The 266,350-nt window shown below is 39.6% G+C and overlaps 1 protein-coding gene and 1 long non-coding RNA gene across 11 annotated transcripts; both read left to right on the plus strand.

Moving 5' to 3' along the window:
• The first annotated feature begins 372 nt into the window (after positions 1 to 372).
• ARHGAP42 (Rho GTPase activating protein 42) lies at positions 373 to 232,293 on the plus strand. Of its 10 annotated transcripts, none has more exons than XM_045577764.1 (26): positions 374 to 855; positions 897 to 1,085; positions 62,594 to 62,689; positions 70,887 to 70,937; positions 85,320 to 85,381; positions 136,716 to 136,787; positions 166,882 to 166,983; positions 172,640 to 172,750; positions 180,398 to 180,502; positions 182,901 to 183,030; positions 188,541 to 188,641; positions 191,933 to 192,042; positions 194,274 to 194,352; positions 195,300 to 195,339; positions 205,947 to 206,009; positions 206,982 to 207,056; positions 207,737 to 207,821; positions 208,670 to 208,728; positions 210,591 to 210,696; positions 215,644 to 215,803; positions 217,434 to 217,578; positions 218,852 to 219,232; positions 219,630 to 219,786; positions 221,734 to 221,796; positions 227,314 to 227,393; positions 230,847 to 232,293. In XM_045577764.1, the coding sequence occupies exons 2-26, from the start codon at positions 932 to 934 to the stop codon at positions 230,876 to 230,878; spliced, it is 2,619 nt and encodes an 872-aa protein (XP_045433720.1). In that variant the 5' UTR covers positions 374 to 855; positions 897 to 931; the 3' UTR covers positions 230,879 to 232,293. The 10 variants fall into 10 exon arrangements, with proteins under 10 accessions (XP_045433721.1, XP_045433723.1, XP_045433724.1 ...); XM_045577763.1 differs by lacking the exon at positions 230,847 to 232,293 and adding an exon at positions 227,716 to 230,316; XM_045577765.1 differs by lacking the exons at positions 221,734 to 221,796; positions 230,847 to 232,293 and adding an exon at positions 227,716 to 230,316 and having other exon boundaries at positions 373 to 855.
• LOC118713620 lies at positions 181,127 to 182,309 on the plus strand. The gene is made up of 2 exons (XR_004986332.1): positions 181,127 to 181,366; positions 181,429 to 182,309. It is a non-coding gene; the product is annotated as an uncharacterized LOC118713620 (long non-coding RNA).
• Positions 232,294 to 266,350: the final 34,057 nt, after the last annotated feature.

The following is a 266,350-nucleotide window of genomic DNA, read 5'->3' on the forward strand; positions in this document are numbered from 1 at the left end:
TACCCGTGGGGGTACGCGTACCACACTTTGGGAAACACTGAACCAATGCTTTCAAGTAGCATCTTCCAACTAGGCTTCCCCATGTTCTCTCCAACTTTGGGGACAGGGAATGCTGGTTTGTAACCCCGAGGAGGAGTCCAGGGAGAGGGTGGGGGGCGGGCCGAGGGGTAGAACAGAGCTACGCTGGGGGTTTGAGAACCTCCTGTGGAGTGCAGGGGACCCCGAAGAACTGTCACCACAGAGACTGCCAGGAGCCCAGCGGGGGTGTGGGGGGCAGGGTGACCGCCCAGGGCGCAGGCTGGGAGCGCAGTGCGGGCGGGGCGGGGCCGGGGCAGGAGGGTGAGCGGGAGGAGCAGGGGCGGGGTGGCGGGGTGGGAGCGCGGAAGCGGGGGAGGGTCCCGGAGCCCGGGTCCCATTCGCCGCGAGCGCTCCGAGCCTGCGTCCGCGGAGGCGGGGAGGGCTGGCCCGGCGGCACGGCCCGCAGCGGCGGCGGCGGCGCTCCGGGCTCTCAGCGCACACACACGCCCTCTGTCCCGGGAGCGGGGATCGGAGCTGCCGGAAGTGTGGTGCGGGCCGGAGGCAACTTTCCTGCTCCCGCCGCGGCCCGGAGCCTCCCGCCTCGCTGCAGCAGCGACCATGCGCCGCCAGGGCGACACCCTGAGCGGACCCGCGCCTCGGCCCACCCCCGGCGCCGCCCGCGCCCGCCTCGCCCCTGGTGCGCACTGAGTCTCCCCTCTGCCCCCCGCGATCGCGCGCCACGGGAGCCCGGCGCCCACGGCGGGGCGCGCGGGGCCCGCTTCCTCCGCGCAGTCCCCCCGCGTCCCGGCGCGGCCCCCGCCCGGCCCGCCGGCCCCGGTCCCCGCCCGCCCCCGCCCTGAGCGCCGGGGGACAGTCAGTCCGGTCCCCCGCGGCCGCGGGCAGCGCCGGGGCCATGGGGCTGCCCACCCTGGAGTTCAGCGACTCCTACTTGGACAGCCCGGACTTCAGGGAGCGCCTGCAGTGCCACGAGATCGAGCTGGAGCGGACCAACAAGTTCATCAAAGAGCTGATCAAGGACGGCTCCCTGCTCATCGGGGCGCTGCGGAGTGAGTGCGGCGGGCGGGGGAGGGCCGGGGGGTCCGGGCTGACCCCACGGGCGCGGGTCCGCGGAGCTGGGAAGGAGGAGACGGGGCTTCTTTTGTTTGAATGGGTTTGGGGACAAAAGCTGAAGAGCACCCCTGCTGGTGGCCGACAAAGTTTGTTCTGGGTGTTCTGGACTTCCCTCCAGGCCGCAGAGAAGGGACAGCTCTCACCTGGATAGACACTGGGATGGATCCGGAGTGGAGTTGTGCAAAAGCCAGCTTTTTGTATAACGGGCTGGGGGGAAAAAGTTGGGGACTGTTGGCCTTTTAAAAGAAAGAATTATTATTATTATTATTATTATTATTATTATTATTATTAATTTGAGCACTTTAACAATAATCCTCAAGGAAGGATTCAAGAGTTTGTTTTAAGGCTGAGCAGAGCCCATCTGTTTAGTGGTATTCAAAGAATAGGATTCATTCCCTATGTATATCAGTGGCTCTTCACCGGGCACCATCTTTTTGAGTTGGCTTTAAAAAAACACACACATGCATTTGTAGAGTTTGTGGCGATACTGGTGTGAACAGACCTACCGAGCTATTGGTCCTATAAAAGGGAGATGATGGAAGACCGCACGGGCCAGTGGATTTTATCTCAGGACAAGTTTTTACAAGCATCCCAGTGTGGGGTTTGCATTGTAAATCCGGTGATGGTGGAGTCCCTGAAGGCCAGTCAGAATCTCTGATCCTCCAAAGGAGTAAAGCATGCCCTCAGGGGCTTCTGCCACTTCCCATCCCACACCCAGGAACTGGATCTGCACTTTGAATTACTAGGACCTTAGGAAAAGAAACTCATAGTTACATCTTAATAGAAGCTTCTGAGAGCCTTAGCCAATGAGCAGAAGTACTGGTATCTCTGGCCTCTGATGGCTGGCGAAGTGTTTTCATCAAGTGGGGAGGCCTGTGGATGACCCAGCAATCCCTAAGGCAAATATAGGGGAAGCATCATTGTATAGGTCAAGTACAAGGTCAGTCACAACCTGGGGGAGGTGTATGTGTGTCAGAAAAAGGCAACACTAGTATCTGATCTGTATTGTGAAGCACGTGTTAATAATCCCAAGGATGGAGTTCAGCAAAATGTATTGAAATTAGCCCGCCTCGGGGTGGCTCAGTGGTTGAGCGTAGACCTATGAGCCATAGGGTCACAGCTCAATTCCGGGTCAGGGCACATGCCAGGGGTTGCAGGCGCCATCCCCAGTGGGGGGCATGCGGGAGGCAGCTGATCACTGACTCTCATTATTGATGTTTCTGTCTCTCCCTCTCTCTCTCTGAAATCAATAAGAATATATTTTCAAAATTTATTGAAACCACTGTGCTTCCAAATCCTTTTTTCCTTTCATCATCCCAAATGCTACCACATTTACTTATCACTTATGTTACTTAACCGGGTAAGAGAAATGTGTTTTATGCCCACATTCATTCAATTTCTGAAGCTGAGGCTACTGCTGGTAACAATATTTACTGATTTGTGAAAAACATAACTTATCTGCCTTCTTCCCATCCTGCGTATAGACAAATGCGAGCCCTCCCCCCCTTCCTTTGGGTTTGCGAATCCTGCTGGAGTTCTTGGGATTAGCCTCCTTGTCGCTTAACAGTGGTTTTCAACCTTTCCAATGCCGCTACCCTTTAATACAGTTCCTCATGTTGTGGTGACCCCCCAACCATAAAATTATTTTCGTTGCTACTTCATAGCTGTAATTTTGCTACTTTTAATGAATCATAAATATCTGTGTTTTCCGATGATCTTAGGTGACCTTGCCAGCGATTCATTAAATCTGTATTAAAGGGTCCTGGCATTAGGAAGGTTGAGAACCACGGCTCTTTAGAGGGCGTGATGCCTCTTCAAAACGTTTCCCCACCTCAGAGTGCTAAAAGCTGGGCCAACTCTCGCTGGAGGTGCGGAAGGATCTACAAATGACATTTCAGTTCACTGCTGGAGATCAGTGTGAGTGTTTCAAAAGTTGACAATCCTTACATTACTGTGGTTACTAGTTATTTTCCTAGTAACATTGTGTGCTTTATTATGATGTTTGAGTCCAGCCTTGCAGAAACCAGGTGATTTTCCGTTCTTCCAGATCCGTTCTTCCCATCTTAAGGGAAGAAATCTTGAGTGCAAGTTTCAAGAACGAGTAGACCCTGCCTTGTGACTTTGGCCTTACGCACTCAACTATTCAACCTGCTGTCTTTCTAGGATCCGTAGATTTGTGGTGGGAGTGCATTATAGTCACGTGCTGTACAGCAGCATTTCGGACAGCAGCAGTGGGGCCAGAGGTTATAAAGGAGCTGGAAAATTCCTATGGTTGGTGAAGTATAGTTGTAGCGTGGCGCATTCCTTGCGTGTCTGTGGGGATACTGGTGGGAACAAACCTACTGCGCTGCTGGTCCTATACAAGGATAGCACAAATAATTATGTGCAGGACATAGTACATGATAATAAATGACTGCATTACTAGTTTACGTATTTACTGCACAATAGCTTTTGTCCTATTTCAGACTGTACCCTTTGTACTTAAATGAAAATTTGCTGCAAAATAGAATGCCACGTAGCACCAGCTTCATGTAGCTCCTGTTCTTCGGAGTGCATATTGTCTCTTGTACTTGATTTAATCTCACGTGGCTTTATAAATTTAGTGCAGCTTAAGAGTACAGTGTTTGTAGTCTGTGGTGGTGTACAGTAATGTCCCCGGCTTCTCATTCACTTACCACTCACTGACCCACCCCAAGTGATTTTCAGTCCTGCAGGCTCCATTCATGGTAAGTGCCCTATACATATGTACCATATTTTATCTTTTTTAAAATCCTCACCCAAGGATATGTTTTTATTGATTTTAGAGAGAAAGGAAGGGAGAGAGAAAGAAACATTGATGCCCGAGAGAAATATCGGTGCCAGAGAGAAACATCCATTAGCTGCCTCTTGCACTTTCGGGATCGAACCCGAGGCCTGGGTATGTACCCTGATCAGGAATCAAACCCATGACCCTTTGGTTCATGGGCAATGCTCCAGCCAACTGAACCACACTGGCCAGGACCCCTATTTTATCTTTTATACCATATTTCTACTGTACTTTTCTATGGTTAGATAAACACATATAGTGTTCAAATTGCCCACAGCATTTAATATAGCAACATGCTATAGTGGTTTGTAGCCTAGAAGCAACTGGCTATATCATATAGCTTAGGTGTATTGTAGGCCATACAACCTAGGTTTGTGTGAGTACAGATGCTCACACAATCTATAATAATAAGAGCATAATATGCTAACTAGACCAGACGTCCTTCTGGATGACCTTCTGGGACGACCTTCCGGATGAAGCCGGGGCTGCTGGAAAGCCTGGGTTGGGTGCCTGCAGGAGGTGGGAGGGAAGCCTGGGTCCTGGGTGCTGGGGGAAGGAAGGCCTACTCCTGCACAAATTTCATGCATTGGGCCTCTAGTAATGAAATCAAAATCTAATGATGCATTTCTCAGAATATTTCTCTGTCGTTAAGCAAAGCATGGCTGCAATGTAACATTTGATTATTCCTTCTCTCGTTGTGGAAGAAAAGCATTTTATTCCCTGGTAATAGAATTCCCAGCCTCAGCTGCCACATAGGAAAGATTTGGAGCAGAGGAACCCTTGAAGTCACATGATGGCACTGGTTTTTCCCACCGAGCCACCTTCTGGCCCTTGGGGAGGATGCTCTGAGGCTGGGCTGCAGCTGCTGACTGCCTGCTGTCTGGAGTGGCCAAGTCAGTGCAGCCTGCTTAGAAGGGAGCCCTCCTTCCCCCCAGCCTGCCCACTCAGACTGTTTTCCCTTTCTGTCTCAGAAAGCCTTCACCTTCTCTATCCTGAAACCAAGCCTTTCCTTCTCTATACCTACTGATTCAGTAGTGTTTCCATGATCCTTTTCAGGTTTGGTTTTTTTCCTTTTTTTTTAAAAGTACTTTGCTGTTGTTTTCATTAACAATTAATGGTTTCTTACTATAACTTTCTTGTACAATCAGCACATTTCTAGGCATCTGCTATTATTTTCATCTTAGTTAATAACTTTTCTGGTGAGAATGTTGGCATGCACTTTTGATCAATTCATGCGTGACTGCTCCAGTAGGAGTTATATATACTCCTTGACCTCTGATTCATGATGTAAGGTGTCTTTGGTGGAGTATTTACAAGGATCCTTATAAGTTTAGACCTTAAGAAGATGCTTTCCATTTCAAATATATCTAAGATACTTGACATATTTTCGAGTGAGTGATTGCATTTCATATTCACATCTGGTCTTGGGGAAATGGATGACAGTTTATTCAGTGGATTGACATAGGCCTGAGTTTAAGTTTGGTGCTGTCCATTGCTGTGTGATAATTAGTAAGTAACTTATCTTCTCTGGGTCCTACCTTTTCTGTAAAATGAGGGAACATCTATAAAAATCTTACTGCTAAGATTATTTGTTCATTTTATTACAAGACACATGACCATTTGGTGAGTGATATGTGAGAACATTTGATACTGAGTGAACTGGGTTTTAGTTCATGCTGTATGACTCAAAATCTCCACCCTTTTCCAAATGTTATTCCACAAACTTTGTTCTTTATTAGGTACTAGTCTTTTTTGTTTGTTTGTTTTTTAATATATTTTTATTGATTTTAGAGAGGAAGGGAGAGGGAGAGAGAGGTACAAACATCCCATCAATAATGAGAGAGAATCATTGATCTGCTGCCTCCTGCATGCCCCACAATGGGGATTGAGCTTGCAACCTGGTCATATGCTCTAACTAGGAATTGAACTGTGACTGCCTGGCTCATAGGTCAGTGCTCAGCCACTGAGTCATGCCAGCTTGGCAACAGGTGCTAGTCTTAAAATTTGAGTTGTGAAATTATAGGCTAGTTTTCTTTATTTATTTTCTCTTTTCATGTTTCAAAGAAACATTTCAAAATGACTTTTTTATATATTTCCCCCTTTCTCTTTCTTTATACTTTTGAATTCAAAGAACCATAAGTCGAGCTTTGTTATTGCAAAAATAGACAGATACTCTCCCTCACACCCCCACACCCCCAAAAAAACAGAAACAAACAAACAAAACCAAAGAAGAGAGAGAGAAAGAGAGAGAGAGAGAGAGAGAGAGAGAGAGAAAGACAGAAATGGAATTTGATTCTTTGGAATTGAATTACATGGGTGGGGAGGATGTATCAACTAGAGAGAGAGAGAGAGAGAGAGAGAGAGAGAGAGAGAGAGAGAGAGAGAGAGAGAGAGAGAGAGAGAGAGAGAGAGAGAGAGAGAGAGAGAGAGAATATGACAGAAATAGAATTGGACTCTTTGGAATTGAATTGCATGGGTGGGGAGGATGTATCAACATTCTTTACTCCACCCTGTCCTACAGCATCTGGGCCATCTCTCCTTATCATTCTCCTTCCTCTAATTGCCTTAGGTGGAATCAGCCAGCCTTTTCCTCTGCCTTTAGGATACTGTTTCTCAAACTTGTACGTCTGTGCTGCTTTTAAAGGAAAAAAAAAAAAAGTTAATGGATTCTACAATAATATAGATTACATTTATTATGATCAATAAATATATACAATATGAAACTATAATTCTTATGCATATTCGTACAATCTTATTCAAAGCTAATGACTTTACAAATTAAATGTAAATAATACTGTGAAATCAATAAAAACCTTTTCAACTACATTTAATTAATCTCATGGATGACGTTTTGCTGAATCAAAATTTCGTGTCATATAAATACTGCCGATAATATCTTGTGTGTCGATGATTCACTTTCTCGCTGTTTTCACTGATTGAAACTGTGATTCTTTAAAATCTTCTTGCCCTAATAAGGATGACCTTCTCTCTATCACAAACTTTATTTATTTATTGGTCATATTGCCTCGGTTCTTAAAGCCTAGTTCCTGGTGCTAGTGATCCGTGACACAATAACACAGTCACCTAAGGTGAGTGGCAGAAGTCGGTTGCTTAGAAGTTATGTAGAATAAGCAGTTGACACACCAGTAAGAGGTAAGTAAGCACACAATTTCTTAAGGGTGTCTACCCTTAGTGTCCACAGACCTCCATTTAAAGCACTCTGCTATGTGCCCTTAAAACCTGGGGGTTAAATAGCTGTTTATAGTAAAAGAGGACCCTACATGGAAAGGCTACATTGAAATATCTTAGAAAGGGTGAGGTAGGTACCCCTGCCTTCCTTCTGCTGTGTTTCACAAACTCACCTTTAGCCAGGTATCACCTGTTTTTTTTTTGTTTTATTTTTTTCCACTCTAAGCACGTCTCTGTTTTGTGTGTATGTTTGAGGTCCTCTTTGCTACCAGTTTTTGGTGGTACAGTGAAGGGGTAAAATGAAGGTAAGAAAAAAGACAAGTTTAAGACATTTGACAGACATTTCTTTTTTAATATATTTTTATTGATTTCAGAGAGCAATCGAGAGGGAGGGTGAGATAGAAACGTCAGTGATGAGAAAGAATCACTGATTGCTTGCCTCCTGCACATCTCCTACTGGGATTGAGCCTGCAACCTGGGCATGTGCCCTTGACCGGAATCGAACTCAGGACTCTTCAGTCCACACGCTGACGCTCTATCCACTGTGCCAAACTGGGGAGGGCATGAAAAAATTTCTATAGTTATTGCGCTATTTACTTGGTCGTCCTTCAACTTTCAGTGAGAACTGCCATTGTTTTAGGCTAGTTTTGGTATTTAAATTTGCACCTCGGTGTTTGTTTTTCTTTAGCTTAAGTGGAACTCATGGATCATTGTTTACCCTGTAAGACCTATTGCAGCTTATTCCACCAGGGCCCTTTTGCTTGCTTAGTTGGCCAATCTACTCAAAGGTGTGAATGTGGAGTTGCTAAATCCATTCATTTGATTCTTACAGTCATGAGAATTTGAGTTCAGTGAGCAGAAGTTACTGTATTCTTCACATGAACTGCATTGAATTTTAGGAACTGCTGGATTAGGAGTGTGGTACTTTAAGGGCTCTGCTTCAGAGACATGGACAAGTTAAAGCAGTTATACTCGTCCTAACCTTTAAATTGGAGCCTTGGTGCTCATCAAAGTGGAGTTAAATGGAGCTGGCTGAGTACTTCCCTCTACCCCTCGTACTGATTCTCACCAAGAGCTTAGTAGGTGCCCTTTAAAAGTGTGTATCTTTATTTCCATTGATTTCCTTTTTCAGAAGGTAGTCATTGAGGGGCTGTCCTGTTGGATGGCCAGGGGAGGGGTTGCTGGGAGAACAGAAAATGTTTCTCGCTTTTAGTGGAGAAGAATGCCTCACCAAGAACCAACTTTTTCACCCCTCCTATGAGTTAAGATCAAGGTACTCTGAAAGTGCAAAAACCCAGGTAACTGCTAAACTTTTAAGTCAGTGAAAAGCTGCTTTAACAAATATCCTTTCAACTATTGACATTTCTTAGAATGAAATAACTCTGTTGTTGCATAAGTATTGCTCATGATTATATAAGAAAAATGATAATAAAGTTTATGTTCAGCGTTGTTTTGATGCCAAGTGCAATTTTATTCAAGAGGTCTGTGCATAGAGAGGAGCAACTCTTCTCTAGATTCATAAAGAGAGAGATTAGATTAACATTTTAAGGTATTAAACCACATTCAGTCAATACTATGCAACAAGAGATGTTTCCTGTGGACAGATGAGACGGGGTGAAGGAAAGGGGGTTATTTAGTCTTGAATCTCTTTCATGAATATTGTTTCTTGTCAGAGTTGATGGCTCACTGTTCTGGCCCCAGCCGTTCTGGAGGGCAATTTCTACTCATTTCAGCTTCCAGGCAGGTGCCAACCTCCCCAATTCCACTTGCCATCCACCAGTTTCAGCTTGCAGCTCTGCCCGCCTTCCATTTCCCTCCAACCGGCCGAACATCTGCCAGCATCTAATTTCCTGATAGTGTATCCTCAGTGGATCTGGCCTCATCAACCAAGGTCTCGCTACCTGCTTCTCACGGACTTTCATCCTGAAAATTAAAACCAGTTGCTGAGCATCTGGCTCTTAGGAGCATGGAATCTGTGCTTCATCTTTGCAGCTGCTATATTCCGACTTTAATGGCTGGGTTTTATATAAATGCAGCAACTTCCCTAACAACTGCCCTTAGAGCAAAGGAAAAGGAGCAGGATGCTTACGGGATAAGTCAGTGGCTATGTAGTTATTTTAAAGCTTTGCCTTTGACCAGGTGAATTTCAATGTCGGCCTGGATATTACTGACAATTTGGTTCCTTCTCTGTGGGATTGCCTCTATCTGGAATGCTTTGATTATTCGGAATACACCATTGGTCATATCTACAGTATTCTGATTTTATTAACAAGAATGCAGTTGTAATGCTGAAGAAAGTGTTATGGCAAAACACACATGTACAACACTTTGTGTAAGGAATGTGATTTGCTTTAGAATAAAGTGAATTGTGGAATAGTAAGATACTTTTGAGGGGCTAAAAATCTCCATATTTTCCAACCTTTTTCCTTTGTTGCAGAAGCATACAAGAAGAAAAAATAAGCCCTAATTTTTCTATGGGTTTGAATCTTTCATTTGAGAGTAATTTGTCTAATTGTAATTTTTACATGGTGGGGATAGGTAGGAGAAGACTAATAATGAACTCTTGGTAGATTATTTTATATTAATATAGATTTTTTTATTTTTTTGGCCATGCCTGCTCTTTTAAAAATTTTATTTTATTTTATTGTTGACAGGAATATAGATTTCCCCAATCTTTTCCTGCTTTCCCCCCCTCCTCCTAGCCACTGCCCCAACCCAGGCCTTCACCACACTATTGTCTGTGTCTGTTGGTTATGCATATACGTATGTGAGTTCTTTGGTTAATCTTTTCCTGTCTCTCTCCCATCCCCTCTGAGATATATCAGTCTATTTCATGCCTCCATGTCTCTGAACCTATATCAATTGTCAGTTTATAATATTCATTAGATTTCACTTACAGATGAGATCATGTGATATTTCTCTTTCTCTGACTGGCTTATTTCATTTAGCATAATACCCTCCAGGTCACTCCATGCTATTACAAAGGGTAAGATATCCTTTTTTACAGCTGTGTAATGTTCCAGGCTGTAAAATGTACTACAGCTTTTGATCCACTTGTCTCCTGATGGGCACTTGGGCTGTTTCCAGATCTTAGCTATTGTACATTGTGCTGCTGTCAACATAAGGGTCTATTTATTCTTTCTTATTGGGGTTTCTGTTTTCTTAGGATATATTCCTAGAAGTGGTATTGCTGGGTCAAGTGAGAGTTCCATTTAATTTTTTTTAAAATTTAAATTTTTATTTATTTATTTATTTATTTATTTATTTGTAAATTCCTTACTATTTTCCATAGTGGCTGCACCAATCTGCATTCCCACCAACAGATTTAACATTTTTGAATTCTGTGATACAAGTCTCATTCCTGATGGTATTTTAAAAGTGCCAAACCATGACTTTTTAAAATGTTGTTGGCTTATCTGATTAGGATGATTATTGGTGTGATGGAGAGGTATTTTGTGAGGGACAGAGACCATCCTGGCCTAGTTGTCAATGTCAGGTGAAATGAAGAAAAAACAAAAAACAACAACAAAAAAACCCCTGGGAAAATGCAGCATGTACATGACTTTGCCACATTACTAGCACTGTCCCAGACCTCGGTTTTACTCTGGGGGAAAACAATGGGTAGACACAAAATGACCCTTTTCATTTGGAAGTCAGACTCATTTCTCACTATGAGAATGAGTATGTCTATGATAGTTCCTCACACAATTCTAAAAAAGCAATACTGCTTGTGAGCTTACAGAAGACAAACCCAGTAGTATCCCCTTGTATGCAAACATATATTGGAACTGATCCAAATGAAAGACCCAGCTCCATTTCTCTCTTTGCTTCACCGGAAAGGTGATGATTTAATTCAGAGCGCGGGTATGTGCTCCTGTGTGGAGGGGAGTGATAAGCGGCTCACAGAAATGAACGCCCTGTATAGCGTGTTATCATTTCGCAAATGGAAGCTGTGTAAATTGATTTTTACTTTGCCATGGTGAGAATTTCCTCCTTTTCATTTATGTAATTTTCTTATTCCTTAAAATGTCTGAATGAAAGATTTGCGCCCCCCCAACCCCCCCCCCCCCCCCACACACACACACACCCTGAAGCTCAAATAAAAGGAATGGGAGTGCTGGTGGGAGAGATTAAGAAGCAGAAGCAAATTAAAATTGCTTGAGAAGACAATCTAAGTATTACCGTTTTGGAACTTCTACTAGACTTTGTGTGCCTTCTCTGAAAAAGTTATTACATGACACAGGAGAATCAAAGGCATAAGAGATTCACCTGCTGACTGTTTCAAAAGTTGGTGGAAAATGTGCAGGACAGTGAAAAATTGTCAACGTAAGAGACAATAGGGGTGACTTTTTAAAGGGCCCACTATTGGAGAAGGCCTGGGAAAGCTCTGTACTCAAGAAAAAATGATGTCAACGTGGGAGGCAATAGGCAGGGCCGTTAAAGGCTTGTACTGACCGCTTGTCTATCCCGGTTTTCCTTAAGTAACCGTTTCTAACACTGTTATTACTTCCTTTGGATCCCAGCTCCATCACTGTCCCTTTTTCCCAGGGTGTGATGCTCTTGAATTCCCCTCCATGGTCAGTTTTTTCCTCTGCCCTCTGAGATGGAGGTGGTGTGCAAGGATTCCTTCCCAGCCCCTTTCCTGTTTGCTTTCCTTGTGTGATAACATCTGCTCCCAGCTCCCAGCCCAGACCTCATTCTGCTGAGCCCTGGGTCTGCTTTTCACCTGTCTGCTGCCTATCTCCCCCTGGCAGGCTCAGGCACCGTGTGCCAGACTCCGTGCGTCAAAACCAAGTGCTTCCTCTCCTCCAGCTCGTTCTCTTTGTGTTCTCATTTGTTCAGCCATAGCCTCACCCTCCTGGTCATCTCAGAGAAGCATCTGAGTCCTTCCAACTCTTCCCATCTCTCCAGGTTTTGAGATTTTGTTCGTTCCTTTGATTTGAGAGAGAAGAGAGAGAGAGAGAGAGAGAGAGAGAGAGAGAGAGAGAGAGAGAGAGAGAGAGAGAGAGAGAGAGACAGGTCTATTTGTTGTTCTACTTATTTATGCACTCATTGGTTGATTCTTGTATGTACCCTGATGGGAGATTGAACCACAGCCTTGGCCAGGGGTGTCTACTCCAGTTTTAAATTGGAGTTTTTTCACTCCACCCAGATCCACATATTGTGTTAGTGCTACAATTCTGTATCATCTTACATTTGATTTTCTCTGCCTGCATAATACTCCTTCTCTGTGTGTGTGTGAATGAGAGAGAGAAATAACTTTTTCAAAGCTGAGAGAGATAGAGATAGAGATAGAGATAAAGAGAAAGAGAGAGAGAGAGAGAGAGAGAGAGAGAGAGAGAGAGAGAGAGAAATAATTTTTAAAAAATATATTTTATTTATTTTTTACAGAGAGGAAGGGAGAGAGAGAGCTAGAAACATTGATGAGAGAGAAACATCGATCAGCCACCTCCTTGACACCCCCCACAGGAGATGTGCTCGAAACCAAAGTACATGCCCTTGACCAGAATCGAACCCAGGGCCACTCAGTTCGCAGGCCGACACTCTATCCACTGAGCCAAACCGGTTCCGGCAGAAATAAATGATTTTTACTCCCTAACTTAGAACAACAGAAATGTCCTAGCATTCTCTCACAGTTTTGGAGGCCGGAAGTAAAAAATCAAGGTGTGGGCAGGGCCTTGCTCCCTCAGCAGGTGCCAAGGTAAGGTCTGTCCCTGCCTCCGCTAGCTTCTGCTGTCGCTGATAACTGATGTTCCTCCACATGTATCACTCCAATCTATGCCCCTGTAGTCATGCTGCATTCTCTTAGTGTGTCTCCGTTGATTTGATTTTACTTAGTCTTTGGATATAAGCTTCTAAAATGCCAAGGATATCTGGATTCCCATCGGTGCTGACCACACTGTGGATGCTCAGTAATTGCTAAACATGAATCAGTTTGCGTTTTTACTAAGAGGAGGAGGGTTTTAAATGTCTCTGGAGTGAATAAGCCAGGGAGTGGGGACTGTAAGTTTGCCCTTTAATTTTACTTCCTCCTGCCCAGCCAGTGTGGTTAAGCGGTTGAGTATCAACCTCTGAACCACGAAGTCACAGTTTGATTCCCAGTCAGGCACATGCCCAGGTTTTGGGCCAGTCAATGACTTTTCTCATCATTGATGCTTCCATCTCTCTCTCTCTCCCTTCCTCTCTGACATCAATGCAAATATACTTTTAAAAATAATATTGCATTCTCTAGGCTTCCTACGTCACTGCTCTGGCCTGGCTGTACTATTAGGACTGGCTTACTTGGGACAGCAGCGAGCACCAGGACTAGAATTTTGTACTAAGTAGTGGCATGGGTGCTAGTCGTTTGTCCTAGTAGACCAAGTTTTCATCAAAAAATGGAAATAGCATTTGCCCCATATTCCTTTTAGGGTTTTTGTGTGGACCAGTGGAAAAAATGCATAATGACATTTTTATAAAAACACACTATTTTGGTTTACTTTAGGCAGGATCATTGTAATCCTAATGATTTCAACTTTCTTCAAGACTTCACTTTATCAGGTTTTTTAAACAAATATTTTTAGCATTCTGTATAAACAAGATTATTGAAGTGGAAATGCTTTAATTGAATGGTAAAGCCTGGGCTTGTTTGTTCCCCAAATTAAATCAGTTTGGTAGGAAATGATTATAAAATGTGGCATGGTTTTGATTTAGCCTTTTTTTTTTATTAAACGAATGAATAATTATCTACTGTGATCTGGGAACCAAGAAAGTATTAGTTTAGGCTGGAATTTAAGAATTAGGAACAGGCAGAATAGGCTTGGAGACGTTATGGACATAGCTGCTGATGCTTTAGTTCTGCCTAAACGTTTATAGTCTTATTGGTCTATAAAAGTTATTAAAAATGATGGTTACAACTTGCACTTGTCAGAAGTGGGAAGTTTCACCAAATGTAACTGGCCAAACTGCAGGAGAGGTCTTTTTCTTCCACGTTGGCTTCTGCCGTGAAAGCAGACAGCGACTCAGAAAAAGCGCTGTCCCAGGTGTATCTTGGGCTGCACAGATGTTTAGTGAATGCAAATTATGTCTGAGGTGAGACCATCCCAGTGGTTATTAGCGAGAAAGGGAAATGATGACATTGAAAGGGCTGGAGGGACTGGGAGCAGGGGAATTTGGGGGGGGGGGGGAGAAAGAGAACATTTAATTAAGAATTGAAGACTCATTTGGCTCAGTGCAGAAACTGAATTGAGCCTGTTAGCGAGTTGATCCAGGAAAGGTGGTATTGTTACAGGATAATGGTGAGGATTGCCATGTCCTTTGCTAGTGGGAGGGGGGTTCTTGGGGTACCGCTGGGATTTCTGGAGGCTCCCATGGGAGGATGAGATGTGGTAGAAAGCTTTGTTTGTGTGGAATTACACCCTGAGCTGGGATTCAGCAGAGCTGGAAGCAAAGCCAGTGTCGAGTTTCTGTTCCGTGGCGGAGCTGGGTCCAGTCCAGCATCAAGCTAGTTCCACCCTATCAGTCCATCGGGTGTGGGGTCCACATGGCTGTGGGCCATGTGGGTGAGTACAGAGTTGAGAGCCCCACAAACCAGGAGTCAGGCACAGCAGTAAGAGAGGAAACGCCTTTGTTAAGGAGCTTGTATATCTCAGATTTTGTGGTCTTGCAGTGGCCACACCCATCCTGGCTGATGACCTGTTCTCAGGTGTGACTGACAGTTAAGTACCTTCCCTGTGTCACCCAGACTTTACTGGGCATGCCTATAATAGCCCACCTTCCCTTTGATCCTTTCCAGTTAATTAACAACTGGGTTACACACAACAATAGATATCATTGTGATTGGATTGGTTTCAGAATCACCAAGAGAGGACAAAACAGATTTTTATTAAAAAATATGTCCTGAGGCCTCTGTGAGCTTCAGGGGAGTTCTGCCCTGGGGCTAGGGGAACAGGGTACAGTGAACAGGAAGTCTGGTCTTTTGGGACAGCTTGGAAAGTGAGGCAAGGGCTGGGAAAGGCCAGGGTCAGGGGTTAAAGAAAGAAAACAGATCCTGGATAATCTTGAACAAGCAATACCCTATTTCCCCGAAAATAAGACAGTGTCTTATATTAATTTTTGCTCTCAAAGATGCACTAGGTCTTATTTTCAGGGGATGTCTTATTTTTCCATGGAGAAGAAGACGGTACACATTTATTGTTAAATGAAAATAAAGGAAATTTATTACCTGTATACGATACGGTAGTACGGTAGTTGTCAACACAAACCAGACAAACTGTGAATCCTACAGTATCAAGAATTTACTCATTTATTCAATGACAATCATGTCATCATCTTCTGGAACATCATCATAACAATCCAATTCCTGAATTTCCTGGTGAATTTCTTGTGACTCCATTGCTTTCAGAATCAGTGGACCAAATCTCTCATGTTTAGTAATAGCATTCTGAGACAGAGCCGGGGGAGGGCCCTTATTTTTGGGGGGATTCCTTATATTTCACTCAGAAGGAAACCTGAAGGTAGGTCTTATTTTCGGAGGATGTCTTATTTTTGGGGAAATACGGTAGTAGTGAGTGAATGAATGCTTCCAGGATTGTCAGGGTGCATGTCCTTTTCTTCCCATGATTGCCTTGGTTCCTCTGACTACTCTAATGAAATTGGAATCCTGTAGACATTCCTGGCTGGCTGACTGTGATGCTTGGCACATCCACTGAAGAAAGAGAGGGAGAGGAGGAAACAAGAATTCAGAACCCATCATGTCATTTGCAAGACACTCTTCTTTCTTTTAAGTCCTTAGTGTGTGAGTGTGTGTGTGTGTGTGAGTGTGTATGTGTGTGTGTGTATGTGTGTGTGTTTTGCACGTCTATCAGAATATATTTTAAACGAATCTCTACTTATTCAAATAATATGAACATTAAATCTGCCTAGAACCGTGGTCGGCAAACTGTGGCTCACGAGCCACACGCAGCTCTTTGACTACTTGAGGGTGACTCTTCCACAAAATATCACGGCCAGGGGGAGTCTATTTTGAAGAAGTGGTGTTAGAAGAAGTTTAAGTTTAAAAAATTTGCCTCTCAAAAGAAATTTCAATCGTTGTACTGTTGATATGTGGCTCTGTTGACTAATTTGCTGACCACTGGCCTAGAAGAAACAGGGGTTGCTTTTTAGCCAAGCTTAGCATTGTCACTCACACATGTGCAGTGCTAATAACGTTTAATCTTTAGTCATTGGAACATTTTAGGGTTACATAAGTTCCTTGAAGATTTAACATGAACAGCAATCAGCCTAATAGTAGCAAGAGTCTGGGCTTTACAATCAGAGCAATTCGTTTCAAGGCCAGTTCTGCCACTTACTCGCCACATGGCTATGAGCTAGTTAGTCACTTGGCTTTTGTGGGGTTTTCCTCCTCTGTAATGTGGGAGCGATACTCATTTCACGGGCATATTTGCAGGATTAAACAAGGTAACAAAGTATCTAGCACAATGTGGGGTACTTGGTAATAAATATTAATTTGAGACTAGAAAGAAAAATTAGATTGGAGTTAGAAACAACAATGACCGCTGGGTTTAATTAAAAAAAGAGTAAGAGGTGGCTTTCCCCAGCAGAATCTTTACCTCACCTGGGCAAATGCATGCTACGTAGAGATGCTGTAGACTAGGGGTGTCGAACTCAATCAGAGAAGGGGCCAAAATCTAAAATCCAGCCTAAATCGCGGGCCGAATGGTTTACTGAACAGTCATAAACTGTCATTGTGATGGAAACGCAGCGGAGTGCAGTGATGACAGCGTGGTGCGGGCCACATTGCAAGGCCTGGCAGGACAGATTTGGCCCGCGGGCCTTGTGTTTGACACATGTGCTGTAGACCATACAGGAATGCTTGGCATTATGAACGTGGCTGGTAGTGAAAGTAAGCCATCGCTTCTGTGGAATACTTTAGCTATCTTTTTAAGGATCTTTCCACATCTGAGATTTCACGGTTTTGTAAAAAACATGATGTTCATCATATTTTATTTAGATGATATGCCTATTTTGATATAGAAGACGATTATATAGGCATGAGTAAAGAAGGAATGCTAGGCCAGGTACAGGTCACCAGTGTGGAAAGCAAAACTGGAACACAAATATTGTAGGGTAAGAGACCTCACCTCCAGGGTGACCTTTCCTCCCCTCATCTATTGCTGGATCCTGTTGAGACCCCCTGACCTTTCATAGCGCTGGTCATGCAGTTTGGATCCTCCCCTAGCATATTGCTAGTCAGGTGATAGACCCTCCCTTGGAGGAGGAACACAGGAGCCAGAGAATAGTCTCCTATAGCTCTCAGACAATCCCTTGTATGACCACTCCCTTAAGCATTAAGCTTTCAGGACAACGAGGGTCTGGCCCTCATCAAATAATATTAAGAACAACGTCCCAGGCCTTTTGACCACACAGTCAGAGTTTTGGTCAAACTGGAGATGACATTTGCTGGGAGGCCTTGGCTGTGTTTCAGCTGCAGGCTTAGAGAGGCAGCAAGGCCCGGTGGAGCCATGCCATGGTGACATCAGGACCAGCTTGATAATCGATGACCCCCTGCCCTGGTACCGACCAATCAGTAGAGATCACAACCCTGAGGAGTCTTACCTGGAAAAGCTGATGAATATTGGATAGCAGTTCTCTCCAGAGACCTCAGATAAGAAGCCCTGAGGAAGGAGGACCCCGGGGATGCTCGCTCTGTCTGGAGCAGCCTGCACCTTTCCCACCTACCCTTTCCCCAGGCATGTTCTCTTCGCCTTTCTTGCTCCTGAGCTCCAAGGGCCCTTCTCTTGCCTCTGTAACTTGTTTCCTGTGTAAACACAGCCTTTTACAGCTCTCTTCCTCTATCTCTATGACTGTCTTAAATAAACTTTCCTTTGTATTTGAATCTTGGCTCTGAATTCTTCCTTAGCCAGAACTCAGGAACCAAGGTCTAACTTTCTGGTACCATTCATCCTTAAACGGTTTGCCCGTTTTTCTCCCTAGCAAGTTGGCTCTCTAGGAGTTGGCACCAGTTATGGGCTGGATACGTGAAACACTTTTCATACATGTCCATTAAATGACTGGACTTACAGGAAGTGTGTCAAACTAATATTTGGAGATGCAGAAGTCCACAGGTTGTCACTAGCCACTTAATGTTGGCACCAATTCTGAAACTTTGTATACAAAGACAAATATCTTAGTGAAAAAGTTGGTGGCATATTATATATATTTACCAGAATGAGATTAATTACAGCAGGCTTATTCAAAGAATTGATATCAGCATTAGAGAATGAGTTTTCTCTTCATCAGTGACAATAATATGTATTAATTCAAATTCAGGAGATATTGCCAAGAAAGTGAAACTGTGCTCATGATTTATGTTGTTTACTATTTGTTAAAAAGCATTGTATATGTTATTTTGAGGATATCAGTCCAGAATGCTAATTTTCATTGTATGGGAATGCCTTCCATTAAAATGCCATTTATTATGTTATTAAAACAGCATTATTGAGGTATAGTTCACTACCATAACATTAATCTTTTTTATAATTTGTAATTCAGTAATTTTTCATGTTTACAGGGCTGTGCATCAATCACCACCATCTAATTTTAATTTTAAAACATTTTTAAGCTTTATTGAGGTATGACTGACAAATAGAATTGACAGATATTTAAAGTGTACATCACCATGATTTGATATACAAATACATTGTGAAAGCATTCCTGCCAAATCCTTAATTAACACAGCCATCACCTCACATTTCATCTTTTCTTTTGGGTGTGAGAACATTTAAGTTCAAATTTTAGCAAATTTAAATAATATAAATTAATGTTATCAACTATAGTGACTATGTTTTATGTTAGATCCTCATACCTTATTCATCTTATAGCTGAAAGTTTGTACCTTTAGCAACCTTTCCCTATTTCTCCTACCTTCCACCCCTGGCACCTATCAATCTACTTCCTGTTTCTATGAGTTTGACCTATGAGTCTTTTTTTTTTTTTTTTTTTTTTTTTAAGATTTCTCATACAAGTAATTTCATCCAGTATTTGCCTTTCTCTGTTTCTCTGTCTGGTTTATTCCCTCATGGTCCATCTATGTTGTTACAAATGGCAGGATTTCCTTCTTTCTCATCACTGAATAAAGTTTTATACATACATGTGCATGCCACATCGTCTTCATCCATTTACCTGTTGATGGACACTTAGATTGTTTCCATATCTTGGCTATTGTAATTTTGCAATGGACATGGGAGTGCAGATCTCTTCAATATCCTGTTTTCGTTTCCTTTGGATATACCGTATATCCAGAAATGGGATTGTTGGATTACTTGGTAGTTCTATTTTTAAATTTTTGAATAAGTCTCCATTACTGTTTTCCATAATGGCCGAAGCAATTAATATTCCCAACAGCAGTGCACAAGGGTTTCCTTTTCTCCATATCTATGCCAATACTTGTTATCCCTTTTTTTTTTTTTATGATAGTCATTCTAACAGATGTTTGATTTCCATTTCTCTGATGATTAGTGATGTTGAGCATTTTTTGCTGCACCTGTTGGCCATTTGTGTGTTTTCTTGATAAAAATGTCTATTTGGATCCTCTGACCATTTTTAAAACTTATTATTCGGACTTTTTTTTCTTCCCTATTTCATTATGAGTTCTTTATGTATTTTGGAAATAATATCTAATTTTAGGCTAGTTTCATAGACCTAAAAATTAATCCCATACCCAATAGTAATTACTTCTCGTTCTTTCTCTTCTTTAGCCACTGGAAACTATTACTAATACACTTTGTTTCTATAGATCTGCTCTTCTGGACTTTCTGGATAAATGGAATTATACAATTTGTGGACTTTTGTAACTGACATCTTTCACTTAGCATATTTTCAAGGTTAATCTATACTTTAGCATATATTGGTATTTTATTTCTTTTTATTGTCAAATATTAAAGTATATGGATATGCCACCACATTTTATTATCCATTTATGATTTTATGGACATTTTGGTTATTTCCTTTGTTTTTGCGATTATGAATAATGCTATAACCATTCATGTATCTGGTTTTGTGTGGCCATATGCTTTCATTCTCTTGAGCATTTCCCTCAGAATGGAATTGCTAGGTCATATGGTAACTCTGTATTGGAACTCACCATTATAAACAAATTTAATAGGTTTATAAGCATGTATATTACATTTTTTAAATTATGGGAAGCATATGAGAGTTAAATGTAAATTTAAAGCAAAGTTTTAACTTCCCATAACAAATTCAGATATGGCCTTTGTATTTGCTGGGGAAAACAGAATCACCTGTTGGATATTTAAGGAGGAAACATTTCCATGTAATGTTAAAATTTCATAATGTGAATATAGGATAAAAGCAATTTTTACGTATATGTAAAGAGTGGCAAGATGAGTGGAGAGGAAAAAAACATGGCGTTAATGCAAGGAACAAAGTGCTATGAGCCAGGAGGATGTGAAGAAAAAGAAGGGAAGGTTTCCTGGTGTATGCATTCAGCACACTCATTTTGCTGTACGTCAGATACTGGTCCGGGCCTTGGAAATACAGAACAAACAGAGGCCCTGCTCTTCTGGATTCCTGTTCGCTGAGGGCACGCTGCTGATACTGCATGGTGTGTGTTACTGCTTGGCGGTAAGACTTGGTAGTTGCCATGCTCACCCTTTTATCTCCTGGGCAGCCTTTCTCTGTTTCCCAGAGTAACGTGTGCATACCTCCATGTTGGCAGTCAACACAGCTTAGGGGTCTCATGTGAGAATGCGAATGTCCATTTTTCATCCACTCAGCTCTATTCAGGAAATTGGGGATCACCTACTGCACTTGGGGCACTGTACTAGATGCTGAGTGTGTGTGTGGCTGAGTGGCCCAGTGAGTCACTCTCTTTAAGCTCTGGTTTTCTCATTTTCACAACGGGGATAATAATAATAATAATAATAATAATAATAATACTGACTATTTTTCATTAAGATTAAGTCTCTTGAGATATACCTAGCAGAGTGCCTGATATACCAGCAAATGGTCAATATTATAATCATACTATATCTTTTAACAACAACAAGAGCAACAGAAGTAACCTCAATATTAAAAATGCTCAAAATGGAAAACATTTTCTATGCCTTCCTATGATGACAAACCGTATTTTATTTTTCATTTACTCTTTCATGTCCACATGAACACATTTAAAATATTAAAAACAATAACACAGCCAAAACCGGTTTGGCTCAGTGGTAGAGCATCGGCCTGCGGACTGAAAGGTCCCAGGTTTGATTCCGGTCAAGGGCATGTACCTTGGTTGCGGGCACATCCCCAGTAGGGGGTGTGCAAGAGGCAGCTGGTTGATGTTTCTCTCTCATTGACGTTTCTAGCTCTCTATCCCTCTCTCCTCCTCTCTGTAAAAAAAAAAAATCAATAAAATATATTAAAAAAAAAACAAAAAAACAATAACACATACCATTTATATAGTATACATTTATACCTTTACGAGTACACCAAATATTTCCCTTTTGTTGGCACATTTTTCATTATTAGCATACTTAGAGTTAAAAGTTCTCAGGTTGAAGGTGATACTTATGGGTAAGTAATTTAAAGCAGCCTACATATGAAATGGAAGTGAAGCCAGCGAGGATTGCGTTTTGAGTGAAGAAACATCTGCAGTTTGCTACAGTCACCAAAAGGAAATTGGATCATGTGTCAGCTATGTGATTGAATAAGACTTTCATCTCTTAAAGAATTTTTTCTGCCTAAAATCCACATTCATCCATTATTTGAAATGAAGCTTGCACTGCATACATTATGACACGGAGTTTGGGGACCCTCAACATGCGCTGTTATTGGTGAACTTAACGGGAAATCAGAAATAATGATTTTTAAAGCTTCTTCAGGCTCACACATTTAGATTGCTTCATTTTCGCAACACGGACAGTTTAGTCAATTCTTTCATGATCTTTTCAGACTCTAAATTATTAGTTTTTAGGAATTATAAATCACTTCATCTTTTATATATTATGAACACTGTACTTTTTTTTTTTTTTTAATTACTTATTAAGCTAGTCAGAGAGAAGAGACTTAGCTTTAGGCTCTCAGTTTTCTTTATCTCTGCTGCTCCAGCCCCTCACATTATATGTACCCATGCCTTGCCCAACCATCTCAAGCTCAAAGGTTAACACGGGCCAAATAAACAAGGTTTAAGTTTATGTGGGCTACAAAAAAACCCAGAAGTTTCAGTTTTCATAGAAATAGGTTTATTTCCATAAAGACATGCTGAATACAAAGGGCTGAAATAAATGATTCATCATTAACAAAATAATAGAACATTTTAATAAAAATTACTATTTTTTCTTGAACGTTAACTTACCAGACACTGAATAACTGCACAAACTAATAAGCGTAACACCAATAAACCTATTTTTTGTTTTTGTTCTCTAAAAGTGAAATATTTCCTGTTGCTCACACCAAACAAGTCAGTATGAGACTAATGACGTGGCAATGGGCTGCTAAAATATTCTCTGCTAGTATTAGTGGAGAGAAATTGTTCACCTGCGTGTAAGGTGCATAAGGTAAATGAATGTAACACAGTTATAGTAATCAGTCATTAGCGAATGTTGTAGTTCATTATTAATATTATGTATAGCAGGCTGTTATAAAAATTGAGTTACAAATTTTTTTTTAAACATTTCTTATAACCGTTGTATTGGATGGGCTTCAAAAATATTCGTTGTGAGCCGCGAGTTTGACAAGCTTGCTGTACGCTATTGTTTGGGTCTCTTTTTTTGTCTAGTACTCTGCCATGAATGTATTTATTGCCATGCAGCTGTTGAATACATGACTGTGTTGTATTTGTGAAAATTTAGCACAGAGATATTCTAGAGCTTAGGACTCTAAGTGACTACTTGTCAAATCCAAAGGACACTGTGGTAATCAATTTACTGGACTCTGTGTATTTGATCCTGTTAACCACTCCTTGCTTCCTGAAGTTTCTTGTTCCTTGGCTTCTGTGGAGCTACATTCTCTTACCAATTTAATAAAATATATATTTTTTATTAAATTATTTTAAAATATATTTTTATTTGATTTTTTTACAGAGAGGAAGGGAGATAGATAGAGAGCTAGAAACGTCGATGAGAGAGAAACATTGACCAGCTGCCTCTTGCACACCCCCTACCGGGGATGTGCCTGCAACCAATGTACATGCCCTTGACCGGAATCGAACCCGGGACCTTTCAGTCGGCAGACCGAAGCTCTACCACTGAGCCAAACCGGCTTCGGCAATTTTTTTTTTTTTTTTTTTTTTTTTACAGAGAGGGAGGGACAGGGATAGAGAACTAGAAATATCAATGAGAGAGAAACATCGACCAGCTGCCTCCTGCACACTCCCCACTGGGGGTGTGCCCACAACCAAGGTACATGCCCTTGACGGGAATCAAACCTTGGACCCTTCAGTCCGCAGGCCAACACTCTATCTACTGAGCCAAACCGGTTAGGGCTCTTACCAATCTTTTTACCAACTTTCCCACATTTTCCTCACAGTCTTACAGAATTCCTTTACCTCTTCATTCCTCTTGAATGTAGGTGTTTGTGTTGTCCAGTGAGGACCTTTTCTCAACAGATATAAGCTGCTGCTGATATTTATCCACAACCCAAAGATTAGCATCTGTAAGATAATGGGGTTAGAAGAAGAGTAGGTAAGTGAGCTTTCAACACAGGGCAGTTGATTAACCAAAGGAAAAATAGAGCTGTTAACCTTTACCCAGGAATCAGAGAAATGCAAATGAATATAGAAGTAGGCTATCCAGTTTTTAACTATTAATTACCTAAAATATTTTTTTAAATGTCTTTTGCTAATTAGGGTCTACTAAGCCTCTTACTTTTACTATGCTGCTGATAGGATTGTAAATTAGTGATGTTTCAAAAACCTTAGAGGGTTTATTGGTACTGAACAGTGATCCCAATTATGGTCCTTTTTCTACACCAGGTAATACTGATTTCCTATCCAGCGTTCTGTGTCCTTTCATCCTTTCCATAAGAACCCGGAGTTTGTCCAGGAATAGAACCCTCCCCCAAATCAGGAGTAACTCCTGATTAGGTGAGTCACTGAAGGTAACCCATTTCCTTAAGCTGGTGACTCATTTCTAACCAAGGAGATATGAAGGATGTCAGCTGTGTTTCTCTCTATTTAAAAAAAAAAAATTATTTTATTGATTTTTCACAGAGAGGAAGAGAGAGGGATAAGTCAGAAACATCAATGAGAGAGAAACATCAATGAGAAACATCAATGGGGGGTCTGCCTCTTGCACACCCCCCACTGGGGATGTGCCCGCAACCAAGGTACATGCCCTTGCCTGGAATCGAACCCAGGACCTTTCAGTCCGCAGGCTGACACTCTATCCACTGAGTCAAACCGGTCCTGGCTGTTTCTCTCTATTTTTAATAACTAACAGCATCCCTGTGAATTTGTTGTGGTGCTGAATACAGTTTGTGAATTGTGGTCCCAACCTATATATAAATAATTAAAATTAAACTTAGAAAATAATAGAGATGACTTAACTAATTTAGTAAACTTTAACAGTAGTTACTTATCTAATCAATTAAATATAGCTCTTATGATATAAATCTGCGGGAAAGGCAAGGTACAGAATTGTGTACATGCTTTTGTCATTCTGTGAGGAAAAAATATGCTTGGGGAAAAACAGTGAAATCTACCAAAAAAAAAAAAAATGCTGTATGTAAATACACTAGGGTGGCACTCTTACTATTAATAAGATACCCCTCCCGTGCCGGCCTGGTTAGTCTTCACTCTTTGAGAACATTTCTTTCCAGACCATTAACAATTCTCTGTAAATAATTTGCTAGCTATTTCATTTATAATCTTCACATCCTTTATCTACTTTCCCTTGCCTTCTCTCTCTCTAATTTTGGTCTATTTAATTTGCTTTCTCTTCTTTTATCTAGCTCTCTTGAGCACTTTATCTCTTCAGTTTTTAGAAATAGCACATCAAAGCTGTCAAAATACACAAATTCAGGTCTGGGCTGTTTTGTTCGGTTGCAGTAAGCACACCATTTTCATGGACAAATTAATCATACCTGGTGTTCTGTTAAAATATAACACTTCAAAGGATGGATACCGAATCGAGTTTTATATTCACTTGTAATTAAACTTACAAATTGTTGTATGTGGTTTTTTCTGTGTGTGATATTTGAAATAATTTACTGCCATCTGAGGCAGCCATTCCCACCAACCCCTACTTCTAAAGTTGATGGGGTCCCTTATGTTTCTTCCACCACCAGCTGGAAAGGGAATTCTAAAATTCTGGTGTGAAAGGAATTTTGTTGAGCAGATGGGACAGCTTCTAACACCTGGAGATGGCTGTTGGGTCTGATGAAGGGTTAGTAAACATTAATAACAGTTCTCCTGGAAGCCAGATTTATGTTGAGAATAGATTTCTGTCAAGGGTTAAGACACAGAAACTTGTGGTGAGTTTGATTTCCTTTGTAATGTTTTATAAACTATCAGAAGCAAATCTAGCTCCTGTGAAAATTCCTCATAGGAAAATATGACCTTATCTTTTTGGTAACAGATACTGAAGCAGATGGGTCAGAGTTAAAAGGAGAAGGCTTGAGACTCAGAGATCATGAAATGGGAGTTCTACCGTCTAATAAGAGTCAGCATCAGCTAGACCTGTGGTCGGCAAACTGTGGCTCTTGAGCCACATGCGGCTCTTTGGCCCCTTGAGTATGGCTCTTCCACAAAATACCATGGCCAGGGCGAGTCTATTTTGAAGAAGTGGTGTTACAAAAATTTTAAGTTTTAAAAAATTGGCTCTCAAAAGAAATTTCAATTGTACTGTTGGTATTTGGCTCTGTTGACTAATATGTTTGCCGACCACTGAGCTAGGCCAACTTGGGAATTGATCCTGACTACGTGATTCAATATACAACCTTGGGCAACTCTTTAGATTTCTCTGAGGCATGTTTCTCTACTTTAAATTTAGGATAGCCATTTTCCCACATAGATTTATTATAATAATTAAATCCATTCATTTGTCAGATGATCATTAGTCACCTACTGTGGATCAAGCATTGTGCTAGGAACATAGTATTTTTAAGTAAAAGATTAAATAAAGTGCTAATTGGGCTTCTCTTTAATTTCTGCTCCAAATACTTGCAAATTTTAAATCATTTAGTTGAAAGGAATTTGGTATAAAACAAAGTATCAGGTACTTATTGGCTTCAGGGATTTCTATAGGAAGTCTGCAAAAGTGTGTTCCTTTGGATGTATTACTGTAAATGGTGTGTCTGCATTCATTGCCTTTCTGTGTCAAGCCTAAATTTGAGCAAATTATGTTCTATTCTGTTTGCTTTGATAATCTATGGTTTTGTGTTTTGAATGTGGTTTATATTTTATTGTTTTTATTATCCATCCTTTCTAACAAAATTATTATGCTACAATTTAAAGAAAAAGAAAGAATAATCTAAGTCAAGAATTTTACTGATGGGCTCTGACCAGGTATGGTTTTGTAATATGGTATCAGTATCCTGCACTTTCTGTTATTTAAATCATGAGTAACAATAGTGGGCAGAATGATGCAAAGGTTCTAGAAATCCTGTTTTTGTGGAAATAGGCACAATCTTTTTAGCAGAGTTTTTAAGTGATCTAGAGACTATGAAATGCATTGCTTAAAAAAGGTTAAGTTGTATTTACCTGTGAAACCAATTCTTTAAAGGTGCAGTGTGAATAGGATTTTGTTAACGGCACTTCATAGTCCTAATTCTGCTAAACATTATACAAACACTTCAACGGATGAACACTGAATCGAATTTTATATTCACTTGTAATTAAACTTACAAATTGTTGTATGTGATTTTTTGTGTGTGTGATATTTGAGATAATTTACTGCCATCTGAAGCAGCCATTCCCACGAACCCCTACTTCTAGAGTTGATGGGGTCCCTTATGTTTCTTCCTCCACCAGGTGGAAAGGGAATTCTAAAATTCTGTTGTGAAAGGAATTTTGTTGAGCAGATGGGACAGCTTCTAACACCTGGAGATGGCTGTTGGGCTTGATGAAGGGTTAGTAAACATCAGTCAGAGAAGAGAAGAGATACCTGGCTGGGCCTATCTGATTCCTTTTTCCTGGTCTGGTTGAACTGAAGCAGATGGACCTAAAGAATTCTTATTTAATGTTTACTTTGGATCCCAAACTCATTATATGCTTGTGCACTCTTGTTAACTCTTGTCTCCACTTGGAGGTTAGGAGAAACTAATTTCCTCTCTCTGTCTTTACTTGTGTAAGCCCAGGACAAGACTTAAAACATGGTGGAAGCAATAATCTGCCTTGGAGGGGACTTCCCAGTCCCACCATTTCATTTCCTGTTGTATTTAACTTGCTTCGTGGGGACATATTTCTCCCAAGATGGTAACGAGAAAGAATTAACCAGGGCAGTTTCTGATGGCTGTCCAGCATTTATTAGATAATTGCTTCATTTTCATGACTACTGGCCATGCTAAAATGCTTTCTTTCCTTTTTATTAAAACCAGAATTGAAAGGGCTAACGAAATGTCAACACAAAGAAAGCTAAATGTCAACAGGGTTTACCTAATATCTACCAGGAAAAATACCAGTTGTATAGCGGTATTACAAGAGTCAGGATGTAGTGAATCCTATTTTGGAAAAGCGTACAAACTAAACAGAACACAAATATGTGAAAAGGACTAACGTGGGTGGTTTTAGAAGGGTGAGAGGTCACTAGAGGAATTGCAGTTAGCGCATCTTGCAGGGTGATGTCCACTACTGGACTAGTTTCTTGGGGAGACAGACTAGCAGTACAGGACAGCATGGGTAAAAGTATTGAAGCAGAAATGAGTTATCCTGTGACAGGGCTGACACAGGATAACTATGTTGATTGCTTATAATTAACTGAAGCTGATAGCAAGTGAGAAGTGAGAAGAGACCTGGAAAATGGGTACCTCTGAAAGTAGTATGGGTATCTGAAAATTAGCCTAAACTGACAGTCCATTAGATACAAGCTGGGAAACTGTGCCTGCTCTGTATTTTGATTCACTGTGGTTCCTGTCTCTTGAATTGAGCTGGGTCCATGGGCAGTATGGAGTCATTGTGTGTTGAATAAGGGCCATGACCACCAGTGCAGCATAGAGCAATGTGTGCATTTTATTAAAATAAACTTTCTCTCTGTGTGCATTTTAGTTGAAGACTATTTGTAGTCTCTTGTAAGGGATGTTCTAAGCTCAGATAATTAAGACACCAGAATTTAATTATATATAAGTTAAAAGTGTTTGTGGATCCTGGGTCAATGGAGTTCTCTAGGCAATTAATGAAAATAATGAAGTACATAACTCAAGAAATACACCAATAGACGTTTTTCCATTTATTGAGTTTACTAATTGTTGACTTCTGAAGCATCGGGTTTTTCTCTTGACTTACTCACATGTCTATTATATGAAATAGAACTATATTTTTGTGGTTTCATATCCTTTGGGGTTAAAGCATGTTTTCATTAGGGGGGAAGATAATATTATTAGAAAGTGACCAGAGTTTCTTTATAAAAATGCACCAGCCCTAACTAGTATGGCTCAGTGGACAGAGCGTTGAAGAGTACCAGGTTTGATTCCGGTCAAAGGCATGTACCAAGGTTGTGGGCACATCCCCAATAGGGAATGTGCAGGAGGCAGCTGATTGATGTTTCTCTCTCATTAATGTTTCTAACTCTCTATCCCTTTCCCTTCCTCCTTTCCTCTTTGTAGAAAATCAATAAAATATATTTTAAAAAATGCACCAAAAAAATAGAAATCTAGCAAACAATTTCTTTTCTTTTCTTCCTTTCTTTCTTTCTTTCTTTCTTTCTTTCTTTCTTTCTTTCTTTCTTTCTTTTTTCTTTTTCTTTCTTTTTTTTTTTGGTAGAAGGAAGTTACTAAAATTTTTGGTTTTTTGGGGGGGGGTTAGATAAGTCTTGTGAGAAATTTCAGGAAGAATAAGAAAGCCCTCCCCCCGCCCTCCATATTTAACTTAACTGTTTCCGGGTTATTCTGACAGTGTATGTGTTTAGTTGTGTAAAAAGAAATACTAAATAATCAGAGAAAGACCGTGACATTGGTACAGAGCTCCTGAACTGAAGGAGGGCTAGAGAAGGAGGAAAATATCAGGATGAGGTCTCGAGGTATTTAATTCTATAGAATTAAGTATTCAGAGGGGATTTCAGCAGCTTAGACATCTGTTGAATACCAAATATCACTACATATTTATCATCTGAGGATGATTTTGGGTTATGTAGAGGACAAGTTCAAAAACAGAAACCATGAAGATGCAGACCTGGTTTTGTTTCATGCAGGAAGGGAAGGAAAACTCATTTGGATTTGATGTGGATTTAGCATGTACTGTTCACATGTGCTATTTTGGCACTCAAGGTCGTTCATACAGGGTATTACATATTAATGTCCCAATGGTTTTCAAACTGTGGGTTGTGATCCTAGAGGGTTCTTGGAATCAATTTAATGAGTTGAAATAGTATTAGGGAAAAAAATAGAATAAAAAAGATGACATAGTGAGTATATTAAGAGAAATACTATTTAATGAAACTTGTTTCTGTGCTATTAGTACACATGAATGAGTAGATAATGTTGGATTGCAAAATACAGTCCTTACTGTGAATCATGGTCAAGAATGTAAAAGAAATAATCAAAATGCCTTGACAAAAAATGAAAAATCTAAGAGGTGCCGAATTTCATGAGTTAAGTCATGTCTGTCTAGCTGGCATGTATGTGGTGAAGCCTAGATAAGTTTTCTTTGGGAAGGTGAGTGGGCAGACACCTTGGGGAAGAAGGGTAGTTCTCAGGTGTCACAGAGATGTTTGAGGTCATAGAGTTCTTGTCTTGTCCTTTATGGGTCCTGTCAGCTCTTCAAAGCAGATCCTGGTCAACTTGTCTGTATTTAGTTCTTGAAAGTGGTCAGAGCCACTGTGTCCAGCAATTGACAGTAAGGTCAAGAAAGAGAATTTACCTAGTTCTTGAAAGCAGATATTTTCTCTGCCGGCTCCTACACTCTTGAAGGAAATCATGTCTTTTTTATTTTGTTCTACTGAGAGTATTTCAGAAATTTGGAGGAGCATTGTTTGGTTGTTAGGAAAAGGAGAATGTAGCTTAAAGTGAGCAAGTTTGAAACAGAGAGCTAAAGGTCATCAGATAAGGTTTGCAGATGACAATTAATAAATTTCTCAGTTAGGGATATGCTTCTATAGGGTGGGCAAAAGTAGATTTACCGTTGTGAGTATACAAAGCAGAGTTCATTCCTGTATTATTCTTTATTAATTATCATTACTTATTTGTTTTACAACTATAAATCTATTTTTGCCCACACTGTATATTCAGTGCACATATTATCTAAAAAATGTAAACTAATATTGAATCCTACATTTGGTAAAGGATTATGTAAATTAGTTTTTTTGGAAAATAATGGCTCAATGTTTTATTTAATATAACATTTCAATGTGCCTTGAATTTAATTGACATTATGATACTTGATTAAACCTTTAAATAATTATGTAATGAACTAGAGGCCAGGTGCACGTAATTTGTGCATGAAGTGTGTGCCCCTCAGCCCAGCCTGTACCCTCTCCAATCTGGGACCCCTCAAGGAATATCCGACTATCCATTTAGGCCCTATCCTATTGGGATGGGGCCTAAAAGAGCAGTCGGACATCCCTCTCACAATCCAGGACTGTTGGCTCCCAACTCCGTGCCTGCCTGCCTTCCTGATTGCCCCTTACCACTTCTGCCTGCCAGCCTAATCACCCCCTAATCACTCCCCTGCCAGGCTGATTAATGCCTAACTGCCTTCCCCTGCAGGCCTGGTCACACCTAACTACCTTCCCCTGCAGCCCTCCCCAACTTCTCTCTCCTGCTGGCCTGGGTCCCCCTCAAACTGCCCTTCCCTCTGGCTTAGTTGCCCCCAACTTCCCTGGTCACCCCCAACTGCCTTCCCTGGTCATCCCCAACTGCCCCCTCTGCAGGCTTGATCACCCCCAACTGCCCTCCCTTGCAGGCCTGGTTCCTCCCAACTTCTCTCCCTGCTGGCAATCTTGTGTCCACATGAGGGCAGCCATTTTGTGTGTTGGAGTGATGATTAATTTGCATATTACTCTTTTATTAGACAGTATAGAGGCCTGGTGCATGGGTGGGGGCCAGTTGGTTTGCCCTGAAGGGTGTGCTGGATCAGGGTGGGGAGTCCCTTGGGGTGAGGGGCAGCCTGGGTGAAGGTCCTGTGGTGGTTTGCAGACCAAGTATGCCCGCCCTGTCCCCCCCTCGTGACCCAAGTGGAGGCCCTGGTATCTGGGATTTATTTATCTTCTATAACTGAAACTTTGTAGCCTTCAGCGAAGGCTAGGGCAGGCCAGGAACTTGGCTTCCTCCATCGCTGGGGAAACCCAAGCCTCCTGTTCCCTCAGTGGCCTCAGCCATTTTTGTTGGGATTCATTTATTTTCTATAATTGAAACTTTGTAGCCTTCAGCTGAGGCCTGTGCTGGCCAGGGTGTGCAGGAAGCTTGGCTTCCTCCATCACCAGGGAAACCCAAGCCTCCTGTTCACTCCAGCTCCATGGCCACAGCCTCCTTGATTGACTTAATTTGCATACTCACTCCTGATTGGCTGGTGGCCGTGGCTTGTGGTTGTAGTGGAGGTATGGTCAATTGCATATTATTCTTTTATTAGTTAGGATGGTGTTTGTGATGGAGAGAGATGGAAGTTCTGTTGCTTCACTACTAGTACACATTTTTTATTTTTGTGATTCTTTGAATAGTGATTCTTTAATAGATCGAGAGAACTATATGTATATCTTTCAAAGAAAACTGATATTACTGTAAAGGTATTGGTAAGACTCTTGGACTAATTGGAAAACTAAGAATAAGTACTTGGTGCTGGATAAACTTTAAAAATGTCATAACACAGCTGAATAAATTCAGATTTCTTGCTTCCCAAACTAGTTCTCTAGCCACCACTCAATATTGTCTTTATTTTTGCTGGAATACTGGCCATGTCGAAGACTGCCAGAAAACAATTGAATTTTCAATGTTCATGTTAGTCAGGTACAGATTTTATTGCCGACTAATGACTGCAGGATGTATCCACTTTGAGCTCAGTTGGAACTTTTGGCCATGATCATTATTTAACATCAGTCTCCCTGGCAACAAGTAGAAAATTATAAGCAAACAAACAGATGGGTTCAGAACTTAAGTGATCATCAGTCTTAGGAGTGAGCAGCTGGCTTTCTCTGGGAGGCGTAATATCATTTCCTTACCTTGTGTGTCTGTCTGCCTGCCCTCCTCAGCAGGCTGGAGGTCAGAACAGTGCTACAAATAGGGCCATTTGCCTCCAGGTTCCGGTATCTGCTAATGGGAGCCTCATCCATATCTCTACCTCCTTCTCTCCTTTCCTTCTCCTTTCTCCTCTTTTTATTCTCTGTGTGTATGTGGGTGTTTGAGCCATACCAGCCCTGCCTGTCATTCAGAGATTGCACATCCTAAGCCTTTTATTTTTCAAAGAAAAATGAAGCCATGTGTCAAATTCACAGAGACAGGTGCTTGAAAAGAGAGAGAAAGCAGAGAAAGCCCATCAGCAAAGCTATTTATTACATTATCCCAGGCACAACTCCAGGTTGTAGTTTCACCCACAGCCTTGCCTCTAAAGATGAATTTGGCTGGTGCAGTTCCTGCTGTTGGCTGAGTCATCATGCCCTACTTGGCCTGGCCTGTTAGTCAATGTTTATAGCCTTGGAACCATTGTTCCTTTGGAGCAAGATCACTATTCCTCATCTGTCTTTCTGTGGGGGAAGTGGTCTCTGTGCTTTGGTTGAAATGGGCTTTATGGCATGGTTTTCCTAAATTGGGAATCTGCTGGGGCTGGGAACCTACCCCCAGAGGTCACATCATGGTTGCTGTCCACATGGTAAGATGACCTGGTATATGTGAGACTGTGATATTCAAACAAATCACCTCTTCATTCAGTTCACCAGCTTTTTACTGAGTGCTCAGAAACCAGATGATCTGCAAAACTAAATGGATTATTTGGCTTAAGACTTAAAATGAATGGAGATTTAGGTTGGCCTCAAGGGATTCCATGTTTAAATTGTTTTTGTTAACAATTGTTAATAATGGTACAAAAATATTGAAGGATAAATCATGCAAATGATTCTTCTGGTGTTGGGAATTTAGTGATTTTTGTTTTTGCCTCTATTGTTCTCTAATTAGCCTCAATATCCTATATAACAGCCCTACCCAGTTTGGTTGTGGATAGAGTGTCAGCCTGCAGCCTGAAGGGTCCCAGTTTCAATTCCCACCAATGGCACATGCCCAGGTTGTGTGCTCGATCTCACGAGCACAGTGTGGGTGTTCAGGAGGCAGCTGATCAATGATTCTCTCTCATCTTGATGTTTCTATCTCTCTATTCCTCTACCTTCCTCTCTCAAATCAATAAAGAAATATATTTAAAAATAAATAAAAGGCTAATAGGCAAATCAACTGAACAGTTGAACGACTGGTTGCTATGATGTGCCCTGATCATCAGGGGGCAGACACTCAATGCAGCAACTGCTCCCTGGTGGACAGTGTGCTCCCACAGCTGGGCTCATGGCTGGCGAGCGTGCCAGCTGGAGCCTCTCCCACCTCTGCAGCAGCGCTAAGGATGTCCGGCCGCTGGCTTACTTCAATCGGACATCCTCCAAAGGCTGCAGACTGTGAGATGGACTCCCTCAAGTGCATGAATATCTTGCATGGGGCCTCTAGTTATATAATAATAGTAATAGTTTTTAATAACACAACTACCGTATTTTTCGGACCATAAGACGCACTTTTTTCCCCCCAGAAGTGGGGGGAAAAAGTCCCTGCGTCTTATGGTCCAAATATAGCCTACACATATACTCTAAAAAAAAGTTTTTTTACTTGCCCGGCTCTGTGTGGTCTCTGTGTGCTTTCCCGGTTCTAAAATGGTTCTAAATGCTGCTGTTTACTTTACAGGGTTGATTACATGTGTTTATGACTGTGATGTTGGGTTTTAATGCACATAAAATATTTTAGGACACTATTTGTTTCAGAATCTTTTTTCTTCATTTCCCTTCTCTAAAAACTGGTGCGTCTTATGGTCCGGGGCGTCTTATGGTCCGAAAAACACGGTACCTTTGTTCTCATGAGGAAAAAGCCCAAGATGAAAATTCAGATTTCATAAAAGTAAAAACATGCCTAGATTCTTAATCTTATAGAATTTTTAAAAAACAAACAAACAAACAAAACCAAAAAAAACTTTAAAATGAGAACTTTTTGTTTTAATTTTATTTAACTATATTGTTTGAGTTAACCTTGTTTATTTTTTAAAAGTTTATTTTATTTTATTATTTTATTTTTTTACAGAGAGGGAGAGTATAGAAAATTAAAAATATCTCAGAGAGAATCATCAATCAGCTGCCTCCTGCACCCTCTCTACTGGGGTTCTGCCCACAACCAAGATACATTCCCTTGACCAGAATCAAGACCACTTTCAGTCTGCAGGAGGGCTCCAGGATATGTGGGGCCCCTCTCACTCAGTCCCAATTAGCCAGATCCCAGCAGCAAGCTAACCTACTGGTCAGAGCATCTGTTCCCTGCTGGTCAGTGCATGTCGTAGCAACTGGTCAACTGGTCAACTCTTTGTCCCCTGGTGGTCAGTGCATGTCATAGCAAGTGAATAAGTGGCCTTAGCATATTATTAGCATATTATGCTTTGTGAACGGACGACCAGACACTTAGCATACTAGGATCTTATTATTATATATAGGACTAGAGACTTGGTACACAAAATTCCTGCACTGGGGAGGGGTGTCCCTCAGCCCAGCCTGCATTTTCTCCAATCTGGGACCCCTCAGGGGATGTCCGATTGCTGGTTTAGGCCTGATCCCTGTGGGTTAGGGAAGTTTTCTGCCATTATTTCTTGAAACATGTTCTCTCTTCCTTTCTCCCTTTTTGCCTCTTCTGGCACACCTGCTATCAAATATTGTTTTGTTTCATGTCCCACAGCTCCCTTAAGCTGTCCTCCTGTTTTTTAATTGTTTTTCCTTTTTGGTCTCTGATTATATGATTTTTTTTTTCAACCCTGTCTTCTAATTCACTGATTTGGTCTTCAGCCACCCCTAATCTGTTGCGTATTCCTTCCAATGTCTTCTTTATTTGTGTTATGTCATTCTTTATTTCCAACTGTTCTTTTTTTCATAGTTCTATATCTTTTTTTCATGCTTTTGAGCCTCTTTACCATCATTACTCTGAACTCTGTTTTAGATAAATTTCTTATCTCCATTTCATTTATCTCCTCTTCTACAGAATTTTCTTGTTCTTTCATTTGTGGGTTGTTTCTTTGTTTTCTCATTTTGGCTGCCTGTTTGGGTTTGTGACTGTGTATGAGGTAGATCTGCCATGTCTCTCAATCTCTAGTGTAGGACAATGTCAAATGCTGTTTTGACTAATTAAATCAGGCAAGAACTAAAAGCCTCCAGAGACCACCTCTGGCTGTAAACTGATAGGATTACTCTTGATCTGCCCTCAGGCCAATTATCCACTGTTATGGCAAGAGTTGTTTTTCAGACATGATGGGGTAATTGTTTTTGCTTGGAGGCTAATTTTATTCTCAGTCTCTTAAGGGGCAAGGCATTTTCCAATAGTGTGGGTCAGCTGTCTTCCCCCAGGCAATGTGTCCTGTATTGCAATTGTCTGTGTGAGAAAGATTACCCCTGCAGCATGAAGGGAATGGCTCAGCACAGGAAACTGGGGTGTCTGCCTTCTGAGCCCTCAATATTGGCTTCTGTTCACGCAGCTCCAGCCCACTCTGCTATTCCTCTGTCAGAGCACAAGTTGGGTGGCTCCACAGGGAATTTTATGCATTGGCCCTTTAAGAGGGTGCCTGAATTTCCTGCTGTCTCTCCCTGGCAGACAGCTACCCTGCTGCTTTTCACAGCCAGATATTATGTGGGTACTCTTCTCAGTTCTGGTGCTCTCTGCTGATGGGCCCAGCTTGGGGATTAGACCCTAGAGTTCTCAGTGGCAACACCCCACAGCTGAGACATCTTTCTGATATTTCAGCTGCTATCTGTGGGAGTCTGGTCAACCCTTTTGCACCTTCGTCCCTCCTACCAGTCTCTATGGGATCTCCAGTTTTGGTCCTCAGTTATCAGGGTTCTCTCCAGCTAGTCTTCCATTGATTATTCATTGTTTTTCTGTATTTTAATTGTATTTTTTGTTTGGACCAGGGAGCATGTCCATGCCAAAAAGTAGTACTTTTAAAAGCACTTCTGAAATGAGTTACTTGTATTCATCTGGTCTACAGCAGGCTCCACTGGATGTTTAGGATCTCTGTTCTCTATGCCTGGTGCCAGCATCATGAACCTCAGTGACACCATTTCACACTGTTAGGCAGCAAAGGTCTTGGGAAGTACGTTACTGGGGACACTTGCCCTAAGCTTCGGAGCCCAATCTAGTTCCTCCAGCCATTGCAGCCATTGCTTTCTTTCTTTCTTTCTTTCTTTCTTTCTTTCTTTCTTTCTTTCTTTCTTTCTTTCTTTCTTTCTTTCTTTCTTTCTTTCTTTCTTTCTTTCTTCTTCCCCCCCCTCTCTCTCTCTCCTTCCTTCCTTCCTTCCTTCCTTCCTTCCTTCCTTCCTTCCTTCCTTCCTTCCTTTCTTTCTTTTTTTTCTTTTTTGCTTGTTTGTTTGTTTGTTTAGAGATTGCTCTCTTGACTTGGGTTGACCTTCTCATACTGTAGAAAAAAGTGCAGAGTTTGCTTTTTATTGACTGGTAATCCACATTTTAGAGTAAATGCCAGGAGTTTTTTCAATTGGCATTTTATTGAGATTCACTTTTCCCCTTCCTCTCATTATACAACTAGTGCACAAAATCCATTTATGAGGAGAGTCCCTAGGCTTGGCTGGCAATCAGGGCTGATCGGGGCCTTCCAGCTGCTGGCCGGAGCCTTCCTTCATTCTGTGCTGTCCCCTGATGGTCAGCGCACATCATAATGAGTAATCGAACTTCCAGTCTCCCAGTCAAACTCCCATTGGGACACTTTGCATATTAGCCTTTTATATATACTAGATAGATAGATAGATAGATAGATAGATAGATAGATGATGGAGGTAGCTTTTATGTTATGAAAACTGTATAATCATTAATATTTGTTAAATTTTAAGATTCAGAGTTTATAAAGCCTACAAAGTCTCTGATTAGTAAGTTTGTCATCTAAATCTCAAGTCAGATTAATTTGACCTAATACACATGTTTATTAGTTTTCTGCTTGGGGAAGTTTTGCTGTGCTGTGGATTGCGTAGTTACATTTTCCATCTGGGCACCATGATCTCCTTCCTCAAGCACACAGCAGGAGAGTCATTGAAGCATGTCATTGGTTTGACATGCTCTCGACCAGGTTATCTTTCTGCTCTCTGATCAGCTTGGCAGCTGAGCTCTCTTTAAGAGAAAGTCAATTGTCTTACATTTGACCTCGGTGGTACGCATGGCAGTTAAACCTTATGTATCAAGGCTGTCTGGGTGGGGATGAGGGAAGAGCGCGCCTCTGACCGAGGATGGCCTCCTTCAGCTGGAATTTAATTATGGCTGGAAAGCCAGTGCTGCTTTCTTACAATGAGATTTTTAGTCGGAAACACTGAATATGAACATCAAAGCTTGAGTTCTCTTCTTGTCAGGGACTGTCAGAATGGCATATGTCTTTGATTAAGCCTCATGCAAATGATGTAGGCCATGTCAAATAAATTGGAAAGTTTGAATTGCATTTTTTCCTTGAAGTGGGCTGCTTAAATAATAGTTTGCTTTTATTCTTTCTCCTCTCTCTCTCTCTCTCTCTCTCTCTCTCTCTCTCTCTCTCTCATTTTCTGGTTTTGAAATAGCAGGCCTCAATACATTTGAAGATCTTAAAAAGGTGGAAATAATTTTTCTCTTTGTCTCCTCTCTTTATGTGTGTCTGTCTGCCTGCCTCTCCCCCATTTGCCTTATATACATACATGATCAAGGCAGCCTTTATTTTTTAAAACATATCAAATTCCACGAGTTATTCCCACTATTATACAAATACTAAAGGTCCAGTACATGGGATTTGTGCACTGGTGGAGGACATGGCCTGCAGGGATTGGCCCACTGTGGGAGCGTCGCTCATCCTGGTTGACTGAACGGCTGTGGACCCGCCTTCTGAGTGGCCGCTCCCTGTTCCAGAGCCGATGTATTTCTGAAAAAGGTTACCTTCTTCAGATACTGCACATAAACACACACAAGCAAATATCAGGACTCACTGGGAAAAATAAGGGTAAGGGCAGATAATTTAAAACCTCTGCAGTTTTAGAATATATATATTTAAAAAAAATCCAAACACCGGTTTTGATAAAAAGATCAGTAGGTGAAAATGCCATTCCTTTGTACCCAGCACCAGGAGATCCCGTGCAGCCTTAAACTCCAGGGCTCTGCGTCTCTCAGAAAAATCTCCATGGTGTTGACTTTTTAATTATTTTGTTTTTAATATAAATACTCAGGGCCTGCACGTGCAGCTATACCAAATAGCTTAAAGCTGTGGGAAGAGTAGTGGATGTTGAATCCATTAAGTCAGCATGGATTTTCAGCTCTTAAGACGTAAGACACGTTTGAGCTGTGAAAAGGCTTATCCGTGGTGGCTTCAGAATGTCAGCATGTTGGAGAAAAACATCGCACACGAACCACGGTGACTTTCATATCTACTAATGAGTGACTCAACTCACATTACCTACAGAGAGACAGTTTTGGAGAATAGACTGACGTTTTCAGTTTTCTAATTTTTGCAGGTTTCTTCTATGGATGCTATGAAACCAAAGATAGAAGCTTTTCATTGGACGCATTGAGTTCATGAGTAGAAAGACAAAGAGGGAGTCAGCTCCCATTGCTGAAAGAGACAGAATTGAAATGGGGAAGTGCACATTAAGGGCAGCATGAAAGACCTTTTTAAAGAAGCCAGCGGACCTGACGTTTTCCTCTTCTCCTCACTGTGAGGTGGAGGGTTAGACCTGCCAAACAATCTCCCACCTCCCATCTGATTTTCTCCTGTACATATTTTTTATGGTTCCTTTCATTTGTTGTGTTCAGAGTTTAATGCTAAGCTTGTGCCAGGTCAGAGGAATTTCTGCCCTTCCATTTCAGTTTCCCTTAGTGAGTGGAATCCCCCTGTCGGTGGCCTCTTTCTCAAGAGGGCTTGCTAATCTCTGGAAGAGGAAATGCCCAAAATGACTCTACTAGCCAGGTCACTGCCTGTCATTTTATCTTTTATTGCTTACTTGGGAAACGACCTGCATGAATTCCACTGGCTCAGGGTTTTAAGGGCCAGGAACTGGTAAAGGTCAGTGACAGGACAACATTTTACTTACACTATTTAAGTGTTGTTTGAAATACTGTTGAGGACGCTGTCTCTGTGTACCTAGGTAATATGGAAAGGCCATCCGCACAGAGCTCAGAAATCAGAAAAGTGAAGGAAAGCAGTAGGAAGGAGGGGTTAGCTTTCAGACCTGTGACTTGTCTTTCAGAAAAGCCAGGGCCCTACTGTTTCCCACTGGGAACCATGTAGAATGGGGCAGTGGAGAGGAGGTACTGCAGTCAACCCACAGATGCCTTTTTTAAAGCCAAGCCTTGGTGGGCTTGAGAAAGGAGTAGGGCTAGGGAGCTCTAACTATTTTGTGGACCTTTGTGAGCTTTTTTCGTTCTGGTACTTCTCCGTTTTCCATGTCGCCTCAGCTTTTCCTCCTGTGGATCCCTGCCGAGGGTCACTTGAGGATGACTCTGGAGAGAGGGAAGACTTGGTGGAAATCCCCCCGCACTGCCTTCCGGGTATAAACCTGGGTTGAGAAATCATGGGGTGCACAGAGAATGCCTGGCAGACAGGTCATGAAGTTGTTCCCATCTGTGACAAACTGGACTGGATTGTAGACAGCTTGCAGCCCTGCTGTATGTGTTTTTCTGAACACGTATTTTCTCAGTTGATTAACAAAGCAAAACAAAATAAAAAACCTACCCAGCCTGTGTGGCTCAGAGGTTGAATGTTAACCTATGAACCAGGAGGTAGCAGTTTGATTTCCAGTCAGGGCACATGCCTGGGTTGTGGGCTCGATCCCCAGTGAGGGTTATGCAGGAGACAGCCCATTAGTGATTCTCTCTCATCGATGTTTCTCTCTCTCTTCCTCTTCCATCCTCTCTGAAATCAATAAAAATATATTTAAAAAGCACACACACACCAACAAACTAGTAACAACTTTTGTAGGATTAGAATGATTCTAAACCAGTTAGGGCCAGTTCTCTAATTTTTTTTTTAATATATATTTTATTGATTTTTTATAGAGAGGAAGGGAGAGAGATAGAGAGCTAGAAACGTCAATGAGAGAGAATCATGGACCAGCTGCCTCTTGCACACCCCCTACTGGGGATGTGCCCGCAACCAATGTACATGCCCCTGACCGAAATCGAACCTGGGACCTTTCAGTTCACAGACCGCTGAGCCAAACCGGTTTTGGCCCAGTTCTTTAAATTTTGTCTGACTCTTGAGTTTAGTAACAATCATAGAGGCAAGGAGGAGGCAGCTCTCATTGGTAAATTTAAAGGAAGTATGTACTTTCGAATTTAAGAGACAGCTGTTTGCTAAGCCTAGACCTAGTTTGAGATCTTTTTGAAAAGTTTTTATAATTTTCTAAAATGCCAAAATTAAGACAAGGAAACACAAAATAAAAATAGCAGTGACTTTTCTCTTTTAAGTTGGATTATCTTAGAGTCCTCTTTTTTTTTTTAAAAAAAGGGGTAGCTTTTATTACTTGTATAATTTTAGATTCTTTAACTGGGTTATGTTTTGTCTCTGAATTTTAGCAAAGTAATTAAAAAAATGAGGAACTACTGACCTTTGATAACTAAAATGTTCTTGGATTTTATGTCAAATCCAGGATACTTAAACAACCTTGTTTGAACATGAAAAACTCTAGATTTGAAAGTTTGGAATCCTGAGAAATACATTTTTTTATGACTTAAAAATAACTTCAAATTGCATTTTTCCCCCTGAGAAGGATAAAATAGATACATTATGACTGTTTTCTTTCCTAATTGAGTTTCATTCGCGTGATAGACTTTAATAAAAATACTGTAACCTAACTCAATTTATTAAAGCTGTAAAGATTAAATATTTGGCACAACAAAGTATGCTATACAGATCTTTTAAACTATTTCTAGAGCTGTTAAAGTCTTCAAAGGTATAATTAATAAAGATTTAAAAAGTATATCTAGTGTATAGTCTGAGCGTGTATATGTTGGGTGCCCCTGCAACCCCCTCCCTTTATAAGCCCCTCTTCTCTTGTTCCATTTTGTAAACATGAGTTGCTATGGCTTATGCGCTGAAAATGCTGCCAGGAAGTAGGGTGAGCAAGATTTCTTTTCCCATGACCCTCACTCTAATGTTGTTACTTAGAAATGCCTTGATAACCACATTCATTCCTGACACACCCCACCCCCAACACACACACACAACTGCTCGTGCATTTGACCCGTAGTCCAGCTGCAGCCTTTGAAAGCACTGGTGGGAAGGCTTTTACCTAAAGCAGTGACTGTCTATGAAAAGATTTCGTGTGTGGTTTTTTTTTGTGTGTGTTTTTTTTTAAGGTTCAGTTACTTGGTGTCATCCTGAGAAAGCTAAAAGTTGATTTCTGTTGTGTTTTTCTTTTAATTTGGGACTAACTAAAGCTAGTATGTGTGTGTGTGTGTGTGTGTGTGTGTGTGTTTTCATTCTTTTTGTATGATTTTTGGAACTGTTACTCTGACAATGAAATCTAAAATTATAAAAAAATACTTTAGATTACCTTGTCCCATGATTTTATCTTGAATATTATTTATTATTTATATTTATTTATTTTTGTTCATTCTCACCAGAGGAAGATAATTATTTTCATACACACACACACACACACACACACACACGCACGCTAGTGGCCAGTCAGATGGTCAGACACTTAGCATATTAGCCCTTTATATATATATATATATATATATATATATATATATATATATATATATATATATATATTTTTTTTTAAGAGAGAGAGAGGAAGGAAAAGAGAGGAAGAGACACTGGTTGGTTGCCTTCTGCATGCTCTTGACTGGGAATCGAACCTGTGACCCTTTGGTGCATGGGTTGGTATTATAACCACTGAGAAACACTGGCCAGGGCTTGAATATGAAATTTTTAAAAGACCACGTTATGCTGGTCACCATCCATCCTCACCCCCTTCCATTTTTATATGGTGCACCTAATATTTTCCTTTGGGATAGAGTGGGAGAGAGTTATCTACAATACTTAATAAACACTGAGCTCTGAATTTCTTTAATTTCCCAACCAAGTCTGTGCAGTAAACAGTGGCATTCTTTTATCTAGAGAGAAAATTGAAACTGTGAGAAAGAGTTTAAGAAATTTGCTCAAGGTAACACAATGCGGTCATGGGACTAGGATTGAAGCCCATCTCCTCTTTGCTACTTAATGGTATTTCTGTTCAAGAGGTGAACATTATCCTGTAAGTTGGCTGGGGGGGGGGGGGGGGGGGGGTGAGGGAGAGGAAGAGAGAATGGTGGGTGGGGAGGAAAAGTGCCTAGGAGGCAGAGTTTTAGATGGATGGTTCCTGAAAGAGGAGGCCAGGGCCAGAAAGTGGAGATAAGGGGTAGGGTAGATACACTGCTCCTGGTAGCTGCCCAGTCTGCTTATTCCTGTGTTCCAGTGTCTCACTTTGCTGCCCAAGGGAAGATTCTGCCACTGCTATAGACTGACACAGGGCTGGGGAAGCTTTGGGGGAACCTTTACTTAACTGGAGTATTAAAAAATATATGTAGACCAACATAAATTGGTGGACAAAAATAGATCCAGAGACATAGAAGCATCAAACAGACCATCGAGCCAAAACTGGTTTGGCTCAGTGGATAGAGCGTAGGTCTGCGGACTGAAAGGTCCCAGGTTCGATTCCGGTCAGGGGCATGTACATTGGTTGTGGGCACATTCCCGGTAAGGGGTGTGCAGGAGGCAGATGTCTCTCTCTCGTAGATGTTTCTAGCTCCCTATCCCTCTCCCTTCCTCTCTGTGGAAAAATCAATAAAATATATTAAAACAAACAAACAAACAAACAAACCATCAAACTTCAGAGGGAAGACAGGATGAGCAAAAGGGGAAAGAGAGATCAACCATAGGACTTGTATGCCTGCATATAAGCATAACCAATGGACACAGACAGTAGGGGGGTGAGGGCCTTTGCTTTGGGGACAGGAGCAGGCTGGGAGAGGTCAATGGGGGGCGGGGGAGGGGGGCAGGGGAAAGGAGACATATGTAATACATCAATAAGGAATTAAAAAAAAGAAAGAAAGTAGAGTAAATGGGGTACTTGTCTTAAACTTCATTTCCACTGTCCAGAGGAGACAAAAGCTGACAGGGTTATGTATGAAGTATAATTATTTCTGGAGTAAGGACATGAGGCCTCCTTCTAATCCTGTGGGCTTGGGTTGAAAAGCAGAAAAAGCCACTGGCCAGGTAGCTCATTTAGAGTATCACCCTAATACATCAAGGTTTCAGTTTTGATCCCCACCCCATCAGGGCACATATAGGAGTCAACCAATGAATGCATAAATAAGTTGAACAAATTGATGTTTTTTCTCTCTTCCATCCTTAATGTAAAATCAACCAATCAATAAAAAAAACAAGTTAAAGAAATTAAAAAGCAGAAAGATTTGACTGGAAGGTTACTTTGCAGACTATATGATATGCTATGAGAGAAGTAAAGGAGAAACATTTTTCTTTTTTAAAATTAAAATTAAAAAAATTATAGTTTACATATAATATTATTTTATATTAGTCTTAGGTACACAGAATAGAGGTGAGACAATCATATACTTTACAAAGTGTCCCTCTTGGTACTTCCAGTTCCTAGATGGCACCCTACATAATTATCACAATATTATCCTATATAATAAAAAGCTAATATGAAAATTGTTTAGAACTACTTGTTATCACATGATAAAATGAGTATAAATAAAAGTTAAACTGGTTAATTTGGGTGACTTTAAAACATTTTTTTCCCTTCACTGAATTGGTAAGATTCCTGGAGCACTTCACCACATGCATAAATATATGTTTTCATTAATCATTGTCAGCAGGGGCAGTAGTAGATTATGGGGGAGCAGGAAAGAACTATTCCTCAGTTTGGAATTGAAATATTGAGCACTAACCTAGCAATCAGACATATTGAAGAGCTTTAGTGGGAAGGAAAGATTTAAATAAAAGATCTTCCATGTAACAAGTGCTAACTGTGATTTTAAAAAAGGTGCAGCCTTTGGAGCATGGCCTCAGTTCCTCTGAGGAAGGAGCCAGTATTTAAGTAGCTTTGAGTTGAGGCCGAGTTCATCTGTATGCCGATTTCTCAGCAGCTCTCTTCTCCTTGGCTGGGTTCTAATCCATACTTGTAGGCAATTAACTGTGAAAACTCTAGTCTTTGATTACTTGATTCAGGTTAGCTTCTTATTGCTTCACAGGAAAATGAGTACATGGGAAACACTGATTTATTTTCCGCTGTATAAAAAATGAGATTGTTTCTGTTGATGATCTTTTAGTTCCAGCATATTACTTCCCATACGTTCCCACAAAATTACCCCTGGAGGAGAGGAGAGGAGAGGAGACACATTGCATTCTAAACACCTATTCCTCTGTCCCCATAGGACTATTTATTGTAGAGCTCCATCCTGCCTATTGCAAGCCAACATTTCTTTTAAGTTATTTTAAAATGTATTCTATAATCTGGTATTCTATATAGTTTTTTAAAAAAATTATTTAATAGTAGTAATAAAACGTGGTTAGGCTATGATTCCACTGGACGATACACATATTGTATTTTAAGAAGGCCACTATTAGAGGGTCTTACTCTATGCTTTTAGTCTTATTTGTTTATGCGAACTAATAAAGGCCTTGTATGTACCAGGTCCAGATCTGATTGTTGAACAGTGATAAAAATAGGCAAAAAATTGTGTTTTCATAGAAATTATATTCTAATTGGCAGAAACAAAGTGAGTAATAGATGTCATAGGATCACATGGTTATGCATGCTACTGAGAAAGATGAATGAAGGATGTTATGTGTAAGAGAGAGAGAGAGAGAGAGAGAGAGAGAGAGAGAGAGAGAAAGGAGGGACAGGGACTGGAAAGGTCTGAGGGAGTGAGGCTATATTTATTTTTATTATTATTTTTTTATATATATATTTTATTGATTTTTTACAGAGAGGAAGGGAGAGAGATGGAGAACCAGAAATGTCAATGAGAGAGAAACATTGACCAGCCGCCTCCTGCACACCCCCCACCGGGGATGTGCCTGCAATGTACATGCCCTTGACCGGAATCGAACCCGGGACCTTTCAGTCTGCAGACCGACGCTCTACCACTGAGCCATACCGGTTTCGGCGAGGCTATATTTAGATAATTTAAGTACCAATTTCTTAACTTGAGGAAAAAGCATTTCATTTTGAGTGAATTCTCATTTATTTTAGTGTTTTTAACTAGTGGGTATATTATCAGTATTTTTTATTTATTTTTTTTTTTGCACTGCCTTTGAGTAATCTGGAGTTAATCTAAATTAGGAAGTTTGATAAATTGACAAATTCTCCTCATATCTAAATGATTGGGTTGAGAGAGAGTACTGTCTTCAATGTCTTGGATTCTGCAAAGTTCTTCACTTTTCTTTAGCAGTCAAGTTGTTTAACATTCCCAGTTCACGCCGGTTTCTCACTTTCTAAAGTGTCTAGGTGATAGGAAGTGGGATCTTTGTAGGCAGAGCCATATCAAATTGCATATTGAGTAAATGAACCTATGTGGGAGAGTTTTGGTAAAAGGAACTACTTCGTTAATATTTCAATAAACTCATTAATTTGTACTTACCTGTTTTAGAATTTGTCCCAGTTGCAACCGATACAGGGTTAAATTTTACCCTTGCTTAATCAAATTATTCTCCACAGGTAGTGCAAGTTTATAGCACAAAGCTTTCTTTGCAGATTAATAGTTAAGATATTTAGGGAGAAAATCTCTCAAGCATCTTAAGAACTAGCATTTTATGTAAGTGGTATGCTGATTACATATCAGCTTTATTACTCAATAAAGCTGAAAACACCCCAAGACTTTTATTTGGTCAAGGGCTGTGATTAAAGAAATGCATTATTTCATTAATCTAATACTTTAGATGTTAAATAATTCTGATATCCAATGTAACTTTTTGTAATGTTGCTGTTGTAGTGGTTATTAGTCACTCAATAGGCATGATTTCTAGGGATTCTCATAGGGAAGACGATACCCTTCGCTATTCTGACGTAACATAGGTTACTAAATTAATTAGCTGAAGATAGTACGTAGCCCCACACCTAGAACACGGGCCTAGCGCACAAACTATTCCATTTGTCATAAAGGTCACTGACCTTCAATCGGTGGCTGGCTCTTACACTGCACAACCTCAGGACTGACTATGACTCTTGGATTTTAGAGAATTTTCTAGATTTAAAAAGTTACCATCAAGGGAGCCTGTGGAGCAAACAATACACACAGTTTCATCTCGCAGCTGTACATCTCTTCTCATGAATCTTCGTCCTGAACATACAGAAGACCCCAGTACCTTATTCATTATGTGGGGAGCCCTTGTTCACATGCTGTCCAGGAACTCGCTGTCTGGGCATCCCTAGGGGACGCGGGTGGCTGACGTAAGCACACAGCTGCGGGAGCTCCCTGGGGCTCTTGTTCCACACGGAAGCCTCTGCCAGAAACCAGGCCAGGGCACTGGGTGGCCTGCAGGCTTCAGGCCATTTGGATGCCCAAGACTGAGAAGCTAAGCCAGGGAGAACTAATTTCTCATTTCACACTCTGAGGTCAAATATTTCCCAAACAGGCTGTTGAGGGGGTTAGGTTTCTGTGGCGTTCAAAGAGAGGAAAAGGCGATTGAGGATTGTGTGTCGTTGGTTTCATTCGGTTACTAGCTCCTTGAGATTAGTGATAATTCTTCCTTGACAATGTCAGATGTCCCAAAAGATGCCATTGTTCAGTATGAGTGAAGTATAAAATATGAAGTTTCATGGAGCCCAAGTTGTACAGTTATTTTTTTTTTATTGATTTTTTACAGAGAGGAAGGAAGAGGGATAGAGAGTTAGAAACATCGATGAGAGAGAACCATTGATCAGCTGCCTCCTGCACACTCCCTACTGGGGATGTGCCCGAAACCAAGGTACATGCCCTTGACCAGAATCAAACCCAGGACCCTTCAGTCCCCTCTGTCCACTGAGCCAAACCAGTTTCGGCTGTACAGTATTTTTATTTTGATATCTCTAAAATTGGGTTAGGGGGTCTTTCTTACCATTTAGCATTTTCGAATGTATGGACTATGGTAAATGAAAATTATAATTAAAAATGTATTAGTTGAGAAACTAATATTAATAGGCTTTGAAGTAAGCCGTAAATACCAAATAAGGAGAACTGAAAACCACATAAACTTTAAGTGTTTTAATTGAATGGTGACTTAATCACGGGCTGGCTACGTTCTGTCAAATAAAAGCCTTCATTGTGTGTGTCATTTATATAAAAAGTCCCGTGATTTGTAGCAATAAAATAATTAGAGACAACATGCTTTCCAGAGTGTGGGAAGCTTTCGAGCCAGACTTAGTTGCATGAGTTGACACAGTTGGATTTCCTCAGTTCTGGCTATTACATGAGAACCTTAGCCTTTCAGAATCCCAGCAGGCAGCTGCTGACCGTAGAGGTCCCTGAAGTATGTGCAATTGGCGCTCAAGCAGCATGGCGTTTATGCGAATGAATTTTCGTTTTTGGAATAGAGCATTGAGATTTATTTTTTGTTTTCTGAAGTCTATATTTAATTACCCCCAAATGAAAAATAACCCTTTAATCATATGATATGTATCTTCTTTAAAACTACTTAAGTATTTTTATAGTGACCATTCATGAAAATCTACACTGAGTGGCCAGATTATTATACTCTCTGAATGCATAATAATCTGGCCACTCAGTGTATGTCCTATATGATAAAAGGCTAATATGCAAATTGTTCCCTTGACCAGGAGTTCGACCAGCAGGAAGTCTGGCCAAGTGATAAAATGGTAAATAAGAAAAGGAAGATTATAAACGACCTGGTAAAAACAATTATTTACTACGGAGCTAAGCCCAGTGTGCTAGAATTCTAGATATAAGAGGGATATTTATTTAAAGTGGTATAGAAAGAAGGTTGATGTGACACGGAAGCTTAGGATTCCAGCCCTGGTTCTGTTGCTGGGATGAATCACTTAACCTTGGCTTCCTCGTCTGTAAAATGGAGATAATTACCTACTCAGGCCTGTTTCCCCTGTGGGGGTTCCAGTGAGGGTCAGGGGTATAAATTTGATTTGAAAAATCTCATCATCTGTATTTAAAGTGGTGAGATGGCCGCAGTGAGTCAATTTATTAAAAACAGACCACTTGGAATTAAAATTAGATAAAAAAGTAATAAAGTGTATCTCACTAAAAATCATCATCTCTATTGTGATAACTGAAAGATGGGGCGAGGGGTTGGCTCTGGAGACATATGAATGAAATCTACCACGTTAAAATGTGGTTTTCCTGAAATCTCAAAAATCGCTTCAGTGTTTCAAAATGGGATCGGACCAGCAGAAGAATGAACTCTGTCAACATGTAGGATAAGAAATTTATTGAAAACAACTTACAAAAAGCATTGTGCAAATGGAGAATAATGATCTTTGTGCCCCTGCTTCCCGGGCAGCCCAGGCTCGACCGTTTTACAGTGTCGTTCTCTTCTGTTTCTTTTCGGAAAAACGGGGCACGATGCCAGCATGCTTCTCGTGTCGTCCAAGACAGAGGCTGATGTATTCGCCTTTCAATTACTATTCATTATGAACTGTTTCCCGTCTTTAAGAGGATGTTAGTCATATGAAAAAAATCTTTGCAATAACCATCGTGGTCACGGATGGCCATGACGCTGCATGACACCGTACTTTTGTATTTGGCTAAAGAAAATGAGTGAAAACACAACAGTAAAAACCCAAGTATTATCATCACAACAAACACAGAAAAAGCTGTACTCGCATTTTAACTTGCCATTCTGTTTAAATCATGCTTAGAAAATTGTTGGAGGTTGCCGAAACCGGTTTGGCTCAGTGGATAGAGCATCGGCCTGTGGACTGAAGGGTCCCGGGTTCGATTCGGGTCAAGGGCATGTACCTTGGTTGCAGGCACATCCCCAGTGGGAGGTGGGCAAGAGGCAGCTTGATCGGTGATTCCCTCTCCCTTCCTCTCTGTAAAAAATCAATAAAATATATTTTAAGAAAAAGGAAGAACATTGTTGGAGGTTCATGTATGTTAGCTTGCTAAGCTTGTTTCTTTGGCTGGTTAAAGATTTCATTATAGGATCTCGGAATGTTTTAAGGAATGCTGGAATGCAGATATCTAGCCACGGAGATGATTCTTGAGAGTTTTCATATCTCAACTATGGTGACAATCTGAGTGTTGTAGCCCTTGAGTGTTGCATGTTGCTAAACAGCCCATGGGAAAATGCACTTAAGTAAATGGTAAACTGACCTTTTGGAATGGAGGCAATTGACTGTGATGATGTTTGTTGTCACTTGAGTGTTGGTGGGCAGGCACAGAGAGGGAAGCTTAATGCAGGCCTAGTAACTGAGAGCGAAGAATGTCGTGTCTTTTTAGTCCATGGTTTCCTCCTGAAAAATAATGGTAGTTACAAGGTGATGGTTTATCCAGCTCTCATTAGGTGCTGTGCTGGTTTCATGTGGTAATCACAATTGTAAGAAGTAGGCATGTTAATATTATCTTCAAGCCCTAACTGGTTTGGTTCAGTGGCTAGAGCGTTGACCTGCGGACTCAGGGATCCCAGGTTCGATTCCTGTCAAGGGCATGTACCTTGGTTGTGGGCACATGCCCAGTAGGGAGTGTGCAGGAGGCAGCTGATTGATGTTTCTTTCTCATTGATGTTTCCAACTCTCTGTCCCTCTCCCTTCCTCTTTGTAAAAAAAAAAAAAAAAATCAATAAAATATATTTAAAATTTATTATCTTCATTTTACAGATAGGTACATTGTAACTTAAAGAGCCCAAGTAACTTAACTTGTCCGCAGAGCAACATCATTATCTAACTAGTAGTCTCACACCAAAATCCTCACTCTTATATTTCAGGGGGAGCTCTTTGTATTAGAAAATGATGCAAAGAAATAAAAATCTTCACTTGCTCTCTTCTTTAATGATTGAAGTTTGGGGAATTAAAAACAAACAAACTGGTAACTAACTGCTGTCCCCTTCTGACTTAATTGGACCACCAGAATCATTTTTGGAGGAAGGTTTCTTCTAAAGCAACACGGGCTGAGATTTCCGGTCAGCACCTGAAATAGCTGGGCTGCTTCTGTCAGTTTCCACGTCTTTGCTTTTTGCCAAAGATCTTAAAGAAAAGCGCCATTCGATTTGATCTCATCTTTAGAGCTCATTGATTTGATTTGATGTCCAGACGGTTAGTTGTGCGTTGGCGGGCTCTGGCTTTCTTCTGCTCCTCATAGCATCTTTTATGGCTGGAGGCAAGTCTGCCTCTAATCACCTGGCTTCTTATCTCTAATTGCTCTTTGCCAGTCCTGGAAAGGCCTTAGTTTACCTTTCCTAAATACAGCCTGTAATTCCTGCATGCTGCTCTGTCAATGGACAGCGTCCTATGCTGGATGCAATAAAGACTGGAGAGGTTTTGTTGTCCTCGGTGGACTTTCATGTTCCATGAGTGTTATGGGACGTAAGTAGAAGTAAGTAAAATAACATAAAATATTGTAGGGTATGTCAGTAGACATTCAAAGAGGAGTTAAGTCATAGTACTGTAGTACTTCTCAAAATTTTCTATCAGCCGAGGGTAGAATAGACATGGCTTGGCTCAATCTAGTTGTCTTAATAGGGGGAACAAGATATAAGATAATTCATATAAATTCTGCTTTACCCACATATGTGCATTTAAAAAATGTAAAACAGTATACAACTACTAAGCCCCCCCCCCCCCCCCCCCCCCCTAGTTTTCTAATAAAAGTTGTGGCACCAGGAAGATCCACTAGCAGTACCCATGGATTTCTGAACCCCTGGCCACTGCTGTGCATGTTAAGGTGTGCCCGTATTCAGTATCTGAAAATCAGCACATGTCCTGGTGGTTTTTTTTTTGTTTGTTTTAGGGTGGATTTCAGGTCAGTTAATGTAGGGAGGCAGGGCTTAAAGGCTCCTTAAGAGGACGAAAGGCAGCTATCTGCATCATCTTCAGGTATAGCCAGCGGCTCTTGTAAGGTCTGATGCGTCTTCTCGGTGCTGCTGTGAGTACCGTACACGATATTTCTTTAATTGAAGACATGAAAAGGTCACAGCAGGGTCAAGGGCTGTGTCCAACATGAAGAGTTACTAAGTGGATGCTGAGAGAATTCAAGTTTAGCTTGATTTGTTTGGCTGGAATACTGAGGATGCAAAGAACAGTTTGAGAAAAAAGAGATGGCCCTAAGAACAGGGAAAAGACGATATGCTTACATTGCCTAGCAGGGATCAACTTAGTGTGGTACTTCTTAAAAAGGAAATTAAGCTAGTAAACTAGTCAAATTATGGTTTAACCGCAAATGTATTTGGTATATGATACCAAGAAGGGGCTGATGATGGAAAAAAGGAAGTTAGTTTTGAGAGTTGGCACTAGGCTGATATGAAAGATAAGGTAAATATCAAGTACTCTTCCAGAGTTGCCAGCTTGGGTAGACTTCAAGTAGTCCGGAGAGAAGTGGACTGGAAATGAGGTACAACACTAAAACACGTTCCATCACCAAATCCTGTCTCATAAAAGAATAATATGCAGCCGAAACTGGTTTGGCTCAGTGGTAGAGCATCAGTCTGCGGACTGAGAGGTCCCAGGTTCGGTTCCGGTCAAGGGCATGTACATTGGTTGCAGGCACATCCCCAGTAGGAGGTGTGCAGGAGGTGGCTGGTCGATGTTTCTCTCTCATTGACGTTTCTGGTTCTCTATCTCTCTCCTTTCCTCTCTGTAAAAAATCAATTAAAAAAAAAAAAGAATAATATGCAAATCGACCATCACTCCAACACACAAGATGGCTGCCCCCATGTGGTCAAAGATGGCTGCCCCTATGTTGACACAAAATGGCCACCAACAGATGGCCAGCAGGGGAAGGTAGTTGGGAGGGACCAGACCTTAAAGAGAGGGCAGTTAGGGGCGATCGAGCCTACAAGGGAGGGCAGTTAAGGGTGATCAGGCTGGCAGGGGAGCAGTTAGGCATCCATCAGGCTGACAGGAGAGTGATTAGGGGGTGATCAGGCTGGCAGGCAGAAGTGATTAGGGGCAAACAGGAAGGCAGGCAGGCAGGTGAGCTGTTGGGAGCCAGCAGTCCTGGATTGTGAGAGGGATCCCAGATTGGAGAGGGTGCTGGCTGGGTTGAGGGCTCACCCTCCCCCGTGCACGAATTTCGTGCACTGGGCCCCTAGTCTGTTATTGAGATTAAGCTGTGAATTCCTGGCAAACGGGGAAATGAGTGATTAGACTGGGAAGAGGTCCTGGGTGGGCAGGGAGACCACGAAGCCCACATCATGTGGCAGGCCATCTCTGTGTTGCCAGGAAGCTTAGGAAAACTTCAGTCCTCCTTTGCGTTGGGTAACACTATTCTCCAGTTAAATCAAAACAAGGCAAGGATGTATTTTAGGAAATTCCAGCATCCAAACTGAAAGGACCACTTAGGAGTTAACCCACATACAGATACCAATAGTACTATTTAAAAGAGAACAAATATTGAGGTACAGCAAGGTGGCTAAAGACAAACCTTTGGAAAAGAGTGTGAGGAAGAGAAATCTCAAGGGAGGCAGAGAAGGACTGAGGCCGGAAGAGAATCCTGAGAAACTGCATTCTGCTATTGTTTTCTCACTGTCCTCTCCCCCACCCCCCTTTCCCCCGCCCCCCCTTCCTCCCACTCCCTCCCCATCCCATCCCTCCTTCAAGTTGTTTCCCCAGGGTAGGAAGACTGGTAGTTTATTTCATGCTTTGAACTTTCTATTTTTATCTTGGATTGTAGCAATAGTGAAGTCTTTGTGGGTTTTTGTTTTTAATTTTCATGGAATTTGTAGCTTTAAAGAAACTGTGGATAGAATCTGGCCAAGTGTTGGTTCCTGTTTGTTGTTTTTAGGCCAGAATCTTCTGGAACTGCTTGCCAGACACATATCATTTATGGGGTTGCAGACGGTTTGGTTTTCAGGAGAAGCCAGCCCACTATTTTCACTGAAGCTCTCCTGAAGATGGTAACTTAATGCACAGATTAAATATGGTGTGCTCACCATCAAGATATTTCATATTCTGCATTTGTCATCATAACAAAGAGCGGTTTAGTAGTAGTGAACATTTGTTGAGAATCAGCATTTCAAGTTTCCCTTCCGTACCAGACACCGTGCGAAGCCAATTTCATGTAATATTCATGACAGTCTTGCAAGGGATTAGTATCTTCCTTTTGTACACGAGGAGCCTGGGATTCAGAGAAGCTAAGCGCTTGCTCTAGCAGTAAGTGGTGGTCCCTAGACTGATGTATCTGTCTGACTTCTGTGCACACTCAGTCCACGACCTGAAATAAAGATTGATTTCAAAGAGGGACTTCTTCTCAGATCCGAGCACATTCATCGCTGAGCACATTTATCACCAAACACAGATGCTTTGATTTATACTGCCTGCTGGAAGGGTGGATGTATCCACTGCAAAGCAGGACGCAGAGAGAAGACCCTGCATCCGTATCTGGTGTAGAACTTAATGAGGCCATGTAAGCGAGGCTAATTTGTTTCACCAACTTGACAGTGACAAAACAACCATGTCCTTCCACCCACAGTACAGCAAGTTCACTTAGTGGCTTAGAGTAGTCTGTGCCTTTTGTATTTCCAGGGGCAGGAAGAACAACATTGGAATCACTGGCCTCTGATGGTCTCCCTTGACCTCCTTTGGACATGGCTATTGCTCCATGGCAGCTTTTCTCATGGCCTTTAAGGAAAGAGAATTCCTGACTGTTTCATTCCTATAAGTCACTCGATTCACTTCACTTCAGCTCAACACAGATTTACTGAGTGATGATTAGTAACAAGCTTTGTCCTGAGCCTTCTTTTTAAAGACTCTTCTTTAATTGTTAATACTGGACAACAAAGATTTTGTAGCCATTTATGTAAAATAGAAGATAAAGTAGGCATTTAAAAACTTGGTTCAAGTCAGAGCTCTAGAAATGATTTTTATTGACAAGTAGTTCTCATTGTGTTTTTCTTAAACTTTGCCACATACATGATTCTTTCCATCTCACTTTTTTTCCATCTAGGAATCTGATATTAGTAGTTCCCTTAGAGAACTCTAAGAACATAACTAAAAAAACCACAACTTATTAGTAATCCCTTTATGTATTTTGCTGTGTGTAATATATATATTTGTATTAAGTTAATGCTTGCCATTGCACTCATGTGTGTTCCCAGTACCATAATCATTTCTGTAACTTATCTATAGTGAATCCTTACATTATGAAGGCCTTAGTAGTTGATGTACACTTTTCTCTTTCTCTCTGCTCTCTGCTCCTTCTGATCTCTTTCATGTGTTGAATGAACTCAGAATGAGTCTGTAAGCTTTGCTAGAAATATATGATAAGATATTTATTTATTTATTTATTTATTTATTTTAAATATATATTTTATTGATCTTGTACAGAGAGGAAGGGAGAGAGATAGAGAGTCAGAAACATCGATGAGAGAAAATCATCGATCAGCTGCCTCTTGCACACCCCCCACTGGGGATATGCCCGAAACCAAGGTACATGCCCTTGACTGGAATCGAACCTGGGACTCTTCAGTCCCCAAGCCGACGCTCTATCCATTGAGTCAAACCGGTCTCAGCTATGATAAGATATTTAATTCAAGGGTCTTGGAGTTTGCAAACTGGGAACACAGCTAGGCAAAATTCCAGGAATGTTCCAAAGAAGAAAGAAAAGTTACATGTTCTGATAGCTAAAAGTACCTTCTTGAGAATTATCATTTCTGCATTCTTAGCCCTAGATTGTCCAAGATGGTTATCAGTCAGATGTCAGGCAGTCAGGATGATGGGTATCAGGAGGTCTGATCACGTTCCAGTGATGTGGACATCAGATAGACGTACACGTGAGCCCTTCAGGGAATCACTGGAAGGTTACCTGGAAGCCAGATGTACGTATATCCAGGCATTCATGCTGGACTGGAAAGTTCAAAAAATTCAAGTTTCCAAGCCAGTTAGAACAAGAATGGAGTCTTTCCTCATGCTCTAACCTACATAATGTTAATGATTTTAGCAGTTTGGTTAAAATGACTCTTTTATATATTTGTCTTTTCTCTTTCCTCATATGTTTGCTTTCTATTAGGCACTAAGGACAGAGAGACATGAAGAATATATACTTACCTTCAGGAAGCGTAATACCTAGAACATTTTTCAGCTATTTTGTGGGGTTAGAAAGCATTTCCTTTGACTTTCAGCATGCTGTTTTGTAATTACCATTTAATATATGCTTGCCCTAGCTCATTGCATGCTAGCAAGCCCTCTCTAATAGTCCAAAAAATGGAGTCTTACTATCTTAGAATTTATACAGCAGGTAAAGGATAAGGTAGATGCTGTCCAAAGGCCCCACCTTCCTTGGTTTTAATGTCCCTTGGTTTTGGGGAATTAATATGGTATGCTTTAGGAAGCATAGAATTTGGGAAGCATCAGATCTCTCCAGGTTGGAGTAGTACAGGTCTTAGATTCTGGGCAAGGTAAGTTATTTAAGTTTTCAGAGCTTCATCCCGGATAGCGTTGTGTGAGAATTTAAGAAAATATTTAATAATTTTGAAATGGCAAAACATCTTACCAGCACTATTGCTATCATTGTAAATGTATATCAAAGCTACTTGTAAATAGTAAAACATCACTGTTGTTATTATTGTTTTGGAAAGTGGATAACCCATATATTACAAGAGGCTGAAAAAATTCACATTAGAGTCTTACCCAGAGTGTGATTGGGTAGAAGAAAAGGTGAAAGGCACTCGGAAGGATGGAGTATTTGCCCTCCTTTCAGAAATACATGGTTTCAACGATTGAGCTCCTGTTGTATATAAGATATGGTGTGTGGAATACTTGGCAGTATTCACAGAGGGTACAGTCTCCTTTAATACACTATTTTAAATAAGGTGGATAAATCATATTTATGGATAACTGGATGAAAGGTGAAATAGAAAAAGCACAGCAAGGGAGTCACAGCATATAGTGGGAAATATAAAGGAGATTAAGGAAGGCTTTTGGAGGAAATGGAGTCATGAGAGAGATGTTGAAAGAGAGCATGGAAGAAGAATATAACTCAAGAAGGTGGAATAACCATGTAAACAGAGGTACAAGAGACTGGACGGTTTGTTTGTGGTAATAACCATTAGCCCAGCCAGGTGTGAGTCTTGGTAGATGTGGTTGGATATGTTAGGTTATGCCTTTTTGAAGATACTGGACATTTTCTTAATGTGGCTTTGCCTAGTGCATTGTCACCTCTTTCAAGTCCCGTTTCCATTAATTTATTTGAGTAGCGTGGCCCCGTGCACTCAAGCAGATCGGATTGTGTCTTTATTTGCTGCCTCTGTGCAGTGTGATTCCTTGGGGATCCTGGAGCCAGGTTCCCCGGGTTGAAATTCCGGCTCTATTGTTTACTAGCTTGTGCAGCCTTGGTGAAGTTATTTAACCTCTGTGCCTCAGTTTCTTCATCTATAAAATGGGAGCGATGATATCTAATTTGTGTGGCTGTTGTGAATATTAATGGATTAATTTACATTAAGCGGGTGGAAAAGCATCAGGCACATATTACTATCTGTGGTGATGGTATTATTAACCTCTAGTGGTGATGTTATCAATTGATCTGTGATAAGATTTGCTTACATGGCTCTTGTCCCTACTGGTTCTGTCTTTTTGGAGGGAAGGTTATATCCTGTTTTTACTTTGAATTCCCTTTGCCTCGTACTGTCTGCTTTCTGCATGGAATGTGTGAAGGTGATAATTCTACATGAAGTCTCTGTGAGTCTTGCTTAACTCTAATCCCAGGGCAATTAGATTTCAAGAAGGACTGCTTATACCGGTGGACTGGCTGGTTGTTCTTGTTCTGACATAAATATAGCTCACTTCCATAGCTCACATTGTAAAAGTAACTCTATTAGCAATTCTGACATAACAGATAGACTCCAGCTCTTAAGTCTGTGAATAAAGGAGAGCTATTGTATAATTAAAATTTACTGCTTTGTATTTCTCTAATGAAATGAAGTTTTAGTATTTCATTAGCATCATATAAACATGTGTGCTACAGGTTAACCCTTTGATATAAAAACATTGCAGACCAAAGCCCAGTTTCATTTTTTCCAAGTTATAATATGAATACATATGAAGACATCTTTTTACATTGCAGATGAGGCAAATGCAAAGGATGTAGTGTGAGTGGTACTTGTAGCATCTTTACTATGTACAATCTTGGGCTCTAGTAAATGTTATTCCTTTACCTTCACCATAGAATGGGGCCATGGTGGTTCTGACTGGGATATTTCTTGTGTTTGTCCTCAATTTCTAATACCTGTGTAGAAATAGGAAGAGACATGTTTACTTAAACTAGATTTCTTGCTTTGATGACTTAGTCACTTGATCTTTTTTTTTTTTTTTTTTCATTTAAGATAAAATGTTGATTCTATCATTACACAATTTGATATTTTAATATTCAACAGCAAACTTTAAAAAACTTAATTTTTAAATTCAAGGTCTATATAATCACATGTGATTTGATTTTATTTAAATGGTTTTAGAACCAAAACATTGGTTTTATATATCTGATCCATGCTTAGAAACTTTAGATTTAGGAAGTAGTTGCTCCATGTGGTTTTTAAACCAATTAAAGGTGTTGGGTTTTCCAGGCCAGAATCGCACACAGTAGGAGCCACGATGAAAAGCATGAGCTGGATGCCTCATTTTGCAGCTTGGCCAATATTGCTGCCGGAAAATATTATAAGGTTCTTTATCTTGATAATGTTTTTGATCTCATCAAATTTGTTTTGCTTTAAAAAAAAAAAAAAAGAAAATGAGAAAAATTAAAGGTAAATCAAGAAAGAACATACTTTGAAGTTGAAAATAAATTGTATTTTGAATTTTCCTTTTATTTTTGGAATTATCATCTGAACTAGTTACAAACCATGTTTTCTTACATATCCTTTCTCATTATGCTTTTGAAAGGACTGTGAAGGGATCATTCATGCATTCTTGATTCCATCCAGGATTGAAATAGACACCCACCTCTTACATAGAAATATTGACTACTAATCAGATTGTCGCTGTTACAACATGACTGTAGTGCACCAAGATGGAATTAGAAACTGTTATCAATAGACTGTTTTCTTGATCACTTTCCCCTTGAAGCCATTTATCTAAGGTCTAATAGCTGCCATCTTTATTTCTGAAATTTTATCTTGCTTGCTTCCCCCCCCCCCCCTGAGGTGTTTGACATGGAAATAACCAAAATGTTTTAAATGCTTAACTGTGTGTAACTGTTCTAAATACTTCATCTATTTACTCATTTATTTACCTCTCATAATAACTTGAAGAGCCCTGGCCACTTTGGCTCAGTGGATAGAGTGTGTGTGAACTGAAGGGTCTCGGGTTCGATTCAGGTCAAGGGATGTTCCTTGGTGGCGGGCACAACCCCGGTAAGGGGTGTGCAGGAGGAAGTTGATGTTTATCTCTGATCAATGTTTCTGATTCTCTATCCCTCTCCCTTCCTCTCTATAAAAAAATCAATAAAATATATTAAAAAAAAATTTCTGTTCCCTGAACAGATGAGGACACCAAAGTACAGAGAGGTTATGACACTTGCCCACAGTCTTGCCACTGATTGGTAGAAGCAGGAAGCTAACCGGGGTAATCTGCCACTAGAGCTCTGACTCTCCATCCCTTGCCCATATTGACAAGGATCGCTCACAGTGTGGGCTGCTGCATTCTTGTTTGGGGACGGGAATTACTATGGTGGATTCTCGGATGTTTTGAGATCTCTGTGAAAGGACAAAGCAGCTTGCTTTTCTTAGTCAAGGAACAAGGCTTGGGAAGCAAAGAACAGTCTAGAAAGAAATGGGCAGTCATTGGGGTTTGTTAGTTAAGAGTTCCCTAGGACAAAGCTTAAAGGGGAACTCAGAGAGCCTGTCGGGGGAGGAGAGAGAAGAAGGACATCTGTTGCTGGGTTCCTAAGCATCCTGATCTACTCATGTAACTCCCTCCCCCTTCTCAAGTCTGCTGTGGAGGAATTCCATCTGTATTGTACATAGAAACATAAAGGGATGTTATGTAGAACTAGAGGCCTGATGCACAGAATTTGTGAAAGGGGCTCAGCCCTCGCAGCTCCAGCTTTGTCTGGAAGGTCATCTGGCTCTCTGGTCTAATTAGCATATTATGCTTTTATTTATAGATGCTTTTTCCAAGTCTTGGGAGAGTGCCCACATACAGCTTGGCTTACAGTTATCCTACAGGTCTGCTTGCTTTCTTTGTCTTCTCATAATACAGGTGTTATGACTTCTCTACCCTTAGCCAGAGGTGTACGCTGTCAGATAAATGCCTGTGTTTGCACAGTGCCCTTGTCTCTGGAAGGCCAGTTAGCATTTCCATTCTCATGGGCTGGATTTGAATGATCATAATGGAAGCCATTTGCTGAGTTGCCTCATGAGTACCAGGCACATCCTCATTTAGTCCTTATAACAACCCCCTGGGCTAAGTATTAGTTCCCTGTAGTATAGATAAGAAAAATGGGTCTCAGGAAGGATGACTGATGGTCCCAGGCTTCACAGCTAATTGGTGAAGTCTAGTTCTGATGAAGCCTTTGTTTTTCTCCTTGACTGATAATTCACTTAGGAGGCTCTCTCTTCATCGTTCATCCTGACAGTAGGAAGCAGAGCCATTCTTAGGTTGATAGACTTTTCTAATCTCTTACATTGAAAGTACCTCTCAAGTAGAATGTGAGCAGGTCCCAAAATTTGACCCTTTTGTGGAAAGAGGTGTTAACCTACAAGTAGCATCCTTTTTCCACAGCATGATTTAGTTCCTCAAACAAACAAGATTTAGAAAATAAAAACAAAAAACCCCCAGTCTCTTGTGTGTGTGATTATATTTGTTGTTGTTGTTTTATAAAAGCCCCTCTGAGACTCGAGGCCCCTGTCTTCAGAATTGTTCGTGGTGTGAGGGTGTTGGTGAGTTGTTGGATCACATTGGCACCGAAAGTGACCTTCCTATTTGGAGACCTATTCGTGTGTGAGTGCTGCTTACTTTGATAGGTCCTTAGGCTCGGAGTTTCATGAATGGTGATTACCATAGTAAGTCATGGGGCCATGTGTAGACATGGGGCCATAATTGTTCTCTTAAAGAAAAAAAAAAATCTGACACTTGTTGAAAGGGTAAGGAAGACTTTATTCAGAACTGTTGTTACAGATACCAAGTGTCACAGTAGGGGAGAGAGAACAGGTTCAACTCTTCAACTCGAGCAGGTGGGGGGGGGGGCGTGTTGTGGGTGGAAAATTACTAAGAGAAGGTATCAAGGACAGGAGGATTCTTGGTGAAGGCAGGCCAAGAACTTATTCATCAAAGGTGGGAGATGAGGAATTTGATCAGATATCAGCTATCCAGGCTGCAGGTTCTCTCTAAATTGACTTGGCAAGATTCTTGTTAAGACGGGGGCTAAGTAGGCCCAGCAAAGAAGGGGAGCCAAGATAGAGGCCTCGTCAAGAAGAGGGCTCAGCCAAAACCGGTTTGGCTCAGTGGATAGAGTGTCAGTCTGTGGACTGAAAGGTCCCAGGTTTGATTCCGGTCAAGGGCATGTTCATTGGTGGCGGGCACATTCCCCGTGGGGGGTATGCAGGAGGCAGCTGGTCCATGTTTCTCTCTCATTGATGTTTCTAGCTCTCTATCCCTCTCCCTTCCTCTCTGTAAAAATCAATAAAATATATATAAAAAAAAAAGTGGAAAAAGAAGAAGAAGCGGGCTCAGAGGAGCCTGTGACGATTGGGCAGAGAGAGAGTCTTTGTCAGGCCACAGAGATGAATTAAATATGAAGGTTCGGGTATTGGACTCGAACCATTCAATGACATTCTGATAAATGTCTTCTCTCAGTTGCAAACTTCAGGGACCTTTCAGGCTTCTGCGATGCTGCCCTGCCAGATTGATTTATTTTAAATTTTATTTAACGAACTTAAACAGTGCTTAAGTGCCAGGCTCTGTTCTAAACCTTTTGCAAATATTAGCTTAATCCTTAAAACAACTCTATGAGGTGGCTGAACCTTTGCCATTCACCTTTTACAGATGAGAGTTAGGTAACTTGTCCAAGGTCATGTCAGTGGTGGGACTTGGATTTCAACCCAGGCAGCCTGGCTCCAGAGGCTGCATTCCTATTCGGTCTGTTAGGCTGCATTCCGGGCTTTTCCTCTGAGGGATTTACTTCTCATTATTCCGGACTTTTCTTTATTCTCTTCAGGAATAAAGAGTAATTCTTCTTCTGGAGATGGCCACACTCTGGGCTCTGTTCAGCTTGACGTCAGATTGGAGAGTATGTATAGTTGGAGGTCTCCTGTAAATCACAAGGTTATTTGTAAACAACCTTTCGGATGACCTTTCACCTTAGAACACATGTGTCAAACACAAGGCCCGCCGGCCAAATCCGTCCCGCCAGGCCTTGCAATGTGGCCCGCACCGCGCTGTCATCACTGCACTCCGCTGCGTTTCCATCACAATGACAGTTTATGACTGTTCAGTAAACCATTCGGCCCGCGATTTAGGCTGGATTTTAGATTTTGGCCCCTTCTCTGGTTGAGTTCGACACCCCTACCTTAGAAGAAGATCAAAACCAGTAATTCATTGGTAAAAATATATTCCCTACCTGCTTCCCAGTCTGTGTAGAATAACATCAATGACCCTTTCGAATCCAAGGTCGGCTGCCCCCCTCCCCTTTTTTTTTCCCCCATCAGCAACCTCAGTAGCATTCTTTATTTTTTTAAATAAATGCTCCATTTATAGGGAATGGATGATAATTCTTTAATAAAGTCTTTGGGAAATTGGCCTCCAAATAATACATGACTGGCACCAAAACTTTCTTAAAGGGGCAGATCTCCTTTGAGCAGAGCAGATCCAGTTCCTAAAATATTTCTTTAGTGGTCTCTTTAAATTCTGCTTGCATTTGTCAAGCTGGTATTTTTAAAGGCTCTCGTTAATATAGTATTAACATCAAAGTTCTATGTGGAAAATAGTATTCCATGGTACCTTCAACTTATGACTTTTAAACTTTTAATTACAGATCTGTCTATGGCCGTACAGAAATTTTCCCAGTCACTGCAAGACTTCCAGTTTGAATGTATTGGTGATGCTGAAACAGATGATGAAATTAGTATTGGTGAGTACTACTGTTCTTCAATATCCTAAGTATTAATTATTCTGAGTTTTTGTTGACAGTATTATAGATGTCCCCCAGTTCTCTCCTCCCCGACACTGTGTCTCCCTCCTCCTAGCCCCTGCCCCACCCCAGGCTTTCACCACACTATTGTCTGTGTCCATTGGTTATGCATATATGTATATGAGTTCTTTGGTTAATCTCTTCCCTTATCTCCTCCCCTCAACTCCCTCTCCCGACTCCTTTTTATTTCCTAAATAATAATTTTAAAAGCCCTACTTACTGATTTATTGAAACCAAACAGATTCACACACCCAAATATTAAACTTGTAAGACATTCTGACTTTGATAAAGATAAAGGACAATTTTTGGGGACCCTTATCAGTTAGTATATGCCAGATATTCAAGGCCAATCTGAGTGTGGGAATCCTAATCAGGATGTTGAAGGCCAAGTTGCCATAGGCAGGTGCAAGGACTAGATACACTGAGCAAGCGTGCCCTTCTGTAACCCAAAACTGATGTCACATATTTGGCAAGAAGCCTGTTTTGCCTAAGTTCGTATGAAGTGTGTTACTGGCCAGCCAGTGGGAGGCTGCTGTTACGTGAGTCTGTTTTACTAGGAGGGCTGCTGTGTTAGCAGTCCTTGCTTTCTTCTGGACTGCTTTGTCCAATGGCTCCTTGGACTGCAATAAAGACTCTCTTCTACGCCTACGATGTCTTCTCCGTCTAATACCTTGTGTCCAAGGAGGTCCAGTTCCTGGCAGGGGAACTGAGGCCTAGCAGTTGGCTTGGTGGAGCAGGGTTCAAGGAGTGAGGATTCCAACAATTGGTGCAGCCTACAGGGTCAAGGAGAAACTTACTCCCCATCAGTATTAGACATTGTTTTAAAACTGAGCTCTGTGGTTTCTTCCATAAGGAAATTACTTAAGTCATTCTATGATTCAGCTCTGCCCTTTGAGACGATGTGGATAACAATGCTCGTCTCTGCCTCAAAGTCAGTCATTCATTCAAATGAATACATCTTGGGTGACTCTTATTAAATAGACAGGGTACTGGTTTAAAGATTTCTTTTTTAACTTAATACAGATTTCTCTTTTATTATGAGTATATAGAGGAAAGAATCAGTCATGATGTATTACACCAGTATTATTACAGGACACAGGACATTACTGAGGATCAGGTGACTTGAACCCTAATCCAACTTTGCCACAGTAAAGTAGCAATCTGATCCTGGGGAAAGCATGCCCCTTCCTGAGTCACATGGTTTCATTTCCCACAGAGTGAATAGGTTGGGTAATGTGATCTCTGAATTTTTTTCTGTATCGGAGTTTACTGTTTGGAGATCAGGTTCAAGTAGCCTTCTTTCTCCCACATTTTAACAATCCCTCCATGTCAGTGTGTAGACATGGGGTCCATTTGTAGGCTAGATTAGAGACATGGCCACATAGTCAGAAGACTGGCCATGTACATTTTAGAGAATAATACTAGGTGTACTCATCTTCCAGGTATAAAAATAGAATATTTCATGTACCTAGAACAGTGACTTACAAGTTTTTATGTGTGTATAAAACACAAGGAGATCTTATTAAACGCAGATTCTGATTCAAAAGGTCCCAGGTTGGGTTCAGGCTCTGCATTTCCATCAGACTTGAAAGGGAGGCGGACGCCGCTGGTGCATGGACACGTCGAGTAGCAGAGATTTATGATCCCTGACATGCCTTTCCACAGTCACAGTCCTCTCTTTCCTCTGCTGTTTCTTCTGTAGTTTTCCCGGTTACACGCATTTTAAAATGATATGTTTTTATTACGTTTTAAACCTAAGTAGCAAGTCCCAGCGTATAAGAACAGGGCAATGTCATGTCCACGAAAGAAAGGCTTTCCGGAGATCAGCTGATGGAATGTGATTCATTGTGTGACTTCAGCTGCTTACATTCAGGAGAGTTTCTTTTGGAGAAGTCACTGGGCAGAGTGCAGAGTCCACAGACAAGCCCTCTCTACACGTGTGGCTTGCATCATACATACATCGTCACGGTCACGCCGGCAGTCTTTCAGAGGAGCTGTGCCAGGCACTCACTTTCTTAGCTGAGTGTTAGTGACTCTGAAGGGGTGTGGAGGTGGCTGGGCCTTTGGTATCAGAGATGGCTTCTTCTGCTGTCAGATCTCTAAGGAGAGGTGGCTGAGCCATGCCTGCTCTTGGCTGAGGGATACTCAGGAGCCTCTAGGAAGAAGGGAGAGGATCGACAGGGAAAAGACATCAGTGATCATACACCACTGACATTTGGAGCAAGAGTTGCCATTTCTTGTGCCACTTCTTGACACTTGTCCTAAATATCTATCCCCCAATGCAGGTGTTGTAACATACACCTAACCAGAAAAAAAGCCTAAATTATATTACTAAAATATTAACATACTAGCATTATTATGTAGGAAAAAAAAGAAAGAATACCCCTATGCTCACATAACTACAATTATTTTGACTTAGAAATGACACCTATAAATTCCAAGAAGGCAGAGAGTTCAGATCTCTTTTATTTTTAAAGAAAGAACAAAAAAACATTTTAGATTTAGCTCCTGACCTAGGGCCTAACTCATAGTAGCCCCTCTGTTAAATTGTTTAATAAATGGCAATTTTTCTTATAAAACTTATTTTTTTTCACTTATGTATATGCTTTTTAATAGCAATATATATATATTGTATATATGTATATATATAAATTTGTTTTATTTATAAAGAGGATTATAGTAATTACTTCTAAGTTTTTGTAGATATGATTTTTAAAAAATATATTTTATTGATTTTTTACAGAGAGGAAGGGAGAGGGATAGAGAGCTAGAAACGTCGATGAGAGAGAAACATCGACCAGCTGCCTCTTGCACAACCCCTACCGGGGATGTGCCCGCAACCAATGTACAATACATGCCCTTGACCAGAATCGAACCTGGGACCTTTCAGTCTGCAGATCGACGCTTGTAGATATGATTTTTAATAATTTCGTTGCTTTAAAATATTCCACCAGATTCATATACTTGAATTTATGAAGTCTCTAGAGTACATTCATGCTGACTCTAGTTGATCTTTTACTGGTTATCAGCAGTATAGTAAACATTTCTCTTATTTTTCATGGTGCTTCTTAGTAAAAACACCATCTTGAAGGCACACTAGTGACTGCAGAGGCAGGTTTTTTGTCACTATGCCATATGACCTTCCTGGCAGATGCCAAGTGATTTCCTCAGGTTGTGGTGGATTTGATATCTCCACATTGGTCTGTCTCTTTCCACTTTGGCTAATGGATGTTGTTGTGGCTCTTGCTGATTAGCTTGAAGGGTGGGAATTGATCAATAAAGAAAGGCTTATGATATGCAACGAATATTAAATTTAATGCTAATGGTTAGAGGGCTTTGAGGAGTTCACCCAAGGTGAATACTATATCGGAGTAGGTGTGATATTGTTTGCTACTTTTATATCAGGAGACGTTTTTAGTTCCAATTGCAGAGAGTCTGACTTAAACACCAATGTTTTGTTAGGAAAACCAAACTTAGAATAAACATTATTTCTGAAACAAGGAATGTAAAAATGTAGATATGTTCCCATGTCTTCTCCATCTAACACTTTTTATCCTTTTACTGAGCCCCACGTGTAGTCGGAACAGTTAAGAAAAAAAGTAACTATGTACAGAATAAAAAAATAGTAGGCTTTCAGGAATCATCCCTAACAGGAGGCTTATGTACCAAGGACAGGCATTCAGGAATGCATCGCTGGGACTAATGGGGGCTGGCGTGGTTGGAGTGCAAGAACCGTCCCATCCTCACCCCCTTTGCCACGCTCAGTTCTACATGGGAAAGGACAGAGCGCCAGTTGTCTGTAACATAGTTTGTTGAAGTCCCGGTTTCAGCTTCTTTATTCCTCTGATTTAATAAAAGAGGAATGAAGTAGGGACAGCTGCGACTCTTAGCTTTTTGTAATAGCCACGGCCCTCCCCGCCAGAGTCTTGAGACTTAACCAAGGACGTGACCACTAAATGTGACTTACCAGAAATGCTCGTTTTTTTGTAAGTGAGCAGTATCTGTAGCAAAATATCTCATAAAATCAAGACGTTTGCAGACTTTCTGTAAGTTATGGTGGTGGGAATGGATGGGAGGGCATTGGAAGGTGAGGAAGATGTCTGCTTTCCATGTGCTTACAGTGGAATAGGGTGGGAAACAGGTTTTGAACAAAGTCAGGGAAAGAAGGTGCTGTTTCTATGTCAGGATCATTACCTAATTAGTGGAAGCTGTTCCAGGACATTTTTGTAGACTGGCAGGCCTGTGTCTGGCCTGGAAATTGCCCCCACTCTTCAGCTGCCCCTTCCTGCTCCCACCATTCTGGCCTGTGCTTGTTGGCTTTTCGGTTTGTTTGTTTTGGTATCAGTGAGACGGTGTTGGCATGGAAGGAAGCAAAATGGGAATTGTGGTCTGGGACGCAGTGGGGAATTCCTGTGGCTCAGAGAGCAGGTTAGTTGTTTCCAGGATTAAAGTCCCAAGCAGGGCAGCATCGCACACTCTCCTTTTAGCATCTTCCTTTCCATTCAAGAGCAGCCAGAGGTCATGCATCCTCCCTTTTCTAAGGATGAATGAGCTGCAGGTGAGCTTTTGATGGCGCCCTTTTATCTGCCCACCTCAGAGCTGGCCCGGTGGGAAGCAGCGTATCGAGTCCATCCAACTTCACTTCCCACGGCTGCTCTAACGGCCCACTTTCTGTACTGCTTTAGTGTTTTGAACTCAGTAAAGACACTTAGATCAGGAGTAAGTTAGGAGTTGAGCAGCTGGACACTTGGGGCTTGGAAATTTGTGGTGAAGGGGAGGGGAGGGATTATAAAGAAGTAAAGATTCAGTCCTCCTCAAATAATGATATGGATAGACTAGATACAAAATGTATCATAGTTTAACTATGGTTGCACAGTAATATGTATGTAAATGCTGAAAGACAGTACTAACTGCTTCAGTCTTGGAACATGTACGTCCATGAACATCAGTTGCCAAGGTGAGTCAGTGCCTCGCATGAAAACCTTACTTAGAAAGAAATAAAAGGCTATCTCCATACAAAATAAAATGCTGTTCCTTTGAAAACAGTCTACCCTGGTTCATTTAAACAAGTAGACGCTCAAAGATATTACTGTGAATCAGCATAGCAGGCAGGTTGTTTTGCTATGTTAACTAAGCACATGAGAGTATCCTATACAATAAATAGGTAGTGTGCAAATTGACCCTCACACCCTCACAAGATGGCTCTCTAATGACCAGGTTGGCAGGGGGGTTAGTGAGGGACTGCCAAACAACTGAACAAGCAGGCTGCATGGGGCAACTAGGCCAGCAGGGGAGTTAGTGAGGAATGGCCAAACAACTGAACAGCAGGCTGTGTGGGGCAACCAGGCTGGTGGGGGGGTAGGGGGAGCAGTTGGGGGTGACCAGGTCGGTGGGGGTTTGGGACAGTTGGGGGCCTTTAGGCTGGCAGGAGAGGCAGTGAGGGGTGACTAGGTCAGTGGGGAAGCAGTTAGGACCAACCAGGCCTCATGGGGGCTACCTGACCGGCAGTTGGGAGCTACCTGACCGACAGGGGGTGATCAGGCCAGCATGCAGAGGCAGTGAGGGGTGATCATGTCAGCATGGGAAGAGCAGTTGGGGGGCCAATAGGCCGGCAGTGGGGGGCAATTAGGCTGGCACACAGAGGGGGGCAGTTAGGGACAACCAGGCAGGCAGGTAAGTAAGCGATGAGGAGTCAACGATCCAGGATTGTGAGAGGGATATCCCAACTGCCAGTTTAGGCACATTCCCCCACGGGGTTCCGGATTGAAGTGGATACACGGGTTGGGTTGAGGGGACTCTGTCCCCCTTGTGCATGAATTTCCTGCACCGGGCCTCTGGTAGGATAATAAAAAGCTGTAAATCATAGTACTTCAGGATTTATGTCCACACCAAAGGTGAGCTATGCAAGTTACTGTATTTTGTTCCTGTATTTAGTGACTATAACTTGAAATCACTTTAAACCAAAGCCTTATTAAAAATGGGTACTAGTAAAAAATGTCTAGATTTTTAAAATATCAGATATTGTTAGTCAAGCTGAACTGGTACCCATAAAAATACTAGTATGAGTCATCAATAAGAGGCAAAGCTTGCTCATTCTATGTAATCTTGGAGACCAGTGGAAAGTCCAGCTGCAATTGTGTGTAAACACCCCATGTAGTAGCCTGTGTTAATTCTCATGCAAGTCTTGGACAACGTGAACCTTGCACTCAAGAGATTAAACATTTACCAAGAAGGAGAGTCTGTTTGCTAGTAAATATTTTAGGTGGGGACTTCATTCCTTCAGACACACCTAAACAGAACATTCCTGTGGGAGAGACACACAGCATACAACCCCTTGTCAACTAAGGTTATGGCTCCCAACGCTGAGTGGAGAAATAAGGCCATCAGTTAGGTAATTTAAATCAAAATATGTTTTGTAATAATTGTGCAGGTATTTCTGAAATAACGAATGTATTCCTATTCAGGTATTTGCTTTGTTTGAATACAAATATGCAGATATGGGAATACTGATGATTTGTACCTAAGAGTTCTTAGAGTGATGAGCATATTACACCCTAAAAAACACTTTTATGCCTTGGCCTGTGTTGCTGCTCTGTTATTAAAGTGTCTGCCACACTGGTCAAGGGCACATACTTGGGTGGTCACAGATTCCTAGTTAGGTGCATGTTGGAGGCAACCAGTTGATGCCTCTTTTTCTCTCTCTTTTTTTCTCTCTCTCTCCCTCCATCCTTCTCTTCCACTTTCCCAAAAATCAATGGAAAAAAATATCCTCCAGTGAGGAGACACACACACACACACACACACACACACACACACACACACACACGTAGAAAAAACCCCACCACTTTTATAGGGAAATCTATGTACAAATTGTATGTGTGCAGAGTGATGGAAAGTTGAACCCAGTCCAAGTTTTGAATCCTACTGCATTATCTGGAACGTGCCATACATTTTGGATTCTTTTCTGTTCCGTCTTTTGGAGATTATGTTGAAAGGTGACACTACAAGAGACAGATTTTAAATAGTTACATTTTAAGTCCCAGGGCCTTTGTTGTTTGTTTTTGAGCTAGTAGAGCTTTGCAAATATTTGTTGTTGATCACCTCTCTGAGGCTGGGTGTGCGTTAGTGTGATACAGTGGTAAAGGGACTTCACCCTGAGCCAGAAATCATCTAGCGATATTGACAGAAGCCTGGAGTGATCAGGGATGCTTGCTCAGAGGTTGTGAAGTGAAAGGCATTTTTTTAAGGGAAGAGTTGGAAAATTTTCCTTCATTTTCTATGTTAGAGAAATTACTGTGGGAAAATGCTAAATCTTATGCCACATAATTCCGTTCACTGTGAGGATGCATCTGTGAGGTACAACGGAAAGGTGTTTGTTTGATCCAGTTTTCCAAGTTATAAATTAGGAATATATTCTAGGACAGGAAGCATGGCAGTTTGCTTTGTGTGTTTTTAAAAGATTTATAGCATAAAAAACGCTTTTTGTTTCAGGTTAAAACAAAACAAAACTGCTATATTTATAAGCCCAGGAAATATACTTAAAAGATCATAAGTGAATTTAGCTAAAAGAGAGCCTATTGTATTCAATTTAAGCTAATAAAATGCAACTATCAGCTACTAAGCTATTAAATTATTAAAAAGCTTCTGTAAAGATTTTCTTCAAAATTTAGTTATGAGCTACACATTCTCACCCATCCTGATTACTACTCATCATTGTCTGACACTATTGTGATGCATTAGATTGGGACTGGCCATGGAGCTCTTCTTAGGCAATTTTTTGGGGGAAAGTTTGCAACCCAGAAACAATGACCATTACTAACCACGACTGAAGTCTTTAAAAAGAGACCTGTGATTTTTATTAAATTCTAGGGAACATATTACCTTCTCAGAGGCTGAATCAAAAGAAAATGCATCAGTTATTACAGATCCTCATTACAACCCACTTGCAGTTGTCGGTTATATAAATCAGGAAGTCCTCTCACAGTGGAACCTTCCCAAATGCCTAGGTTGTTTAGACAAATAACATTTTCTTCTGAACTCTGCAGAGGAAGCGTGTTTTATTTTTAACGACTCTCAGCTGGATAATTGAAATATTGTTTTCCATTTCTTTACCACCCTTCTTTTTGCACCCACACAGAAACCACCCGCAAGCCAGGACTGGAACAGCTGGGGAGGTTGTGTGCTTCAGGTGGAGCTCTTCTCTTAAAAAAAACAGGCCACTTACGAGGTGTTTTCATTATATTAGCTCTGTATTTTAAAGAAAATAACTTGATTTAATTTGAAGTCCACAGGCTCAGATTTTTTCATGTCCGGCTCTGAGAAAACAATATGAATTTTATGCCACTAGCCACATGTCTCAAAGGAAAAAACTGACTTAATTTCCTAACATGCAGTATTCCCCTGAAACCCATTTTTTATTTTTATTTTTGCGATTTGTTCTGGTGAACAAAAAATAGTTTGGTCTTTTCCATAGAGAACTCAGTCTCTTATCTCCTTCAGCAAATGCTATGCTCCCTGAGGTTAAAAAGTTTCTCTCCCATTTCTATTCCTGCATAATACTTCAGCGCTTTGCTTGTAGCAGAGGCTTAGTAAGTAGTTGTTGAATAAAAAAGGTCTCCCTGGAAAACCTAGGGAACCTTTATATAGAAATAAAGCACCTTAATGTACATAAAAATTCCAGGTAGACCAGGCCTACGTGTGTGAGTGGGAAGATGAGGAAAGGCCACTCTGAGGAAGAGGTTGTTTCAGTCGGTCATGGAGAAGTGGTCCGTGAAGAGGGAATAAGAACTTTCCAGACACAGGGAGAGATGAATGTAGGCTTTGAGGAGGAAAGGAGAAAGCCAAGGGGAAAATGGCATGTGTGAGCAGGTATACAGGACCTAATAGGCCAAGTTAGGGATGTACAATTTTAACCTAAAGGCAAGTAGAAGAAGACATTGCTGGGCATTCATCAGAGAAGTGACATTGTATTTGCATTTTAAAAAGGTTAATCTGATCTTCTGTGGAAGACTTAAGAATGCTGTTCCAGAGGAGCTTTCCTTAAAATGTTTCACTTGGCTATTTCTTTGTGTTTGTGCTTTGGGTAGTCTGACTTTATAATGTAACTTATGGATGCTTGTGTTGGTTTTAATGCACTTGCATTGAACAACAGAATCACAGTTGGAGTACATCTCTTTATTGATGTATGAATAGAATGGCCTTAGTAAAACTGAAATTTTGTGATTGGCTTGTAATGTCAAGCCTAAGCCATGACATATTCTTGACCCTTTTTGTCATAATTTTTGGCATAGTAACAGGAATGTGCCTTTATTGCCTATTGGTCAACATCAAACACCAAAAAGATGAAGTGGTGGCCTGTGTGGTGCCAGGTGAACTTTTGTCAGTAATGTCCTAGTTTGCTTAAAGGAATTTCTCCACACGTGTGGAAGATCATGTAAATTCAGCATCTGATTTGAAAATAGCTTTGGAAGCTGGTGTTAGGTCACAGTGGAAGTGTTTTTACCATTGGCCTGGAATTTATATCTTGCTATTTGGGAACTGTGTTTCTTATGGGCTAATTCTCATACTTTGTGTACAGGTGGGCATGAGGAGTGACTCAGGTTATTGTTTTTTGTTTGTTTTGTTTTGTTTCTTTTGAATTATTAGAAAGTACTACTTCTGGTTAGTATCTTAAGACACAGGTGAATCAATTTTCTAAAGTCACACCAGTAGGAGAAACCTGTTCGCCTGGCTCCTCGGTCCTGAACTTGGAGCTTACTTGTTCATTCATTCAATAAAGCTGTATCAAGTACCTGTGATTTGTCAGAAACCATTTTGGGTACTGACACATTCGTGTGCAGAACAGGGCGGGGGGAGAAGAGAGAGGAGGAATCCCCACCCTAATGGGTTTGCATTTGTTCAAGGAGTTAGATGATAAAATATTTTAAGTTTATTATATGCTAAGTTAGGTTGTGATAAATATTTATAGATAAACAAAAAGAAGGGACATTTAAAATTTTTTTTGAGTATTTCTTCCATATACATATGTCATTTTAAGATAGTGGTATTAGTACAAAGTGCTTATAATTAGAACATTGATTTATCCTTTATTCCCTGTATAATCAATCAAATTTACTTGACCATGTAAACATTGACCCTTTTTCTGTATAGAAACCATTTGATATAAAAGACATAAAAATGGCCAATACTTCTCAGGCCTGCTGGCTGTGACACCCCTAGATTTTTTTCCTGAAGTCTTTAAGATATTGAAGCATTTATCTGGTTCTGTATTTAACCACTGCTTCCCTCTGCTCCAGACCACTACACTTCTTCCTTTGCTTGGGCATAGTTAGCCTGATTATTCGCTTGAACATTCATTGTCTTGATTTGTGCAATATTAAAGAAAGCTAAAGTGTAATATCCTCTTAGCTGGAGCACAACGATTGAAACCCAGAGCGTAATTATAGAGAGCTTTGCCATGTAGTGTAAAGTTTTATGCGCATGCTCTCGGGAGACTCTCAAGGCTTTTGATTGGAGTTGCTCTTTAGGAGGTTTATTCTGGCATCAGTATGTGTGACGAATAACAGCGCTGAAATGTTTGCCAGTTCAGAGTGAGTTAGAAATTGCCTTCATCACCACATACTTTATGAAACAAGAGAGAACATTTTAAAATGTGAATGAAATAATAAAAATACAGTTTCACTTTTGACATAAAATGTTTGGACCAGAAAGGCAATAATAGTCCTGGAAACTGTGTCTGAAATAAGTGAGTTAGGATGCAGGACATGGATACCAGGGGTTAATGGAAAGCTTATTGGCCAAAGGCAAGGGCCAGCATATGAGCAATGAAGAGAGACTAAGGGATGAGAGGCCAAATATAGAGGGAGAAGGTGGGAGGAAGCAAGAGTTGAATAATAGGCCTAAAAAAAGAAAAAGAGGAGCTTGCCTTGGATAGTTATCTAGGAATATGTGCCTGCAAGAAAAAGGCTAATTCCAAGTAATTTCTCTGTTAAATATAAAATTCAGGATAGCTGTTGTGGGCTATGGAGAGAACTTCAGGGTTATTCTTGATTCTCCTTGATTCTTGAGACTCAGATAATATGTTATTTCCTCCATTACCACAAGGGTCGATTGTACTACTTCTGCCATTGAAAGCACACATGACTTTCAAGCAAGGTGGTAGAGATGATCCTTACAAACTTTATTAAAATACATACTGTTTTCTGCCTGGCCAGTGTGACTCAGCGGTTGAGCGTTGACCTATGAACCAGGAGGTCCTAGTGTGATTCCCTGTCAGGGCAGATGCCCAGGTTACAGGTTCAATCCCTAGTGGGGTTGGGGGGTGTGTTCAGGATGCAGCGGAGCAGTGGTTATCCCTCATCATTGATGTTTCTGTCTCTTCCTTCCTTGTCCTTTCTGAAATAAATACAAATATATTAAATATATATATATATATATATATATATATATATATATATACACACTGTTTTCTTTTTAAATGTAGTTTGAATTCTTATTTATACAAAGCATACATTCCTTCCTTTCCTCCTCCCAAACTGCCTACAATCAGAATCAAGTATGAGAATCTTAAAAATACGATTCCTAGGCCCCATCCTCAGACCTGAACTGAGGTGGGATCCATTGGGTTGAGACCTTAGTAGCCTGTAATTTCATGGATATTATTGGTGTCTGATGCAGCTTGTGAGAAACCACTACTCTAAACAATATACTTGTGGTTTATACCGAAGTAGACACATTGGGGAGGCCATTTATTGCCACGTTATTTTTTCACAGCCTGCAAAGAGGTTTTGGTTTATGTAGAACAAGTTGATATATACCCTGATTATGAGAGATGGTATTAATGGGCCAGTGAAGGTGCAGCACAAATCTGCCAGGGATGAAAAAAAAAAAAAAAAAAAAAACAATTGTTAAAATCACATACTAGTGTAAGGTGTGACTTAGTTCATGCTGGTATAGACTTTGGAGTCTCTAGAATTCTCTACCAATAATGAGTATCTTCTGAGTACAAAGAACTTTATGGGTAATTTAGAACATGCAAAAATGAGTAAAGTATTTTTGTATCCTTATTAGGCTTATAAAATACAAGGGAGTAACAAAGGAGCTTTATGATACAATCACTGTAATACTAAGGAGAATGTGATGAGTGCTGTAGCATAGTAAGACCAAAAATGCTATGAGAACACCAATGCTGGAGAAGGAACTTCCTGCTGGGATCAGAAGATGCTCTCACAGAAGGGGTTGGTTATTCATGCTGATTCCTAATGGTTATGAAGGAAGGATAACCCATTACTTGGTGTTAAGAGCCCATTTATCAGTATACATGTGGCCTGAGTACTTCAACAGAATTATGGGTTAAGATTTGAGACATGTGCCGAAACCGGTTTGGCTCAGTGGTAGAGAGTCGGCCTGCGGACTGAAAGGTCCCAGGTTGGATTCCGGTCAAGGGCATGTACCTGAGTTGCAGGCACATCTCCAGTAGGCGGTGTGCAAGAGGCAGCTGGTCGATGTTTCTCTCTCATTGATGTTTCTGTCTCTCTATAACTCTCCCTTCCTCTCTGTGAAAAATCAATAAAATATATTAAAAAAAAAAAAAGACTTGAGACATGTTAAGTTTCGAGATGCAGATAAAGCCCCTTGTAGAAATTCGAAGGAGGTGACTGTATTTGTTAAATTAAGAATAGTGAGTTGGGGAGGTAGGATTATGCCTGAAGTAGTGGGAAAGTGTTTTCATTTCAGGTGACTTTATTTGGGTTCAAAGAGTAGCTCTGCAAATCATTAGCTCTATGACCTCACGTCTTGTTTATTCTCTGTATTTCAGTTTCATTATTTAAAAAATAGGAGAATGGTGAGAGGAGATTTGGGTGTTTGACTTGTGACCCCCTTGTGGTGTATTGTGAAGATTAAGAAGCTGTGCACAGCGCTGCATGTATCAGTGAACCTCCTTTCCCCACCCATGTCTTCCTGCCCTTCCTTTATGGCAAATGAGTTCACTGGAATAAGACTGAGGGGAAGGACAAATAGCTTGTGAGAAGAGAAAAGTGATGATAGAAACTAAAGGGAGAGAAACAGAAAAATGTAGCTGAAGATGGGAGAGGGTGAGATTAGAAGCTTCACAGCACTTCGTTAGCTTTGAGAGGAAGAGGGCCCCTTTCCCGAGACAGGCAAGTTTGAAGAGGATGAACAGAGACAGTGTTGATCAGAGGGTCTTGAACTTTTCTCTGAGAAGCAGAAGGCTAGGCCATCTGGTATGAGGAGGGGAAGTGTGGGGCTGGGTTCTTGAGAAAGGAGAAAATTCTTTTTAGATAACCACTGTGGGAAATAAGATTAGGAGTAAACTAGAGTTGAATGAAAGGATTGCCAAAAAGCAAAAGCCAAGGGTTAGATAGCTTGAACTCTTGGTGTCCTTGTGGGTGTATGAAATTTCAGAGGAGAAGGTCATGGAGGTTAAGAGGTTGTGGAAAAGAGAAGCTGGAAATTGGACACGGAAGCGGATGTTGAAGTTTCAGGAGGGTGGTGGCAGGAGAATTGGGTGCAGAGGAGGAGCATGAAAGGGTGCTTTAGTCTTTGTGGAATGTGAAGGAGTGCTGGGAAGTCTATTCCTGATGGTAGTGAGAATGGGGTGGGGGGTGGGGTGATACTTGGTGTAAGTGGTTGTTTGTCAGCCACTTACAGATTATTTCCTTCAAGGCAGAATACTTGGCACCCGATTGCCATTGGAGCACAAACAGCTCTGTCACTGGTTGCCTTTAAAAATGATAAGCCTGTTCTTTCCTGTAATGTAGCAGGATAGTAGGCTGGCACTGCGTTCCTCCCCGCCCCACCCCCACAGTAATGGTTTGCTGGAAGAAATTAGACTTCTCTATAAAACAATCAAAGAATTATCTGCTTTTCTTTTCCTGCTTTTAAGATTCCTTCTTTTTTTAACTTTTTTCATTTTAATTATGATGTATGGGTACGGGCTCATTTTGTTTGGGACTCTCTGTGCTTCCAGGACTTGTACTTCCATTTCCTTCACCAGATTAGGGAAGTTTTCTCATTATTTTTTTCAAATAAGTTTTCAATTCCTTGCTTTCTCTTCTCATGGAACTTACATGATGCGAGTATTGGTACATTTTAAGTTGTCCCAGAGGATCCTTACACTATTCTCATTTTTAAATTCTTCTTTTCTTTTTGCTGTTCTGATTGGGTGTTTTTTTGCTTCTTTATATCCCAGATTGGTGTTTTGTTTCTCGGCTTCATCTATTCTACATTTGATTCCCTGTAAATTTTGTGTATCCATCATTTCTTACTGTTGTTTTTTTTTTGGTATGGTTTCCATATCCTTTTTTTATGCTACTGTAGATCTCTCTCCAAGTTAATCTCTCTTTCCCTAAGTTCATTGAGCATCCATATAACCATTGTTTAGAACTTTGTATCTAGTAGATTGCTTGTCTCTATTTTGTTTAGTTCTTTTCCTGGAGTTTTGTTCAGTTATTCCATTTGGGACATGTTTCTCTGTCTCCTCATTTTGGCAGCCTCCCTGTTTTTGTTTCTATGTATTAGGTAAACTGCTATGTCTTCTGGGCTTGTTGGCGTGTCATGGGAGGGATTTATCCCAAGGCCCATCAGTTGCAAGGACTAACTGTGATCACTGTGGAAAATGAGCTGTGGTGGGACCGAACCCATGGATCATAACTTCCTTCATTGGGGCTCCAGTGCTTCCTAGTCCACCCCTTGAACATTTTACCCATGGAGGTGGTAGGATGGTCCTTCAGCATTGTCTGAAACTATCTGCCAGATGCACTGGCTCTGGCACCTCCTGGGAGGTGCAGACCAAGGTCAGCTGTTGTCTGTGTTCTGCCTGGGGCCACCTATTATGAGCTACAAAGGATCTGCAGAAGGCTGCTACTTGTGCTATGGTTGGCAGTACTCGAGAGAGGTCAACCTATTAACCAAAGCAGGCTGCCATTTTTGCTGGCCTTAGGGCCACCTAGTGAGAGGTATGTGACACACTGGGACCAGATGCTGCTGGTTTGAGAGATTTTAGGAAAATGAGAAGTATGAGCCAAGACAGGCCATTATTATGGAAAAGCCACTAGATACAGCTTGGGTGAGGCTGCAAGTTGGATGTGGCAGAGTCTCAGGGAATCACCTGGTCTAGGTGAACAGTGTGTGAGACAGTTGATGGAGACTGAAATCTGGCACGGGCCTACTGGCTCTGTCAGATAGTATAGTTCCTCCCAGTATGTCCCTGGTGCCTTTCAAGCTGGTACTCCTGCTCTGGAGCTCAGAGGAAATGAGTCTGAGTACATACATGTGTGGGCCCTTTCAGAGGAATGCCTGGGACTCTAGCAGACTTCTGTCTCACTGGCTGCTTTTTACAGTCAGAAATTATGGCACTGGAATCCTTGATTAGGGAGGCTGGCTTAGGGATGGGACTCTCACTCCTTAAAGGAGACCTCAACAGCTGAGATATCCATCCCAATTTTTATCCACCACATATGTGGGTGGGACCAGCCCCTTCTATGTCCCTACCCCTCCTACCAGTCTACATGTGGCTTTTTCTTTATATCGTTAGTTGTAGGACTTCCATTCAGCTAGATTTCAGGTGGTTATGATGATGGTTGTTCTATAGTTTAGTTGTCATTTTGATGTAGTTGTAGGAGGATACAAGTACTGCATTTACATAAGCCATCATCTTGATTGGAAACAAAATAACTTGTAATTGCTAAAATAATACATAATATGCTCTTCCATTTTGGAACATCTCATTATTGTTGAAACCTAGTTCATCTGAATGCAAGGTAGTCCAACACATGGATGCATTGGTAGGCTACAGAAGAAGACTTTAAATGCAAGTAGTCAGGGTCTTGTCTTCAAGATTAATATATATTAATTTTTAAAATTTTATTTTTCAATTACTGTATGCATATGATATTTTGTATTTGTTTCAGGTGTACAGCATAGTGGTTAGACAGTTATACTAGGATTAATCTCTCTTTGATTTGTATTTGGTGATTTAAAAAAATCTAACCACCAGGAGGACATTGTGGAGAACGTAGTTTAGATGCCTCAAAGATAATTACATTTCTGTGTGTTTTTCTTACAATCCCAGATTCCATGTGGCTATGAAGTGTTGGAAAGATGACATCTCTTTCTACTAGAGTGGTATCACAGTGCTCTGCCAGCCTTAGACAGTGCCTTGTGACTTATTTTTTTGTGGGTTTAGGAAACAATTTAGTGGCTTTGCATCTAGGCATCTATGGAGCTTGAAGCCACAAATGGAGTGGAAAATCTTATTTGATGTTGCGGTTCTCAGAAAGTAATAAGTAGAGTTTGTGGTTGCAAATGATGGCAGTTTTGCAGACACAGTGGACTGACCATTAGTGCGGTTGTTGTTACCAGTGACACAATATCTGTTGAAAGTTTTGGTGTCAGTTTTTATGTTACTTAGTCTGTTTGTTTGTTTTCAGATACAGTATTTATTATTCTGGCATACCACAGGTTGATTGTGTTTCTTGCTTTATTTATGGGTTATAAACTGTTCCTGAACCAAAACTTTCCCTTGGATAGTTCAACCAATATGTAGTCAGTGTGCAACCTTTGATCTTTTAAATGCACAAAGAATTAAAATCCCAGGGCTGTTCCAGGCATGAGGTGCTGATGTGACACCTGCTAGATCATTGCTTATAGTGCAATGCTGATGTGACATTGCTTGTAGTGCAATACTGATGCCACTTGGCTATGGCTGTAGATTCTACTTTTATTTTTCTCCATATGGCTAGATCTAAAAGGATATGACAAATTCACTCTCTCTGGTTCTTATTTCAGTGTTGATGTTTTATTACAGGGGTGGACAAAGTAGGTTAAATTATCAGCCATCATTACCTAAAAGATAAATCATAAGTAAGGATATGAAATAATAGTAATAATAATAAGAAAACAGATACTACAAATAAATAACATAATAACTAATAAATAATCATCTAATAATAAACTCTGTTTGGTATACTCACAACTGTAAATCTAGTTTTGCCAACCTCCTATATATTGCCTTCTACTCTTCATGAAAAAATCAGTGCAGAGAGGATACTACAAAAGACCTCAGCAGAGCCTACATCTCACACCCAAATAGAAAATTGACCGTTGGGCCATCATCTGGGTTTATAAAATATGACTGCATTGGTTTAAACTGATTTTTATAAGTTTTCTACTGATATTTAACCAAGTCTAAGGCCTACTGCTAACCTAGTTCTCCCTATTTTTTTTTAGCATAGCTGAACGTCAAAAGTGATATTTGTTCACTCTAATAAAGTGACAACTTGGGTTGTTGACATAACATTCTATATTTATGAATTTGTGACTTCTACTTTGTTTGAGTATGTGTTTATGTTATTTGGATTTGAGGAAAGACTCTGGGAGAAATATTTAATACCTCATTGTCTGATTATGATATAAATGTTGGTTGTATGCAAGAGGGACATGCTTTCTCAATTCTTCTAGTTGCAGAATCTGTAAAGACCAAGATGATCAATTGTTGAAACAATTAATAGTATAATGGTTAGTAGTTAAGGTAGTGGAGTTATGTTAACAATGAACAGGGAGTTGTTTTTTTTTTTTTCCTCTCTCATGGCTACTCCCAGACCCTAAACAGGTTTTCCACATTCAAAAATAGTAGTGTGGCCCGGCCGGTGTGGCTCAGTGATTGAGTGTTGATCTATGAATCAGGAGGTCACAGTTCAATTCCGGAGCAGGGCACATACCTGGGTTGTGGGTGTGTTTGCAAGAGACAGGTGATCAATGATTCTCTCTCATTATTGATGTTTCTATTTCTCTCCCTCTCCCTTCCTCTCTGGGAAAAAAAAAAAAAAAATAGTATGATGAATTTAAGCCGGTTGAAAAGATTGTTAAGAAATAAGTATTTTATTTCTTTCTTTTTATGATCCTTTTTTTTTTTTTTTAAATTGTTGACACTGTTACAGATGTCCTCCACTTCCCCTCTCTTTGCCCACCTCACTCTGTTCCTCCCCTGGCCTTCCCCACACTGTTTTCTGTACCCATGGGCTATGCATGTGTAAGTTCTGGACTTTAGTAGTATAATATTGGTAAATAGGAAAGCCGTTATCATACTTCTCACGCTGTAAATATAATCTAACTCTTGGCTTTGTGAATATTTGTACTCTCAGGACCTGCCATAAATACACCTGAATAATTGATTCCTTTTTGTTCCGAAAGTGTTTTTCCAATATCACATTGTGGCGATAAAAAGGAAAGCCTATAGCAATATTCTTGACCTCAGTAATTTATTGGGAAGTTAACATTTATATGTGAAATTATATTTTGGTTGCTCTCCAGTAATCTCGTGGTCCAGATGGTCAGGAAGGGGAAAGATTATTACTGGTGAATGTAGCCAGGAAAGTTTTGTGCAGGTGGCAAGAATGTGGATAGCTAACATAATTTTCCATAGCTAACATAATATTCCTTTCAGAGTATTTTATGAAGACCAGAATAAGGGTTTTATGTTTCTCATAGAGCAAACAGGCTGTGGAAATATATTGTTAATTTCATGAATTCATGTAACGACCATCTATTGTAAGCCCATTGTGTTTTAAGTATTGTTTTGGGAATAGTGTTCTCATGAAATCAAGCTCCTGTAATGCCACCTATAATTGCAGGATCAGCTGTTAATATTTGAAGTTAGTGTGGACCTCCAAAATCAGACAATGAAATGGTTATTTATGTAAATATTAATGTTGATAAATAAAATATGGAGTATCACAAATAGTAGCTTATAAAAGAAAGTACTTGGGTATTAGGAATTTGCGTGTAATAAATGTTTTATGAATTTGCTTAAGTAAAGTTTTAGAAGAAATGCCCAAGCAGTCATGGCATCAGTAGCTGTTTGTATATGGCACCGTGATGGGTGCTGGGAGGGTCATTTTGTATGTATTTTCTGCCCAAGTTCTGGTGAGAATAGACTCCTGCCAGTTTTCATAGTCTTGAGGGCATTTGTGGGTCCCTGACACCAGAGATTCTAATATTGGCTTCTCATTATGTTAGAAGTTCCTGCTACTTGGAGGGTGGAGCAGGCAGGGAGGGGAATGCCTATTCTTCAGCCCTTAATCCTAAAACCCACATTGAATCATTTTATATCTGCTTCACCGCACTGTTAATTACTATTTTCTTTCTGTTACCCCGTGCTTAGTAAACTATTAATGCAGTACTTTAACATCATTATAAATGAAAAAGATTAGGAGGAAACATTAATATGGGTTTTAAAAGTTAGTAGGCCACTGTCACTAATTCATGAAATATTTACTGTTCCTTTTTTTTTTTAAGAACAAATGACAAACACGAGTATCTTCATTTAGACCCAGGAACATATACTTTCATGGAACTGAGACTTCAAATACACTTTTAATATTTAAAGAGAACAGTCTTTTTTTCCAAGTAATTTTCCTGAAAAAATAGAAAGAGGGAACAAAACTTGTTCATTTGGGGGACACACACAAAATTGCTGGAAGGAGACTAGTTTATGTTGTGAGGAAGCAGACTTGATTGCTTTTGCATGTCAACATTTTTCTCCTTCGACACTGCCATTATAATCGACTTCTAGGTACTGAGTCTATAAATCGTATTAATATTGGAAACAGACCAGAATCAAGTAAAGCAGAAGTATCAATTTTTTGACAAAGAAGTTCAACAGTGCAATGAGAACCCGAGCTTCCTTAGTTGTAATCAAAATCGGATTTAAGGCAACTCCACAGTTTACTCAGAGTAATGGTTACCTGAGGAAGCCTGTGGACTTTGGTCTCTCCACCACTTAATTCCCCATAAAGACCATTTTGAACTTTTAGTCATTTCTCCCATTTCTGTAAAGATCATAAGTATCTTGCTACTTCTTTATTTTTTTGGTATTGATGATTTTTTTTTTTCAGAGAGAGAGGGAGAGAGAGAGAGAGAGAGAGAGAGAGAGAGAGAGAGAGAGAGAGAGAGAGAGAGAGAGAGAGAGAGATTTGCTTTCTACTTATTTATGCATTCTTTGGTTGTCTTATATGTGATCTGCAGATCCTCTCTTGGCCTTTTGTGCAACTATTGTCCTGGACTATACAGCTGTGTTGTCTTGAGAATTCCATTTGCTTCTTTTCTGTATTGGATGTTGTATCTTTAGATTCTATAACCTTTTCTCTTGGCCCATGCTTTATTAGAGTATGTCATCCATAATCTAACAAAGCATTAATTATTGCCAATAAAGGAAGCATGTGCTGGTAAGGGTTTCTTTTCCTTAAGTAGTTTGTGAGGAACTGAGAGAAATGTGGGGTTAAAGTGTTTCTTTACTTTCAACTCTCTATCTGTATCTCCTCTTGTTTTCTCACATTCAAGTGTACCAGCTGCCTCCAGTTCCTGTAGCCCAAACCGACTTACCTCTTTGATTCTTTTCCCCTACGCATGCTAATGTTGTCTTCTCTCACCCAAAGTTTGGTTGAGATTTCTTTCAGACTCACCAAAAGAGATCTTCAGCAGCAGTAGATAGCTGCCAGAATGATGATGGAATGCTTTCTTTACCCATAGATGCCAATAGAACAAAAATAGAATTTGTTATTATGCCCTCGAGATAAAATCCATATATTTGAAAAATGTTTTCATTTTACTGTTTTCAAAACTGGGTTACATTGCTAGAGTTATTTTTGCAGAAATTAAAACTTTTTAAAAAGTAATCATTACTCTAAGGCCACTAATGTGTTTTAAAGAGTGATCTGATTCCCAGGTAATCCTTTGATTTCTATTTTGGTAACTGAATAAAACCTGCTGTGAAGTAATGGGTAGGGGCAGCATTTCAAACCAGCTTAGTTTACTGTAAACCTAGCATTTCTGAAAAGAAGAAGAAAAAAAAATCCTAGATTGGACTTTTAAAATTATTATTATTATTATTTTTAAATGTATTTGGGTGTTCCTACATTGGCTGAATATATGTTTATCAGAGTTATATTCTCTTTGTGGTATTGATCCCTTTAGTATTATGAAGTGGCCTGCCTATCTCTTGTTATGGCCTTCACTTTGAGGTTTCTTTCATCAGATATAAGTATTGCTATCCCAGATTTTTATTCATTTCCATTTGCCTAAAAATTATTTTCCCATCCCTTCACTTTTAATCTGTGTGAGTCCTTGTTCTGAGGTGGGTGTCTTGTAGACAGTATATATATATATGACACATTTTCTTATCGATTCAGCCATTTGATGTCTTTTGATTGGAGCATTTAGTCCATTTACATTTAAGGTTACATTTAAGGTTACCCTGCAGGCCTGGTCCCTGTGCCAACTGCCTTCCCCTGAAGGTCTGGTCACCTATAATTGCCCTCCCCTGCAGGCCTGGTTCCCCCCCCCACCCCCCAAGTGCCCTCCCTTGCAGGCCTGGTCCCTCTCAACTACCCTCTCCTGCTGGCCATCTTGTGGCAGCCATCTTGTGACCACACGGGGGCAACCATCTTGTGTGTTGGAGTGACAGTCAATTTGCATATTACTCTTTTATTAGATAGAATAAGGTATAAAAATTGATATGGATAAATTACTTCTCACAATTGCCATTTGGAACTATGCATTTTAAAAGAATAGGCTACTGTAAGTTCCTATTTATTTACTTTTGGTTTATTTTTTTAAAGTTTCTGAATACTTGTTTTTTCCCCCCAGTTTAGGGCACTATAGATCCTATAATTTTTTAAAGCAGTGCATGCAAACAGGTCACCTGAGGATTTTGATAAAGTGCAGATTCTGGGGTTGTGCCTGAGAGTCTGTATTTTTAATAAATTCCCAAATGCTGATGCTGGTGGTCATTTCACAACACTGACTAGCAAAGGTTTAAAATATTGTAGATATAGCCAAAATCAGTTTGGCTTAGCGGATAGAGAGTTGGCCTGTGGACTGGAAGGTCCCAGGTTCGATTCTGGTCAAGGGCATGTATCTTGGTTGCAGGCACATCCCCAGTAGAGTGTGTGCAAGAGGCAGCTGATCAATGATTCCCTCTCATCAATATTTCTAACTCTCTATCCCTCTCTCTTTCTCTCTGTGAAAAATCAATAACATATATTTTAAAAAATAAAATAAAATATTGTAGATATCGGAAAAATACAAAATTTGTTGAACTTCTAGAAAGATGCAATGGGAGCCCTTGTATTACTGGCTGCTACTAAGTCATCTAAATAGTACTGGATTTATTGCTTCTTATAGATTTAATATGCTTTTCATTATTTTTAATATTCTGTTTAGAGGTGATTCCAGGACTATATTTCTATTTATTAATGTGAGAGTTTTATATATTAAGTATATAAACTATATTCCCCTAGTGTCTTTAAAGAAAAAAAAATATTGTACTTGCTATGTGCTTAACTTTGATTTGTGGCATACAAACATCTTATCTATAGCTGCTATTCATTGAGATTCTATTGTATATACTGTGTAATCGTTATAAAACCATAAAACCATACAATAAATATAAATTTATAACTAGTTTCATTATAATGTTTGTTCCTGTACAGTTAGATATTAGCAATGAAAAGAGGTTAATACTTCTTTTTAAAATTTGTCTTCTCAATAGCTCAGTCGCTAAAAGAATTTGCAAGACTACTCATCACAGTAGAAGAAGAAAGGAGACGACTGGTAAGTCTGTTACTCATTTCTTAAGAATAATGCTTTGTTTGGATTTTTTTTAAAAAAAGAATAGATCTTTTTAATTAGGCTTAACCATAGCAGACCTTATAATATGATGTGTGTACTAAATGTTAAAGAAAAAAATTGTATGATGATCAAATGTTGCTAATAAGCTATTTCTACTTATTTCAACATATGTATATTATATGTATATTCTGTTTTCCAGTTAATTTTCCTAATAATTAAAAATATTTAGCCAACTGCCATTATGAAATCCATTCTAATTGAGAGGAATTTGTAGAAATAGTTTAGAACAGTCTCTATCTCTCTCCCTCTCCTTTTCTTTCCCTCTAAAAATCAATCAAATATATTTGGGGGGGGGGAAAGAAAGCAGAGAGGACAAGTATTACTAGTTATTAATGCTGAAGTTTCACTATTGACAGAGGAGAAGATTTTGAGAGAGGACAAGGAAGTTGTTATCAGGAGTAGGAGTTGAAACATACTAAACTTGGAAATGGAGCTGATCTAGATAATGAAGTTAAGATGTAGCTGAGTGGGAAGTCAGACCTCTGAGCTCAGAGATTTGGATGTTTTATGTGCAGGATCTTGAGACATCCAATATGATGACCAATATGATCACAGGATAAAAGACAAAGACTGAAGAGAAGAAATGCTGAGGAATGGGGTAGATTGTTTTAGAAGCCATGGAGATGGGGATTAGATCAACTCTGGTGCTTCAGAATTCATCATTGTTGCCTTCAGTCATTTTTCTCATGTTGGGGCAAGGAAGAAATTCTTTGTTAATGAGTGAAGTCATATTGTGGTTTTTCTTGCTTTTCCTGTTGTTTCAGAGAAGGTCTGAAATAAAGAATGCAAAATAATGAGGAAAAACTTCTACAGATAAAAGCCTAATTATATTTCCACAAAGAGTCTGTTAAAGTAATCAATAACACACAAATCTAAATACTAGAGTGATTAATCAACACTTTTAGTCACATGACGTTAGTACAACTGAAGGAATAGCTGGTAGAAGATCTTGTAGGATCTGTGTTTTAAAAATTAGTGATTCCTTTTAGAAGTAGGATATTCTAAGAATATATACTAATAAAGTGTAAAGGAGTTTTGTAATTCATTACAAAGCCTATGTTTTTCAGTGATAAACCATGACTTATATGATTGAATTTGACCAAAACCTAAGTATGTCAGAACAGTGACAAAGCAAAAATAAAAGCTCAAGAAGATGAAAGAAGACACTTAACAGTTTAAACAAATTCTCATGTCACCAATGAATTACCATAATTAGATAAATATGTCATCTGGGTGATCTAAAGAGGCTAATTGCCGAAAAAAGGAGACCAAAGAAAATATTGATCTTTTTAAAGAAATGGAATCTTTCATCTTTTTATTAACTTGAGTTTCTTAAAATAAAAAAAATCTGCTAAAGCCAACTAAAAATACGTAGTTGTTAAAATTGAATCAGATAAAGTAATAGGAAAATAATTTGTTTCAGTTACTAACATACCTAAGGAAGCATGAAGTCTTAGTTGAGTCTTTCTGGAAGAGGTCTCTGTTACCTCTTGCTATTTGTATTGAAATGCTGAATTTGACTTGATTGCTTCCTGGCCTTCGAACTTGACATTTTCTTTCCCTGAATTCCTGGAACCTTACTCTCTCCCCCTTCCTCCTTTCTCAGTAGTCTCCCTCTGGTTCACTGTTCTCCAATCGAAGGGGCTTTAGTTTCTCCTCATGTGTCCCTACAAGCTTCTTAAGGACTTAGACCTTTGTGTTTGTCCTGTCATCTCCTTGAACATCCTGATCATATCCTCCCATTGGCTTCATCTTATCATTCAGACTTTACCCCATAGATCACTTCTGGGGCCTGCGTTTTTCCATACAGCCTAAATTAGTTCCCTTTAGCCCTTATATATTGTGACAGAAATAACTGTTCGTGCAGCTTGCATTCTCCTGGGGAGAAATAGGCATTAAACAAATTATGTCTGATGGTGGTAAGTACTAAAATGAAAAAATAATGCAGCTGGTAGATGTTGCCATTTATTGAGATGAGGAAGGAGATGGGAAATAGTTAAAAGTTTGAATCTATTTAGATGCCTCCTGGGTATCTAAGTAACCTTCCCTAGAGAGCAGCTGATTATGAGTCCAGAGAGGTCGGGGGTAGCAGATGGGACTAGAGGTATAAATTTAGAAGTTGACAACATGTAGAGGGTATTTAAAGCTATGGGATGTATGAGATCACCCAATCTGTGAGTGTGCAGACAGAAGAGAAAATGTGGGAGAATTGAACCCTGAGGTGATTGAGTCCAGAGTTTGATCAGATGAGGTAAAATCAACAAAGGAGATTTAGATCAGTAGGAGAATCAGGAGAATGCTGTTGGACAACTTGCTTAATCCCATTTATTTATTCACTTTGCTACAATAGGGTTGTGGAAAGATACTAACTAGAAACTTACAGGATGTGGATTCATTGATTCTAGCTGTTCTTCAGGATAGAGGGTCCAAGTTATCTGACCCACTCTGTGCTACTCCTTTACCCCTGCCTGGAGGAGGCCTTTACTTTGTGGGTACTTTTAATCCCTAACTTTGACAAGTTGTGTGTGTGTGTGTGTGTGTGTGTGTGTGTGTGGGTGTGAGAGAGAGAGAGAGAGAGAGAGAGAGAGAGAGAGAGAGAAAGAGAGAGCGAGAGAGCGCACGTGCCCATAGTGAAATAGTTTTTTTAAAGATATATTTTTATCACCAATTGAGGAAGCCTCAACTTCAGAATATTTTAGCATATGTTAATTTGAAGAATTTATACAGATGTAGTTATTTCTTATAGTTTTCATTTTGATGAATATAAGAAACTTAAAAAAAACAAAACACCATGATCATTTCCAGCATTTAGCACTCAAATTTGACCTTCGACGTGTAAGTTTACAAATTTTCTTTAGGTTTGCCAGGATTTAAATTCTTTCTATTTAGTGCCAGATTACTTTTTTTTTTTTAAGTCTTTGGTAATGAAAATACTTTTCCTGAAATAGGCTAGGTATCTGGTATTACTTTTAAACAAACAAACAAACAAACAAACAAACAAACATTATGAGAGGCTGGGAGGGAAACTTATAACCTTAACATTCACTTTATAAGAGAATTATAACTTCTATTTTCCTTTTTAAAGCATAAGCAGGACAAGGTAAGGGTTAATAGGAAGTAGACTCAAAATAGTTTTAGATCTAATGTAAGTTACTTGAGTTATTGGCACAAGATTTTGAGCTCTTATTAGTCTCAAGAGATTTAAAAAAAATGTATCTGAGATACTCCGTATGTTAGACACTGGTCATAGGAAGATACAAGAACCTGAAATGTGTTAGAAATATAATTCAAGTCAAGTAAATCATTATTGGGAAGCACTGTTGTAGATAACAGCTGACCCTGAGCGTTTTCAAGGTACCAGGCACTGATATGGTAATTGCTTTATATTTTAAACCAATTTAATCTGCATAGCCTCTCTCTGAGGTGACATTATTAATACAACCCCTTTTTTAAATAAAAAACAAAAACATTCTTATTAATTTTTAGAGAGAGAGGAAGGGAGATCGAGAGAGAGAGAGAGAGAGAGAGAGAGAGAGAGAGAGAGAGAGAGAGAGACATTGATGTGAGCGTGAATCAGCCATTGGCTGCCTCCTGCATACCTCCTACTGGGGAACAAGTCCTCAATTCAGGCAGATACCCTGACCAAGAATTGAACTGACAACCAGCCAGGGCTAGCAAACTCAAAGAATATAGTCAGTAAATGGTATGCCACAGTTTACACCCAGGTTTTGGGCTCCAGAGACTTCACATATCCAAAATGTTCCAAACTAAAACTGTTTTCATTAAAAACTGGAGAACAATAATAGCAAACATATATTATTAATATAGTATGTGAGGTGCTCTATTACTAGTACCAGTAAGTGCTTTAGGTGTATTATTTCAGTGTCTTTACAAAAATTAAGGAAGAATGCAGACATTTTAAGTGCTGAAATTGGATTATTTTTCAAGTTCTTTATCATATTTAAACAGGCACATATTTCAGCAAAAACTTAATCCATTAATCCAGTGACAGTTCCCATATCAAATTTTGGCACATGAGAACCAAAAACGTTGAGTAAATCTATTTTAAGTCTTTCTTACCCCTTCTGTGAACTAAAGGTACATGAAATTGGAGAATATCGTAACTGTTGAGAAAACTGCATGTTCCTATTTCCCCTGATGAAAGATTTTTGCTTAGCCTTTGCCATCCATTTTTGCATTGCTCATATGCCATCAGTAAGTGCTATTGATTAATCTGTGCTTCTAGCATTAATATTGTTATAAACTGAAGTCCAATGATCTGTGAACAATTATTATCTGAGACTCATGAAGCATGATCTATTAACATTCCATATGCATGAATATGGGTTATATTTCTGGTATGTCTTAGGTGACATTTTATTAGATATAAACTTTAGGTATGCTGGCCTGCATACCGACTTTTTTTTTTTTTTTATACAGTGATTTCACCTGAAACGTATAAAAGAAACACCTCATGTCCATAGTTCTGGTTTTCACGTTGACTGACTGATGGAGGCTTTCCATGACTCCCCTGATTCCCAGTTATCTGATGAAATACTGAGTTAGCAGGCCACATCGCCACCATAGTGGATTTTCTTTTTATCCGTAATTGTCCTGGTACTTATTTGTCTTTTTTTTAAAGTTTGCAAAGTGCTTTTATGTATCTTTTTTTTAAATAAAATCCTTACAGCAGGCGGAACCTGAGTTCAAACTGTACATGAATGACTCAAGATAACAGATATCACTAATAAGCAGCAGAAGACGTAGGACTCAGGGTCTGGTCTTTGGACTGGAATTTCAGCTCTGCTCTTTTATATCCTGTGTCTTCCCTTTTGTATACGAATTTTAGACTTAAAGAGGGAGAGGCCTGAGGCCTGATCTAGTTGTGCTTCCCCCAACCCCTGCCCACCCCTGTCATCGTTTCTTATTTACCACTTCTCAGATTATTTGACTTAATTCATTATATGTAAGTCTGATAGAGAAATAAACTTTAAGTAAAAAGTTGATTTAATGTGAAGGACTTGAATAGGGTGCTTGCTAGGATTTCAGAAAACACATCAGTGTTCATTTGGGGCGAATTTTTGTCTTTTGCTTCTATGACTGGAAAAGGACTCTTGATAAAAACTAGGAATTCCGTCAAAAGCTCTAAAAATATCTCAGAATAGATTTGACATAGTGGTCAGACCGTGGAGGCTATCCTGGCAGCTTGCCTTTCAGTCATTTTGCTGCTCGTTAACACTTCTACCCCAGAGTATAAGAAAGGGGATGAAAAGAGATAAAACCAAGACCCTCACGCTTCTTATTAGCTCTTGCAAAAGCACACTTGGAAAGGAGCCTGCACTTCCCCCAGTACAATTAAGGTTTGTGTGCTATTGGCAGTTGTGGTCGTAACTAGCTGTCAGCCAAGGGAGCTGAGTGAGAGCTCATTTTTAAAGTCTGTATTTCAGAATGCCATTTTCCTTACCATTTGGATGTGAATCTTTTTCTTGTGACTGACACCATTCTCACTGCTGGTATTTCATGAGTATATATCAAGCTGCTAGATTTCAAGATTTGAATGAGTACGTGACAGTAAGCATCCCAATCTTTATATTTTCCTGTTTCCCAAGACCCCTTTATTTTTTTTAACATTAACCTTGACTGTATGGAAGGATTTAACCGGAATGTTTCCACCAGATAGTACTATTTTAAAAGCAATAAATTTAAAATAGGATCCTGGAATAAAGGACAGTCACATTCTTTTCATATCTTTTTCCTGTCAAGAAATAAACTGACCTGAAGATGTCATTTTCAGATTGTTACTCGGGCATAAATCTTTGTGTGTTAGGTGTTTGCCACTAAAGGCTGTGAGTATTGATATGAGCAGCAACTGGACATACCTTCCTGCCTCCCATCTCTTTCCTCCCATCTCTAGTTCTTTTCTTTCCTCTTTCTGTCTTTGCCCTTTATCCCAGGTGTATAGGCTTTACTTTGGAGTCAAAATTGTACATCATATTGAAATATTTTCATTTTTACCTCCGAACTTTCAAAAATACATTTACCCTATGGCGTCAAGCCATCATTTTTTATTGGTACAGTTGGGGATGTGCTAGGTCTGTAATAAATTTATAAGCCATGCTTTGATGATGGTGTGTGTGTGTGTGTGTGTGTTTTGATAGTAAGCAAAAAGATGCTTTGATATAAAATGTAAATACAGTATATATAAACTCATTTTTTAACCATCCCCTGAAAGACTTTTAAGACCTACATGGGACACTTAAGTTGAAAGGGTGGAGAAAATAAACCGAAGTAGACATAGAGTAGACTAGAAAACAGCTAGGTATTATGAAGGGAAATTTTAAATAATGGTAACAAAGCAGTGGATGATTGGGAAATATCAGTTGACCAACCAAAATAAGACATTGAGGTATTCAGTGAGCAAAAAGTTTTTGTCTTTGTTTATGATTAAACCATTCACTATCAAAGGAATTGGCAAATTTAGTTACTACTAAGATAAGAGAATTATAGCTCTCTTAATTAAACTTTTAAATTTTGAGATCATTATAAATTCATAAACAATTTTAAGAAATCCTGTGTATTGTTTGCCCCATTTCTCCCAATGGTATAGTTTTGTAAAACTATAGTACAATTGTTTATTACATTTTACTTTAGTTATAATGCTGATTTAAAATAATAAATTATTCATAAACTTGCTATTTGTCTTAGAATCAAATTCTTACAGGGCAAAAGTCTGCTCTTAGTGGATTCTTATCAAGTTGCCTTGTATTATTGCTCAATGAAGATTTGTTCTGTGTGTCACCCAGGACATTCACTTGCAAAACAAATAGACTTGGTTGGGAAGACACTGAGGCATCTCATTTATCTGTGGAAAGGGTCATACTGTATGTGGGATTCCGGAACAGCAAGAATCATGAACTCAGGCCTCTACCAGGCTTTTTTTTTTTTATTTTTTTTTTTTTTTTTTTTTTTTTTTTTATCTGTGCCTTTCATTTGCTTATCAGCTTCATTCTCTTAGTTGGCTTTTTCTACATGGCAAGTCATAAACATTGCCACCAGACTGGACTGGGCAGAAATTGTTTTTTTTGGGCGGGGTGAAGGGCTGTCCAGTTTCCCATGGTAACCTTAAAAAAAGAAAAGTTTTCAAAGGCCTCTGCATGTGTTTCTCTGAACATCAGCACTTTTTTCAAAAACAAGGGGATTATTGTGATTTGGATAATTACCCAACTGTTGTTTATTGCAGTATGTTAGTGGCCTAAGAATTTCCAGTTAACATTGTCATTTGAACAGAATATGATGGTAGTGAACTGTCTGAAATTTTGTAGGGGTTAAGAAACATTATATTCATTCATCTATACATTAAAAAACTTCACTTTGCAAAACAGGAATCAGACAAAGATGTGTACCATTATTTGAATTCAGTATTGTTTTGGAGGTCCCCTGATCTGTGGAGTAAAATAAAATCAAGGGCATAAAACATCTAAAACTTAATTTTGTTTCTCCCATATAAAATCCTAAATTATCTGCAGAGAACTTATTAGAAATAATTAGAGCCTAACCAGGTTAATAGATATAAATAAAATTATGTATTCCACCACAAAAATTTGCTACAAAAGAATAAGATACTTACGAATAACTCAACAAAGGATGTGCAGGACTTTTATATGTAAGATTACAATGCCTTATCCTATCTAATAAAGCCAGAATATACAAATTGACCATAACTCCACGACAAAGATGGCAGTACCCACAGCCAATAAGGTGGGAAAATGCAAATTGACAGGACAAGGTGAGAGGCAGAAGGCTGCTCTGGCAGGAGTGTAGGCAGTGCCGGCAGCCAGGGGAAGAAAGGACCATTCTTGCACGGATCTTTGTGCATCAAGCCTCTAGTTTTAAGATATTAAAGGAGAACTAAGTAGAGAAACAATAGAGTGAGTCTGTGAAAAAGGATGATTTTAACCAACATTCTTTTTTTCTCCCAACTATACTAGGCAAGAGAATTTACTATAACACTCTAACTTAACAACCACCTGATTAACTTTTTACTAATGTAGTGGTAAACCACAGGCCAGCCCTGAAGATAATGTATTTTCACTTTTTACTTGGAAAATATGGTCACCTTATGAATATTTTATTTGAACTATATTCCCACACTTCTTGCCAATCCTTTGGATCTTTAAGGTATTTTCAACAGAAACACTGCTGTTTGAAAAATGGATGTACTTTTCAATGTATATCTAACTACCTTGGTGGCAGAAAAGTGCACCCTGTAATAATTTCTATATTTCTATTTTAAGTCTCCCATGGCAAAATAAATTATCCTCACTGATCTGTTACTTTTAATTCTGTTCTCTTTATATTTCACCCACAGTATAATTTCTGCTTGTCACACATAACAGAACACTATTTAAGGGATGTAAACAAAATGTATTTTCCATAGTCAGCATGAAACCAGAACACAAAGTTGGGGAAGTCTTGATTCCAATCAATTGTTGACAACAAGTGAAGCATTAAGCCCCTTGGGATTCTGTTTTCTTTTTATAAATGCAGAGTGTTCTGTGTTTCTGAGACCTTTTGGGCCAGATCGGTTTTTGCTCTGGATGTCTGTCCTGTGCATTGCATTGTAGGATGTTTACTGACATCCATGGCCTCTGTGTTCTTGAATTACCCTTCCCCTCCCTGCTACATTATTATCAATACAACAAAAATGGCTTCAGACCTTTTGCCCTCTCAGAGGATATCCATATATAGAGGGTATTTAAATCCACTCTTGAGGTGGGATGAGGCTGTGTAGGAATGAAAGTAAATAAAGTGATGAGGATAATTGACAAAACTGTAAATATGTAGAGAATTTTGAGTTAATAATTCCAAGAAGAGAAGATCTAAATGTCATCAATTTTGAGATTTTAAAATCATGCTAAAATACATATCTACACTAATAAAAGAGAAAGATGCAAATTGACCGTACCTCCGCTACACCCACCAACCAATCAGGAGTGAGTATGCAAATTAACCCAACAAAGCTGGTGGGTTAATTTGCATACACAGACACAGAGAAAAGACTAAGGCTCTGTCCAAGTGAAGACTGAAGACTGAAGGCTCCTCCCACAGCCAGGGAGAAGCCTGAAGGCTGCAGGATTGGCTCCACTACAGCCCCGGTCCTGGGTGCCGGAGGAAAACCAGTGTTGGCAGTCAGGGGAAGGAATGCCTATTGCATGAATCTTTGTACAATGGGCCTCTAATATAACTTCTAATCAAATCCACAAATCTGAAACTTTATGCCCATTAAACAACTCCCAATTTCCCTCCCAATGGCCCATGGCAACTTCTGTTTTTAATGTATTTGCCTATTCTAGATTCTTCATACAAGTGGTATTATGCAGTATTTATCTTTTTGTGACTGGCTTTTATCACTTATCATAATGTCCTTAATGTCTGTCCATGTTGTAGCGTGTATCAGAATAACTTATTTCCTTTTCAGTGCTGAATAATAATTCACTGTATGTATATTGCACATTTTGTTTATCCAGTTTGTTGATGGATGTGTGGGTTGCTTCCACCTTTTGGCTATTGTGAATAATGCTGCTATAAATACAGGTGTGTAAATACCTCTTTGAGACCTGGTTTAAATTCTTTTCACTCCCCCCCCCCCCCCCCCCCAGTTTTTTTATGAACCCATGTACTGTTTTCCATAGTGGCTGCACATTTCCGTCAAAGGTGCATAAGGGTTCCAGTTTCTCTCCATTCTATGTAACATCTACCCTACCCTTTATTGTTTTCTGTTTTTGTGACAGTAGCCATCCTAATGGGTATGACAACTTTGGAGTTTAAGTTTGTTTTCTGATATGGTTGGAGTGTGCAAGGATATACGCTTTACATCTGTGGATTTACAAGGTTAACAGACAGTGAATGTTTTAATGCAACAGGAAATGCTGACTGTTTCAGAAGATACTGAGGCTGAGTATGTTTTGTTGTAGGGCAGACAATGTGGAAACGTAAACACAAACACTTTTTTACCACGTGTTTTAAGTTATTAAATGACCAAGAACAATGACTACTGTGGAAACAAGAGTCTATTCTAAAGTATGTTTATAACAATGGATGATTTAGTCATTTGAAGATTCATTATTTTAATTGGCAACAGTTAGGTAACAGGAATTTCCTTTACCTTTTAGTGTTCTCAGGCAGAGTTTCACTGTGGGCTCCAGAGAAGCAGAGTACAACAATAAGAACAGTTTGATGTTTTCATGCAAACCTCTCTTTGTGTTGTGACTGGAGCTTGAGTGGGGGTGAGATGAGTCGCAATGGAGGGTTCAGGCAGCTACTTAGGGTCTTATCCTGGCCCTGTCCGCATGTGGGGACAAGTGGAAGGGTGGGCCTAGAACAAAAGGAGGAGGAACAGCCATTAGGAACAGGAGCAGAGTTCCACACTGCAAAAGCCTCAGGAGGCCCGTCTCATCAGAAGTGTGTCGGGGCCGTGGGGAGAGACATGGGGCCTGTCATTCAGAGCAGTCACTTACAGTTGGAGGAGAGCAGGGATTCTTGGCTTGTCACTACTGACACATTGGGCCGAGTGAGTCCTAATTGTGGAGGACTCTCTTGTGGTGCCTTGTAGGATTTCTGTCTTCTACCCACAGAAGTAAGGATATCTATTATGTTGTCGCAGCATAAATGGATCTTTGCTAGAATTAATTGACAGAGTTGTATTTGAAGGTCTGAAGATTTGCATATTGGGAATCGCTACCAGGTGACACCCAGAATATTCTGAAACAAAGGGAAAAGTGGAGAATTCTTAAAGTAAAAGGCTCATGTTTGAGGAGAATCAGTTCTGCATTCTTAGCTTCTGGATTGGTCTGAAATGGAAAACGTCCAGATATCTGGTGGCCTGGACACATGGATATTTCCCCCTAAGTTTTCAGATGGGTTATCTGTAGGATATGTATCTCCAGGCATTGATGCACAATGGGAAAAATTTAAAGTTTAAGTTCTTAGGCTAGTTAAAGTAAAATGAAACATATTCCTCATGTTTCAGACAGTTATTATTTAAGTGGTTTTGTTAGCTTGACTATAGTGACTCCATTTTATTTCTTCATTCCTTTATGAATTACTTTTGTTAATCGTTAAGACTGTATAATCATTTGTTAAACAACTTCAAATTACCACAGAGCTTTACAACTCTGTATCCAAATATGGAATAATAAAGCAGATTAAGGTTAGATCCCAAATGACTTGATTTTTAAGTCATGGAACTACATTTTTTCCTGATTCTCAGGAATTCTTAATTTACAAATGTTCCTTTTTAGTTTAGTTGCACAGTACTGTTTTTCTATCCTTGGCATTTTCCATTTGTTTTTGCATATTAATATTTGGATATTTCCTTAATAATTATTTGGGGCAGGATTTCAACCTGCTCATACTCCCATAATTTTTGCTGGCAGTAGATATTGAAAAGTACATAAAGCTACATTAAAGTCTTGAGTTCTTGTTCACATTGCTGATCCTTAGGAAACACCTATTTTCCAAAGGATTGTGGTTGTAGTTACTTGCTCTAATTTTGCAGATAACTCTGAATTTTTAAAGACCACTTTCACTCCAATTTCTAGGCTACCACTGAGCTTATTTGGTAGTTGTGAAGTGGGGAGAGTTAACAAGAGAGGAAGACTAAAGTCACAATATGATGTCTTAAAGGCATTTCAAGGCTGCAGTGGTCATAGTTGCCCATTGGAGATGCCATTTGGAGAACATTGTTCTCATCTGTAGAAGGACTTTTGGACCTTTTTTGTTGCTATTGGGAATGATAATGATAAGGCATTTGTTCAAATTTCCTTGGAAAGTTTTAAAGAGGCTTTAAAAAGATATGAAGGAAACTTGAACCTACATCATTCTTTAAAAAAGAATCTCCATTTGAAGAAGGAAAGCAACTTGTTAATGATTGATATAGCTGATGGGTTAGTTTGTACTCAGTCAAATTTATGATATTGCCAAGTAGTATGTTGGTATTACTTTAATCCATCCATGCTTCATAACTGTATATCAGGATGCCCAGTGTACATATAGACAAATATTTGGGATTTAGAGCAGAGTTAGGCTTTTTAGTTTTAGCAATGTGGAGGTTGAAAGCGGTTACTTACTACTTTTGTGATATATTGTTGATTACAGCTTCAGTTTTTAAGTATGACTATAACTGTTAATTTTCATATTGGTTCAGTACATAAAAGTTTACTGTATGGTTGCCAGGAATAATTTGTAATTACTACATGGTGTTTTAGAACTACTTTTCATTAACTGTCAGTCATCAGATTTTTAAAAAATCGTTATTATTAATTGCTTCCCTTTTCAACTGTCTGGGAGATAGATGTAAGAAAGGGTCTGACTTCGCCTTGGAGTAAGGCCTACTGACTAGTTCCATAAAAAGCTTAACGTAAACCTGAAACATTTAGAAAACACTGGTTTGTTGAATTGGGATGGAAATACAAAGGGGATCTTTGAGGTGGAGAGAGATGGGTATGGAGTGAGGTAACCAGACCTTGTGGTGACAAGTTTGCTTTGAAAAAAAAAGCAGGCAGATTCTAGGCCCTTTCAGGTGGCAGATCCAAAGCCCTGACTATGCAGGGAACTTGATGTGAAGAGACTAGCCCCTGGAGCCAAGTGTGGCCCAGGGAAGGAGACGGGAGTGGGAGTAGAGCAAGGCTTCTTTGTTATGTAGTTTGGAAATACCAGCATTTCCCAGTTTCCACAGAATTAAATTTTGAGTACTAGTGAACTGTTGGGTGGAGAGAGAGGGAGGATGGTTTTTGGCAGGCTGTTCAAAACGAAAGAATCATCTCATTGTTTGATCAGTGTCAGTAAAATGTAGCCAAAAACACAGTGCTTGTATGCATGGGCAAGTTAGATTCCCCCTCCCGCAAGAAGAATAGCAAAAAAGGAAAAGAAAAAACAAAGAAGCAGCAGATATATTCTCCCCCTTTTGTTGACTTCTTTTCAATCAACATTCTTTTTTACCATCTTATTTTTCTACTTAATATTCTTTCCCTATATATTTATTTTTCTTTTACTTCCAATGCAGTTTGAAGCAACACTTTGTTATGACAACTGAAACGTCTTGAGCAATGTTTGTGTATTCATTCTTATTTTACCTTAATCAAAGCCACATTCTTCACTGGCAAATGATGGGCTTATTTCCAGTGACTCTAGATTTAAATAATTTTCAGAGCAGGAACTGTATTTTTTTTTTATCTTGATTTCTTCATCTCGCTAGGTGCTGCCACTCATTAGTTTCTCTGCATTCTTGGTGACCGTCCTCGAAGTACTCTCCTAGGGAAACTAATGAGTAAAACATCTGTCTGTGTGAAGTCATTTTGCCATTTGTCTAGAATAGGGGTGTCGAACTCAATCAGAGAAGGGACCAAAATCTAAAATCCAGTCTAAATCGCGTTCCGAATGGTTTACTGAACAGTCATAAACTGTCATTGTGATGGAAACGCAGCGGAGTGCAGTGATGACAGCGCGGTGCGGGCCACATTGCAAGGCCTGGCGGGACGGATTTGGCCCGCGGGCCTTGTGTTTGACACATGTGCTCTAGAAGATACTCCTTCTGTTGGCGGTGGCATGAATGGCACAAGGTGTTAGGCCTGTGGCGTCAGACCTGACCTGGGTTCAGCAACTGGGTATTTGAGTTCTAGCTAGGAAAGAATTCAGAGCCACGACTCAAAATAGAAGAGAAAGCTTATTTAGAAAGTCAGAGGTAGAAGAAATGAGTGGTAGAAGAAATGGTCTTAGGAAACAAGTTACAGGGGCAAAAGAAGGCACTCTTGGAGCTGAGGAGAGGGAAGGGGAAAGGTAACACAGGTTTGGGGGGTGAAGGGGAAGGGAATAGATGTGGGCATGCCCCAGGGGAGAGAGAATGTGCTGGGTCCTCCATTCTAAAAGCTTTAAAGGATGGAGAATTTAGGGGAGGTCCCAGGAGAGGATCTCAGTAGAAAACTCATCAGCTTTCCAGGTGGGGGTCTTTCAGGGCTGTGGTCTCCACTGATTGGTCAGAGCCAGGCCAGGTCCATTAGTCAGTGCAGCTGGTCCTGAGGTCAGCTGCGGGGTCTAGACTGCTTGTCTGGTTTGTCTGCTTTGCCAGGCCTGAGCTGAAACACAACTCAGGCCTAGATGTTATCCCTGACACAGTGATATGCTCGGGGAAGAAAGGTTACCCCTGGGGCAAGATCCTTGTTTTCCCGGATTTTCCCATTGCTGGGCACCCGCCCCGGGCTTTCTGCCCTGATGGTCTTCTGTATCTGGCCCATCATCCGTGCTCTGCTCATGTCGAACTGCTTACCACATTTCCACAAGAGTAGGAACTATCTGGCAGGTAGCATTTGGTTCTCTCGAGTTGATGCTACCAAATTCACTACTTGTCCAGAATACAAATATTTTTAGTAATTTAGCTCTGGAATAAAATTTGGAATTTCCTCAAAGTATAACCGTAATCCACTCTGAATTCACTTGCAAATTTTAGTTTGTATCTTTGGAAAAACCTAAGCATTTCTGATAGTTGAGTATTTCTTAGTGTTTTTTTGTTCTTTGTTTTTCTATCATCGTTGCCCAGATAAGTTTCTGTTGAATCATTGGGGAATTACGAGATTGGCTAGGAGCTGGGTGCATGAAGTTTTGGTCTCCTCTTATAGTAGTAATGAATAAAACAGATTTCTATTTCATTGTCATTTTCCACAACTCATTAATTGCCTTTTTTTTTTTTTTAATACTATCATTATAAAGCTAGAGGCCCAGTGCACAGAATTTGTGCGCAGGTAGAGTCCCTAGGCCTGGCCGGTGATCAGGGCCAATCTGTGGGCAACCAGTGGGGCACCAACTGGCACCCATCTTGGCTAGCCTGGTGCGGCCCACTTGTCAGCTCCGCTCCCCACTGCTGCTGCTGGTCTCCTTCCTCTGCAGGGTGATCAGGGGGCCCCCTGATGGCACCCACCTTGGCTGGCTTGGGGCTTGTGGGCTGGGGGCAGCTCCTGCATTGAGCGTCTGCTCCCTGGTGGCCAATACCCATCATAGCGACCAGTCATTCCACCTTTTGGTCGATTTGCATATTAGGCTTTTATTATATAGGATGCTTTGCCCTGTGCGCATGTGAACTGTGTGGAAAAGGGTACACTATTTTCCTTTTCCCAGAGCAGAAAGTTTTACAGTTAACAAATGTAATCATTTATGACCAAGAGTTGGAAATCTTTGGATAATTTGGTAGCAACAGGAACTAACTTTTAAGAATGAATAAACAAGAACTTATATGCATATATGCATAACCCATGGACACAGACAATAGTGTGGTCAAGGCTTGGAAGGGCAGGAGTGAGGTGGAGGGGATCAATGGGGGGAAATGGGGAAGGATATCAGTATTACTTTAAAAAATAAAGATAAAAAAATCAAACTTCTGATTCTTCGATTTTTATGTATGATCTGATGGAAAAAAAGAAAGAATGAATGAATGAAGAAATCCATGCCTAACAGTCTGATACAAAAACTATAAATTTGCTTGGTTAGCCAAATGTGAATGAAGGTTAAAGATGATTTTAGAAGTGGCCCTGGCCGGGTTCTCAGCTGGTTAGAGCATTGTCCTGATACGCCAGGGTGGTGGGTGTGATCCCCAGTCAAGGCACATACAAGAATCAACCAATGAGAGCATAAATAAGTGGAAAAACAAATTGATCTCTGTCTTTCTCAAAAATGAATGAATGAATGATTTAGAAGTGGAGTGCTTGCTGGTACTCTCATTCAATAGAGGAGGGGCCTGGTGCACACATAGGTGACAGTGACACAGCTGGTAGGGTTAGAGCCATGGCTAGGGCCCCGAGTTTTCCAGCTCTTTCACTCCGGTTACCTTCCCACTGGACTCTACAGTCTCAAAGCTGTATTTTTCTTGCCAGCAAACTGGATTGTGGCAAATTCATTTTAGATATTGAGCTTGGAAGCCCACATTGCGGGTACGCTCATGCTGAAATAAAGAATTAGAAGCCAACATTCCATTTAGGTCAAGGAGTGCCGTTTGCTTCGTTTAATTTGGTTTGTTTTACTATAAAACTTACATAAGCTTTATATAACCCCCAGAGGCAGCATGCAGGGTTGCCTGTTTGGTTTTCGCTTCACCCCAGGCTCCTCTGAGTCGCCGCGGGACCACCGCTAGCTTCCAGGCTCCTCGGGGAAAGGATGTTTCAGCGCTGTCGTAGCAGCTGAAGTCAGGGCAGGCAGTGTGACAATAGGTTTTCTTCCTTGGTTGGCTTCCCTCCATCAGATTGATGTGATTGAGAAACTACCACCACATATGGTTCAGCTTTATATTCCAGAGGCCGGGTCTGTTTGGGCCCTGCGAGTTCCCTCGGGTCTTAATTGGCCAAAACACCCAAATCACCATTTTAATCCAAGTATTACTAGAGGGGATATTTTCTTTGGAGTGTCTGCAAGCCCTTGAACTAAGCAGCAGCCAGTGAAGACAGAGATATTTTTCTAACTGGAAAAAGCCTCTGTTTCATTAACCCTTAACTCATGAATCTCGTAGTCTGTCCGTTTAAAATATTGAGATCATTAGATTACAGAATACATACCATTATCTATTTGTCTTCATAAGCCCCACCCTCTTTTTAGAAGCTCTCCTTTTAGTGCTATGAGTTGTCTCTAATAATGCTTACCCCCCCACACACGCCCGACCCCCTAAATCCAAACCCACATTTAAAGGTTATAAATGTTATGTTTTGCGGGTATTTGAACAGAATGTGTTTATTCTGATGGTGATTTCAAAAGCAACATTCTAAAGCAAAGATGAAAATCTGTAAGCAAAGCATTGCAGAAAAACATAAGGGCATAATCTGGCCAAGAATTAACCACTAGTTTGTTAAGAGACCGTTTGTTGTAATTAAAACAACGTTTGTGCTTCTCCACACTATGCATTTCTGGAGGTGGGCGGGAATGGGGGGTGGGAGGAGAGGGAGCCACGGAGCCTTTGGAAATAAAGCTACAGAGCTGTTTGTGAGAAGTTTCCCAGGCTAGCACACAGCTATTGCTCAGTTGTTAGGTGGCCACATCTTTGCTGCACATGCTCACATAGTTGTGTGGTCTGCCCTTGGCCCTTTTTTTCCGAGTTAAAGTTTAATGGTGCTTACTTTAAGCTTGCCCTCATTGTTTTCATTCATAGACTACTAATGACTCAAATCCTTCCTACCAGACGGGGATGACAAGGGAGGTTATGAGAGACAGTTGAGAAATGAGAACGAAAGGACAGAGTCATTAACATTTCAGAGGATCAGAGCATAGAGGACTGTTGCGCTCACTGCTTGGAGTGGAATCCTGAATGCAGATCTGGGAAGGACCCAGATTCAGGAACTAGTTGTGTGCACGATGGTGACTTGGTCAGGTTTCTAGAAACTGGGAAAAGCAGCTTAGTGCAGAGAAAAGATGAGGGACTTACCTTCTCTTAGCTGAGACTGCCGTGAATCCATTGTATCATTTGGGATGATGGGATTAATTTTGAAGTCCACACTCTGGACTATTCAGATTTTAAATAAATCTTCTCCCTACTCCATGAGTTATCTATACACTTAAAGAGTGTCTATGAGAACAGCTTGAAATACGAGTTTTTAATAACTGGTGCCTCTGTTGCACGTTTTGCAGTCATTGCTTATTTATTTGTTTCCCACTGAAAGCTATGGGCTCCTTGAGGCGGCATTGCTTGTTTCAGGGGCCTCAGTATTCAGCACAGCTGGGTTTAATCATTATTATGAGTGAATGTTTGTATAAATGAACTAATAGAGAAACAAAGCAAAAACAGTTAATAGGATTGGGGGTATGGCACATTAATCATGAGAAATAATGTTGTAATTCTGAGTATAACACTAAGAGAAGTGCTTGCTGGAAAAATTTTGGAGAAGTGATTTTATGATAAAATTCAAAGTGGATGGCTCCTGGGAACTTGAAGTAATTTGTAATTAAGCAGCTGGTATACACTAGCTCCTCTGATTTAATAATTGTTAAATAGATTTCAAATACTTTGTATTCATATTATATTCTATGTTTCTCATACATACCGTGCTTCTAATCCAGTTGGATGTTAATTCTGATCATATAAAGGGTTATTAACACAACTGTAATTTAACTTTTTTTAAAAAATTAATTTTTGTTGATTTCAGAGAGGAAGGGAGAGGGAGTGAGAGACAGAAACATCAATGATGAGAGAGAATCATTGGCTGCCTCCTACAACCTCCTGGTTCATAGGTCCATGCGCAACCACTAAGGGCTATAATTTACATAGGGCCATTGACAAAACCCATTTAGTATCTGGAAATGTTAACTCTAAAACCATGAAGTGATGGGATTGAAGTTCATATTAGCTATACAAATAAAAACAACAAAATTTTTATTATATCAGAAAAAGCGCTTTTGCTGTTAAATTTAGTGACTAATTTGTTTGTAAAGATGTTTGGATTGTGGGGTCTGGCTTGTGTCAGCTAAGATAGAGAAAACGTGAATGGCGCTTCCTCTTCTCCAGTGCTCTGCTGGCTGCTGGGCAGTCCTTTCGGCTGGGATGCGATGAGGATGCTCTGTATGCACTATACTGCAGGGCCCTTACATCTCTCTGGAAGTGCCCCTCCCCGATTTTTCCTTCTGTTTTTCATTTGGTTGCAGTCTTTACAAGCCCAGCCTGTGTGGGCATGCACCCTCGTTCAATGTGCATGTGTTTTGTGGCTTCAATTTAGGCAGCTATTTTTGAAAACAGAGCCCTCTGTGTATATTTATTTGTTTGAAATGCTCCATGTCGCTAGAGAGCTCTGTAGATAATAGGAGGAGGAAAGCCATGCGGTGACTGAGATCTGTTTTTTTGTCAAATGTTTCACTTCACTAGAGTCTTTGATCTCTACTGTAGACACTTACATTCTGGATTAAGGAGTCCAGGTTGATGGATGAGCTATTTTTTTATTCTAGTGGGTGAAATGCTGTTTTTCTTTACTCTCTTTCTCCCTTCCCTTTCCTTTCCTTTTTTGGCTTTCCCTCCTTCCCTCCCTCCTCCTCTCCCTCCATCCCATCCTTTCTCTCCCCACCCCCCCCCCCTTTTTTTTTTAAAATTCTTGAGGATGTGATGTTGAAGGAATCCGTGTAACTTTTATGCTAGAGTTTTGCTGATTCTGTGTAGAGCATTTTAAGTAAATCTTGTGGCTTGGGGTAGAATACATCCTATAATTTCCTGTTAGGGAAATGCATGAATCAGATTGTTATTAAATATGTATGGTATCCATTTTGTGGCCTGTCTATAGTTTGATTTTGAAACCCTAAATTGACCACCCCTGCAACTCAGGATGCTTCTGGATGTTTCCTCCCTCCGGACTGTGCCTCCCATTTAGAGGTGTATATTCTGGATAAGCAAGGTAACCTCAGCGTTTTCCAGGGGCAGTACCATTAGAACGTGAGAATTACACTGAGTTATTTAATGCATTTGAAGAGCAGATATATATAACTTTGAACAATTTGTGGCCTTCATTGATGAGCATAATTGAGCATTTGTTGTCATACTTTATTAAACTGAATATATATTAATCTTATCAGCCCTTGAGTATTAATGAAGTTGTATTAAAAATAACAGCTCGTGTTTTACTGCCCCACGCCTCAGATCAAATGCTTTCTAGACTCCCAGCTAGATCCCTGTTCTTACCTAGCAATTTTTGGAAATCCTCAGGGACTGTCTCATTCCCTCCTAGAAAAATTCCTCCTGCTGATGTCACTTCTGCCTGTCTGAAGCACGCCATTCCTTTTACTGCTCGACTGGGAAAAATGTTTTCCCACTGGTTGTGCAGACGTGAGATACCAGAACGTTGTACAGATTTTCAAAGAATGACACAGTGCTCGTATTCCAGGTGGATAAGCCGTGGTAGTTATGGATTGATTCTGTGAGAAGGATTTTTTCCGTGAGCCCTGCTGTCTTCCATGTGGAACTGCTGGTCTTGGTGTAAGTTTCCTGCAGCCCTGGGCACAGCAGTAGGACTCCCTCTGGTACCTAGGAAGCTGATGGAACCTGTGGCATGTGGAGCAGGCAGCCGAGCTCCTCGGGCAGTGAGCACATTCCTAACTGAAGGCAGGTCAAGGCTGCATGGATACCAAGGACCTGTGGGGCAACTCAGGGTGGAAATTTTACCTGGAGCCATTTAGAAACAGGAATCATGCCGAGAGGGAAGGGAACGCCATAAGTAAGAGGCCATGACACAGAGCCCTGGTCAGGAGTGGCTAAGCCAGAGCAGAGAGACACGGACTGCCCACATAAGAGAAGTCGTGGATGGAGGGACCCTTAGGGAATGGAGTCCCTAAGGAACCTGTGAAAATACCCACAAGACAGGGGTGGCTTTAGTCATCTCCATGGCCAGTGAGCAAGGAGGCTTTGTTTTTCAGTGTTGAGCAAGAACTTGCCTATAAGTTAGCCCACAGCAATCCTGGAAAAGTTTAGTAACAAAAAGAATGGGAAATGTGGATTGTTTGAAGGAAAAGAAGTCAGCTAGAACCCACCTTTCACAGCTCATCGATTCTCCCATACACCAGGTGGGAGTGGGGATGGGGGAGATGGGGTTGGTGGGAGGTTTAGAGGTTTTCCTTTCCCAAATGTCCAGAGAAGTCCTGGGGACCATCTGCTGTCTCCTCCCGAGAGCAGGTGAAGGACTGCTCCTGCGGAGCAAATGCAGAGGGAGAATGGGAGGTGGAGGTCACCTGTCTTCACATGGCATCCCCGGAGCCCAGCTATTTGGGGTCCCTGTTCTGTTTGACACTATCCATCCCGAGGTTTGTTTTTGATCAAAGCTGACATATAATCAGTGGCAAAGCATGAGGGTAATACCTTTCTCCCTCTGTGTTACACGTTGTAAGAGGATCCCAAAGCATTTTTTTTTTTTAAAAAATGTCTTCAATGCTTTGCAAAGTTCAATGGAAGAGTTTCTACAGGCTTTTCTTAGTGCTTCTTCATTCTAGATCCTGCAAAGCTGAGCCAGGAACAGGCTTGAGAAATTGCTGTCTTACAGACTGTGCTGGTATGAACATGTTTTATACTAGAGAGTACATCTCAAGTTTAAATATGCTTGTGCACTGTGTCTTACCAAGAGGAGGACATAGTGAGTTACATTTCCCAGGCTTGACCAGCATTATGCCCAATGGCCTTTCGAAAACACTGTCCATGACACAGCAGCACATTCAGGGGAGTGGAAAATGAAATACCATTTTGATAGTATCAGTTTAGGAAAGGATACTAAATATTTATAATCAATACTAGAGGCCAGGAGAACAACATTTGTGCACTCCTGGTTCCCGGCCTGCATCCTCTCCCAGCCCAGGAGCCCTTGGGGGATGTCCGATGGTGGGAGAGGCTTCCGCCACTGTGCTCGCCAGTTGTGAGCCCAGCTTCTGGCTGAGTGGTGCTCTCCCTGTGGGAGTGCACTGACCACCAGGGGGCATTTCCTTCATTGAGCGTCTGCCCTCTGGTGGTCAGTGCACGACATAGCGACCAGTCTTTCCGCCCTTTGGTCCACTTGCATATTAGCCTTTTATTATATAGGATTGGCAACCTGTGGCTATAATCAGTGTTTTGTTTGCTGCTGTCATTTGCAGAATACAGGTGTTTCTTCTTTTGCCATGAACTGAATGGTTGCTACTGAAAGTGTGCACCGTGAAGCAGCAGCATCAGAATCAAATGATCACCTGTTAGAAATGCAGAAGTTCAGGCTATGCCCAGTCCTGGGAACCCACATCAGAACGAGATCCCAGGTCTGTCCTGTGCATCTTAAAGTCTGAGAAGCCCTGATCTGGAGATAACATCTCAAGTCATCTCTCATACCGACATTCTTGTCCGATTGTTGCTTGGGTAGGGCTTCAGCTTTGGGTGCACAGAGAATGAGCTAGTTATCTACTTGGCTCAGTGCCAACTATAATAATAATCATGTCAGACAGTGGGGCTGCCATCTGGCATGGTTGGGAAATGGTGCACAGACAGACAATTTGTCATCCCTCACAAGGTCAGCATCCTGCCCAGAGCAATCTCTGAGGGCACCACAGGTTACTATTTCAGAACCAAAGGGAAAAAAGCAGAGGGAAACATTTTTCTTGGAACATAATTCCCCCCCCCCCCCCTTCTCAAAATACTGTGAGTAATGAATGTATGGGGCAAGGGAAATATGTATGGGGCAAGGGAAATGTGGGAGGACCTGATTTCTAAAAGTGCTTTTAAGTTCTCCTTGTTGGGATCTTCTGTGCGGGCCTTTTAGAGTCATATCCGCTATCGCGGGATTCTTTGGCCCCTGCATTCCAACCATCTGAACTCGGGCACACTGTCGAAGTGCCAGAACCTGAGTTTCCCACATGTGTGAACTGAGGTCAGTATATCCTGCCCGCAAGGCTATTTCGAGGATTAAACGGGCTGTGTCCTCTAAGGCGTGGTTCTGTTGACTCTCATCGGTGTGTGCTGGTGAAAACCATTAGGCTATTAAAGAAGGGTTTTATTTAGTTAGCTTTTACTTATTTTATTTTATTTAAAAAATATATTTTATTATTCAATTTCTGATTTTTTACAGAGAGAAAGAGAGAGGGATAGAGAGTTAGAAACATTGATGAGAGAGAAACATCAATCAGCTGCCCCCTGCACACCTCCTACTGGGGATGTGCCCACAACCAAGGTACATGCCCTTGACCGGAATCGAACCTGGGACCTTTCAGTCCATAGCCTTATGCTCTATCCACTGAGCCAAACCAGTTAGGGCAGTTTTTACTTATTTTTTAAAAAATTCATCCAATGTTGGAAGTATGACAGCTGCTCCACCTTCCACCCTCTCCTTTTTTTTACGCTATGGATTTTTGAGTTCCTAAAAAGAAATGCAGCAATTCAAGGACAATGTTCATAAATATTAATGGCCAAGAACACAGAGCTGACTTAATTTAAAAGGGATCATCCACGTTATTAGGACATTATAGCATTGTATTAGAAAAACCTGTGTGTTTTTGTGTGTGTCAAGAAAACACCAGACAGAACATTGCTGTACTGTGACTCATGCGTGTTTCCTAAGCACAGATAGACATGGGGAAGCTCAGGCTCCTGCCCTGCTGAGCTGCTGCTACTGGGAAGGTCTCGGTCCTTCCGTCGGTGCTGCCCCCTCCCTGTGAAGAATTCTGTTTCTGCCCCTCGGTGCCAGGGCACCAGCGCCTACTCCACTGGGAAAGGATGGGGAGAGGCATTCTCAGCCTAAATATTTCAACTATAAATAGTGTAAATGTACCAAGAGCTAATTTGGGCACATGGCAAATACATTCCTCACTGGGAAAATGCACTCCATGCCTCCTATGCCCTAATTATTTTAAGATAAAAACTGACATAAGCCGAGGCCGGTTTGGCTCAGTGGATAGAGCGTAGGCCTGCGGACTGAAAGGTCCCGGGTTCAATTCCGGTCAAAGGCATGTACGTTGGTTGCGGGCACATCCCCAGGGGTGGGTGTGCAAAAGGCAGCTGGTCGATGTTTCTCTCTCATTGACATTTCTATCTCTCTATCCCTCTCAATTCCTCTCTGTGTAAAATCAATAAAATATATATATATTAAAAAACTGACATAAAGGTGAACTTTTAGAACAAAATCCACTTGGAAAGTGAGGAATTTCTTCTTCTCATTAACCAAATAGACCACTCAATGGGTGATTTGCTTTTTAGAGGACCTGGAACTTGGTCTATGGCCTCCATTCAGCCCATTTCCCCTCCGGCAGCCTGAGCTCTAAGCCCATCAGAGTAACCTGGTTCTCTTGTCACACGGCTTTGTGAGTCCATGTCCAGCCACTCAGCATAGTACTGGACTCCCTGTTAGGCACAGGGCTCAGCCGGCACACTTAGGCACACAGGGTTTAGGGTTTCTGTGTGGGCAGAGGCAATCTGTGTTCTCTGCCAGGACTAGCCTGGAAGGACATAGATGTCCGATGGCTCTCCCGCCAGGAGCTGTGGGATGAGGCTGACATGTTGGGCAGCAGCTTGGAGACTGAAAGAACCTATTTTTTATTTTATTTTATGCTTTCTTTGAATTTCTGGGTCATCCAAACCTGAAGTTTGGCGTACTCCTAATTCTTCTGTTACGTGGATTGATATGTTTCTGTCTCATTTAAACCACATTAAAGTGGGTTTTCTACTCTTTGCCATTGAAACCTCCTAACTAATACAAGAATTACAATAAAATAAAGCTCACTGAACACAAGGTGCAGACAAAATCTTTTAGGGTCTTGTCAGAGTAAGAGCCATGAATCGAAGTCCGGAAGCCCTTGGGAGATGTCTGACTGCTGGCTTAGGCCCGTTTCCGAGCAGAGTGGGCCTACACTGTCAGTCCTACATCCTTAGTGCTGTCATGGAGGTGGGAGCCCCCCCCTGTGCTTGCCAGCTGTAAGCCCAGCTTCTGGTTGAGCGGTGCTCACCCTGTGGGAGCACACTGACCACCAGGGAGCAGCTCCTGCATTGAGTGTCTGCCCCCTGGTGGTTGGTGCACATCATAGTGACTGTTCCATCATTTGCCTTTTGGTGGATTTGCATATTAGCCTTTTATTAAATAGGATTGCAGCTAACTCCAGCAGGGTTTCTCACAAATTATTGGTTATGTTTTCTTACTGGTACTCTTCCTTTTCTCTCCTTTTCCACGCTATCCTGAAAAGGTTAGCTTGGTCAGATGTAGTACCCTGCAGGGGCACAGTATATGGGATGGAAGGAAGCATGCCTGCTGTAAATAAATTTATTTCACTAAAAAAAAAAAGGCTGACCCTGAATCTAAGTAATTGATTTGGACATATGGCCTGGAAGATTCTGAATTGATATGCTGAGCAGCAAGCTGGATTCCTTTTCAGTTGACCAGAAACGAAGTGTGTGCTTGCCATCACAACCAACTACAATGTGAGTTTTATATCCTATAAGTACAGGATGCTGACAAAAATCTAATCCCTGCCGAAAATGGTTTGGCTCAGTGGTAGAGCGTTGGTCTGCGGACTGAAAGGTCCCAGTTTCGATTCCGGTCAAGGGCATGTACCTGGGTTGGGGGCACATCCCCAGTAGGGTGTGTGCAAGAGGCAGCTGGTCGATGTTTCTCTCTCATTGACATTTCTAGCTCTCTATATCTCTCCCTTCCTCTCTGTAAAAAATCAATAAAATATATATTTTTAAAAAATCTAATCCCTTCCCCTCATTTTATTTTCATATTTCTATACCAAATTGTCTAATAATATATATATATATATATATATATATATATATATATATATATATATTTTTTTTTTTTTTTTTTTTTTTTGTCAAAGGTAATTTTGACTCTTAATGTTTTGTCTCTGCTGTAAAATTGGACATTGAAAAATCAAGTTATCCACAGAGGAAATTGAGGTTTGTACATTGTGATAGAAACAAACAGGACCAGCCTGTTGCTAAAATTTGTCAGCCTTTGGGAGTTTTAATGCTTTCTTAGAGACTGTTACTTTGTTCCCTCTACTCTGTTTTCCAATACTAAAGAATATATGGATAAGCTGATAGTCTGTTTTTCCAATCCTGTGTAACAAACCAACTCAAATGTTGATGGCTTGAAATGACATCATTTACTTTGCCTGTGGAACTGTAGTTTGGACATGCTTAGTGGGGACAGCTCATCGCTGTTCCGCTTGTAACCTGGCTGGCCTGAGGACTCGGCTTCAGTTGTCTGAAGGCTCATTCACGTGTCTTCTGGTTGATGCTGGAAAGACTCAACCAATGGGAGGCTGGCATTGGGTTCCTTGGACATTTTTCTCCATGTGTTCTCTTCAGCAAGGTACTGTAGACTAGTCAGATTTCTTGCGTGTAGAATCAGGACTCCCAGAGGTCATGTCCCAAGAGAAAAGAGAGCCAGGCAGAGCTGTTCTGCCTTGTTTGGCCTCATCTCTGAAGTCACACAACCACTGCCTCCTACACAGAGAAGGGAGTCACAGACCAGCCCTTGTTCAAGAGGTGGGGAACTGGCTTCCACTGTTTGTGTTTGTTTGTTTGTTTAAAGTTTTCCTGTGTGTTTTTTTTTAAATGTGAATATTTTACTATATATTAAGTTTGAGTATGGGGGCTATCTCATAGTGCTTTAGCCAGATTTTGAATGCAGTAGGCATGGGATAAACTTTATTTTGGACAGTGTATGCAGTGTACACTTTTACAACCATAATCATAATGCTACACATTAATTACATTCCTAGGATTTGCTTTATAACTGAAAGTTGGTACCTTTTGACAGTTTGACTCATTCCTCCCAGCTCCGCCTCTGGCAACCACCTGTCTCTTCAACTTAGCATAATGTCCCCAAGGTACATCCATGTTATTGCAAATAGTAGGATCTCTCTCTCTCTCTCTCTCTCTCTCTCTCTCTCTCTCTCTCTCTCTCTCTCTCTCTCTTTTAACCTTTATTGATTCATCCATCAATGGACATTTAGGTTGTTAGGTTGTTTCCATATCCTGGCTATTATAAATAAAGAACTTGGGAGTGTAGACACCTTTTCAAGTTAGTCTTTTTATTTCTTTTGGATACATACCCGGAAGTAGGGTTGCTGGATCTTACAGTAGTTCTATTTTTAAAAATGTTGAGGGACCTTCATGCTGTTCTTTATAGTGACTACACCAGTTTGCATTTCCACCAAGAGTGCACACCAGGCTCCCATTTCTCCACCTTCTCTCCATCACTTGTTATGTCTAATCTTTTTTTATAATAATCATTTTAACAGATGTGAAGTGATAAGGTTTTGATTGCCATTTCCCTGATGACTATTGATGTTGAGCTTTTTTCCATGCGCCAGTTGGCCACCCATATGTTTTCTTTGGAACTGTGGATTCAGATCCTGGGCCAGTACTTTAATGGCATTGTTTGTTTTCCTGCTGTTGAAATGTAAAGGTTTTATATATTTGGGATACTAACCCCTTGTCAGATATATGATCTATAATCTTTTTCTCCCATTTTGCTGACAGTTTCCTTTGCTATGCATACATGTTTTTGTTTGTTTGTTTGTTTTTAGTTTGATGTAATTCTGATACTGTTGTAACTAACCTAGTTATTAATAACAGGAAAGGAGCAAAGGGAAGGCCAAATGTTATAGGCATGTCATTTGGGCATCTTTACCAGGAAGCTAAAGCTTTACACTCCTCTGGATTCACCAGTCTATTCTTGCCCTGCAGGCAGCTGGGGGAAGGGACTGGGAAGAAAAGATAGACACATGCCCAAGAAAGATGGGGTGCTGTCAGGAAGGTACTTGTCAGTCACACCTGGCAACTGGTCATTGGCCAGAATAGGCGTGGCCACTGCAATGGTATGAACTTTGGGATATTTAATCCCCACAAGAAAGTTATCATTCTCTTGGGACTCTTGTAGTAGGGGGCATGCTTTCTTGGCTCCCCTCCATTCGTCCACATAGCCCACAGTCATGTTGACCCCACACACACCGGACTAATGGACTGCAACTAGCTTGATGCTGAACCGGGCCCAGCTGTGATATGGAACAGAAACTTTGGGCATTGCCTTTGCTTGTAGCTCTGCTGAAATCCCAGCTATGCTTTCTCTACAATTGGACCCAGGAAAATGGGACTTTGGAAACCCTGGGATGAAATTTCACAAAAATAAAAGTCACTCATTCTTGTCATGCAAGACTCAGAAAATTATTTTTCTCGAGATAATATAAGGACTCCACTCCCCTCCATCCCCACACTCAGTTGGAAAAGGAATACCCCAATTTCCCCGATAACAGTTTCATTTGTTTACTCTTGTTTTTGGTGTCAAATTAAAAAAAAAAATCATTATCAAGACTGATGTCAATGAGCTTATGCTGTTTGTTTGTTTCCAGGAGTTTCAGTTCTCATGTTCAAGTCTTTTCATCCATTTTGACTGATGCTTGTGTACGGCATAATATAGGGGTCCAGCTTCATTCTTTTATGTGGGGCTGTGGGTTTCACCTTTGATGAGAGGAGTGTTAATGAATTTGAAGATAGGTTTAAAATGAGGTAGATTTAAAAAAATATATATATATATACATTATAAATATATACATATATATATACACACATATATATATATTATATATATATATTATTGATTTTTACACAGAGAGGAATTGAGAGGGATAGAGAGTTAGAAACGTTGATGAGAGGTATACATCGACCAGCTGCCTCTTGCACACCCCCCCCACTGGGGATGTGCCCGCAACCAAGGTACGTGCCCTTGACGGGAATAGGGCCCGGGACCCTTCAGTCCGCAGGCTGACGCTCTATCCACTGAGCCAAACCGGTTTTGGCTAAAAATACGTTACATATCATTAGGAAATTGTGATAATTTGTTGCATATGATGCTGTATCAAGGGCTCAAAATCTTAGATTTGGAAAAATAAAATTACATATTCAATTTTTAATTGTTGGCTAGGTCAGTGCTTTCTATATGGTAGGCAATGTCTTAGCATTTTACAATTACTCTCATTTAAACCTCTCAAGTTATAGTTTTTTATTCTGTATATACACTCCCTTTAGTCACAGTTATACCTGAACACTACAATCTAATTCAATCCTTAAAGATCCTTTTCTACCACACCTTAATAAGGCTAAGGCGATCTTCATTTTGTGCCTCATATTCTTGCATGGGTTTTCTGATGGTGGTCTCGTTATTCTTAAACATTGCTTTACATTATGTCTCTCCTTAAGATCAAGTTTTCTTTGTGGCTAGTTTTATTTCAGAGATTTGAACAGATTAACATAAGATTCTCAGATACAATGATGTTGATATGGAATCTCATAATAACACTGTATAACAAACGTTGTATAAATTACAGTACATATATATGAGAAAGACTATCCCAGTAGGGATGTGATTTAGATATGTACTTATGTATATTCTATATTATTTTTATATATTTGATTGAATTTCCAGTTGATAACATGAGCTTAATTGCTCTTTCCTGCTTTTGTCTTCCTCCTTGGTTTAAACCTACATTTGTCAAAAATAAATCTGACTTTGACTTTCAACAGTATATTTGAATGTTTCTCATCATATATGTTTAGTTGTGTAGTTCCAGGCCTACTCTATGCCTGTAATTACATAGTTAGAGTGATTATGCAGCCAAAAGAAGAATTCCTTTATGAGATTTTGGGTCATTTATGAAAACTAAGACAAAATAGTAGATGAGAGCATACTTAAAGAGTGACAGATCATTAGGGCTTTGAAAATGACTTGTGAGAAATCAGTCAAATCTTACTCTTTAAAAAAAAAAAAAAATTTTATGTGAGGATATTTTCCCATTGACTTTTAGGGAAAGTGAAAGAGAGAGAAAAACAAAGAGAATTATTGATGTGAGAGACACACATCAATTGGTTGCCTCCTACATGTGCCCTGATCAGGACCCAGGCCAGAGAGATGCCTGCAACCAATGTATGTACCCTTGACCAGAATCAAACCTGGGACTCTTAAGTCTGCAGGCCAGCGCTCTATCCACTGAGTCAACTTGGATTAAATCTCATTCTTTACAAATGAAGAAACGGGGTGTCAGAAAGGTCTAGAGTCTTTCCTAAGATTATTCAGTCAGTTATTAGTAAAATTTAATAGTCTAATTTCATAACCCAAATTTTCTTTCTAAAATATTCACAGGTCATCTTTTAGTTTTTCATGCAAATGAAATTTTATAGGTAGCGTAAAGCTATGAATTAAAACTTGCTATTGGCTCCTGAGAAAAGGTTAGAATGTTACATTATTTAGGCCTTTAAAGGTAGAACACAAAACTTTCTGTCACGGAATATCAGCCCTTTGCTAGGTTAAATGTCAATTTTTAGGTCTGAAATTCATTCTGCAATATTTATGATGTTAGGAGAACTTTGAATTATATTAGAAATGTGAAGTATAGTTGGAAAATATCACTTTTAAATTAGTAGGAATTTATGTTCCATTTTTCACTCTGCCTTTTCCAGTTTTTTAAATTTACAGGTAAATTTTGCTGTAAATGGTGCATAAATACATACTTTATTGTTTATTGTAGAATGGTTTGGGTTTTCTTTTAAATATAAAACCTGATTGAGACATGTAAGTGTCCTTTAAGTTCAACTAAATGAGAAACCTCAAAAATAAACATACATTTAAAAAAAAAATGCACCAACTATGTGACTTTTAGAACTTAAAACGCTATGCTATTATTTTCAGCCTATCACTTGTGTACAACTTGAATGTTACTGATTGCTTTCTATTTTCTATTCTTTGGAGGTAGATATATCATAACTAAGTATTAGTTCTGGTAAAATACTTTTGGTTTTGAGTTTCATGAGAAAATTTATGGCTCTAGCTAGGTTGGCTAGAATGTTGGCTGGCAGACTGAAGGGTCCTGGGTTCAATTCCAGTCAAGGGCATGTACCTCGGTTGCAGGCTTGATCCCCAGCACTGTTCAGGGTACCTGTGGGAGGCAATCGATGATGTTTTTCTTTGTCTCTCCCCCTTCCTTCCATTCTTTCTAAAAATCAATGGAAAAATATCATTGGGTGAGGATTAACAAAACAAAAAACAAGAAAGAAAATTAAAAAAAATGTTAACCTTATTTTGAAATAATTTAACTTAATTTAATTTAATTTAGCTTAGTATTTGATGCTTTAAAAAAAAACTTCTTTGTCTTTATATGTTAATTTTAGAACATTTGAAAAAAAAAATTTGATCAGGGTCATATCTACCCCTTGGCCCCCATATACTGCCACTTGGAATGGTTTTTTAAAAAGGTCAGGGGAGTATTTTAAAGCAGAATAGCTGAGGCATTCATCTTTTAGGATTGATATATATATATGTATATGTACAATAGAATTTGTGTAAAGCTATCTAATGAAGTGCCTAATTGTTTCTTGATAATGCAGAAGAGTATTTAAAGTTATCTTTAAAGCTGTATTAAATTAAGGATAAATTTAGTTTATTCCAATTCAACTAGATACAAAGCACTAAGTTCCTGTTGGTTCTGCTATTATTTATTTGGCCAATTTTAAGGCTCTTTGGGCTTTAATCTCCTTACTTCTAGAAGGAACAGTCTTAGGTATGGTTAGCTCAGTGCTTCTCCTTAGCCCTACATTATTTTCTATCTAGTTTAACATTGACCAGTGAAAAATAGGTTCAGTTTGTAGACATGCCATAAAATAGTCTCCTGACAACTCAGGACATACACACCTTTTGTGTGTACATTTACTTTATAATTAGATGACATTGAATGTGATCAATGGAGGTCACCACTCAGGTTAATTCAGGTACAAAAATCCCCTCTTCTTTGCACCCTAGAAAGTAGTTGCTTTAACTTTGTAAGCTCTTGTCTGTGTACAGTTGTACAATAGATACGATCTGTGAGTATTTGGGTTTATTTGATAGGAAGTTCTTAGCAGTTAATACCAAAGGGTTTTTCCATAGTTCTTCTTTATTGTTTTTTTGTTTGTGCAGCAGTTGAGTTCAACTGAGGGGCAGAACTTCCCTTCAACTCTCAGTGGATTTCACTCTTCTTTGCAGTGACAGTGACTTTAAAAACCTCAAGAGGTACGGCACTTCCATGAGTGGTAATGGCATGTGGTGCAAATGTGAAGTCTGTTGACACTATAATTTGCATTCCTTTGTCATTATCACATTCTGTATTCCTACAACGGTGAACATGGAGTAAAATCTATAAAGTTCATAACATGCTTTTGAAGACTTTCCATGCTCTGGACTCTTCTTTAATCTCAGGCCATTCTCTATGCTTTAGACATGCTGGCCTTCTTTTCCTTCCATTACCACGTCAAGCATGTTTCTGCCCAAGGATGTTTACATTCGCTGTTCTCTCTGCCTGAAAGTGGCATTTGGGAGAGGCAGAGTTCTTTATAATTCATGACTCATTTCCCAGGTACCTCTTTATGGAGCCCTTTGCTTACCACACAATTTAAATTAGTATCCCTGCTGCCGTCAACATTTGTTTTCTTCACTATCTGGTATTATCTTGTATAATTTTTGCCTATTTGACAGTCTTTCTGAATTATAGTAGCGTTATCAGAGCAGGTCCTTTGCATTCCAGGATACATATTTGCTTAAACTTTTAATTATAGCCTACTGGTTGAAATATTCTAAACTAAATCATTGGAAATTTCTAGGTTTGGTTTACAAGCTATTCACTTGTGGTTAATTTTAAACTTTCACCTGAAAAGTTATGAAGAATAGACTATGTTGCTTCTGGTTGGACAATATCCTTCCCTGGGTATGTACCTATTAATCCTGCATTCACTGTCAACTGCATATGTACACTGAGACTGAAGGCATTAGTACCATGGTGTGCTTGATATGAACCTGACCTAGAATAACATTGTCATTCGTTTTAACAAGATCCTATTCACATTTGACACACATGGAGATATAGTAGGCAACTATTTTTTTTTTTTTTTTTTTTTTTTTTTTTTTTTTTTTTTTACCAACCCCATTCTCTCGCTCCTTGGACCACCCATGACACTGAAATCTTCGTCATTGGATTGTCCTGCTCTCTTACAGTCCCAAGGGCAGACAGCTTTTAGATTGCAAGAAGCAGCTGAGCATTTGTCAGTAAATCACCTTTACTAGTTGTTAGGAACCATGGAGAAAGGTCTTGATGAAAGAAAGAAACCATAAAAGTAATATTTTACTGGTGGGCCAAAGACTATGGTAATAATTGAAAATATTTAGGATTCAGGTCCTCTGGGAGCATAGACCTTGGTGAGAGGTCCTAAGCGGAGAGAGCAGGGAATGGTGCTACATGGCCTAAATACACTCACTGGGAGAAAAAAGGCCAAACAGAGCCTACGTAGGGGTAACTGAAGAGTTAGAAGTTTCTGAAACTGCTCTCATATATATATTTTTTACAGAAAGGAAGGGAGAGGGAGAGAGAGAAACATCCATCAGCTGCCTCCTGCACACCCCCCACTGGGGATGTGCTCACAACTAAGGTACATGCCCTTCACCAGAATCGAACCTGGGGCCCTTCCGACGCTCTATCCACTGAGCCAAACCAGTTTTGGCTGAAACTGCTTTTTAATTTGACCTAGGCTTGCCCTTGTTTTTGCCTTTTGGCCCAAGTGCTCTCATTGTTCCACAGTAAGGTAATTTAGTACCTCAGTAATGTAGATACTATGTTCCCTGGCTGGTGAGCTCAAACACCCTGAGAAGCTGTTTTTTTCATTCCTCATTCTTCCAAGAGTGTTTATAAGCCTAATTGAAGTTTTGGCACAGGGTAGCGAGGCATCTTTCAGTGATAAGACAGCAGGCTATTGCTTATTCATCCCTAATAAATATCTTGGGATAGGCTGTTTTGCCAAATAGTGCTTAGCTTGCCCATTCGCCCTACCCTATCCCCAGTGCTTATTCAAAATTCATTTCCAAAATTATAACTAGAGTTGATAAAGAAGCCTAATAAGTTCCAGAAGTTAATCTCATCCACTCATCTTTTAAAAAGTAGAAATTGAAAATTTAGTGTTATTAATAATCTTTTATTTGCATGGAGAGTGAAAATCTATAACCTGGTCTACATTTCGTGTCTGTTAAATTCTCGCTTTCCCAAAAGAGGTAAGGTGGGGAGATCTTACTGTTGAAATCCATACACTTTGGTGTTTTTCTCTTCCTCAGTGGTTTCAGAACACTTCACATCCAACTAGCATGTGAATGAATGGACTACTGTTTCCAAAAGAAACCAGTATATGAATAGGAAAATGACATTCAGTTTGCATGAATGCAAAGTCCAGTATTGTCTATTTTATTCCAGTGATTTTGGCAATTTTTTTTATTTCCTAACTTCCCTTCCAACTCCTTCTCACTTGCACCTTCCACCCCACTTTCAGCCAATGGGTGTGTGCCAAGAAATGTTTTTTTGGCTTGTAGTGGTTTGCCTCAGTTTCTGCTTTAAGCCCTGTAGGGTACAGAAAGAAAAGCTGGAGACATAGGCATTTTCTCAGAGGTGCTCATAATTTGGTTGGAAAGGCACAATGTGGCCTCAGAGTTCTCTGACCTGCTGTGATAGTGGTCAGACTACAGTCCTATGGGACTTGAAGAAGATTCTTTAAAACCTGCCCTGGGAACAGTAGGAAAGGTGACACTTGAGCTGAGGTTTAAAGGATAACTTACTAGGTGTATCACTTAATAATGGCAGGTTTTGTAATAAAAGAAAACACGATAATTTCAAGAGAAACATCTTGAAAGTGCTTTATTCAAAGTAATGTCTATTTCTAGCTGTACATTTCCCCCATCTATTAAGTAATTTGTCGATACCGTCCCAATACAACTTTTCTTGTTTTAAGGCAAACCATTCAGAGACCCAATTTTCCACTCTTTTGTATGTTTTGAAGTGCTGCTCAGAAAGTGCGTGTGCCATGGATCGGAACAAGGAGCAAGGTCTGGTGAATATGGCGAGTGGGTTAATACTTCCCAGGCAAGATCTTTTAACGTGTCTTTAACTGGTTTTGAAGTGTGTGATGGTGCATTATCATGAAGCAAAATTAATTTGCTGGGTCTTCTGGACCGTTCTGGTTGTTTCACAATTAAAGTGTGGTTCAAATCGATTATTTGTTGTCAGTAGCAATCAGTATTAACAGTTCCACCTGGTTTTAGAAGCTCATAATACACCACACCTTACTGATCCCATCAAACGCAGAGAATTGTCTTCTTGCTGAAGCGATTTGGCCTTGCAGTCGATGTTGATGGTTGACCTGGATCAACTCATGATTTTGTGCATTTTGGATTCTCAAAATAAATCCACTTTTCATCACCAGTCACAATTCGATGCAAAAAAGACTTTCGTGCTGTTGAAGCAACATTTACCGATGACTTTTCGTTTTTTCATTTGTCTTTCGTTTAGTTGATGTGGCACCCATTTTCCTTCCTTTAAGATCTTTCCCATTGCTATTGGGGGAAAAAAATCCCCATTATTCCCTGGTACACCTAGTAGATGAGGAATGGAACAAGTGAACCAGGCAGGGAAAACTATGGGAAGGTGACAGTGGGCTGTAGAGTTTGTAAGCCCTGTTATATGGTCAGAGAGAAGACTTCCTGTGTGTTAATGGCAGCAAGAAAGGTTCGTGGGAGGAAGGGCGGGGACCCTTCCTTAAGGATCTTGGGAGACTGGGCTAAGGAAAGGCTTTTTATATTGAAGGTTGTGGAGAGGTGATATGGGAAGTGTTTCTCTGTTGTATAGAGACCATTCTGGAAGCTGTGTGGCAAATGAAATACCGGTGGGCTGGGAAAGTGGGTGCTGAGAGGTGGTAAGGTGATGTTGCCATCATCCTGGGTGCGGGGTACAAGGTTAGGCAGTGGGCAGATCTTGGGTTGGTTTGTGAAAGACCAAGGCGAGGTGTAGTCTGGGGTGTGGGGCAGTTGGCTGAATTTGGAGTCCTTCACTGAGAGAAGGAGACAAATTGAGAGATTGGAGAAGGCAGGGACCTGCGTGTTTATAAGATGCCTGTGGGAATGGGACAGACACTTGGCTTATAGACAGGGAGCTTAGCAGGTCTGGGCAGGAGACACTATTTGTACGCCATCATTTCACCTGATAGCCGAAGCATGAGACTCCGTAGGTCACCCGTGGATGGGGGTGTAGAGCTTTCTCTTATCTTGAAATGTAACAGAAAGGTAAGCTAGCTGAGTCTGCTTTTGCCTCTTTTACTCTGCAAGAAGAGAATTCTTGAATGCCGATTAGATCAAAAGGCCCCTGGGAAGTGTCCAGATAAGGAGTAGGCTTCTCAGCAGCAAGTCTCCCTGAGCATGTCAGCGGGGCATCCGAGGAGCTAACTTTTTTTCTTCACTAAACACAGCGTCCCTTAATGGTTAAAGGAGAAGCCTACACAGAGAGAAGAGCTTGTTTCTCCATACGTTTTCTAATCATATAGGGTGACTTGGGCGCCCCAGAGCAAGGCACTGCCGCTTGGCCTTCTATCTGGTCTTGTGCATCCTAACGGATGCGCCAGCGTCGGATCCGGTCTCAGGCTGCCTGCTGCTGTCAGGAGGAGCAGAGTTTCCAAACTTTATTTTCTGGGCAAGAATCTCAAACATTCTTTTAGGCAGTTCTATGACCTGAAAGTAATACAAGCCATCTCCTGAGCGTAGGACCGAAGAGATCGGATGTTAACGATTTATTCAATGATTATATTTTCTGTTGGGACCTACTTTTCATAGATCAGAAAAAGCGTCCTGCTATGTTGTGTGCCATGCATTGTACAAAGAACGTCTCTCGTATGGACAGCACTCATTGCATGTGATACAAGACCTCGCAGAAAGGGCTGAGGAGAGGGTCTTTGCTTCGCTTTGCTTTTGACAGCTGCTCAGTGTGGAAAAGTGGCCCGTGGTTTATGAGCAGACCTGGCTTTGGAAACGACCAAGGCCAAGAGTTATAACATATGGAACTTATTTGAGAAGTAATTCCTGGCTATGACGAATGGCCTGTGCTCGAATTCCTGGGAAAGTTTAAAAGGAAAGCTTTGCAAAATAAATCATATCTCTAGTTTGCTAAAGGGTAGGACTTAGATAACTTGGGGGAACTCGTGGACTTCTGTAATTCTATATGAAAGCTCTGACGTTTTTTCTTTTAATTATTTTTTTCCTGGTTTTATTTTTAACAGCCCTGTGATTCAGTTTGTTGGTTTATTCCATTAAGGGATTATTTATTTCAAAAAGATTATTTTTCCTTCCCCTAGCCCCCAGAGGTCCTTAAGATACTCACATTAAGCAGTCACTACAGGGGTAGTTTATAGGAAAGATATACTTTGTGTGTGTATTAGCTTCTGGTACAGTGTTGGTTTTGTGTGTGTGTGTGTGTGTGTGTGTGTGTGTGTGTGTGTATGTGTGTGAACTATATGACTTCCAATTACAATGTTTCCTGTGTTTATTTATATCAAGATAGTATGTGACATATACAGCTGAGGAAGTGTTGTACCATGGAAGTGGACTAGAAAAACAGTACTGCTATGGATATGTTTCAGAAAGAATTGCCCCCACCCCTTTTTTTTTTCATTCCCAAACTTTAATTGGGTAGAATTATGTGGGGGAGATGCTCTTATTTTAGTTAATAGTTGCAGTAATCTCTTTCTAAACTCTTTGTGTTCATGCTGATTCTTACCTCACCATTACATTTTTTACAACTAAGCATTTTATAAGCCAAGAAAAGTCATCATTACTTAACTCAGCTTGTCTTTTTTATCACATGTAAATACAGCATTAGCACAACAGTGAAACTGTTTGGGGACTCTATCAAAAGTGCATATCACTTTTCAAAAAAATGTTTACAGTAGGGAAATATCTACATTTCCAGGTTTAGAAATTAGAAAATAAAAAGAATCTCATCACTAATGCTATAGCTTTTTACTTATTTGTTTACATATTATTATACTTTGTTTTTACTCTTTTTAATGATAACCATACTCATATTTCTTATGACTTTATTTGGGTGCAAGACTCATTTTTGGCCCTGCAGTGTATTCTTTATTATCTGAGAGGGGTGCCATTGGTATCGTAGAGCATTGAGAAAACGGACTGGAAGTCAGGCTGCCTGACTTCATGTTTATGGTTTTGGGCCAATTACTTAGCTTCTTTGGGTTTCCCCTTCCTTATCTGAAAATTAATACCTTTTCCAAAGAGCTGTTGTAAGAGTTGAAGGAGAACTCTCAATAATCATTGTGATGTGCCTGCTACTCTGTAACTTATTTCCCCACTTCCCTGATGGGGTGGCCTGTTCACTTTTCTCCTCCCTGCTTTTAGGCGTGCTAGTCTGTAATGCACTCTCCTACCCTTTCCTGGTTTCCACCTAAAATCCATATTATTTTGCATAATATGGATTTTAACATAACCCATATTATTTTGTCTTCAAGTTTTTAGCTCAGCACATCAGTGAAATCAACCTTTAAAGAAGTGGTTAAAAAAATAAATAAAAGGAGTAAGGAGAATTTGGAAGAGATTGGTATTTCTTGCTTTCCAGGGTTATGGCTCTTCTCATTTTAATGGCCATTTATATGACAGTGATCAGCCCTCTGAAGTTTTATATATATATGTATGTGTGTGTATGTATATATATATATATATATATATATATATATATATATATATTTTTTTTTAATTGATTTTTTACAGAGAGGAAGGGAAAGAGATAGAGAGCTAGAAACGTCGATGAGAGAGAAACATCGACCAGTTGCCTCCTGCACATCCCCCACCGGGGATGTGCCCGCAACCAATGTACATGCCCCTGACCGGAATCAAACCTGGAACCTTTCAGTCCACAGACCGATGCTCTACCCCTGAGCCAAACCGGTTTTGGCTGAAGTTTGATTTTGAGTGCAATAGTGTGTGTGTGTGTGTGTGTGTGTGTGTGTGTGTGTGTATTAGAGGCCCAGCACACGAAATTCATATGAATCATCTCTGGCCTGGCCTGTGATCAGAGTCATCCTTCCCCCAGCTCCCCACAGCTGGCCCTGCCACCCGCCGTCACCCACCTCCGGTTCCCCAATTGCCATCGGGTGATTGATGCGTGACTCCCGAGGGAAGGGACGAGAGGTGGTCAGTGTGCCCCACAGTGATTGATTGAGCAGTCCTTCTGGTCATTCTGCCATTAGGGTGAATTTGTATATTACCCTTTTATTATATAGGACTAGAGGCCCAGTGCATGAAATTTGTGCATGGGGGTGTGTGTCCCTCAGCCCAGCCTATACTCTTTCCAATCTGGGACATCCCTTTGAGGGATGTTCAATTGCCCATTTAGGCTTGATCCTACCAGGACTGCTGGTTCCCAACTGCTCGCCTGCCTGCCTTCCTGATTGCCCCTAACCATTTTTGCCTGCCAGTCTGACACCCCCTAACCACTCCCCTGCAAGCCCGATTGATACCTAACTGCTCCACTGCCAGCCTGATTGCCCCTAACTGCCCTCCCTGCATGCCTGGTCACCCCTAACTGCCCTCCCTGCATGCCTGGTCACCCCTAACTGCCCTCCCCTGTAGGCCTGGTCCCTCCCAACTGCCCTCCCCTGCTGGCCATCTTGTGTCCACTTGGGATAGCCATCTTTGACCACATGGGGGCAGCCATTTTGTATGTTGGAGTGATGGCCAATTTGCATATTACTCTTTTATTATATAGGATAACTTTTCCAAAACCAGTTTATAAATAAAGAATCTTGTGTGAATATATGTCATAACTTATTGTTTTTTATGATTGAATTTTTCCTAAAGATAATATCAATGAGCTTAGCTTCATATTGCTACTCATATAGATATAGATTGCTACCTATATTATATCACATGTATCAAAGTATATATTATAGGAATACTTTCCTTATTTAGAAACATATTTAGCTTCCTATAGGTTTCTCGCCATGCTCAGTAATATTAGGAATAACTGTTTATTGTAATAACTCATTGCAGGTACCAATTATGGCTATCAGAAATGACTTTATTCATCAATTTAGCAATGCTCTGTTGCTGTATGTATGGCAAAGCACTTTGCTAGGCAATGCCTATTTTAAAAAAAATCATAGGCTGGAAGGATAGATATGTAAATAATTAACATGCAGCATGAGTATTGTCACTCTTTGTAGCAAGAGATGTTTATAGCCAACATTTGGTGATCTTTCCTCAATGTCCAGATTCAGCTTCAGAATCATTCTCAAGCCAGCAGCACAAAGACCTGCTGTTCCTCCGGTGGATTCTTGAGGCTAACATTGTTTGTCACCAGGAGCATGGTACAACTTTGTTCAGCGTGTTGCTGTAGAAGGCCAGAAATCCAAAATCCTTGCTCTGTGTAGAAGCAAGTTTCAGTGTAAAAAAGTAGAAATGAGTTTCATTCTTTGGGTGTTAGGAAAGACATAATAAATTGGAAATGTGATAAGCCCACAGATACATGTTTAAAGAGATGCTTTCATAGTGAGGTAAGAGGAATCTTGTAAAGTGAGCACTTTTTTTTTTTTTTTTTTTTTTTTTAAACTATAGTTTGTAGTTTAATATCTGTGTCTTCTAAATATGGGCTTAGCTCTCTAAGCAGTGATGTGCTGGTGAAACATCACCTGCCATCAAGTACTCAGGTGTGTGTGTGTGTGTGTGTGTGTGTGTGTCCCTGATTTGCAATGCTTGCTGATTTTCATGGTGTAAATATTCCCCCTCAGTTGATTTCCCCCCGGCTCACTGAAGGCAGGTGGGAAGAGATGCTCACCGTGGTTCCAGAGCCGCTATGAGGCAGCCCAGCCCACTGCTAGGTCCCAGCCCATCTAACTGCCCGAATCATCAGGTCCCCCTCCTCTAGTGTAGGTGCATTCCCATCCTACACCGTTCCTTCCTCCTTTCTCTCCTCTCCCTTCGCTTCCTCTTTCCTTTCGTCCCATCCTTGTAAAATTTAAGAAATTGCTTATACATTGGGATATTTAAAATTCTCTTATGATTTTAACAATCTGCATTACACAAATATTGAGTAATAATGATTCAAATACATTAACGTTCAGCTCCTAAAATGTAATGGCTGTAAAATTTAATGGATTTTCATTTCTTTTATTAACGCGCAGAGACTATTAGATGTTTCCTTAAATTCACAAATGAAGAATGTAAAACAGATGAGTGATTTAGTTTCTCTCCAAAGATAGCTTTAGTACTCGAATACCAAGGAGGGTACAGAGATAATAGTAAAAAGAAATAGCATTAAAAGGTAGGGGGAGTAAACACTGAATTGCATAAATTATCAATTTGTTGAAGGTCCGTCCCCCTGTCCACAGACATTGACTCACTTTGATTCCTCTAAGTTGGGAGATAAGACCTGGGAAAAAATCTTGCAGCTGTAATTTGCTCAGCTCAGAATATATAGTGTTTCTGAATTTTAAGGTTTGGGAAGAGGGAGAGGGGTTATATTTTCATCTGAATGAGTACATTGGTACACACAGGACAGCTGTGCTACGGGAAAATCTTCGACCATCTCTTAAAGTGCTAACTAACGGGAGAGCGGCATTGGGACCTACTAGCAGCCACCCAGAGGTGCACAGGTTCAGAACTGGGGTTTCGTGAGAATGTCAAAAGGCACAGGGTTGGATGAAATAACCTCACCAGTGTCGCTGCAAAACGCAGGAGTGGCTAATTAATCTGCTGAAAGAACTGAGCTTATAACATTTATTTTGTCTTTTGGAGCCTATATTTTCAAAGGTCAATTTAACTCCCAACATTTTCCTTGAATGACCTCTGAAGTCTAATGTAGCCACACATTCTACAGAAGTGCTTTGCTAAATATAAACTTTTTGGTTAAAATCAATAGAAAAATATTTGCTACAGGAACGTACGTGCAGGATGTTGGGGAGTGAGTAATTCCAGTAGCTTTTAAGATGTCAATTCTAATTTGAACCTTTATATATCTTCTTTATAGCTAAAAAAGCAGCTTGGCCCTTTTTGCTGATCTTTAAAAAGACTTTATTATTGTAAAGTATAAATGAACAAGTTGTAATAAGAATGGCCATAAGTAGATACAGGTTTGTGAGGAGGCTGCATTATGGTTATAGCTGGTGTTTATGAATGTTTTCCACAATGCTTGAATGCGTTACACTATGCCTAGTTTAACCTCCCATTAGAGATAGCCAGGTAGGATGAATGAAGCACAAGTAGTTTCAGAATAGCAAACAAGCTAAAATAAGTAACTTATCTTTCTAGTTCAAATAACAGTATGGAGAGAATTTCATTTGGTGCAACCTAGAGTTATGACATTATTAGATCAGAGTGGATTATATGAAATTTTGTAAATTACTCCTCTCTTTCTCAGATCGATTCTGTGAAAATGGTCAATTCTGTCTTGGATGAATGCTTTTTCTACTCGCTTATCTGGTGTGCATAGATAGTTTTATTAAGAAATAGCAAAATTTTATTCAGGACAGTCGTAAGTGCTGGAAGCAGAGGATTGCTTGCTATTCTTTGCCCTGGGACCTCCTTATTCCATTGAGGAAAGCTTGACATCCGGTATGTGCTGGGGAGATTCCACTCCCTCACACTGCACAACTCCAGCTGCAACTCCGTAGGCATCTTACAAAATAATATTTGCATTAATAGTGGCCAGTTCAGAAGAACAAATTAAATAAGAAGCAAGTATCACTTTATATTAATAAGCTCTTATGACCATTATCTATAAAATATAAATTTTAATCTTTGTAAACAGGCTATGAGATAAATGCATATCATCACCTTCATTATATAGAAAGGGAAACTGAGACTTGGGGAGTCTGAATAACTCGACCAAGATTGCACAGTTGTGAAGAGTTAAGTACAAGCCAGTGCACTCTCCTGGAGATGTACTCCACACATTCATCTCCTGGAATGAAGGGGGATTCATATAGCACCCTTCTTCAAAAACATAAATCTCTTTTCCTATTCTGTTCTTATAAGAGAAGTGTTATTACTTATATGGGAGAAAAAAAGATGAAAGGAATATTAAATTTAAGTTGATCTAAACCTATGTGGTCCAATGGAGTGGGAATAATACTGGAGCACTAGATTAATAAGTAGAACAAAAACATTCAGCCGGGACCCGTTTGGCTTAACGGATAGAGCATCAGCTTGGGAACTGAAGGGTCCCGAGTTCGATTCCAGTCAAGGGCATGTACCTTGGTTGCGGGCACATCCCTTGTAGGGGGTGTGCAAGAAGCAGCTGATCGATGACTCTCATCGATGTTTCTAACTCTCTATCTCTCTCCCTTCCTCTCTGTACAAAATCAATAAAATATATTAAAAAAAAAATTCAACATGGAAGCAGCAAGCGGCATTCAAGGTAGAATTTAATGGGTGACTGTGGTACCAGATAACCTTACATAGCACTTAATTTTTTTTGGGGGGGAGGGGTATAATTTTTAAATAAAGACTTTTTAAAAGTAATTTGCTCATAATAAATGATTTAAAGTAAAATGTACTTAATCTTGGACCTCCCCTTGTTATATGAAGGTCTTGGCCATGTGCCCATCCTCCACAGCTGATGTGAGTTTGGGCCTGGGAGTCCTAGTTCAGAGGAGCTGTGGGTGTACTGACCTGAAGAGGGAGTGTTTCTTGCAAAGCTGTGGAGCGTTAGCGTGACCAGAGTCCAGGAATGAGCCGCTACCCAGCCCTTGACCACATGCCAGAGCTTCATCCCGGGAAGCTGTCTGGTAGGAAGGGGTTGGAACAAGGCAGAGATACTTGCCTGTGATTCCCAAATTAGGACTCTGATCCGATGTTCCCAGTTGCAGAAAACAATGGGAAAATGAGCTGTTCTTACCTCAGAGACTGTTTATAGGTAGGTTCCTCCACTCTATTACATACCTTTGCGATCTCTCTACTTAGTGAATTGGCTGCAAAGACATCTCAACAAGAAATTACTTTTGCGATGAACTATACCATCTGTATCGCTGTGTAAATTGCATGGTCTGTTGTAGCCTCTCAAACAGTTGCTTCAGGTAGCACTGGGGAGTGATATTAAGTCTTCTCTTCAAAACCTTAGGTAGAGCCTTTCAGTGCTTTGAAAGTTTGGGGTACAGAGCTGTAGGCTTAACATCCTGGCACTGTTGAGTCTGTTGCCCGCTAATGGGACCCTGTAGCCATTGATTAGCGGTGAGCTCCGATTGGCACCAGATTGGAGCCCACGCCTGGGAAGGGGGAGAAGTTACAGTGGGAGGAGAGGTACGTTCAGATTTCTCCTGGTGCATCCCCACTAACTTCGTTGGCCAAACACTTTGTACTAACCTTCTCAGCAGGGAGCAGCAGGCGCTGAAAGTTCCTGTAGGATAGCACTTGGAAACCCATGGTTTAGAGAAAATTGTAATTCATGTATACCTAGAGAAATAAAACCCCAAACATGTTTGGACAATCATCCATCTGACCACATAAAAACATTGCTAGCCATTGCTTTTGAGTAATTTATGAGCATTCCCTCGTGGCTGTTTATTAAAACCACTTGAAATAGCAAAAGAAAAGTGAGTTGCCTGGCTCCACGTAACGCGCCCACAGTGAAAGTGTGTCTGAGCTAGCGTGGTATTGAAAACCATTATCCAGTATCAGCTTTGCTTCTCTGCTAGACAAAATAAGTGAAATAAGCTGGTCATTATTTTTTAATTTAAAATGGACCACTGTCCATAAAAATAGTTTAAACCCAAGGTTTGGGTAATGATTATAAATTAAAAAGCAAACAGTTTAATAAGTTAATTGTATCTTAATTACTGAAACAAGACCTTTTCGAGAATTTACAGGATCAATATCTAGGAAGTGTCGTTCTGAAATTGCTTTTGTATTTTTCCTAAAGGGTCTTTCTCAGTAAGGTCATGCAAAGTAACACATTCCACAAATATTATGGGATCTTGAATCTCTTGAACTCTGTGACTTGATTTTCTCCCTAGAGTTACCTTCTGGAAGGAGTTCCATCAAGCCTCTTGGGTAAATCTGGAGAGAAAGAGTTCTGTGAGAGCCAAGAGCGTGCATTTCTCTAGATTTTTAACAAAGAAATCCTTGTGGATGTTGAATCATCAGGTTTGCTCCCTGATTCCACTTTTTAATGATGGTTTTCCACCATTTTGTATATCATTTTCTTTTATTTTTCAGTAGCAACAATAAACCTTTGTAACCTACCAAAATTTAAAACACCTCTTTCACGTTACACTTGGTTTCCTTCAGAATGGAAGAATCCCGCCCACAGGATGGGACAGTGTGTGGGGACTTAAGGCATGCTTTTCCTGGGGATGTAGAGACCTGAGGGTCAGAGGCAGCCACCTTGGGTTGTAAATCCACTTTGTGCCTGAAAGTGTTGGCATTTCCATCTTGATCTCTTGAATTCAGACTCACATATTGTGAGCAGCACCCCACTGACTGCATACAAAAGAAGCATCATATTAATAGTTCAGAGGTAAGAACACAAACGCTAGAATGGCTTTTGGAAACATCAGGCCCCTGCTTATCTACTACTGTCCATGGTATTCTGGATAGGCACTGTTCTGTTACATTAACTTGGATTTTCTTTCCTACCTTTGAGTAATCACATTTTAAATCCTCTTGGAACATTCTGAGGCTGCTTACAGTATTCTGGACACACAGCAGATAGGTATTGGGAATTCTGTGAAGAAGCAAACATTTATTGAAAGGCTGTAATATGCCAAGTCTATGCTTGTTATTGATAAGATATATATTTTTCTTTAATTTTTATAAAAACCTTAAGAGATATAGGGATAAAGATACTGAGTGGTTTTGGTGCCCAAATTCCAATGGAACTCTGGCTGACTTGAACACTCGCATTCCTAATACATTCCAGATGGTTTTTAAATTTCAAACGCCATTTCTCACATAAAATTGACTTTAATCTCCATATTGTGAATACCTTTGCATAGTACTTGGTATATAGTAAATAGTCAATAAATCATGTATCTATTGCTATCACTTTTAGATGTTCCCTCCCTTCCTCATTTTGCCTGTTTATTGCCCCCAGAACTTTATTAAAAAAAAAAAAATCTTTCAGTTTCAGATGAATAGAATGATAAGAGGAGAAAGAAAGAGAAAAAATATGAGCAGGTCCAAAAACAACAGAAAAAATAAAGAAATACGGAATAGAGATAGGAAGTAATACTTGCTCACAGGATGGTTAGGTAATGATCGCATTTATTATACTTTGTTATATCTCCTCAGGTTTTGTTTTAGTCTCAGGCCATATGTAGATAACATCAACATAAGGGGTTTGTCAAAGATTTAAACCACTGGATTTGAATACGGGTACCAGTGTCTTAGTATAACCTCCTCCCCTCCTAATCCCTCCCATCCCAACAAAGAACATTTAATTCATATTGATTAGTTGTACTAGTGCTATTTTGAGGTTGAATACTCTGCCAAAGTCGTTCTTTGAGTCTTCCCATAGCACAGAACTTAATAGTTCCAAAGTGAAATTCATTGTCTTAATTCTACTCCACTAAACATATTCCCTCTTTTTTTTAAATCCTCATCCAAGGACATGCTTAGAGAGAGAAATGGTTGAGGGTAGGGTAGGGGGAGGGGGGCAGAAAAAAAAAAGCATTGATGTAAACCTTATGTCACTTTTATTTATTTATTTTAAATATATTTTATTGATTTTTTACAGAGAGGAAGGGAGAGGGATAGAGAGTTATAAACATCGATAAGAGAATCATTGATCAGCTGCCTCTTGCACACCCCCTACTGGGGTTGTGCCTGTAACCAAGGTACATGTCCTTGCCCGGAATCGAACCTGGGACCTTTCAATCTGCAGGTCAACGCTCTATCCACTGAGCCAAACCGGTTTCGGCAACCTTATGTCACTTTTAATTCTTCTCCCTTTGTTTTCCAAAAAACTGTCTTGTCAGTTCCCTAGTACTCATCTGTCAGTACAGCAGGCACCTGCTCTGATTCCTCACCACTTCTAGCTTGAGCTCCTCTCTCAGCCTTTAGTTGGCACATTATACCTTTATCTCTTCATTCTCAGAGTACCCCATATATAACTGACTTGGCTTCTTAGAACAAGTTTTCTTAACATTAAAAAAAATATCCTCTTGCCATCTGTCTGTGCACTTTGCAGAAGTGTCTGTTTAAGTCTTTTGCCCACTTTTAAATTGGATTATGGCCAAGGGACATATAAAAACATACTCAAAGTCACTGATCATCAGATAGATGCAAATTAAAACGACCATGAGGTATCACCTCACACCTGTCAGAATGGCTACCATTAACAAATCAACACATGACAATGTTGTGTGGATCTGGAGAAAAGGGAACCCTTGTGCACTGCTACTGGGAATGCAGACTGGTGCAGCCACTGTGGATAACAGTATGGAGTTTCCTCAAGAAATTAAAAATGAACTGGCCATTTGACCCAGTGATCCCACTTCTAGGGATATATCTTAAGAAACCTGAAATGCCAATCAGAAGGAATACTGTATATGCTCCCTTATTTTCATAGTGGTGCAATTTGTTGTAATAGCTAAAATCTGGAAACAGCCCAAGTGCCCATCTGTAGATGAGTGGATAAAAAAGCTGTGGTACATCTACATAATGGAATGCTATGCGGCAGTACAAAAGGTGGATCTCTTACCGTTTGAGGCAGCATGGAAGGACCTGGAGAGCATTATACTCAGCGAAATAAGCCAGTCAGAGAAAGACAAGTGTCATGTGATCTCACTCATATGTGGAGTCTAATAAAAAAATAAACTGATCAACAAAATAGACACAGAGACATAGAAGCATAGAACAGACGGACAAATCTCAGAGGAAAGGCAGGTGTAGGTAGGTGGGTGGATGAATGGGGAAAGATTAACCAAATAATTTATATGCATATATGTATCACCCATGGACACATACAATAGTGCAGTGAAGGCCTGGGGGAGGGGTGGATGTGGGGTTGGAATCAAGGGGCAGAAAAAGGAAACATCTGTAATACTTTGAACAATAAAGATACATTTTTAAAAAAATCCTCTGTTCCGAAGCCAACAGTCATTTTAATGTTCAGGCTGCTTTCCCTGATTACGGGTGAAATTCACCCTTTCCATACTTATTCCGATTGAGTGAATTACTAATAATGTATACTCTTTTCTCCCATTAGAGAATGTTCTCATTCATTAATAATAATGACATATCGCTTCTTTGGAGCCTGCTGTGTGCCAGAACTGTTGGACATGCTTCACATTCATTCTGCTACTCCCAATTGTAATAAGTAAAATGAGGGCTCTAACATGGTCCGTGCTCTCACAAGTAAGATCGATTCTTAACAAGTGCTTAATACATGCTCTTTTCTCCTGCCCTGCACTCCGCTTCCCACATGCGGTGCTTAGTGCCACCCTTTGCCTTTGTACATGGTGTTCTCGCTTCCTACAATATTTCTTCCTTTTGGTGTATCCAGTTCATATTCCCTACCCAAACACTGCCTCCACTCATTCCGTTCTCGTGGATCTTTCCTACTGTCAGAACACTAATCTTACCTAATACGTAACAGACAAACATATAAATTGACCATACGTCCGCTATACCACCAGCCAATCAGGAGTGATATGCAAATAAACCCATCCAAGATGGCAGTTAATTTGTATACTCAGCCGCTTTGTGATGGGGGCGGGGGGTGGGGGTGGGGGAGACATGCAGGTGTTCTGCCCCACCCCCAGTCTCTCAGGGCCTCTGACAGCATGGGAAGGTGGGGCCGGAGCAGAAAGGTGCTGGGCCAGCAGCCAGGGAAAGGAAAGCCCATCCTAGCAGGAATCTTCATGCATCAGGCTTTTAGTGTAGGATAAGGAGTTTGACATGGTTTGCCTTGTAACTCCCTCTTATCTTTCACTTTTTCTAAAAATTTTAATAGTGCTTTACTGGCATCAAATACTTGTTGAATGAATACATTCTCCCCTTCTCAAGTAGACATCAGCTTTCTGGTAAGGTTAGCCCAGTCCTCAATTTCTTCTCATCCCCTCAGATCTCAGCAATGTGGGGGAGTCCAAGCCGTCTGTCATTTGGAACTTTCATGGGAAAATACTTTTTTAATACCATGCACATACATACACTTCAATGAAGAGGGGCAATAAAAGATTCAGAGATAGAAGTCTGAGAATTAGGTAAATTCAGAATGAGATTCATCATCCACATGTTTTGGGCGATATTGAAAGCTGTAAATTCTGAGCGGGTATTATAGGTGAAACACTGAGCTAAGTGTTTTACATTCATCATCTTAGTTCTTAGAACCAAATTGTTGGGTGGATGCTCCTGCAGATGCTCAGAAGGGTGCCCTAGCAGCTTGTAAGCAACAGAACCCGGTTTAAACCAGGTAGTTTTTACTCTAAACATGCGTCTTTCAGCCCTATTCCATATATCATCCTATTCAGCCTCATTGCTGGGGTTTTCAGCCCTTGAGAAATACCTCCCTGTTGACGTTCACCGAGTTTAAATACATTAGATCATGCTTTTGTTTCCAGCATAAACAGTCAGTACGTGTCAGCCTTTATTTTCTGCCATTTTCCAGTTTACACCGAACTGTTCATGACATTGTCTTCCCCTTACGCAAGCTTCTCTTTAAAGGCAGAATCAGCTGTTTATTCTGTATGTGAGCTCTGGATATGCATGCGTGTGTTTATATGTGTTTGGGCGTCCATGAGGGTGCCGAGGATTTAGAGAGTGAGAATGAAAAGTGAGCTGCTTTGCTACTGTTTTCCATCAGCTCTCTCGTTGGAGTGTATCTGCAAGGATGCCTGCCTGAGTTCACAGGGGGAAGCAGGTGATGGATGGGTCCAGACCCTCAGTGTCTCAGAAAGAATCTTGAGTATTGATCTATTTTGTGTGTTTTCACAGCACAGGATTTTAGGCAGTGTTTTTAAGATCTCGCATTTCATTTTTCTGCAAATTGGAGAATGACGGAACCGTGGAAGGAGTTAGAACTCTAGTTTTTATTTTTGTGTATACTATCCAGTGCATTTAAGAAATAAGACTTGACTAAAGAATAACCAGTTTAGTGAGAATAAGTAAAGCCCTTTTGTTGGAAGTTAAAATTTTTTATATAGTTTCAGACATACAGAAAAGTTATATGAATAATATAAGGAACTCCTGTATACCCTTAACCTATTTTAAAATAGAGTAATGCATTAAAATTTTTTATTTATTTAATGTTTGCATTTTCTAATTCTACTAGATGCCCAGTGCATGAGATTCCTGCACTGGGGGGGGGGGGGGGCGGGGGGGGGCACCTCAGTCCTGCCTATGCCCTGTCACAGTCTGGGAGCCCTTGGGGGATGCCCCACTGATGGCTTAGGCCCACTCCCTGGGGGGGGCTGGCTTAGGGCTTCAGGCTGAGTGGTGCTCCCCCTATGGGAGCACAATGACCACCAGGGGCCAGCTCCTGCATTGAATATCTGCCCCCTGCTGGTCAGTGCACATCATAGCAACTGGTTGTTCTGCCATTCGGTCAGTTTGCGTATTAGCCTTTTATTATATAGGATAATAGATCATGTTGCTACCACAGTGGTAGAAAAAGATTTTGTTAGCTAGGCCTGCTCCCTGCCACCAGGTTTCATCCTATATAATAAAAGCTTAGTATGCTAAGTGTCTGATCGGCCATTCAACCAATCAAAAGGTAATATGCTAATGATACGCTAAAGCCACTCAACTGCTTGCTGTGACATGCACTGACCACCAGGGGGAAGATGCTCTGACTGGTAGGTTAGCTTGCTGCTGGGGTCCAGCCAATTGGGACTGAGCGAGACAGGCCCAACATGCCCTGGAGCCCTCCCGTGACCCCTCCCCAGCTGGCCAACATCCCACGTCCTTCCTGGACCCTGATCATGCACCTTTGGCCTGGCCTGTGCCCTCTCACAATCTGAGCCGAAGGTCACACCCCTCCCCCAAGTGCATGAATTTCATACACTGAGCCTCTAGTTGATATATAAATGACATATAACACTATAAACTCAAGATGTACACGTTGGTTTGATACATTTTATATTGCAAAATGATTGCCACCATGGCCATAGCTAACACTTTCACCCTATCACATAATTAACATTTCTGTGGTGAAACATTTAAGATCCTATGCTTAATTTTAATGGCTCCTAAAGGTTTTTTTTAAATGGAGATTTTCTTCAAGCATAATGTTTGTCTCCTGGCATTCAGTCCCTGGCCCTCATACTTTGAACCCTCTCACAATATTCTTACAGATCAATATTAAAAGATTCATGTTTTAAAGTTTTAGGGGAATTCCAATTTGGAGTTTGAGGCTAAACTACTATTCATTGAAAATAAATCAAATACTATTTTAGTAGGGTTGGAAATATGAGAACATTCCAGCAAATCCCAAGTGTAAGAATTCTACTGAAATAGGAATGAAAAGTGAGCCTCATTTTATTTTGCAGTTGTAGAACTATAATATTCTAGTGGCAAAATGGAAGTTTTTTTTATGGTTCAGTTTTAAAATGATGTTTGAGCTGACTGCATTAAAACAGTGTAATTAAAAGTATTTGTAAATTTACTACCCAATATGCTGTTTCTTAGTTATGTCTTAGAATAAGGAAGTTAAATATTTAACTAAGATTTTACCACATGTACTTGTTTTCATATTATTTAGATTATGTTAGAACCAAATTACATAATTTGTGAGAACAATTTAATTATAAAGTTGAAAAATACATGCGAGGTATTTTTATTTCATTTATAGACGTGAACAAGAGAAAAAAAAAGCTGTTTATTTAAATAAGGTGAATAAACGAGCCATCTTTTATCAATATTTGCATGAAATTATACATAATTTAATTAATTTGCATTTTCAATTTCAGATTCAAAACGCTAATGATGTATTAATTGCTCCGCTTGAGAAATTTCGAAAAGAACAGATAGGCGCAGCAAAAGTAAGTGTTTCGTTTTATTATTCCTCAGATATTCTCCTGGTAATTAAAGATGACATAATTTCAGATGTTAACATTTGGATATTAGAATGACCTTTTAAAAATTCTGTACGCCATTTTTAACTTTTGCACTGAGCCTATTACAAAGACCGGCATTTCTTTAAACATAAAAGACCTTCTTCTACTGAACAGAGAAAAAGTCAGCTTCAGTGAGTTCCTTCCATTACCGCAGCTGGAGAGAAGCATTTGAAGAGGGGTGAAGTTAGGGCAAAATTACGAGCTTTGCTCCTAACATCTATAAAATAAAAATTAGGCAGAGGGTATATTGAACATTCATGCAGTTTTAATCAAAAAACTTTTATTACTTACTAGAGGCCTGATGTACCAAATTCTTAAAAGGGCAGGCCTTCCTTCCCCTGGCTGCTGGCACTGGCTTCCCTCTGGCACCGGGGACCCAGGCTTCCCTCACAGCCCTGGCTTCACCCGGAAGGTTGTCTGGAATGATGTCCAGTCTAGTTAGCAAATTACGCTTTTATTATTATAGATTGTGTTTTTTCATTATTAAATAAAACGTGTTTGTGGGGGCGGGGAAAAACCTTGGACATGTTTAACAAGCCTTTCCAATGATCTTTAGTTGATTATGTCCCAATTAATAAAATTTCCCTGAGCCTAATATTTTTGAAATTTACTCGCACCTGTTTTCTTAGATCTGCATTTTAACTACCTGCACAACATTATGTAAGGACATAAACTTTAGGGTTTCCAAAAACAGAACTCATCACTTCACCCATTCTTTCTCAAAATATTTTGGTTTTCCATGTAGTCGGTGACATAGCCCTTTCCCATGCGGGCAGAACTCTCCATTCTAATGCAGAATTATTTTTTCTCCTTTCCGTCTGAAATATTGAAATAGCTTACTAGTCGGAACCGGTTCGATCTGCGGACTGAAAGGTCCCAGGTTCGATTCCAGTCAAGGGCATGTACATTGGTTGCGGGCACATCCCCGGTAGGGGGCGTGCAAGAGGCAGCTGGTCGATGTTTCTCTCTCATCGACGTTTCTAGCTCTCTATCCCTCTCTCCTCCTCTCTGTAAAAAAATCAATAAAATATATATTTTTTAAAAAGAAATAGCTTACTAGTTGGTCTCCACACGCACATCCCAATCTGTCATCTACCTTCCTGTCTGTCATTCTTGGATAGTGATCTCTCTGAGAGACAGTTTTCTCCTGGTAAGGAGCGCACTCCACACCGCACCCATCTGCTGCGTTCATCATACCTCCCTCCTCTGGCACAGTTGCCTGCTCACCAGTCTCTGTCCATGGATTTGCCCAACCTTCCTCTCTCTCCGGAACATTCCTTCCCCTGGTTGAGGTCGTGCTGACTCTCCATGACTAATCACCCAGCACCAGAAAGAAGCCTCCCATATGCAGGCCTCATTCATTCCTCTCCCAGAATGATATTCCCCCCTCATAGCATCCAGTAGTCCTAATGCTTGTTTCCTGTAAAAAGCTATCACAGTCTGCCCTCATTTAGTTTTTCATACATTTCTTCACTATTTATGGAAAATTATCAAGTCCAGGAGTAAGCAGGAACTATTTTTGCGTTAATTAATGCAGCAAATGTTTATCAATGTCCTGGCTGGCCTCCTTGCGACAATCCTGGTGTTTGAGATGAAGGGCTACAACTGTACACAAGACAGGCATGCTCCCTGCACTCGTGTCCTTAATTATCTTTTGTGGAAAACAGACACCAAAGGAATTGCAGAGGCACTGATGTCCAAGTGCAGGGTGCTTTCGGAGAGGGTAATGAATGGGACTGACCTTGTCCTGAGAACCAGGACATGCTTTCTGGAGGAGGGACTGGTTAAGCAGAGAAATACATAAAGGAAGGGAAAGAAATAGCCAGCTGTTGGGCATACAGGGGTGGGAAGGGGACAACCTTCCATACCTTCCTGAAGAAGGAACAAGGTGGGGATGAATCGAGGCCCCGAAGGAAGAGAGAGGCCGGCATTTTAAAGGAAAAAGATCCAGTGTGTTCGGAATATAGAGGACCATGGGAAGAACGGAGGACGGGTGCATTTTTAAATATTACGCTAGTTTCATGTCACGCATGGATTGGAGGAGGCGAGACTGCTTTTGTGAAAATCGGTTTGTGGGCTGTAGGTCAGTGGCTTTAGATTCAGAAGGAGATAGTAGCGGTGGAGACCAGGGGCATATTTCAGAGGTACAGTGGAAAGGGGGTAGGAAACAGGTTACACAGTTAGAAGTGAGGGACAGGGCGTTTCCGAGGTAACTCCCAGGTTGCACACTCCAGTGGTTTCGCAGCTACTTAGGGAGACAGGCAACGTTGATGTTTGGATGGCAGGATGGTGATTTGGGTGATTTTAGACATGACTTCGAGGTTCCTCTGAGACATCTCCACGTGGAGACATTGAGTTGTCAGGTGTGTAATCGGCTTTGAATTAGAGATACACCTTTGGGAGTTATTGTTCTCTAGGTGGTAATTAAAGTCATCGGGGTTAGAGTAGATCTCACTGGGAAAGAACAGAGTGAGAAGAGGACCTCCAGTCTGTATAATCTGAAAACTCTCAACGTTAATGTTTGGAGAGAGAAAACTCTGCGGTGAAAGGAAGGAGCAGATGAAGGAATAACAAGTATGTGGTATTCCAGATCAAGGAAGACTCTTTTCAGGAATAAAAGTAGCTGATCTCTATTGACATTTACATTGTAGTGATTTTCACTGAACTATTACGTCTGCAGCCTAATTAAATCCTCAAAGCAACTTTGTGTTACCCCTGTTTACCGTAAGGAAAATGATGAGTGAGATTATGGAGCTAAAGTCAAGCCTTTTTACTTCACAGCCTTGATTTACAATATTTCACTTCATTAATTTTTATAAAGCTTTATGAAAGAGCTTTGTGAAAAATCCTTTTCATAGTGCAGAATATTCCAAGTTTTCTACCCACCTAAACAGTGTATTTCATTTGTGTATGGATCATTCTTTTTGTTGTTGCTGTTGTTTTTGTTGATCCTTACCCCAGGATATTTTTCCATTGATTTTTAGAGAGAGTGGAAGAGAGAAGGAGAGACAGAGAGAAACATCAATGTGAGAGAGAAGCAATGATTGGTTGCCTCCCGCATGCACCCCGATCAGGGCTAGGGATCCTGCAACCAAAATACATGCCCTAGACTGGAATCAAACCCGGGACCCTTCAGTCTGCAGGTTGATGCTCTATCCACTGAGCCAAATCAGCTAGGGCTGGATTATTCTTATATGAATGTTTACATTAGCTATAGTTGTAGTTGAGTGAGCAATTACACCCATTTTATTTTTAAAACACCTTACTTCCTGGACAGACCAACTGAGAACACACAGTAGAAGGTTAAACCTGTGGTTAAATGAATTCAAATGTGCATAAAGATTATGATTCATGGTCCTTTGGTGATGGTGATTCTGTGTATTTTATCTGATGCTCTTAATGCTCAATTCTTTCTAAGCTGCTAAGTAGTTGTGCTTTAGTAAAGTGAATAAAGAACAGGCATTTTCTTCAGACATATATATTTGAGTCCTTTTCTTTTCGTTTGGTATTGCAAAAACTTTGTGGTAGAAGTAGAAATCCTTGCAGGAAAAAAAAAAATTTTTTTTTTGTATTGCTTTGCTCCCTGTTTTACTTAGGTATTTTCTCACTTGGTAAATAAAGCTAATTCTACAAGTGACACTCCGCTGCTTTCCACAGTCTTTAGAGCAAAGGTTCCCACAGCGTGCTCAGGCCCACGAGCCAGCTGGAAGGCAAGAGTGTCTGTTAAGTTAAGTGTAGAATCTTCCACTGCAGTCAGCAACCTCCTTCGCTTGGTCCAAGTGGAAAACGCTGAGTCAAAGTGGCCCTCTCCTTGCAACCAGATGATCCCATTTAACTGGAGTGGATCAAGGCCATGCACCACAAACGTTTCCTTTGTAGTGTGTTCTGCGGAGCTTTGAGCCACCTGATACTTTGCTGTGGAGGCCCTGAGTGCGTTCCAGTGGAGCGGGAAAAGCACCAGGCATCTGTGAGAGGCATTAGGAAAGGTTAATGATGGGGTCGTGGAACTCAAGGACAGAGGCGGTGGGCCTGCTTTGTGAGCAGCTAAAGATTAGAAGAATGATCTATAAACAGTTGTCAAGAATGTATTTGTTTAAGGGTTCTGAGTCTATTGGTATTCGCAGAATGGAACTGCATTGCAGGCCTGGCCATTGCGTGCGTCAGTGTGTGGGATGGAATGTTCAGTTTCTTTAATTTGGCCAAACTGAATTCTAGAAATGAGTGGAAGTGTAAGTGGGTATTCAGAGCTGTTAATTCCAAACTTTTCACAATATGAGTATATCGAGAGCAGCATTATAATAGAGCAGGATGAATTATTTCTTCCCCACTTTTTGTATAAATTTCATTGATTATATGGGAATTCTCCTTGCTCCCAGAGAGAATCAATTGTAAGTCCTATCTGCATTTTCCACACTTGTTTCATCACAAATTAACTCTTACCAACCAAAGACAAATCCATTATAGGTGTGTGTGTAAATATATATAGTTTCTCAAAAATGGCCCTAGCCAGTTTGGCTCAGTGGATAGAACATCAGCCTGCAGACTGAAGAGTCCCAGGTTTGATCCTAGCCAAGGGCACATGCCTGGGTTACAGGCTCAGTCCCCAGTAGGAGACATGCAGGAGGCAGCTGATCAATGATTCTCTCTCATCAATGATGTTTCTCCCCCTCTTCCTTCCTTTCTGAAATCAATAAATATATATATATATATATATATATATATATATATATATATATATATAAATGTATACACACACTTTTAATAATTCTAAAAGCAGTGCTTATTAAAATGCATTTCAGCCTTAGCTGGTTTGGCTCAGTGATTAGAGCATCGGCTGACAGACTGAAGGGTCGTGGGTTTGATTCCAGTCAAGGGCATATACTTCAGTTGCAGGCTCAATCCTGGAACCTGGGAGAGGCAACCAATTCATGTGTCTCTCTCACATCCATGTTTATATCTCTCTGTCTCTACCCCTCCCTTTGATTCCCTCTAAAAATCAATGGGATAAATATTCTCAAGTGAAGATTAACAACAAAAAATGCATTTCATTTTCAAAACTGAGCTCTCAGCTAGTAAAATATTTATGCATTTTGGGGGGACTCCCTGTACAAACCAGAAAACTAGGTATTTTAAGAGATGGAACTGACTTTCAGGAGACCAATGCTCATGTTCCATGCGTAGATAGACTGGGCATGTGGGTGGCACAGTGAGGGCTAGAACGTAATTCCTCAGACCAGTGTCAACCTAAGAATGGCCAAATCTGCAGAGAATTTTTAAAAGAGTTTATTGAGCCAAATCGATGACATGCCAGAAATCAAGATCTCAAATGCTTCCCATAATGACAGTTTGTAGTTTCTTTTATATATTATATATAATTATATATAATATATTATATATATTATATATTAGATATTTGGAATTAAGGCAGGAATGTAAGGCAGATTACATGAAGTTGGGTAAAGGCAAAGCAGAAAAATCTCTATGATAGGATTACAGGATAGTTAGCAGGATTATGTGCTTTTTTTGAGGGTAGTTATACTTCTGAGGGGTCTGAAAATGGCATTTCAAAGGCATAGAAACAATGGAACAATGGACAGGGCAAGCTTAAGATGAAGATAGCCTTTTTATAGGCTTTGGGTGTTACTGCCCACCATGACTTGCCTAGTTAAGAATTTATGCTCAGTTTATCCTGTGAGGTTACTTTGGGTGACACAGCACCCAGTTTTCACCCACACCAGCAGTCTTTCACCTCCTCCAGGCTGCTCTTTAGAGTACTCCTTTGTTCTTTTTTGTTGTTAATCCTCAGCCAAAGATATTTTTCCATCGAGTTTTAGAAAGAGTGAAAGGGAGGGGGAGAGACAGAGAGAAAAACATGGATGCGAGAGAGACACATCGATTGGTTGCCTCCTGTTTGTACCCCGATGGGGTCCAGGGATCCAGCCTGCAACCAAGGTATGTGTCCTTGACCAGGAATGGAATCTGAGACCCTTCAGTCTGCAGTCTGATACTCTAGTCACTAAGTCAAACTGCCTAGGGCCATTTTCTTTACATTTAGCAAAAAAAATGATTTAGTGTGAAATTTTTAAATTATAAAAAATTTTCAAATATGTTCACACTTGCCCACTTTGAATCAAGTGAGGTTAGCATAGTTCCGTTCATTTAAAAATTCCCACCACTCAGTAGGCTCCCACGACTGGTTTCATTAGAGATAAAAGAGGCTTGAGAAATACTGCCCATAAAAGTTAAAGGATACATTTTTATTTCTATGGGAAATGTTTTTCAAGACTGGTTTTCATCTTTAATTAGATCTCAAAAGAATCATATGAACATTCTTCTATATTGTGTGTGTGTGTGTGTGTGTGTGTGTGTGTGTGTGTTTAATCCTCACCCAAAGATATTCTTCCATTGAGTTATTATCATTATTATTTTTTTAGAATGAGTGGAAGAGAATTTAAAGACAGAGAAATATTGATGTAAGAGAAACATATCAATTGGTTGCCTCCTGTATGAGCCCAGACAGGAGCCTGAGCCGGGGAGGTGCTGCCACCGAGATACATGCCCTTTACCGGAATCGAACCTAGGGCCCTTCGGTCTGCAGGCCGACACTCTACCCCCTGAGCCAAATTGACTATGGCCCTCTATGGTTTTAATACAAAAATATTATTCATTTCAAAATAGAACTTGATTCTCTTTACATTGATTTCATATTGAAGACTGTGATGGAACCTGATGATTTTTGTCTTGCTTTCTTTTTCTTTTCTGTTTATAGTAGAGTTTGGTTCTGTCTTTGAACATTTATTATTTTAAAACGTAGTTAGTTTAGTATTTAGTATCTTAAAAAATCTATGAAGCATTGTCACAATTAATTTTTGGTATAGCCTTAGATTTCTTCATGTGCTAAGTGGCTGCACTCTAATTTGTTGTCTGAAACCTACAGATAACTTGAGAGAACCTTGAAGGATTACAGATGTTTTACTTATTTCAAGTGATAGCATTTTTGTCACTGAACTGAGTTAGTTACTTGATTTAATGGATAATACTTTGGATTCACCATCAGAACTTTCAAAATAACATGGTTTGTAGGGTCAGCATATGGAATGAGGTCACCATACTTTTCCTCCTGTTGGCAACAAGTCCTAAGAGAATAGTCAGGATTGGTTTTTCATGTGCTGCTGATGGGCACTGAGCTGAGTCTGTGTCTCCTGGACAGCTGCTGTCTAGCAAGGACTGTATTTGGAACTGAATTCTTTGGGCAAACTATAAGCTATTTAGTAGTTGTTTTGAAGCTGCTTGTTATTCCCTTTATTGTACATCCAGTCAATAGACCCTATTATGTTATACAGGGTTGCAGATTACTGATTTTTGTCATTTGATTTTTTAAAACAATAATAATACTGCCCTTTATAATAGTTAACCTAGTACTGCCCTAAACATTTTACATGGAAATTCATTTAATCCTCATAACCAACATATCAGATAAGAAAACTGTTAAATTCACTTGGTAGATAGGTCCAGAGACAAAGAAGCATTTCTATTAAGTGGGTCTGAGCTCTCCACAATATTGTATCTTTTTTTTTTTTTTTTTTTTTTTTTAAGATTTACTTCTGTCCTTTTCAGGCTGGAGAGTACTTATGTTCCCATCTGTGAATTCAGCTGTTACTGAGTTCCAAAGGAAGATGGCACAGGAGAGAGGGAATCCATTGACCTGTGTGGTAGTAATAGTCTGAGCACCAGCACCAGCTCAGAGCATGCAGTTCAGTAAAGGACCTAGGTGACCTTTCTCTTTTTCCTCAGAATGGCTTTCCACACTGCACAGTGGAAGGCATCCTTTGTTTCTTGAGCTGAGAACGTTCATTTCTCCGTTTTAAGACCAGGATCCGCAAACTGAAGGTCCACCATGTTTAGAAAAGAAAAGACTGTAGACTCTCCTGTCTACTCCTATTATTCCTGTCTCAGGTTTGGCTTTTCAGGAAGTTACCTATTTTTGTGTGGCCCATGAACTATGAATGGTTTTTACATTTTTAAGTGGTTTCTAAAAATTAAAAGAATAGTGTTTTGTGACATTAAGTTCCAATTTCAGTGTCAATAAAGTTTTATTAGAACACAATGGAGCTCATCTGTGTATGGTGGCTCTCATGTTACAACAGCAGAGTTGCGTGGTTGTATTGGAGACCAACAAAGCATAAAATACTTACTGTCTGGCCCCTTGCAGAAAACATTTTGCAAACTCCTGGTCTAAGGTCTGAAATAAATTTCATTTTTCATTCTCCTGCATTCTCTTAGTTCTTCTCTGATATTATAGAAAAGATTGATAGCTGAAAGTCATACTTGTAACATAAACACCAAATTTTTTATGTCCAATATTGGTATGTTCATAGAAATCTTTTACCTTTGAAGCCAATGATATTCTCATTTTAGGGCTATGGTTTTGCAAACAAGAAGTTTAGAAGAAGGTGATACACACACACACACACACACACACACACACCTCTTAAGCAGACTGTAAGTATTTAAGACAAGGTCACATAAAAACCACTTTCCAATTAAATGCTTATGTTTAGGTTTCAAATTGCACCATGAACTCCAAAATGTGGTGGACAGCCCAACAATATTAATTTAAATAAGAATGTGCTACATCTCATCATAGATTTCCCTTTCTTTTGTCTGTGTGCCATGGTTTCTACACTATAAAAAAAAAAAGCAATAAATTAATAAAGAAAAAATTACTTTGCTGGTTTTTTGTTTTTTTTTTAGAAAGTGTAGATGACTCATTTGTTAGCCAACATTATTGAAATTTGTGGATGATTGCATAGACTAAGTGCTAGATCACTAGAAGTACATTTGAAAAGTCTATTGAGAGAAGTAAGGTAACTCTGCCATTTTTATTCACAAGAGTAAACATCTCTCATTTACCTTATTAATATAATAGGTTTGGCTTAACACAGCTTCTTACCCTATGGCCATTAGAGTACATTTTTCATCCTTCTCTTTTACATGTACTCGGTAATAATCTGAAGCCAAACTGAATGCTCTCTGGAGGCCATACAGCCCACGTCTCCATTGAGTGCCTGGTGATTTACTGACTCTGAATTAGAGAGATGACCTCTACAATTACTGTAGAAAACCCAGGAAGAAGTGAAGTGAGCTCACTGTAGAAAGATTTCAAGCATTGAAAAAACTTGCCTTATTTGGTAAATGTGGTTTAACTGGTCCCAGCTGGTAATGCTGGTCAAGTCATTGTGAGTGTGGTACTGTCTCTTTAAGCCAAATTCTGGTATTTTTTATCCATTAGAATTAGTGTTAAGTGGCATTTGTTTAGATTTTCTTGCTGTGTCATGGACTAAATAAAATCTGAAAGGACAGTATTCCATTTTGAAAATTAAAGCTCAAATGCATTGACACGAAAAACGTTCTGTTTGTATTTTCTGGTTTATTATGTTGTTTATTCGATTTAACCTTTGGGGGATTTGGGGTTAATTTATTCCTTGAAGAACAAGACTACTTTGGAAAGCACACACATACTTACTTTTTAGCTTTTATATAGTTTTATTTATGCTTTCATAAGTTTTCTCTGTACATCAGAATTTTAGAATAGAATCTGTTAATTACATTTTTTTTATTGCTAAGTTGCACTTCATGTTGTTGATGAGAGAATGTTTAAACATATAAAAAAAAAAATGTTAGTTTATTTGAGCCAAATTTTGAGGACATACCAGAGGCAAGATCTCATGGATTGAGAAAATGTTCCAGAGAATGGCAGTTTCGCAGTTCCTTTTATACATTTAGAATCAAAGAAGAATACAAGTAAGATACATGAAATTCATTGATAAGGAGGTGAGAGAGAGCAAACTGGGGACATTTGTAGGGGTGGATAAAAAACAAAATGGAGAGGCACTTAGTTTCCATTGGTAAGTATAGGACAGTTGACATTTACAGTAAATAGAGCTGGTATGTGGGCAACAAGATAACCATGAATAGTTTTGAGGTCTCCCGTTCTGGTGGTCTTGTGCTGGTGGTTATGCCTCCGAGAGTTCTGGGAAAGAGATTACTCTGACATTTCAAAGGTATGCTCTCCTAGCTGTGTAAGGACAACGGACAAACAGGGCTCACTTAGCCCAGATTGACATTTGCTAAGGAAGCCATAGACGTGGGGCATGACTACCTACTGTGACCTGCCCAGGCAGGAATTTGTGATTAGACCATCCTCTGTGGTTACTGAGCTTGTCCAGTCTGCCAGTTAGCCCCCTGAGTTTTTCAGGTTTGCTTCATAGCCCCTTTTTTTGTCCTTCATGTTTGGAAAAGAAAAGACTGGAGACTCTCATGGCTTCTCTTATTATTCCTGTCTCAGGTTTGGCTTTTCAGAGAGTCGCCTGTTTTTGGAGGCTTTCCAGTCCAACAGGCTTTGGTCTGAGTCCTGGCTCTGCCAGTGAGAGCTTGATGACTTCAGGATAGTTCCTTAACTTTCATTACAGTGAGCAGGTGACAATGTGTGCTTTGCGAGAGTAAACATATGTGTGTGAAAGTGCCCGGTGCAAACGATAATAAAGGTCAATTTTCCATTCATTCACTTCCAACCGTGGACAAATTCCAGCTTTACCTTGGCCCTGCTTTTGGAATATATTTAGGTAACCAGCTTGATCCTCTCTGTCCCTGTCATCAGTTTTTCTTGTGGTAGCAGGAGAGAAGGGTCCTCCATATTCTTTTTTTATTTTTTTAAATATACTTTATTGATTTTTTTACAGAGAGGAAGGGAGAGAAATAGAGAACTAGAAACATCAATGAGAGAGAAACATCAATCAGCTGCCTCTTGCACCCTCCCTACTAGGGATGTGCCCGCAACCAAGGTACATGCCCTTGACCGGAATCAAACTCGGGACCCTTCAATCTGCAGGCCGAGGCTCTATCCACTGAGCCAAACTGGTTTTTGGCAGGTCCTCCATATTCTTATTATTTGAAACAAACTCCTGCAGCATCAATTAGGAACTTATTTGAAATGCAGCCTCTTTGGTCCCACCCCAGACTTACTGAGTCCATTGTTTCATTTTCTCCAGAGACCTGATCAATTCAGATGCACAATAAAGCTTGAAAAGCACTGTTCTGTATCACTTTCTTGGATCCACAGCTCTGAGGAGGACTGTGGATCTCTGCATGTGGGGGATCATCCCTGGGTAGTACTTGGATGACTCCAGAGGGGTGACTCATGATGACTGCTCTCTTTATCTGTGCTTAACTGTCAGGCAGTTCCCCACAGATGGGACCTTCTCTGCCTATGCCATGGTCCTCTCTGAGTGGGTTGTAACTCCTCAGAAATAGTCATTGCTCCTCAGTGTTGCTGTGGGTTTCTTCCTGGGATGGAGAATAGCAGAATTTAGTATCACAAGCAATACAGAATAAATGTTGGAATTAGCATTTCCTGTCTGTTTGCTCATTAATAGCAAAACTCTGAAGACTGGATGCCTTATTTTGAAAAAATGCATGAAAAAAATTGTTAATAAAAATACTTTTTCATGCCGAAACTGATTTGGCTCAGTGGATAGAGGTCGGCCTGCGGACTGAAAGGTCCTGGGTTCAATTCCAGTCAAGGGCATGTACCTTGGATGAGGGCACATCCCCAGTTGGGGGTGTGCAAGAGGCAGCTGATCGATGTTTCTCTCTCATTGATGTTTCTAATTCTCTATCCCTCTTTCTTCCTCTCTGTGAAAAATCAATAAGATACATTTAAAAAAAAAAAAAAAAAACAACAACAACACACACAAAAAACTTTTTCAGCCTTGGCTGATTTGGCTCAGTGGATAGAGCGTCGGCCTGTGAACTGAAGAGTTCTAGGTTCGATTGTGGTCAGGGGCACATGCCTGAGTTGCAGGCTCAATCCCCAGTAGGGAGCATGCAGAAAGCAGCTGATCAATGATTCTCTCCCATCATTGATGTTTCTATCCCTCTTTCTCCATTGCCCTTCCTTCCTAAAATCACTAAAAACTATTTTAAAAAATACTTATTCAGGCTGGAAGAAGGGGATCTCTCTGAGAAGGAAGGGGAGAGCCCCCGGTGGGTCTTCATGGCGTGCATGACTAACCCCAGAGCTACGTGCTTCTCAGAATGCAGTGTGTTCTTAGGAGCTAATATCCAGGAGAGAGTATCATGTATGGACAATACTGAACATTTTGATGCGAACAATTTAACACTGTGACAATAGTGTGTGTGTGCATGGTTTTCATTCATAAAATGCATCTCTTCAGTAATGTTACCTTAGGCATCACCAGACTGAGGACTCAGATGGTAGATATTTCCATCCCTGCACTTCCCCTTTTGTTTTATTCACTTCTAGTATGTGTCCATGCCATTCTATGTGGTCTTTGCATTATCCTCATTGTAGACTATAAGGGATGATTTACTTTCTTGATCAGAACATAAAAACCGACCCCCCTGGGGTTTGTATTAGTTGCTTTTCTCTAGTTACTATAAATTGTTCCAGTTACCATTTCAGGAAAACATAAAAAAATAGTAGAATTAAAACTTCAAACTTGTTTTCAAAGCAGTGACGTTTTTGTTGTTAATGGCTGTGGTTTAAAATAAGCCACATCAGTCCTTTTACTCCTTACTATCCCCAAATCCAGCCCAAGGCCCTGGTGCCGCATTCTTTCTTCGACTCTTTTGTGTTTATTTTCAAGGGATCAACAGTTAGGAGCTAGGAATTCATTTTCATCAACAATCTAATAAGCCTAATCAACTCAGAAGATGTTGAAAGGAATAATTTAATGCTATCTCGCAAATTGTTACAAAACTGTCAGATGGGAGCCAGAATGTAATCACTTGATGGTGAAGCCACAAAGACGAGCATGTCACCGGTGAAGTGAAACAGAGCTGCTGGGCTTTGCAGGATCTATCCCCCCTGTTTGACCTCTCTCAGTTTTTCTTCACCCATGATGCCTTTACTGTAGTGACATGTATTGTTCACATTTCAGAGCATTTCTAAATCCTTTCTAGGCACTCTCCTCTAGGGAAGTAATCATGAGACAAAACAATTTCTGAATTGGGGAGAGAGTTGGAGTTTTGCTATGGATACAAAGGGAGCTGAATTCAAAAGCAAGGCCCGTCCCAGAAAGAATGCTCAACAACAATGACTCTTGAAAACGCCAGAGTAGGTAGAGAGTATGGGTGGTCACATCAGGGAAAAGTAGGAAATTTGGGGATTATGTATCCTTTGATAAGTGTCATTGCACATCCCAGTTCTTCCTGTCTGCTCCTCCCTGGCCATGACCTGAGATGTGGGTGCAGCTGTGGCTTACCTTTTACTACCTCATCGAGTCTGTGGCACATACCCAGTTGCCCTATGAGATCTGGCAGCACTCAAAGATGGCTTGGTTTGGTCATACATGAGGGAGAATTTATCAGATACCGGCGCCTTTGCTCTTCTGTAGCCATTTTCCTTTATGCCTGACAAGACACAGGGCAAGTCAAGGTGAGCAGCCCAAAGATTGGCTTATTGCATTTTCTTATCTCCATTGCCACCAGAGTTTCGGGAGCCACATGTATTGGTTATGCTGTACTGAGTTGATTTCCTATGGAATCTTACAGACCTTTAATGACAATAGTTTTCTTGGGTTACTTATATAGCACTTGTCCTTCCTTGGGTTACTTATATAGCACTTGTCCTGGTGTCTGAAACTTGTAGAAAGCAAGAATTCAATTCCATTTATCATGGAATCGGTTTGAATGAATCACATTATTTTCACTGCAATATCAGGAACCTTTATTCTGTCTTCCACTTTATTGTCCTTTTTTAAATTTAAAAATACTCTTTATTTGCTTTTGAGCCTCTATTTAAATTTGAAATTGGCTCTGAAGTCCAATTTACAATTTTATTTATTTATTTTTTTGGCATAACTACATTTCTAAAAACTTGCCCTAGCCGGTTTTGCTCAGTGGCTAGAGTGTCGGCCTGCAGATTGAAGGGTCCCAGGTTCTATTTCTGTCAAAGGCAGATACCTCGGTTGCAGGCTCCTACGTGGCTCGAGCCTGGTCAGGGCACATGCAGGAGGCAATCAATGGATACCTTTCTCTCACATCTGTTTTTCTCTGTCTTTCCGGCCCTCATCCATTCTCTTTAAAAATCAATGAAAAAATATCATCAGGTGAAGATTAAAAACTTATTTAAAACAGTTTTGTTGTAGACTTATCCTATATAAATGCTTGGATCAATTTTAAGAGAAAAAGATCTCATTGTTTAAAAACTGTCATTGCCAGTTTTAAAAATAATTTTGTTGCACTTGCATAAATGAAACTGAGATCATTAATAAACTATTTTAAAATAGGATGACTTGAATGAAGATTAAATTGTAAGTGTCCGTAGACATGATTCTAATTATAAAATGTAAATACTTTTCAAATTGGACAAAAAAAACTTAGTGCTTTGGGGAAATAAGTACTGTTTCTCTCTGAAAGCATCATGCATTGAGCTTACCCTCAGTGGAATAAGTTTAAATCCAAAAGGATAACTTAGCCTTTATTACCTCTTCAGTGGGTGGTGTCTCTTGCATGTATTCAGATCCTTAGAAGTTTGAGCTCTGCATTTTTCATTCTAAGACTTGGTAGTTGGGTAACTTTGGACAAGTCAGTGTTAAAGTTATAGTTCTAGCCATCTCTTTGTATTTTGAAAGAATCCAATGAAATTCTAATGTAAAATGTGTTATGAAATCTGAAGTGCTATCCAATTGTTATTTTTTCCCCCTTTAAAATGAACTTATTTTCAGCTTGTCTGTTTTCAAAACAGGCATTTTTTTTAAAAAAAAAAATTGTTTTCCTCTAAGTAGCATAGCTACCCTAAAGGGAACAGGCTTCCTTGAAAAGTGGTAAGGAAAAAAATTCCTGCAGGGGCTGACTAATATCTGAGGGGAATATAGAACAACATTTCTTCATAGAGTTGAACCGAATGACCTCTTCGGTTTCTTTAAACTCTAGGGTTCTTTGATTGCTTAATTTCTAGTTATTGAGAAAGATCTTTCGTTTTGCTATTCTTTGGCTTGGAAATTATCAGAGGACTTCTGAAAGTAGCTCTTTATCCCTTATTGTTTTTCTAATGATAATCACAAAGAAATTCCTTTTGTATCTGGACTCATTTTACTTAGCACAATGAAATTCATGTCACTCTTTGGAATTTACACATTATTGCAATAGTTATATGTGAAATGACTGTTCATCAGCGTATATCCTCACTAGATAACCCACCTAAAGCCAAATTAACAAAAGACACCAGTATTTGCAGGAGTGCAGTGATGGTTTAACTTCGTTGAGAAGAAATAAAAAATAGTGGGCAGAACACTAAATTAGACTTAGACTTCATGTTGACTGTCCTTGATTTTAAATGAAGGTTATCTCTCTCTGTGCAGTGTTAAACTGGATAGTTTAAAAAGAAAAGCACTAGTTAGAAGTAAAGACGCCTGGGGGTTATGACCCTGAAGTCCAAATACCTGCCTGACATGTAAAGCCCTTTCCAAACCCTCCATTTAGCAGTCACCCGTCTTGTATTTAGGCCAGTGAGACAGAAACTACAATACCTCCGAGGCCATGCACTTCATCTGTTCACAGCTCTGTGTTAAAGTGCTTCCTTATGGAACCTGCCATCCCTATTACAGGGCCAACACTGTGCTGAGTATTGGACATGCTTTGCCGATAACATGCATTGTTCTTGTCCTCATTCTTGTGTTCAGTCCAGGCTCAGATGAAGCTCAGCTCATTTAGAGCTGATAGAGTCTAATGCTGTTGCCCATGATGTCCTATCAGATTTGTAGATTCTCTTCTAACCTTTATTCGAACTCTTTGAAACCTTTCATCTTTGTTTTCTACTTTTTGAAATGAGGAGATTAGATATTTTTTCTGAGCCTATCTAGCTCAAAATTCCCTATGGTTCTTATGTGGTGATCTTAACTTTTTCCTTGTGAGCTAGGATGCAGTATAATTGTGTGATAGACAGAGATGCCCCACCCTTGTAGCTTTGGAAAACCATTCTTGTAGAATGTGATAGTAAGAACTGCATTAAGAACTGCATTGCAGATTATTCCAACTGAAGTATGAACAATGAATGAGGAGAAGGTAGGTGTTAATTAAATAGTTTAGCTGAGAGCCATCAAAGCCCTAAACTATCGCAGTGGTTTTTGAAACATAGATGTGAAAGAAAGATTTGAAATATATTGTGGAAGCAAAATCATGGGGAGGACCTCTGGGTGTCAATGTTTGGGGAAAGGGAAGAGTCTGAAAGAATGACACGTTTCCCTGTTCATAAAATAACCCTAAAAATGTTCCTGTTTTTTGTTTTCTAACTAGAAGCCTTTGTCATCCTTCATACCAGTTGTTCCCCCTCATGGCCATATATACACCAAGTCATGAGCCATTTCATGTACCTCCCCTCAAATATTTCCAAAGAAATCTCCGTTAACATAAATCTGATCTTTCTCTGTCCCTCAACCTTCCTCTCAGTAAAAACCAAACAACTTCTGAGTGACCTAAATATAAAGTTATAGGGCCTAGACCTTAAACTTTTTAAGATGCACAGTAATGTTATTCTTTGACAACATACATTTATTTCCCAAATTGCCTTTTTGAACTTGGAACTAGTCTAATGATTTTTTGACCTTGTCTTATACATTGATCATGAGCTGATCGCTGCTGCCTGAATGATGCATTTTATTGTGTTTTTTGGCTAACTTTGTGTCTTTCCCCCACCAGACTGTGAGGACCTCCAGCATAGGCAGTATGTCTTATTCTTGTCCATGTCTCAATGTTCTGAGTGTTCAGTATTCATCAAATGAATAAATCAGGGTGTTTGGGGGGAAAGGGTAGCTTTCTTAAATCACCCCCAGAGAAAAGCATTAAAGGAAACGCACATAGTAAAGTGTCCCTGAACCAAAACCCCCAAGTAATTTGGGCAGCCACTAGACAAGTTGGAACAAACTAAGCACCTGAGAGATAGGCCTTCCACATTATATATTTTAGAACTAGTACTGTTGGGCAGGTTATCTGTGTCCTAGGAATACTCTCTTGTTCAGAAAACATATATAGTAAGTCCTCTCTTGACATTGTCAATAGATTCTTGAAACTGTGGTGAAAAAGCAAACACATATAATGAAACCAACTTTACGATAGGCTAACTCAGTGGTTGGGAAACCGTGGCTCGCGAGTCACATGCGGCTCTTTGGCCCCTTGAGTGTGGCTCTTCCACAGAATACCACAGCCTGGGTGAGTCAATTTTGAAGAAGTGGTGTTAGAAGAAGTTTAAGTTTAAAAATTTTGGCTCTCAAAAGAAATTTCAATCTTTGTACTGTTGATTAATAAGTTTGCAGATCACTGTGCTAACTGGCATAAATAAGAGTTAAGCTCCTACAGCATCTTGTTGGTGTTATAATGAAACAACATTGAGCAAAACTATGTTATTCAAGGGCCTGCTGTACTTTAGTGGCTCCTAATCTGTATCAGATCATAACCAATAGCCGTTTGCTTCTTGAATATTCTGTTTGCTAATTAATTAGTTATATTGATACACCTTTAAAGAGTGGTGCTGTAGGCTTATTTAATTAACAGTGTAAAATCTGCTCTTTAGGCCTGTGACTAGAAATGTGACAAAAAGAAGCTATTCTCATAAATACAAATGGACTGATTATACGTGATATCTGTCAAAGACAAAGTAGAGAAGAAAATGACTTCATGAAGAAGGCCTTATAGATGCTTCTAGAAAGTTTAAAATGTCAAGTTACTGGTCAGTTATTATAATTCCCGAAGACTGTCAAGTTAGCCATTGACTTATGTCTACCCTTAAAACAGAAGCACATTTTACTTCTGGTTTTTGTTTGTTTGTTTGTTTTGTTTTTAATATATTTTATTGATTTTTTTACAGAGAGGAAAGGAGAGGGATAGAGAGCTAGAAACATCGATCAGCTGCTTCCTGCACACCCCCTACTGGGGATGTGCCCACAACCAAGGTACATGCCCTTGACCAGAATCAAACCCGGGACTCTTCAGTCCGCAGGCCAAAGTTCTATCCACTGAGTCAAACCGGTTTCTGCATCTGGTTTTCCATATACATCTTGTGACTGAGCTCTAGGAAGGAAAGATTCCTGGCTTACTTGATCATATCATATTACTTAACTGTTATTACCTCATGTCTCCTGGCATAGTCAGGTATACCAAGGAGTTTAAAAATTCTTCCCTGGGACTAACCTAAATACCTTAGATTCAGTCCATTTCCTTCTGCTGTTTCCTCAACTGGAGAAGGAGAACAGGTGGTCACCATGTGACAACTTGGATTTTACAAGCAACGAAAAGAACTTGTAAGTTATTGACTTCACCTCATATTTTCCTCCTGGTGCTTATCATATGCACATCGGAATGCCAGGAGCATTTGAATAACGAGATTTCCATGGAGAGTTGAGGGATCATGTTATGAGAAAAGAAAAATCCTTATTCAGGCAACATGGCTCTTAGAGGAATGTTTAGGCTGTGTGTGCATGCTTGTATGTGCGTGTGCTTGTGTGTGTATCTATGGGATTGAAATAGAGATTTTGAGTCTTGAGGTTTTAAATTTCACCTTTGTTATTGTAAATTAATTTTATTCAGATGTTCCAATTCATTGGTTGAAGTTGTACTTGGTGATATGGAAAAAAACTATTTGGACTTTAAAAAAAGAAGAAATAGATTGCCCCCATTAGCTTTTGCATTAAAATGAACTTTCTAATTAACTCTAGAGTTTTGTTGATAATATGCAAAATAGATGTAAGTTGGGCCCAAACTTTCCTTTTAAGGTTATTTAAGATGACCTCAATTAATGATCAAAAGGCCATATATAAAAAATGAAAGTGAGGAAAACTTAGAATCACAAATAATTGGCAAACAGTATAGATGGTTTCTCTATTCAGTTTAATTGACTGGAAGAAAATTAATATAATTCTTTAGTAGGAAATTTAACTACCTTTGAAAAACCAGTGTTTTTGGGAATTAATTAAACCTGTGAAAATGACAGTACATAAAATTTATTTATATTGATTGTGTGTTAATAGTTAGAAGGAAGAATAATACAAAGTATTAGTAATAATTAATTTTGATTTTTTTTGTGTGACCACAGAACTAAGCTTTTAAAGAATTACTTTTTGCTAATTCTAGTTGATAAATTCCATAGTAAAGAATAACCCTATTTTTTTCAGTGGTGTACATACTTACTGGAAAAATTTATTTTAGCTTCTCTCCATTATTCATTTTCATGACATAGTTGTTTTTAGTCTCATAATTCGATTAGATTGTCAAAAAAATTATTTTTAAGTGTTTTTTGGGAAATGGTGAATCACTCCATGCCTCACAACGTAAGCCCACATTTTACTAACCAAAGGCTATTTTGTTTTTCTCTGGTATTCTTTGGTAATATAAGAAAGAATTCGACATTATTTGTGAGTGACAGTTTTGAATTGTAAAATGGTTGTATTCCGGTGAAAATAAAGGAGACTTTTCCCAGTCATCCACTCTTACATGCTGAACAATTGTGTAAATGTATTCTGCCAAATAGTTTGTTCAGGGTAATTCAGTTTAATAGGGGTAGGTGTGACCAGCCCTCACTAGTTGGCATAATTATAAACATAGTCTAGACTGTCGTGCTCTGCATGGATTGGTAAATTCACAGGATGCAAGGTAGAGACTCTAGACAACACAGACCACATTTCGCAAGCATTCTCACCGCATTCACGTGATTCAACAAAGGGGTTTCTTGATTATAAAGCAACAGTGACATGTAGCCATTCACACTTCTGGTACAAACCGCAGTGAACACTGAAAGATCCCCAATAGCATATTTTTGTGAATGAAAATTAAGATTTGTTTCTAAATGTGTGGTCTAGGCCCTGTGACTTGAAAGTGGCCCAGTGGCGGCAATACCATTCAGCCTCACACTAACTTTCAAGATGCCAGCGACCGGTGACATTTTCTCTCCTTTATTTGCGCTCTTCATTGTTCGCGCTCCCAGGAAAAACTTTTGTAGAGAAATGGCCTTGTTTGTGCTTGAAGTAACCAGCTACTTCCTCGTACTCTACTTGCTTCCAGAATGTTTGAGCAGAAGTCATTGACTCTTTTGGTAACTGTTACATGGCCCGTGTGTGGTTAAGTTTCCCAGGTAATAAATACAACTGGTGATAAGACCCAGAAGGACAAGTATGACTGCTTGACAGTGTTTATAAAATTGGCTAAGTATCATGATTCACTCAGCATTTGTGCATTGAGCCTTTTTTTAAGTGGGAAGTACCATGTTAGCTCTAGTCTGGCCCAGGACTTCTCGGCCTCTGCAGTATTCCCGTGATTGGATGGAATCACTCCATCAAAATCAATGTCTCTTTAGGTCTCTCTGATACATCCACACTCTCTTTGTCGTATTTTTTCCAGGTTCCACAAATTAGAACTTAGAACCTGCAATAGTGATCCTCCCCCCCCCCCCCCCCCCCCCTTAGAAACTGCAGTGGGAGTTATGGCAGCTCTGGGTCACAGGTTCCACGGCTCCTACCATTACAGCTAGACTCTTGTTTTGTTATTAATCCTCACCTAAGGATATTTTTCCAGATTTTTTTAGAGAGAGTGGGAGGGAGGGAAAGAGAGAGAAACATTGATGTGTGTGAGAGAGACATGCACACATTGGTTGGCTGCCCCCTCACCCCCCTCCTCCCATGCTCAGACCAGGGCCCGGGGTTGAGCATGCAAGCAAGGTACCTGCCTTTGACCAGGATTGAACCCAGTATCTTACAGTCCTCCGGCTATCACTCTACCCATTGAGACAAACTGGCTAGGGCACCGCCTAGACTCCTGATGGAGTAGCATCCTGAACTCTGTCCTCTCCCATAATGGCTGGATGACAGTCTGAAGTGCCATAGAGTTTGCATCCCATGGACTGAACTTTTTGACCAAGGGTTGGCAGAAACATCTTGCTTCCCTCCTTGCTTACCCAATGCAATGTCCCGAGGCGTGCTGGTTTTGTCAAACCTGAATGGAGATGTGCCATACATCTGAGCAACTGGCTGTTTTTCCTCCTCCTTCTGCGGTCAGTTCAGTAATGAACACTTGCATTTGCCTTTTCTTCTGGTCTTTTCTTCCCATTTTCACTCACACTTGCTCCCTAAGGATTGTAAGCCAACTTTGGCAGACAAGCCTTGCTTCAGGTGGTTTTTTTTTTTTTTTTTTTTTTAAGGAATTTTGGACTAAAATATTGTATCTAATATAATATATAAAATTAATTTTCACTTGGTATTGCTTTCACCCTCAGAGTTAAGGGGGGAAAAATACCTCCACTGTTTCAGTGAGATACAGTAGTTGTCATATGTGGTCTTATACTTCCACGTTTGTTCTGAGAACAGAAAAACAAAATTCTCTCTGTATTTCAAATGGTTACTTTGTAAAGTAGTTACCTCTCCTCCTACACCTGCAGGAAGCAGGAGGGGAATTTTCTTTCATCCTCACTGTGAGAACTGCAAAGAGCTCCTGGAGGTAAAACCAACCAAATGGTTAGGGGGCTGTGTAAGGGTGGGCTCCCTGGAGTTTTTATCACTCAGACTTATCCACACTCAGCCTCCTGCAATTCTCCAATTAAGTTCAGGTTTTCCTAGCCCAGTACAGATTCCTGGCGGGATTTCTGCTCCAGGAAATTGTAATTCTCGGCATCTGCCTAGTCGGCGCTTGAATTTTAGGGGCAATGGTTTGCCCTGTGACCTCATACTCTGATGGGTCTTTGTTAATCTTTCAGTTTGCTCAGCTTTTCACTTGTTAGGAAAGGATAGCCAGAAACCAGAATTCCCCTCTAGTCTCTTTGTTTCCTTCATACCCCCACCCCCTGCTTTTGTTTTTAAGGTGTGGGAGGAGGGAGTTAAAATGAAGTGCTATAGTTTTAGTTTTCTGCTTCTTCAGGTTACGTTTTACTGTACAAATAGCATGAGCTTTGAAATGAGGCAATTGATTTTGGCTATTTACTTTGTCCATGATAAGTTCTCTGATTTCATTCAGACTACTTTTCTTCTTTGATAATACTTTTATCAAAATGAGGATAATTATTCTCCACTTGTAGGATTTCTATGTAGATACTAGTGACCCAATGCACAAAATCATGCACATTAAAAGGGAATTAATTAGAGGAAATACTTTAATATCGCCATTTGCCCTTTCTCTATAATAGAAGTGTTGAGATGAAAGAAAATTAGTAAAATGAATATGAAAACCTTTCTCCTGTCAGAGTTTGGGACACGCCATAGGAACTAGAGTCAAGTCCCCGCCCACCCACATGCGCCTCAAAATCCCTTGAGAACCAGCCCCAGCCAGCCCCAACCCCATTGGGCTAGATCCAGACCCTGATGGCCCCACTCCAGTCAAGCCCTGCCAGGTTCCCTGTCAAGCCCCACCAGACAGGGGGCACAGCCTCAGGTCCCCTGCCCCAGCCCAGTGCCATGCAGCTTCTGGTGGTCCCTGCTGATTATTCCTTACGGCTTATTACAGGAACTCGGCCTCTGCTGTGGGCGTAGCCATCTTTGTTACAGCGCTATGGCCAATTTGCATATTCCCTCTTTATTAGATAGGATCTCATATGCAAAATAATTTATAGCCACTTAAGAAAGATTGGTTCCTACTTTCAGTTTTACCCTCAGTCTTAGTTAGCCCAGTCAGCAGTACTAGTCTCAGAATGATCATTTGATAATGGCTAAAATTAATGATAGATCACATAAAATACTAATTTGTGGGTAAGCTGTCAGTATACCCTTAGAAGACTTCCTCTTTCCTGTAATCTAATTTCTGTTCTCTTCTTGGTATTCTTCTAACTTTTGTATTTCTTGTTCTCTTTATACATAGCTCATCTCTTTAAGTGATTTCTATTTTCCTCTCCCACTTTTGGACTGAATTTAATTTTTATTGAAGACATACACTAGTGTAGTTTTTTAAAATTAAAAAAAACGAATCATCTCTCCACTCCCACTTGCTCCTCCAAAGTTCTGCTCACCAAAGGCAACCACTTGTAATACTTGAAGCTGTTTCAAATTTGCCTCAATTTTGCTAAATAATATACTCTCATTTTTCTTTCTTTAGTTTTAATTAAGTTAACATACATACTATAGAACATGAATACTTAGCACTCTTTTCACACCACAACCAATACTACTTTGTATGTATGTCCTCTCCTGCCATCCTCCATTTTAAAAAATCAGTGGCCAGCGTTCACATAATTATTGTTCGTAGATGAGCCATGCTAGGTTATATTGGTTGCATTTTCTTTCTCACATGTTCGTATTTCCTGAGTTAATATCTGTTTTACTTTTAAAAGTTGCATACATTTCTCTGTTCCTAAATATATGAATATAAGCACAAACACATCTTAATGTGTTCAAACACATTAGATACCTTCTTCATTTTACTTTCTTTTTTTTTTAGAGGACTTCCTCTTGGAACTCTCATCTAAACCAATTGCTTGAAAGTTCATAGGTTTTCCCGGCCAGTGAGGTTCGATGGTTGATTGTAGACCTATGAGCCAGGAGATCACATTTTGATTCCCAATCAGGGTACACGCCCGAGTTGCAGGCTCCATCCCCGGGGGGGGGGGGGGGGGGGGGGGCGTGCTGAAGGCAGCCAATCAATGATTTTCTCTCATCATTGATGTTTCTACCATTCTCTTCCTCTCCCATCCTCTCTGAAATCCATAAAAATATATTTTAAAAAATAAGTAAAGTTCATAGGCTTACTAGTCCACCTGTTTTTGTGGAAGTTTTATTACACAGCATGTGCTCAAAATATCCCGGGAGATCTCTTTGCCTCCTTGAATCGATGTTTTTCTAGGTCCCATGTCTTACTTTTTGGTTTATTTCTTCATTATAGTGGAGCACCTCCTCAGAATCTCCCTGAGAAATGATACATAGCTGGTAAAACTTTTGAGGCCATCTGTTTATAAATATTTTTATTCTACCCTCAGTCCATGCTGACAGTTTGACTGGATGTGGAAATGGAGGTGGAAATGATTCCCCCTTTGTTTTAAACTTCCTGGGAATCTGTTGTTGACTCATTCCTGTTCTGATTTCTGATGATTTTTATTTGACCTCTGCTTATAGGTTTCCATTTTTATCCATAGATTTGTAATATTTTATATATTTTAGGTATTGCCTTATTTATTGTGCTTTGCACATATTGTGCCATTTTAATGTGGAAACTTAAAAAAAAATCAGTTCTGGAAATTCTCATGTATGTTTTAGATAATTCCTTCTCTATGTTTAATTCTATTAGTCAGATGTTGAGCTTTCTGATTAATCTCCTAATTGTCTTATCTTTAAAATTTTTTTTTCTTCTTTAGTTTACAGCCCTCTCTTGTGTTTTATTAATTTTTATCATACCTCATTTACATGTTTCTCACAAAGCAACCATTCTTATAAGTTTCATGTTTGTATTTTTATTTTATGTTTCTACAAAATTGGTATCATTTTGTATGCATGGCTTTTTAAAAAAATATATTTTATTGATTTTTTACAGATAGGAAGAGAGAGGGATAGAGAGTTAGAAACATCGATGAGAGAGAGTCATTGATCAGTTGTCTCTTGCACACCCCCTACTGGAGATGTGCCCACAACCAAGGTACATGTCCTTGACCGGAATCGAACCTGGGACCCTTCAGTCCACAGACCGACGCTCTACCACTGAGCCAAACCGGTTTCAGCTGTATGTGTGGCTTTTTAACTTACATAAATAATTTTATTTTTTCTTTTCCCCTCACAATTATGTTTTAAGATCCATCCACTTGTAATGTTTTCTTCTAACTTCTGCATAGCATCACATGGCATACATCTAATTCATTTTATGTCCACTAATGAATACCCCATCTCTTCTTCCCACAGATGCATAGCCTCATTCCTGTTTTCTTACAGGCTTTTTGTAAGGATCTTTTTGGAATGTACACAGGAGCTGGTTCTTAGGGCACACATTTTGCTACTTAGTAGTGTAACATTTCTTTTTAGAAAGGTTGCACCCTCCTACAGTAACATTCCACTCTACATGGTACTGTTATTCAGCTTTCTAACTCTTGCCAATATCTGATAGATATGTTGTGATAACTTAATATTTAAATTTGCTTTTCTCTTACTACTTATGAGTTTGAAAATCTCTTCAGATGCTTGCCATCATTTTGGCTTTCCTCTTCTGTGTATTGTTTCTTCATATCCTTCACACATCTATTTCTCATGGTTTTTCTGTGTATAGTCTGTAGGAGATCCTTGTGAAATCCTTACCAAATATGAAACCTTTGTTTCTTATGAATATGATCACCTGATGTGGCAGCGGTGAGGTCATTGGGAACGGGAGGGATGTGTGAATTATGCTCGGGGAAACTCAGCTGGAAGGAGCCCTTTGGAATGTCTATATCTGAGCAGATTGAGGAGGATCTGGGTGGAGAATGGGTTGGGGAGATGGAGGATGGTTGGGTACAGTCACCCACAGGGCAATATTGCTGGGTAAGCTGTACTAAGATTATCAAAAACTTGGGTTTCTGGATACCAGGAATCAGTTGGGCCTCAGGAAACTCCTACACAATATGTGGTTGGGATATCCTTGCATCTGGCCCTTTCGAGGCTCAGAAGTGTGATGTCACCCTGGGCTGCTGTTCTGGGCAATGGGTAAATCTCACCACCAGGAGCGGAAGCAGGCTAGCCAGGATGAATATAGTCAGCGCTCTATCATATCCTCTCAATGTCCACCGCATTACCAATTACAAGAATTCCACATATTTTTCAAAATAGGAATGTAGCTATTGGTATTTAGTACCCTTCATGTTACTTTTTCTACTACTGTGCAGTCTCGTGAAGGAGTTTTCAAAATATACTAATACACATAGTTCTTACTTAGCTAATGGTTATTACACTAACGTGATTGCATATTTGTATAGGAAATTTTTCAGTACCCTGTGTGGCTATCATAACATTAGGATTGTCTCAAAAAGTCTGAAGCATAAATCCCAAATATGTGCTCCATTATTTAAAAGAAAAAGAAAAAATAATTTTTACTTTCTTCATTTTAAAAATGTATATCATGATAACATTAAAATAAAGGTTGCAAAGGCAATTGTTTAAACAAAACTGTACAGTAGTCTTTTATAGAAAAAAAAGTGCAATTAGATAACTTTTAGAATTTCTATTTGTGATTTTCTAAATGTTGTGGTTGAATCTATTCTTCATCTTTGGTACCCTCTTGTGGTTAGTGGAGGCATTGGTTTGGTCTTTTTTTCTTTTTAACAATTGTGGATATTTTAATATTTTTATATGTAATATGCTTGTAGTTATAACCACTTGACAATTTTTATTATATATAATATCTCTAAAATTAAAATTGGCACTTGCAATCTGTGCTGTAATGATTTCCTCTCTTTCCTCTCTTCAGTGTGTGTGACGTCACCACAGTTGCTAAGCTTATAAGTTCAGTAATAGTATGATCACTGTGCTCAGAATAAATTAGCGTAGTTTGGAAAACAGAATGTAAACCCAGAACTTACCTTATACTTTCTCCAATTCTAGTTAGGCTTGGGGACTAATTTGTCCTTTATGATGATCTATATTTAAATAATTTATCTTATACATACTTATCACACATAAATGCCTATATATGTCTTCATTTTTAATGATTACCTAGTTCAAATACAGTTACCATTGATTTATAGAAAGTGTACCATTATAATATAGCATTTTATGAATCATTCCAAAACAATAAGAAAACGTGATAGGCCCTAGATGGTGTGTTTCAGTTAGTTGGAGCTTCATCCATACACCAAAAGGTTGCTGGTTTTGATTTTTGGTTAGGGCATTTACCCAGGTTGTGAGTTTGATCCCTAGTGGGGGCATGGGTGGGAGGCAACCAACAGATGTTTCTCTCTCACTCTCACTCTCCCTTACCCTCCCTTTCCTTTCCTCCGTTCTTCTAAGATCAATAAAATAAAAATACAAAGCCAGTGATCATGCACAGCATTTAGTAAAGATTCATGGATTATTTTTCCCTTCTCTCTGTAGCACTGGTTTCAGAGAAAATTCTTAGCTTGATATCCACAACAAGTGAACAGACAAGAGGTAGTTATGTAGTTATGTCCAAATAGACTTGGCTTACAAGAGCAATAAATCATGACTTTTTAGGGGAGATGTGACTTGCAAGAAGCGTTCTTTCTTTTCAGAAACATGTGTCCTTAGATTATAGTTGTCCTTCATGTGGCCAGCTATGCTAACATAACTCTTTAACTTTATGCTCCAGCTGAGTGAGTTTTTGTTGTCTATCTCTTCGAGTAGATCTTTTTTGCTGGCTGGATGGTGTGAAGGGTTAGGATTTGAATAAGAGTCCAGGCAGTGCTTTTGGGAATAACTTGTATCTTGCCAGGAATTCTGATGTGTTAGCCCTGAATTAACATTTCCAAAAATGCCATCAAACACTGACTGAAAACAAAGATGCAAGTGTAGCCACCGCAGCTGTGTTCTCTTCTCCTTCAGTTTCCTCTTTTATGCACAGTGAGAAATTTTAAGCCCGCATTGTAAGATGAAAGTGAATCAAGTTTTATGTACTATACCATTATGCAGCTGGTTGACCCCAAATGAGAATGTGCAATTGGGTTTGAGTTAACGCCATTTCTGCAGAATATTCCCTTGTAACATGGCTATTGACTTTTTGAGCAAGTGGAATATCAATGAGGGACTATTGTGGCCAGTGCTATAAGAGGAAGAATTTAATCTTTTCATTAAATATTTCTTAAGCTCTCTCTGAGATATTCAATTTTAAGGAGGGTAGGGTATATGTAAAGGTCTGTGCTGCAATGTAGAGCATGAACACCATAAGAAACCCATGTGTACAGCTGTATGAGCATTCACAAGGGGGAGAGAGAGTTGGTAGAGGGGACTTGTCAATGATGTCTATTTGAACTGGATACTAAATGTAGATATAACTCAAATAGGTTGAAATTGGAAGAAATGAGCATTTATGTCAAAGGAGAGATGGCCTAGGGAGAAACAAGAAAAGGATAGGAGTTCAAAAGGGGCCAGTGAGAGAGACTTCGGAGAAGTAGATTGGGCAGGTGAATTGTGGGCATGAAGCACCAGTTTAAGAGAAACGTCGCTGAGCAGAAGATGCGATGCTCACCCAGGTGTGTCTGTCCCCTCAGTGGAGTGGACACGCTTCTGCTGTCTGAGCCTTGGGCTTCCTCGCTTCCTTTCGGTTCTGCTCATTTTGGCATGTGAGCTCCTCAACAGATCTCTTTTGGAGTTATTTTCAAGTGTGTTTCTCTTAGTAGGACCACATTTTCTCTTTAGGTAATAAGAATCCTTGGAGGATTTATACTCGCCCCCCTCATTCACAGGTACAGTGCTGAAAGTGCAAACCTATCAGTACTTCTTAAATGGCCTAAGAGGGATTTGAATTTCTATAGCAGAAGCCTACTTGCTCTTTCCATTCAATGCAAGCTTTCCCTTCCATTCTTCCCTTTTTCCCATCCTTGCCCCATCCATCCATCCATCCGTTCATCCATCTAGCCATCCATCCATTGTTTGTTTGTTTTTTTAAATCTTTATTGTTGAAAGTATTACATATGTCACCCCCCCCCCTTTTTTTTTTTTTGCTGGAAGAGGTTAATGGGAGTGGTTAGGGGATATCCATTATTTTTAATTTACCTTTTCCAAATACTTATGCAAATAATGAAGCAAAACATTATGCATAATAATTGTGGAGATTGATTTTTAAAAATTTATTTTTGACGTGGCTCAATGGTTGAGTGTTGTCCCATGAACCAGGAGGTCACAGTTCGATTCCGAATCAGAGCACAGTCTCTCTGAAATCAATTTAAAAAATACATTCTTAAAATTTTTATTTTTTAATTACAGTTGACACACAAGCTCCTATTAGTTGAAGGTGTACAATATAGTAAAGGCTGTGAAAAATAACAGTGCGTGAATCTCTGCATGGGAGAAATAGGAACCTGCATTTTGAATAGGCTTAAAGCTACCCGACTCTGATTGAAGTGGCTCAGAGACTGTCTCTCTAGAAACACTGAAATAAAAGTAAAGAGCAGTATTACTCTGGCCCATGAAATTTGAGTGTTACCTAGTACTTATTTCAGAGGGTCTCATGAATGGATAAAACATGTGTATTTATGGTTGGAGAAGATTATATGCCCAGGCATGTCCTGTTCCTTTTAGGATTTTATTGCATTTGCATTTCGATAGAAGCATGTGATAGACTGAAAGATGCTAGTAAAGTTATACTCCTCCTCAAAAGGCCCTCCTGGTTACAGCCACTTCTTCAAAACAAAAACATAATTTTTAGACGTAAACAAAGGACAGTTATTACCCTGTTTCCCTGAAAATAAGACTGTCTTATATTAATTTTTTCTCCCAAAGTTGAGCTAGGTCTTATTTTCAGGGGATGTCTTATCTTTCCATGCGCTAGATCTTATTTTTGGAGGATGTCTTATTTTCGGGGAAACACGGGTAGTTTTGTTGAGTATATGATACAGTGCTGCTAATCTCTTTGTTTTTACTTTAAGCTGTCTGACTTAATGATTCTATGCTTTTAAAAGTCTGTTTTCTTCCTTGTTAAGAATGAGTTGTTTGAAGTATCAAGTATCTTTTTGTGGCTGGGAAATAATGATTTCTGGAAAAGGCTCTGTGCCCGTGGTTCTCTACGCTGGCTATATATTATCTCAATTGAATCACTAAAAAGCCTAAAGGAGACATTTTCTTTATTTGAGAATCAATTTTACAGTGCTCCAAGGGATTCTACTACAGCCAGTCTGGCCCCTCCATAAGAGAGAGTTCCATGACACCCGCTGGGAGGATACATATGCCAATGACTGTTGTTTCATGTCCTTCTTTCTACTCTGCTTCCTATAGTTTTGCCTGTATTTGGAGTTCACTAATCCTTAATTTATTTGATGTTTGATGGGAGTGGTGAAAATAGAGGTTTTCTTAAGGCTCTAATTTGAATGTTTATGGGTGTGTTCTTTTTTTGTTATTCCCAGGATGGGAAGAAGAAGTTTGACAAGGAGAGTGAAAAATACTATTCTATTCTTGACAAACATTTAAATTTGTCTGCGAAGAAAAAGGAGTCTCATTTGCAAGAGGTAAGCTTTTCCCAGAGGAAAAGGGGCGTTAGCATTAAGTCCTATGAAGTCCCAATGTCCAAAGGTAGCAGTACCTCAGAATCTGCTCTTCTTTAGTTTAAAAAAGTAGATAGTTCCTTGAGCATTTACTATGGATGGGCCCTGTGCTGAACGTTTTTCATGCCTTATGGCATTTAATATTAACAGTTCCAAATGAAAAAACAGTGTTTTCTTCAACAGTACAAAAAAATGAAACATATCTTTTTCATTTTCTTCTGTTGGGCATATTTTAATGGCAGAACCTACCAAATACCTGTTATAGCTTTTATGTTAAGTTGAAAATATCTGTTTTTAAAGTGTTGCCTCAACATTGTCGGGGGGGGGGGGGGAGAAATTCAATTATTTTACATCATTTTTCTAAAGAACAGGCAACAGAAATATTTTACTAACCTGTATGCATATAAGCAGTCCAATTATTCCTTCTTTCTGAAATTATCTGTCCTTTTCATTGGTAGTGTTTTAACTATAATTACGGTAGTAAAATCTTGTCCTTTGACCAAGGCATAATGCAGGTTTAGTTCTACTGATGGGAGGTGGGTTTTTTGTTTTGTTCTGGTTTATTAAATGGACTTTCTTGTCATTTTCATCCTAAGAACAACAATAACAACAAATCTTGACAGTCCACCACGCTTTTCCCTGGATCTACCGTGGTTGTCTCAGAGCGGCGAGAAGGGAGTCAGGTGGTCGCCCCCTGAGCTCCACATGCTCACAGGAATCACAGGAGACCGCCGCTCCGCTCGGAGTCTCCCAGTCTCTTCTCCTCTCTCCATACTTGGAGCTGTCACTGTCCAGAACCGCTTCTGGATGCCTCATCCTGATCCAGCAAAGCCAATGAGCGCTTTTCCAACTCACCCTGGTCCTCTCTGCTCTCTGTATTCTTTCTTCCATTTCTCTTACCTCCACATTCAGCCACGGGAGGGCTATTTTGCTTTTGATTCCTTTTTTCTATACTTTCATTGAGGGAATTGAATTTCTTCATTTAAATATATTTCATATTGGGAAGTTCTGTTATTTAAACATGAGTTCATTATAACCTATATTGTGTTACTAGCACCTTCTATTATAAAAGGATAATTGAACATATAATTGTGTGCCCATGAAAAGATTTTGTAGCTAAATGACATGAGGAAGAAAAAAACTGTCATTAAGAAAAATGAATATTTTAAATTTTCAATGGCATATTTAATTTTATGAGGTATTATGTTTATAATTTAATATTCCATTGACATGTCCCATACTACTACTGCTACTACTACTACTTCCCCTCCATTCTACCTCTCATGTCCCCCTTAGTTTCCACCCTTATTCTGCTATTCATATCTTTACGTTTGTGTCTCCAACATCTCTTCCATTTCCATACTGTCCTTATAACATCCTCATGAGCATCTCATGGTGTGATTTCATCATGTTGACCAACTTCATGCTCAGGACTTGACCATTTCTTAATGACACATTGTAATCACACATATTACCATTTTCTCAAATTTGTTCCTACTTCTCATTTCTTTAATTCTGTTAATGCTGGTGTTTCTCACATTAAAATTATTTTTTACTTTTTTTCCCTCCTTTCTCACACCCACGTCCTTATTTCTCAAATCCTTCATCTTTTCTTTCTTACTTAGGTATACCAAACATCTTCACTCCTACTAAATAAGAGGTCTCCCTATAGTCACAGGCACCCAGCCGCACCATTGAATCAGTATATTCTCTACTGTCCTCACGTTAATCTTCCTGGAATTCTACTTTGATTTCATCAACACTTTTCTCAAGCTTTTGTAGTGTCTATGGATAAAGTTTGCACACATTCTCTCTTTTCTGCCTTAACTCTCATTTCTGACAAAACTCTGATCAACCAAAATATAACTTTTCTGGACAAGAATAAACTACTGTTTGTACCTGTTCCCTGGTTCAGATTCTTCTCCTTTTAGCTCTACTTACTCTAAACTCCCCATTCTTCAGTCCAGCTTAAATCATTTTTTCTCTGAGAATGAGGATGTGTGTGTGTTTTTCTCTATTTTGATTGCTTATTGTACATGGGGAGTAATTTAGGTTCCTGCAGAACTATATGGTTTTCTTATGTAATTAACTTGTTTTCTTACCCGGATGACTTTATTGTTCTTTTTTGCTTTGTAAACAATAGTTTATACCTGTTGTTCTGGCATAATTATTACTGGTGCTCCCTTTTTGTTTAAAAACTTTGGACAGTAAATTATATGGCTATCCCATTTACCCAGGACAGAATACAAAGCAACAGTTGCCATGGGTTTATAAGCAACTGTCTGCTAGTGAATAACACACTATATGAGTTGAAGTACTAAAGGGATTCATAGCAAGTAAAGAATGTCTTTCAAAAACATATTGCACTGAAGAGAAATTATATTCTCTATGCACTGTACATTCTAGATGACCTTTCAAAGCAGGCTTGGTACAACAAATGCATCTAGATTGGAGGTGATGGGAATTTAAGCAGGTTTGGAATTCATCTAGATTGGAGGTGATGGGAAACACCAATAATTGGCAGATAGCAAGAGTCATCCTTTCTCTTTTATCCTTCTTGGTGCCCCATGTCCTTTGATGAGATGGACTTGTGCAAGGCAAATGAGTTTCTCAGGAAATCACTTACTACCCCCAGATTTCATGATTTGCTAGGACTCATGGCTATGGTTCCCTGCAATGAAAAGATGTGAAGGAAACTCAGCAAAGGACGCATAGGATGAAGTCTGGGCATGAGCTTCCAAGAGTCCTTTCCCAGTGAAGACATTACAGGACACACTTAATCCACCAGTAATAAGTTGTGAAGAAAACATGTGAAAGGTTGTCTATTAGAAACTCATTATAGACCGAGCACCCATGGTTTTTACTGAGAGGTGGTCACTTCGGCACCTTTTGCTTGCCATGGTCCCACATTCCAGAGTCCCAGAGGAAATGCAGGTGTCTAAAATAAACCATATTGTTTGCACAGATTGTTTTGACACAGTGAACTGCTCTTATCAATAGGGCTGGTGGGAACGCTCCCAACATCAACATTCCCAGATGCAGCCCAGGGCCAGCCCGGGAGCAGGCCTCCCAGCACGGCATCCGCGCCTGCTGTGCGATCTGCTTCACAGCTTTGTTGACCAGAAATAATCGCACAGGTCGTCAAGGTGGCCCAACATTCTAGTTTGTTCCCATGCGCTCGTCGGCACAGTCCATGCCGTTATCTTTTCAAGAGCAAGACCTTCAGACATCACCTGTGGAATAGAATGCTATTGTGGAGACTAAAAAATTCTTGTGGCCTTTCCACCAGTGGTGTCCTGGAGCTCTCTGTTGGAGAGCCGATTTTTCTCATCTCTTTCTCTCGCTCCCTCATCCACTGATGTTGGGTTTGTGGTTTGGAACTGGCTGTGGGGGAATATTTACACCACAGAAACCAGTCAGTACCGCAAATCCGGCTTTCCCCACTTTCCCCGCCTGCGAGAGCCAGCTGCTAAACATTTATTATTAGCATACCACTAACTACACCTCCTTCCCCTTCCTTCTATAAATAGTGCGCTCTTGTAAGCTGTGGTAAGAAAACGCCTGATTTGTGTAGAATGCTGATTGCCTTTGTGTTGATGTGTGTATCTTTTCTTGTTTAGAAATTATCTTTGGGAGCTTGGAAGCTTCTGGTTCACATTTCCTACCTGGTTTATATGTTCTTTTTGTATATTCGTTTAGAAAGTTGGAACGCTCTGCTTTAAAAAAAAACAAAACTCCCTATTGAGCTGCTTATCATTCTGGGTTATTTTTAATTATATGAATAAATGCATAGTAAGTATATATCATTATTTTTAAAGGCATTTCAAGTTGAAGTTTTAAGATGCTGTGATGTCCAAGCCAGTAAACCTAATTTTATCTTTTTTTTTTTTTAAAGCTTCTCTTTGTGAAATTGTCATTATAAAATAGCTCCAAAGTTATATTCTATTCCCAAATTGTTGTTGACAGATACTTTGTATTCCCTTTTCTTTTTCACCTGTTTTTAGTAATCTCAACTGGCAGCGGGGAGTATGTAACGGCAAGAAAAATAAAATCACGACTCTCTCTTTTGTTTACTAATTGATTTTTTTTTAGAGAGGGGGGAGGAAGAAGAGAGAGAGAAACATCAATGTGAGAGAGATACATCATTAGTTGCCTCCCTTACTCTCCCTGACCAGGGTTTGAACCAACTGTGGTATGTGCCTTGTCTGGTAATCAAACCCAGGACCTTCCATTGCATGGGAGGATGCTCCAACTGACTGACCCACACAGGCCAGGGCATGCCTTTCTGTTGAAAACCAGCTTTAAAAAGGGCATGTGAAGGTGGCACTGGGCATGGAAGAGGGGAGAGAGGTAACATAAAAAAAGAAAATGAGCCAAAACCGGTTTGGCTCAGTTGTAGAGCGTCGGTCTGTGGACTGAAAGGTCCCAGGTTCGATTCTGGTCAAGGGCATGTATCTGGGTTTCGGGCATATCCCCAGTAGGGGGTGTGCAAGAGGCAGCTGGTCGATGTTTCTCTCTCATCGACGTTTCTATCTCTCTATATCTCTCCCTTCCTCTCTGTGAAAAATCAATAAAAATATATATTTAAAAAAAAAAAGAAGAAAAAAAGAAAATGAAATTACCTCAATAACCCTTTTCTTACACTTTATCCATCAAATCTTACTGTGTTCACGAAGAATAAAAGTGCATGGCATTGATGGAGTATGAATCACTAGGTTAGAACTCTGCTATCAGTATTATCTTTCTAAGGGATTACCTAATGATGTGGCTTGCTGCTTAATATTCTCAGATAATTTGTTCTCAGTTAAATCCACATTTGCTATACAGTGCTCAAGGCCTTTACAGTGTGATGCTAATCTTACTTCTCCTTCCTTCCCTCCGCTAATTTACTCTGTTGGCAAATGCTGTCAAACTCATTCATGGTTCTTTACTTTTTTATGGGAGTGACTCTTTAAAAAAAAAAAAATCTTTGATTACTCACTGCCAGTTGTTCACCTTAAAAATCAACCCAAACCCCACCATTTCCTCCCAGAACTTAAAGCTCTTTTTCTTTTTTCATGATCCTGTAGATTTTCAAATACTTTTATATACCTCTTGTACATTTTTTTAAAAAAATATATTTTATTGATTTTGTACAGAGAGGAAGGGAGAGAGATAGAGAGTTAGAAACATCGATGAGGGAGAGTCATCGATCAGCTGCCTCTTGCACACCCCCTACTGGGGATATGCCCGCAACCAAGGTACATGCCCTTGACCTGAATCGAACCCAGGACCTTCCAGTCCCCAAGCCGATGCTCCATCCAGTGAGCCAAACCTGTTTCGGCTTTTTTTTTTTTTTTTTTTTTTTTTTTTTTTTTATGATCTGACTGTTGTATGCTTACTCTGTTGTTGTTTTTCCCCTCCCACCCCATATACTATAGTTCTTATGGACAAGAGCTATGTTTTCCTAATCTCTGTATTCCCAGGACATTATAATAATAATGATTGCTGTATTAAAACTTTTGGCAGGCCTTCATTTTTAATAAAGATTTCAGAATGGAACAGGATTTGAACTCCTCTCTAACACAGAACCATTAATAATTACCCCCTGTGTCATGGTTTGCCTTGTTGCACTCCTTAGGCAGATACACAAATCGACCGAGAACATCAGAACTTCTATGAAGCATCGCTGGAATATGTCTTTAAGATTCAAGAAGTTCAAGAAAAGAAGAAGTTTGAGTTTGTCGAACCGGTAAGTTTTAATTTCCCTATAAAATAGTAAGTCCAGTATATCCTGAGGAAAAATACCGCAGTGTTTTTCTGCTGAAACTTAGGATTTTTAAAAATAAAAAGGAAGACGGGAATGTGGGACGGGCAAATAGGTGGGCACTTTTAGGGCAGGAAAAACTATTGTCTGGAACATTGGTGGTGGACAGATGTCATTCCAGATTGGTGAAAACCCATAGACTGTACAACACAGACTGAATCCCTGATGTAAACTATAGATTTCATTGATAATGATGTGTCAGTACTGGATTGTCATTTGTAACAAGTTTTCCTCACTGATGCAAGATGTTCATGACAGGGAAACTGCTTGAGTTGGGGCTAAGGGACTCTTTGGGTACTCTAATTTTGCTCAGTGTTTCTATAAACTGAACACTGTTTTAAAACAGCCCACTAATTTGAAAAAAAAATTAAGAATAGAAGGGTGTTTTCTGACACATACCTCAGCAAACACGCCTCACCACCAAAGTGAGCCAGGGGCCAACGCTTGAGGTGGAGGGCGAAAGCATAGGCCACATGTCACTCTTTGTTCCCGCCACCGCCGTGCAGGGCTGGGACTTGCCTTGCTTTCCAATGAAGTCATTTGTTTTGCGAAGCCAGTGTGAAAAGTAATGGATTCCCTAACGCAAACCACATTACAGAAATGAACAGGTGGCCGGTTTTTACGGGGCTTACTTCATTTTCTTCCCAAGAAATACCCCCCTATGTTGCAATATTGGCTACGTAGGCGTCTTCAGGAGAGAGCATCTGTGATGAATGAAGGTAAGTTCTATGGTCAGGATTGCCTTCCGTTAGTAGATGACACTCAACCCACTCCATGGGTTGAGAGGACAGTGATAGTAAAATATATTAAGTAATCAAATATACAGATAACGTAAGCCATACGTCCTATGTCAGTCATTTTGTGAGAAAATAAAAATCTATTTGTAATCAGAAAACACATTCTTCCTATTTTAGAGGAAGTGATAGGGAAAAGGGAAGGAAAAACATACTTCAGGATATATTTGCCTGAATGTCTTTCCCGATGGAAATCCTTCTGTGATGCCCTAAAGATGATGGGACACTGGGACAGCGGAGGCCGGGCAGTGTCCAGTCCCTGTGTGGCTTCACGCCCTTCCTTCAGCTGGAGCACCCATTTCCTGCTGTAAACTGGGGCCTGGACAAGCCTACAGGGCCAGCCCCTCAGCGAAAGGGGTGTAAGGAACTGGAAGCCACACGCAGACTCAGGGAATTTACTTTGACCTCTTGTTTGAGAGAGCAGCCTTAGCCTCAAGTTCTGATTGCCAGACAGCTTAGTCCTCAAACCCTTTGGCATGAATGGGTAACCTGTGTTTGGTAGATGCTCTGAAGATCTGATTCCGCTTTTCGGTGGCCTTCTGAAGCTCAGCTGGGGTCCATGGGCAGCTGGGCAGCCTCGCAGCCCCTAGGCTGGGAAGATCGCCAGTACTTAGCGTTACTACTCCCTCCTCATGGACTAAGTTCTGCCTCTGAATCCAACCAGGGTTTTGAAAGCCCCTCTACTCGCTAGAGGGCTTCCTCCTGGGGGTGGCCTCTTGGGATTTTCGAATTTTAGCTCTTCTTAAGTAGTACCCCCTTCGTTCTGATCATTTTCCTTCATGCTTCTTCCTTTCCTGTTCCCGTTGCCTTCACATACTGTGCTCCTGTGCCGCACGGTCCTTCCTGGCCTGGAATGACCCCTTTACACCTGCCCTCATCCTTGCGCACCTGGAATGCCTCTCCCACTTCTGAGGGGCAGGCAGGAGCCCAGGTTCCCGTCAGCTTCCTTTCATGGCCCACCTTGTCTGGGAACAGTGGGCTAGACCATTCTGTGCCGTGACACCGGGTCTGTAAGGAGAGGGCTGTGAAAATGTGCGCTCGCAGGTGACGGAAGGAATGGTGAGAATTTGTGAATTGCTGCAACAATACACGTGGAGAAGTGGAAACTGTCCTCCGGTGGAGACGAGCTTGCTTTCTTCTCTACCGTTTCCCAAACCGGGACGGTCTGAAGCCTTCTGTAATGCATGCCTTTCCCGTGACACCACAGTCAAAATCGATGTTTAAATCTGCCTTTCTTCCAAACTATTTTCTTGGCCGCTGTATTTTTCCCATTAGAATGTCTGGCCAAACCAAACTGTGCTGTCAGTTTAGTCTCGTTTTCATTTCTAGCTGCAAAGCCTCTTCCGTGGGGGTTTTACTTAATTTCCATTTCAATAATGAGAAGAATAGGAACGGGAGCAATGAAACATGGGCATTTGCTCTTTAGGTTATGCATTTGCAAATTAATTTGGAGGAAAGGAGTTTTTAAAATTTCAAAAAACAAAGTTCCCAGGAGCGAGGAGCATAAAATCACCTGAGGATACTTCAGCATCTTTGCAATTTTTATTCTGCAGAAATCCAATTGCATCACTGTTCATATTGCACAAATCTCACAGTCTATTCCCAGTAGCCCAGATTTACTTATCAAGAATTAGAGTAAAGTAAAATACCCCAGGGATGTGTCTCATCTCAGAGATTGTAACGTAACAAGTAGATAATATAAATACTCCTGATGATATGCATTAACTAAGTCTCTTTATGATGAGCATTTGAGATTATTTTACATTGTTTCAATTAATATCAAGACCCCACTACTTGTGATAAAACTTCTGCAGAATATATGAGTGGTATTAGAAATAAATATTTATACAGGGCCATTATTTCAAGGGAAAGCTCGAGGAAAATGGGGGAAAATGGGACATTTACATATTTTTAAACAATGAACTACATCTGTAGGTTTGAAAGTTAAATCTTCTTGTGTTCCTTTTCAATATGTTTGGTTAGCTTTCAAATAGAAAATTTAATTTAAAGGTAAAGTGAGAAAATTGGACAATGTCATTTTTTTTTTTAAAGCTCTGTAGGACTAAAGGTTAAATTTCGATCCTGATGAAAATCTAAGTGCATTCATCCTATAAAAATGAAACAACAAATGTCTCTTTAGATCACATACCTTAAAATAAGAAAAGATTTTATTAGACAGTTAAAAATTTTATTAGACAGTTAATAAAATTTTGGGAAAATAATTCTATTTGTTTAGCTGACTCATCCCCTTGAACTTCCTTTCAGAAATCAATCATGGGAAGGCTTGGTCTAAATGTAGCTTCAGCTGGGCTCTGACTACCCTGTTGCCTGCATTGCCTCCTTCATTCCTATTGAGCTAAAGAGATAAGCTGACTTATTGCTCAGTGCTTCTGTCCCTTTCCCACAGAAGTTGGTGTCAGGCCACTTCATCTGAATGCCATCCCTTTGAATGTGTAGAAATCGCCTTCAGGAACTCCAATGGTTCTTCAATGCCACAACTTCAGAGGGTTTTAGCTTTTTACTTATTTTTATTTTTTAAAAATATATTTTATTGATTTTTTACAGAGAGGAAGGGAGAGGGATAGAGAGTTAGAAACATCTATGAGAGAGAAGAATCCATCAGCTGCTTCCTGCACAACCCCTACTGGGGATGTGCCCACAACCAAAGTGCATGTCTTTGACCAGAATCGAATCTGGGACCCTTCAGTCCGCAGGCCAATGCTCTATCCACTGAACCAAACCGGTTAGGGCGAGTTTTAGCTTTTTTGATTGAATTGAGTCGGTTATATATCTGTTTGTTCATTTGTCCTTCCTTCCTTTCATCACTCTGCTTTAGATGTTATCAGCCCAGGCCACAGCTAACCAAGCTCTTTCTAGCCGTGGCCCTCTTTTCTCTTCGCATTTTCCCATTTATTTGGTTAGGTTTTGGTACCCCCTCATTTCCACTCAATAAACTCCTCTGAACATGTACGTATTAGAGTTAAAGTGCTTCATAGTCATTTTGAGGCTATCCTCCAAGGTACTTCCCTCTTAAGTTTCCTCTAAGTAAGGAGCAGCAGAGACTGCAGGCTTAAGGAAAGGCTCGGCACTTGTGAGAATTGATGCCTTGCCTCTGCCCTACTTTCCCAACCTTCTCAGGAGTTTCAGTGGCCAAATGTAGAGGGCTACATATGATTTTTATTTCTTCTAGAGCATGCCGGTGCTTTGCATATGGGAAGTGTTTATTTTATTTATTTTATTTTAAATCAGTGTGATTGGGGTGTAATTCACATAGCAGGCACACGTTGTGCCCATTTTTAGTTCATGTTTATAGTGGGCATCCAACTTCATTCTTTTACACTTGTCTATCCAGTGGTCCAAGAATCACTAATTTGGAAAGACTGTTCTTTATTTATTGTTTTCATCTTCCTGCCCTTGTTGAAAATAAGTTGACCATAGATATGTGGGTTTATTTCTAGACACTCTTTCAATTCACTTTCATTGTTTATAGGACTGTCATTGAGCTAGCATCGCACAATTGCTTACTATTGCATTGCATTTTTTTTTATTTTAATATATTTTATTGATTTTTCCACCCTCCCTCCCTCTCATTCATACCCTCCCTCCCCAGAGTTTTATGTCCATTGGTTGTACTTATATGCATATACACAAGTCAAGTTTTGAAATAAACTACCTTTTTCATCCTTTCCAACATTAGTTTGACTGGTTTAGGTTTGTTGCTATTCCATAAGAATTTTAGACAGCTTATCCATCATAAAAAAGTCAGCTGGGTTTCTGACAGGCATTTCATTCCATCTGCACATCAATTTGAGGAGTATTGCCCTTTTAACAATATTGTCTTCCACTCCATGAACATGAAATATTTTTCTCTTATATAGCCTTTCTTTAATATCTTTCAACAGCATTTTGTACTTTGCAAATTATAAATTTTGTACTTCTTTGTAAATAATTTATTCCTAAGTAGTTTATCCTGTTTGAAGCTATTGTGAATGGGATTGTTTTTAAATTGCAGGTTCAGGTTATTCATTGCAAATGTCTACATATATAGTTGATTTTTGTATATTCATTTTGTATCCTGCAACTTTGCTGAACTTGTTTAATAATAGTTTTAGTTTATAATAAGTGTGTGTGTGTGTGTGTGTGTGTGTGTGGGTGTGTGTGTGTTAGTGGATTTGTTGGGATTTTTGGTGATCAATTTATTAGGAAATGAAAAATGAATCACATCAGTATAAGAGCCTTTACATCCCACTTATTCTGCTCAGTTTGGGCAACAGTCCTCTGGAATTACTGCATTAGTTGTTTTGGGGTTCCTCCCTTCCCAACCCCTTTTCTCGCTTTTCTCTGCCACTCAGGGTATCATTGGCACCTGTGAGCCCTTAAGGATTGAAACCTGATGATTAATGGACTGGGGTATTTTGAATATTCATTCCTTTGCTGAGTTGTAAAGGGTTTTTCTAAATGATTACTGATCTATGTAATGGCAGTATCAATTTCAACATTTGGTTATTGGAGTAGCAAAATCTAATTTGATTCTAAAATTCTTGGGAATAATATAGTGCTATATGACATTTTCCTGATGATCAAAGTGACTTTCTTAATATTAAAACATAATCTATCTAGTAATTTATACTTATTATTATTATTATTATTATTATTATTATTATATTAAAGGTCAGGATTAGTTAAGGTAAGCTGAGACACAGTAGTCGTTTCCAAACAACTGTACCCATTCAGGCAGATTGAACAAAGAAAACGACACGTGGGAAATGCAATTCTTAAAGATTCAGCTGTCTTACAAAGTTCCCTTAACTTAGCATCATGGAATTTGTTTCGGATAAAATGAACTAGTATACACTCAAACCTAAAAAAAAACGCTTAATTTTGCTACCATCTAGAGGCAGTTACTTCACGCATGCTGCCTTTATCATATTTTCTCCAAATATATTTCCAAAGTAGATATGAAACAAAAGGGAAAGGTGGGTGGTTTCTTTGAATATAATTTTTTTGTACTTTCCTAAAGATTGTACATTCCCTAGTGGGTGTTATGCATGTATTGTGAGATTAAAATATATTTGTCTGCTACTTAGTGCATCTGAAATATGCTTGAAGATGGAAATAGAGTTATTTACTTAGATGGATACTGGGGAATTGGGTGCTCTATTGAAAAAATGTATTGCATATATTTTTAAAGTATCATTTTTATAAGTTTAGTTAAATTCTTTGTCCTTAGGATAATATTAGAATAGCATTTTAATTGAGCTGCATTCAGTTCATAGGACAGTTTAAATTTAGACTAATTATAAAACATGAAGCAGCACTTCTTTTAGCAACTTCATTACCTATAATTTGGATATTTAGAACAGCAGTGTTTTCTTTATACTTCAAAAGTATTTTCTTATTTTGTCTCTGAAAACCTCTAAACCTACATATCCAAGCCCCCAAGCCCCAATTAATTAAAGGTATTTTGTAGTCCCATTTCATAAGCTACAGTTCTTTTTAATTATTGGTTAATTTGAAAAATATAATATTATATAATCTCTTTAATAAAGGATGATCTATTGGGTATTTAGTTTTATTAATTTTTCTTTGGTGTTAAATTGTTTTTTCCTTAATTTAAAGTAATAGCTTACAGACATACTGTGCTATTTGAATTAGAAAATCATTAGTCACTCCTCAAAAATATTTGAACATTTTTAAGAAATATTTTATTGATTTAGAGAAGAGGAGAGGAAGGGAGGAAAGGAGAGAGGGAGAAGAAGAAGAGGGAGAGGGATAAAGAAGGAGGGAAGGAGGGAAAGAAAGGACAGACAGACATCGATTTGTTCCACTTATTGATGTATGCTTGTATAGTTGCTTCTTATATGTGCCCTGACCTGGCAGCTAGCCCGCAACCTTGGCATATGTGGATGATGCTCTAACCAACTGAGCTACCTGGCTGGGGCTTCAAAAATATTTTTAATTTCATTGTTAGGAGAAGTTGAGGAAGAGATTAAATTGGTGGACAAGTGTGTGTGTTGCTGGGGGAGGGGGGGAACTGCAGTGAATTAAATGGAAAAAAAATTGAATTATTTTTCAGTTATAACTTATCAACCATTGTGTCCTGTAATTGGATCGGAAGAGCCACTCTTCCTACAAGAGCATCATAAATAAGCACATAAGAAGGCTAGGATCATAGAAGTTGTGCTTTTCTAGAGAGGACTTTTCTTTAGTTTTTCTATGAAAGATCTGTATCTGTCTCCCTGCCTTTGCTCCCCTCTTCCCTGGTCTGTCTGCTTCCCACGCCTTGTGAAAATGTCTGTTCAATACCTAAGTCAGTACTGCCACCTTGTGAATTTTTCCTTAATTTCATCTGACTCCCATTGGGCGTCTCTGATCTGTAACTCACCGCTTTGGTCTTCCTCACGTCTGCATGTTTTAGCTCCCCGCTTTGGTTAGAAGCTCTTCCTGAGCAGGAGCTTCGTGTCTTCAGTTTTTCTCCTATTAATGGTCTCTCCTCGATAGCCAGTGCATTGGAATATTCACGTAGTTAATATGACAGCTGTCCCTGACAAGACTAAAAAATTAAATCACTGTCTGCTAAAAAGAGATTAAAAATTGGCTCTCGTGGTTTCTGTTTCACATCCATAATTTTAGTGTTGGCTTTGCCAGAGAGATTTGAGAATTTATTAGCTGAGGGTTTAGAATGAAATGTCATTTCCCCATTGTATGGTGTTTGATGGTCATATGTTTTTTAAAACACGTTTTCATGGTTTCTTTTTTTATCTTCTTATTTTTGCAGCTTTTGTCGTTCCTTCAGGGCTTGTTTACTTTTTACCATGAGGGATATGAACTCGCCCAGGAATTTGCACCATATAAACAACAGCTGCAGTTCAACTTGCAGAATGTAAGGCTGTACCTGTTCTCACTGCCTCTTTAGTGAATCAGATGGTCAACTTAGGTTCAAACCAGGCCAAACCAGGGAGTCTTTCCAAACTTTATCTCATACAGCAAAACCTCATTGATTTAGAAAAGCCACATTATACATTTATTTGAAAATGCTTTGATTTCTAACTACTGGTTGAAAGTACAGCAGGAAAGAGCCAATCTTAATATTAGGAAAATGTATACAAGAATATAGGTATTATAAAATTGGAGGCCGGGTGCACAAAATTCTTGCACTGGGTGAGGGGCCGGGTGCAGGTCCCCTTAGCCCAGCCTGCACCCTCTCCAATCCAGGACCCCTCAGGGGATGTCCTACTGTTAGTTTAGGTCCAAACCTGGGGATTGGACCTAAACCGGCAGTAGGACATCCTTCTCACAATCCAGAACCACTGACTACCTACTGCTCACCTGCCTACCTGCCTGATCACCCCCAACTGTCCCCCTGCCAGCCTGATCATCCCCAACTGCCCCCCCTGCTGGCCTGGTTGGCCCTTGCTGCCCCCTCCCCCACCGGCCTGGTCTCCCCAAGCAGGCTGTTCGGTCGTCCATTTGGTTGTGATGGTCACTTGGGCTTTTATATATAAAGATAAATACTGCTGAGATATAGATGCCAAGGCATTTGGGAACTTTTGCCTATACCCAGCGTTATTACTTAACTGGGTGAACTTAGATATGTTGTATTTTCTGAGAGGATAGCATTTATTTATGAAAGGATGGTTGTACTGTAGCATTCTGATGCCCCATCCATCTATGAAACTGCATATAATAAATCTGATATTTATTACTTTCAGATAATAAATTTGAACATGGTTTAAAATATTCAAAAGTAACTTTTAAAGCTTGAGTAAGAATTATTTACAAACATCCTATCCATTTAATATTCAAAAGCAATTGTTTTAAAGCTTAAGTAAGAATTATGTACAAACATCCTATCTATTTCTGTCAGGCTTTATTTTTGTAAAGTTGTCTAATCAATCCTTTTGGTATCTGATTACAGAGTTATAGAATTACATAGCTGCTGAACACCACGTTAAAAAAAATTAGCCAACACATTTTCTTGTTGTCAAAGTCTGACAAATAATGACCTTCCAATTGTTCAGGGTTTTGTAGAAGTGAGAAGTTATTTCTAAAACCCTGTCTAGTGCTCTATAGCTAAAATAAACCTGAAAGCACTCACTTAATTTTTTATAAAAAAAAAAATTGGCCTTCACTGTTTATCTGAGTTTTGCCATTGTGAATATGTCCAATAAATAGAGCTATTGAGTTGAAGGGTCCCAGGAGCAATATGTAATTGGATTGGATTTATTCTACTTGTGTTTTGAGTGTTAGCTTTTTATTTAACCTAGATTTTCTTGCAGAATCGATCTCATATGCAATTCAGTCCATTGTTTTTCAATATGGAATGCATTTGGGCTTTTTCAGTAAATATAATATTAAAAGAGATGATTATTATAGTTAAAGTATTTTTATGACTTATCTAATATTAAGCGTCATTAACTTAATATTCCTGGGATTTGGCAACAGGTAAGGAATAAGGAAAAAAAACAAATGTGATCCTTATGATGAAAAAAGAAAAGTAGCAAAAGTGGCAATTAAGAAAATTCAATTATTTTATTATGGGTCATAACAAAATCTTAAGTTAGGCAGTGATGATTTTTATGTTTTCAAATGTGTATTGTTGAGATAATAACACTGTGGCTTGATTTCAAAACATATTTTACCTTAAGTAAATTTTCTGTAATGTGAATAAACTATTTCTTGCAAATCTATCCTTTTTTTTTATGAGTTAGTTTATATACTGACCTCTTGATAACTATGTTAGGATTCCTGGAAACCAAGCTAAGCTATGTTTTTTTCAAAAGTATTTGAAACAAGGGCCATGTACTTTGTTTTAAATAAGTTCTACATATATAAAAATGTGTGAATTTAATTTGTTTTTATTCCCCCAAAAGAAATATAAGTCCCTAAGTATCTGCTTTTTAACCTCAGGCATTAGTGTTATAAAATTATATTGAGTAAATATTACATAATTTAAAATGCTATAATTGGCCACTATGTAGTAATATTAGAGTGGGAAATGAGAAGAAGCACACAACATGCACGCACATGTGCACACGCGTGCGCGCGCGCGCACACACATACACACACACACAGATGGAGATTGAGAAACATGCAGAAGTTTCACTAAAGCCATTGAACATCAGCTGTAGGACTCAACATAGAGTGTCATGGAGGTGGGTGAGCAGTGCTGAAAGAATCAAGGTTATCCTTTGCATAGTTTGCAGTTTTGAAACTTTAGGTTCTGAGTTCCTAAAACGGGTAGGAAAGAAAACTGAATCTGTTATTTTTATTTACTCAAGACGAGGAACAATTTTGAAAGTACTCGACAAGAGGTAGAGCGGTTGATGCAAAGGATGAAGTCTGCCAACCAAGATTACAGGCCGCCCAGCCAGTGGACGATGGAAGGCTACCTTTACGTCCAGGAGAAACGTGAGTCGCAGAAACACAACCTAATGTCTCTATGGTTAACATTCTGTTTCCACAAGACATGACTTGGGTAGTATTCCTTTACGTAGAGATGGAAACCCTTTACAGTTTATGGTATTTAGTCAGCACAGCCACCGTCACCACCAAAGAAAGGAAGCCTTTTCACATCTCACCATCAGCAACTCTGAGTTTATATTGTTGAACTTGGAACTTACTAGGACAACCTTTTGCTAATGATGGGGAAACATGAATTCAGTTTTAGAATTTATTGTGATATCTAGTCTCAACTTAAAGTTTGGTGGAAAGTGAAAAATCAAAGCCTTTTTCAGGATGAGTCATCCTGGTGACTGTGATAAGTGTTCCCTTCCAACCACATCGTTCCATTGACCTGTGCGTTTTCTCAGTTTCCAGGAATAAAATTGGCAATTGTGTAATGTCAGACTGCACCGTTTGATAATTGAGGTTAGGAAATAAGCATCGGACCCAATAGAGCACGATTATAATTGCCTCACACTAAGAAAGTTTATCTCACAGAAATAAATACAAAGCCATTCAGAATTGTCTAACAAGGGTGCTTTCTGAATGATACTTGTCACTAAGTGGGACCAGTCTAAATTAACTATTTCAAATCACATATGCCCTAAAGCACCATTCTCATACTCTTCATGGTGAAGGAACACCCCCCCCCTCGCCCCCCCTCCAATCCATCATGGACCAATGTCTTTGTAAAACACAAAATCATGTGATTGGATTTTGCAGAAATGTCAAATTGCTGTAAATAGCACGCACCACAAAACAAAAACAAAAAAAACCTGAAATGCTTATTTTTACTTTCTGTATTTTTCACATTTATTGGGGCCCACCAGCCACATGAAATGGTGCTGTTCTCAAGTACCTCTGTCTGTACACAAGAGGGTGATGGAATGCTTTGGTTAGTAAGATATTAAAGGGTTTGGGATGGGGACATTGGAGATATCAGGTCTGTTATAAGTGTTTCGACATAGAGCAACACAATCACTAAAATGCAACCCCGTGTGTATTTGACATGCTCAGGCAATGCTCAGTGGCTGGCTGGTCGTATGCAAGAAAATAAGGATTTGATCTGACAGACATGGCCGATATTCATTGCTGTGTTAGATGGTAGAGGGCTGCTGGCTCAGGGGAACTGGGTTCTGGGAGTTCCTCTGATAGCTGTCTACTTTCAGATATTGGAATGATAACTCTAGTGCCCCTCCTGGGAAGGCCCCTAAGCAGGGTGGCCTTTGAGACTCTCACAGTCAGACTCTCCTCTCTGTCTAGCATCCTCCTCTTTTATGTTGCCTTCTTGCCCCCAAGACACGTTCTCTCTCGATTTTCTCTGTATCCCCTGCATTATCTTATCTAGACAGCTTCAGTGAAGTACAATTGACATATAATAAATCGCACATACTTAAAATCTACAGTTTGAAGAGTTTTGCCCTAAGTGTATGCCTGTGAAACCATCACCACATTCAACCTTCAGAAGTGTTCTCCAGCCCCGGTATAATCCCTCTCTCCTTCTTTTTCCCATTGACCATCCTCCCTCTCTCCTCTTACCTAGGGATTTAAAAAGAAAAACTCATGGATTTATACGCCTTTGGAATTATTTTTTACAGAAGGGACCAATATTCAAAGCCCCTTCCCACTGGGAATCGTTGAAAGCATTTACAATTCAAAAATTTGACCTGTCCACGAAGACTTATCTATTGAGCTGTTGCTATCACAGAGGATAAGTCCTGTGGGGAACAGAAAATGAGATGAAGACATGGCTTTGGGCTGTTTATTCTGTAGTGGAAGGCATGAGGCTCACCAGCAGTCAGCAGCCAGTGATCAATAGTAGCTATCAGAGCTGTAAATGGAGTGACAAATGGAGGTGGCTGGGATGGGGCAGGGGCAGATCATGGCAGACAGGACACAGAGCTCCCGCTTGTCTGGAGATGCGGTTGCTATGTTACCCACCTCTAGCCACACATTACGTTTCATTCTAATAGGCTCGAGGTTAGCCTGGGCTCCGCAGCCAGACGGAACTGCGCTGGAATGTCATGCCTGCCCCCTGTTAACTAAAGACGCTGAGCGGATGGCTTTCTGAGCTCACTCTCCTCGTTTGTGAAAGAAGGAGATTTATACTTACCTTGTAAGGGTGTTGCAGGATTTGGAGATAATGTATGTAAAATGTCTCTATTATCATCGACGGTGCATAATATGACTACTATGCATACCGGTATCTCTTACGGCTCCTTGCAATTTATGTTTATCTCACTTATAATTCTTAAAATAACTCTTGAGAGATGGTATTCCCTAAAAAGAAAAACTCCCATCAAATGCCCTATTGATGAAGAAAGCAGTACCATCTGCAATTCTAATGCTCCGTTCCCTTATATGTAAAATGGCACTATAATGTATCCCTTAAAAAGTTCTTAGGTCAAATTTTAGCACTTAAAAAGTGTTCCATGAATGTTCATTTCCTCCCATCTTGTAAACATCATCTCAGCAACCTCACATGATTACTGGGTAAAATAATTAAACTTTTTTAGATTTTATTTTGCTACTTTAGAGCTATAATAAATTTTTATTTTCCAAGACTGTTTCTTATGGACTTCAGAATTGTTGGTGTAACAACATCTGCCTGAGCCCGGGGCCAGGCAGACCTTAAAGGAAGCAGCACGTGTGTGCAGCAGACTTGAAGGTTAAGTGCTTGAGATGCTGAACTTACGGTGGAGACAGGAAAGAAAAATTGAACTGAGGCCTCACATGTCAGCAGAACATCACTGTGGCCATACTTAAAAAAAAAAAAAAAAAAAAAAAAATAAATAAATATATATATATATATATATATATATATATATATATATATATATAAAATTGATTTTTTACAGAGAGGAAGGGAAGAGGGATAGAGAGTTAGAAACATCGATGAGAGAGAATCATTAATCAGCTGCCTCTTGCACACACCCCACTGGGGATGTGCCCGCAACCAAGGTACATGCCCGTGACCGAATTGAACCTGGGACTTTTCAGTCCGCAGGCCAACGTTCTATCCACTGAGCCAAACCGCTTTCGGCTATGGCCAAACTTGATGGCTAATCCTGCCTCCTACGCCGCTGAGTAGTCAAGTCACTGTAAGGCTTTCCATCCAACCACTTCCCGCTCATCAGCTCTAAGCCTTTAAGTGTTTTACACCACACGGAACAGAATTCTCAGCAAGCATCGCTAAGTATTATAGTGTAAAATGCTCCCCAGACAGAACTGAAGTTAATTGCAAAAATCTTTTGTGATGACAAAGTGCACCGCCGAACCCCATCATTTCAAAATCTGGAGCGGCTAGAGCATTAACGCCTCAGGACACCACAGGCAGTGTTATTGCAGAAAAAATAAATTCAAACGGCTCATGCAGCCCTTTCCTCAAGAGGCGCACTTTCACACTCACATTTCTTGCTTTTGAATATACGGTTATGAGGCAAAGGGAGCAGTAATGCTGTGCATAATTGTTGCTGGAAAGATCCAGGTGTTAAGCAGGAGAGAAGCTGCCTAGAAATCAAGCTCCGTCTTCAAGGCTCGCGGCCCCTGTGACATTTGGACACGGGATCATTGGCTTCCCTGTGGGAAAACTGAAGGTCGCCCACTTGGTCACAATGCATCCCTCTACCCTGGCCATACAGCAACGTGCCCTTCCTTAAAGAGAATATAGGACTGTAATGGGGGTGCTGTGGGAAAGAGTTGCACAGTATTTATGGGGAAAAGGGAGCACTATTCATATACAACACATTGTGCTATAAATAGTGAATGAAACATTTTTGTTTTTTAATGTTTTTAAAAAAATATATTTTATTGATTTTTTTTACAGAGAGAGAGAGGGATAGAGAGTTAGAAACATCGATGAGAGAGAATCATTGATCAGCTGCCTCTTGCACACCCCCTACTGGGGATGTGCCCGAAACCAAGGTACATGCCCTTGACGGGAATCAAACCTGGGTCCTTTCAGTCTGCAGGCCGATGCACTATCCACTGTGCCAAACTGGTTTCGGCCATTTTCATTTTAAGAAGTTATTTAAATTCACGTTTCCTTTTAAGATTAGTGATAAGGGCAAATAACTCGACGGTCAATAAAGTCTTAGAGAAAGACGAGTGGTTCTTTCCTTTTCTTTCGTATGTCAAATATTTATTGAGTGACATCTATGTATCTGGCTCTGCTCTACGGATTAAGAATGTACCAGTCAGCAGAACATCATGCTTTCCTGCTCTGAGAGAGTTAGAGTCTAGTGGCAGAGACAAGCAGTAAGTCGGATACATCAGTAGAATTTAGTGATAACTTAACACATGTGTCAAACACAAGGCCCGCGGGCCAAATCCGTCCCGCCAGGCCTTGCAATGTGGCCCGCACCGCGCTGTCATCACTGCACTCCGCTGCGTTTCCATCACAATGACAGTTTATGACTGTTCAGTAAACCATTCGGCCCGCGATTTAGGCTGGATTTTAGATTTTGGCCCCTTCTCTGATTGAGTTCGACACCCCTAACTTAGAAGAAGAAGAAAGTACAGCAAATATCAGGTCAGGGTGCTGCTGAGTGGGCTGTCTCAGGAAAGGTAGTAGTACAGAGGAGACATTTAGGAAAGGTCCTGAAGGAAGCCACAGTGCAGGCCGTGCTGATCTCTGGGGGAAAAGGAGTGCAGGCTGCTTCAGATGCTGAGTAGAAATGCATCCGCTGTGTTTAGGGACCAGCAAGGGGCCAGTGTAGCTGGAGCAGAGTGCATGAAGCACAGGGTAGTAAGATGTGAAGGGAGAGCCTTAGGGAGGGGCCTTGTGGGTTGTCACAGGATCTTTGCTGTTTCTCTGGGGTAATAAGGGAAACCACTAGAGGGTTTCCCACAGAGGGGTCACATGACCTTGCTAAATTTTTAGCAGTTTCAAGAACAGGGCAAGTAGGAGACCAGTGGTAGTAACTCAGACTGTTATTCCTCTTTCTTCCTACTTCTATGGGATGTAAGTACCGCTTTTATAGATGAGACAACTGAAATCAGATCCAAAGAAACTCTTGAGTTTATAGTGAAAGCTTCAAGTAAGGCCTCGTTGCTCCATTTCAAGACACTCTATCCCACACCACTCTCTCTTCATACTTGCCCTTCTCACTGTCATTCAATAAAAGTTCCACACTTACATGGTCTGTGGAAATACTTAATTGTATGTTGTAGCATCGAAAACTACAGCCCAGCTGGTGTGACTCAGTGGTTGAGCGTCTTCACCTATGAACTAGGAGGTCGCAGTTCGATTCCCAGTTAGCACATGCTGGATCGTGGGCTCGATCCCAGGTGTGGGGCATGTAGGAGGCAGCCAGTTAATGATTCTTTCTCATCATTGATGTTTCTAAGCTCTCTCTCTCCCCCTCTCTTCCTCTCTGAAATCAATAAAGAGAAATATTTTTTTAAAAAAGCAAAACCAAGCAAACGTGAACACTAGTCACTTACTAACAGTCTGTAATGTTTGTTTCCTTGCTTAGGACCACTTGGTTTTACATGGATTAAGCATTATTGCACATATGATAAAGGAAGCAAAACATTTACAATGAGTGTTTCAGAAATGAAATCCAGTGGGAAAATGGTGAGTTTTTGGTTTTATTTTTAACTGAAGTTATTATTCAAGAAATGGACAACATAAACTGATGAGCAAAAGTAAACCCAGAAACACAGAAGCATCAAATAGACTGTCAAACCCAGAGGGAAGGTAGGGGAGGGTGGGTGGGAAGAGATCAACCAAGGAATTTGTATGCCTACATGTATAATCCATGAATACCAATAATAGGGTGGGTGAAGGCCTGGTTTGTGGTGGGGGTTGGGGAGGAAGGGGTGGGCTGGGAGAGGTCAATGGGGGAAAAAGGGGACATATGTAATATTTTCAACAATAAAGAATTTAAAAAAAATACAAAACAAGTTAGAAGTTTTTTAAAAAGAAAAGAAATGGAAGTAAGACAAACAAAACCCACTCATTTTTCTAATAAACATGTGCACAGTTTTTAAAAATTGAAAAGCCAGAAAAGTTGCTCTCACTTTGGTGACCTTGATGACTTAAGAAGGGTGGCCAGGATTTTCCTTTACGGAGGCCACGGCATGCTTTAAGCAATTGAATCAAAGGCAGAGGCCCAGGCCATCTCATAACCCTGGGAGTGGACTTGTTACCGTGCTGTTGCTTGGCCACCAGGCCCAGATCTGCATCTTTTCCCAGGTGCCTCTGGGGAGGCTGCCTCTGCCCCGGGAACCTTTCCATCCTCTGCCCCGAGGACTGTTTGCTGAACTGCTGGCCTAGCAGAGTTCCTCAGAAGAAATCAACCAATGCTCATTCCCCCCCAAAGTAAATTGGCCACTGAATGTCGCACATGGCTAGTGAACAATATGGAACATAGTATACCTTTTTATTTTTATTTTTTTTAATATATTTTATTAATTTTGTACAGAGAGGAAGGGAGAGAGATAGAGAGTCAGAAACATTGATGGCAGAGAGTCACAGACCAGCTGCCTCCTGCACACCCCCTACTGGGGATATGCCCGCAACCAAGGTACATGCCCTTGACCGGAATCGAACCCGGGACCCTTCAGTCCCCAAGCCGACGCTCTATCCATTGAGCCAAACCGGTTTTGGCCATAGTGTACCTTTCTAAAGATCATTTAAGTCTGGCTTTATTTTAACAGATTAGAAAATCAAGATGGTAGAAAGTAAGTGACTTGCCCAGCTAATCTGGGAGGGGCCGCGAGGGAAAGGTCATGGCAGGTAAATGTTGGTCCTTGACACATGCTCAAATACATCAGTTGAAATTTATTGTGCTTGGACATTCATTAGAGTCTAATAATTCAAAGGGAGAGACATAAAATAAAGGACAACTTGCCAGAGTAAATGGATTCATAAGAAAAACTATTGCCAGAAAGCTAGTTTATGTGGCAGCCAGTGAGCTAATATCAAATAGACCCCACCAAAATTCTGTTAGTAAATCTATGATATTTTCAATAGACAAAAGAATTATTTAGACATTAGGCAAACTGTTTTTGGGCGTGCCTAACCCATGCCCTGTGTATGTTATAGGTGTTCTTATTAAGTTTATCTTCCTCTTCAAAAACTGTAATGGGCATGTACTTTTAGACTTATTCTTATAATTGATTGGCATGTCAGGTACATAAGAAAATGCTTATTTATTGAACCTATGTTGGATCCTATCCAAAGAGTTTTAGTGATAGTAGCAGAATAGCAATTGGTTACCAACAAAGCAATCACATGGTATGTATGATAACAATAGCATCATAGCAACTGTATACCTAAATTTTATTATTGTAGTAGCTATTTTGAGGTTTTCAGCCGGCTGTCGTTTAATATTATAAGGCTCTAATACTAAGACACACACAATACTAATCTTTTAGCAGTCTAGGAAATTTTTATTCAGAGCAACAGTGTAGTATCCTGACAAACATTCTGGATATCTAATTGTGACATAACTGTAACTGTAATTTCACACCTTTTTTTTTTTAATATATTTTATTGATTTTTTACAGAGAGGAAGAGAGAGGAATAGAGAGTTAGAAACATCGATGAGAGAGAACCATCGATCAGCTGCCTCTTGCACACCTTCCACTGGGGATGTGCCTGCAACCAAGGTACATGCCCTTGACCGGAATCGAACCCGGGACCCTTCAGTCCACAGGCTGACGCTCTATCCACTGAGCCAAACCGGTTTCGGCTAATTTCACACCTTTTATAAATTGAACTCCAAAGGCATGTGTATTAGAGTGCAATTTAACATTATAAATAAACTAGAGGCACAATGCACAAAATTCATGCAAGGGTCTCAACCCTTGCAACCCTGGCTTCATCTGGAAGGTCATCCAGAAGGATGTCCAGAAGATCATTTGGCTGTCTCATCTAATTAGCATATTATACTTTTGTAATTAAAGATACTAGAGGCCCAGTGCATGATTTTGTGCACAGGTGGGGTCCAGCCAGATCGGGATGGGCCTGTTGGGAGGAGAAGATGGTGAAAGGTTGTCCAGCTGGCCTGCCCCAATTGGGCCTGATCAGGGTTGGGGGGCTAGGAGAAGGGGCCACAGGTGACTGGCCAGCGGGCGCTGCCCCCAATAGGGTGGGGAACCAATTGGCGGTGGGGCCAGCCATGGGGAAGGGCTGTGGGGGTGTTGATGGGGGACCATATACCATGGGTGGTTGGCTGGCTGGCCCTGCCCCTGGCCAGGGGAAAGACTGTGGGCCAATCAGGATGGTGGGGGCCATAGGGAAGGGGCTGCAGGAAGTTGGCTGCCAGACCCACCCTCTATTGGGGTGTGGGAGTGTGATCAGGGGCAGGCTGGCAGGGGGGAGGGCCTGCAGGCTTATGGTGGTGGGGTGGGCTGATGGGGAGCAGGGCTGGCTGGGGGAAGGGAAGGGAGCATTTGGCCAGTGGCCCTCTCTTGATTGGGGTGGGAGAGTCCAATCAGGGCAGGTCGGCAGTGGGGAGGGGTCATGAGGTTGGCTGGCCAGTCCCACCCCCTGATTGGGCCGGTTCACTGGCCACACTGGGCATCATAGCAGTCAGTCATTAGAGTCATTATGGTCCTTATGGTCACTGGCTTTTTATATATATATAGATGTTGAGGTGGACTAGACAGCCATGCTACAGAATCCTTTGAATGAAACACATATATTCAATGAACCTATTAATGTACAGTTTGGAATATTATAATTGGGCAATTGACATTCGGCAGAAAGTCTTGTTTATAGGACATGGTGTGATTATGGCCTTGATACATACTCTGTGCTCTAAGTTTGCATATCAGTGCCGCATTTTTATGTCGAAGATTGAATGTTTTTCAGCTCGCCTCGTCATCGTGATAACATATGTTCCCCTTCTTGTTTCAGAACGGCCTTGTCACCAGCTCACCAGAAATGTTTAAATTAAAATCTTGTATCCGACGAAAGACAGATTCAATTGACAAACGGTTCTGCTTTGACATAGAAGTAGTTGAAAGGTTTGTGCTTTTCTTTTTTACTCTACATCTACTTGTTCCTATGTTTAAATATAAATACAAAGCAGCATACAAGTGCTTGTTTTCCAATCTCTTTAAAAACAGTGTGCGTATTTATTTCATTTTTTTTTTACGTATTCATTTGACAAATACATATTGCAGGATTCTTTAAAAAACATAATCAGACACAAAATGCTAGCAAAAAAAGTCACACAACTTAAAGCAGAATCTGGAAAATCAGTATAAATGACAGAATTAGAGGAAAGTGCATGCGGGGGATTTGGAGAGCCTGTCACACTGAAGGAGCCTAATAGCATGGTCCTGGCTCCTCAGTCAGCCTGTTTGTAGGCATCTGTGGAGCCTGGGGGCCTTGCTTCCAAGGAATAATAAGCTGGGAATTCACGAGTTCTGTCCGCCACTGAAAGGGAGGGTGTGCCCTGTGCAAAGCGCTGTCCAGGACTCTCCGCCACAGGATGAGGGGGAGACATAAATGTTGTGAACTGAGTTTATATCAATAATTTAGTGGGGATAGTTAGCTCTACCCCTTTCTTGGGTCAATACAAGCAGAAGAGACACAAAATGAAAAGGGGTGTGCTTTTTTATTTTTATTTTTTAACTATTTCATGGTCCATTTTTCTCCGCCTGCATTGCTATCATATCTTCTCAATACTCTAGTTTTGTGTGTGGGCTCTATATATACTATGCCATACTATTTATATATACTCTTACATACGATATATATGATCGCTTACGTGTACCATGGCTTATAACTATCTAGTAGGGCAAGACTCCCATTCTTATGCTTCTTTAACATTGTGTTACCTATTGTGGCCCTGTGTTCTCATATGTTATAGATTTTCTTATTAAGTTTATCTTCCTCTTCAAAAAACTCCCTTGGGATTTTTGACTGGAGTTATTAAGTAACTGATGGAGAATTGAACCCTCCTTAAAGTTTTACATATTATTTTTTAGACTTATTCTTAGGTATTTTCTTTTTATTACGCTTTTGGATAGAACTATTTTCATTAATTGAAACTCTTTTTTTCTAAATGGTTCAGACTACTGTCTAGAAAGACTATTATTTTTGTTTATATAATAATTGATAACCAGTGTAATTGTTGAACTTATTGGTTTTAATAGTTGTGTGGTAGGAATTTCTTGATTTTCTATGTTGACAAATACCAACATGTTAATGATTTCTCTTTTTTTATTTTTATTTTAGCCTTTTCTAGTTATATGACTATGGAGCACATTGTTAAACTATGCTTTAGTGGTCTCATGTAAAATAAAAATAATAATTACCCACCTCAAAGGAAACAACACAATGCCTGGCACATACTAAATAGCAAATACTAATTATTGTTATTCTATTCTTTGTGTTGTTAGACTGGTTCAAATATAAAATTACCTCAATTTTTATACATGTTTTTTCTTTTCCTGTGTAATGACCTATTTCCCTGTTTAAAGAAGAGATGTATGCATTTATCATAGTGTTAAGTCATTCAGGTTTTTAAATATACAATATTTAAATGAAATTTCCTCCTAACTAGGTTAATTCCCCTCGTTTTTGGATTTCATATCTTTTTCTCTCTCAGATCAAATTCCTCCCTTCCTTTGCTCGCTCTGTCTCTCTTGAAGTTCATCTTATTTCACAACTAGTTTTGGGAGATAATTATTTTTAAGTGAAATAATTTTAATATTGGGATCATGGTATAGAAAAACCCTTTGGTTTTAGAATCTTAACAATTAACTAGTTATGATCTGAGGCTTTCCACGTTGCTATATACTCACTGTAATTAATTTTAGTGACTGGATTGTACCACATTGAGGTCATAATCTAAGTTATCCTCATCTTGTAGAATATTTAGGTGGTTTTGAACTTGGTTGAATGTAGCTATCATCCTTTTTAGTCATTTCAGGGGAAATAAATGAACTCCCTCCTTCAAACAGACTTGTACTTGGAACACTGAATTATTTTACTACCTCCGATCATTAGAATGAAGAATATCTGTGTGTTGGTGTGGTGGTATACAGTGATTTTTCTGAAAGATACATGTAGGTCAATTTTTTTCCTTTTTTCTCCTTTTTCTTTTCTCTTTTTTCTATTTCTTTTTTCTCTTCCCTGATTTTTCTTCAAATTTTACTTTTATAGCTAAGTAAGATTTTTAAACATTGCAAATGTGTAAAGACACAGCTGGAATAAATTGAAAATATAAAATATTTGTTTTCATTAGGCATGGGATCATCACATTGCAGGCCTTTTCAGAAGCAAATCGGAAACTCTGGCTCGAAGCCATGGATGGGAAAGAACCAGTAAGAATATAACACATTTTATTTAGGTTTTATTGTTCTAAAAATTACAAAGTATGTCTGGGAAAAAAATACATCTGAATTTTTTATTTGTCTGTATTATATTTGAAAACATTAAAATAGCATTAAAATAGAAGCTTACTATTTTCCTGGTGTTGTCTTGCTCACTGACACACAGCAACCAACTTTGTAATTTGTTTCTCAGGAGGACTTTCAGGACTAAAACCCTAAAATTATTTATTAAAAATTACTTCTAATAATTAATTTGGCTTCACTGATTGGATTATTCTCTTCAGATAATCATTTTGAATGCCCAGTATTTGCACTGTCTTTGTAATTGGCATGATAAACAAGGTGACTAACCCTCTAGTCTTATTTGGTAAAACTACCTGTGAGTTGACATTTTCTTCTCATCCATATCCTTATTTTTCTAATAGTTATTTTGATGTTGGCATGATAACTTACAGTTATTAGGGAGTTCTCTGTAAAAATAAATAAGTTATTACTTACTGTCTGTTTTCTTTATAAAGAACATGGCTTTAGATTAGTGGTTCTCACTTTTTTAATGCAGCGACCCTTCAGTACAGTTCCTCATGTTGTGGCGACCCACAACCATAAAATTATTTTCGTTGCTACTTCATAACTGTAATTTTGCTACTGTTATAAATTATAATGTAAATACCTGTGTTTTCCCATGGTCTTGGGTAAACCTGCTAGCGGTTCTCAACCTGTGGGTCATGCTGTAGAGTCTAAGGGCAGGAGAGCCACGGATGAAAAGGAATGGGAGGCATGGTTGGTTACAGGATGGGGAGATGGCACTGCGGATGCAGCAGTTGTAGGACCTTGAAATCAGGACACTCCTTTGCGGATCACTGCATGGTATCACCCTGGTAATCGCTTATACTGTGTCATTAACTGCAAGTAACGGATGGACTTCCCTTGTTTTTTAGATTTATACCCTGCCTGCCATTATGAGCAAGAAAGAAGAAAGTAAGTTGTTTTGATAAGTATTTAAATTTTTATCACAGTTATTTTTAATCACAAAGTTATTATGTCATATTAAGAGTTAGCTCTAGGAAAATAATGATATTAATACAATACATCTTTGATCAGATGGTGAATAAAATTCAAAGAAGTTTCTTACGTTAAAATTACTAACAACTGATATTATAGTGACCAAAATTAAGTTTTCTTTCTTTATTGTTTACTTATAGGTATTTACCTTGTTCTATCTCAGAAAGAGATTTGAGGCAGTTGGTAGTTAGCTTGTTTGATTTTGTTGTTGTTTTTAATGGCAGTAGGGGAGCCTATTTATCTTATTTTCTCTGCTCCAATTTATAAGACTAAAGACTTAAATACTTTATGCTAGTTTTAAGATATTGTGCTCAAGAATGTGGAATGCCAGGACATTGTCATAATACATGGGATATGTAAGAACATATGTTGTCACTGTATTATTACTGAATCCTTAGCATCAAATCATTCTTAATAGATACACTGTATGTGTTTTCTATTACATTCTAAATCCTCTTTCATTACCTTCCACCTTTTGCCTTCTTTTACCATTGATTATTTTTATGTGTACTTTATGTCATTAGATTATTTGACATTTAAAACTAGTTTGTATATTTGTTTCTAAGGTTATTTGTATGTCTTTTAAAGCAATTTCAAGTTTTATTTCACTCAATTGACTTTCTCTCATGATGTCTAAATTTATTTTTAAAACGGACTTAATAATCTTGGCTTTTAAATTGCTGTTAAAATACAAGTAAGAGTGGAGTAAATATAAAAACTAGGGAAATGCTCATTTGAAAATCATAAATATTGAGTATCTAATCACAGAAACATTAACCAGTGGGTTAAGAGTTTTGTAAGTACTGAATGTTAGTTCTAAACAATTTCCTAAAAAAGTAATTTATTGTATGATTTGCATTTGAGTAGAGTTTGAAATGTGTTTTTTCTAACATTGGCTCATTGTATATCCATTATAAAGACAAATTATCTACTCAGGGATGAATCTTTCTTCAAAAACAACTGAACTTATATAAGCTATTGAATAAGGCTTTTGAAATGGAAAAACGGTCGAGTCAGAATATGCTTGATATCTAATGTATCTCAGGAACTAGGGTTTCTGTCATAATTAGGAAATTTAAGTAAGAAAGTTATCAAATATACTCATGCTGTGGTGGAGGGAGAAGGTACTTCATGCCATGAAAACTTTTTCTTCAGGAAATTAGTTTTTCTATGGTCTTAGCCACCTGAAACAGCACTGTGCCACCATCTATAATAATAAAAGGGTGATACGCTAATTAGACTGGACAGCAGAACAACCTTCCGGATGAAGCCAGGGCTGTGAGGGCCGAGACCTAGGAGCCCCTTGCATGCATTTTGTGCACTGGGCCTCTAGTCTATATATTAAAGCATAAGTGACCAGCTGACGGCCAGTAGCAATGACATGCACTTATCATCAGGGGGCAGATGCTCAACACAGGAGCGGAAAGCACAGGCATGGAAACATGGAACAGACTGATGAATCTCAGAAGGAAGTGGAGGGGAAGATGGGAAGAGATTAACCAGAGATCTGATATGTATACTAGAGGTCTGGTGCATGAAAATTCATGCACTTGGGATCTCCAAGCCCAGCCTGCACCCTGTCGGGTTCCAGACCTCTTAGGGGATTTCTGACTGACAGCGTAGGCCTACTCCCTGAGGGATGGGGCCTAAGCCGGCAGTCAGACATCGCTCTGGTGGGGAGTGGGCCTAAGCCATTAGTCAGACATCCTTAGCGCTGCAGCAGAGGTGTAGAGGCTTCCGCCACCGACACGGCACTGGCCAACCATGAGCTGGCTTGTGGCTGAGTGGCACTCTCCCTGTGGAAACACACTGACCTCCAGGGGGAAGCTCCTACATTGAGCATCTTCCCCCTGGTGGTCAGTGAGCATCATAGCAATCGGATATTTTGCCATTAGGATCAATTTGCATATTACCCTCTTATTATATAGGACTAGAGATCTGGTGCACAGATTCATACACAAGTGGGGTCCCTCGGTCTGGCCTACGGGGATCAGGCCAAAACCAACTCTTCAATATCCCTTGAGGGGTTCCGTATTGCAAGAGGGTGCAGGCCAGGCCGAGGGACCCCACCAGTGCACGAATCTGTGCACCAGGCCTCCAGTTTGTAATTACAAGATGCTGTGTCCTGAAGTCCATGCATCTATGTCGTTTCTTATATTCTGACTTTCGGTATGATGTATTAGTTTCCTACCCAGTTCTCTGGGCTTAGTGTGACAGAACCCATCTCTCCTTCTTAGTGTACTCAATACAGGCTCTCAGAGGGATGTGTGTTCAGCACTCAATGGCTGTTATTCTTACTTTTAGTGCCAGTAGTCTTTGATTGCCAAGGAGAGATCTTGATCATAAAAAGGAATATTTCAATTCCCTTTGCTTTATTAATATGTAGGGCTCAAAGTTATAAATCTTAACCTTAGTTGCAAGTTTTATTTTTATTATTTATCTGAAGCTATATTTTTTCTTTAAGCATGTTTTTAATCAACATACAGATCTTATTCAAATTATCAATGTACTAACTTTAAAAATAAGTTTTTATTTAATTTTTTCATAAACTTCTATAGATCAAGCTATAATTATAAGTACAAGCTATAATTATAAAACTAATGAATTTTATTCTCTAAATGCAAGACCCTAATAAGACAAATTTGTGATTCTGGCTAATATAATCTTCCTAAACACCTGGCAACTTCTGTAATCTAGTAAATTGGCTGGTAAATGCAGAGATTAATATTCTTTTACACATTTTAAACATTCTAAATAAATCATACACAAAATTATGTAGTGATTTCAAAATGTTTTACTACATACCATAAAGCCTACATATTCAAAACTGCACTTTTTACACATTCTTAGAGATTCAAATGTTCTCACTCAAACAAAATACACCACTTGGTTGAAAAGTCAGGACTATAGTGTGTGCCACCAATTAAAGACACTCAGACTAATGGAGCCTCCTGTAGGTGGCGACTTGGGGCTTGCCAGCTTGCACAAGCAAGTCTTTCTCAGCATCTCTCAGTCCAGGCAGCCATGAGGAACCTTTCCCTAAGGTGACCTGCCTCTCAGACTGCCTCTTTTTCCAGATACTCAGAATTTAATTTCTTTTTGCATGTAATTGTGAGTAGTCTACTACATCAAGGTCTAAAGTTGCCTGGCCGGTGTGGTTCAGTGGTTGAGCATTAACCTATGAACCAGGAGGTCACGGTTCGATTCCTGGTCAGGGCACATCCCAAGTTTGGGGCCAGGCACGAAGCACGTAAAGAGAGACTCATCTATCTAGATTCTCTCTCATCCATCATTGATGTTTTTATCTCTCCCCCTCCCTTCCTGTCTGAAATCAACAAAAAAAATTTTTTTAAATAAAAAAACCTAAATGTATTAATGGCACTGTGAATCTCTTACTCAGACTGCAATTTTACTCCTTTTCCCTTCTATCAGTGTCTTATAGTAGATACTATTTTTCTAGTGATGTATCCTAGGATATCTAGTGATGACTCATAGGATATATCTGAACACTTGGAAGTATTCCAGACTCAAGAACATGTTTAAATTAAGAAGAGCAGCATGTTTCCTTCCTTGCAACACATCCAGAATTTTACTTGTTTCAGATCAAAATTAGGTTCCAGGGATGGTAAGGATCTCAAACCTCTTTCTTTCTTCTTTTTTTTTAATCCTCACCTGAGAATATTTTTCTATTTATTTTTAGAGAGAGTGGAAAGACAGAGAGAGGGAAAGACAGAGAGAATTACTGATGTGAGAGAAAGACATCAATTGAGTGCCTCTGCACACACCCTGATCAGGGCCCAGGCTGGGGAGGAGTGTGCCCTTGACTAGAATTAAACCTGGGACCCTTCAGTCCACAGGCTGAGTCTCAGTCCACTGAATCAAACCACCTAGGTCTCAGACTTCTTTCTAAGTCTTGAATAAATCATGTGAGGTCATCATGGTATACGTTCAGAGCAGCTTATAGCTTTATGTTAGCCATGTTTGTTGAGATCTCCATTTCCCCTTTTCATATTTGACCCCTTCGAAATGGGATTAGGTCAATTTCAGTATGTCAATTCTCTCACAATTGGTATTTGAAACCGGATTAGCTTTGATTCATTTTCCACCTTGAGAAGTCCTTTTATGTAACCTTGTCATTCAGATGGATCCTATTTATCTTAAAATAATCTTGTTTTTCCTTTGAAAACTCAGTTTGTTATGGAATGTGTGTTTTGAACTGCTGTAGATAATTATGAAGCTTAGAATGACAAAATAGAAAACTCAGGTAAAAATTTGATTTCAATGTCAACCATTAAAAGTTTTCATAATGTCTGGGCTGAAAACCCCAAAAGCAACAGGTTAAGAATGATCTCCTATCCTAAAATAGGGACATGCTGTGAATATACAGAGAACATATACCATGAAATGAATAATAAAACTAATGTTATAGAGGGATGAGTCTCTCTTTACAAGTCTAATATGGAAAAATCTCTCTACTTTGTGGTTACTCTTCACTTAGGTACTGTTTTCAGAGTCAAGACGCCATAAACAAAACTAGTGTAATTTAACAGAATAGGAAAGTTTGACTCATCTTAATGAAAAATGCATGACGTACAAAACCTAATATTAGTCAGTTATAGGATATGGAATCCACAAACACTTTCCTGGTTGTGAAATATATCACCACATCCTTTTCTTGGAATTATAAGACTGACAATTGATTTATATTGAGAACAGGAATGCCTGTCATTGACATTAAACGGGTGATATTCAGTTAAGGTGAGAACTAAACTGTTCCTCAAGCCATGCCAGTGGGGATATTTGTTAAAGGACAGCTTACCATTAGTTCTTCACTATTCTGCTGAGCCCACCTTTCAAAGAAACAAATAATCATTGGCACACCTTTCTGTCCCAAGACTTCCATCTTGGGCAGGGACAGAGGCAGTTGTTGTTGTTTTTGTAAGCTTTTTCTCTCTGGCATTCCCTGTTGGTGCCCTGAGCCACGTTCCCAGTGGAACTTAAGGTTTGTGAGATGGCTTTTTAGCTGGTCCTTCTACCATAGGGTTGGTGAAGGTGAGAATTGTAAAAGAAAAGATTCTCATGCAATTCAGTTCAGCAGCATTCCATTGTGTACCTACTTTATTCCAGTCATTGTGAAGAGGTAAAAGGAACTCCTTTTACCTAAATGAAGTTTCTGCTGATAGGTCATAATAAAAGTATAATGACAGTCAACTAACATTCAGTACTCATGCTCAAAAATCAAAGGGATTGGGCCAGAAGACACTTGCAAAATTTCCCAGTAGCTCTAAGTTTCTGCCATGGTGTGTTTCAGTGACTTCCCGTGAGTCCCTAGAAAGTGTGTCCGAGCAATAAACAGAAAGATTAAGCTCATTCTGGGTGTCCTAGGCAATTGACACTCTGTCACAAATGCTTTGGAGCTTCATACTTCTGTGTAGATGGTTGACTCTGGACATTCTCAGATGTCCCTTGGGTATAGCCTCCTCCTTCACCACATTCTCCTCCAGGTCCTTGAGCAAATGCAGTTCTGTTTCTATCACTGAGACCAGGAAGAGGGTCAGATCCAAAGTGCTCCTCACGAGCAGAGCCAGGAAGAGGGAAGAGTCTGGGCCAAGGCTGTGGAGAGCCACCTGCTCCCCCTTTAGGGAGAAGAGAAAGGGTTCTTATCACAAACACCAGTAAATGCACTCATTTCTCTTTTCTGTTTCTTTCAAGCCCCAGGTAGTGTGGTTGTCTGTGATAAGGGGCCTTTTAATCTGAAATGGCAGGTTAGAAAAGTGAAGTAGAAACTAAAGACAAGTGTTGCTTTGTTTTGTCAACTCTGAGAATGTACTGTGAGGCCAAGGAGATTACATCAGTAAGGACATTCTGAGTTTTTAATTACTGGGAAATGGAAGGTACAAGGACTTTTGCTTTGTTAGTTGTATGGGAGAGTATTCTTTTTTTCGTCTCATGGTTGTTTGAATTCTGTTGAAATTAATAGCTTTTATGCTGCCAAGCTGCCTATAGAAACTTAATTTGTTTTCAATAAAAGCTTTAGCCCTGAACAGTTTCCAGAGGAGGCGAAACACACACACAATGTGTATACTTAGCTTTCAATTGAATCAATGACTTTTTTTTTTTTTTTTTTTTTTTTTTAAGTTAGCCTGTCTTCTGCTTCTACCTCTGAAGGCCAGGTATCATCCCGTTTTATAGGATTCCCGTTCCAGGAATTTGGGGGTAGTTGCATTCTGCACTTCCCTCTGGTCCTCTCTGGAGCAGGGAGATACAGGGCTGGGGTGGCAGCCCTGTGAGGAGGTGATAAAAGTAGGTCCTGCTTGCTGATAAGCTCTAACCCTTCTGGAAGGCGCAGAGAGGGCACTTGAGCAAGCCAGCAGCTACCGAGCAATCCATCAGGAAGCATAATTGGCTGTCTGCTCTGGCCAGCGCTGAGCCCTGATTCAGCAATCCATACTGAGCCTTCCTCTACTGTCGCGGCTGGAACAGCCTGTCCTCCACTCAACGGGAATCACGGTAAATTGTAGCTCTGTCATAGGGTGAGGTGTGATTTGATTTATGAAGAACATTTTCCATGGGCATTTCATTGGAACACTAAGGAGTTACTACTTTTTTTTTCTTTCTGTGCTCTAGAGCAGTGTTTCCCAACCTTCTCTCATGATGAGAATCACCTGGTGGAGTTGTTAAAACACAGATTCCCGGATCCCAACTAAGAAGTGCTAAACTAGAATTTTTGGGAACATATAGGTAAAATTGTATACTTAACTAGTGCTCTAAGACAGATTTTATATACAGAGCACTAAGTTAGGTATGCAATTTTACCTATATGTTCCCAAAAATTCTAGTTTAGCACTTCTTAGTTGGGATCCGGGAATCTGTGTTTTAACAACTCCACCAGGTGATTCTCATCATGAGAGAAGGTTGGGAAACACTGCTCTAGAGCAGGGGTCTTCAAACTTCTCTCATTATGAGAATCACCTGGTGGAGTTGTTAAAACACAGATTCCCGGATCCCAACTATAAGAAGTGCTATCAGGAATCTGTGTTTTAACACCTCCACCAGGTGATTCTCATAATGAGAGAAGTTTGAAGACCCCTGCTCTAGAGAATGTACTTGTGTTGAATTCTCATTCACACTGGCATTAAGTCTACTAACCCCTTCATGGCTTTGGAAGGTTGCATGTTTTCCTTCATGTAATTTGTGATTGCCCCTGACATCCCCCTGACTACTCCATGTGACTGGCTTTATGTCTGCCACTGGGAGACAGTGTGCCATAGCCTGTTTATGCCCTGTTACCCTCTTCTCAGCCCTCAGTAGGAAGTTCTGGGTGCTTGCATGAAGGCACTGTTGAGTAGTAGTTGGCAAAGCAACCATGAATGGGCAGTGCCACTGCTGCCCTTTGCTGCCTTGTTACATGAATTGACCGGGCAGTAGCCGAGGGAAAAAATGGATGTAGGATTCCCATTAAGCAAGGAAAAGTTAACTGTGGCATTGCCTTTATTTATTTAGTCCTTTTTGTCATAGCAAGCTGTGTAAGTTATACATTATTAAATCAGACTGGCCAGCTTCTGCTGTGGTAACAGATGATCCTCAAATCTCAGAGGCTTACCAAAGTGAGCTTCATTGCTGATCATGATGTGGGTCCATCCTGGCCAGCCATGGCTCCAGACCTGGAACACAGTGTCCACACAGGACCCCAAGCTCATGGAGTTGCCTCTCCCTGTCTTATTGTTGATCTCATGCCAGAAGGAAAAAGGACCTGACAGGCTACATATTGGTTCTCAGTGTCTGCTGGGTAATGACATGTGTCACTCCCCATTTATATTTCATTGGCTAGTGCAGTGGTCAGCAAACTGTGGCTTGCAAGCCACATGCGGCTCTTTGGTTCCTTGAGTGTGGCTCTTCCACAAAATACCACGGCCTGGGCGAAGTCTATTTTGAAGAAGTGACGTTAGAAGTTTAATTTTAAAAATTTGGCTCTCAAAAGAAATTTCAATCGTGTACTGTGGTTATTTGGCTCTGGTGACTAATGAGTTTGCCGACCACTGGGCTAGTGCATATCCCAGAGAAAGCTGACTTGGAGGGAGCTGAATAATGTGATCTTCTTACAGAAAGGGGCAACATATATGGTGGGCAGTAATTCCAGAGACTTCAGTCTATTCAGTTTTAATGAGTGAATATGTGTATTCATTGTGATTTGTTGAGTGTAATGAGTGTAGGGACATTTCTTAATATACAACTTATTTTTTCAGTGGCCAGCTAGATTCATGGGCTTGAATGGGTGAGACAGCTGTAATACTCTCAACAATAAAGATTAAAAAAAAACAAAAAATAAAAAACACTGAAAAGAAACAAAAGAGAAATGCATGGTTATCTTTGCCAACATATGATATTCTTCCACATCTCTAAATTGATTGATAGCATTTTGTTTACTGAATTGAATAGAACTGAAGCACAAGACCCTTGGACACATCACAACAGCAGTACCATGGAATTACACGGCAGGCGACTGAATATCTGTAAGATTGTATTCTTCGTAATGAGCCTGTCAGGTCTGTGTGCTAGAACAGCCTGGGAGTATTGCTGCCAAACAGCCCAGTATACCTTCAAGATATAGCCTGGTTATTGCTTATTTTTCTCAAAACGGATACTTAAATTCTGTTTTTACAATATATATCACTATTATCTTCATTTATTTTGCCACGGCCAAGTTTTATTGAAAAAAGGGTTTTTTTAATGCTTTTCTCTTTTAAAATTATTTTATTGAAAAGTTGAACAATGTGACCTCAAGAAACAAACATTATAAATGTCAGGAACTTGCAGTTTTAATTGGCACAAAAATCCTCTGCATTGCTTTTTCTTAAGGTTGCATTCTTGGAGCTCCATGTTTATTGTTAAAAATGAAAATTAGTCATTGATTTCTCATTTCTTTATTTATTTTATATTGGTTCCTCACCTCTCCATTCACTTGTTTTCCAATGTCCAATAACTACTTTAAAAATTTCACAATTTATAATGTATAAAATGCTTAACTTAGCATTTTGGATTATTGGAAACAAGCAATCACTATGTGGTGTTCAAAGGAGCTACCCTCTTGTGGGTAGTCAACTCTAACAGATGCTTGTTTCATGGCCATTCATTCTTGTGTGTTGAGTTCACCCAAAGCATTAACTGATTTCTATTCACTTGACTTTGACACTGGGAACACAAAAATACCCTCATATTATTATATTTTAAGACATTGGGTCAGCTCATGTGGTACTTATCTTTCACTGACTGGCTTAATTCACTTAGCATAATGTTCTCCAGGTCCATCTATGCTGTCGCAAAGGGTAACAAACTGAACTAACAAACAGAGACAGACTCATAGATAAAGAGCAGGCAGACTGCTCTGGTGTGTGTGAGGTGTTGGGGGCAGAGGGCAGAGGGTGTTGGAAAGGTGGAGGAATTGAGCAAGAAAGAAAAAAAAAGAGAAAGAACTCATGGACACTGACAACAGTATGGTGATTGTTGGGGGATAGAGAGGTGTAGAGGAGATAGTTATGGAAAATAATAAAATAAAGAAACAATTAAAAAATAGAAAACAGGGGGAAAAAAGGAATTGGCTCATATCATCCTGTTGATTACTTTTTTCACCTAATAACATATAATAAACATTCTTTCATGTCAGTACCTTGGGGGTTTTGTGGAGCCAAAGATTTCTCAAACCTTTCAGTGAATTCTCATTTCAGTGGCTTTCTAAATGCAGGGTTTCTTCAAATGTTTTCCCTGTTGGTGGCACCCCTTCTTGATATATATAAATTTTTGTATATGCATATATATATATATATATATATATATATATATAATTTTTTTTAAGTTTTTCTTAGTATTATTAAATCCTTTTTGTTTAAACAAGTAATCTAATTTGATTAGGCCATAAAACCTTAAAACAAAAACCTGATTTAAAGAAAATCTAGCATAAAGCAATGAAAATAAATAGCTATTTCACAATGTAATAATAATCTTTGGGGGATTTTTAGTGGACTAAGGTTATTTTGAATTATTTTGAATATGGTACAAAATATAATAAGAAGGATTATTGGAGTTGGAATCAAGAGAAGTTTAGAATCCTGGCTCTAGAGAGCTTAGAACAAAGAAAATGAAGTTTCCAGCAACCCAGTGAATCATTTTAAAATTAAAGCTTTCTCTCTACATCATCATGTTGTTTTGAGAATCCCGTGTGACTGGCTTTGTAATAGAGTTCCTAACACACAATAAAAGTTCATTCTTATTACATTTTGCTTTTACCATCTGTGAAAACCTGTAGTGAAGGTTATTGCTAATTTTAGAGAAAATGGAAGGATTTGTGTTTCTAATGAAGCAAGTTCATGTAATAACTGTGGTGAGTGCGAACCACCCTCCTCAGCTTCTACCACATGTGAAAATTCAGACTCTACCCCAAACCACCATTAAACCAACAGAGGCCAATGAAGGGGAAATATCAGTTCAGCATGAACACTGAAAACGATTTTATTTTTCTTTTTCAGTGTACTTAAATGAAGCAGGGTTCAACTTCGTGAGAAAATGCATTCAAGCTGTGGAAACAAGAGGTCAGTACACCTGATGGTGTATCGCTGCTGTCATGTGGTCCATTCTGATGTACAAATGCTCAGCAAATGAGATGCGTTTAGCCATTACCATGAGATTAATTTACGAAATTCTGTGATTATATAAATACATAAAGAGTTTTACTTGGACCTTCAGTTAATAAAAAAAATCATCCTATAAATATACTTGGTCACATCTTCCTACCTAGCCTCAGTTTACTTCTTATTGGTACTGATGGACTCTAAATATTTATTATTGTAAGTACCACTTTAGTTGTTTTTTGTTTGTTTGTTTGTTTGTTTGTTTGTTTTTCTGCTTTAGGGAAGTCAGTAAGATTCCTAAGTAGCTTGTGTTCAGCCCCTCCTCCTCCCTATATGATTTCCTTCAGTGATTTCAGTCACTGTCAGGATTTCAGCACCTTCCGCACTCTAGTGGTGACCTCTCTCCTGAAGCCCATTCCAGTGGTCTGTTAGGCATTTACACTTCCAGGAAAACCTGTTTAAAGCAAAACTCCTATTGGGCTGTGGAGTTCTTTAAACTTAGATTCAAATTTTGGTGCTGCCACTTAGAAGTTCTGAGACATTAAATAGGTTTCTTGTATTCTTTGAATTTGTTTCCTTCACCGTTACAGTGAAGATAAAAAAAAAATGCCACAAAACTGTTCAACATGCAGAACTCTGTGGCCGAAGAAATAGATGAGCAGTGCTATTTCATATTCATATTCAAGTCGTGGAGAATAGGCAGGTGCACTTCGCTACTTTGAAGATCTTCAAAGACTTTCAAATCACTGCTTAGTGTCTGCTCTGAGAAATATATGTCTGGTGGGTGTTTCCAGGGGAGGTTTGCTAAAGTGAGACCACAAAACTGGATGAGCAGCTTTCAGATTCTGTGTAGGCATATGTCTGAGTTTTTAACATTCTGTACTTAGGAAGCTGTCTCAAGTCATTTTCTTGTGATTTTTTCCTTCCCATTAGGCATCACAATTTTAGGCCTATACCGAATAGGAGGAGTGAACTCCAAAGTTCAGAAACTCATGAACACCACATTTTGTAAGTTTTGGATGAAACAGTTGCTTAATTTTTGTATTCTTACAGATAATCCAAATCATAGATTTTTGTTGTTGTTATTGTTGGGTGTTTTTTTTTGTTTTTTTTGTTTTTTTGGTTTTTGGTTTTGAGATATGGCCTATTGCTTATCCTTGAGTGTTTTCAAGTAATATTTTGTATTCAGTTTTCAATGTCCAGTTATAATGAAAGAACAATAAGAATTTGAGAGGGGGAGTTTATGATGTTGGACTTTCTCTATAGTGTCCTTTGATTAGCTAGAGTTGCAATGAGATTTATGGTTGCTGGATTCAGATTGCCTGGCTTGGAATCCAACTCAGCCACTTGAAAGCTTTGTGGTTGTGGGTAATTTGCTTAACCTTTCTGTGCCTCAGCCTCCTCATTTGTAAACTGGGGATAATAATAGTGCCTGCTTCATTGAGAATTGTGAGGACTGGAAATTTTAATTCACATGGAGTAGTTAGAAGCATGCCCAATACATGGTGGATGCTCTGTGATGTCAGCCATTAGCAATAATTTGACTTGGGAAACTATTATTCCACAAGAAATAGTTGAGGTTTAGTGCCCCTTTGTTTGACCTACTTACTTTGGTCCCTGTTTTCTTAATGGTGCAAGTGGTATTTTTTAATTGAACCATCTAAGTATTTTCTTTGTATTCTCTTTAGCTCCCAAATCCCCTCCCGATATGGACATTGATATTGAACTATGGGATAACAAGACAATAACAAGTGGACTGAAAAACTACCTCAGGTGAGCAGGGTTAACTGCAGGCAGAGGTCACTCTGCGGTGACCTGTCCCTGGCGCGGGCAGTCCCCAGGGGATGCCATGCCACGGCTGTGGGCCCCACCCCTCAGCCCAGCCCCTTTGCTGAAAGGGTGCGAGGTGGTAATGTTTGTGTTTGGTGTTCTGGAACTTATCCTTGATTTCTCAAATAATAAACTTATTGCTTAAGTTTATTATTTATCAAATAATACACTTATTATTTAAGTTTATTACTTAGTATCTCATGAATACTAAGTAATTTCTGTTTCATGGTAAATTTTTTTTAAAATATATTTTTATTGATTTCAGAGAGGAAGGGAGAGAGAGAGAAATAGAAACATCAATGATGAGAGAGAATCATTGATCGGCTGCCTCCTGCATGCCCCTACTGGGGACCATGCCCGCAACCCAGGCAAGTACCCTTGACTGGAATAGAAACCTGCAACCTTTCAGTCTGCAGGCCTATGCTCTATCCACTGAGCCAAACTGGCCAGGGCTGTTTCATAGTAAATTTGAATGTAGGGTTCACATGTATTTCTTACAAAATAGGCTGAAATTGAAAGTTGTTTTTCTTAATATTATCCCCATGTCTGAGAGGAGTTTTGCTCACAAAGTGAAAAAATGGTCCTTGGGCCTCTCTGTTGAACATCGTAATTGTGGCGAGAAGTGCCAAGGGGCATTGGGTCTCTGAGGTCTTTGTTTTAGCACTGCCTGGAGCCTCCCCTACTAGGACTTACCCTGCAATGCAGCCTGACCACCGGTTCCCAGGAAGCACTGTACATCGGGAAATAAAGAGACGCTGCCATTGCAAAGTATGCTTCCTTCTCTGTTGCAGGTGCCTTGCCGAACCACTAATGACTTACAAGTTGCACAAAGATTTTATTCTTGCTGTTAGTAAGTATGCTTCCATTGATGTCATCTTATGCTGTGTTACTTAGAGGTATAACTTTAAACCAGCTAGTTAAGACTTCTCTAGATACTAAGAAATTGTCAATGTGATACTTAATAGCTTACAATATGGTTTATTAACAAATGAGAAATTGTAGGATGAACTAAATATTTTGTCATTTAATAAGACCTCATTGGAGTGACATTCAGGTATGATCAGCAAAAGCTGTGAGGAATTGTTCTAATTACATTTTATTTAATTAATGGATGTCATTTTTTTTTTTTTTTACAAGAGCAACTTCATGGTTAGATGTATAAGACTACAGAAATGTACATTTATGCTACTGCCATACACATACTCACATACCATTCCCAAATCTGGGGGGGAAAAACTGTGTTCCCAAATCTAGAGAGAAGAATCAGATATTTTTGGCAGGCAAGAGGCTCTTCCCCCATATTATATTTGTAGTGTTGATGGTCACATATTTATGTCATCTTTTTATATCAGTGACTATTAAAATATGATGTGGATAGGTTTAATTCAAAACCTGAGGGGAGGTTGGCCGGGGGGGAGGAGGGTTGTCTGTGAGAAACGTGTAACCGGAGGAATTAGAAATACGTACTTTTAAAACATTGGCATCAGAGTGCCAGGGCGCCATCTGACAGCATCACAACACTTTGTAACAATTAGGCCTTGGAATTTCATTGTTAAGATGTAGGAGGTGTGCCTGTAACAAGGGTATTTTTCACAACCCAAGAAAGAAATATTTGCATTATTTTATTACCACACATTGTAATGCCACAGGAAACGCTGTCTGCTGATATCAGTGTCAGATGAAGTGGAGTGGCCTGGGTTTTTAATCCAGCACACATGGCTGACCACATGATCTGGTGAATAGATATGTTCAACTATGCTACTGAGCTTCCTCCTGAAAGCTCCCCATCTGATGTTCTCTTTATGAAATCTACCTTTGGGAAATTGTTACAGAGAACCGGGATAATAATCAAACAATGCTAGAGAGTTTGGAGTCACATTTTATTAGGTGCCGGTCCAGAGGAAAATGTCTCTCAAATTCTGGGCCCCCACATGGAGGAATTTTCCCTATTTATATGTTTTTACCTTCCTTGTCTCCCAAATGTGGGGTGTTTCCGGCCCCCTTTGCAAAGAGCCCCTATGTTTTGGGGCCTTGAGACCTCAACCAAAGGCCTGGCCTGGCACCAGCACTGATAATTTTTGTCCTGGTAAGGTTTAATAGCCTCTCTGAAGTGGGAGTAGTCTTATTTTCCTTATTATTTAAGCAAGCAAGCATTTACAGAAGCCAAATAACAGGGTTAAAATTTCAAACAGCAGTTTTTATATAAATGGACTGGGCCTCTGTTTGCACCATGATTCTGATTCCTCAGAAAAAGAATTCCTGGTTTTTGAATTTGTGAATGCCTGCTTCCGCTAGTTTGATGGAGTCACTGTAGGTTTCAGTATGATAAAGCGTCAATCACAGTGCCTCACACATTAGGCAGTCTGTAATCCTGGCTGTGGTCACTCCCATTGCTGAAGGTTTGGTTCTGTCCTTGTGTAGCAAAGCCAAAGCAGGCCATGAGTTCCGGTTGTCTGTATGTGTGTGGCTAAGAGCACCGGCCGGTATTAGATAGACCTGGGTTTGCTAACTTCTTTTCTCACTAACTCCATGGCCATGGACTAGTAACTGAGCCTCTCTCAGTCTTCGGGAGTGATATGTGATAATAGCCATTTGAAACAACGCTTTTAGGACATGAAGGGGTGGGTGTGGTTGTGACGATGATTAATGTTTGTGTATATATTTTTAATGCAATTAAAACTTGAGCTTTGCAACCTTTTTTTTATGTTACAGAATCTGATGACCAAAACTACCGGGTGGAGGCCGTACATGCGTTGGTACACAAATTACCAGAGAAAAACAGAGAGATGCTGGACATCTTAATAAAGCACCTGGTCAAGTAATTCTCTGACTTCTCTTGTTCACTTTACTTGTTCAGCTGTTGAAGTTAGGCTTGTCCATGTCATCTTAAGTGTGTGATGGTGCTGGGACATTGGTGTTGTCATGAGAGTCTGTAGAATGTGCTTTAAAAATGAATGAAGAATTTTGAGACATATCTGTATGTACATGTGTATGCACCTGGGTATGAGTACAATATGAAAATAATTACATCCTTTGCAACGGTTAAGCTAATGATGAAAAACTTACGTGTCAACTCAAAAATATATGTGGAAAGTATTTATATAGTTTTCCCACAATTCTTTTAGATACATTTTGATCCTTAAGTTTGAAAATGAGTTCACCATATGAGTTCTTTCTTTGGACTCATAGTATCTCTTGGGTCTCTGAAGATGTTTTTGACTCTGCTGCTAGTCATTGATATATTTAAAAATCTTGATAGATATCACAGTAGTTAGGTTTCTCCAGAGAAACAGAGTGAATAGGATGTTTGTGTTTATGTATACACATACTATATATACACTAGTGGCCCAGATTTGTGCACTGGTGGGATCCCTCGGCTGGCCTGTGCTCTCTCGAAATCTGGGACCCCTCCAGGGATGTCAGATGTCCAGTTTCGGCCTGATCCATGCAGGCCTGATCCAGGCAGGAGGAAGCCTGACCCCTGCAGGCTGGAGACCCAGAAAGAGTTGATTTTGCAGCTGGAATCCAAGGCAGCCCTGAGACCGAATGCCTCTTTCTCAGGAGACCTCCTTTTCTCTTAAGACCTTCAACTAATTGGATAAAGCCCACCCAAATTGTGGAGGGTAATCTGCTTTACTCAGAGTCTACTGATTTCAATGTTAATGTTATATCTAAGAAGAAAAATACCTTCACAAACACAGCTGGAATTATGTTTGACCATATATGTGGGCATTGTGGTGTCACAAATTTGGCCATGAAATTAAACATCACATATCTATCTTTGAGACTCTCTCTCTTTCTCTTTCTCTCTCAATCTCTCAATCCAGAAGTTTGTTTGCCATGCCACTAGAAACTAAACAAAAGTCCAAATTCACATTTTAAACTTATTTCAGAATCCCCTTACTGTTTCTTCCATTTTTTTTCTAATTTATTTTTATTTAATTTATTTAATTTGTTTTGTTTCTATTCCTCATATAACCTCTTTCACCTCCCCCCTGCTCTCCCCTCAACCCCTCAGTCACCACAAGGTTATCTGTGTCCATGAATTATTTCTCTTCTTTTTTGCTCAGTCCCTTCACATACACACCCAACTCCCAGTCACCACCACCAGAGCTATCTGACTACTCTGTACCCATGAGTCTGTCTCTATTTTGCTTGTTAGTTCATTTTGTTCATTAGATTCCATATGAGTGAAGTCATATGGTACTTGTTTTTCTCTGATTGGCTTATTTCATTTAGCATAATGTTCTGCAGATCCATTCACACTGTCACAAAAACTGTTAGACATTTTTCATCTTAATGAATACCATGATTCATAATCAAATAATTCATTCCTCCTTTGTTTGCTAGAGGTAGTAACCAAATTTATGCTAATTTTAGTCATGCACATTTGAAATAATGCTACATAACTTATTAATAACTCTCAATGTGCAGGCTTTGAGATAATATTAAATTCCCCCATAGGAATCCACTTGGAATGGCATAATTTCAAGTTTATTTTTAACTGTTGCCTATGGCAATACCTTTATTGCTAACAAACAAGGACTCATCCTTTGTTAGAATTAGTCTTAAATTATGTTTTTGAATTTGTATAACCTCTTTATGAAATTTAAGCACATGGTATTTATTGGTCATTCTCTTGTATTCAAGCTCTTTTTCTAATAATGTGCTTTTTAAATTGGCATGAATGTTGTTGCTTAATTACCAAGAGTATTAGATGAACACAAGCTTCACCCTTAATTTGAATGTGTGTTGTTTTGATAACAAAGAATAGCAGGACAGGGTATCTGGTAATATAAAAGTGCTTAAAATTCTCTTGTTCATCCTTCATCACCATTCCTGGCTCTTACCTTTTTTCTTTTTTTCTCCCTGTTGTTTGTTTATTGACTTTTTGAAGCTACTTTTTATAAAGTCTCTATTTAAAAAATATATATTTTATTCAATTAGAAAACAACAGTTCACACATTTTCCCCACACCTGACCCCACATCCTCTTACAACCACCAATCTGTTCTCTATATCTGTGAGCTTGTTGTGTGTGTTTTTTTTCTTTTTGTTATTCTTTAACATTCCACATATGAGGGAGATCATATGGGGTTTGTCTTTCTCTGTCTGACTTGTTTAATTTTTAGCATAATGCTCTTGAGATCCCTCCATATTTTCATAAATGGCAAAATTTCATTCTTTTTTACGTGTGGGTAATATTACATTGTTAATACATACCATCATTTATTCGTCCATCCATTAGTGGACACTTAGGCTGTCTTCGTGCCTTGGCTGTTCTAAATAGTGCACAGTGAACATGGGAGTGCATGCATCTTTTCTAGTTAGTGTTTGTTTGTTTGTTTGTTTTTTGTATAGTAGAATGTGTGCTCTAATGACTTAAGTAATTATAAACAACTAATAACATTCTTGGTTCCTGGCAATCTTATGACTCAGGTAAACTATAAACAATTAACAACACTCTTGGTCCTTATCAACCTTATGTGGCTTAAAAAAAAAAAAAGAAAGAAAGAAAGAAAAAGAAAGAATTTAAGACCTGTGACCTGGATTACTCACTGGCCTAAAGAAACAACAACTCAATGACTAATTCCAAATCTCCATTAGTTAGCTCTGAGAGGTTATATAAATCACTAGATGCCTAGTGCATGAAATTCAAGCCCAGGTAGGATCCCTAGCAGCTGCTGGCTGACAGCCAGGACTTCCACACCCCCCTGCTGCCTGCTGCTGACCAAGGCCTCCTTACCTGGGGTTGGCCAGCCGGCCCCACCCCCTGGTCAAACTCTCAGTCAAGGGAACAATTTGCATATTATGGTTTTATTATATAGGATTGCTTCCTTTCTGAGGATCCTTTTTTTCTTTTTCTTTTTTTTTCTTTCTGAAAACTAGGCCATCTGTGGTTCTTCTTTGATTCTAACTTTAAATATTCAGAAGTGCAATTGGATGTCTGTTACCTATAGGAGTAGAGGGATTAAGGTGCAAATGGATGAAATGTGAGTGAGAAGCGTCTGTGTTAACTCAGGAACCCAGCAGATGGAAAATTCAGTGAAGAGTAAATTGGTCATCAAAATATTCTATCTCTTCTGACACAGTCATCAACTCTCTTTTTCTAAATAGAGCACATTTTTAGGATTTCTAAATGTATTTCCAGTGAGCTTTATGTTAATCATTGTCCAGTTTACTTACACTACCAAGAACTTTTATATTTTAGCAATAGTTCGTAAAGCCAATTTAATTACAGGAAGGATATTATTTTGAGATCTTATTTCACTTAATTTAATTGATTATTTCATTTTTTCAACCCTATAAGGGTTGCTATACTTACTAAATGAGGAAACTGAAGCTTAAAGCTATTAAATGACTAGGCTGACTACACCCCACTTCCAAGTTGGATGGATTCATGCTTTGATTCCAGATAGACTCATTGTCTTTCCAGACTACTTTCTTAGTACATTCTCTAATATATATTACCCACAATCAATATGTAATATTTGGTTATAACAAGAAGGAAACTTGGGATGAAACTCTTGTTAGTCTAACCAAGAGTCTTCTTAGATAGTTCTCTCTCGGGCACAGGGGACATTTCAGTCATTGGGACAGTCAGCATATCCTGTCCTGTACTAAGAATTGCATGGGTAACCCAACATCCTGGATTCCCCATAACATTTTACTTTGAGTTTTGGGATATAGTTAGTGATGCATGTTCAGATATAAATATAATCTTAGGTGTTACACTCCTTCCTAGAATTTTCCATTCTAAAACCCGGCTGGAAGTAACAGAGAAAAGGCAGTGGTTAACTTAAGAGCGTGGTCAAATGAATGAGGTTTCTTTTCCTCTGAAGAATATATCCAGTTTCCAAATTAGTTAATTGGTCAAAATCATCTTTGATAACTACCAAGATTACTTTGCTCAGGTCAATAATATCAGGCTTTTTGTTTCATTTCCAGCACTGATTTCCTCTTCCTGTTTCCTCTTCTTCCTGTTTTTCAGCACAGTGGTCAGCACTTACAGAAGCATTCAGGGGAGGCTTAGAAAGATAGGAAGGAAGGAAGGAAGGAAGGAAGGAAGGAAGGAAGGAAGGAAGGAAGGAAGGAAGGAAGGAAGGAAGGAAGGAAGGAAGGAAGGAAGGAAGGAAGGAAAAAACATTCATTAGCCAGTTGTCTTATGTGAGGAGCTCAAGGAAACCTTTGATTTGTACTCAGGAGACCTGAATTCAAATAGCATCTCTGTTCCTAATTTGCTGTGACCTCGAGTACATCATTTTTACTTGAGGAGCTTTGGTTTTTTTATCTGTATAGTAGGAAAACCTGTCTTCCTGGGAGGATTAAATGGAATAATATCTGGAAGTGCCTGGCAGTAGGTTTTCAACAATATGTTTAGTGAATCCAAATAAAATTACAACCAGTCTATTAATACTCTAAACCATCTGTTCTAAAAGAAGTATAGCACTGTAGAAGATACAAAAGGGTCTATAATCTGTCTCTTCAGGGTGATTGCACTCACTTTACGAAATCAAGATTTCCCCGCCCCCCTTCAATATATTAACTTTTGTAATTATGTTTTACTTTGGCTATGTTAATTTCTTATGTCATTTTTTACTATACTCATTAATGCCAATTGGAAGTGACTGAACCTGATTACTTGGAAAAATTAGCCTGTAATGGGATGTTTTACATTTTATTTTATGTCGCAAATTTGGTAGTTGAGAACATTTTATAATTACTAAACATTTAACTTAAGATGTTTTTGTTGCTCTTGTCTGCAGAGTATCACTACATAGCCAACAGAATCTCATGACTGTCTCAAACCTCGGTGTCATATTTGGCCCAACTCTTATGAGAGCACAGGAAGAAACTGTGGCTGCTATGATGAATATTAAGTTTCAGAATATTGTCGTTGAAATTCTGATAGAGCACTATGAAAAGGTAGGCTGAATTTTCACGTGGGAGCATCAAATTTTGTACGTTGCATTCCTGTCATCTCGATTTTTCATTTGCATCATCTGCGAGCTTCACATTGTGAAATCAGGTTCATATAATGTTAGTCTTGTAAATTTTATATAAATCATGTCTCCGTGAGGACTCTGACTTTTCTTTTTCTTGTTCAATTTTTAAATCCTCCTCAAAACCTTCTGGCCATGTGATCTCCTTTCCTTCTCCATCATTTTCCTTTAAATATTTTCTTCTGCCCTAACCAGTTTGGCTCAGTGGATAGAGCGTTGGCCTGCACACTGAAGGGTCCCAGTTCGATTCCAGTCAAGGGCATGTACCTTGGTTGTGGGCACAACCCAGTACAGGGTGTGCACAAGGCAGCTGATCGATGTTTCTAACTCTCTATCTCTCTCCCTTCCTTTCTGTAAAAATCAATAAATTATATTTTAAAAAATAAAGATTTTCTTCCAGAGCACTTCTATAATCAGATTTTTGCACATATTCAGATAATACTTTAGAATAACTTTGTGGTTAAGTATCTTTTAACACTTTAATCTTATTGGAATTAGACTCTTAATCATACAGCAGAGGTGATATTCTAAATAAAACCAAGGAAAATATTCTGGAGCAGTCTTGAAGTCATCTCTAGCCAGTCCCCCAGGAGGGTGACTTTATAAGAATGGGATCTTAGAATAACTATGGAAATTGGAAATTGGGGAAGCTGAATTGATTGCATTATTAACAAATTCAACCACTGAAGGTCTAAACATTTTGTGATGCCTCTGTGTCAGATCTAGTCCATGTAAGAGAATGACTGTGACTCTTTCTCCTTCCCTGAGTCCCTCCCTAGTACCTAGCTAAGGCTGGAGGCTTCCTCATAGCCAGGGAGCACGTGGCTGCCTCCTGTCCTTGTGCTCAGACCTGGCACTTTTCTTGACCATTCAGATCCAACGGCATGGCAGCTAAGAAATGGGCCCATTCTGCTAGGGAAATGGTACAACCAAAGGCTATGTTTAGCATGAAAGGGGGAAGACAGTTATCACACAAAAAGAATCAACGTGTCTCAACATTGACATTTGTTCCTATTTGAAACGTTTCTTAAAATGATTGGGGAATCTGAACTTCACTGTTGGGGAAGCATCAAAAGGAAAACCCAGCGGAAACTGATTTGGCTCAGTGGATAGAGCATCAGTCTGCTGTGGACTGAAAGGTCCCAGGTTTGATTCCGGTAAAGGGCATGTACATTGGTTGCAGGCACATCCCCGGTAGCGGGTGTGCAAGAGGCAGCTGGGTCGATGTTTCTCTCTCATCAACGTTTCTATCTCTCTATCTCTCTTCCTTCCTCTCTGTCGAAAATCAATAAAATATATATTTTTTTTTAAAAAGGAAAACCCAGAGAAGAAACATTCCTTGGTGTAAATGGGAAAGAAAGTTGTCATTATTCTGGGATTCACTTAATGTACTTATTTTTTGGTATTAAGCATCTCTTTCATACAACTGATGAAGCTGCATATAATTCTAAGATTAAGTGGCATATAAGTCTCAAAGCTTCTTTTCTGATGAAAATGATGAAAATGGCATTTTCACCCTTCTGTTTACCGTGGCCCATTGTTCCTCCGTGTAGATCTTTCACACGGCCCCGGACCCCAGCATCCCTCTTCCTCAGCCTCAGTCTCGGTCTGGGTCCCGAAGGACGCGAGCCATCTGCCTCTCCACTGGCTCCCGGAAGCCCAGAGGGAGGTACACTCCGTGCTTGGCAGAGCCTGACAGTAAGTGTTCGGGCCTTGGGGAGAGGCTTTCTCATTCTTGAGTCCAGCCTTTCTCCCGCTAATTAGGTAGAACTAGAAGTGGTTCTCACTGATGCTATCACCCCAAACCTCCCCCACCTCTTACATTTGTATGTTCTCTGCCAATATAGTGGCAAGGTACTTTGGACAAGCAAAGGTATTACTGCTACAAAGGAAATAATTAGTTTGCTCAATGCTCCCCCCACCACCACCACTTTTTCCCCCTGCAGCTGTGATTAAGTACATGAGGTGCTACTTTGTGGAAGCTTTTGTCCTATTGTCAAAGTGGTGGAGAGGAAAGTGAGAGAAAGACTGGCTGAGGCATTTTCTTTCTTCCTCTCACATTATGTTCTTAAAGCATCGTCTCTTGGGTATCAAAGTATCTCAAAGAGAGGGGGAAAAAAATAAGAGGAACTATACCACGCATTATCACTAACTTAGTGTTCTGAGCCAGGCCTCAAGACGAGGTGGAGGCAGCTTGAGCCCATAAGATGTGTTAAAGTGGCCATTTTCATTCTATTTCATACCCCTAAAACCCCCAATTTTTCCACAATCAATATTTAATAGAAACCATCACTTTTTAATTGAGACATATTTGAACACTTTTTACAGTTTCTCTGACTTTTTTTTTTTTTCTTATACCTTACTTTTAGGAACATTAAAAAATACACCCAGTTAAGCAGCCAGTTTCTTACATTGCTATATTCTTAACAGGAAATGGAAAAAGCCCTCTCTTTTCCATTGAGAGCAGCTTGTAATTTGCAGCTGCATTTAATGGTCCCTTTGAATGGAGGAGGACTGGGATGCATTGTAATTCAGAACCACCTAAGATGAGAAAAGTTAAAAAAAAAAAAAAGTCAGAAATATGTCTTCCATATCCTTTTCATTGGTTTTTTTTAGTAATATCATCATGGAATCATTTTTCTTACTTATTCTTACTTGTGAGCCCTGTTTCAGAATTTTGTCTGAATTCAGGTCAGCCACTCATGCTGTAACGAGTAGCATCGTTTCAGAGGGCAGGACACATATAAAATCTCCCTTGAATAGCATTGAAAAATGCATTCACCAAGTTCAAATGCATATCTTAAAGGCTGACTCCAGGCCTGAGGACAGCTCTCCAGGCCAGGGGAAGGCCCATCACTTCAGTGGGATCAGGTGGCCACAGACCCTGTGTGAGGTGGAGAATGGAAGGGTTTTGGTTGGTGCTGTTCTCAACAGAGAGCCTCTGTCCTTCCTCTCCCCCGCCCCTGCCCAGGCGACTCCTACAGCAGCAGCCCCGCCAGCACACCCATGGGGAGCATTGAGTCCCTCTCCTCTCACTCCTCGGAACAAAACAGCACGACCAAGTCCACCTCCTGCCAGCCCCGGGAGAAGTCCGGAGGGATTCCCTGGATCGCATCCCCGTCACCTTCCAACGGACAGAAAAGTCTCGGTCTCTGGACAACCAGTCCTGAATCCAGTTCTAGAGAAGATGCAACCAAAACGGATGCAGAATCAGACTGCCAGAGCGTGGCCTCCGTCACCAGCCCCGGGGACGTTTCCCCGCGCATAGACCTGGCCAAGAAAGGATCTCTTGGGACTTCGGGGCAGAAAAGAGCCTCGGCTACGTTCCTCAGGTCCATCGCTGCAGCTGAAGGTGAGCCGGAGCGGAGCTTATGCAAAATGTCATGAGCTCCGTGCAGCTTTGCCGGATTGTTCCGCGTGATTAATCAAGGGAGAAGTTAATGGGGCAGGGACGAATGATGCTTATCTAGTTTGTTCCTGAGCAGGGGGTTTTCCAGACTCCTCTGCGCCCAGACTTTCTCCCTGGCTCTCCCTATTTCCGCGAGGTGCTGTCTTTGTAATTGCTGTCGATTCTGATCTCCCTGAGTGACGGGCGGGCGGCCGTGCTGGGGAACATTCTGTGCCATCTTGTCTTGTTTGGGCTCAGAGAAGAATGCTTCCTTTTGTGATGCGCGTGGACTGTGCTGTTGCTATTATTTTGCCTAATAACACCTTGCCTGTTTTCTTGCGGGGGGGACTTTCTTTTCCAGGAAACAAGAGCTACAGTGGTTCCACTCAAAGCTTAACGTCCATCGGCTCCAAAGAGACGCCTAAAGGCCCGCCGAACCCAGACCTGCCCCCAAAGATGTGCAGGAGGTTAAGGCTAGACACGGCCTCCAGCAATGGCTACCAGAGGCCGGGCTCCATGTGAGTGAGAGGGGTTTGCCGGGTCTGAAGGGGGAGCATGGGGCTGAGGTGTCCAGGGTGCTCTTGGCTCTTCCTCTCCTGAATGCCTCATCTGGAGCGTGGACGTGGCCAACTTCTGTAGGACCATACTGTCTCCTAAACGTGATGTGGAAGTTACAGAGGATAAGCTAAACTACCTCATGGGCAGGCACGCCAAGTGCTTTCCTTAGACGCAGAGCTATGGCTTAAGGACATGCAAATAGGTGTATAATAGAGTAGCGATGGGCTCAGAAGCTACAAACCTTCCTATCAACGCTAAACATCAGCTTTCCAGCTGAGGAGACTGAGTGCCAGGCCCAGATGACAGTCCCTCCTCCTCCTGCTGCCCAAACTTTCTGTTAGAAATAAACTGCTTTCTGGCTCTGAAGGTTGTTGGCCTTCTCTCCTCCTGGTCACATGACTCCCCGTCTGAGAACTCAACTGGTTTAAACAAGTTCTTAGAGAACAAGGAACTTGACAAGCAAAAGAAGTCAGTCCTTCTCATCCAAAGAAACGACCCGGAAGTGTAGAAAATGAGAAGGTAGGGTGCATAGATGTGAGCAGAAAGGGGGGTCAAAGAGGAGAAAATGGGAACTTTGCCTAAACAACTACGCAAAACCCAAAGAGGCTTTTGCTGAGCCTTTCTGAGTGCTGTATCGGGTGTCACTAGACGCCCTGACACATGTTCTTATCCACTGCATCCAGTGGGTTCTATAAACCTCATTTGAGAAATGATGGGAATTGATACTCAAAATTCACAATATTGCACATTGAGTTAATTCAACTAAAAATACTAATAAAAACTTTTAAAGAGCAGTTAATGAACCAATCTACATACCCTCAGCTAGTATGTGTAGAGCCGGGGGTAAATTAAATGTGCTTTACATACTGTGCCCATTTTCAATATCGTGGTATTCCTGGCATTTAATTTTCCCTCAAAAGTCCAGTAAGACATTTTACTGAGATTGTTTCAATACAAAGTGTCTTAAATTCATTTGTTCCTCCCTTTCTCTGACACAAACCTCTTGGTTTCAGAGTGTGTTTAATAAACATTGTCTCTCTGGGTCAGAAATTTAACTGCCATGATATAGACAAGTATATTGATAAATCTGTCTGCTCTCCAATATATGTGGTTCTAGCCACTAAGGAAATTAAATTTTAAACTAATATGTCAAGGGAGATGGGATGGGAAAAAGAGGAGAGCTTCTGTTTTGTTATTTTACTGATAGTAAAAGATGAGATTAAGGAGAGAGTGTATGTGTCAGGTTCTGAGAGAATTTATCAAAGAAATAAAATAGATTTTAAAAATCTACAATACTAAGGAATTTGATATCTCTTACTGAAGGTGGCTTAGTTTTCATTTTTCTCATTCTCTACCTAATGTTATCATCTCATTACAGACCATTGCCCCCACCCCCAAGATTTGAAACAAGATTTGAATCCACAAATTTATTTAATGGCTATATTTTCAGAGTTATCTCTTCCCATATTATGGGAACTGTGTTCAAATATTAAAGGATACGAAAAGTAGTTTTAGAATTAATTTTGTCTTAGCTATCAGAATGAACAATTCTTTTGTCATGTAGATTTGATTTTTCTCTTGTGGATTCACAGCAGTCTATAATGTTGTTGCCAGGAGCAAAGTAGGGATAAAATATTCCTTTTTACTGCTCCCACTTTTCTGAGGTAGAAAAAATGAGGACAGCAAGATCCCCAGAGGGGGTAGCTTTAGATTTATTACTGTCTGATACTCCTTGAACTGAAACTTTCTTCCACATTAAACCTTAAAACAATGAAAAGTCAAGTCAAATTTTGGGAACTGTTCTTAAGTAATCACTTTTGTTTAACTGATAAACTCTGAATTTCATTTTGAATTGAATGGCTTTCTAATCGATTTAATGAAACTTGCATTGTCAAATTATTTTTCAGTGTGGCAGCGAAAGCCCAACTGTTTGAAAATGTTGGTTCGGTGAAGCCAGTTTCTTCTGGGCGGTAAGTCTTCAAAACAAAGTAAAAAATAAGTAAATCAGTGGTGAGGCTGTTGCCTTGTGTGGACATGGGGGGTCATCTTTGGCGGCTCTGCCCCCCATTCTGCAGATGGTCACGTCCACATTCACTGTCTCTTCATGGGGAAGAGGTAATGTGTGAGAGCACTATTTAGTGTCTTACACTGTGAGTGTGATGCTTCATCTGCTAAGATCTTCATAAAGGAAGAGTTCTTAAAAAACAAGTTTTCCAGAACACACAAGTTGCTGTAACCCTTTGCACACCAAAGACGCCTTTGGTGACCGTTTGTGGAAATTTCTCAAAAATACTTGACTTTAAAATTATAGAACTTTTTTCTAGAAGCAGTTTTATTGTTGTTGTTGTTTTTATTGTTGTTATTCTTTCCAAAGCCTAGAAAAGGCCCTCACACATTAGTTCTTTAAACTTCCCCACCAGAGTTGTTATCTTTCAAGGATATTGGTCTGTGCATTGAGTTCATATGGCAGATTGCAGACTGTTTGCATGGATCTTACCTCTGCTTAGCATCTTTAACTTCTTCTTTCTTTATCAAGGCATGGTGAAGACTACGCACGGTGCCTGTCAGAGCCAATGTCATTTTTCTCTGAAACTGTCATTATTTTTAGGGATTTAATCTTGCTACTTGTACTCTGTGCAGCTACATGGTTGAATTGCTCCACTAGATGGAGCCCTTTTATTAGGAAGCTGGAAACAATTAACTCAAGTCCTGTTATCAGAGATGATCCCACAGGGCTTTAAAACAGCAAGCTGTGGAAGTAAATCAGAATGCTGTCATATCATAAGATATCCTCAAATGTTCAACAATCAGTCTGTGCATTTTTAATAAGCTTTTACATTCTAAATACTGCTATAAATCAACTTCTTTTTATTTATTGATTGATTACGGTATTACATATTACATATGTGTTCTCATCCTCCTACTATCCCCCTAACCCTCTCCCCTCCACCCATGCCCTCACCCCCCTGTTGCCTCTGTCCATTGGTTAGGCTTATACGCATGCATACAGGTCCTTTGGCTGATCTTTTCTGATGGCTGTCAGCAATTACCGTCTTTGTCAACAGCACTGTGGACCATGTTGTAACTTTTCATCCAGAGACAGGGAACTAGGGACACAGTGGACTTCACATTGAGTTCTTGGCCCCACCACTTCCTATGTGTATAACCTTGGAGTTACAGAAGAAATCTATTGTCTCTATAAAATGAAAGTGACAACTCTGTTTTCACCTAGTTGTTGTAAATTTCAAATACAAAGCAATCTATTTGGCAAGTTCTCCACAGATGATCTGTACAATAACAACTTATTGTTATAATAATTTTTATTGAAACTATTAAAGATATTCAAGCTTCTAATTATCATATTAATAGTACTTACACATTAACTCTTCAACAGTAACCTGATACTTTTTGGTACCATGCAATACAGCTGAACAACAGAAAGTTGACAGCATTTCCCTTACTAAGGTCCTACAGTGCTTATTTCCTGGTCCTTCTAGGAAACTCAGGGTAACCTTTGAATTGGACCTTGAAGAACACTAGAACCAGTAGTAAGTAGTAGGAAGACTAGTTATGTTTGAGGAAGAGACCAATAAGGAGATTCTAGTGCATGATCCTAAGTAACAGAAAAGTAACATCGCTGGGAGCCACCACAGGCACGCTGGGAGTCATTGAGCAGAGGGGTGATCTAATCAGTGATATACCCAACAGATCATTCCAAGTGGATTTTCTAGGAATTGTGAAGAGGAGAGTACAGTCAACCATGTTGGATGGAATTGGTGAGATTTAAAGGCCTTACATAGAGCAGTAACAAAAGCATGAAAAACAACAAGGAGAGCTTTTTGGTAGGATCAGGATTTGGCAACTGCTTTGATACTGGAGTGAAAGACAGGTAATGAAGATTCCGAGTATCAGAAACAATTGCAGCTTAGTTTCTGGTCTCAGCTTATAATTAAACGGAAGAGAGGAAAGTTGTGGCCATAATGTTTGAGGAGCCTGATGAACACTGAGAGGCTTTTAGACGTTGTGGAGTTTGCCATTTGAGAAACTTCTCAGTTTCTCTGTGTAGATGAAGGTGGGGCTTGCTGAGTGTAAAGGAAAAATGCTTGAGCATTGATTGGTCTTTGGGGAATGGTTTCATTTAAAGGTCTAGCAAAGAACAACGTGAAGGAATGATCAGAAGCAACAGATATCATCAACATGGTAGAAGCTGCAAAAAGTCAATGCGACCATTAGAAGAGGACACTGTTTTCACCCCTCAGATATATCTTACTTCTTGGGATTTTAAAAGATATTATCTGTATGCATGTCCACTTCCTTCAGCAGTGAAATTCTCAGCAACCAGAAAGTGTGAGGGAGTGCCTGTGTGTGTGTGTTTATCATTGTTAAGTGACTCTCCAGAAAACTCTATCAGTTCCTTTTGGGTGACTTTTTTATTTTGCTTATAGTTTAGTAAGCATTGTGAATTTTGCACACTGACCCTATCAAACCTTTGTAAGTCTACTCATCAGCATTCGGCAGCATTTGGCATTGGAATGGGATTTGTGATCAGGTCACCTTCTGTAGGATGAGGGGGAAAATGACTCTCAGGACAGTAGGATGTTATTATCTTACTCTGCCATGCACTAAGAAGCAGGGATTTCAGAATCCTTTGCAAAGGATATCAGACCCTTCTGAAGAGAGACTCAGTAGCTGACGGTGTTATTTCACATCCTCTTCAGTGCACTGAGGCAGTAAAAGAGGCAGCATTAGCACCTGGAGAGAAAACTTCACTGTCACACAAGTCTGCATTAAATCATCAGAGCTCTCTGCTGAGTTAACACCTGCAGTTACGGAGCTCGGCAGAGAAAATTACACCTGTCTAGACACATGCACAGATAATTGAAAAGTCACGACAAGTATTTTTTGTACTGTGTATTTTTGACACAGTTAACAATATCCTTTTATTTCATGATACAATTATTCTGCTTGCCTTCTCCAGCCATGTAATCTTCTTATAAAATGGCTGAAATATTTTTTTAAAAAAAATAGTTTAGTTGCCTGTTACTTTCAAAAATTATAACATTGTAAGGATTGTTATACCTTAACTAGAGGCCCGGTGCATGAAATTTGTGCACAGGAGGTGGGGGGCAGGTCCCTCTGCCTGACATGCATCCTCTCCAATCCCGGACCCCTTGGGAGGATGTCTGACTGCCAATTTAGGCCCGATCCCACAGGCTCTCTCCTGCTGGCCTGATTGCCCCTAACTGCCTCTGCCTCAGCCCCCACCACTGTGGCTTTATCCAGAAGAACATCCAGTAGATGTCTAGCCTAATTAACATATTATCCTTTTATTAGTATAGGTCATTTCTATAACTCTGGACATTGTTTCCTTATGCATCTCTTAATTTATTCTAAGGACTTAAAGCAATAAGATTTTGTTTATTAGAGGAAATTGCTACTGTTAGAAAGTTTGAATTCTTGTAAAATATTTAGATATTTTTAAAGAAATGGCTCTGCAACCCTTAATTATGTTAGATATCAGATCAAATGATTATATTTGACCTTCTTCTGATTCTCAGAAGTCTTAAGGACTTGGCAGCATCCTCTCCCCCACCTCCCACCCATGTCAACCAATAGACCCATGTGTGTGCTGACACACATGCATACACACACGCACACACAGCTCTTTAGGGTAAAGCCCTGTCTTCTCTGGGTGCCTGCATTCCTCAATTCTCCCTTAAGCCACAGTTCACTGGGATGTGGGCTAGTGGTCATTCCCTCGCCTGGCTGCTGTGGGCTCCCCTAGCCAGCTTTCCAAAGTACAGCCTAAGCCTTACCTCTGATGAAGCCAATGCTAGGAGCAGGGCTGGAGCTTTCCTCCATAAGCTTTTCAGTCTTCAGATATCCACTTGGGAACCCTGGTCTCAATGACCTAGGCTCTGGAAGTATAGAGGTTAGACTCGGGGTCAGGCTCAACAGGGAAAAGAAATCATGTGATGCTGGTGCTTTATGAGAACTGCTGATGCTTATGTGCTGATGAAGTGCTAGAGCCAAAGGAAAGAAAGACAGGAACCTTGACTGCTTAAAAGGACTCGTCATGTTTTTTTCTACTCATTTATTCAAGAAATATTTAATGAGTTTTACTACCAGGCTTCAGGCATTGTTCATGAATGTTACATTCTGATTAAAAGAGAAAACAACAGACTAATAGATACTGCTGCCATGCAGTCTTCGGAGGATCTGATAATGGCCGGGGCAGCTGCTTCAGAGTGTACGCAGGGAAGACATGACCTTCAGCAAAGCTCAGGAAATTTAAGATGAACAGAAGTGCACAGCACGTGAGGATCAAGAGGAAAACATCACAGAGCCAGGGCTCAGCGGGCCTGGGCGGGGATGAGATTGGCATGTTGCAGAAGGTGAAAGGGCAGGGGGATGAGCCCAGCAGGTGAGCAGAGACAGGGAAGAGGCAAGAGAACTGACAGGCACCCGCTTGTGCATGGAATGGAGCTGGAGCTGGACACCATGAAAGGGCTGTTTTCTGGGAAATAGCATGATGCTCAGAACCTTTTCTAAACTGTCCTCTGACTGCCCTGTAGAGGATGAATTGCAAGGCGACAGAACAGGAAGCCTAGAGGATTTGGGATGGTGGGAAGCCATTCAGTCAGTGAGTCACGCCACACATGATGTTGGCATGGATACGGATGGTAGAGATGCTGAGAAGTAGGTGGAGCCAGGAGGAGTTCCCGTCTTACCACGGTAAAGGGATGTCGCAGAGTAAAGATGACTTGGCTGATGACTTGATTAGCGGCCTCAGATGATGGCCTATTAGTGCTGGCTCGAGTGCTTTTGAATAGAACTCATAGAAAACTCTGAAATGTTGGCTTCTCTTGGAAAACCAGAGTATCTGGCTGTCTGGAACCTGAATTCCCATAGGGCCCAGATGTTGGGAGCTGAGGCTTGGCTTCCTTTCCTAAAAGACGGGTATGTTCCCTGATTTGCAAAGCCTCTATCTGTCCCCATCATCGCCCTGACAACGAGGCCACTGCTGTTGGCCATTCACCATCAACTTATCCATCAGGCTTACTTAACTCATTTACTATACTTTGTAGACCTTGTAATTTGGGGAATCTCACCTCTGCTAATCTGAAATGAAAGTGGAGGAGAAAAAAAAAAACAACTTTAGGGTACCTCTGACCCTCTGTATAGCTGCAAAGACAGCCTATTTACCAACAATTAAACAATGGCATTCTTTAAAACAAACGGGCTGAGGTTACACGTGGAGGCATTGCCTGCAAACACTAGATGAGATGTTGGTTTGCTTTCAATGTTTTCTGATGATGTACCAGTGTTCAGTTTGTGAAAAGTGCACTTTGCACACTTATGTGCCTTTTGTGTATATTATTCTCCAATTACAACCAGAAAATAATACCATTTTTAAGATCATTTGAGCTATGAATGTATTTATTTTTTGAGTTGTGGTTTTTACAACTCGCCTTTTGCTCTTGCAGCCAAGCCAAAGCCATGTACTCCTGTCAGGCCGAGCACAGCCATGAGCTCTCCTTCCCGCAGGGGGCGGTCTTTTCTAACGGTAAGTATGCCTTCCTTTAAGGAAACAAAGGAACACATCAAATTCCTCTGGACCCCAGCTTCCTTCCCTGTGTGTGTGTGTGTGTGTGTGTGTGTGTGTGTGTGTCAGGGAGGTGGAGTCTGGATTTAGGGTGGAGGGAAGATGGGAGAAATTGGCTGACTTATTATAAGAATGTAAAGGGCATTTCCATCTTTAAAGAAGCTGTGACATTGTTTTGTGGATTCATGCAGTCTGATGTGGGAGGATTCTTATTCATTAGTGTATATAATTATTTGAAGCTAATGCTGAGTGAGTCACATTAACTTTTTATTTTTTCCCCCAGTGTACCCATCGGTGGAACCAGGGTGGTTGAAGGCAACTTATGAAGGCAAAACAGGACTAGTCCCAGAAAATTATGTTGTCTTCCTCTAATACTGTTTAGTGGATGGCAGTATCTTCATGGTATCCATGGTAACAAATAATACATGCTATGATTTTATCTGACACAGATATGGCAATCAGCCCACTAAATGAAAACAGACAATTTCTATCAAGTCCTACACCAGCAGGCTATGTAGCTCCCTATAATGGAAAAGGAAAAAAAAAATGTTCAAATTGTTTGCCATTCTTTTTTTTCTCTTTTTTTTTTTTCTGGTTTCTTATCTTAAAATATCTTTCTTTTTTATAAGTCTCCACGGTGACTCCATAATAATTGAGAATCTCAAATATTGTATAAGCACTATATCCCAGAAATTTGAAAACTAGAAATTTGATTTAAGGATTTTGGGATCTGCCCTTCACTGTCTGGCATTCTCTGAGAAACCTTGAAATTGTTACTTAAGAATGTAATGTAAATTGCTCGTTTATGGTTTTTTTCTTTAAAAAAAATACTGCTTTTATATATGATTGTTTTGCTGGTCCTAAACATTTCAAGGATATATCTTGTTTTTTCATGTAACTTTATTTTTGTTTACCAAGTAAGATGATAATACTCAAAAGCAACGATGTATATAATGCCTGTAAATGAAGCCAAAATAAGTCAGACACTGAGTCCATTGGAAACACTCCATCCAGCATTCCAGACGCCTTCCATAGGCTTTGAGGAGGGACGAGCAAACTATTTCTGTGAAGGCCTGATAGTGAATTTCTTGTCTTTTGCAAGCTCTATAGTCTCCATCACAATACATAATTGCCATCGTATGGCAGAAAGCAGCCATAGACAATAAGGAAACGGATCAGTGTGGCTGTGAGCCGACACGGCTTTATATATGGACCCTGCAACTTGACGATCACATAATAACCATGACACGAAATAGTCCTCTCTGGCCATTGTCAGCTACTGGTTCATACAAAAACAGGCGGCAGGTCCTATGTGACTCATGGGTCATGGTTTGCTGAGCCCTGGTTTAGAGGATATGTAAAACTAGCTTTATTACTTGGGGATTTCTATGAAATGTTACTTCATTACATATAAATACCAATAAATTATATGCACATAGTAGCATCATAATAGCATCACAAAAGCATCATTACCGTATGAGGAAGACAATGTAAAAGTCTAGGCATACAACTTGAATTCTACTAGTAGCATTAAAGTGTCAAAGAATTCTGTTGACACCTAATTTGGGCTAATGAGAAATTCTCTGCAAATGATCAAGAAATTTTTAAGATACTAGAAGAGAAGCTATGCCTTCTAAAGTCTATGCTTGAAACAAAATGTAAGCATAAAGGTACAAGGATTCTTAAATTATTTTGAACCACAAAATTTTAAAATGGTTTTATCATTTTTAGCAGGAATAACATGTGTACATGATTTTTAAAAATGCCATTCAATTTATAGTCTTTATTAGGAATTTCACTGAATTTATAGAGCATAGAAATTTACTACCCATTTATATATGCTGTCAACAGCTGGTCACGCATTTCTGTTATTTCAATAATTCTATTTCCGTAATTCTGATGTATCATTTCTATAAATACTTGCGTGTGGCAAAGAGCTTTTCTTCTCAAGATTTCAAAAAGCTGGTTACCTGTCGTTTAACCACCACAGCGCGGGCCCACTGGGCTGTGTTTTACTTGTTACTTCAGAGTTCTCCACTGTACAGACACTCTCAGGTATTGACTGTATAAAACTCTTTTTATGTGATATTATAATCTGTCATCTCAGTCTCTTCTACTTTAAATTAATGTCTCTAGAGTTAATAGAATATACACTCAACACATACGCTTGTACGCACTATGCCTTGGAGCATGTATGCCTTTAAAATTAAAAATGGAACACTAGAGTAGAATTTAAACATAGAGAGAATAACAGTAGGTGGGGTCACGGCCAGAAATAAATATCAGTGCGTTGGAATGAAAAACTATTTAATGTTATAAAAGTTAGTAATATAATGAAAAAAATCTGATGTTTCTCTCTCTCTTACTCTTTTTTTTTTTTTTTTCTTTCCTCCTGCTGTTCATTTTTTGTACACGATAATTGGGTGTTGCTAGAGCTTCTTGATCTCTAGGCCCTTGGTGGCCTTGGTTAGTAATAATAGCTTTGCTGACACCCTGGACTACCCTCTGCTGGAACAGAAGGTTGTCTTTCCGAAGTACCTGCCAGTCCCTTAGTCTGTGCAGCGCTGTCACTGTGACCACCCCTGCCATCGTCTGACATCCTTCCCGATTAGAACCTCTGAGAGGCAAATTGATTTTCTTTTCAAAGACCAACCTGACTCGAAAAAGAGATTCAGAATTCTACTTCACTTGCTGCTGCCTAAGGAAATCTCACCCTTCACTGTATTTTCACACGGACCAGAGTGTTCCTGCGTCTGAGTTGTCTGCGAGCTAATTCCCCCATGCTTGCTCGTTTGGGAATTAGCCTTTGCTGTCTAGGATGTGGCATGAAGCTCTTTCTCCTGGTGAGGCATGTCTGTGCCTTACATGCTGTGGTCCTTTGTTTGAAACAAGCTACAAAAATCCTTATTCAAATTGTGTTTTTGTTCGAAGTATTCATCTTATAGATTTTTGAGGAAGATTATTATTATTTTTTTTTCTTCATTGCCAAGTACACATGTAAGCAAGTCATGGCTATATACAGGGTATCCTTCAAAAAAAATGTGTACACACTTTAATAGTTGATAGCTCAATTTTGAAAATGAATTGTATTTTAATAAACACTCCCTTTATAATTATTCCGAATGTGTGTATACATTTTGGGGGATACCCTATATATCAGAGATAGGCAACTGCTTTTCTCAAGAAATTAATTTCCTGCCAACACTGGTTTGGCTCAGTGGATAGAGCATCAGTCTGTGGGCTGAAGGGTCCCAGGTTCGATTCCGGTCAAGGGCATGTACCTTGGTTGCAGGCACATCCCCAGTACAGGAGGCAACTGGTTGATTTTTCTCTCTCATCAATGTTTCTGGCTCTCTATCCTTCTCCCTTCCTCTTTGTAAAAAATCAATAAAATATATAGTTTTTTTTAAAAAGAAATGAATTTCCAGCAGATAAGGTGTTTGTGAGCATAGGGAAAATCTAAACATGGGCTCTACGTCACCATATTAATTACATAAGAAGGTAATGCCAAGCATTGGAAGATCACATCCCAACGTGTAACAGCATTTCAGTGATGAAATCTTAGCTTTTCAGAGACAAGATGAAGTAGTTAGAATTGCTACATCCACACCCTCCAGGCACACATGCGGATTGTAATCACTGGTTACAGTATAATCAGTATGAAGGTGCGGTTGAGGAGTCTAAGCCAGTCATCTTGTGTGTTGTATGAAAACATTCCCAAGGACACACATTTAGGTATTTAACAGGTGACTCTTTTGGGGCCATAACTCTACCACGTTGAAAGAGACTAGTCCATCAGCTGAAGGCTTATGCTTCTATGTGAACACATATGTCTGAACAGTAAAATGTATTCCTGTAGAGCCCACAAAGGATGAGGCAGTACCATCCATTGCTCCTTGTTTGATGTGAGTGGTTTTGCTAACTGAGTCAGCACTCCGTGCTTCGTAATACGAATGAGTACAACCAGGTTCCTCAATAATAGCTCGATTGCTGGCTCTTTCAGGGATGGTGGAGGAGGAAAAAAAGTACCTTACGGTACCATCCCCAGTGATCCGGGTTCCCAAAGAGAGAAAATAAAGGTACATAATGACTTTTATTCTTATTCTAGATATTTTGGTTTTACATTTTGTGGCATGCTTTCTAAATTCCCACCATGTTATAAGAAAAACAAACCTGCCACATTAATCCTGTGAGGGTATCCCTGCTGACCTCCCGCCCAGCTTCACTCTTCAGCTCTGTGTCTGATGTGAGAGAGGATGCCATCCCCGTGGATGCTGGTGCAGAAGAGACCTGCAGGGCCTCTCTTCAAACACCTTCACTTTGTTAACGAACCCCTTGAATTAACATCTGAAGCCCCAATTTGATTTACACTTTATTGACTGAAGTTAGAGGCAGAGAAATTTAGGAGCAGATTTTTGTTCTTTGGTTTTAACATATATTTCTAATTTGTAGCTATTACCGTACTCTGACCTGAAAACACTGAGTAGGACCGAAAAAATATATCTCTTGGTAAAGAGACTTGACCATTGTTATTTTGGACCATTGTCCGAAAGTTATTTTGCTTCTGACTAGAGGTTTGTCAGTTAAGGTAGAAATTGCTGTTTAATTTTGCCTCTTATCTTCCAAAATCAAAACCTATTTTACCAATGAGGTTCATCCTGGCTGTCTCCTGCTAATCCACAGTCTTACTATCAGGTATTTATTACCTTGTTTCACATCTCCTGAACACAGTCATTGTATCCATCATTGTTACCAATACTCTCCTGCTTCAGAGGTGCAGGTCCCACTTGGTGATAGCCTTGTACAAACCCAGATTTATGAATGATATGGACTTTTAGAGGATCCGATCAATAAATAGGATGGGGAAAATATGTGTAGGGCAGCTGCATCCACTGTTTTAAATAAGGAATCTCAAATAAGAATGATGACAGCACTCACATCAAGCCAGGCAGAAAACTGATCTTCATAGCTCTAGACCAATGCTTAGAAGCAGCTGTATGAGGTAGGGATTCAGTAGGTCATCACTCCTCCTCTGGCACTCATGAGAGAGATGCTAAGTACAAAGCCAAATATTTCTTGGTGCTTTAGGGAGAGATGGAGTCTGTGTGTTCACTGGGGAGTCCCAAGGGGCAGGTGCCATTTACAATGATTACAGACATAGATACCCTCCATCGCCATAGATGTTCCTGTATAGGTCTGCATGAGGAATTTTAGTGCTGGAAGTGGGTGGGGGCTGAAAGTGCCAATATGGTGTTAATTAGAAGACCATTTTCTCCCCCCTGTGTATTACCTGCCACTTCTCAGCAGTGTTTTCCATGGTTTTTACCTTCCAGCGTTGAGAGCAGCCCAGCTTCGCCTTGAATCCACCCAGTATCTAAAATTGCAATGTGCATTGTTCTGTATGTGGCAGCACTGTTAGCGGTTTTATACCTGCCTCTGTATCTTCACTCACCTGTCTTTTACAGAGCATGCTGTTAAAACCTGAGGTATCCCCACGTATTGAGAGCCAGGATGTCAAGAGTCTTCTCGAACTCTGAGCTGAAACCTTTACAAATAAATAGGGAGTTTGTCAGGGAAGATGACTTTTTTTGTGTGTGTGTGTTTTTTTTTTAAATTCAGAATCCTATTTATATACTGTTAAAATTTGAGGTACTATAGTTTATGTAAAAGTTGAATATTTAGATATTATATTTTAGTACTAGGAATTTCTTTGCATCCATTAACATGACAAGTTAAGTAATAAATATGTTGAAAAATGATTGTCAGTAAATTATCATATTGAATTTTTTGTTTATTTTGTAGTGTTTCTGTATTTATCTGCACTTTGTGTATATATATATATATGCATATATACACACATATACAAAACATGTAAATAACCTCATGTTATTTCTAATCTAATTTGCCACAATATCTTGGATGTATGTTTACACTGTATTTTAAATTTCTTTAAAAATAAACTATGTAAGCAAATTTTAATTTAGTCTTTGTACTTAAAGATCTACTGCATTGCAGAGCAGCAATCTTGGATTCATATGGAGAGAAAGTTTCAGGAACTGTATGAATGGTTGTTGGGTGTGGCTGACCGGAAGATCAGCAGAACTGATAACTTTTTCTTGAAAATTGAAACATTTCTCAAAATATTGGCATTATGAAAGATCAGGAAAATGTTAATGTTGGTGCCTGTTAATAATGCAGGTGTCTACAGGAGGAAGAAATTAACAGGCCATAAGCAAAATACCAATTATACTAGATATGCAGGCTTACCTGAAAATATGTTTGCAAAAGTTTACAAGTATGCTATGGAAGAAGTATCAGCATACAAATACCCCCTTAGATTTTTATTAATGCTATGAAACTTTTGGTCAATATTTGATTTATAGCTCAATTTTGCACTTTCTTGTGTAAAACACACACAAATGCATGTGTTTTATGTTGCTCAATTGATTGTGTGCAGTAAATCACCTAGCAAAAACTAAGCCTGACAAGTTAATAATAGGACCACTGGGCATACAACCTGATTTTCTTAAGTGGATTGTAGTTTTCATTATTATCAGAGGAGAAACAATAAAATCACGATATAAGGGTGTGGTCTCATTAAGCTGACAGTGGTATTTGGATCCTCCCACAATCACATCAAAATTACAACTAAACTACCGAACAACCATCATTCAGAACTGCCTGAAACCTAGCTAAATAGAATTCCTATAACTTAAGATAAAAAGAAAAAGCCACATCAAGACTGGTAGGAGGAATGGGGAAGGGCTGGTCCCCCACCCATGTGTGGCAGATAAAAATGGGGAGGGATATCTCGGATGCAGAGATCCTCCAGCCCAGGGCCCATAACTCAGGGTTCCAATAGAAGGAAGAGAAGACCCCATAACTTTTGGCTGAAAAAAAAGCAGCAGGGATTGAGGCTGAGTGAGATAGAGGGCTCTGAAGTCCCAGGCTTTCCTGTTAAAGGGCCTAAGAACAGACTTAATGCTCTGAGTTCCAGCACTGGGGGCACCAGGGACAAATGGGGAGAAACTAAATTATCTGGCATCAGAGTGGAAGATGGAGAGAGAAGTGCTGGTAGAGATCATTGTTTCTTTTCAACTCCCAACCCCAGCCCTCAAGCCAGCAGGTGGGTGCCCTATCTACATCTCCATCAACTTGGCTAATACTGTTTGCCCCACCTGGGTGATTCCATGAGATTTTGCCACACCCAACTTGTGGACCCACCCAAGCAGATTCCAGTGACTTTTCTATACAAACAGACTGCCTTGTATGGCAATAGTTCCTGCTTTGGATTTGCCTAATATTTCTCAAACAAGCAGCATTTGGCCTTGGCATGCCTTGTACCCCTTGCTAAGTGGCTTCAGCTAGATACTAGCAACAGCTGGCCTTGGTGCATAGCGTGGCCTCTCCTGGGCACCTCGAAGTCAAGCACAAATAACAGCCATCTGTAGATCACTTTGTAGCTCAAACCACATGGCCCCAGGCAGGGCACAGGTAGTGGCTGACTTTGACTTGCAATTCCCAGGAGGCCCCTTAGAGCCAGCAAACTGGGTGAATAACTTCAGACCACTCAAGTTCCTCCAAAAGGTACAAACTCAAGAGGTGGACTCAACAGACAAATTTAAGTTTTGCTCTGTGTGGTTCACCCTTGCACAGCTGATCCTCAATGGTGGTTGAAGCTAGACCTCACAGCTAATCAACCTGGGGGATAAATTCTTCCCATTGAGGAGCCAACAGCCAACAAGGCGCAAATACAAAATAAGGAGATAGCCCACATGAGGGGCTCACTGGAGAGCCCAACTTGGTGATTGGGGAAGTTGTGCCACACCGTATAGGACACCTACTAATAAGCCCATTTTACCAAGCCCAAGAGACATAGAAGTTTTACCTAGTTCATGGAAACAAACACAGTGAGTCAGCTAAAATGGGGAGACAAAGAAATGACCCAAGTGAAACAACAGAACAAAACCCCAGGAAAAGAACTAAACAAATGGAGAAAAGCAATCTACTAGATGCAGATTGGTTATAAGGATGCTCAATGATCTTAAGGAAAGAGTAGATGAATTTAGAACTTCAACAAAGGAAATGAAAAAGGAGATTAAAAACATTATAACCAGTTAGAAATGAAGACTACATTATAGGCAGTCAGCAGTGGAATATATGAAATCAAGGATAAAATCAGTGATTTGGAAGATAAGAAAGCAGAAAACACCCAATCAGAACAACAAAAAGAATTAAGCATGTTTAAAAATTATAAGGAGCCTCGGGAACAACTTCAAGCATAACCAACATTCACATCACGCTGGTGCCAGAGGGAGAAGAGAGAGAACAAAGAATTGAAAGCCTTGACTTAGAAGTCCAGGAGACATACAAGTCCAGGAAGTGTGGGGTCCCCTACAAGATGAACCCAAAGAAGCCCATATCAAAACATAATTAAAGTGCCAAAAATTGAAGACAAAGAGAATCATAAAAGCAGCAAAAGAATAGCAGTTACCTACAAGGGAGCTCTTATAAGACTGTCAGCTGATTTCTGTCAGCAGGCCAGACAGAAATGGCAAGAAATATTCAAAGTAGTGGAAAGCAAGCACCCACAACCAAGATTGCCAAGCTATTATTTAGAATCAATAAGATAGCTTCCCAGACACGAAAAAAACTAAAGGGGTTTTTACCAGTATAATAATAAATGTTAATGGGTCTTCTTTAAAAAGAAGAAAAAGATAAAAATATGAATAATAAAATGTCAATAGATACATAACTATGAACATTTACTTTAAATGCAAATGAATTAAATGCTATCAAAAGACATATGTAGGCTAAATGGATAACAAAGCAGGACCCTAAAATATGCTGTCTACAAGCGACTCACATCAGATTGAAAGACACACACAGACTGAAAGTAAAGGGACAGAGAAAGATATTTCATGAAAATTAAAACACACAAAAGCTGAGGTAGCATTACTTACACCAGACAAAATAAATCAAAAAACACAAAATAAATAAGCAGACCTAAACAGACCCATAGATACAGAGAACACTTTGAAGGTTGTCATATGGGAGGAGGTGGGATAAGGGTGAAAATGGTGAAGGGAGTAAGAAGTACAACTTGATAGTTACAGAATAGTCTGGGGATGTAAAGTATAGGGAATATAGTCAACAATGTTGTAATAACTATATGGTGTCAGATAGGTTCTGGAAATATTGAGGTGATCACTTACTTTTATAATGTCTAATAATTGTGTTGTCCACCTGAAACTAATATAATAGTATTTCAATTGCATTTGAGAAATTTCAAAATATTTAGAGTAAAAAAATTGCCCTGGCCAGATGGCTCAGTTGGTTGGAGCATCATCCTGTACACAAAAAGTTCTGGGTTCACTTCCTGCCAGGGCACATACCTAGGTTGTAGGTTTGATGCCTGGTAGAGGTGCATGCAGGAAGCAACCAATCAATGTTTCTCTCTCACATCAATGCTTCTCTCTTTTTCTCTGCCCTTGCTCTCTATCTAAAAATCAATAAGTATATTCAGAGGCAAGAATAAAAGAAATAATATTTTATAAATAAATAAAATAAAAATCATGACATAAAACGTGTTGAAATAAAAAGATTAATATGAATATTTTCCAGTATGATTAGGTAGGAAAGGACTGTTTGAGACGGTTGGGTTAAAAGGTATTGACCTAGATGAAACCTTTATACAATAACTAGTATTTTTAGAAATAATAAAAGTGAACTAGCTCCCAATAGACAAAGCTGGAATGATTTGAGCAAAACCATAATGTACTAGTGGGTAGTTGGATTATAACCCAAAATATAAAGTATACCTAAATCTACCTTAATATAAATGGTGAATGTTTATATAAATAAATGTACAATAGGAGAGAAGACACAAATATTCTTTAGAGAACTTAAAGTAATATTTGGAATTGCATTACTCTTCTGGTTAGGGCATAGAATTTCACTGTCTCCATATGAAGATGGGTTAGACTCAGTGACTAACTTCAAAAAATAGAGAGTGGAAAACATTAATGTTAACAATATCATGTAGTTATCTTGTAATCCATAATATGATGTGATAGTGGTAGAAAAGCACATTTTTTCCAAAACTTGTATCTTTAGTCTAATCATAAGAAAGGCATCAGACACACCAGATGGGGGACATTCTACAGGACAGATCTTTGGCCAGTACTTCTCAAGAATGTCAAGATCATGAAAAATAGATAATTACTAAGAAACTGTGGTAGGTCACAGGAGATAGGGAGACCAGACACCTAAGTGCAATGTGGATCCTGGATTGGATCCTAGAAAGGAAATAAGATAGAAATGGTAAAACTGGGGATGTCCAAATAAAGTCTAAAGTTTAGTTGCTTTTATTCAAGACTTACATACTTTCTTTTTAAAAAAAATATATTTTATTGATTTTTTACAGAGAGGAAGGGAGAGAGATAGAGAGCTAGAAACGTCGACGAGAGAGAAACATCAACCAGCTGCCTCTGGCACACCCCCACCGGGGATGTGCCAGCAACCAATGTACATGCCCCTGACCTGAATTAAACCTGGGACCTTTCAGTCTGCAGACCAACACTCTACCACTGAGCCAAACCGGTTTTGGCAAGACTTACATACTTTCACTTGTTTCCCCCTAAATCAGGATCTGTGCACCAGACATATTCCCTGCTGGGTCCCAGGCTCTAGGTCAGAGCTTGGTATATAGTCCTCTCAGCCCCTCTCATGAATGAGTGAATTTATTAAGAAAGGAACAGTCATTGTTTTCAGAATTTAGACAATGCAGTTACAGGGTTGTGTGTGTGTTTTTTTGTTTTTTTTTGTTTTTTTTAACATATTTTTTATTGATTTCAGAGAGGAAGGGGGAGGGAGAGATAGAAACATCAATGATGAGAGAGAATCATTGATTGAGCCTGCAACCAGGCATGTGCCCTTGACTGGAATTGAACCTGGGACCCTTCAGTCCACAGGCTGACACTCTATCAACTGAGCCAAACCAGGTAGAGCAGCTTGTTATGTTTTTATTTTGTCTCTCCTTGTCCAAGAATAGTGGAATCTATTCTGTAATGTTATATTAATGCATTGTTTTACCCTGGAGTTTTCTCTGGGAAAAACATACCCCCAAACACATGAACAGTAAGTGTTCTTAAAGACAGAGGTTAGACACAGATTTGCTCTTTTTGATGCTAGACCTATTAAAACTTGGTTGATGAGCTGGATGATTTCGGAGTGACATTGAAGAACTCTTCTAAACCACCTATAATAATAATAAAAGTGTAACATGGTAATTAGACTGGACAGCTGAACAACCTTCCAGATGTCATTCCGGACATCCTTCCTGATGAAGCCATGGTGGTGGGGGCCAAGGCAGAGTCAGTTAGGGGTGATCAGGTAGGCAGGCAAGCAGAGTTGTTATGGGCAATCAGGCAGGCAGGGTTAGAGGCAATCAGGTAAGGCAGGTAGGCAGAGTGGTTAGGGGTGATCAGGCAGGCAGGTGAGCAATTAAGAGTGATCAGGTAGGCAGGCAAGCGATTAGGAGCCAGAGGTCCCAGATTGTAAGATGGATGTCCTGGATTGCAAGAGGGTGCAGGCCGAGCTGAGCCCCCCTGCCACACGAATTGCCTCTAGATAAATATAAAATAACCCTAATTTTTTTTAAATTAAGCAATGGTAAATTCACAGTTAAATTTCTTGGGCGAAAAAAAGTAATGCTATTAAATTTGAAATTTTGCACAGTCAAAAAAATGAAGAAGCAAAAATCTTTTCCAAGTTTCTTATATAACACTTCTTGCCATTTAAAAAGAAAAATGTGTGGATGAGAACATTTGAAATCTCATTGTATAGGATACATTGTATAGGAACATAAATCCCCCAAATGCTGTTTCTGGGTGGTTTGGGTAAATGATCCAGACAAAGCATTCAGCACAACTCTACTTATTGACAGAAATAAGTTATCTGAAATATGCTACTCCTCCAAATTTCCAGGAGCCAGTCTATTAAAAGGAAATCCCAAGGTCACCCTGGGCTAGAGAAAGGAAATTGATAACATCTCCCAATTCACATCAGAGATCTTAATATTCCCTGAGTCACCTATCCACAGACAAGCAGATTTTTCACAACATGAGCCTTCAGTTGCCTTGGCAACTTGCAAGCATTTTTGGAAAAACTGGCACAATCATTTCTGCAAATGAATTTTATCTGGAACCTAATATGTTAAATAAATGCAAGCCAAGCTCTATGTGTGTGTTTGGGAATTCCTTCTTTTCCTTCATCCAACCCCCAGCCTTTGTGGCAATTTTGTGGAAGTCTTAGGCTTTTAAGAGTAAGGATTGGAAATGACTGTTTGGTGACCGCTGGCTAAACCACTCATTCTGCTAACTAGGAAACTAAAGGTCATAGCAACATGTTTTCAGCAGAATAATGTACTTATCTCTGCTGTGATCTGACCACTAACTTTTTTAATGTATGGGGAGGGCAGACAACTTCTCATACACTTGGATCCTTGAAGAGTCTAACTGAATTTGGAAAGGATCTCCCCTGGTGGGTATACATGGAACAAGAAGGCAAAAGGCAAGAGTTAGTCATCCTTGAAAATATATGTAAGTTTTGAAAATAGGTATAAAATATCTAGCCCAGTACCCAATAGGGATTACCGAGTAACAGCTAGCAACTATTATTAAGACTTCAGGGGTTTTATAATCCACTTTGCAGCTTTCTGATACAAATGGCAGAAGAATTAGTGAAACCTTAAATCACAGCAATAGAAGTTAAATAATGGCCCCCAAATTTTTGGTACGTAGCCACAAATCTTATGTTCTCCTCTACCCTGTCACACAGTCAATCCTTTGATCCAACTATTAGATGCAGTCACTGGATGTGAAAAGAAAACAGACTGAAAGTTTAATTTCTCTGACTTAATCCAAGGTCACCTAGTTGGTGGTGGCAGAGCGTGGGCTAATGCCCCGGTGTGCTGCTTTGAAAGCCAGGACCCTTGACCATGAACCACCTTTTCCCCACACTAAGAGGAGGATGGTAAAGCTTTATGTACCACCACACTGGAAAGAGGCCTTGGGCAAACTCACCCTTTTCTGGGAGGAAGATGAAGGTGGTGAGGAGACTGGAAGCCCTATACTGGGAAAAGGGTTTTGGATCAGAGTGTTGCTACTCCAGGTGTGACCTTTGCACCATCTTAGAGCTGATTGAAAAATGTAGAATCTCTGCTTTTTAACAAGATTTCAAGATGATTTGTATGAACAATGTAGGCTGAAGAGCACAGAGGCCTTTGGGGCTATCTAACAGGAAGAAAAGACAAGACTTACATCTTATTTCAAAGGCCAAAGATAAGACTTCCTTGGAGGAAATCTTACAAAAATTGAGATTTAGGTTTTTAAAAAGATAATTTATCACCAAGTCTGAAAATGTAACTCAGGAAACAGCTCTTCATCACAGGAAGTGTTGAGGTGTGTCTGCATGATCAATCATTTGTCAGGATTTCATAGCAGAAATAGAAAAATTCAATTGGTATTTAGACAAGTCTCAAGAGACAATTACTGAGCACCAGGACCTGTGCAAGTCATTGGAGAGCCTGAGTACATAAGATATTTTTTCTTTTAAGAGGAGCATGTTTATTGGAGTAACAGAAAATTAAAAGTCAAAGAAATGTAATATGATCATATGCTAAAAAGGATGAGTATTCGTGCTGCAGGAGTGCAAAGCAAGGGCACTGTTCTGAATTCAGGAAATGGCAGAGTGATGAAGAAGCTAGATTGGATGCAGAGAAAAATGTGGGAATGACTGTCTCTGGGTGAATGATGTCATCATCCAAGATTTGGCTGAAGTGAGAAGCTGACGGGAATCTACAATACATTGGAACTCCACCTTACACAGAGGAAGGGGCTTAAAGAGAGTTTGAGGAAGGGGGAGGAATATAGTGATGGGGGAGGTCTTGATAAGCTGCATTTACTCTTTTTTTTTTTTTCATATTTTCATCCTCTCAACTAACATATTGCCAAGCACTCTTCTAGCTGCTCATCTGTTAAAAAAGAACTAGATTATGGTCTTTGCTCATAATGAATTCACAACTCTATGATGAAGGTAGACTTAAGGATTAAAAACCACAGGGTAAATGAGGTGAGTGTGATAGAGGCAGATAGTGTGAAAGGACTAATGATAACCCCAGAGTTTAGAGAGAAGGGGAGGGTAGGAGGGGATCAGAGAAGGTTTTACACCTAAGAGGAAACATCTTAAGCAGACCTTAGAGGACAGAACATCAAGAGGAAATGAAGTTAGCAAAGACCCAGAGTCTAAACATTGAATGGTGTTTCCCATGGATTAAATCTATTTCTACGTAGCTGGAAAGTTGAGTGCTTGCACGGATGTATTGGCTGAGATTGAGGAAGGATAGAACAAGGTAAAAATGAGCAGGAATAATTGTGTGAGGGCCAGTCTGAGGAAGTAGAGAGGGTATAGGGAGAAGAATGATGTGATCAGCTTTACCTTTAGGAAGTCTGGAGTGGAGGAGTACATACATGTTCAAGGGTGAGTGTGTGTCAGGCAATGCAGGAATGGGCCAAGAGGCAATGTTGCATCAATTCTAGGAAAGACGAACAAAGGCCAGCAAGGTAATGACTCATTCCAGAGGTCAAAGTGACATGGCACAGCCACTGTTTTGAATGAGTCACATAGGGGAATCCAAAGTTTCTCAGATGTGGATAGGATTCTGAGGAAGGATCAATAATAAAGAATGAGCATGCCCATGTCTTAACACAAAATTATGAAAAACAATAAATATTTTTACACCACCAAATGTTGGCGTAGTTTGTTATATAACAATAAATAATTGAAACAATAATCATGGGACCATGGCATGGGAAATCACTGAACTATTCTGGTTTATAGCTGAGAATGGTAAAGATTGCTGGTTATTTTCCCAATGCGCTCAATGTTCTCCTTTTTCTCATGGTAATAGGAACCCCAATTTTTAGCTAGTGACATAGCAGCTTAGGATAATAGTGTTATATTTTCTAGCCTCTTTTGGTGTTATATGTGGCTAAATTCCAAGCAATAGGAAAAGAAAATAAATACATACATACATTCTTGTTGGTTATTTTTTTTTTCTTAAGTTTTTAAAGATTCCTTTTTTAAAATTGATTTTTAGGAAGAAAGGAAGGGACAGGGAGTGAAAAACATCAATGTGAGAGTGAAACATCTATTGGCTACCTCCTGAACTCCCCTACCAGGGATTGAGCTCATAACCCAGACTTGTGCCCTGAGTCTAACTGTTTTGCATGGGACGACACCCAACCAGCTGAGCCACACTGGCCAGGGTCTTGTTGGTTTTTAAAAATAGAAAGGCCTAGCTGGTGTAGCTCAATGGTTGAGCGTTGACTTATGATCCAGGAGGTCACAGTTTGATTCCCAGTTGGGACACATGCAGGCTCGATCACTGGTGGAGGTTGTGCTGGAGGCAGCCAATTGATGTTTTTCTCTCAAAGATGTTTCTATCTCTCTCCCTTCTTATGTCTCTAAAAAAAAAAAAAAAAAAAAATATATATATATATATATATATATATATATATATATATATATATATATACACACACACACACACACACACACACACACACACACCATATTTTTCGGACCATAAGACGCTCCGGACCATAAGACGCACCAGTTTTTAGAGAAGGGAAATGAAGAAAAAAAGATTCTGAAACAAATAGTGTCCTAAAATATTTTATGTGCATTAAAACCCAACATCACAGTCATAAACACATGTAATCAACCCTGTAAAGTAAACAGCAGCATTTAGAGCCATTTTAGAGCCGGGCAAGCACACAGAGACCACACAGAGCCGGGCAAGTAAAGAAACTTTTTTTTTAAAGTATATGTGTAGGCTATATTTGGACCATAAGACGCAGGGACTTTTCCCCCCCACTTCTGGGGGGAAAAAAGTGCGTCTTATGGTCCGAAAAATACGGGTGTGTGTGTGTGTGTGTGTGTGTGTGTGTGTGTGTGTGTGTATAAGAGTTTCCCTTCTATCTTAAAAAAAAATAAATATATATATATATATATATATATATATTTTTTTTTTTTTTTTAAGATAGAAGGGAAACTCTTCTTTGCTTTACCCTTCTACTTGGAAGAGAGGCGCACACTCCAGGTTTGATAGAGTGACAAATTAGAAGCCTGGGTCCCTGCATGATTTCCTGGAGCAGAACTGTCATCCTCCTAGACAATCTGCTTATTACATGAAAGAGGAACTAATATTTTGTTTAAAATCTCTGTTCTCTGACACATGTGGCTGATTTTGTGTGGTTTCTGCAGATTTGCATATCTAGGAAACAGAGAGTTCCAGGAGAAGGGATACAAGGGCTGACCTAGTAGCTTTCCATGAAGCCAAAGTATATACCTCCAGCCTTTTATCCACCACATTCCCCAACGAACTTGAGGAGACGAAAGATAGAAACGTCGGGTCTGTCCGGTGTGGCTCGGTGGTTGTGGACCAATAAACCTGGAGGTCACAGTTTGATTCCATGTCAGAACACATCCCCCGGCTGTGAACTTTTTCTAGTAGGAAAGTGAAGGAGGCAGCCAATCGATAATACTCTCTCATTGATTTTATCTCTCTCTACCTCTTCCTTCCTCTCTGAAGTGAATAAAAGCATATAAAAGTCTATTTTAAAAAAATAAAATAAAGCTAGAAACATTGGACAGGGGAGTATGGCCAAGACAGCATGAATTAGCAGGGCTCTTGCATGCAAATGCCTCCTAGTCCAGGCAGTTAATATAAAGGTGTGAGGTGTGCCAAGTAAGGCGGCAATGAAAGGCAGATTGATGAACCTCCAACTGATTATTGCCATGTGAAAACCAGGCTTAGAATTCCTGATTTTTAAACAGATGCCAGAAATCTGGGTGTTTGTGTGTCATCCCTTGCTTTCAAAATGTTGGCAAATATTTCAGCTAAATGATCCGTTGGCCCAAACACAGTATGTAGCGAGTGGGGCTATCAGTTTGTGATCTTGGGTTCCAGTGAATTTTAGGAAACTCTCTTCTCTTCTGGCTCAAAAGTAGGTCCTCTTGAATGAGGAAACTTGGAAATGCTTGAGGCTCTTCTCACCAATACAGCTTCCTCATTTGCCTTACAAGAAACCAGACTCCATTTAAAAAGCAAACTCTGTCTTCCTGACAGAGTGTCAAAGGCAGACAGCTGCTAACAAACAGGAGCGCTCAGCACACTCTGAAGGTGTGGAGGACTTGCATTATTTCCTTGGAACAATGAGTGGTCTATGGAACTATTTGCTCCAAGTCTGAAGTAAGGATGATTGGATAAGGTCAGAAAGTGACTGAGAATGTGGACATTTAAAAGAGGTCATCTAAAATAGCCTCTCTGTGGCTTCAGAAAACAACGTGAATATTTTACCCAATGTCCAGCATCTTTTATCTGAAAGTCTGGGATCAGTGGTAGTCAATATCACGAGGTTGAGGTGAATATGAAGCACATTCATTGTAATTTTATTGCCTGGACACTCTATTCCCAATCTCTATTTATGTTTTAATTTTAGGAGCATCACCACAGGGGAGAGGTGAGTTTTCTCTCCTGTTGCTTTGTTCTGACCAGGGAGACCACACGTTTATGCTGAGGTAGGATTTTGCAAATGCTTCTCAAATCATTGATTAAATGTATCAGAATCACCTCTTTGAAAATCCAGGTTCCTCGTGGTGTGTGGAATTGTTTCTGAGCAGGACTGGAGCAGTGGTGGGATGGGGAGTAGGGGGAGTCGCCATTGCAGAAGAAAGGAGGGCTGATTGTCCCAGGCCAAGGCTAGTCTAGCTCCTGTGAGAATTTCCCTCCTGGAATGTGGATTTCTGGGATCCCTCCTGCTCAAGAGGAGAAGCTCTGTAGGCTGCTTTTTTCTTTCTTCATACAACCATAGGAAGGCACGATACTAAAAAAGGAAAAAAAAACACTCTCTTTTCTCTGGATGAGAATCCCTTAGTCTTCAGATTTTCATGGAATTCTCTTGCTTTTTTTTTTTTTTTTTTTTTTTCTTCTTTCTTTCTGTCAAGAGCCACCCTATATCGGCGATATTGGTGGTTTTGCCCTATACCAGCATATTCTCTTACAGGGTGCACACAGAGTCAGAGTTAAACTCTGAAAATGCACTTTCTGGATTTCATTCTGCTTTTCTAAACATCTGGAAAAGGTTTCCTAGCCTGTAATGTGGGGATACTAATAAGATATCTCATATGTTGTTATTACATAAAATATGAAATAGTCCTTAATGAAGAGTAAAAATTATTGTTATTATTATTTAGTTCCTTATATCAACCCTGGAAAATAGTCATCTAAATTTTACACATGTGGAAACAATTTAAGAAACTGCAATAACAAGAAACAGGGTTAATCTTAAACTCCATTTATTTTTTCTTCAGAACCAATGCCTCTCATGGGCATTTACTGATTTTTGTTGCTTCTTTTAGCCCCAGTTAATGAATAGAGTTTCCACTGAGACTGATGACAGTTTTCCTGTTCGTGGGGATGTTAGAATTAGGTGGATGGTGTGCTGGGAACTTGACTGTAGCAAATGATTTGCTTTAACAATGCAGTTCCACATATCATTTAACAGGTGTGTATGCTCAGGGGCAGGATCCAAAACACTACATGAGAACCTTCCGTGTGCTGGGTGAGACAGGAAAGATTAAGAAACATAATTTCAAATGCCAGAATTCCAAACTTAGATGTACCTATTCAAAGGTTTTCTAGTCGTTTGCTAAAACTTCTGGAAAACAATTTAACAGGTTAAATCTTTGTAGTTGGCAGCTTGTGACTGGCAGCCAGTGTCTCTGTAACAGTTCAGAATAGAGAGTTCTTACTGTTTTTCAACTGCCCTGCTCTAAAAAGGAAGAGTCTAGTGTAACCTCTGAGCAAACGTGGAGCTGACAGGAGAAGGGAAGTGGGCAAAGAGAGGGGCTGAGACCACATTTTCCCTCTCCTGCTTAGCTATTGCTTGTGATAAGGCCTGCTGCCTCTCGGAGCTTCCTTCGGGCGCTTAGAAAATGCAGTGGTAATAAATGCCTGCTTTCTCCCAAGGATGCTGCTCCAGATGAGATAATGGACCGGAGACAGTGGTTCTGGAAGCTTTACAAGTGGTAGAGGTCAATACAAATATGAGGAGGTTTTAATAGTTCAGCTGCAGCTTGAAGAAAAAAAAAAAAAAAAAGCAAAGAAGGCAAAGTAAGTTTATTTTTTATCCAAATGGTATGATCCCCATAAGCATCACTTAGGGGCATCATTTGTATTACTGTTTCGGTTTCATTATAAGATTTAATACCTATTTTGTTTTTATTTCTGATGCTTTACACCTCAAGGTATCGGAGCCTTGTTATGAACAAAACAGTAATCCTCTAGCGAATATAATTTTAATGGATAAGTAAAAGACATAGTATGAGGTAAGAAAGAACAGCTTTCAGTATTTAGATGATACATTTATTTAAATTTTTAAAATTCTTACCCAAGCTAAGAATCATGTCTGCTAAAACATTTCCATGCTTAATAGACATTTCATGAGATATCTTAATAGAGCCGTGTTGTTTAGAAGCAAAACTGACCGAGGAGTTTGCCCTCTACCTAGCTCTCAGCTAAGTCTCTCTAGAGTCCCTTCTTCTTCTGTGTTAATTTTTCGGTGGCTGCCATATTTAAAGAGCTCTTCCTAGGAAGAGGAGATTATTTATTATTCTGAGGATTAAGAAAGCCATCATGGAGAAGGAAATTTTGATGTAATCCTTAAAGGATAAAGACAATTTAAAAAGCAAAGCAGAGCCGAAACCGGTTTGGCTCAGTGGATAGAGCAGCGGCCTGTGGACTGAAGGGTCCCAGATTCGATTCCGGTCAAGGGCATGTACCTTGGTTGTGGGCACATCCCCAGGTGGGGGGGTGGGGGGGTGGGGGGGGTGGCGGGGTGTGTGTGTGTGTGCAGGAAGCAGCTGATTGTTGTTTCTAACTCTTTATTCCTATCCTTTCCTCTCTGTAAAAAATCAATTAAAAAAACACACACAAAAACCGCAATGTAGAGGAGGACACACTAAGTGCCAACGGTGAAGGGTGAGGTATGTAAGTATGGTATGCCGACATAGGAGATTTTTACCATTGATGTCATTGTTCTTATTTCTTTTTGCCTGTTTTCAGCTTAAGAATTAATAGTATTATATGTCTCATTGGTATAATTTGGCTGGTCACCTGGGCAACTGACATATGTTAGAGCTTACTTTTGTGTAGCCAAATACAAGTATTACTTGAATTAAAGTATTTTTAAAAAAAGAATATTTCTAATTTGAGGCACCTCTTTTTGACATTGAAGAGGAATTAGAAAACAAACCAAAATAAAAAATAAAAGGAACACAGCTCACCAGAAGCTCCAGGAAGGCAGCAGATGGTAGGTGTGGGTTGGCCACAGGGAGCTCTGAGCAGCATACTGATTCACTCTGGACCAGACCTGCTCCTTCAAAACCCAATTCATTACACCCTCAAACCTCTCCAGGGTAAAAGACCAGGTTTGATGTTGGTTTCCTTTTAAACCTCCTAACGTTTTAAATTCCTTACAAAAAGGGCAAAGGAATGGTCTCAAATCTTCTTGCCCTAGGTCCTGTGATTAATAAGGTGTTTGGACACTTCAAAAAATAAATAGGAACTACGTCCTCTCAAACACATTTACTGCCTCATTTATCTCTCTGGATCTCAAACAGACCTCTCAGAAATCAATACAGATTTATGTGGAAGTGTCACCAGGGTCCTCTTGTGGGTGTGAATGCACAGGTATGAGCAACAGTCTCGTTGGAAAATATTTGGGTCTTTTCTCATAGCTGCAATTGGAGAGAAATTAGACTTCAATTATTCTCAAACAACTCCTAGCCATAGTTACTATCATCCACAAAAAAACTATAATCCTTAAAAAAACACACACACCTTTTTAATAACCTGAATTTCAAGACTTTACCACTCAAAAACTTCTCCAAGAGGCTCATGCCTGATAAAAGAAACACACCATTCTCTATGGATGGGTGCAGCATGTTTTCTCTTGATAGTCAAATGCCCCCGGAAGATATACTCTTTTACTTCTTACTTAGAGTATTGATCGAACAGCTGCTTCTAATGAGGCAGTTCACTGAGGGTGGATTTGCAGGGATGAGTGTGGGCAGGTAAAGGTGTGTGGCAAAAAGGGTGAGGGACACCAGTGCAGCCTGGGTCTGACTCAGTTCACAAGGACCCAGCACACATGGGGAAGGAGCCCCAAGGAAGAATTGGAGACAACTAAGCAGCTATGGGTGAAAATGAAATCTGCACTTTCACAGCTCTCTCTGGTTCACTTCTGAGTCTTTGGGTGCCACTGATTCTTTAATTCTTTAGCAACGGTGTGAGATTAGCAAGTTTTCCATTGTATTTGCACCAGCAACCTGAAAAGCCCAGCTAACCCAGAGCCACTTCCTTTGCCAAAGTTCACATTGTATTTTTGATATAAACATGCAAAGACTCATGGGAATGCTCATTGACCTTCGGATTTAGAACACAGAGGAAACTTAAAAATACTGTACATGGGAAGCTGGAACTTTTGTTAATGTAATGGAGGAGCTGAATTGTATTTTTTTTTCAATTGCTGTTCCTGGCAGTAATTAAATCTCTCTCTCTCTCTCTCTCTCTCTCTCTCTCTCTCTCTCTCTCTCAGCTACCCTCATAAAGTGAGTTGCTGCTCTGTTGATTTACCTTAGTTTGAGTTCCTCAGAGATTAAAATATTTGTTTGGAAAGGAAATCTAAAAATAAGTCATAAGAGGAGCAACACATTTGAGAAAGAAATAGCTACTAAATAATTCCTAAATGAAATGCCCTTGCGGATGGCTGCAGGGACAAGTTATATTTACTGTGGCATTTTTAATGTCATATTCCCTGTTTAATTTTTTTCAAGTTCTAGGTTTTCTTTTCTCATTTGGTATTTCCTATCTTTCTTATTTAATTAACATATTTTAATGATATTATCAAACTATAGTCGTTTTCCTACTTAGGATGTCTTAAACCCCTTCTTTCTTGCTAAATTAACTTCACTGTAGTTTTTTTTATAATATGAAGTTCTCAAACAGACATTTTCTATTTTTAAAATTTTTATTGATTGATTTAGAGAGAAGAATAGAGAGAGAAAGATAGCAATTTGTTCCACATATGTATGCATTCATTGGTTGATTCTTATATGTGTCCTGAACTGGGAACAAACCCGAAACCTTGGATGGCTCTCTAACCAGCTGAGCTACCCAACCCAGGCAACATGTTTTCTATTTTTATTGGCTCTTTCATTACTTTGAAGAAAGTTTGCATCTATAAGTCTTGGAACTTTATATCTTATCTACACCTCCCATCACTAATTTGTACAAAACTCAGTGGGATGATGTCAAATATGGAATCCATGATGTACCTTTGACTTGCTACTTCTAGTTTAGTCAACCTATCCAACCCAAAGAGACTCAGCCCCAGGCTAGGTTCCTTTAGTGGACACTAGCCTTTCTCCTCTCTGAACTCCAACACTAGAATTGAGCCTATGACTTAAGATGTATTTATGTTATTCTTACATTTCCTTTAATTTCTCATGTGTGCGATATACTTCATCTCCAATAAGACCATGATTTAATTCATGGGTGAGCATTGCCTTCTACTTAGATAACCCTGTAAATTTTCAGATGTAGGAGTCCGATGTATGTTAATTATAGCGTCTTAGAAAATGGTGAGGGACATTCCTATCATTTTTAGGACCTTATTTGGCCTGAAAAAAATATTTTCTATTATATCTCTCCATCATTTTCACCTAATTTAGGTCTTCATTCATTAAAATAGGATTCGATTTTAATGATCATCAGATGAAGCATTTATATGATAACCTAGCCCGGCTGGTGTTGCTCAGTGATTGAGCATCAACTTATGAACCAGGAGGTCACAGTTCAATTCCTCGTCAGGGTACATGCCTGGGTGGCAGGCTCGATCCCTGGTAGGAGGTGTGCAGGAGGCAGCCAAATAATGATTCTCTCTCAGCATTGATGTTTCCCTCTCCCTTCTTTTCTTTTAAAAGACAATGCAGCTTCAGTCTGCTTCCAGGCCTACTAAACTATGCTTTGAAATATTTCAAAAACAAAGTGGGTATTTTAGAAATCATTCCTCTCTTCACTGTATATTTGACATCATCCCACTGAGTTTTGTACAAATTAGTGATGAGATATGTACATAAGATGTAAAGTTCCAAAACTCTTCATTCTATTTTTTTTAATCCCCACATGAGGATATGTTGTTTTTTTAAATTGATTTTTAGAGAGAGAGGAATGGGGGGAGAGAGAGAGAGAGAGAGAGAGAGAGAGAGAGAGAGAGAGAGAGAGAGAGAGAGAGAGAGAGAGAGAGAGAGAAACATTGATTAGTTACCTCCCGCATGCACGAGGGATTGAACCCACAACCAGGATATGTGCCCTGACCTGGAACCTTTCTGTGTATGGGGCCATGCTCCAACCAACTGAGTATCTGGCCAGGGCCTGACTTCTGTCTTTATTTTGTCTCCCCTGTAGCCCCAAAGAATAAGAAAGAAAAAAGATTACACACATTTCCTAGGTTAAAGAGCATAATCAGAGATGCAGAAATGCCTACTTCTATTATTTCTTTCGACTAAGAAAAAAGAATGATCAGAGTTTTATTGTACCCCCAAAGAGTTCCATGTATCTGCAGAAATATGACAGTTTGTTTAAGTTTTTCCATAAATCCATATTTTAAGGTATAAAATATGGATAATAAATTATTAAAATACATTACAGTTGTAGTGTAACAGTGTGATGCTAACTGAAATGGGAGGTTAACTTCGCTACTTTAATTCTATGTGAACATTCTTAAGGGGAAACCACAATTAGTCAACCTCTATGTCAGCTGAAACACCTACTCTGTTGAGAGCTCCACCAGGTCAATAACATTCTGTGGCCAATGCAGTTTCTGGATCTAAGTCTTACATTCATATCCTTTATGACTTTGGATGACTTGCATGGTCATTGAGTCTCAGATTCTTTATTAGTAAAACAAGGTGGTGAGATTGACTTGTTTCTCAATGTGCTTTTTGTTACTGACCCTTCTGAGCAGTTAATGAAAGCAATGGATAACACATGTACTCACAGGCACTAAAAATATACAGAATATGTTGGGATTTAAGCTGCTTCAACGCCAGTCCTTGGACCACTGATAGAGAACCCATGGACCAGATGATTTTTTTTAGGTCTGTGTAATTCTAATGTCATTATGAATGTATGCCCATATTTTATTTTAAATCAGCTTAAACAGTATACTGAGAGAGAAAAACAACACCAAACAGACAAAGGAATAAACATAATATTTATAAGCAATTAGTTCTTTCAGCACAACACATAGCTGAGTAAGAGAAATCAGTTTAGACACTAGATTGTGGAGTTTGAAATTTGGTAAAAATAATGACTTCGTTACACAGAAATGAATAAAATATATCAGTATTAACTGCATTTTAATAGTAATGTTTTAAATGACAAATTGCTGCTTACTACAAGATGAATTAACATACATATCCTCTAGGAATGTGGCTTCTTCTGTGTCATTCAAAAATTTCATATAGATTCAAAGAATGAGTTAAAATATAATGACTTTCATGTTAATACAAAACACACTATTATTTGAAATGCATATTTTGAAGATGATTTTTAAATTACTAAATTTTACATTTAGCATGCACATTTGCTAAATGTGCATAAACAATTCTTTAGTTGAAATTATTTCCCAATTAATTTTAGTTTAATCAATAAAACAAACTTCCTTATTTTTCGTTTAAAGTTTTTGCTTATTATTTTGAAAAGTTAAAACAATGGTATTGTCTTTTGTTTTTAATAATTAACATTATTTCACCACCGACTTAAAACCTGTATCTTAATTATCACCTGGAAGCATACTTTTGTGATTGAGTTGTTCTGAAAAGCCTTTGAAGCACAAAGTTGACCAAGGAAATAATAAAATATAGGAATTAAACAGCAAACAAGAAAACAATGGCATTGTCTGAATATAGCTGGGAAGAATTAAAAGTTAACATTTCAAATTGTAATGTCAAATTCAATTATATGAAAGTATAATAGAATACATGATTTGTTTTTCAGAATCAAAGGCACTACTTAAAGGAAATAGGTAGAGAGAAGATGGAAGAAAAGAAAATTTGTTTTTGAATATTAAACAAGAATTGCTTTTTAGAAGATAGTTAAAATTACAGAAAATAGAGTACAGAAAAAATAGGATTTAAAACAGGAAAAATACATTGATTTTGAAAGTACCACATGTAGAAGTATTAATATTCTCACAATAATTAATGTTATATACTATTGATAAAAGCTAATCAATTTTATAACTGAATGGGTAAAACCAGCATAAAGCATTTGGGAAATTTTATAAGTACCACAAATTACTTCAAATTATTAATAGATGTGTAAAAAATAAAAAGAAAGGATAAATGTTTCTTGCTTTTCCCCCCAGGAATTTAAATACTCAGGTTGAAATTGCATGAGCTTGAACAAATACAAGCATTTATGACATAAGTAAAATAAAAATCTGTTGAAGTTAGATTGAACCACTGCTCTCCAGTTCTCAATATAAAGAAAGACGTGGTTAAGGAGTCTGAAAGGAAGTGAATAGAGAACAATTTCCCAAATTTTTTAGATATCACGTGCCCTCATTTTTCAGAGAGGGAAAGTCAATTTCGGAAAGGGTAGGTAACCCACACTCGCTCAATAGGAAGTGTCAGAACACAGCTTAGAACCAAAGCTTTTTTCAAAAGTTTCCGAACTCCCTGTAATTTAGCCGCCTTGATGACTTCTGTTCTCTTGTAAAAGAGATGCTTACATTTCTCTAGATTGCTGTGTATGTAATCTTGCACTCATTCATTCACAAAGAATGAAGATTAGACATTGCCCATTCCAGGTTGATTTCAGTGTAAGCCCTATTTACATAGAGATAGCTTGGGATAGTAATGCTGAAGAACTATAGCTTCATGTGGTAAATGCAATTTAATTCTAGGCAAATATTTTTAAAAATTTAAAAATTATGTGAAGTGTGAGTAGCTGTTAAATAAAAGTTCAGCATTTTCTCAGTCCTTGAAGAAATATATTTGTAGCTACACAGTTTAAGGACAAGAAATGGGGTGAATTCAGCCCCGTTTTGATAGCCAAATCAGATAATGTTGGAGCAAACCATAACCTCTACCTGCCCCCAGATCACCTCAAGGTGGGCCAGTTTCCTTCAGAAAATACTCTATTAACTGAGCTATTCCACAGGAAATTTTTGTTTTAAAGGCTATACCAACTTGAAATATAAAATGTTTTCTTTTCATAAAGTTTGTTTAAAAGGAAGATCTCTTTATAGTCAAGACTATAAGTCTCTATTTGGAAGGAGAAAAAATTAAAAAATTCATGCGGATGTGCAAACCACCATTTGTGACCTCACATTTTTGAAGCCGCAGCTCCTCGGGAATCTCCCATTGCAGGGCCCAGGCCTGCGGGGATAATGACCACGGAGCTGCCGGGAGGGTGAGCAGGCTGCAGGCCACAGGGGACCCGGGCACCCATCCCCCGAGGGGCTTCCATACAGCTGCCTTCTCTCAGGTGCCATGGCTCCTCTGCCAGGCGGGCATTCTGATTTTAGGGGGGAAGGTATAGTGCTTTAGGGCTTTTAAACAGATAGCTGTAGCAGAACGGTTAGTGTTTTTGGATATTAAAAATCACATACATTGAGTGACTACAAGTAATTTATTAAATAACATTACAGAATATATGTTTTAACTGTTAAGGATTGTTAGCACGTGCTTATGTATTAGAAAAAGTGTGTTTGTGTATGGTGTCTTACGTCCAGGCACTACCTCATTTAAATGCAATGCGCTTTTTTGACATAGTCTCTGCTTGATAGGTAAAGATACAGAAGTTCAGAGAATTGAAGGTAGATTCCTAAAATTACAAAGTATTGCATTTCGTGGAAGTAACAAACCTATTTTGTAAAACTGAGTGGGGTACTGAGTACTGTTTGCTTTACTACGTGTATTTGAGTGGTAATAACCCTTAGAATTGGTGCCTAGGCTAACTCTGGGCAATTCACAGCTGTGCATGGTCTGCTTCACTAGCCATCTCCATTCTTTTTTATTTTATTTTATTATTATTTTTTATTTCCAATTTTTAAATTAAGATATCACATGTGTCCATATGTCCCCATTGCCCCCTACCCCACTCCAATACATGACCTCACCCCCTCTCCAGTGTCTTGCACCTTAATCTTTAATCAGCCAGGGTATTGTTGTTTTATATGTTTTAGAAATTCTCAGTGAGAACTTATACATTTAAAAAATCAACACAACACTTCCACCAAAATTTGGAAATTTGACCAAGCTAATGTAAATTCCCATTGTCTAAACTAATATAGATATCGCATAATGATTTTCCCATCAGTCTGGATTTTGTTGCATAATTTATAGATTTTCACCTTAGTTGTTATATATTTTCTTGAGTTTTATAATAATTTATATGATGTTTCTTAACTATGCATAATTTCAACAAGTGAAATGTCATTTAGGAACTTAAATAACTTTATAATAATGGATTGCTTGTAAATCATAAACAATTTTATGAAAATCTAACCATTTTGTGACACTGATTCAAATTCATAAAATTATCTTTGGTGAATTTTTCATAACTTTTGGTTTAGTAAGAGCACTACCTTTTGAAGCATTGTGATCATTAGGATATATGTAAGGTGTATAAAGATCAAATCCGACGAGTTAAAACATTTCCTCTGTTCTATAGCATCCATAGTGTTCAGATTTAAATCTTACTTAAGGAAAATATTTTTATCGTGCAGCTCTGCTAAAAATATTCTAATAAATTAAGGGATAATTATTTTCAAAACTTAAATATGAACTCTATGAATAATCTGATATGTACTGCATTTTTCTCCTGTGGCCCAACTTAAAGTATTTTTCAACATAAATACTTGGTGTCTACATTTGTCTTAGATGTAGTCTGAGATGATTGTTTATCTTAACCTTCTGGTACATAGAATTAAAACATAAATAATGAAAGCTTTGAATGACAACAGGCATTAAAGCATCAATTTTATCAGAACTATTTAGTAAATATAATAGTGGCAATATTGACAGTATGAATTTATCCTCAAATTTCTACCTCTTATAAAACACTTTTCTTGAGGCTTTTGTGGCTACCCTGAAGCTATAAGCAACAAATCAGATCAGAGAAACTTTGACTTCCTCATTTCTTTTTCTGATGTTTCACTCTTAGTATATGAGAAAGCAGTGGGTTGTTGTTGTTTTTTAAAAATCCTCACCGGATTTTTAAATATTTTACATATTTTTCCCCATTGATTTTTTTTTTTTTTTTTAGAGATTGAGAAACATTGATATGAGAGAGACATATCAATTGGTTGCCTCTCGCATGCACCCTGCCCAACTGGAACCAGAGATTGAACCTCAACCAAGGTATATGCCCTTGACAGGAAATCGAACCTGAGACCCTTTGGTCCACTGGCTGATGCTCAGGCTCTAACCATTGAGCATCTGGTCAGGGCGAAACTTTGACTTTCATGGATTATCTATCTATCTATCTATCTATCTATCAAAGCCTAATATGTTAAGTGTTTGATCGTTCCACCATTGGACCAGCGAATATGATGTGCACTGACCTCCAGAAGGCAGATGTTCTGACTGGTAGGTCCGGATTGGGTGAGACAGGTGGTCCCTTCCTAACCCTGATCATGCACCAGTGAGGTCCCTTTGGCTGGCCTGAGCCCTCTTACAATCTGGGACCCCTTGAAAGATGTCAGAATGCCAGTTTCGGCCCAATCCCCGCAGGCCAGGCCAAGGGACCCCCACCAGTGCATGAATCCGTGTACCAGGCCTCTAGTACATGTATATTCATCAAACTTTTACATAACATTCAAGCACAGTCTATGGTGTTGGGAACTACAAACTATTTATATTTTGATTTCTGTGGAAAATTGATTTTTTTTCCTCTAGAAAGCTTTTTATAGTTTTCTTAAGGATTCCAAAGCTGTTCATTTTAATGAGGCTTAAACAGGCAATCCATTTATTATTATTGATTATTTTACATTTTTTAATTTTTCAAATAAAAACTATTATAAAATATTTAATAGGTATGCTAGGAAAAATAATTTAATTTGGAAAAATGTGACAGAAACTCCTTTTCTTTTTGGAAGAGCAATAGTGTAAGAAGTTTTTTTCAAGTGTAATTAACTACTCTGAACCTGTATCTCCTCTTCTTTAAAAGGGAAGTTATAATATTTAGATGGGAAGATTATTGTAAGAGCTAGAGATAATATACAAAAAAACTTCTCCCTAGTATAAGACCTGGTGCTTAGCAGCTACTCAAATAACTGAAAAATCCCTAGTAATACCTCTCAGATGCATATTGATTACTGGTCTATCATAAATAGGAATTAATATTAACACAGATTAAAAGAAGTAGAAGCAGTTAAATTTTATGAATGGAAAATGAATATATTAGACACCCCATTTTTTTTTATTTTTATTTTTTTATCCATACCTAGAGGTGTCAAGGGAAGTTTTTCACAGACTGGCTATGACTTTGGCTATGGCTGATGGCATTGCAATATAACATGGTTTATAATAGGGGTGTCGAACTCAATCAGAGAAGGGGCCAAAATCTAAAATCCAGCCTAAATCGCGGGCCGAATGGTTTACTGAACAGTCATAAACTGTCATTGTGATGGAAACGCAGTGGAGTGCAGTGATGACGGCACGGTGCGGGCCACATTGCAAGGCCTGGCGGGACGGATTTGGCCCGCGGGCCTTGTTTTTGACACATGTGGTTTATAAGATGCATCCTAACTTTAGAGATCTTACAATGTGAAAAATCAATGGCAATACATTAAAGTTGCCTTCTACCATAGGAAGAAAATAAAATGTACTAGCCAAATCAAGAAATATGCTATACACACATTATTATACACAATGGTTAAAAATGGTTAATGTTGGATATTATTTTATTCGCCTTTAAACATATTTTATTCAGTTATCTGACTTAAATTCTGGAAAAAAATTGAATATTTAAAAATTTTAGGCTGTTCAGCATGTGACAGAACAAAAATTACACAAAACATTCTCAAAATAAGGATATTATTTTTGGTCCCGTAGTAATTTTTGAGATATACTGTAAACAATATTGATGCCCTTTAATGCCATCAGAATAAAATTTTAGAATTATAATTTAAAATTAAAGTAAACTATTTTACAAAATAGATTTTCCAGAATTATTGTTTTATTAAGTATTGTAATAAATTCAAAAATATTTTCTTTCTTTTCCTACATACTTCTTTTCAAAGAAACATTATTTATTGGGAAGAGGGAGAAGAGTTGCTACAGATTTGGTGAGTTCAATCTACTTTAACTGGAAACTGTCTCAAATACAGAAATGGAAGAATTGTGGCTACGCCAGTAGACAGTTTTATTGAATTATATGCGATTGTTTTTCATTCGTAACCACAGGCCATCCTTAATCTCATATGGTGAAAAAATTTACCTTGATGAGTACCATGCTACTGAGTTTCACAAGATGTCAAAAACTTAAAATTATCATTGTTTAAGAGCTTTAGGAAGGATAACAATCTAAATGCCCTCTGAATCCTTAATCACCTATGAAAGAAAAAGTCATTGGAGTTGGACAAAATACTGAGCTAGTATGTAGTATGTCAGGCAAGTTACTTATATGAATTTATTTAAACCTCTCAACAAACCTGTGAGAGAGGTTCTACTATTATGCCCATTTTACAAATAAGGAAACTGAGTCAGAGAGGGGAAGTTAGCAAATGGCGCAGCCGGTAAACAGACTGAAACAGGCTCCGGAATCTGAGGTGTTCGAAGCCGTGCTACACGGCTTCTCTAACTCACAGCGTGACTGTGTGCAGCTGATCCCACTCAGAGAGGAAAACCGTTTGCTTTTTCACAGAGTGCTTCAGTTCTTTCAAGCCAATGAATTCGAAAACTGCTCAAAATAACTGATCACAGACATCCGAATTTCATAAAGTCAAAATATTCCATTCACTTCATTTAGATCATTTATGGGCTGAAATTTCACCTCATCTGATTATTAGGATGTAAATATAACACCCTATTATTTAAATGAAATATTGCTTTTGAAAAGCAGGTAGAAGGATACGTATACTCATTAGCTTGCTAGAGTGACTAACACCAGGGAAGTGTCAGGTGCATTTACACGTAGGGCTATTTAACACATTTTCTGTTTATTTATTATTTAACTTACATGTAAATTAGAAAACCATCAAAATCAGATGTTTACAAGAAGCAAAGCATAATGTTTTACAGACCAACATACATTTCTCAACAGCATTTAAGTTTGTAAATATGAATATGAGGACATGTTTAATTTTAAAACTGAAAACAGCATTGAAGAATAAATGAAATAATTTTTAAAAAATATTATAGGAACATTCTCATGGTCAAATAATCTGATAAAACTTTCTGGTTTCTCCAGTCTACTACAAATGTAGCTGATTGAATAAGAAACATGTGGGTTTAAGTTTCAAACAGCATCTGACATCTTTATCACTTGGAACTTAAAAACAGTATTCTACTTGTTTATCTTTGTGTCTCTAAAAGCATTTAAGGCCTTGTATAGGTTCCATTTACATTCTTATACATGAGTTTCCTTATACATTTTAGGCACTTATTTTATTTATTAACATTTGCATATTTTCAGTCTCATGTTGGAATATATATAAAAATCTAAAAATTATATTATAGAAATGAAACCAATGCACAATAGCCTGAAATACTTTGCTACTAAATTAGATCACATTATCTTTTACTTTTATGTTAAGTGCATTAAATTTCATAAGAAAATTTATATATTTGTATAAAAATATCAATCTTTTCACATTATCAATATGAAACCAAAACAGTGCTTTATTGAAACTTACTAGATACCAGTTGGGTGTATTGTCTTCATGAACAATTAGTTGGATTTAATTTAATTGTCTGAGATTCATCTCTTGCTTCATTAAAATGTACCCACAGTCAAGGATATTGTCTACATAATGCCAAATTATACCACCTTATGCCATGTAAACTATTGTAAAAACTAAAATGTTAGTTAAAAATTTAAAGTGACTGGTAAAGAAATGTACTGATGATTCTTAAGTACCTTGTGTATAACTGTATTGAGGTTTGAGGCACTCTAATACAGTAATAAAGAGATATTTAGAAATGAGTTATTCTTTCTTATCACACAGAATAGTAATAAGAAGAATAAAAAGAATTAGTGGTAAACTATTTTAAAGAAAATATATTATTTGAAGATACTTGTCAGGTGGAAAAAACTGACTCAGTTTTCAGATGTGACTCGCAAAATTATTTTTCCAAAATCCACTTTTCCTTTAAAAATAGAGATTAGTCTGAAAATAAGTATATGATGAAAATAAGTATACGTTAGGTGCTCACTATCACCTCATTTTTACAGCTTTCACTTGGCACCCAACCATCGCCTGCGAAACAGTGCCAGTTGCATATATCAATAGATGGAGGGAGAGTCTCACTTTCTTGACATTAGCCTCAGATGAATTTCCAGTGTGCTTTCAAACACTGCCATGCCCTCTCAGAAGTGAGGCAGTAGATGTCTGAAAGTGGGCTCAGGAAGTGGATACAGGCTAAACATCTTTAAAAGTGCAAGTCCGGTGTATGTACTTGCTGTCACACTATATACTCAAAGCAGAGCAGTAACAATGGGAACCAAAAGAGGTGTGGGCCATAAGAGAGGGAATGATGAATTTTCTGCATCACTTGCCAAATACTATTACATTACTTTTATTTTTTTGTTTTAATTTTTATTTTATTGATTTGAGAGTGTGTGAAAGAGAGATCAGTTTGTTGTTCCACTTAATTATGTATTCATTGGTTGCTTCTTGAACCCTCAATCTTGGCTTATTGGGACGATGCTCTAACCAACTGAGCTATCCAGCCAGGGCCATTACACTCATTTTATTTAAAACAAACAGAGTGGATAACTTTGAATATTTCACCAAGTTCAACATAACAAAATGTAAAAATCTGCTATATGCAAAGAAGTCTGCTAAACATTTCAGGTTGGTTATAAAACATTCTATTGCAAATAAGTATGGGATAATGTTGCCATTGCGGGATCTCTTAGGCATACACATGGATTGATCGCAAGCCTCACAGTTTGACAAAGAAAATCTCATCTGGATTCCCAGAGCACATTCAAAAAGTGTATTTGTTGAAATATATCACTCTTTGTGTTTTTCTCTTTGTCATCTGATCCTGTTCCTGCTCAGTTGGAAGCAGCTATGTTGCTCCAAGGAAAATGAGGGCTGCTGTAGCAGAAATGCTGAAAGAAAGTCAATGTTGAGCTTCTCACTTCCACACTGGTCTTTGAGATCAGAGCAAGACAAGTCTGGAGAATACTGCTTTCTTAAAAGGAAAAAATGGTCTTCTGAAATTCAAAGGTATCCTCAAGAGGTAGACTCAAAAGGAGAGTTACTAGGAGTGGGTGAATAGAACTCCGTGTAAGACCCAAGAGAAGATTTGGACAGGCAGGAAGAGGAAGTGAGAGGCTTATTATTCAGAAGAAGGCAGGGGTAGGGTAAGGATGCCAGATAACAGTGCCCCAGTTTTGAAGGAGATGGGATGGTACAGAACATCTGGACAAGTAAAGGGGAGTCCAAGAAAACTGTGGCTTTTGTGCATGGCTGTAAAATCCACAAACATCTCAGAGAAACGTGGAGTCAGCCTGGTGCCAGCCGGGAGAGGGCGAGGCAGGCAGTGAAGTGATGAGCCACGGCATGTCTCTAGGGGCAAAGTATTCCCTGCCAGAGGCCAGATGGGGAAAGCAGCCGGGCCTAAGAAGGCCGTGCTGAGCCAGCATAAAATGGAAGGTACCAAGTTAGGTAAGCGACAGCTCCCTGCAGTACTGAAGAAGAGAGAACAGATGAGTCCACAAGCCATAGACTTGACTCTGGGGTGACAGCTGTGGATTGCATGACCAGGCACAGTAAGGGACTGATGAGGCCCATGAGGCCCAGGAGAAAGAAGCCCCTTCTCATTGCCACCATCTGCATATCATAAGTTTTTTTTCTTTACTTCGCTGCCATTGGTTAATGGAATAGGAAGAATGGTCCTTGATGGAAATTGAATGATGTAATAAAAAATAAGGCTCTTTGAAACTAAAATGAATACTCTTAAATGCCAGGTTTGCCCCCCATTCTACCAGCCACCAGACTCCCCACATGCTGTGAAGAATTCATGAAGTCAAGGTCCCTTACAGAGAATTAAGCATTTTGTGTGTGTACCATTTTGTAAGTATACTGGGAAATGGCAACTAACTAAGGAATCTATGTAAAGAATGTGTTTATTTTTTATTAGCTTAACTCAGTGTTCCTTTCTTTCCCATTTGCTGAGACTTGAGCTGTTCCAGTCTTGCCTTTGTGCATAGACTGGGCCCACGAGGTTCAGCAGACATGAAAAGGTGGGGATGTTAGGGAAGCCTACAGATTGTTTGGCTAGATAGGATTCATGCACTTAGTAAACTTTCTTAGTTTTGTCTTTCTTGATTAAAAAGATCTAAAATTTCAACACAGCAGCAGGATAGATAGCTGAACTTGTGTTTGAACATTTATATGGCATATTTTACCATAACTTCTGTCAATACTTCTAAGTTATGTTTTTAAAACCTCTGAAAAATTAGGGAGGAGGTTTTGATCATCTCTGAATCATCATTGTTTAGGACCATAATTTTTCATCAAAATATTTCAACTTCCTAAAAAATAATTCTGCCTCCAGATTTAGCCATCACAAACTATTCTCCTTTTTTCAGTGAGAGTGAATACTCTTATGTACCAATCAGAATTATTCTGCATTCCTGCTTACAACAGAATGAAGACTATACAACATGGTGTACAAAACCATTGATGATCTGGACCTTGTTTTCTTCTTCAGCTTCATCTTCTGTTAACATAAGTATATAGTTGAGTATCTTATACTGATGTAAATTATTAACAGATATTTGAAGTTTCAGAGTTGAAAGCCTGCCTTTTTCTTTCTCTCTCCCTCCCTCCCTTCATTTTTCTTCTTTCCTCCTCCCTTCTTTCTCTTTATTAATTTCTTTCTTTCACCTCTCTCATTTCTCTTTATCTCCTTCTGTTAAGACATCCAATTGGCAACCAAACAGAATCTTAGAGATCATGAACCGCCCCCTCCGAAACCATGTAGCCTTAAATTAGAAAATGAGGGACTTTCTTAAGAAGCAAAAAGCAAGTCTCTGAGCACATTAACATTTTAAGTTTGGATAGTGAATAATTTCCTTAACATTTAGCATTGTTATCACTGTAATCACCCATTTTTGTGTCATCTGCTTGCTCAATAATCAAGAAGAAATATTTAAGCTATTATTTAGAGGAGATCTTTTTTTCACTTTTGTAAGTAATATTTACTCCTTCCAAAATACAAAGAGCTTTTCTTCTGTTTTTCTCCAAAAAACATTTAAATGAAAAGTTTTTGTGCTTTGTTTTTTTTTTAATCTCTTTACTCCAATTTTTCCTGTGGATATGCACATATCAGAAAAGTTAAAAGACACAAAATACTCAGGTCATAAGGACATGCTTTATTGGTTAAAGTGATAAATTCTAAAGACTGTGAAAACCTCTTTTCACCCCTAGTTATCTCAAATATAGGGGTCACCATTTTCAGTAAATTTTGGATAGTAGTTTGCCCTAATGGTGAACAAGCAGAGCTGTATATCTTTATTTTGACAAGAATGCAGTATGCTTACATTAACTCCCTATAACAGTTTTTGGTCTTTCTCATGAGTTTTAAAGCTTTTATAAGAACAAGACTTACTTTTAAATAATTTATTATTACCTCAGATCTCTGGCTCTAAACTTAGTTTAGGAGAGCTATATGATAGATATCCATCTCCCTCTCCTCCCCCCACCCCAATTTTGTAACTACTAAGTTAAAATTGCATAAGATATATTAAATCAGTATGGAATTAATTGTTATACTGCTCAACAGCTTAAATTTATGTCGTTTAATAATAAAACAAGAAAACAAAACAACCATTTCTTAATAGCAATAGTTTTGTGGGGAGATACTATAAAATATAAGCTTTTCTGAGAGAAGGAGATAGTAAATGGTATTTGTGGTGGCAAAAAGTTTAAAAAGTTTTTTCTTCTGTTAATCCCCACACAAGGATTTTCCTTCCACTGACTTTCCTGAGAAAGTGAGAGGGATAAAGGGAGGGAGAGAAATATTGATGTGAGATGTGAGAGACACACATATCAATGGGCCGCCTCCTGCACACACTGAACTGAGGTGGGGATCCTGCAACCCAGGTTCGTGCCCTTGACCAGGAATAGAACCCAAGACGCCTTAGTCCACAGGCTGAAGCTCTAACTGCTGAGCAAAACTGGCCAGGGCTAAAACAACTGCCTTTTAGAAATAATTCTTTAACAGTAAGAACACACAGGTAAGTAAAAATCTTAGAAGAAAAAATGTCAAGCTTTATGTATAATTGACTAAAGGAAATATGTCTAAGTGGGTTTTGTTTAGAATCATTTCTATGCTAACTTGGATATATCAGGATTTGATGTTTTAAGAGCAATTTCAAAATATTATAGAAATAAGCTACCATATATGACTTGATACCTATGTACATTACCATTTAAATATTTTGCTCATGTCTCTCTACATATTTGACCACGATACTGCCATCACACTGCAGGGCTAATAATACCATCCATTTTCGTTAAAGAAAAGGAACAGGATATGCTTCCTTAGCTGCTTACTTCACATTTCCTTCAGAGCGCTTTGTCAGTTAAAACTTTCAACCGGCTTAGAAGTAATGCTTTCCCCATTTCTCCATGAGTGGAAAGAAAGCAAACAAACTCGTGTTTAACAGTAAGGTCAGCCTGACACAAAGGAACAAGAGTCAGTAAATTGAAAATGAGGTTGACATTCTGGGGCGAATCCAGCAGTCCAGCAACAGTCTTCCAAACTCCGCAGCTGCACGAGGCGGCAGACATGCCAGGACGCAGCCCCCAGGCCTGTGCCCGGAACTCTGCCTTGGAACCTGGCCAACTCCACGGAGAGGAACAGACCCATCCCTGAATGTTTTTCTTTGCTTTGTCTATAGGACATTCAGGTAGAGTATGTATTAAGTCACGGCTGCTCTGAACTTCTGCTTTTTTTAACTTACCACCAACACCTCCGAAATTCCTAGATCTTCTGCAATGACAGGGAGGACAAATTATTAACCTACTCTTGGCTTCTTACTTTCAATGTTTCTATGGCCACCTTATTTCAGGCTTAACTTTGAAGCTATAGGATCTATTTAGCCCCTTAAATAAGGTAACATAAGCTCCACAGGGCCTTTTTTTTTTTTTTTTCCTGAGTTTCAATAAGGATGGATGTGTTATAGATTGAATGTCCTTCTCTGGGCTCCATCCAGGCTGGATCCAGATTATGGTTGAAAAACCAATCGAGGTTAGATCAGATCCATAATATTCGGTGCAGAGTCAATTATTTTACTGCTTTTGTTCAATTTTTGGATTTGATGAGGACCAGGGAGTATGGAATAATGGTTCATCAAATATGCTAGGTAGAGATTGAGACTGTCCTTTTCACCAAAACTTAAGAAAAATACCTTCAAACTACAGACCCTGAGCAGTATTTTCATTATAATCATTACATGACTTAGTCTAGTGAGGATAAGCAATTCAGGGGTTGGCAAACTTACTAGATTATGTGGCTATGTATTCCCTGTAAAATTTAAGGGATGCCAAAATTCCCAATACCCAATGACTATTTAAAAGGCATACATTGGGCAAAAGAGTGTAATGTCATTCCATGGGCTGTCTGCTTTTCCATTTCACTTTATCAGTGGAGACATGGTTGTTGAGTTCTTGAATATGAAAATGAGACAAATTTAAATTTGGGAAAAATTTCTTTGAGTGTTGAGGTATTATATACAATGCTTGGGAGAATGTCAAGGTAATTTTTAAAAATTCATATTCTATCCTGAAATCTGATGTGCAAAAGATAGTATAGATGAGAGAAATCACCTAGGTATGTACAGCAAACAAAACAAAACAAAACAAAACTCCAGAATTTAAATAGCCAAAGAAATGCAAGATATCAGATCAAGGCAGACATGAAAATCTCTTGTGGATATTTTGTACTATAACTTTCTTAAGAACAGGAATATTATTTTTTGGGTTGATGATCATCATCATTTCTAGACTCATTATTCTCTTTTGTGGAATTAGTGCCACAGTAAAAATGGTCTGAGCATTGGATTTTGGAGGGCCTGTGTTCTAGTCAAGCTCTCTATATTTTAAAGAGATACTTTAAAAATGTCAAAATCAGTATCATTATTCTTAATGGATTTATATGCAAAGGTGGTAGTCTTTTTAGGTTTTCAATGAAACAGATCCCAAACTCAAAAGACAATGAAAAAATTAATTTAATACTTCTAGCTCTAATTTCAAATCAAATACATCATATATTCATATGTACATAGAGATAACAAACTGAATTTTCTAGGTTCCTTGATTTCACTATAGAATATTCCAAATTAATCTGGTAAAGTTATAGCTAGAACTACACCTTACTGAAAACATAATAACAGTTACCATTTCTGAACACCTGTATACTTTTTTGTTTTCTATTTTCTTTTCTTTTTTCTTAAATATATTTTATTAATTTTTTACAGAGAGGAAGAGAGAGGGATAGAGAGTTAGAAACATCGATGAGAGAGAATCATCAATCAG

Source organism: Pipistrellus kuhlii, unplaced genomic scaffold (genome assembly GCF_014108245.1).
Source record: "Pipistrellus kuhlii isolate mPipKuh1 unplaced genomic scaffold, mPipKuh1.p scaffold_m20_p_9, whole genome shotgun sequence".
NCBI lineage: Eukaryota > Metazoa > Chordata > Mammalia > Chiroptera > Vespertilionidae > Pipistrellus > Pipistrellus kuhlii.

Bases quoted from the DNA above. Each gene is read 5' to 3' on its own strand.
- ARHGAP42 (XM_045577763.1), top strand. From the start codon at position 932: ATGGGGCTGCCCACCCTGGAGTTCAGCGACTCCTACTTGGACAGCCCG. The intron at 194,353-195,299 runs GTAAGAATATAA...CTTGTTTTTTAG, and splicing joins CCATGGATGGGAAAGAACCA to ATTTATACCCTGCCTGCCAT. The intron at 207,057-207,736 runs GTAAGTTTTGGA...TATTCTCTTTAG, and splicing joins ACTCATGAACACCACATTTT to CTCCCAAATCCCCTCCCGAT.